The sequence below is a fragment of the Lagenorhynchus albirostris genome, chromosome 20, assembly GCF_949774975.1.
Source record: "Lagenorhynchus albirostris chromosome 20, mLagAlb1.1, whole genome shotgun sequence".
Taxonomy (NCBI): domain Eukaryota; kingdom Metazoa; phylum Chordata; class Mammalia; order Artiodactyla; family Delphinidae; genus Lagenorhynchus; species Lagenorhynchus albirostris.
Window position 1 is genome coordinate 42,549,104 of NC_083114.1, and position 246,732 is coordinate 42,795,835.

Below are 246,732 nucleotides of genomic sequence, written 5' to 3' on the forward strand. Positions count from 1 at the left end.
CTGCCAGTGCAGGGGACACGGGTTCAATCCCTGGTCCGGGAAGATCCCACATGCCACAGAGCAACTAAGCCCATGCGCCACAACCACTGATCCTGTGTGCCACAGCTACTGAAGCCCGCGCACCTAGAGCCCGTGCTCCACAACAAGAGAAGCCATCACAATGAGAAGCCCGCATGCAGCAACGAAGACCCAACACAGCTAAAAATAAATAAATAAATACTTTTTAAAATAAATAAAAATAAGCCCTCTGTGTATTAACATAGATGATGCATTTTTAATGGAAATAGAATTAGAAGAATGGCATTATTGTACATTTCTGCAAATCTCTTTAATACCTGATTTAACAGAAGAGTATTGGATTCTCATTTTTGCCTCTGCATACTCCACTGAACATTCATGAGAGAAAGAGAGCAAAAATGGATAATGAGCATTTGGTGCCCTGAGAGTGAAGCTACAGGAGTGGACCTTTCTTGGGATAACCAAACCTATGCCAAGAGAACAGGCTGGAGACAGGTTCTGTGGTGTTCTTGATCACCCATTTATGGAATTTCAGAAGGGCAGTGGAGATTACTGCCAGGCACAGCATGACCTCTGTGCAGACAAGTGAACTGTAGAAATTCATTACTACTCCACCGAGAAGCCCCCATAAAAGTGGCTAACCTGGACACGGAAGCATGGAACTGAAATCCTCAGAGCATTGTACTTCCTTTCTACTGCCTCAGTATTACTGGATTGAAGAATTGCTGCTTTTTGTTAGGAGGTTCATTTCATTTCCCATTACTCCCAATTTCATACTCGAAAGCACTGAGAATTTCAAGTGGAGTATATTGAAGTAGACTCAGTCTCTTTGCATCATTTCTGTATTCAATTTTTAAAATTCTTTCATAACCCTATTGAGTGTTTTTTAACTAAATTAACATGGCTCAAATGATCCATGTGGAAGTCACTTACAAGAACATGAGATTTCTTATTACACACAATCCAACAAATGTGACCTTAAGCAAATTTATAGAGGACCTTAAGAAGTATGGAGTTACCACAATAGTAAGACTATGTGAAGCAACTTATGACACTACTCTCGTGGAGAAAGAAGGCATCCATGTTCTCGACTGGCCTTTTGACGATGGCGCACCACCATCTAACCAGATTGTTGATGATTGGTTAAGTCTTGTGAAAATTAAGTTCCGTGAAGACCCTGGTTGTTGTATTGCCATTCATTGTGTTGCAGGCCTTGGGAGAGCTCCAGTGCTTGTCGCCCTAGCATTAATTGAAGGTGGAATGAAATATGAAGATGCAGTACAGTTCATAAGACAAAAGCGGCTTGGAGCTTTTAACAGCAAGCAACTTTTGTATTTGGAGAAGTATCGTCCTAAAATGTGGCTGTGCTTCAAAGACTCCAATGGTCATAGAAACAACTGTTGCCTTCAGTAAAACTGGGGTGCCTGATGCCATTGCTTGGAAGTGGAAACTAGACGGGATGGAATTTGTCATACGTGTTAGCCAGCACGTTGGCTTGGTGAAGTCTGAGGAAGCTTCCATAGGAGTGTTGAAAAGCAGTTTTACCAGGCCAGAAACCTGGCAGAATTGCAACCTCTATGTTTGGGTTATGATCAACCTACTTGGACACTTAGCAAAGGATTCTTGCTGTTCAGCGTTTAAAATGTGCTTATCATTTGTACCAATTGACCTCTCCTGAAATCATACAGTATTGAGTCATGTCTTTAAATGTTTCCATGCCAGAATCTTATCAATATATAAGAAATTTAGAAAGACTAGGTGCCAAAATACCCAGGACAATACTTATATTTTTTTGTATCATATAGGACTGAAATCCCAGGAACTATGAACACTCTGGACCTTGTGTGGTTTATTCCTTCCATCATTTCAAACATAGAAAGTAGGGCCTGTAAGGTTCTTTGCTCACAATTCCCACATTCATACCAGTATACATCAGATTTGCTCTTCTTTTTTTAGTTAACCGAGTCTTACAGTGATTATCTAATGTCTTTCTGTAAATCTCATTTTGTGCTGTTATAGAAGACCTCCATTTTGAAAATCTACATTGTACAGAAGCACATGTTTTTAATGTCTCCAGACAAAAAAGCCTTAATTTTAATGTTTGCGCTTTGGGGTGCAACTTACATGATGAAAGAATGGGAGGAGGCTATTAAGTACTTTTAGTAAAATGTTGCCTTTGTCTTGTGCAGGACATATAGAACATGCCCTTTAACTTAGTAAATATTTTTTAAAAGATAGAAATACTTTGTTATTGTAGCTAAAACAATTCTTAATCATAAAATTTCTGAAATTCTTGTAATTATTTTTCAAACTTATCTGAAGCTGTTTACCAACTTAATTTTGTTTGAAGTGTGATTCCCAACCTCTCTTGCAAAAAAAAAACAGAAGTGGGTTTACATTTAATACTTTATATGCCTTTTGAGCTGTGTAACTTAATATTTGGATACTTGACAATTCGTTTTATTATGTAATTGATAATATGGTGATGTGTGTTAACGTTAGCTCAACCATATATTTATACTGCCCGGGAACATGTAGTTATAGTTCTGTGGGAGAAATAATTCGTCAGTGTTCACCAGCTTGTAAAAATCTAGTGTGAGGGCTTAAACCTTAAATAAATGATGAAATGCATTTATCGTCATTGAAAAAAAAATGGGTAATGATGTTAATATCACTGTAAAAAGTTTCAACCTCATGGAACCTTCTGAAAGGGCTGAACCACACTTTGACAATCTTGAGCTAGATTCTGATATGGTAACAGATGATGCCGAAATCTCAGTAGGTTACAACAACAAAGGTTTATTTTTTTTTAAGGTGAATGGCTTTTTTTAAAAATTAATTTATTTTATTTCTGGCTGCATTGAGTCTTTGTTGCTGCGTGCAGGCTTTTCTCTAGTTGCGGCGAGCGGGGACTACTCTTAGTTGTGGTGAGCGGGGGGCTACTCTTAGTTGTGGTGCGCGGGCTTCTCATTGCAGTGGCTTCTTTTGTTGTGGAGCACAGGCTCTAGGAGCGCGGACTTCAGTAGTTTTGGCTCATGGGCTCAGTAGCTGTGGCTTGCGGCTCTAGAGCACAGGCTCAGTAGTTGTGGTTCACGGGCTTAATTGCTCCGTGGCATGTGGGATCTTCCCGGACTAGGGCTGGAACCCGTGTCCCCTGCGTTGGCGGGTGGATTCTTAACCACTGCGCCACCAGGGAAGCCCTATTTCTTAATCATGCTACACATCCATTATGGCTTGCCCATGGTTCTGTTCCAGGTACTCTTCACCAAAGAACCCATGTTGACAGGGCACCCTTTGGCTGGACATCACTAGATAGGGGAAAAGAGAACTTGGTAAACCAGCCTGCCTTTTAAAACGTATTCTTGGAAATGATGTGTCACTTTTTTCCTTGTTTCATAGCCAAAGCAAGTCACATGGCCAAGCTGGATTCTTCAGAGCTGAGATGTGTACTCTTCTGCAGGGAGAGGCCCCATGGGAAGGGATACCAAGTATATGTGGTATATAAACTTCTACCATGGTGCTTAAAGAATATCACTGGTTGCTCATGGAGAATGGATTATACTGGGAAGAGGTAGGAAGCTATTCAAGAGTAGAAGTATGTTAGGAATTGACTGCAGTACTTTAGGCAAGAAATAACAGTGGGTTGGACTACAGTGGTGGCAGTGGTCTGATTCAAGATGTACTTTGGAGTTGGTAGAATTCGTTCTGGGAGTGGGGTGGGGATAAGGGAAAGTACTGAAAGATAACTTATAGGTTTGAACAACTGAGTGGATGATGTGACATTTACGGAGATGGGATAGGCTGAGAAAAGGATAGGTGAGTTTTTTGGGGGGTGGAACAAATGTTAAACATCTTAAGCCTGAGATGCCTATTTTACACCTAAATGGAAATGTCTAGTAGGTACTTGAATATATGTCTGGAGATCTGGGGAGATGTCAGAACTTGGGCGTTAGCATAGAGCTGAATTGTAAGGCCATGGAGTTGGAAGAGATCTCCTTGGGAGAAAGTGTTAATAGGGAAGAGAAGAGGGCTGAGGGTTAAGGGCTAAAGCCTTGGCCTACACCAACATTTTTAAATGGAAGTGGCTTTGGATCCGGCAAAGGAGGTTGAGGAGGAGCCATTGAGGTAAGATGAAAATGGGTAGAAATGGAAGCAAAAAGAAGAAAGTGTTTCAAGAAGGAGGGAGTAGGCTGTTTCAATGTTCTGTAAGTCAGATAGGATTGGGGAAAATGCAAGTCACAGTTGATAAGTGGAGGGGTGAGGATCAAACTCTAATTGGGTGAGTTGAAGAAAAGAAGGGAAGTGAGGAATGGAGACACCACTTTTGAGAATTTTTGGGGGGGGGTTGGATAAGTGGAAAAAGGGAGACAAAAGATGTGAAGATGAAATTGTGTGTACGTGAAATCTTTATGTAAACTATAAGCTTTAGGCTTATTTTGTTAGTTATTATTGAACTCCTAGGAATTTCAAACTAGCTTAGTGTGAAGAATCACTAAGATGCTACTGCTAGTCTCCAGCTTGCTGGCTGTTAAGCCTCAAAATATCTCCAGCCTATGAAAAGCCGAGACATGAAGAGACAGAAATAGAGAACAGAGCGGAAAACGAAGGGGAAGGGGGGAAAAGGTTTGCTGAGTTAATATTGTCCTCCCAGGGCCCCCGTAGGGCAGTCTCGCAGCTCTTACGTAGTTTTAGAGGCGGAGACGACAGGAAATTTAAACCGAAGCCGCGGCCCAGGGCACCTAGAGAATGATGTTATAGTTGCAGAGGAACAGCCGGTGCACGGGAGGCCGAAAGCTCATGGAACCCGCGAATGTGATACGGCGGCCTTAAAGGAGTACGGAGGCCGAGAAAGAGCCGAGAATTTGAGGAGGGAGCCGGGAAAGGGTACGGATGCCGGGAAGGGGAAGCAGGGGTGAGAAGCAAGGCGGAAAGGGGTCCTAAGAGTTAAAGAAGGGTGCGGGGTTGGGAAGTGGGCACAGGAATTGGGGAGCAGATAGGTCCGGGAGCTGGGGAGAGTAGAGGGACCGGGAAGGGGTCACAGGAATAGAAGGGATAGAGGTCTAAAGGGGGCAGAGGGACTGGGGGGGACAAGAGCCTGGAGAGAGGCACGGGAATTGAAATGTAAGGCAAGGGGTGGCGAAGAGGCCACGGGAGTTGAGGGAGCAGAGTATGAAAGGGGGCTGAGGGCTAAGAACCTAGAAGGAGGCGCGGGAGTGGAGAGGGGACATGGGTTGGGATAGAGTTGAGTCTTGGGGTTCCTGGGACCCTCGATGGGAATTGTGCGGGGTTTGGGAGGCGGGAGGAGGGGATGATGGAAGGTCGAAGGCTAGTGAAGGTGGTTCAGCTGCTGTTTTGTCCTTCTTTTTCAGGCGACGATTGCCTTGAACTGGAGAGTTCAATGGCTGAGAGTAGGCTCCGGGCTCCGGACCTAGGTGGGTAACAGGTCAAACCTAGGGATGCGAGGTCACAGTTGCAACTCCCGCCCCAGAGTCTCTTGGGAAGAAAAGGCCGAGAAATGTTAGTTCTCTTAAGGTTTTCTAATTACTTTGTGTGGCGGAGGGGGAGTGGGGGAGTGGAGTATGTGTTGAGGGATGTCATGGATCATTTAGGAATTCATGATAAAGGTCAAACAAGAGCTTTCAGTCAGATATTATGAATAAGATTAGAAGACTTGCTAATTTTTAACTTATAAAACCCGTATCCATGGTTATTTTTACCATAAAATTCTTAAAGTTATCGATAAACGGCCCCACCCAATTAGATAAGTATTCTAGCATGTAGTCACTTCCCTAGGTACTGCCTTCTCCCCTCTTAGCACCATCTAGTTTGAGTCCTGGATTGTTACAGATATGTCATTTGTTTGTTGCCTTTCAAACAGTGATACACCTCACTAAATTATTTACTCTCCCTTCCCATGTCTGTTGCTTTCTTCTGGATCTATTTCTCTTTTTGCTGATGAACTTTCTCCAAGAGTGTTTTCAAAAGGGGGCTTTATGTGATAAACTTTCTGAGGCTTGTATGCCTGAGAACATGTTTATTTCACCCTTGTGTTAAAATTCTTGAGTCAAAGTTTTTTTTCCTTCAACACATTGAAAAATGACGGTGGTTTCTTCTTGCAAAAAGCAGGTGCTGTTGAAAATTGATGTCAATCTGGTTCTTGTTACTTAGTTTGTGACCTGCTTTTCTCTGTAGAAGATTTTAGATTATCCTCTTTATATTTGTTCTTATAATTCACTATACCATAACCATGTGTGAATTTTGGAGGGTTTTAGTTTTCATAAAAATAAAATTATGAGAAATGAAAACAAAAATTACAGTTTTATGCTTACACAGTTTATTTTTATTTTTTAAAATTTATTTATTATTAATTTTTGGTTGCGTTGGGTCTTTGTTGCTGCACGCAGGCTTTCTCTAGTTGGGGCGAGCGGGGGCTACCCTTCATTGCGGTGCGAGGGCTTCTCATTACAGTGGCTTCTCTTGTTGCGGAGCACAGGCACTAGGTGCACAGGCTCACAGAGTAAGTAGTTGTGACTCGTGGGCTCTGGAGTGCAGGCTCAATAGTTGTGGCACACGGGCTTAGTTGCTCCGCAGCATGTGGGATCTTCCCGGACCAGGGCTTGAACCCATGCCCCCTGCATTGGCAGGCAGATTCTTAAGCACTGCACCACCAGGGAAGTCCCTATGCTTGCACAGTTTAAAAGGCCAAGGTATGTCACACACACACACACACACACACACACACACAAAAGAGTGGGAGTTGCTCCTCCTTTCGTAACTCCTGATTCCCACTCCCTAGGGTACAACCATTTATGCTCTTTTAGCTATTTCTTCTAGTATTTACCTCCTTATTTCTAAATAGCGTGCTCATACTGCTTTTGTTGTTTTCAATTTTAAATTATATCTATTGACTTTCTGATATAGAGGATAAAGAGATTTTTCTGGCCCCCTCTCCTCTACATCACACATAAACACATACACATTTCCCTCCTCTCCTCCCATTCCCCCAATATATATGTAGTAATTTTTGTTGTCATTTTTGTATTTACATGATGATGATATTAGCTGAGCCATATAGCAAACCGAAGTAAGCTCTGTTTTCTGTGTGTGGATCACGAATTCATGTCTAAATATAAACCAAATATAAACCAAAAATATAAACCTTCTCTCAATACTTTCAAGCTCATCAGAGAATCAGTTTCTTCTTTGTGGGGGACATACCTCCTGAGACCATTTGTCTTAGTACTACAGTCTGGTCCAGCTGTGCACTAGGCCTGTTGCACTGATTCCATCCTAGGATCTCCCTTCATCATTCTGTGGAATTCCCTTTGCCGCTTTCCTCTGTAGGGTTCCCTGTGTTCTAAATTCCATATTTTCCTCTCTTTGTTTACATCCTCATTTTGGGCGAGTACATCTTCTAGTATAGCTTCCTGAGAAAGGGTATGTGACAAGTAAATTTTTTGAGACCTTGTAGGTATGACAATTCTTTATGCCACATAAAGAGTTCTAGGTTGGAAATAAGTTTTCTCTGAGTTTTGAAGACACATTTCATCTTTTAGCTTCCACTGTGCTGTGGCCAAGTCTGACGTTACCAGTATTTCCACCCTCCTCCTGAACACTGACTGCAAGGGCCTAGACCCCATGTGCTCTGAACCACCCCTACCCCATCTAGCATGATTGCTGTCTAGCAACAATACTGTTGTTATTATTGTCTCTCCTTTTTACTTCCGAATTAGTCGTCATTATGGTTGTTTTACACAGTCAGTGACTGTTTAGATTTATACATATTTTTACCAGTTTGGGGACATTTCAGTCCTTCCTTCTGGGTTCAGTTTCCCTCTTTCCAAAGTATACCTTTTAGAAGTCCTTTAGTAATAATTGGTTGATGATAAACTGTTTGGGCTTTTGTTTAAAATGTGTTTAGTTTACCCTCATTCTTTATTTAATCAGATGTAAAATTCAAAGTTGACATTTATTTCCCCCCAGCATTGTAAATACTTATTTTAATAAAATTAAAGTATTTAATAATTTAAATACTTCTTTTATAGTCTATGTCTGATCATTCTGTTTGAAGCTCTTGGGGATCCAATCTTGCTGTCTTTAATTTCTGCTGATTCTTATCCATGATGGTTTGTTTTCTTTGTGTGTTTTTTAATGTTGGAGTGTGCGCTAATGTTTGATGATGGTTTTTTTGTGGTTTTTTTTTGCGGTACGCGGACCTCTCACTGTTGTGGTCTCTCCCGTTGCGGAGCACAGGCTCCGGATGCGCAGGCTCAGCGGCCATGGCTCACGGGCCCAGCCGCTCCGCGGCATGTGGGATCTTCCTGGACCGGGGCACGAACCCGTGTCCTCTGCATCGGCAGGCGGACCCTCAGCCACTGTGCCACCAGGGAAACCCCATTCCCTTTTTTTTAATTAAAAAACTTTTTTATTGAGGTACGATTGACATACAACATTCCTTTTTATTGTTGAATATTATTCTGTTGTGTGGATTACCACATTTTATCCATTCAACAGTTGATGGACATGAGTTTCCACTTTCTGGCTGTTATGAATAATACTGCTGTAGACATTTGTTTCCAGGTTATCGTGTGGACATATATTTTTTTCCATGAGTGTACACCTAAGAGTCATATTGCTCGGTCATATGGTAACTCTCTGTGTAACCTTTTGAGGACCTGACAGACTTTTCCAATTGGCTGCACCATTTTACATTCCCACCAGCAAAGAATGAGGGTTCCAGTTTCTCTATGTTCTCACCAACACTTGTTATTATCTGTCTTTTTTTGTTAAAGCCATCCTAGTGGGTATAAAGTGGTATCTCTTTGTGGTTTCAATTTGCATTTTCCTAATGGCTAATGACTTTGTGCATCTTTTCATGTGCTTATTGGCCATTTGTATATCTTTGGAGAAATGTCTGTTCATTGCCCATTTTTAAATTGGATTTTTTTTTTAATATTTGAGGGTTTTTTTAACTATTATATTTTTTACGTCCATTGTCTCCACTTACTTCTTTTCTTTACCTGCTGTTCCTATTTTATGTTTCTAGTATGCTCCTTGCCGTCTTGAGGATATTTATTATGCTTTAAAATTCTTTTTCCTGTCTGGTCCATTATGAGAGAAAGACAGCCTATACCAGAGAAAGCATCTTTTATAGTACTTGCTTTCTTCAGTTGCCTCATATTTTCTTAGAAGCTAATGTTCTCTTGAGACTGTTAGCCACTCTGATTGGTAATGTGCTCCTGGAAGAAGATGCAAAAGCTTAGGTTCTCATGTTATGCCCCTCCTTTGAGTTTAGGGCTTGGGGGTTGGATAGAAGAGGAAAACCACCCCAAGGTGGGGAGTCCCTGGTTCCAGTGTGGGCTCAGTCACTCCCCGCCTTTGCAGCAGCATTCTGAGCCCCCCAGTACACACACGTTGCTTTGTTACTCATTTGCAAGAACTGTTCCCTTGAGTTGTAATTACCAAACTAACCAAATGGATGGGGCAAGGGAGGGAGGCTCATTCGTGCCATCTTGACCTCTTGTTAACTGTTTCTCTTTCACACACACACACACACACACACAAGCATATTCACCCCAAGGTAGGCTCCACCACTGCCCTGATGTTACCCTACTGTGTCTGGTTGGCGCTGGGCTGCTTATCTGGCACTGGCAGTGACCCACTGAGCACAACTAGAAGGTATTCTCCAGTCTCACCCTCCTGCGAGTCCTGGCATTCCGCTCTAGGCTTGCTGTTCACCCAGCCCCCCGTTTCTGACTCTGGCATCCATCTAATTCCCTCTTCAGTGGCTTCCCTAGGATTAGGTCCTGTGGAGAAAGTCACAGGCCTTGTGTGAAAGTCAAAAGGGCTTATTCTGAGAAAGCCTTCTATACAAATATTGAATCCTTATGTTATATCACCTGGAACTAATATAATGTTGTATGTCAGTTATACCTCAATAAAAAGAAAAAGAGGGACTTCCCTGGTGGCACAGTGGTTAAGAACCTGCCTGCCAGTGCAGGGGACACGGGTTCGAGCCCTGGTCTGGGAAGATCCCACAAGCCGTGGAGCAACTAAGCCCGTGCGCCACAACTACAGAGCCTGTGCTCTAGAGCCCGCGAACCACAACTACTGAAGCCCGCGTGCCTAGAGCCCGTGCTTCGCAAAAAGAGAGGCCACCGCAGTGAAGAGTAGCCCCGCTCGCCACAGCTAGAGAAAGCCCCCGCGCAGCAACAAAGACCCAATGCAGCTATAAATTAATAAATAAATAAATTATTTTTTAAAAAAGCAAAGGAAAAGAAAGCCTTCTGGAGAAGGTGGCCTTGGGGAGGGAACCAAAATGGCTACAGTTATAATGATTCCCCTGGCTGACATTCAGCGCATACTCCTGGTATGGCTGTATCAGGTGTTTCTGGCCAGTCTCCATTCTGAATGGTTGGTGCCTGTTTTGAATAGCTCCTCAATGAGGGTGGGTGTTATCATTATCACTATTTCAGAAGTGAGGAAATAGGGTTTCATAGACACTAAGTGAGATTATTGTGACTTACCCAGGGTTACACAGCTAGTAAGAGGGTGAGGCAGGACTCAGAACAAAGGCCTTTTCTGTAAAATGCCAAGCTGACTTTCCAGTATTTCCTGTCTCTATATACCTAGGACTTTCAGGAAAAGGGTGGTTTATGGGACCAGAAGGTAAGTGCTTGAGGGTCAGGTGCCAACTGAGGATGGGAGAGCAGGATCTGGTTTAAGCATTATGGGAATGATAATGATGTGTAAGTCAGAGGACTCTTCCCAAAATAGTTCCCAGTCTACTGGGGAGATCAGAGGTGGACCTGAAGGAGTGAGTAAACAAGAATATGAAGCTGAAAATACTAAGAGGGCAGACAATCAGTAATGTGGAACTCAGAGAAAGAAAAACAGTATCTCATCAGGGCAAGCAGGGTTTAACTGAGGGGGTCCAATCAAAAGTCTGGCTGGCTGGTAGATAGGAAAAATTCAGGAATTCATGGAGTCGAAGAGTTTTAGAAGATTTTAAAAAATACCAGGTCCATGGGACTTCCCTGGTGGTCCAGTGGCTAAGACTCTGCGCTCCCAATGCAGGGCGCTCGGGTTCGATCCCTGGCCAGGGAACTAGATCCCGCATGCCTCGACTAAAAGATCCTGCACATGGCAATGAAGATCCCGCGTGCCGCAACTAAGACCCAGCGCAGCCAAATAAATAAATAAATATTTTTAAACAATAAAATCAGGTCCAAACCCCTCATTTAAAGTCCAGCAGTTTTACTAACTATATCTTGGTATCAGCTATTCTGGGTCAATTTTTTGAAGTATGTGTCATGCTCTTTCAATATGTTAGTTTCAAATACGCATTTTTATTTCAGGAAAGTTTTTAGAGTTTTTAGTATTCTGGGTGTTTCTGTTTGTTTTAGTTTTTGTCTTCAGAGACTCTGATTATCTGTATATTAGAACTTCTGTGCTTATCTTCAGTATTTGCCACTTTCTCTTGAATCCTTTTTATCTCTTCAAATGTTAACATTTTGTTGTGAAAGTTTTCAAACCTGCAACAAAGTCGAAAGTAACAGTGAGCACAGACACACCACTTAGATTTTACCGTTGACATTTTATTTGTTTTGTGTGTGTGTGTGTATGTGTTTTGGGTTTTTGTTTGTTTTGTTTCGTTGTTTTTTTGGCCGCACCACGCGGGTTTTGGGATCTTAGTTCCCTGACCAGGGAATGAACCTGGGCCCTGGCAGTGAAAGCACCGAGTCCTAACCACTGGGAATTCCCTATGACTGACATTTTAATACATTTGTTTTATCACATATCTATCCATCTTATTTTGATACACTTCAAGTAATTTGTAGACATTATAATAATTCAGCATGCATTTCATTGACCAGAATTCCATATTTGTTTGTAGTTTTTTTCCTTTTAATGTAAAATGTGTATACAATGAAATGCACAATTCTCAAAGGTATGTTCATTGAGGTGGGTTTTTTTTTAGCTTTATTGAGTTATAATTTACATACTGTAAAATTCATTTGTTGCAAATGTACACTTGCAGTGCTTTTTAGGTAATTTACAGAGTTGTGCAATTAACACAACAATCTAATTGCAGAATATTTCCATCACCCCAGAAAGAACCTCATGCCAGTTTGCAAACACTCTTCATCCCCACCCCCAGCCCTAAGCAGCCACTAGTCTAATTTCTGTCTCTCTATATTTTTCCTTTTCTGAACATTTCATAAAAATGTAATTTACAGTATGTGGTCTTTTGTGTCAGGCTTTTCTCACTCAGCATATTTCTGAGGTTCAGAACTGTAGCCTGTTGCTGTAGCCTGTGTCCACAGTTCATTTGTTTTTATTGCCAAATAATATTCCATCGTATGGATAGACCACATTTCGCTTACCATTTTATTTACATTTGAATTGTTTCCACTTTGGGGCCAAAATGAATAATGCTGCTGTGAACATTCTTGCACAAGTTTTATTTGGAAGTATGTTTTCATTTCTCCTGGGGGTATGCCTAGGAGTGGAATTGCTGGGTTTCATGTTAAGTCTATAGTTAACCTTTTGAGAAACTGCCACACTGTTTCCTAAAGTGGCTGCACCATTTTACATTCCCACCATCCATGTATGAGGGTTGGGTTTCTCCGCATCTGGGCTTCCCGAGGACAGGAACACAAGTCTCACGTCCACCTTGGTGGACGGGTGCCCGAAGCCTGGCCAGGTGCCATGCAGGGGCTGTTTGCGAGGGCTGATTGACCTGCAGGACCCTCTCTTACCTCAGGCTTCTCACTTTGCTCCCCTTTGTTGTTGTTTTCTAGGGGCTCAGCTAGGAGTTTCCAGTTGTCTGGGAAAATGCCCGAAGAGCTCACCGGATGCTGGGAGGCAGCCCTTTTCTGGAAAGTCCTTTTACTTGGATCTGCCCACTGGCAAGAACCTACAGTTTTTGACGGGGGCCATCCAGCGGCTGGGCGGGGTATGTAACCTGCTTCCCTCCTGTGGTACCATGTGCCTTTGCGCGTTGTAGGGCAGGAGCTGGAGAGGGATTATATCTGTGACCTCCAGGTATTTTCAGGGCTATCACTACATTTTCCAAAGCAATTTAAGTATAAACCATTTTTTTAAAATAAAGTTAAATTTGTTCCCTAATTGGAAAAGTAATATCTGTTCATTCTAGAGACTTTGGAGAACGTGGAACTGTTCAAGTAACAACCATCATTGTAATACATTTATTTTCTTGTGGATTCTTTTCTTCTTTCCCTTCCCTTCCCTCCCCTCCCCTCCCCTCCCCTCCCCTCCCCTTCCCCTTGCGGGCACGCGCGCGCTCGCGCGCTCTCTCTCTCTCTCTCCCTCTCTCTCTCTCTCTCTCTCTCTCTCTCTCTCTCTCTCTCTCTCTCTCGTGGCTTTATTGAGATATAATTCACATACCATACAATTCACCCATTTAAAATATACAGTTCAATGGTTCTTAGTATATTCACAGAGATGTGCAAATTGTGTGATTACACAGTCAATTCTAGAACATTTTCATCAGCCCCCCCCAAAAAAGGACCCATACCTATCATCAGTCACTCCCCATTTCCCTCAACACTCCCAACCCTGTATAACCACTCATCTACTTTATTTTATTTAATGCTTATTTTCTGTGTAGCTATGATCATGAATACATTTTTGATTACCAACTTTTTGCCCATAACCTTAAAGCATTAGCACTTGCCTATCATTCTTACCCCTCATGGACATTCTTTGTAATGAGTATATAATATCGTTTTGAGTAGATTATTAATTTATTTAACAGTTAACGTATGGGCATTTAGATTATTTCTAAATTTTAGCTCTTATAAATAGTATTGTGGTGAACAACTTTGGGGTAAAAGCATTTGCTGTATCTGAGTCCATTACAATATTTTCTAGAGCACATCATACAGTACTTTTAGTAAGGGGTTGACAGGGGTATTTCTGTGTTTAGAAAATAGGATGGTAACACTTGGCCCAAAAGAGGCAGGTAACTGGGGAAATTGCATGAACAGGATCAGAATGCAGAGGCTCTTTGCCATCAAACGAATGGAAACTCAGGGATATAGAAACTCAGCAATGGGGATGGACAGAATGAGGATTATACACCCCAACCAGCCCAAAATTACATGTTGAACTTTCAGTCTGTTCTTTCATTTAGCCTTTGCTGTGTAAAAAACCACCCCAGAACTTGGGCTTAAAACAATTTGTTGTTTCTCACTGTTCTGTGTACTGGCTGAGTGCTTTCTCTGCTGGTTTCATAAGGGCTCACACCTGCAGCTGCGTTTGGCTGCAGGGTCAGCTGGGCTGGAAGGACCCAAGATGACCTCACCCACACAGCTGGCTGTGGGTGCTGGCTGCCTCTATGGGACTTCTCATACATTGTAGGAGAAGTGTCTTACATACGTCATAGGTATATACACCATCATATGTACATACAGCGAGCTAGACCAGCTAATCTACAAGGTGGTCTTAGGGCAGCTTTCCCAGAAGATGAAGGGAGAAGCTATAAGGTCTCTTGAGGCCTAGGCTGTAGAACTCACACGTATTACTTTCATCACATTCTGTTGGTCAAAAGGAGTCCAATTCAAGGGAGTGGACAAATGGGTTCCATCTCCTGATGGGAGGAGCAGCAAAGTCAAAGGAGTGGGTTTGTTGGGATGGGAGGAACGTGTGGCCCTGAAATCATCTATCTTTTTGCCATATTACAGAAGATAGGCACACTCCTTCAAGCCATAGCTTTAAAGATTTTTTAAAATTGTGATAAAATGTATACGACATAAAATATGCCTTTTTAACCATTTATAAATTCATTCTTTTAAGTTCATTGGCATTAATTACATTCATCCTGTTGTATAACCATCACTATCTGTTTCCAAAACTTTTTTCACCCCAAACAGAAACTCTGTAACCTTTAAGCAGTAACTTCCCATTTCACCTCCCCCTAGCCCCTGTAATGCAAATCTACATTATGTTTCTGAATTTGCCCATTCTAGATACCTCATATCAGTGGAATCACTGATGTTTGTCCTTTTGTGTCTGGCTTATTACGCTTTAGCATAAAGTTTTCAATGTTCACCCATGTTGTAGAATAGATCAGAGCTTCACTTCTTTCTCATGGCTGAATAATGCTCCATTGTATGGATAGACCACATTTTGCTTATCTATTCATCCATGGATGGACACTCGGGTTGTTTCTGCTTTTTAGCTATTATGAATAATGCTGCAGTGAACATCGGTGAACAAGCATCCATTCGAGTCCCTGTTTTCAATTCTGTTGGGTGTATACCTCGGAGCGGAATTGCCGGGTCATGTGGTAATCCATGTTTAGCTTTTTGAGGAACCTAAACTTTTTTTTTTTAAACCTTAAGTGTCAGGTTTCTCATCCAGTCACACTTCAGAGAGATCAGCCATCCTTACTTGCACAGGTGTGCTGGAGCTGGCAGCTGCTGGCTCACGGGAACCAATTGTTACCATCCCTTTCCAGTTCCACATTCACTGATGTCATCTGGCTAGCTTGAAATCAGCCACAGTAGTGTTTTACCCCACAGAAATCGGCAGATGCTACAAAGCGGGTTTTTTCACCCGGAGAGCTGGTCATTAAGCATTTGCCAGCTCACTACTGCTTATTTCCGTCTTGTCTTCTTCCCACAGACATGAGTTTTGTCATTGCGTTTCCGGCACTGTGTTGGGTTCTTGGGATGTAAGATGAGTCAGACCCTCTCAGTGCCGTGACGGGCTCACAGGTAGGATGAGCAGATATTTAGGCAGCTGAGTCGTAGCCAAACCCATTTTTGTTTCAGGCTTTTGGTAGGGTGGTCAAGATTACCGATGCAGCGTGTGGATGTCCCAGTGTATCTTCACAGCAAAATCATGGCTTAGCCAAGTTCTAATCTTCTCTGATCACCTCAATGTGCTCTCACTCCATGCAGACTCAAACTAGTCAAATACTCAGAGCCTCCGGGCTTCTGCTGCTGGGGCAGGAGGAGCTGCAGTTCTGGAGACAAGAACCTGTGTCATATCCTGTTGTATTTCAGGATGATGTCTTCTTGGGGGCCTGGCACCGAACTGCATTTGGTCTATTTAAAGACATTGATTCTAGAACTTCTGGCAGCCAAGATTTCCTTCCCCTACCTCTCGATATTGATGATTCTACTTCGGCCTTTTGGGTTTTAGCCACCTCTGTGATCTGGTTTCAGGTAATTGAGGGGTTTCTGAGCAAAGAAGTAAGTTACATCGTGTCCAGCCGCAGGGAGGCAAAGGCCGAGAGCAGCGGGACAAGTCACAGAGGCTGCCCCAGCCCCAGCGAGGTCACAGTGGAAACACTGTCCGTAGCCAGCCCAAAAGGCAGCCGTGCCAGCCCCGCACAGAAAGCTGTGGACTCGGTAAGAACCTCATGGGGAAGGAAGTAGGCCTCGGTGAGCCCGCTTCGGCAGTTTCTGGTTTTAGTTTCATCTGGTTTATTTTAATCTCATATTTGAATCCAGGGGCTGAAACTGTCTTCTCATAGCTCTGGATCCACACACCTCAGCGACATGCTATCCCCACGCCCTCCCTTCTGTGATACACGTTCACTTTTTCTGGGACTTCAGAGTCTGAGGTTCAGAAGCAGTAGGAGCGTCCTCTGTAAACCAGAGAGGGCTTGTTGGATTGGCCGAAGCTTGTCTGCTGGGGAGTGCGGGCTCTTCAAGAGAGGTCTCAGGACATTTGTAACGCTTGATCTTGGGTGAATTCAGAATGCCCTTCACCAGGCTCCAAGCTGCCTGGGCTGCAGCTCCCTGTGGGTGACCTGAACTTGAGTGTGGCTTTACCTTTACCTCTGAAAGGTTCTCCGGGCTCTCACTTCTGCCACTCCTCAGCTGTCACTGCTCCCAGCTTTCCGAGGGATGTGACTCCCAGACGTCCTTGCCAGCCCCCGTGGAAACATCTGTTTGTGCACAGGTGGTCTCCCCAGCTGCCCCCATTGCTCCTCTCTTCCACCAGGTGCCTCTGAGCAGAGGGAAGGAGCTCCTGCAGAAGGCCATCAGGAACCAGGTGAGCTAGGGGGACGGGCTGGAGGCCGGTGTCTCTGGCACAGGGACGGAGTCAGCCTTGCCTCTGGAGGTTCTTCTGAAGCACTAACACAAAAGGCACACCCGGGCAGACGTGTAGAACGGTCGAGATTTTCTCCTTACAAATGAGGAAGTGGGGCTCAGAGAAGCTAAGTAATCTGCCCAGAGTCACCCAGGGTGGAGGTGGTAGAGCCAGGATTTGACTCCATGATCTTTCCAGCTCCAGGGCCTCCCAAGAGAGCTTGGGAGAAACGCTGTGGCACGTGTCAGACTTTGTACGGCTTTCACAAGTAGCTGTTTATCCTTTTTGTGAGAATCCAGGGCCATTACAGTGAAGTGGCAGGAGGAGGAGTTCAGGTGCCATCAGTGGGCGCCTTGGCTGTGGCTGTGACGCGGGAGGGTGGTGTCGCTGGACTCGGGCAGCCAGCGTAGTTTCCTGCTCGATGATGGTGACTGTTTATTGTGTCCTTCTGGTCCCAAGGTGGCCGGAGCAGAGCCTGTAGGCAGATCAGCAGTCCGTGCCCTCCCGATGTGGCCAGCCCGTGCGGAGGAGAGGCTCTTCCCGGGGGTTGGGATCAACTGTCCAGGCCCTGTGCTCTCGCCCCTGTCCGCCCCGCCCCACACAACAACCCCGCACATGGATGACCCGGGGCTCCCAGAAGCCAGGCCAGCCTGTCCCCTGGTGGTCAGGCCTTGGGGGGTCTTACACTCCTGCCTGACTTGGCTTGTCTTTCCAGGGCAGCGGCGGCGGAGGCGGTGGCGGGCGCGGCAGCAGCCTCCTGAGCAACGCCCGCTCCTGGGGGGTGCGGATTCTCCACGTGGATGGTACCCTTCCTGCCCGGGGCCTGCGGAGGGGAGGGTTGCCGACTTTGTCTGGGAACCTCGGCTGTGATAGGGACCAGAGCCGTGTACTAGTTGAAGCCAGATGTACTCAGTTACTTACTGTGCTGCTCTGCTACGATGGGGGGGGGGGGGTGGCGTGGGGAGCAGCACCAGCAGTAGCAGAGCGCGGGCGCTGGGAGGCTGCTTTGTTTAACCCACGCACAGCCCTCCTCAGCTGCTGTGACGATCCTGTTTTATAAATAAGAAACAAATCCTAATATCCATGACCCCTTATCAGGTATTTCCGCTGTGCTAGGAATCGCCTCATTTAATCCTCACCACAGTCTTCTGCCCATTGTACAGATGAGGAAATTGAGCCTCAGAGAATGGATTAAGTAAATTATCCATAGTCTCCCCAGGAGTGAATAGTGTGGCTCACATTCCCACCTATTTTGGCTCAACTAAATTTCATGTTCTTTCTTTCCTCTAGGGTTGCCTCACACTATAACCACCTGTTTGCAGGTTATAATAAATTTACATGAGAATAGCTGTCTTGAATCTGCAGCCAGCCCTCACACCCAGCTGCACTTTGCTTCTGGGGTTTTTTCTCTGACCCATTGAAGGGGGATGGTCCAGATCCAGCCCTAGATCTGTGGTCGGTGGGGGGGTGCGGGTGGTAGGGAACTGTGCTGGGGAAGATCCTGGTCTGGGATGCTGGGGGGTTCCATCGCCGCTGGAAAACCAGCCATTTCTGACTTGATCTAATTTCCTGCCTTCCGTGTATTAGAGAGGCTGCAGCATGTGTAGCCCCTGCTGGGTCTGCCACCTAAGGGTGCATCTGAGTAACTGCCATGGCTTGGTCTCCCCCACAGAAGCCGCTCTTCAGTAGAACCTTAAAGCTCTTTATGGGTCATAAGGCACCTCCTGTTCAAGACTTGTATTCAGTGCTCCAAAGGAGCGTGAAGCCAGCTTAGGTACTTTTCCAGGGATAGAGGACCCAGCCCTCTCTTTTATTATCAGCAGGTGCAGAGATGACACGTAGCCAGAAGGTGGCAGGCAAGGCTGGTGTGATCCAGCAAGCCAGGCCGGGTGAGAAGTTTAGTCCCCCAGCCCCAAGATGGGGCTGTGCTGGGGAAATGAGGAGAGGAAGCCTTCGGCTGCAGCCCTCTGTTTCCTCCACAGAAATGATGATGCATGTGCAGCAGCTGTCTCTTGATGCACCATGTGTGAAGAAGCAAGGGCCAAAGAAGCCAGAGGTAGGTCATTCCCCTGAACTGAAGGGCAACAGTAAAGTCTGTGACAACGCTGGTAAACTCAGGACCCACTCCAGCCACCTCCTTCTGGCCTTGACCGAGAGGAGCTCGGCCTCTCGGTCAGCTCATCCCTGGTGCTCACAGCCCTGCGTTGCCCTGTCTTCTCTCCTGCCTGTGCTACCTGCGCATCCCCCGTGCTACACTGAGGCATTCGTTGCAGCCTGGGCTGTGGACTGCCTGCGGGTAGTCCTGGCCTGGATAAAACACAAACACTCGTGGCCTGCTGGCCAGCCTGCCCTTCCGAGGATGGCTCTTGGCCCAGGAATGAGCCTACAGATTGCACGGGTGGCGGCAGTGGGGTGCTGGTGTTGGAAGTAGCTGCCGTATTGCAAATCCTTGTTTGGCTTTTCCTTCCTTTGCTGGAGTTAGAAATTGATGTGTATCACATCAAGAGAGCCGGGCTGATTTAAAGCCACGGGGTATTCACCCAGCCTGAATCCGAGGAAAAGTTAAGCCCTACAGGTCCATCCAGGGCCTGATACCCCGGAGCAGAACCACATCCAAACCAGATGGCGCGCTCAGCCTCGACACCCCTCGCCCCAGCCCCTCTGGTATGGGCATCTTTAGGGTCTTGCTGCCGCTGCTAAGTAGATTTACATTGCTCGCATTTGGGAAAAGCATACAATGAAAGTCTCGTTCCCCTCCAACTCCTGCTCCCCAGCCGCGGAGCTCCCTCCCTGAGGTCCACAATGTGAACAGTTTCTCAAATGTCCTTCCAGGACTCCAAGCATCTACAAGCAGATACATCAAAATTCCCCCCCTTTACGCGAATACATAGTATTTTTACTTTGTTCGCTTAGTAATCTCTTTTGTAGTTACTTGGGACCCTTTCGGAGCAAGTTCTGGGTGCAGTCTGCTGATAGGTGCGGGCAGGTGAAGGCTTCTTCGGGCTGTGTTTGCCCCGGCAGTGCGGCCTGGAGGAGAATCTGGAACCTCCTCGGGTCCAGAGGCGCACACGGTCATGGAGCCGTTGGATCTCTCATCCTATCCGCACCTTCCCAACTCGTTAACTGATTTTTAAAAATTTGTTCCATTTGGTTTTTAATATTAGCTTTGTTTGACCTTCGCCTAAAAGTTGGTTTGTTGTTTTTTTTGTTTGTTTGTTTTATTTATTTATTTTTGGCTGCATGGGCCTTCGTTGCTGCATGCGGGCTTTCTCTAGTTGCAACAAGCGGGGGCTACTCTTTGTGGTGGTGCACAGGCTTCTCATCGCAGTGGCTTCTCTCGTTGTGGAGCACGGGCTCTAGGCGCACGGGCTTCAGTAGTTGTGGCACACGGGCTCAGTAGTTGTGGCTCGTGGGCTCTAGAGCACAGGCTCAGTAGTTGTGGCGCACGGGCTTAGCTGCTCCTCAGCATGTGGGATCTTCCCAAACCAGGACTCAAACCTGTGTCCCCTGCGTCGGCAGGCGGATTCCTAACCACTGTGCAACCACAGAAGTCCCCTAAAAGTTGGTTTTGACAAACACAGTCAGGGTATGCGAGATAGGGCACCGTAAGCAAGAGGCGTTGTCTTCACCCTTTTCCTATCAGCTGCCCTGAAATGGCAGCCATGCCTAGAAAATACAGGCTGCCCTTAGCAAGCACCTACTCTGCGTCAGATCTGTTACCTGCTGGAATTTCATCTGTGCCACATCCAAAGAGTTAAGTGGGAACTCTGCACATCGGCCCCCTAGCCCTTGCTCTTTGCTCTGCCCTGCATTCCCTGTACAAAGTCAGCTGCCGTTGAGATTCACGCACAGAGTTCACCACACTTCAAGTCCCTGGGGAGGTGGAGGGAGCCGTGGTGCTGAGGTCTGCTCCAGCTCACAGTCCAGCCGTGGGCAGGAAGCTAAGTGGGGCAGACTGGTGGCAACTCGGCTCACTGGGCCCAGTTCCTCGACCCCCCCCTCCGCCGGCTGCCTCACATCCTTAACCTATTTTCCCTTTCCATTTAGGGAACATGTCCAGCAGAGTCAAGAACACGGAAAGGTCAGTGTGAAAGCTCCTCCTCATTTAATTGCCATCCCTCCCTCCCTAAATGCTTCCCCACGACTCCCTCTGTGGCAGCATCTGCTCACTTTTCTGCGGCAGAAAGCAAGTCCAGGTTGTATGGCCCCATCGTGTTTCCAGGGCCTGAGCTTCGGAGCGGAGAGTGGTGGGTGAGAGAGGCCTCCGTGAGCGAGTCCCGGGCTGCTGGGCCGGGCCTTCTCTTTAGAGCCAAGACCTCAGGCGGTCGCTCTGGCTCCTGCATCCTCTGGCTGTTCCTGGTCACTGATCGCAGTTCAGCATCCTTTTCCTTCTGATTCAGGAGCAGTTTGGGGTGGGCACTTTGACAGCTGCCTACCACTTGCAGAAATGCCAGACTCCCTGAAACTGACAGATAGGCAGAATGGTAGGCCGGCTCCCCTTGGACAGCAGGAGAGTTTCTCCCCCTGGATGTTCCTCCCAGAGATGCTCTTTAAGTGGCATTTATTCGTGCACAAACAGGAGCTAAGAAAAGTCACTTGGCACCTCTCACGTGTGAAATCCAAGGAAATCTGTAGGGGAATTGATTTTAATCACTGTCTCAGTTAATTAGAAAGACGAGAAGTCACCCCAAAAAGTAATTAATGGGATCTGCTGCTACGCAAGGAGAAAGGCTGCTTCTCTTTGGGCACTGGTGGCCTGGAGCGGGTCTGGGAGCTGAGAGGGGCCCGCCTCTTTGGGGATTTGGTTCTGCCCAGGCTTCCAGTGCCTTGGCTTCCCCTTTGACAGGACTTCTGGTCATTGTGGGAGCGTGGAAGTGGTCTATAATGCCTAAGAGAGTCTGTAAACTGTGCAGATAGGCAGCTAGTAGGGGATGAATCTCTTGATTAATTGACTCCAAATCTGTCTTCTCAGCACCCCTTTGCCCTGTTTTTTCAGATTTCACTTTTGATATTTTTTTCCTGTCCTTCTGCCAGGACCTCGAAACACTCTTTCGCTCCCTTCCTCACTGTTCCTTCCCTAAAAAAACCCAGGATTCTCATGGAGAATTCTGTCTAGGAGCTGTTCTCAGGCCCCTTGGTAAAGGTCTGGGAAGGAGCTGAGGCTTTTAGCAGAAACCAACCGGGGCTGGGTTTCTCCCACGCAGCCAAGTTTCTGACGGTCGAGGTTGACAGCCTCCAGCACCCACGCCCAGGAGGCTGAGGGCGGGCAGCCTAGGACCCCGGGCACCCTGCAGCCTCTCCCCGCAAGAGTTGCTGCCTCTCTCCCAGGTAGAGTCTGGAGGAAGTAAGAGTGGGTGCCTCGCTCTGCAAACGGAAAGGCGCACCTCGGGGCGGCGAGCGTTCCAGCTCCGAGAGCCCTTTAGGCTTTGGCAGAGCCTCACCCCCCTGCGCATCTCCTGCGTGTAGAGCTCAGGCCCCACACCGGAGCAGACAGATGGCTAACGGGCACACTCTTCCTTCCAGTGGCCAGACTGAAGGCACCGTTCCTCAAAGTCGAAGATGAGAGCAGGTGAGTGGGCCACCAGACACACATGGAGGAGAGGTACTCGGGGGCCCCAAGCTGCCATGGGGACATGGAGCCCCTCAGCCCTGCACTTTTGTCTTCCCCGGAAGTCCCTTTGTCCCCTCTGTCATGGAAAAGTCTCACATGGTGCCTCTCAGGCAGCACCGTGCCCAGCCGGCACTCCTCTTGGTCATAAGTCAGAGGTTAATGATCCTGTGTGTGAATTCCCTCCTTTTAATGCTCTGCTTTTGCGAGTCCATGGTGTCCCATCCAGGCTCAGTTTTGCTCCTCGTTTCCCCCCACATGTACACTGACACTTAACACCGAATCGTTGCTGGTATTAGTGCTAGTACAGTCTTGGATGAAGTGAAGACCTCTGGGGTGATATTGGGGTTCCCTTGTCAGACCACCTTGTACTTGATGAAGCCTTTCTGTCTGGCTGTGTAAAACCCTTTCCTGGTACATGTTATCTCGTGACAGCCCTGGGTAAAACCGGCATGAGGAGAGTCCATTCTCTTCCCAGTGGGGAAACTGAGGTCAGAGAAATTAAGGGACATGAACACGGCCACTTTCCTAATGAATCTTAGCCCAAAGCTAGAATCCACATCCAGCCGGGTGCCCTCTCCACTCTGCCCTGTCTGCCCCCACGAGGGCCCCTTCTTACCTAGAGCAGGAAGGTCACATTGATGATAACCTGATGAGCTGTTAGCCACCTGGGTTACCACTGACTCTTCCGTAGAAACTAGATCAGGAGTCTGTGAGAATCTAGAATTAACCCAAAAAGTTTTTTTAAAAGAGAAAAAGCCCACATGTACCCAGCAGCAACTCCTGCACCAGAATTCTCTGTGTCCCTCAGCTCAGGTGGGCCAGCTAGAGACCCAGGCCCAGGAGCCTGGCCTGCCTGCCCGCCCTCCAGATGGCACCGGCATACAGTACAGAGCTGGCTCTGGCAGCTCGAAAGCCAGTAGAAAGAACACAGGGATGGAAGGAGGCCCCCTCGTCTGCTGTGCCAGTGGGCCGGAGGCACGTCCTTCACACTCAGCCCCTTCACAACCAGCTAAGTCAAGTAGTCATGACTCCAACGCAGTGGCTGAGACACCGCCAGGGCCTCAGTATCTCTGCACACGGCATGCACAGGCCGTGTCACTGGTAACCGGAGCAGGGTACATGGGTTTGTGTGCCCCTGGCATCGTAGGCAAGATCCAAGTGGAGCTGAGCTTTCTCACGATCCTTTTTTACGTGTGGTTCTAAAGCAGGCGGTCTTCAAAGCCCAGCATAGCCACACCAAACTCAACTTTCCAGGCTCCTAAGCAGGAACAAAGAAACATGGAGGAGGCGAAAGGCGGGTACCAGGGCTGTGAAGGGCGCCTCCGTCTCCTTCAGGGTCCAAGAAGACTTTTTTTTTGGCTGTGCCGCACGGCTTGCGGGATCTTAGTTCCCCGACCAGGGTTTGAACCCGAGCCCCCTGCAGTGGAAGCGCCGAGTCTTAACCACTGGACCACCAGGGAAGTCCCCAAGAAGACTCATTTGTTAATTCACTTCTGAGGCCATGGGGCTCTTACTGTGCCACCCAGCAACCCAGGGCCTGCTCTCCTCTGGAGCACCGGCCACTGCAACCCAACACGGTGTGCCCAGGGTTTGCTGAGTATCCACAGATCGCCAGATCTGGCTCTGAAAGTCTCCTGAACGTGAGCAACTTGAAGCAAACCCCCCAAATCACTCAGTATAGGTCTGACTATCCAGAACCTTCACTGTGCCTCTCTTCCTTCCAGAGCACCACCCCTCAGATAGTACAAAGGACCAGCCCAGAGCAGAGATGTTCCTCTTCATGGAACAGGAAGATCACTGCTCTGGGTTAAACATCCTTGCATTTAGATTCTGCCAGGCTAGAGTCCTCAGAGGTCACGTGAAGATCGAGAAACAAAATGGAAAGATGGGAGGAACTAGATCAGGATTTGGGAGACGTGGCCTCCCATCTGGACCTGGCCACTTACAGGTCGTGAGCCCTTGGGCAAGTCACAAAACCTTTTGGGCTTTGTTTCCTCTTGTGTAAAACAGAGTAACACCGTTGTCCCGCTCAGCTCAGAGGTTACAGGATTCAGGGGAGGCAGTAAGTGTAAACAGTCTTGGAAAGTAGACAGGAAGAGTGTTAATTTAAAATATTAATCTAACCTAGTAAGGCAGATGAGAGCATTGTTCTAGAATTTAAAAGTTGGGCAGGTGAGAGTGGAATTCTCGGGAGTTGGGCCAGCCCCCCTTCCTCACCCTTTCCACTTCCCCACTGTAGTCAAAGTGGAAGTTTTCTGTGTTTCAGGAAGTTTCGTCCTTTCCACCATCAGTTTAAATCCTTTCCCGAAATTTCTTTTCTGGGACCCAAAGACGCAAGTCCCTTTGAGGCCCCGACGACTCCGGGCATCCCGCAGCATACCAGGTGGGTCTTTCTGGTTCCTGAGTACCAAGAGCTGGTTCCAGGCCAAAGTCCTCCCCGTTGGGCCTGCTGGTCAGGTTTGGGAATGGCCATGTGTTAGCTCCTTAGGCGAGGTCTATTCCGGGAACTTAGCCCAGAGAAGAGAGACGCCAGGAGTGTTCATCCATTTTATGTGGTGCTTTCCATCCGTACTAAAGAATTTGACTTGTGTCCAGAGGGCAAGAGGCTGTTTTCTGAAACTCGAATTATAGACCACCTTCATCAGAGTCCCCTGGGGTCCCTTTAAAAAAGCAGGGTCCTGGACTCCACACTCATAGAATCACAGCCCAAACCTGCATGTTCGTGGGCTCCCCATGTGATTTCAGTGCACATCAAAGTTCGAGGCCTTTTGGGCTAAACATGGGGGCAGGGGATCTGGGGGGCCTGCCACACCATGTGGTGCAGAGTGGCTTGTATGCTGGTCGGTATTCCTACTCTGCAGATGGGTGAGAGTTTGAACCTTCACTGACCAAATCACAGAAGGAAGGTGGTTTGGGTGATGGCCTGAACACCTTCTCAGCCCCTTTCTAACTTGTGGGCCGCAGGGTTAGTTTACAGACCAGGAGAATAGAAGGCAGATGTTCAACCAGAGGGTCCCCAGGGCCAAGGAGGACCTGTGGCTTCCACCAGCAGAAAAGGGCCACGTGATCAGGAAACAGTGCTAATGGTAAGAAAAACAGAAAGGGAATGTGGCAGTAGATGGAAAGCAGAGGAAGGCAAGAACAGGCTGGGGTGAAGTCCAGGTGCCCCTCATCCCTTTCCCAGAAGGTGCAAGGGACAGCAGAGAGGAAGTCATGAGGCCGCCCGGGCTGGGCCTGGGCGGGGTGCTCGGCCTGGGATGGCCTGGGGATGGCAGAGGAGCCGACAGGTTGTAAAGGGAAGACAGTGAAGCAGTGAAGCTTTGGTGACCAGATGTGAGGAACAGAGAGGGGGTAGCCCAGCGTTTTGGGGGTGTGCATAGAAAATCTGTGGGAGGAAATGTTAAATTTTTTTTTAATTTTAAAATTGTTATATTTTGGTTCAAAATTCAAGAGTCACAAAGGGTTTAAAGTGAAAAACCTACATTCTACACCCATCCCCCAATCTCCAGACTGTGAGTCTCTCTCCAGAGAGAGTTTATGGATAGAAGTACATTGCGTATCCTTTGTTCCCTCTTCTCACAATATTCTTCCCTGTGCTGGATCTTGCTTTTCCACTTAACATATCTTAGATTAATTTCTATTAGTACCTAAAAAGCATCTTCATTCCCTTTAATGGCTGCAGGGTATCCCATGGTATGGATTTACCGTATTTTATTTAACAGACACGTAGATGATTTCCAGTCTTTGGCTGTCATAAACAGTGCTGCAGTGAGTAGTCTTGTTCAGAGTAAATTTGTGACTGTTCAAGTATATTTGCAGGATAAATTCCTAAAAGTGGAAATGCCAGGTCAAAGGGTGCTTACATTTGTAATTTTGAGAAATGCGGCCAAATTGCTTTTCATGGAGGTGATGCCAGGGTACGCTGTCACCCGCACTGGACCAGAGCCCGTTTCCCCATCCCCTTGGCTAATACTGTGAGCCGTCAGACCTGTTGACTTCGGCCAATCTTATAGATTGAAAACCGTATCTCAGTGTAATTGTAATTTTAATTTTTTTTCTTTTTATGAATGAGCTTAAGTGTGTTTTCCTGTGTTTGATCATTTGAATTTCTTTTTGTGTAAACCTTTTTCATATCCTTTGCCCACTTTTCTGTTCAGTTATTGATCACTTACTGATTTGTAAGGAGCCCTTTGTGTTTCAGGGAAATGAGCCCTTTGCTATGTTATTAGTTATAAATGTCCTCCCCAGTTTATGGTTTGTGTTTTAACTTTGTTTATGTTTTCTGCCATGCATATATTTTTAAAAATTGCATGTAGTTGAATTTTTCAGCTTTTTTCTGTTTCCTGGGTTTTGTGTCATACTTGGAAAGTCCTTAGGGGAATATTTTGGACCCGTTGAGTTTGCTGGGACAGCCAAACACCAATGCCCTACAGGCTGTTAAAAATGCAGGACTGGGCTTCCCTGGTGGCGCAGTGGTTGAGAGTCCGCCTGCCGATGCAGGGGACGCAGGTTCGTGCCCCAGTCTGGGAAAATCCCACATGCCGCAGAGCGGCTGGGTCCGTGGACCACGGCCGCTGAGCCTGCGCGTCCGGAGCCTGTGCTCCGCAGCGGGAGGGGCCACAGCAGTGAGAGGCCCACGTACCGCAAAAAAAAAAAAAAAATGCAGGACTGACTACAAATAATAAATGCTGGAGAGGGTGTGGAGGGAAGGGAGCCCTCCTGCACTGTTGGTGGGAATGTAAATTGGCGCAGCCACTATGGAGAACAGTATGGAGTTTCCTTAAAAAACTAAAAATAGAGCTTTAGTTTTGATGCCATATGATCCATCAGTCCCAAGACATGGAAGCAGCCTAAATGGCCACGGACAGATGAATGGCTAAAGAAGATGTACACACACACACACACACACACACACACACACACACACACACACACACACACACACACACACACACACACACACACACACACACACACACACACACACACACACACACACACACACACACACACACACACACACACACACACACACACACACACACACACACCGGAATACTGCTCAGCCATAAAAGACACTGAAATAATGCCCTTTGCAGCAACATAGGTGGACCTAGAGACTATCATACAAGTGAAGTAAATCAGGTAGAGAAAGACAAATACCATATGACAGCGCTTATATGTTGAGTCTAAAAAATAATACAAATGAATTTATTTACAAAATAGAAACAGACTCACAGACATAGAAAACAGACTTATGGTTACCAAAGGGGAAAGGGGGTGGAGGAGGGATAATTTAGGAGTTTGGGATTAACAGATACAAACTACTGTATATAAAATAGATAGACAAGAAGGTCCTACTGTATAGCACAGGCAACTATATTCACTATCCTATAATAAACCATAATGGAAAAGGGTATGAAAAAGAAAAAATACACACACATATATATATAAACTGAATCACTTTGCTACATAGCAGAAACTAACACAACGTTGCAAATGAACTATACTTCAATTAAAAAAAAATACAGGACTAAATTCAGAGGAGAGGTCAGGTTCAAGAAAGATGTGAAGGTCCTCAGTGAAGGTACAGCTGTGCGGGTCAAACGAACATGGGTTTGGGTGCGTGTGCAGAGCTGGAATGTCCTCAGGGATTCTTGCTGCCACTCATCAGCCGTCCTCACCTGTGGTTTGAGATGTGTGGGCAGGGACAGGACAGAGCTAAGAAAGGGTACTCACAGGGAGGCCTCGCCTTCCTTGCTGCCTCTCCTGAGGCCAAGTGTAGGCAGGCCAGCCTGTGCCTGCCCGGCTCTGGCCATTTTGGTCCATCCCTGCCCTGGTCTGGGCTCCAGGCCCCGGAGCAGCAGTTCCTGCTCTGAGGGCCCCAGCAGTGACCGCTTTCCCCCACCCTGTCCCCTCGCCAGAGAAGCCAGGGACCAGGAGCCAAGCCGGCGATCGGCCGCCTGCACGGTGCCCAGGAGGAAGAAGGGGTACTGCGAGTGCTGCCAAGAGGCCTTCGAGGAGCTGCGCGGGGTGAGCTCCTTCCCCACCACACACAGCAGCTCCCAGCCTGTCCTGAGGCCGCCTGCCCCGCCCGGTCTCTCCCACCTGCTCCGCTTGTCTCCCGCCCTGGTCTGGTCTAATGCCCCTGCCTCCTCTCACCCTGGGCAGCATCTTCAGAGCCCCCAGCACCGGGGCTTTGCCCTGGAAGCCCGCCCGTACGCCGAAGTGGATCGGATCATCGCCCAGCTGGGCCACAGCTTTGCGGACATCCCCTTCCAGGCCAGCCTCCCCGGGTGAGCGCCACCGTGCCGCCCTGCTGCGGGTGGCGGGCACGACCACCTGAGGTGGGAAGGACCCTCAGGTTGGCGGCAGCAGGGACCAGGCTATGGCGTCCCTTCCCTTTCTTACTCCTTCCTTCCCTTTCTTTCCCGCCATCTCCTGTCCTGTTGGTTTCGGGGGGGTTGGGGTGGGGGAAGACCTCCATTTGTGGCTTCAGCTGATCAGATCAGGATGGGCCCTGATCAGAGTGTGGCTCCCTTTTTAACGCCCGGGCATCGCCACAGTTGGGGGCACAGGAGGAGCAGTTCAGCTGCTGTTTCCCGCCATGTGCCTGGTCATGGGCCTTTCTGGCCTTCTAGAAGTGGGGAGGGGGATTCCTGGGTCCTTCCCAGGTGGGTGGAGAGGAGGATCTTGCCACTTCTCTAGACGTTTACCCCCAGAAAGGATTGCAGGGGATTCAGCAGAATCCCAGGGCCCTCTGAGCCCCAGCTTCCCTCTGCTGCCCACCAAGGAGCTGTGGCTTCACCTCCCACCCCAAGTCTCCACCCCGGGCAGCCTCCCTGGGCTCAGGTTGGACAGCCAGGACCTGTGCTGCTTTCTCTAGCCACCAAAGGGCACAGCCTCCTGTGTGAAGTTAATAAATGGAGCAGCCTCTAACCTGTTCCTCTGGCCAGCCCTGAGCACGGGCCGCAGAGCCAAGAACGGGCCTCTCACAGGGACCCAGAATGGCCAGCTGTCTTCAGCACAACCAGAACACAGAAGGCCCCCGCTCTGCCCTCGGCCCCAGCCTCAGCCCGGGAGGACCCCAGCTTGCCACCTGCTCTGGAGTTGAACGCTATGGCCCGCTGGGTGCTTTTATCCCCACAGGCAGCCAGGCTCCTTGGCTTCCGATTGTGACCCTCTGTGTCCTGAGACTCCGCCTCCCAGCCAGCCATCCTATCTCAGGGCAGCATCTCCCAGGAGGAGGAAAGAAGACGATCACCAGGCCCCAGGTGCCTCAGAGCAAGATGGGACAGTGGGCGGCATGAAAGCACCAGCTGAACCTGTGGAGGCTGGCAAGATACCTGGACCAATAGCAAGCCGCCAGGAGCCGGGAGGGTCGGCTGATGTCTCTGTGGACCCCCGAGAGACACCAGTGTCCAGGAGCCCTGCTTACCAGTGCCTGCTGACCAGCTCTGGATTTGCTGAACTCTCCTCTGGCCCAGACCTGGCACTTGTTGGCCACAAGCGGAAGGTTCAGTTCCCCAGTGGCAATGCCGAGAAGAGGCCAGGGGTGTCCTGGCCACAGGCCTCATTCTTCGTCCCGAGAGCCCCCAGCCCCTGTGGCACCAGGACAGCCAGTGGCAAGCATCTTCCCTCCCTTCCCCTTCCAGGCCATGAGCCCAGGCCTCTGGCCTCCCTCCAGCCCGTGTGCCACCAGCAGACCTGCCTGTCCCTCCCGGGCCCCTTTCCCGGGCAGCCCACAGACAGGCCAGCAGAGTTCTGGGCCACACAGGCCCCCTGGCCTGGGGGAGGATGGCCCCCAGGATCTAAGGATTCTGAGTGCGCAGCCTCTGGCCCTGTCTCCCAGCAGGCTGAGCAGCTGCCCAGCGGCCCCGCAGCTCCAGGCCAGCTGCCAGCCCACCTGCACTCAGCTGCGGGCACACAGACCCCAGGAGGACCTGCAGAGAGCCAGGCTACCTCTCTGCCCCCGCCCCTTCCAGCCAGCCGGGGGGCCAGCCGCTCCCGATGGTCCTGGACCCCCCAGCCTCTCCCTGTCTCCCAGTCCCAACCCCAGCCCAGTGCCAACAGAGAACTACTCCTGTGAGTCCCCCCAGGCACGCAGCTCTGGGGCCAGACAGCTCCCGACTCAGGGCAAGTTCCACCTCTGCTGAGCGCTGCACACCCAGCCCGGGCTGACCGGGCACACGGGGAGGAGCTGCGCCAGGGGCCTGGCCCTTGAAGTCCACGTGAACAGCTGTGGTCATGGCCAAGCTCTGTGGGGTTGACGGGGCCAGGCCTCCCACCCGCCAGGTCTTCAGGTGGGACCAAGAGGGTCTGGGCTGGGGGCTGCCCTCTCCCCTTCCTCCAGCCATGGCTTGTGCAGCCACGGCCAGCTGCCCAGGCCAGGAGGCAGAGGCAAGGTTGGCATAGGGAGAGCCCACAGAGAAGCTAGAGCAGCAGGCGCCATGGCCTGGCTTACCGTCCCTCTGCAGGTACTTGCTCTGCAGAGCCAAGAGGGTTAGTTGTCGGTGTTCACAACCACCCCCCCCCAGCCTCCTTTCCCACAAGCATGTGGCTCTCCTGCTTTCTGAGATGTGTTGTCCCCTCCCCCAGCCCCCCACGCTGGTGCACACAGATCCTCAGGAACATATGAAGCAGAGGAGGGGCTCGGCTGTGCACTTCCAGAGCTCCCTCCCTGCTGCACTTAGTGGGGGCCCGGCACTGACCTCTCCCCTGAGCCCAGGATGTAGCCAGAGCCCCCTCTGGGGACCCCTCTCAGCTCTTCCCTGCCGCCTAGCTCTGGCTGCCCACCCAGAGTTCAGTTCCAGTGTCAGTGGCTCACCTGCCAACTTCTGCAATCACCCTCCTCCCTCTCTCCTTCCCCAAGGACCTCCCCCCATTTCTTTCAGGCAAGCCATTAATCTGGAGACAGAGATGAGTTTGCTATCGATTCTTTGGCCACTTTTTTTTTTTTTTTACATTTTGTACTGTGGTTCCTCTCACCCTTCTCTGCCTCTGTGTGTTTCTCTCTTTAAATGTGGGGCTACCAGAAGGCTGGTGCTATTCTGTGTCTCATTTTGGAGGAAGAAAGGGGGGCCTACCTGCAGGTGAGGACCTGAGTTGTTAGTTTGGAAATAGAGCAACTATGTGTGCAACCCTCACAGAGGTCGTGTTTGTCCTTTTTATGCCATCCTGTTAAATTTCACAATTAATCTTGGTTCAGGAGATGTAAAATAAATTTGTTAATAACAAATAGCAAAGATAGGGGGGCTGGAGTATGTGTGTCGGGCCTTGATCTCCCCTCCAGGGACCTGAGCAGTCTGACAGCCCAGCAGATACAGACAGAACAACTGGTAAAAAGGACGGCTGCCTCCTGCAAGTGGGAGAGCATGTGTGGGTGCCACCGCCCTCCTGAGGGCTGCAGGGAGGTGGGGCCGTGCCTGTCCAGTCTGCTCAGGTCACTCACTGGACCTGCTGCCCACTGAGTGGTTGCCTGCCGAGGGCATGCTCGCCGCCCACTCCCAGAGAAACTCCTTCGCCCTAATGAGCGTTCTGCTCCAGGCCCTCTCCCCTTCCCTGGGGCCCAGACAGTAGCTTCCTTCTGAGCTCCCTGATGGGTGCATCCCTTTCCTTTTGTGGCACATGGGCATGCCTTGTCCCCCACTGCCTTTCCCATGACTCTGCCACTCTGGGTGGGGAGCTCCCCCGCCCCTTTCTGAGACCTCTGATAGCCTCACATGCTACTCACTCCAAAACCGATGCACCAGGTCCTAATACCCTCATCACCATCTGCCCAGGACCTCACATCCAACTGTATGGAATTCCCCTCCCATTTCAACAATTTCATGTGACCTTGGACATCACATCTCTGCCAGGTCAAGCCCCAAGGTAACATCTCTCCACAGCCATGTCTCTGTTCTGGCCTCCAGGATATAAGTTGAGAGGAACCCAGGACGTCTGAGGTCCGAGCCAGGACAGGTAGGTGCTGCTTGACCTTGATCTTTAAGTGAGGGGGCTTGTTTGAGATGATTTCAAGGGTCCTTCCTCCGATAATAAAATACCATAACCTCCTAGGAATCCCTGCGTCCCTCCTGTCCTGCTGCCACCACAGAGGGACTCTGGTCCGAGCCTGGATCCCCTGCCCACTTCGTCATACGTCTCTCCTGTTTCCTCCGCCAGCCCCAGGGCCCTCCTGTGCACTCTCCCTGCTGGCAGTGCTCCCCTTAACCCACCCTGCCTCCCTGTCCTCTCCGCCCCCTCCATCTCGGACCCAGCCAGACCATCGCGGGCAATGCAGCCCCGTGTCCTCACTCTTGGGCCCTGACCTAGAATGACCCTCCAGAACGGCCGGAATGCCCACTCTTCAAGGCACAGCTTCCATATTTTCCACGAACCCTGTAGCTTTCAGGCCACGCAGGCCTGAGTTTAAATCCAGATCCTGCCACTTTGTGACCTTGGGCAAACTCCTGAAAGTCAGTTTTCTTAATCTGAAAAATGGAAGTAATTGTCATTGCCACATCACCAGGAAGTAAGAATTAAATCTTATGTCAGCGAGGTGCTTGGCACGTTGTAAACACTCAGCAAACTAACTTATTATTACATCCTCCCACCAACACACACACCTGCAAGGCCTGCCTTCTAGACATTTCACCAGAGATGAATTTCACTCCTCTCCCACCTCATGATGGCTCTCTGACCCATAGCCCCGTCTCCAGTGTAAATTTGTGGATGAAGCTGCTAAGGGGCTCTGTGAGACACCGCATCCCTGGGCACCCCACTTTCTAACAGCCGGTTCCCCAGAACTCCAGGAGGATCCCTTGCATGGGACAGGAGGGGCAGTGGGGTGGGCGTACTGTTGGCCCCCCAGGGGCACGACTGCATTTGTGCACTGTGAACCTCTCAAAGGGGGGGTGTCCCCAGGATTCTGGCACCCTAGGCACCTCCAACTCCTCCCTGAGGCGAGGCCTCAGAGCTTCAGAGATTAAAGGAGGGGGCCACCCAGACAACCAAGAGGGAGGAGCTGAGGCTTCCCTCGGAAGGATGTTCGGACGACAAGAACGGTCCTCTCCTGGTGGAAAGGACAGGGCACTGGGTGGGACCTGGGAGGAAGCAGAACGAACTTCTTGTTCCAGCCCCCACCCCTCAGTATCATGTCATTAGGCACAGTCTCCCCACATGCTGGGTAGAGAGGACCCCGAGGCCCCCAAGCCATAAAGGAGTCCTTTGGGTCCTGGACAACAGCCAGGAACTGGTTTCCTCCTTGGCACCGTAAGGGCAACATGAACAGTGTGAGCCCAGGGTGAGTGAGCCCTTCTGTCACCAGGCACTGCTCTGAGCACCTGAGGCTCGTCCACTCATTTATCTCCCCTGCAACACTGCGGGGAAGACTTTTTACCCCCATGTCACAGATGAGGAAACAGGCTCAGAGAGGTTGCGGGACTTGCTCAAGGTCACACAGCGATTAACCAGGATTGGGACCCCAGTGGGTTGCCTGGAGCCCTGAGTCCTACTCTTACTCACCTCACCACCCTGCCCCCTTGCCTGGCGTGGTCTCTGCTGCAGGCCTCGCAGACTAGGCAGGGGGCCTAGACAGCTCTGTTGGCAGGAATCCCTGCCCACCATGCCGCCCCAGGGCGGAGGCAGCAGACACCCCTCCCTTACCTGCAGCTGCTGCTGGGACTAGGTCTTGGTCCCACATACGCCCAGCTTCGCCCCTGTGCAGGAAAATTTGAGGGGAAAATTGGCTGAAGGGCAGGAAGAATGTACAGGGAAGGAGGCCCCAGCCTCCTGATGGTAGGGGGGCTCCTGAGAGAGGACTGGGGGTGGGGACCAGAGCCTAACATCTCCCCAGAGGGTGGCCCGAGGATGGCATCAAGACAGCAGTGGCCACCAACCTCTGATTTCTTCTGCGTGGGGAAACAAGTGATGGGCAGAGGGTCCAAAGGAGCCCACCATAGCTGTGGGGTTAGGGTGAGCATTCCCTCAGGGAAACCAACCCCTGTTTGAGGGGGAGACACAGGCCCTGCCCTCAGGGGCCCCCATCTAAGGAGAAAACCATCCTTGCTATCAGGGGCCAAGTAGGATGGGGCGGCAATCCCTACTCTTGTGAAGTCCCAGCCTGAGCAGAAGCTGTCTACAGCCGCCACCCCCGACGTCAGGCAGGAGGTTGCGTGAGGGAATTGAAGCAAGCTTGGGAGTGGCGTGCAGCTTGTAGCAGAGCTGCCACTGAGGACAAGGTGGGGAGGAGGGGACTTGGGTGAGGAGTGGAGTATGGTCAAGGGAAGGTCAAGCTGTCCAGCTGGGTGTGCTCAAAGCTGGGAACCCAGAGAGATAAGGGGCTGTTGGAGGCCAGTGGGCCCTACAGTTGAGCTCCAGGGGAGCTGGGCCAGAAAGCCACGGGAGACGTGTCACTCAGGACCAGCAAGATCTCCCCACCAGGAAGACCAAGGAACCAGGGCCACAGAAGTTGTAGGAATGTGCTTCAGCCTAGGAGGTCCGGGCCACAGACTGGGGTCTCTGTGTGGTCTTGGGCATGTTGCAGGAGGGTATCCAGACTCCCACAGGCCCAAAGCCCTCCATGGTGAAATGAAACCCTGGGAGGCCGTGTAACATGGCGAGGGTAAGGTAGGACAGACTCACCCTGGTAGTGTCTGGGGTGCCAACCAAAGGGGTAGAGGGTGGGATAGATGGACCAGATGGGCCAGTCCCTTCTAGGTCCCAGATAGAAGGCAAAGGTGGGGATAGGGGTGGCCAGGGAGGAGGGGGACCCTGGAATACGGGATGTACCTCTCACCGACCAGCTGTTTGACTTTGGGAGGCTCGTGTAGCCTCTCAGAGCCTTAGTTTCCCCACCTGTAAAATGAGAAACACAGTCTCCCCCTCCTGGATAATTGTGGGCTTCCAGGGAATATCACACAGTAGGTCCTAATTCCTCAGAGCCCCTACACCCTGGAGGAGGTTTCCAAGATGTCTCAAGGGTGAAGGAACAATTGACTCAGACTTGCTGAGCATCTGGGTCTGGAATGGCAGGTGGTTGGATGGGGGGGAGGGGGAGTCACCCTGTTCCCAGCATTGATGTCAGCGCCTCCTGGGAAATCACCTTCTCACCTCTCCTGGGCCTAATATAGAGCTGGGGGGGGGCCTGTCATGAGCCAGAGGCAGCTCCCTCCCTGGCAGAGGCCCTGGGTCCCTGGGGAAGCAGAGGACCCAGCAAGGGGATCCCTGCCTCCATTCTTGCTCCTCAGTGATCTGTGGTCTCCCAGTGTGGGTGTGAGGATGCTCTGGCTTGGGGCACAAAGTCAGGGTGAGGCCTCACCAGCGGGGCTCACGCGTCTTACCACACCCTAACCCATCACTGACTCTTAGGATTCCTAGCAGGGGTCAGAGATCCCAAGCCCCCAGTGTGGGCACCCACCTTGCCCAGGAACCTGGGAGCTGAGCTGAGGGCACAGCTGGGGAGGTAGGTTGGGAGGCCAGATGGTCTATAGACAGGGCAACCTAGTTTGGCGAGAGAGGGGAGGCTGGGGCTGCAGAGGTATCTTCTGCTCCTCAAAGATGTGGGCTGGCAAGGGAGGGACAGAAATTGGACATGCTAACCTCATGTAAATTACCTGGCTAGTTTATATATTTAGGGGAAGGGGAAAGAATTGAGGTGTCCTGTGTGAGGGACTCAGCCCAGTGAGGGGAGGACCCCCCCGGTGACAGCAATGCCTGAAGCCCTCCTGGAGGCAAGGGCATCATTCACCCACAGAAGGAGGCTGCTGGATGGAAAGGGGTCTGGCCCAAGCGTTTGAGAGGACCCAGCAGTGCCCTACTCCACCGGGAGAGATCCCAGAGGCACTGAGTTGGGTTGGCCGCAAGAGCCCCTGCCCCTCGCTTCCATCCCTGGGGCCTCAGCCTTCCCAGCTCCAATAGCCTTCAGTGGAGCAGGGCTCTGGGGGCTGGGTCCAGGGAAGCCCTCTCCCGGGTACGAAGCCAGAGGGGTGACCCCAGGCGGGGCAGCCACGCCCCCGCACCTCGATCGCGCGGGTCCCCAGAAGAGCCGTCACCAGATCAGAGCCCGGGGGTCCCTCTGTACCCTGCCTCCCTCCCCCTATGAATCGACGGGTCCTCGGAGCTCCCCAAGCAAGGGCAGCCGAGGAGGGGATCGCGAGGTGGAAACCGCGTGCGCCCAGCCCTGCACCTGCCGAGGGGGCCGAGGAGGGGCGGGAAGGCTGGTCCCGGGCGGCGCCTCTTTTGTCCTCCCGTCGCGGCGGCCCCGGCCCGGCCTAGCTGCGGGTGGGGGTGGGGGGCCGCGGGGGGCGGGGGCGGGCCCTCGGCTCACGTGCTCGCCGCTCGGCTCTTAACCCGGCCCGCAGCCCCGCCGGGATGGCCGCGTCCGGAGCGCGCTGAGCCGGGCGTCCTCCCTGCCGCCGTCGCCGCAGCCGCCGGCCCGCGCACCGCTCCCGCCCCTCTCCCGACTGCCCGGCGCCCCCGCCCGCGGCTCCCGCAGCCCGCGCCTCCCCGCCCGCCCTTCCTCCCGCCCGCGCCGCGCAGCTCGCCGCCGCAGCCCCCGGACCCGGAGGATTATGAGCGAGCCATGAGGCGGCTGCGGCGCTGGGCGTTCGCGGCGCTGCTGCTGCTGCTGCTGCCGCTGCTCCCCTCGCCCGGTGAGTGACCCCCGCCCGGCCCGGCCTCGGCGCCCCCTCCCTGCCCCCGCCCCGGGTTTTGCGGCGGTTTCTGCTGCAGCCACATTTTCCTGCAGTGCTCGGGGTGACAGCAGGTCCAGAGCGCGGGAGGGCGTGGGGGGGGGAGGGAGGGTGCGTGCACCCACCTGTCCACATCTGCCCCCCACTGCGGCCAGCCCCCTGCCGCCGGCCGCCGGACTCTGCAGGTCTGTGAGGCTTTGGTGGGGGGGCAGTCGTGACGGTCGGGCTGGAGTGCAGCTCCTGGCCCCCTCCCCATCGGGTTCTTGCCTCGGCAGGGCAGCAGATCCTCCCACCCAGATCCCCCCAGGGTTCCAGGGGCCACATCAGAGTGGGGGATGGGCTGCCGTACCCACCCCATTCCCGTCTCTTGCCCCATGGTGGGCATCTGTCTGCAGCTATGCCCTTTTCTCCCCAGGTGTGGGGACCCGGGGTCCCGCCGGAGCTCTGCGCTGGAGGGTCTCTCCCCCGTTGGGGGGCCTGGAAGCCCCGGAGGTCACAGAGCCCAGCCGTCTGGTGGGGGAGAGCTCCGGGGGAGAGGTCCGAAAGCAGCAGTTGGACACCAGGGTCCGCCAGGAGCCTCCCGGTGGCCCGGTGAGTGGGGCCGGCAGTGAGGCCAGGGGGCTGGAGCAGGCCTTAGAGCCCAGGGGAGACCACGGGGCAGCCAGGGCTTGGGCGCCTGCCTCCCCAGCAGCCGGCTCCTGCAGCTTCCCCTTCTGTACAATGGGCTACCGAGGGGGTGCTGGAGCCCGCTAGTGGGAGCACACACCTGCCCCTCTCCAGGCCCCCTCCCATCAGGGTGGGGATCCCCTGCCCTCCGCGGACCTAGAAGGCCCAGGGCTCGGTCCAGCCTTGGTCAGCTTTCCGCCAGCCCCCTCTCCTGCCAAAGCAAGCCGTCCTACACCAGATGGGGCTTGGGGAGGGCAGTGAGAGGCAGGAAGAAGCAGCTAAGAGGCCAGTCAGGGGTTAGGGCTGCTGGGTGCCCGCCACAGCCACCCTCAGTGGGCTTTTTTGGGGACCAGCTGAGTGCTTGCTTCTGCCTCAGTTTCCCCCTGTGCCCTGATCGAATGGTTGTTCTCCTTTCCGTTCTCGCTGTGGGTGGGCCTTGGGAAAATGTTCAAGGCCCCAAGCTCACTCACAAATGCCCACTCCACTCACCCGCTGTCCCTTTCAGCTGCCAGGCCCCTCCTGCCTCCCTGAGGAAGGTTGGGAATGAAGGAGATTAATTGCAATTAATAATTAATTAATGTCATGTGAATAATAATCACCCAGATGGAATATTCATTCAGCATGCCTAGGCTCTCCAGGAGCTCGAAGCTGAAAGTTAGCCAGGCCAAGGGGTCGGCGAGGGCAGGACGGCAAAGCCCTGGCAGAAATAGGAGGAGGAGAGAGACTCAGAGGAGTACAATCAAGGTCTGGGAAGTTTTGGCAGCTGGGAGTGGTGGGAGGTAAATTGGGCTGGGCAGAGGGAGGAAGCAGGGAAACGGAGGCTAACATTGCGGACATCTGTCAGACTGGCTTCTGGCCCTGCCTAATGTACTTGGTTAAAAGCCCTTAGGGGGGGTGGAGGGGGCTGTGGCGTTGCCGGGGGGTGGGGGGGCGGGGGTACTCGGGGAAATGGAATGGAGCAGGAAGGCGGCATGCATAATAGATGGACCATCACTCAGGGCAGTGTGGGGTGGGGGAGGGGTGGTTAATGGTCCTGAGCGGGCAGGCCTGGTGAAGATGGGGAGGGGTGGGGGGAGGTGGGCTGGGAGGGAGGGGAAGGCGGTGGAGGCTGCCTTTGGGGCCTGCCCAGGCTCCCTGGCAGGTGGTAGATGGGCAGTAGGCATGGTCCCAGGGCCAGGGATAGGGTGTCCTTGCTGGGTTTGGCCCTCGGTCTGACTTTCTTCCTTGGTGGCCCCCTACCTGTGAACCGTGCACCCCAAGCCTGTGTTGGCTGGGAGTTGGCTGCCGTTCCTGGCTGCTGGGAGTCTGACTGGTGTCTTAGGGGATGTCCAGATTGGAGGATGGGGTGGTACCACAGTGGGGTCAGAGGACAGGGATGAGGGAAAGCCGGGGGGCCAGGGAAGGCTGAAGAGTGGGTGCTCCTTCGGCTTAGTCCTTCCTGAAGAGAAAGAGTGGGGGCAGGGGTCTGAGGTATGGTGGTACCTGTGATGGTGGGGAGACGGGGATGGGTGCGCTTGGACTGGATGGGTTGAGTATGCAGAGGATGGGGGAGTCTCTCTGGGTGTCTCTCTGCTGGGTGAGTGGGTGGCATGTGTGCATGTGTTACAGTGTGTGAGTGACCAAGTCTGAATAAGCCCAACCGGGTGTCTGGAGGGTGGGAGTGGAGCTTCTGTGGAGCTGTGGGGCAGTGGTCACGGTCGCTTCCAGTGGGGATCTCTCTGGGACTGAGCCTTCCCTGGGACCTCCCTGCAGCCTCCCAATGAGGCTCACTCATTGTCCTGACTTGTCTGTACCCCATTTTCCCCTGGGGTGGAATTCTTACAGCTCCGTAAGGCGGGTAACTTTTGTCTGCCCATTTTGCAGATGAGCAAACTGCGGCTCAGAGAGATTAAGTAACTTGCCCAAAGTCAATGAGATCTTAATCAGTGGGGTGATTTTCTCCAAGAGCAGGGATCTTCCCACAGTGCCGTTCTGCCTCCAGGCACTCTCTGGGTTTTGGCACGGGGGTGGGGGTGGGGGGGGGCATTTCCCAACCTCCCTCCCCCCCACCCCAGCCCAGCACAAGGTGGAGGAAGGCCAAGGGAGACAGAAAGACATGTCCAGAATATTCCCACCTGACCGGAAGGAGGCCCCTCTAGCTCCCACTTGGCATTTCTCCCTGGAGCACTTCTGGCCTCAGAACCTCAGGGGCCGATGGTGGAGCCCATGCAGCGTTGATCCCAATGTCCCAACAGGAAGTGTCCCACCCTGCTGCTGTGTGGTTTTGTCTGAAGTTCTTGCACCCATTTGGGATCTCAAGCCAAACAAGGTCTTGGGTCAGCAGCAAGATCTCCATCTGCTGTGGGTCATGTGACAAGTTTGGGGGCACGTGCGGGCCGGCAGGGCTGGGATGGTGGGAACCAGGGTGCTCACCTGCTCTGGCCTTGGGCCAGCACCTTTCTGAGCCCGGATCCCTCAAATCAGGATGATGAGAACATTGATCTCAGACCCACCCACTGTCAGGAGGTAGTGATGGGGAAAGACTCCTGGCTTTTGTGAGGGGGGACCAGGGAGAGCGAAGCAGTCCAGGAAGGAGTTCGAAGCTAGAGAAATTACAATTTACTGGGCCCTCAATGGGACAGTCACTGTTCTACCTTTCTATGTTATTAATTTATTTCATCCGCATCACAACTCCAGGAGGTGGGGCTATTATTATTCCCATTTCACAGATGGGGAAACAGGCACAGAGAGGTGAAGTAACTACCCCAGGTCACTCAGCACTTAAGCAGCATGGTCAAGCTTGATTTTCAGGGCAGCCCTCTTAGCCAGTGCATGCCGCCGGCCCCTCGCTCAAGGGTACAGCAAAGAAAGGCCCAGGGGACTCTGCCCTCCTTGCCACGGCTCTCAACATCTCACTTCTGTCCAGTTTGGAAACAGGCTAGGCCTGAGGCCGAGAGGTCGGGGAGCTTCTGGAAGTGTAGAAATCTGGGATCACAGGGAGCCTGCAGCTGGGTGTGAGGCGGAAGAACAAGCAGGGCCTCAGTGTACAGTTGGGCTGGTTGTTCACTGCACAAGGGTGCCCGGGCCAGTGGGCTGAATGAATCGGAGGACTCGTGAGGCTGCCTGTGTTCTGAAGGGACCCTTTTTCTAATCCACACGAAGCGGCTGTGCAGGTTGTGCCGCCCCCTGAAAAACCCAGCCTCCTTCGGAACCAAGGAGAGGGCAGGATGTGAGTTAGTGAACGGGGGCGTGGAGGGTCCCAGGCCCAGGAGTCAGCTGGCAGAGGGGACCTCAGTCTCTGGGTTGAGCTCCTGTGAGAGCTGCCCAGACTAGCATTTGCCACCTGAAAGCCCTTAACCGAGGACGTGTGCTGTGGTGTCTGCGTTTTCTTGCTGAGGAGGAGTGGGGGGCAGTTAGGCAAGGCTCAGTCCTCAGCCCCTTGCAAGATGGCAGTCACGGGCAGGAAGCCACAGGGCCTGTGCCTGGAGCCCTAGTACCTGCCCTGGGCCAAGGTCACAGCTCTGACCTGGGATCAGAGGCAGGAGGGGGTTCCTGGGAGGGGGCTGGTGGCTGGAAGGATTTGTGCTGGGCCCAGCTTGCTCCAGGTGGGCCTGAACGAGCCCTGCCGTGAGGTTGGGCAGAGGGAGAGTTCCTGCAGGAAGCTCAGCTTCCATTCGAAAGGCTGTACCCGTGGCTTTGGCGCGGGACAGCCTCAGTGGGTCCTGGCTCCCCTGCTTCTGACTGAGTGGCCTGGGCAAGCCTTCCGAACCCCACCTTCCCCATCCATGAGATGGGGGTAACGGTAGTCTCTACTTCGCCCAGGCTGCTGTGAGGATTAGAGAAGATGATGGGTGTCAGGTGTCCTGCCTGGGATCCGGCAGGAGCAGATGTTCAACATCTGGCCTCCTGAGTGTCCGGGGCCAGGTGTGGCAGGAGGGCTGGGTGTCAGGAACAGGAGCCAGGGCATTTGGGGTTACCTGTCAGACTCCGTGCAGGGTTGGGGGAGGGGCAACGTGGCAGGAGTCTTGAGTCCTCCCCAGCCAGACTCCAGCCTGTGGGCTTGGCCTCACCAAAGCACCCCTCCTGGCTGCCTGGAGGGACCCAGCTGCCCAGAGTCTGTCCCCAGAGAGACTAATGACCCTGTAAGGAGTCACTCTGTCCTTAAGCATTTAGGTCAAATCCCATTATCGGAAGTTGGTCCAACTGTTCTCACTATCTGGGACTCCCGCTGTCCTGCCGAAAAGTGCAGGCTCGGCGCATCTTGGGGGACCAGGGCTGGGAAGGCGGGGATTTCTCCCAGGTGGGGCTCCTGCCTCTCTGGCTCCTCCCCCTCTGCCACCACCAGCCCACGCGGTTTCTCCAGTGCCTCAAAGCCCTGTTCAGCGGGAACATTTACGCTTCCTTTTTCATTGATTATTGTATTACTAATCCTTGTGAGAAAAACACATTTAAAAGGGCTTTCATTTAGTCCTCACGACAGCATCATTTTACCAGTGGGGAAACTGAGGCTCAGAGGGTAAGCAGCTCACTCGGGCCTTCTGATGCCTTTCCTTCAACATGTGTTGAGCCCCTGGGCAAGGAAAAAGGTGGGTGTAGCCCGAACCCCAGGGGACTAAAGGCCGCCCCTGTGAAGAATTGAATCAGTGACCAAAGAAATCGGTGTGCCCGAGGTCCCAGGGATAGAGAGGGGCCGAAGCCCCGTCAGGTGGGTGGGTGGGTGCACGCCCTGTGGTTGCAGACGAGGGTGAGGAGAAGGTCCTGGGAGGAGATGGAAGCTTGGGAGGAGGGATTCAGGGTAACTGTTTGAGGGGTAGCGCCTGGATGTTCAAACTTTCTGAGGTGTTTGGGAACCCAAAAGATATTTAGGCTTCCCCTTCCCGAGACTGTGATTCTGTAGGTCTGGGGTGGAGGCCTGGCATCTGTATTTGTGATTCTGGGACTTCAGCGGGGATTTTGCCTCCTTGCCTCCACACTCGTATCTGGTGGGGGGCAAGCAGGTGCCTGGAGAGTGGACCAGCTGGCGACAGGGGAGGGTGAGGTCACCGCAGCCAGGTGGTCACAGCGGCCATGAGAGACAGGAACTCCGGCCCGAGGGTGAGCCTCGACCCAGCTTCTCCCAAGCGTGGCCCTGGGCCAGTCACCTCCAAGTGTCCCTCCCTGGCGTTTATAAGATGAGCACCAGACTGCCCGGGCAGGTTGAGATCCAATGAGCCTGAGCACGTGAGAGCCAGTGGCCGGGGAGCGAGAGGCAAGCACGGGGCACAGGGTGGAGGCCCGGTCGGCCGGTCACCAGCAGCGCTGAGCTGGGTGCAAAGGAGGGCAGCAGTCGGGGACAGGAGGGGCTCCTGAGGGAGGGACTGAGGGATAGCGAGAGAGGTCAGGGACAGGTCTGGCAGGGTGCAGGCCAGGAGCAGTTTGGATTTGACAGAACATGGGCTGAAAGCTCGGCTGGGAGTGTGTGGGTTGGTGGGGGGCTTAAGACTCTGGTGCCAGCAGGAACCCCCTACCCGGGCGCCTGGGGTCCAGAGGGCCTGGGGACTGAGGTGGCTTTGCCTGATCTTTCTCTTCCTGCGGACAGGGGGTGTCCCCCCCAGCGCCCCTGCATCGGGCCTGGTTAGGCAAACGTGCCCCATTATCTACTTTCCGTCCTCTTCTTCCCGTAGCCTTTGGTGGTTCCCCCAACCCCTCCTGGGCTTGCCTCCCAGTCCCAGCAGCTGCCCTTGCACTGCCCCAGGATCCCACCTGGCCTGAACCCTGTGTCCTGCTGGGGAAGAGGGCCTCCCAGCCCCACAGTTAGGCCTTGCCAGGTAAGGAGAGGGATGAGGCCTCAGCAGGCTGCAGGAAGTGGTGGGGACAAAGGCCACCTGGCGTCTGCTCCCGCATCGGTCCGGGCTTTACCCTGAGTTGGGGTCAGCTTGGTCTGCACAGAGAGTGGGGAGGCCAGATGGGTTAGCTCTCTGACTTTCTGAGTGGGGGAGATTCTGCAAGCACCAGGGTCGACTCTTCCAGAATCCCCCAGGCCCAGGACAACCTCTGCCACACAAGGCAACCTTGCAGCCTTGCATCTGGGCTCATCTTACCATTTTCAGTGGGAAAATCTGAGGCTCAGAGAGGTTGCTTTAGAGAGCGGAATCAAGGCAAGGGGCCTGGACAGGCTGCTCTCCTGGGTGGCCAGCATAGGGGCCAGTATACAGGCTTGTCAGTGGGGGCCAGAAAGAACAAGCAGGAACAGACCTGAGGGCAAGAGAGGGCAGAGGTGGTCCAGACAGGGATGGGTGGGGAAGGCAGAGATAGTCCAAGTCCAGGAGGGGAGAGGGAGGGCAGGGATGGTCCAGACAGGGATGGGTGGGGAAGGCAGAGGTAGTCCAAGTCCAGGAGGGGAGAGGGAGGGCAGGGGTGGTCCAGACCAAGGAGTTAGGGTATTGGGGACAGAGCTGGTCGAGGCCCAGGGGCAGGGGGAGGGCAGGGGTTGTCCAGGCCAAGGTGGGGAGAGGGAAGCAGTGACTCCTTGTCTTTGACTTTCTATTTCAAATCTGGTTGACGCTCTAGGGGCTCAGGATGGAGCTTGGAGCCTCGGTCAGCCTGGGGTGGGGTGAGTCAGTGTCTTTGGGGCTCAGAGGGCTGCCTACCTCACCCTGACTCCCAGGGCCTCTCATGGACACTGGGCCGTTTCCATCTTACCTCACCGTTGAGGGGAGAAGGCCCTAGAAGCTGGTTCCCTAGGCTTGAATCCCAGCTCTACCACTTCTTAGCCTTACGACCATGGGCATGTTAGTTAGCCTCTCTGTGCCTCAGTTTCCCCATATGTTAGATGAGGATAACATTAGTATCTATCCCACTGGGTTGTAGTGAAGATCAAATACGATGATACTTGTAAAGTGTTTAGAACAATGCCTGGCGCACAAGCGCTCGTGAAGATTAGAAATCTAGGGGGCTGACCAGGAAGCCGACTACACCAGGCTATGGAGTTTTGTGACATCGGGGCTCCCCTCCATCTTGTAACCTGCTCCCCCCGAAAGAAAAGGCAGCCAACAAACTTCCTCACATCTGTACAGCCCAGTGGTGGGCCCCTCCTCTGGGGATCTGGATTTCAGTCTCCTTAAACGGACGACGGGGATGAACAGAAGGCTCCAGCCCCCCTCAGGCCCTTCCTGTGCTTTGAGATCTTTTGTAAGACCTGAGGCTTGGGCTGGGGACGTGGGAGCCGAGAGGCTGACTTCTCCTCAGCCCAGACTCTCCTGCCCCTTCTTCTCTTGGGGTCGCTCTCCCTCCAGGCACACTAGCGTCAGGTCTGGAATCCGCACCCGCTACAGTAGCTGGGCACCCAGGCCTGGGAGGGCAGCCATCTTGCTCAGGCCTGGTACGTTGCCATGACAACCTGGAGCCTCCCAGCCCCACGGCAGAGGCCCCTCTGAAAAATTTATCAGGAAAACTTCCGTGTTTAAAAATTAACCATGGGATTGAAATATCAAAGATGAGCTGCTTTGGGCGAGGCAGAGGGCAATGGACTTGGGGGTAGAGGAGCCATGTTCTTTCCCCGACAGGATGGCATTTGCCCATCATCCCAGCTTCCAGGGGCCCTGCGATCATTTCTAACCCGTTCCACCCCTGTCTGCAGTGTACGAGGCCTCCTCCATAAGTTGAGGCTAGGGCCAAGGTAGGGGGACAGGAAGGGAGGGGCCTGCTTCAGCAGGGCCCTGGGGTCACACTGCACCCCATCTCCTGTTTGCCTTTTTCCCGTGATACTTCTCGGGGCCTCCCTTTAGTTCACCTGTGGGTGAGCGTGGCCCTGCCAGCAGCAGGGAGGGCCTGGCGTGAGGCAGTGGGCAGGCTGAGCTGCCCCTGCCCATCCCTACCGTAGACTGGCCCCAGGGCCACACCAGAGAGGGTGGCCTGGCACCCAGAGAGCCGGGAGGCCTGTGCCCCGGGATGCGTGCTCCTGCCCCTCCCCCCAGGAAAGGAACAGGGTCTTGGAGGAAGATGAGCTTGGAGGAAAGCATCTTCCCCCTAGATCAATGGTACCCACAGCTACTGGGCCTGGGCCATCCCCTCCCCAGGGCTACTCCCCTTACTGGGGGTTCGCCAGTCCCCCCAGTTCCCACCTTCAGGCCTCCCCAGGTTGACTCCCCTTCTGCCTTCCCCCACTTTCTCCCAGCCTGTCCACCTGGCCCAGGTGAGTTTCGTCATCCCAGCCTTCAACTCAAACTTCACTCTGGACCTGGAGCTGAACCAGTGAGTGTGGCCTTGAGTCTGGGGGAAGGGCAGCAGGCGGGCAGGCTGGCTGGGGCAGGGCACCTGGATCTGAGCTGTGGTGGGACCCAAAGAGGACCCAGCCCCACTGTGACCCGCTCCTTCCTCCTGCCCACTCTGTCTGTTCCAGTCACCTTCTCTCTTCGCAATATGTGGAGCGCCACTTCAGCCGGGAGGGGCCCACCCAGCACAGCACTGTGAGTGCCTTTGGAAGGGGATGGGGAGGTGGTATGAAGGGACAGGTGGCCGGTGGAGATGGGGTCTGGGGTATACTCTACACTCGGGTTGGGCCTGGCGCCTCCAGGATTGGAGTCGGGGTGGCCTGTCGAATGGCATGGAGCCCTCAGCTCCCCTCGCCCAGCTCCAGAGGGCTGACCCCCAGCCAGCCTGTCTGCCAGCATGGAGACATTCCAGGACCCCCACTGCTCCATGCCCAGAATCTTCTGGCAGGGGGCGGTTGGGGCAACGCCCCTCTTGCTCAGCACCAAGGAATTCCGGGCTGCCTGGGACCCCAGGGTCCCAGCCCTGAAGGCCCAGGGGTGCAAGCAAAGATGAAGGGGTGTCTATAGATAGCCTCGGCCCTCCCCCTCCAGACTGGTCAGTAACCGGAGCACAAGTCATTCTGCAGGAAGCAGAGGGGAGGGGGTGCTCGTCCCCTCTGACCTGTGAGCCTGGCCAGGAGGACACACGCTGCTCACGTTTCCTCAGCCACAGACCATGCGTCCAGGGGTGGTCCACAGAGGCTGTGGCGTCTGTGAACACACCGTGTGTGAAATGGTGTGTGTGTGTTGGGGGTGAGTCCATAGCTTTCATCTGATTAAGTGAGCTGATCCGTGGGAAGTGCTTAGAATGGTGCCTGGCACCCAGTAGGTGCTGTATGAACGTCAGCTATTCTTCTCAGATGAGTCTGTGATCCCTGTACCAGCCCCAACTCATGGTTAAGAGCCACTGATGTGCCCCAAAGTCCTCACGTTGTAGGTGAGGTAAAGCAGGCCCAGAGAGGGCTAGGAACTTGCCCAAGGTGAAACAGCAAATTAGGAGCATAGCCAGAGCAGAGCCGGGCTCCAGATCCCCAGGTGTATCCAGGCACCGCAGCCCTGCACACGGGGCAGCTTCAGCGGCCCTCACGCGTCCTCCTGCCTTCATGCGGGGAAGGGAGCATGTCCACTCACGCTCTCTGCTCCCCCAGGGGGCTGGAGACCACTGCTACTACCAGGGGAGGCTCCGAGGGAACCCGAACTCCTTTGCTGCCCTCTCCACCTGCCAGGGGCTGCAGTGAGTATGGGGAGGGGCTGGGCGGCCAGGATGAGCCTCCAGCCCTGGGGACGGTGGGGAGCTGCGTCTCTCTCGCTGCAGCGGGGTCTTCTCTGACGGGAACTTCACCTACATCATGGAGCCCCACGAGGTGGCCAGGCCTCAGGAAACCCTCCAGGTGAGCCCCTCCCTGGCCCCTCTGACAGCCCTGCCGCGCTCGTCCCAATGGCTGTCACCCCAGTGGCTACTGCTGCCTCCTCATCCTCCTGCCTTGGTAACCTCAGCCTCACTGCCCTCCCCCGTGCCCCCAGCTCCAATGTCCCCTCTGTCCCCCAAGTGACCTCCCATCGGGCTCCAGTGTCCTTTGCCCCTGTCTCTCAGGGTGCCCCCAGGTCTCGACCCCGGAATCTGAGCATCTGGGAGATCAGATCCGACATGGGAGCTCTGGCCAGTTCTGGGTCACCCTGGGGTGGGGTGGGGGGAAGGGCTGGAGATGTTCCCCCGCAACTGGGCTCAGAGCAGATCTGGTCGGCCTCCCCAAGAACTAATTTCCCCTCATTGCAGGGACCCCTTCCCCACCTCATTTACCGGACCCCTCTCCTCCCAGCCCCCCTCGGATGCAGGGAACCAGGTAAGGGAGGGAAAATGGGGCTGGGGGGGGTCGACTGTGCCCCCCTCACCGGCACCCTCCCCCCAGGCTGCCTGTTTGCTGCCCCTGCCCATTCTGCTTCTCCGAACCGACCAAGGCTGAGAAGGAAAAGGCAGGTATGGGGGCCCGCACAGACCTCCTGCTGCAGAGGCCTCAGGCTGTGGCCGGGAGCAGGAGGTCACCCCCATCCATAGCCGGGGCAAAGGAGGGCTCAGACTGATGTGGCTGGAAGCCAGGGAACCACCTCTGGCAGGAAGCGCCCACCCTAGGCCCTACCACTAGTGTCTAGGCAAACCGAGGCTGCCTGCCCTGGTACCAAGGCTGGATGGGACCCGCACAAGTGGGGAACCGACACTGTCTCTGGCTGGAGTCCAGCCCCTCCTTGAGTCTGTCTGTGGCTTGGCCACGATGCCAGGCATGGAGGGGACTGATTCCAAGTGCCCACCTCCCCCCCGCCAGGTCCGCAGGGGCCACCCTACAGTGCACAGCGAGACCAAGTATGTGGAGCTGATTGTGATCAACGACCACCAGCTGGTACAGTCCCAGGCTGGGAGTAACTTTGGGAGGAGGGGCTGGAAGCAGACTGGCCCTCCGCCCACTCGCTTCTCTCCCAGTTTGAGCAGATGCGACAGTCGGTGGTCCTCACCAGCAACTTTGCCAAGTCCGTGGTGAACCTGGCAGATGTGGTGAGCAGCCCTCCCTTCCCTTCCCTCTCCTCCCACCCCCCACGCCACCGCACGCATCCTCAGGGTGAGCTCTCAAGGGCACCGTCAGCCTCTGACCCCCACTTCCTGGAGGGACAGATTGAGACCTTCCTCCAGCCCTGTTCCCCCACACCCACTCCCACCCTCCAGCCCCAGCCCCCTCCTCATCTTCTCCCTTCCTGGCCCAGATGTACAAGGAACAGCTGAATACCCGCATCGTGCTGGTTGCCATGGAAACGTGGGCAGATGGGGACAAGATCCAGGTGCAGGATGACCTCCTGGAGACCCTGGCCCGGCTCATGGTCTACCGGCGGGAGGGCCTGCCTGAGCCCAGTGATGCCACCCACCTCTTCTCGTGAGTCCCTCACCCCATGAACCCTGCCAGCCTCTGCTGGTGGCTGCGGTGCACAGGCTTACTGAACATGGCTCTGGGCCAGGCACGCTTGCAGGGTGTGGGGACTGGGCTCCCCTTGTACCTACTCCCAGCCATTTGCAGCAGTGGCTGGGCATCTTCCCCTGCATCTTAGGCTCAGGCCCCTTTTCCCTACCACCCGTGGTCTTCCTCTGCCCATAACCTCCCCTTCGTCCCCTCTTCCCCCTTCAAATGGTCCCAGCATCCCTTCCTCAGGGCATCCCTTCCAATGCCCTAGTAGGGAAAAAAATCTGATAAAAGGTCCTTGCAGTTAGAGATGATCTATTAGGAATCCCTCATTTGGCTTAAGGGCAAATGAATCCAAAGAAGGGAAGGGAATTGCCTGAGGTCACACAGACTGACATGAAGGGCAGAACTCACCTCCTCATGGAGGGCGAGGTGGGGGGGCTGACCTGTCTCCCCATCAGAGCCCAGGGGAGCCACCACGGGGAAGGCAGTGGGTTCTCCTGACAAGCCTCTCCCTTCCAGGGGCAGAACTTTCCAGAGCACCAGCAGTGGTGCTGCCTACGTGGGGGGCATCTGCTCGCTGTCCAGGGGTGGGGGTGTGAACGAGGTGAGCAGTGGGGGGGGCGTGGCCGGGTGGGAAGGAGAGGGGCTGCGAAGGGCATGAGCCCTGTGCCTTTGGGAGGGATGTAGACATCTTTGTGCTCCATCTTCCTCACCCCAAGTATGACAACATGGGGGCCATGGCGGTGACCTTGGCCCAGACGCTGGGGCAGAACCTGGGCATGATGTGGAATAAACACCGGAGCTCGGCAGGTATCAGTGAAGACCCTCACACCCCGCCCAGACCCACACTCTAGAGATGAAGAGGGTGCCCACGGGAGGGGGGCAGTTCTTCACCCTCCCTTATATTCACCTGGCTTACCTCTCAGGGGACTGCAAATGTCCGGACAACTGGCTGGGTTGCATCATGGAGGACACTGGGTGAGTTCTTGGGGACAAAACGGGGGAGGATCTTGGGCAAAGGGAGTCCTAGAGCGAGCACTGGGTGACATTCTGGACCCGGTGGCCTCAAGAGACCCAGCTCTCTCTCGGGACCACTCAGAATTCCAGGAAGCACAGCTGTCTGTGGACACTGCATAGGGAGACGCACATTCCCCAGCCGGACGCCCGAATTGTTCAGGCTTGTAGTGCGCACTGTCGCCACTGGGCACCGCCAAAGCCTCATTTGGAGGCACCTTCCCTCCTTGGCGCACAAACCTCCGACTCCCGGAGTCCTGAGGTTTCGGGGAGAAGCCAGGAGCGGCGTCCCCTGCCCACTCCCGCTTGATGGGCAGGCGGGAGGATTCTCATGCAGTGTCCAGGCACATAGATCTTCAGCCTCCTCGAGATGGTGACCGAGTCCGCCGGTGCACCCCATCCCAGTCTTGAGAAAGGACGAGACAGTGGGCTGGCGGGGACTTAGCGGCACGGCCCCCTCATCCCTACCCAGGTTCTACCTACCCCGCAAGTTCTCGCGCTGTAGCATCGACGAGTATAACCAGTTTCTGCAGGAGGGCGGCGGGAGCTGCCTCTTCAACAAGCCCCTCAAGGTACCAGCCCCAGGGCTGGGAACGTGGGAGCGGGGCTTGGGCAGGGTCCCGGCCAGACTCCCGACACCTCTTCCCCGTCCAGCTCCTGGACCCGCCTGAGTGCGGGAACGGCTTCGTGGAGGCGGGGGAGGAGTGCGACTGCGGCTCGGTGCAGGTGCGAGACTAGTGCTGGTGCCAGGTGGGGGGCGGGGAACGCAGGGGTGAGTGCGAGGGAGGGTCTGGGTGGGGAGGGTCAGGGCTCGCCCTTTCCCTGCGTCCCTCAGGAGTGCAGCCGCGCGGGCGGGAACTGTTGCAAGAAATGCACCCTGACTCACGACGCCATGTGCAGCGACGGGCTCTGCTGTCGCCGCTGCAAGGTGAGGGGGACCCGCCGCTGGGACGGGAAGGAGCGGGGACCGGGAGGGACTGGGCTGCGGACGTCCAGATAGGGGGCGGGACTTAAGGAGGAGGAGCCGCTGGAGGCAAATCTGTAGGGGCGGGGCTTGACGCGAAGAAAGCGCCAATGGGGAGGGAGGAGCTGGGCGTGCGGCCCTCTCCGTTCTGTTGAAGGCGGAGCTACGGGGAGTGGGGCGGAGCACCTGTTGAGAAATAGCGGGGTGGGCGGAGCCGTGAACGGATCTGGGGGCGGTGCTGAGTGGGCAGGGAGCGGGCGGGGGCCGGGCCGAGGAGGCGGGAAGACGAGGGGTCGGTGGTTCTTGCTTGAGCCCCGCAATGCATCCCTTCCCTAGTACGAGCCGCGGGGTGTGTCCTGTCGAGAGGCCGTGAACGAATGCGACATCGCGGAGACCTGCACCGGGGACTCGAGCCAGGTCCGTCCGTCCCGGCCGCCCTGCGGAGTGCCGAGCGAGGCAACCACTATCCCTATCCGTTTAGCTCTGCTGGGTGACTGTTCTGCGCGCCCCTCCTCTCCGCTGCTGTAGTCGCCGCCGCTGATCAGCCTCCGTTTCTCATCTGAGAAAGGAGTTCTTCATGCCTTCTGGCTTTGTTCCTCCAATCGTTAAACCAGTATTTATAGTCTAGCTGGTGTTCCCAGTGCCTGGCGCAGTGCCTGGTGTCTACTAGGGATCACAGTGGATAATAATATTATTTAACCTCTAAGTCCTTATTACATACCAGGCATTCAGTCCTCCCAGCCCTGTGAAGGAGGTGCAGGAAACTGAGGGAGACTGGAGAAACTATGGGACCTGCCAATCCATGTGGTCTGAGTTCCCTCCTCTTGTCCTTGACCTGGAGGAGCCCTGGGACCTGAGCCCCCACCTGGTGGGCCTTTGGCACCCCTTTATTCTTCCCTGGAGCCGACCTCAGCTACCAGTCCTGGGTCAGCTCTACTCAGTCCAGCCCCTTTCTCCGCAGTGTCCCCCCAACCTGCACAAGCTGGATGGTTACTACTGTGATCACGAACAGGTATGATGGGGTGGAGCTTCCACCCCCTGTGGGTCTCTGGCTCAGTGCAGTCTCTTGTCCTCAGTGTCTGTGTCCCTTGTCTCCTGTCTGTCCCTCAGGGCCGCTGCTACGGAGGTCGCTGCAAAACCCGGGACCGGCAGTGCCAGGCCCTTTGGGGCCATGGTGAGTCTTTGGCTGGAGGTGGGAGAGGGGAACGTGGAATACCTGGAATGGAGAGGCTGGGGACAGGCTCTGGCTGAAATGCCTTCCGCCAGATGTGCGGCTCCCCAGGATCTCAGGGACCCAGCTGGACTTGGGGTCAGGCCTGAGGCCCCAGGTGGGTTCTGGAGTGGGTGGGGTGATGCCTGGCGTCATCTCCCTACAGCGGCTGCTGATCGCTTCTGTTACGAGAAGCTGAACGTGGAGGGGACAGAACGTGGGAACTGTGGGCGCAAGGGGTCAGGCTGGGTCCAGTGCAATAAACAGTGAGTAGTCAAAGCTCCTGGTTGGGCTTCCCCAGTTTTGGGGCTGGGGCTCTGGGGCTGGGCAGGGTTTTTTCAGAGATGGGGCGGGCTATGAGTCCCAGCGGGAGACTATGTGAAAAATCAGGGGGAGAGGGCAGATACAAAGTCAGTTGTTGGGTCTGAGGTCAGACTTGGGGCCCACTGTCTCCACACTACCCCAACAGGGATGTGCTCTGTGGCTTCCTCCTCTGTGTCAACATTTCTGGAGCTCCTCGGCTGGGGGACTTAGGGGGAGACATCAGCAGCGTCACTTTCTACCACCAGGGCAAGGAGCTGGACTGCAGGTGTGGGCTGGGACCATGGCTGGGGAAGGGGAGGTTGCAGCCGTGATGGGGTCGGGGGCAAGGGCAGAGGTCGGCTGTGCTGTTTCCCCAGGGGTGGCCACGTGCAGCTGGCCGATGGTTCAGACCTGAGCTATGTAGAGGACGGCACAGCCTGCGGGCCCAACATGCTGTGCCTGGACCATCGCTGCCTGCCAGCCTCTGCCTTCAACTTCAGCACCTGCCCTGGCAGCGGGGAGCACCGGATCTGCTCCCACCACGGGGTGGGTGCCTGGAGGTCAGGGATCAGGGGAAGGGCTTACAAGTGGGGACAGGGCCCTGCTCACCTCTACCGGCCCCACCCCACCTCTAGGTCTGCAGCAATGAAGGGAAATGCATCTGTCAGCCAGACTGGACGGGCAAGGACTGCAGTATCCACAACCCCCTGCCCACGTCTCTGCCCACAGGGGAGACGGAGAGATATAAGGGTGAGGCTGGAGCTGGCCAGGGTGGGGCTCCATCTTTCCTGTCCTCCATGACTGTCCCTGCCAACTGAGCCCTGCCCTCCTCCCTAGGTCCCAGCGGCACCAACATCATCATCGGCTCCATCGCCGGGGCTGTCCTGGTTGCAGCCATCGTCCTGGGCGGCACGGGCTGGGGATTTAAGTAAGACACACACACGGCCCCTGCACCCTCTGGCATCCTCTGGGGTTATCAGAACCCCAGGCTGTTGGAATTGAGGGGGCCTCCCTGAGCGGTTAACCAAACCGGAGCTCGCCTGTCACAATCCAAGCCAGCCCACAGCGTCTTGTCTTAACATTTAAAAAAATTGGTTGCTCACATTTAAAAAACCAGGAGATTTTACATTAAGAATCCTGATTTCCAGCTTCTCTTGAAATGTGAGAAGATGGGGGCGCCCTGTGCTTCAGTGCATCCCAGCCTGGCCACAGTGGAGCTGAGCAGGGAGCTGCCCGAGTCCTCAGTCCCCAGGCCCCACCCAGCCTACGGTGCTCTGTGGGCACCCGTGTCTGGGGCCCTCGAGCTGGTCTAACCCCTGAGTGTACAGAGGAGGACCTGAGGCTCAGGGTCATGCGGTGAGTTAGTTGCAGTCAGGACTCAAACCCAGGACCCAAGTTCAGTAGGTATTCCTGGTAGCGCTCCCTGGGCCTGTCATTAGCATCTAGGTCCTGGGGCCCCTGGCCCATCTCTGGGGCAAAGGGTCTCCCGGGAGCCAGAAGGCCCCTCCCTGGGAGAAGGACAAGGTCACAGACGGCTCCTTTTCCTTTCTCTGCCTGTCCTCTCCTTGGCTCCTGAAGAAACATCCGCCGAGGAAGGTATGACCCGACCCAGCAGGGGGCAGTGTGACGCCGGCCACGCCATCCCTCCCGCTGTCCCTGTCTCCTCCATCTCATTCGTCACCTCGCATTCTGTGGATGGGGAGCTGGGGCTGGTTCCTCCACCCTTGCTGTCACTGCTGTCACTACAGGGGTGGGAGAACCCCACTCCAGGAAGTGTCCTCGACTTGCCCCTTGCCCCTTCCTCCAGTCCACCCACCCCCTCAGGCCTTGGTCGTTTAACTCCTGCCCTTCCTACGGCCAGACCACCTCTGGCCCCGTGGACCCTGGAGCTGTGCCCCCGCCCACACAGGCCCTAACCCCTGGGAAGGGAGCCTACCTCTGCGTCCCATCTGTTTTGTCTTTCATGTCACCGCTGTCTGACCTCCCGCCAGATCCCCTCCCTGACCAGCCTGTGACTTGCTGTCTCCAGGGCCCAGCACTGACCTCCCAGGGCCCAGCTCGAGGGCTCTCCTGGGCCCTGCCTTATATCCTCCCCTGATGCCCCCTCTCCATTCCAGGTCTGGAGGAGCCTAAGTGCCCTCCCCCTCCCTCCGAGCCTGGCGTCCACCATCTCGGCCCTGAACCAGGAGTCTGCCCCCGCCCAGCCACGGAGGGAGGCATCAAGCAAATGTCTTCCGGGCTCAGCCCTTCAACCCCCGGCCCTACAGGGGCTTGGGGCCGGGTTGTGGCCCTGCCCTCACACCACCAGGGTGGACCAGGCCTGCAGGGCATTTCCCCCATGGTCCCCCACCCCACCTCATGCAGCTTTGGCCTTGCACACCAACTCTCCCTGTGTGAATGTACCTTCCATCATCACAGATTGCCACAGCTCAAGTTGGGTGGGGGGAGGGCTAGAGGGGTGCCCCAGTGGGGCAGGCAGCCACCAGTGGGCATGGCCTGGGATGGCCCCTCCTCAAAACCTGGCAGCTGGGACCAGGCAGGATTTAAGCTCTCTGGGACCTAGTGGGAGAGGGCTGACATCTACATTCTTTTTTTTTTTTTTTTTTTTACTGAATCTCAACTGATGAATGTAACTTTGGGGGTGCTGGGGCCAGGGCAGTTGTGGGGATGTTTCGACATTTGCAGGAAGGACTGGAGGAGCTGAGGTGTGACCATCCCCGCCGTCCCTCCCCTGGGATGGTCACACCTGGAATCTTCTCACTGAACACAGACGTCCCCAAGCCAGGCAGGGGCCTGGCATCCCTGCTTGCCCCCTCCGCCCAGCCCTGCTGAGCTTGGAGAGAAGTACGAGTGCTGATTCAAACCAAAGCTGCCTGTTCCGTGCCCAAGGCCTAGGTTATGGGTGCGGCAACCACATGTCCCAGATTGTCTTCAATTCCAAAACAACCGTCCTGCTGTCCCTGCCAGGACACATGTATTGGGGGGACGATCCTAGAAAATACAGTCCCTAAAATAACATGGCACCTTCCCCCTTTCAAGAAGGGTGATTCTGACTCAGGGTTTAGGTGCCCCCTGGCGTGGCCTGGAGGTTCCCGGCTGGGCCATCTTCCCAGGGAGCACTCTCCCAAGGACGGAAGGCCAGGGGTGGCCCAGTGCCTGGAGGGTTAGGGGCTCTGCCTGTGATGTGCAAGAGGACGTAGGAAAAGGCAAGTCTCATGTTTGATCCTCAGCTTCTAGAAAAGTCCTCAAGTCCCTGTCAAACCCATTCTGCTCCTTAACCCCACTCGAGGGCAGAGTAGTAAGTTTACAGTCGTTTTCCCCATTAGTCCTCTGATCCCCACTGCAGCTGAGCCTGAGACCGAGGCTGGCAGAATTCCTCAGTCCCCCCACAAACACAGTCCTGCCCAGGGCCTTTCCTCATGACCCTCGCTTGGGACAGAGGAGCTGGCTCCTTAACTGCTGAAAAAAAGCTGGCAGGGGCAAGCTGGGGGTCAAGCCACCTTCCGGATGAAAGCCACAAATGAACGGAGCCCGTCTTCCCAGGGATACCCCCACCCAGACCAGCAGGGGTTTCTGAACACCCCAGGGCCTTTGAGCTGCCTCCCCCTGGGGCATCTTTGAGGAGGAATCATGGAAGAAATGGCTCCCTGTTTATTTGCACCACCCCTCAGGGCAACCTGGGGACTGAGGCCCACTGACACCCTTTAAGGTGGCTGGATGCAGCTGCAGTGGGGTCCTTGATACTGAGCTCCAGCTGGTACTGCCCAAGTGAGGGGGGTGGATGGGGTACCCCTCTGGCCAGTACTGCCCCACGAGCCATACAAACTGAGGCAGGGGCAGGAGGCTAAGGGCCGGGTTTTGCACTATTGCTGCGGTACCTTAAGGCATCCTCTGGTGGTACACACGTGCGCACAGGTGGCGATGCGTCTGGCAGAAGCATTTGGATCCACATCTCCGCACAAGTCTGAATACCTCTGCACGCACAGGCACACCTGTGTGTGCGTGCACATGGGGGTGGGGGTGGGCATGTGGAGAACACAAGACTTCCTGTGACCAGTCCACCTGGCTCCCAGCTGTCTGCATCCTCCTGCCCCACCCTGGCAGCATCCACCCTGGCAGTGCCCAGGGAGGAGTGGAGGCCGCACTGACCTGGGCCTGGAACTGGCTCCATACAGCATCCTGTAAATACGTCATCTGGGGCTCGGGGTGGGGAGGCAGGGACAGGAACATCAATTAAAGATCATGTCCAGGGGCTTCCATGGAGCTCACACCGACTTGTGTCTCTCCTTTCTATAAATGACCGCGCGGTGGCTCAGGACCCTTCCCTGTCCTCTCTGGCCCAGGAGGGAGTGTGATGACTGGGCACTGAAGGTGGGACGGGAGCACCCAGGACTGGGCTCTGGGGGGCTGGGAGGAAGGGGCGTAGCTTTCCATTCCCAGACAGGAAATAGGCATCGACTGCGTGGAGGGCCTGGCGCTTCCGCTTCCTTGCTCTCCTGACAAAGATAACTGCTGTCTCTGGCTTCAGCAAAGCAGATGGGAGTTGAGTTAGGAAAGCATCTTACCAACAGGCAGAAGACCCAACTTCCCTTTTATGGTTGAAGCCAGAGCAGCCTGTCCTCACCTCCCAAGAGAGTCCAGAAAGCTGGATAAAACCGCTATCTGGTCCCAAGGGCACTGTGCTCTTGAGCCCGCAGAGAATTTTCTCTTTCCTCACTGTGCCCGGGGCAGGAAGGGGCTGAGCAAGGCCAAGGCTGGGAGTCCCTCCCCCACTGGGGGCCCAGTTTGAGGCAAGAACCTCCTCCTCCCATCCTCCCCTCCAGAGCGTTTTGGGCCTGCAGATATCTTGCTCTGAAAGTCCTGCATGTTCAGGGGAAAGATAAGATGAGAGAGGTTGGGGCAAGGATGGAGGAAGGGAAGGGTAGAGAAGAGATAAGGGGAGCAAGAAATAGCTGCAGTGGGCAAGGGCCTGGGGAGGGCGAGCAGCTAGAAGCTGCCGAAGGGCAGGATTCCTAGGACCACCTCCACGTGCAGAGAGTAGGGCTCGGGGCAGTGCTGGCCTAAATTCCTGGTCCCCACCCTGTTCCGGCATCTCAATCCCCCAGCACATCTGCAACCTCTACCCCCAGACTCCCCCACTGCAGAAGGTCAGTGACGACTGATGACGACTCTTCTTGCCGAAAGGACTTCAAGGGCTGTCAGTAACGGCTTCAGCTCCAACATTTGGCCTTTGAAGATGGAGATTAATTCTCATTTCTTAAGATGCTACAGATACATTTAAGGGAGTGAGATCTCTGCACCCCAGGCTCACACAGACCCCCAGGAGCTCCTGCCAACCCCGGAACCCTCCGCACCCCAACCTTAGCTCCACGTTCACAGTGGCTCTTCAGGCCTCCTGGTGCTGAAAGCAAGGTGGGAAATAAACGTCGATCGGTGCTGTGGTTCAAACTATCGCTGTTCTTTTATGACCTTACGACCTGGACGCCATCCCTGGTGACAGTTCCTGAAAGGTGCGGCGACAGCCCTTGGGGCAGGAGTCCTCAGGAGGGCTTGCTGTCGCCTGAACTTGGGAGAAGTGTCTCCATACTTCCTGAACTTGATGAGGCTGTGAAGCCCCGGATCCCATCCCCCGCGCAGTGCTGCCTTCCAGCTCAGCTGTAAGGAGATGAGGCACACTTGGTCCCCCAGAATGCCAACAGAGCATCCCTGATGCTGGACTGCCCTTTGCTCTTGCAAAGAGCTCTTCACGTGGTCCGTCTGACCATGAATTGAGACCCAGCCTGACCCACCCCCCGGGAAGTACACTCACGGCCCCAGGGCAGCCCGGACCACTGGGCTCAGGCCTCGCGCCCCCACTGCCGTCTTGGGCTCCGAAGTGTTACCTGCTGCTCCCTGCAGATCCCCACCCCGGCCCCTCAGGGACAGTCCTGGCCTTCAGCCACCTGAACCCCTGCCCACTTGGCAGCCTACATGCTTCCTGACAAGTGTCTGACCAACTGCCAACCTCTATTCTCCCCAAGAGCTGTCTGCTCCTCCCTGGCAGCTGGAGTGCCCACTTGGGTTTAAAAATAAACTCATGCTCTGCCTTTCTTCAGCCCGACCCCTGTAACTTCCTCCAGGTTAAGCCTGATCCCGGCAGCTGCTGAAAGTACGGGGCCTCCATCACCCCAGAGGCCACTGAAGGAACGTGTTCCAGCGTCTCCACTGAGGACAGCCCGTATGAAGTTTGTCCCAGAAAACTCTGTTTTGTCATGAGATGATTGTCAGTTCTCTGGGGGTCATTCCCAGGTTGAGGTGTGGTTGAGGGCACAGGGGTAGGGTGGTGGGAAGCAGGGCTGATCTTAGGGGGAGAGACTCTCAGGCTTGCCCAGGTTGACATCATTACAAAACCGTAGTCTCGAAACAACCTAAATGTCCATCGACAGATGAATGGATAAAGAAGATGTGGTCCTTATATACAGGGGAATACTACTCAGCCATAAAAAAGAATAAAATAATGCCATTTGCAGCAACATGGATGCAACTAGAGATCATCATACTAAGTGAAGCAAGTCAGAAAGAGAAAGACAAATACCATATGACATCACTTATATGTGAAATCTAGAATCTAAAATATGACACAAATGAACCTATGTACGAAACAGAAACAGACTCACGGACGTAGAGAACAGACTTGTGGTTGCCAAGGGGGAGGGGATTGGGGAAGCGATGGGGTGGGAGATTGGGGTTAGCAGACATAAGCTATTATGTATGGAATGGATAAACAATAAGGTCCTCCTGTATAGCCCACAGAACTATATTCAGTATCCTCTGATAAACCATAATGGAAAAGAATAAAAAAAGAATACATATATGTATAATTGAATCACTTTGCTGTACAGCAGAAATTAACACAACATTGTAAATCAACTCTACTTCAATTAAAGAAATAGGTAAAATTAAAAAAACCAAAACCAAAAAAAACACAGTAGTCTCCCACCTCAGCTGGGTGCTCACAGCAGCGGCACAGGCACACCTGCATTTGCCTGGTTGATGCTTTCCTCTCCCCGTCATTTAATCCCACCTCCTTTGCTGCCGACAAACTCACCCCATCCCACCCCTTCTCACCCAGATAACCACTCGCCTCCTACTTCACACTCAAACTGAAACCCCACTCTTAAGCCCTGTCGGGGTCCCACTTGCATTCTTACCAGTGCTCTTGAGTCCTTCCTCCCAAAGGTCAATCCCTCTTTAGCTTGAACCGCAACCCCCTCTACCTTCTCAGGACATCATTCTGCCATTCATCTTTTTTTTTTAAGTTTTACTTATTTATTTGTTTATCTTAGTTGCGGCACGTGGGATCTTCGTTGCAGCACGTGAACTCTTAGTTGCGGCATGCATGTTGGATCTATTTCTCCGACCAGGGATCGAACCTGGGCCCCCTGCACTGGGAGCGCAGAGTCCTACCCACTGGACCACCAGGGAAGTCCCCATTCTGTCATTTACTAATCCTCTCCCCTGATATCTTCTACTTCTTTCCAAACTCAAGACCTTTCCATCTTTAAAAACAAAACCACCACCACCAGAACACCCCTGGCTACCAGCCCTGAATCTTCACAGCCACACTTCTTTTTTTTTTTTAATAAATTTATGTATTTTTTAATTTATTTTTGGCTGTGTTGGGTCTTCATTGCTGCACGCGGGCTTGTTGCGGTGCGCAGGCTTCTCATTGCGGTGGCTTCTCTCGTTGTGGAGCGTGGGCTCTAGGCGCGAGGGCTTCAGTAGTTGTGGCACCACAGCCACACTTCTTGATAGAATTGGCTGCTCCTGCCATCACATTTCCTCATCAATCATCCAGGGCTTCCCTGGTGGCGCAGTGGTTGAGAGTCCGCCTGCCGATGCAGGGGACACGGGTTCGTGCCCCGGTCCGGGAAGATCCCACGTGCCGCGGAGCGGCTGGGCCCGTGAGCCATGGCCGCTGAGCCTGCGCGTCTGGAGCCTGTGCTCCACAACGGGAGAGCCCACAACAGTGAGAAGCCCACGTACCGCAAAAAAAAAAAAAAATCATCCAGTCCTTGGAGCAAACACTGGAGGTTGTCAACTCCAAATCCATCTCCTTCTCTATCCCATCATCCGGACCCTGGCAACGGCCAGCTCCACTCCTCCAGCTACGCCCTCTCCAGTCGTTCCTCAACGCGGAGCTCTGGCTCACCTGCCTGCTCTCTACCTGCCTTTCCAGCTCACTTCAAGTCCACCTTCCCCCTAGACTCCAACCTTGGGAATCTCTTTCAGTCTCTTGAAGTTTTTCAGGACCTTCTCCCCATTTATGACGTGACTGACCCTCATTTTCTCCAGCTAACTCCTATTCATCATTTAGGTCTCAATGGATGTGGCTTGCTCCAGAAAGACACCTGGGTTGGGTGTCTCCCCCACATGGTCTTGGAACACTTGTTCTCCTTCCTAGATCAGAGCACTCAGCACACTCCATCACACTAGCCTGTCCACGCATGCTTCCCACCCCTCCAGACAGCATCAGCTCCGTGACGGGCGGGCAGAGCCTGCCTTTCACAGTATCATATACCCAGCATGTAATGTGATGCCTGCAATATTCATGGTGCTTAGTGTTTGTCAAGTAAAAAAAGGCAGTGCCTCCAAAGACTAAACTGGACTGGATTGGATGGCTGTGCACTGGGCTAGGGAAAAAAATAGGAAACGTACAACTGGACCTGAAAATCCAGACTGGCTCACAACTGTCCTGCTTTTTTGTTTTTTCGTTTGTTTTTCTCGGCCACACAGTGGATTCTTAACCACTGGCCCACCAGCGAAGCCCCTGTTGTGTTGAACTGGGGTTTAATCTGGAATGTGAATGATCTCTGGGGTGTGAGAGCAAAACAGTTTCATTTGAGACATACCCCACAACAGGTGTTCACTGTGGAAATTTCTTTCCCAATGCACAACAGAAAGAATATCTGACTTGTTACTGTAAAAAAGAATTGGGATTATATTCCCAATCCCACATCCTCTCCCTCAACCATATTTCCTCTGAGCCTTTCCGGGTTTATTGGTGGAAACACCATTCGTCCCACCAAGTACCCTCATGTACGAAGCCTTAGAACTCACAGCCCCTAGTTAGTAAGGGCTTACAGTGGGCCGGGCACTGGCGCAGCATCTCAGGTGATACACTCACCAAATGCAGGTCTATTTTAGCCCCACTTGACAGATAAGGAAACCCAGCCTTAGAGGACACGCCCCCTTGAACCCACTATGTTGCTTGCAACGTTCATCTGACCCTGTTAACTTTGATGTAAAGCTCCTATTTTCTACAACTCTGTAAAGGCACTCAGGGAGTCTCGTTTTCTGTCTTTCTGCAACTTCTGCAGAGTTTTTTCTTATGTGGGGCTACCTAACATCCTTGTTGGGGAGGACGCTAATACATGACACCCTGTGCAGTCGCCGTGGCCCAGAGCGGAGACGGTGGAGCTACGAGGTAGAACAGGCCTGCTGCTCCAACACAAGAGCCGGCCACTAGCTTCAGAGGATCTCCATGGGTTCTCCCCTTTTCTGAGTAATTCATAAACTTCAAAGATTTATAGTGTTTACTCACTAAGATACTTGCCCAGCCCCTCCAGGAGCTTCAGGGGAAAGAATAAAAGAAAAAAATCCTAATAATCAGTGTTGTTGAAAGGGGGATGGAGACTAAAATCTTGTTTATTCAGACAGAACTGCAGAATCAGGAAATGAGAGGGACTCGAGAAAGTATCTGTCCAGCTTCCCGCTTGATTCCTGCTGCAAACCCCCCAGTTTAGCCTTCGTGTGAATTACAATGATGGGAAACACACCACCTCACCCTAGAGATTCTTTATCAGAAAACTTAAATTGTAACCATGTTCTGCCTCCCTCCGATTCCTCCTTGCTAGTGTCCTCTTATCTTCCTAGGACTGTCCTTTTTTTTTTTTTTTCGTCCCGCTGCATGCGAGATCTTAGTTCCCTGACCAGGGATCGATCCGGTGTCCCCTGCGGTGGAATCCCGGAGTCCTAACCACTGGACTACCACGGAATTCCTAGGCGAGTCCTTTAACTGCGAGGACTGCTCCTACTTCCCCAGTGCAAGTCTTCTCTCCCTCAAGCTAAAGATCCTTTCGGATTCCTTAAGTGCCCTTCAGGGGCCAGGGACCCAGGTCTTGCCCTGTCCTGTTATTCTCCTCTGGACATGCCCCAACCTACCCATGTTCCTCCTAAAGCATGTTGCCCAGAAACAGAGAATACTCCAGTGCGTCACGACCAGTCGAGCCAGAGCAGTGGGCCCATTACCATCCTTGATGAGGAAACCTCACTTCTACAGAAGTAGTAACTGCTCTGATCAGACCACATCAGAAATACGTATTTACTGGCCTTCATCTTACCATGATTTGGCCTAACTCTGTAGATGTTAAATCTGAGAAAGTTTTGGGGGCTAAATTTAATAACAGTTTTTTAGGAAAGAGCCAAAACTACATGTCAATCCTTGTTCAGAGGATGTATTATACGAAGACACTAGAAATTACGAAATTACGCTCGGAGAGAGAGCTGAAGACCCCCCATCAAGCACCTGCATGGTCTTCGCTTTTGGTAAGCGCTTGCAAATTCACTTCTGGGAAGCTCTCTCTCCTGTTCTCTTGAGAACATGGTGTTGAGGGTTGCTAGGAGTATAAAGTATAAAACTGAAGGCATCCAGCAAAGCAGGTCTACAAATGCTGGTGTGAAAAGTGCTCCAAGATGTAGGAAGTGAAAAAATAAGACATGGAGGTGTCTATAGGATGACACCTCATACGTAGACTGATATACGCACAGGAAAAACCTGTGTAGAACTCACAAAAACAGACCAGCATTTACACTTGGGGAGAAAAACTATTGGGAAAGGGATATTTACTCTACACCCACTTAACACATTTTGGTACATTGAATTTTTGTTTGTTTGTTTTTGTTTTCTTTTGCGGTACGCGGGCCTCACTGTTGAGGCCTCTCCCGCTGCGGAGCACAGGCTCTGGACGCGCAGGCCCAGCGGCCATGGCTCACGGGCCCAGCCATTCCGCGGCACGTGGGATCCTCCCGGACCGGGGCACGAACCCGTGTCCCTTGCATTGGCAGGCAGACTCTCAACCACTGCGCCATCAGGGAAGCCCCGGTACTTTGAATTTTTAAGACATGTGCATGTATATTACTTTTTAAAAAATATATAAATGTATGTATTTATTTATTTTTGGCTGCGTCGGGTCTTTGTTGCTATGCGCGGGCTTTCTCCAGTTGCAGCGAGCGGGGGCTACTCTTCGTTGTGGTGCGTGGGCTTCTCATTGCGGTGGCTTCTCTTGCTGTGGACCACGGGCTCTAGGCACGTGGGCTTCAGTAGTTGTGGCACACGGGCTCAGTAGCTGTGGCTCGCGGGCTGTAGAGCGCAGGCTCAGTTGTTGTGGCACACGGGCTTAGTTACCCTGCGGCATGTGGGCTCTTAGTTCCCTGATCAAATGCATGTCCCCTGCACTGGAAGGTGGATTCTTAACCACTGGACCCAGGGAAGTCCCTACTCTTCTAGCTATTTTCCAGGATCATAGCCAACAACTCAAAGGGCTGGCTTGAGCAGCTGCTCACTGCCTAGGGTCGATTAAGATAAAGGAAAAGCAGTTCCTACCCCACACTATGTGTCTTCCGGGTCAACAAGCCCCCCAAAGCAGACCACTGGAACTAAACACCATAATCACAAGCTGGTCTATAATCACAACTGGTTCAAAAGCTGTAGCTCAGGCTTCCCTGGTGGCGCAGTGGTTAAGAATCCGTCTGCCAATGCAGGGGACACGGGTTTGAGCCCTGGTCCGGGAAGATCCCACATGCCGCGGAGCAACTAAGCCCTTGCGCCAAAACTACTGAGCCTGCGCTCTAGAGCCCATGCTCCACAAGAGAAGCCGCCGCAATGAGAAGCCCGCGCACCACAACGTAACCCCCGCTCGCCGCAACTAGAGAAAGCCCATGTGCAGCAACAAAGACCCAACGCAGCCAACAATAAATAAATTTATATTTTAAAACAAAGCTGTAGCTCCTTTGTCTGTGATCATTTCCCCATTTGAATGTGAAGTGAACAATCCACTGACAATTCGCACTCACTCCGTTTCCAGGGCTTTTGGCATTAAAAGTGTCTTACGGAGCCCAAATCCTTGTGCAGACCCCTCTGCAGTCAGAAGTTGAGGCCTGTCATTGCTCTCTACAGCACCTGGGTGCAGGATCGAACATCAGTCTCTGCCTGCTGGGCAGAAGCCACAGCTGCAACACGCTTTCAGGAAAATGGGCCAGGCTGAAGGAGCTCCCTGTCAGTGTTTTTCAATGTTTCCAGAGCAAAGATAAAATTTCACTTTCACGGGACTGACTGTACAAACTAAAAATAAAATTGAAAAAAGCTATCTAGTTCTGTATCATTTTTCCCCATGGTCAGGTCCCATTCAGGTCACTGGCTATGCACCGAAATCGGTTATGAACAGTTGCTTGGTTCTGCCTTGCCTGGAGTTTAAGGCTGTCAGCCAGCCCATACCCTGTGTGATGGCCCCGCAAAGCAGAGCAGACAAGGATACTTGTGGGAGGTTTGGCCGAGGGTAAAGAGGGAATCCGGTCAGCTTTTCCTTGAGGCACTAGCAGTGGGCTTCCATAGGTTTTCTTTCACCATCCCTGAATCTCGTTTAAAGTAGGCATAGCATGTCAAGGGCAGGGCAAGGAAGTGCTGTGCCATTTCCTCAGGATTGAGAGGGCAGGAGAGAAAACCAACTGACAGCGGATGCGTGTTACCATGTCATCATCTTTTTCCTTTTGTTTTCCAACCCTGAGTCACTTCCTATTTCTAATTTCCTCAAAGATGTTATAAAATGTAGGGTGGAGAAACTCCGAAGACACCAAACTCGTTCATATACAAGGTGGGATGGTTCTTGGTCTAGTCATAGTCATAAGCCGGAAGTCCTGAGTGCATATGGGAGGATATTTTGAAAATTTATGCTTGGGGGGGAGGGATACATTGGGAGATTGGAATTGACATACACACACTACTATATATAAAATAGATAACTAATAAGAACCTAGTGTATAGCACAAGGAACTCTTCTCAATACTCTGTAATGATACAGGAAAAGAATCTAAAAAAGAGTGGATATATGTGAACGTATAACTGATTCGCTTTGCTGTACAGCAGAAACACATTTTAAATCAACTATACTCCAATAAAAAAACACTTATGTTTAAACATCTAGTTGGAGACAGCATTCTTCCCAGCGGCCCCGCCCCTCCCCCAAATCACTTACGGACTAACCCACTGATTGCAGATGAGAGTCTGAACCATCTGCAGCCCTCCCTCCACTCCAGACAGCCATCAGCCTGAGCTGGCACGTGAGATGACATTCATGGGCTACGTCGGGTTCAAACCTCCTTGAACAGAGATCGCTCAAAACAATCCCCCTCTCACTTTTATTCTGGCCCACATTCCATGTTTTCATTTTTTTCCTAAGTGGTTCTCAAACCTCAATATACATAAGAATTACCTAGAGAGAATTTTTGGGTGATGTCACTGTTCTGTATCTTCCGGTGGTAGTTGCTCAATGCATGCATTTGTAACTATACACTAAAAAGGGTGAATTTTACATCATGTAAATTACACCTTAATAAAAGATTAAAAATCACCTGGAGAACTTATTAGTTCTTATTATAGGCCTCAGATGGGTCCAAGGAACCAACATCTTAATAGGAATTCCCTGTTACTTCTTCATAGGTGGTCCAAGGGTCACATTTGGAAAAAATGCTGCAAACACAGCAAGGCCCAGCCAGCTGGATCCACCCCCTGCCACAGTGAGAGCCCCACTCGTATCTGCTTCTGCACTTCGCTAGGAAAAGAACATAGGATGCTGGATTAAGCCACTGCGCAATCAATGTGCAGACCTGGATTCTGTTCTCAGCTCCGCCTCAACCCCCCTAACCTTTATGCCCCTGTGTAACATGCTTCCAACTCGAAATAACTAAAGGAGGCAAACACTAAAAGTATTACATGTTAAGATTGGTATAAGCCCTTAAAACCTTAGAAATATTGTTTTAATCTCTATGTAGCAAAGAAAACAGACTTTAACTTTGATGCAACACCTTTTCCAGGTACTAATATCTGTTCTGATGGCAAATCTGCCAAAGAATCCACTTTCCAAACTAGCAGTGACTTAACAGCTCCAGCAGCTTTCAAACAGCTCACAAGTTTATTACCAAATATGGTTGGCCGACCAGTTTACAATCTGTGCCGCTGAGGGTGGGCTTGACGCATGACCTATTCTGTCACTCAGTCAGCTATTCTGTGTCTGGGGTAACAGAGGGCATTGTTGGAATAAATGCTACCCTCTCCTCAGCCCTCTCCCACATCCGCTATTCTCACAAAGTGGATTAGTCACACCAAGACTGGTCTACGTCTGTGAGGAGCATCTTTCTCAGAAGGCACTCCTCTTCTCCAGGCCTCGAGAACCAAAGGGAGCCAGAGAGCGGGTATGTTCCCGGTTTCTGTGCTTAGACCTTAGCCTCCACCCTTAAGGCCACCTACGCCTCCCAGACTGTGATGCCACAAACACGCCAAATCCTTTTAGCCACGGCCATTCCAGAGGAGTTCTAACCCAGCTATGAAAAAGGGCATCTTTTGAGCCCAAACCTCTACTTGGAAAATTTCCTGCTCACGTATTTCCACTGAGATCAACTTACAGGTGAAGGTATGGGAAGAGATTTTCATATCAGGTTTTCTGTGTAAACCATTAAGCTCTCGGGCACTATCTGACACAAAGAATGGGGTAAAAATCCTCAATATGACATCTCCTGGCAGTTGAGTTTTCACGTTTGGAAAAAGATGCACAGACCACGAATGAATCTTCTAAACTGTATTTGGAACTGACAAAAACATCTGGAACTGACAAAAAATCTTCCTAGAGACAAGGCCCTCAGCAGAGTCTGTCCCCACCATAAAATTTTACATCAATTGTACAGAACAAAATTAGCAACGAGTGATCTTTGGCACTAGAATGGGTAACTCCTTAGCTGTTCATACAATATCCAAACTGCACATCACATGACATTAAATTGCTGGTTAACAGTTGAATTTTACATTTAAATTATCTTAAAAAGTTGGAAGTCCTAGCTAAGATTTTTGGTATCAATATGCTAATCATATCTAACACTTAGTGCCTGAGGTAGAGACTTCTGTAAGAGATTTATCGAAGAGAACACAATAGAGAGTACAGAAAAGAAAGCCACTTCCAGTCTTGGAATCATACAGCCAAATGTCTTTGCTGGTTCAGCAAGCCAACCCTGAAGTGCAGAACTCTTACTTCTTTTATTTCTGTAGAGATTTTGCACGGGAGCAGGGCTTTCTTTTGTTTGGAATCCTGAATTTTGGAATACATGGATTGCTTCTTTCAAAAGTATGATTATTAACATGGAATGTGCATGAGCCAAACTCACTTAACATCATTATTAAAAACAACAAAAACAACACAACTGCACATTAGGGACAACAAATAAAATCTTTTAAACTCTCCAGGACATGTGGCCAGAATGAGTGACAAGTATGCAAGTCAACCTAATGACTCTAATCTTTGATGGTAACTGTGGATTACTACAGATTTACGATATATAGGTGAGTTGAAATTTTATTTCCAAACTCTGCACTGTATAGGTGCAGGGGCTTTACTTTCAGGTGGTAAGACTCTTCGTGAAATTACATGATTTTATAAAGATAAAATTAATCTAACAACTGGAACCTTCCAATCAAAATGACCAGCAGCTGCATATCTCTGACTTCAGGTACTTTTCTTCCAGTTGGGAAAGACCTTTCCTGTATAAAAAGGCATTTGTGAAGTAGGTTCAAGTATAACATACTTGCCTTTTATAAAAAAACTGGCTGGCCAAAAATTTATCCTAAACTATAGGTATTATTTTTAGCAGTGTACTGTCTCTTAAATGAGACAGAAAACGTAAAGCCTAGACGTTTATAAGCATAACGGGTAAAGCATAGGTATGACTAATAGGAATAACATTTAAGTCCATTCTTGGTATAAACTGCTTAGAGCAAGTTAAGTGTTTTAAACAATCACTGATTCCTGTGATAAAGAGCACTGAAGGACTTCTTACTACATCACATAGTTCTTTCACCTATTTTTTTTTTGAAGCTCCAAGGTCAGACAAATGACAATAATAGTTGGCTTTTTAATACTTTTTACCAGACGCTTTTTCTAACTACTTCATAACACTTCTGAGAGGTAAGTGGCTCCTGGAACTTGGAAAAGTAAAGTGAACTGCCTAGTCTCATACCATGAAGAAATGACAGTTAAGGTACCTAATGATGACGTTTTTCTTTTTAAAGATATAGGTGTCCTTCTAAAAGACAGATATATGGGAGCCCTAACCTGTGAGAACCATTTTAGTTGGCAAAGTTGCTTTTTATCGAAAGTCTATAGACGTCAGTCAAGGAAAATCCCCAGACAAACTGACTTCAATGAGGTAACACGCTTGTGGTTTTAAATGAACAAATATAGAAACAGGCGAAACTAAGGCATAAAGCAAAGAGGAAGCCACAAAATGAACAGTAAGATTTCTTTAGGGGAAAATGTTATATAATTCTTCCCTCAAATTTGAACTAAGAAAAAAAGCCTATTTGTTTTACTGATCTCTTCTGAATAATTGTAACAAAGATGAACAAAGGACACACCACACCTGAATAAATCCAACTGTATTTTAAGGAATATAACATGTTGACCATATCCTGATTGTAGTCTGCGAAGGACTAAGCACTCAACTTCTATTTAGAGAAGCAAATGTCATACGATAGAGCATGTCTTTTTTTGCGGTACGCGGGCCTCTCACTGTTGTGGCCTCTCCCGTTGCGGAGCACAGGCTCCGGACGCGCAGGCTCAGCGGCCATGGCTCACGGGCCCAGCCGCTCCGCGGCATGTGGGATCTTCCCGGACCGGGGCACGAACCCGAGTCCCCTGCATCGGCAGGCAGACTCTCAACCGCTGCGCCACCAGGGAAGCCCTACAGAGCATGTCTTATACAGCAATTCAAAGGAATGATTTTGATAGGGAAAAAAAACCCTGCTGACAGGTGTTTTATACAAATACCTGCAAGTTCCAGAACAGTAACTGGAACGATATTTTATAGACTCAATGTAGACCCAATTAATGGGTTAACAAGCTAGACACTGATAGGGCCGTTTTCTTAATGTAAGTCCACGACATGTTGTTAGGGGAGAATGGCCTTGGCAAACTCATATGTTCAAAGGCTGAAAGAAATGGACTAAGAAAGCAATGAATGAGAGTTGGGAAATCTATGTCATAATTAGAACTTTAGTGAGAGAATAAAAATAGACCTTAACACATGTGAAGTGACCCAGAATATCTTTCTATGTACTTGAGGAAGTTGAAGAATTATCCAGACACAAAAGATAACATTCTCATCAGAACAAGCCCAGATGAAACACCAGAGGCCCTGTTTGTAGAAACTAAGTGGATGCTTCTGGCGCCGAATGTCTGCCTGGCATTTCTGCTTGACTCCTTCCCTCTCTCTCACTCAGATCCCCAACCCTTCCACTGGCAAAGTCACTCTGTTCTCCTTCAGGCTCTGAATATGGATGTGAATGTATGTGTATTTTTTCTGTCCTTCAATTAAGAAATATACATGAAGTTCTACTGACATAAGAATTATTGCTAGTTCTTTATCTTAGCTGGCCTGAAGTATTTAAAATCCTCCCTGTTTTAGAATAATTATTTGAAATTCCTTATTAAACACTTGGTTTCAAGGAAACTGTGCAGGTCTATTAATTATCAAGGATCCATACATGTAGAAATCATTTTCTGAAATTTCCCCTTCAGTCTCAAGGGAGTTTACCTTTTGCTTAAGTGTTTAGAGATCCTGAAGAACTTCTCTAGGCTAAAATTTACAGACTAAAAAAAGCAAAATAAAGGTAAATGCATGGTTAGAAGATAAGCTTAAATTTGCAACTGAGTGTCTTTTGTGGGGGGTGGAGGTGGGGGAGAAATGCAATGGACAGCAACAAAGAAAAAAAGAACTGCATACAGGACGCTGTTCTAAGAATAGAGAACTGACATTTAAAAATTAAGTCAAAAAAATAGCACTCTTGGAATTTCAAAGTTGGAGGTGGCTTGCAATAACTTTCTGTTGGAAGAGAGTGAGATACCCAAAATGAAAGCTCCCTGGTGAAGCAAACACCGCTCCCTTTAAATCTTTACCAAAAGCTCTTACTCAGAAGCTCATAAACTGTAAGACAAATGATGTGAACATGACAGGAGAGCAAAGTTCTCCAACGTTAGAGAAGGTTGAAAATGGCAGTAAAATACTACTGCAAATTACGAGTGTTATGTGAACATTAATGCTTGTCATTAACTAATAGATATGCCTATAGCAAATAAATACTGAAATTCTCTTTCGGTCTATTCACAGATAGAATCCCAGGTCTGACTGGTCTTCCAGGCAGAAACCTACATTGGCAGAAATATGTAAATTATAAAAGTTCCATGGTGAATTATAAAAAATAAGGAATTTGAATTTAGGCCTTCTGCCATATGCAGTTTAAGGTAGCTTTAATTTTTAGCCTAGAAGGGAATTTTCGTATTTTTACTGTTACCATATAAAAAAAATATCCAGCACTGGCTTCTTAAGAAACCAGAGAGGCAGGTGTTTGGATACAGGTTTAAGGCAAATCAAACAGGTCCAGAACTAAACATCTTATCAGGGCTTATTTCCCAGGAGTGCCTTTGTTTTGTGACAGAGGAATCTTAGAACAGTTCTAGCCAGGGTCTCCACACTGCTACTGGATGAGGACAGCTTTGTGCACCAGCCTTTTGAAAGAATTGACATTATATACACACCATCAAAGCATACACTGGCAAGGCTTGATATTTAAAGGACTTCTGCAGTGAATCACTTTATCTTCTTTGAAAACACAAATAGGTTTTCAAAGACTAGATACAAATCTGGACACATGAATGAGATTCAAAGATTTCTCAAGTCAAAGAAAGATCTCAACCTCCCTCTACTATGGACTTTCTTTCCAAGACTGAGAACTGATTCATCCTCCTCCGGCTCCTTACATATCTGAAATCTTCCCTGCAACACGAGAGGCACTTTTATTAGGTATGTAGCATCTATTAAAACTTTAAATCCAGGGTAGAATTTGCTGAACAAAGTAATAACACTAGCCTAATAGGCATTACCTTAAGAATTATTTCCCCTTTAATATAAAAGTATAACTACAGTGGTCCAATATACAAATACAAAGAAAAGTTCTCATACTAAAAAAAAAAAAAGTACCATAATACTGTACATACAAAAACTGTTCAACAAGAATGATTTAAATATATCTGTTCTTTTCCAGATCTGGAAGACGCAAATGTAAAGTTCTGCAACTGTATTATTGCTGGAACATGTGTCCAGGAACACTGTGTTTCCCGTTCTTTCCCCCTGTCCCAGCCCCCACTTCAGAGTCCCCTGAGCTTGGATCATGAGCCAACAGCATCCCTGAAAATAACCAGAGCTGAATGTTTACTCAGTGGAAGTCGTTATTCCGTGAGCCGCTGCTTACCGTGAACTATGAAAAGCACAAGTTTTAAGCCCAGCCAAGGTTAAATCCAGACGGAGGTCTTCCCATCCCCCGATTTGCTACTAGCACTGCTTTTGTTGGACCCAGCCTTGGACCCCACTTTGGCTTTTTTGTCCCGGGGACCATGGGGGTTGTTTTGGTGACTGTAGGCCTGGATTGCCAGATCCAGGCGTTCCTGAGCCATTTTGATTTCCCTCTGCAGAGTCTCCAGGTCAGCTGGGAGGTTGTCCTCATGGCTGCCGTACTGTTGTTCCTGGGCGATGTTGGCCTTGTTTTGCTTGTAGGCAATCTTAGCGTTGGACAGTTCGGTGTACTGGATTTGATCTGGTTTGACGGCAATGTTATAGCCAGGGGGAGCAGATGGTGTGTTCCAAGTGAAAGGATAATTATAAGCACCCGGATCTTCCAGTTCCCTCCTTTTACTGTTTAGTGAGTCTCGAATTGTCCCAAATCCTAAATGAAGCATCTCCCAAATGTTAAGCAACAGGCAAAGGCCTGTGACACCATACATTATCAGAAGAAAGATGGTCTTTTCAGTGGGTCTGGAAATAAAGCAGTCTATCTTATGAGGGCAAGGAAGTCTGCTGCACACATAAAATGGGTGGACTTGGAAGCCATACAGGAAGTACTGCCCTATCAGAAAGCCCACCTCAAACACGGTCCTTGCCAGCAGCTGCAGCACGTAGATTTTCATGAGCCCGTCCTCCTGAATCCGGTGTCGGCCATCATGCTTAGGTTTAGATTGGTTCTGATCTTTATTTTCTTTTTCACTTTCTAATTCCATTTCTGGATACATCATGGGATCCTCTTCATGGTCCTCTTCTGTTTCTTCCAGGGCCCGGTGCTGTTTCCAACGCATTGCATAGGGTTTGCTCCGAGCGGCCTTCTTGTCTGCTTCACCGTGCTCCATTTTGGCAATCTTATGAATGGCGTAGCCCAGGTACATCACTGAGGGGGTGGCCACCAGGATGATCTGGAACACCCAGAAGCGCACGTGGGAGAGGGGTGCAAAGGCATCATAGCAGACGTTCTCGCAGCCTGGCTGCTCTGTGTTGCACACAAATTTGCTTTGCTCGTCGTAATAGATGGACTCTCCTCCTACAGCTGTAAGGACAATCCGGAAGACGATCAATACAGTGAGCCAGATCTTCCCCACGAACGTGGAGTGGTTGTGGATCTCCTCTAGCAGGCGAGTGAGGAAGCTCCAACTCATGGTGACTGAACTGGTTCACCCTGATAAAAATGAAAAAATACTAAAGGAAAATCAGCAAATATTAAAATCTTAATTTTTTCATTGATGATATCTCTAGTAAGTACTTCTCTACATACTTGAAATTTATCTTCAAGGCTCATACTAGAATGACTGTTAGAATAAATAGCATCTCACTCTCTATACTACCATCAGGTAGGACCATTCACCTCAGTCTAAGAGCACTGGTTTGGGCCTACAGGGTCCTAGGAAGTCTGATTAGTTTTCGTGTCTTCCTTAGCTTAAAAGGTAAAATTATAGCTATCATTTGAGATATATATGTCAAAATATACTGGATTTTTTTTTTTTTTTTTTTTTGCGGTACGCGGGCCTCTCACTGCTGTGGCCTCTCCCGTTGCGGAGCACAGGCTCCAGACGCGCAGGCTCAGCGGCCATGGCTCACGGGCCCAGCCGCTCCGCGGCATGTGGGATCTTCCCGGACCGGGGCACGAACCCGTGTCCCCTGCATCGGCAGGCGGACTCTCAACCACTGCGCCACCAGGGAAGCCCTATACTGGATTTTTTACATACAGTATTATTTCATAAGACCTTCGAACTTTGTGGAATATAGATAAGAAAATAGCACAGAAGTATGGCTATTTGGTCACAGTAAGACTGCCACTGAGAACATACTGGGGACACCCTGGCTGGATGGACTCCATTGTGAAGAGGTACCTTACCAGGAAAGTTAAATTTTGGACCTGGTGACAAAGTATTAAAAAAGAATTAAGGAGATAGTACAGCTGCAAATAACTGGCAAAGATCAAGAACTAAAATAAAAGACAGAAAGAAACAAGGAAGACACTCCTGAGCCAGGCTGCATCACAGAGATTCTAGCATTCTGTATGTTTCTGTATTTTGTTTACGGTAGAAGTTAAAAAATGCCTGTAGATTGAATTGTGAGGACATTAAAAATCCAATCAATAGACAAATCCACTTAAAACAGCATTTTGAAGGATAGTTTTATTCTGAGATTCTTAGATCTATGTCCAGAATCCAGGTAAAAACCATCAAATGAGATAATGTACGTAAAATCCCTAATACAACCCCTGCCACACAGCACATCTAGCTTTTCTCTTCTATCTTCCCTCTCTTGGTTTACTTCTGCAGATAATAGTTGATTATCAGCATCACCAAAGAAATCTAAATATACTTTTTACCTGTTATCCAGAATTTCTGTTATCCAAAATTTTCTAAGAGAAATGATGTTTTGCTTACAAGTTTTCCAGATTCCCTCTGGAAGGGAAAAAGAAAAAAGAAGGTCATAAGTTTCCTCCCACAGAAAACAATAAATCACTAGAACGCCATTTTCAGGGAGAAACAGTTTTCTATGTACCATAGGAATCAATCAGCATGAGATGGAAACAGGCTTGAGTTTGAATATCACTGTTCTCTCCTCCTATACGTGGTAGGAGAAACTACCTAACAGTGACTCAAAGAGTCTTAGGTCACTGTAGTCTAAGAAAATATGACAGGAAGGTGAGTCATTGGTGAAAATCTGAAGCAGATGAACTCTGGCACCTATAGGAAAAAGCCAAAGTAGAAAATTTCACCAAATTTAAACTGGGTCACTAAAGGCCTTGCAAAAATCTTCACCCTGTGCGCTCTATTCCTGTTCTATTCTCTGGAGCAGCCAATACCTCTCCCAATGGGATCTGAGCAGCCAACTAGGAGCGAGCTGTTTAGTTTAAACACCCAACAGCTGGCTCTCAGTCACTGGGACACCCATATCCACAGAAGGTGATTTACAGACTCAACTGCTCACAGAAGGAAAACACCTGCATCTGTATTGTGATTAAAAACTATATATATAGAACAAATTATTGCTCATTATCAAGTTCTGCAAACTATGGAATAGCTATGGCCAAGAGTCATCCACACTTACTATCATTTAATTTAATAAATGAATGTAAAACAATCCCTGAGTGTTCCAAGTTATTATGTGTTCAAAATAACTTAATAAAAAAGATACATGAAAAAAACTCAGAACAGTTCCCAAAAGGTCAATGAAGAAGAAAAGTTCAGGCATCTGCATAACATGCGAGTACGAAGATTCACATACAGAATCCAACCACACAAAGATCTCACCATAGGACTTCAAGTACAACTCTTATTTCCAGCCCTGATGTCCAACTGAGCTCACCACTTCTCTCACTGCATACACAAGTTATAAAACCACACCACAAGAAGTAAATAATATGCAGTCTTTAAATGGTGATGTAAGCCAGATTTCCAACACAGAACTCAATAATGATTCACGTCCACAAGTCCAGATTCACATTTTCCCAAACGCCATATATATCTAAAGCATTTCCCTTAAAGCCTGAAATTCTATTTGTTCCAATAAGCCAAAATCATGAAAGTGCAATTGTTAATTAGTTAGGAAGCTCATCCTCTACACTGCCGTCCATACCGAAAACAAATGGGTACCTTTTTAATAATTATTGCTATGAAATAATTTCTCAACAGTTCAGGGGGAAATTAGTGACAAACCCTTCAAAGCTTGTAAGTTATAAAGCAGCCACTTAAACACATCCAGAAATACACACTGCATACTGGTTAAGCTGTAGGCCTAGACAATGATGAACCCTTAGAGCCTGGTTTTCCGTGGGTACTTATAAGTGCCACAGCACCCTATACCTGAACCCTGAGTATAAATGATGTGTAAGGTAATGTAGCTTCAGCATCTCATAAAATGGGTGACGGGTGATTTTCTTTCTAAAATAACCATGGGCTTCCTAATCAAATGGCAGCATCACCACTATGGATCTACTGAGCTGTCAGTAGGTTTTTCTTTGATACTCTTCCCTTTCCAAATCCCTTTCTTCTCCTTGTAAGCATTAAGAGAAAGGCTTAAGTATCAGAGTAGACTCCTCCAATTTGGGGGGTGGGGTGGAAAGGGGAAGAGGGAGAGAGGGTGTGAGAGAGGAGAAAAAACTGAATGAGTAGAATGGTGGGTTCTGGAATTGACATTTCTAAGCAAAAACGTGTCACTGCCAAGTGTGGTCTTGCTGTGTTCTTGCTCCACTAAAATTCCCTTTTCTCAGAAACATTTTTTCGCTCTCCTACCAGAAGCCTAAGATTCAGAACACAGTCTTCTCTGACTTCCCTGTTTCAGCACACAGACTTGGTTATAGAGTAGGGAGTGAGAGCATGCAAAATTAACCTGTGAACAGCTCTCGTGAAAAAAATAAAAATCATTTCCATACTCTATGAATGGAAAATATGGGAGCATGTGATGAGTGGTGGTGAGAGGTGGGGGGATGCCAAACACCTAAATATTTTTTGCCAATTAGGGAAGCCAACTGATTTAAATGTATTTTGACACTTAATGTCTTCTTGAATATATTCCTTTATACTTTGGTTGAATTTATCTATAGACAAATTCTAGGAAGTGCTATTATCAGGACACAAGAAATGTAAGTCTGCGTGGTTTTTGCTCTGTACTGTCATTTGACTTTCTAGAAAGGTCTTAGCAGTTTACAATGCCTGGCAATGAATGAGTACAATTTTACCTCAACCTCATCAGCACTGTCTGTTATGCTACTTTGCTAGGTATAAAATGGTATTTCAAAATTATGTCAATTTGTATGTTTTTAATACAGCAGGATACCCTTCCCCTATATTCCTCCTTCTTTGTGAACTATTCTATCCTTTTGCCCATTTATCTGCAGAATGTATTCTTAATACAGTACAGAAATCAATCATTTGACATTTAATAGGATTCTCAATTCTCTCTCCACCCCCCAACATACTGAAGAAAATGATGTTTGCTTTTATAACATTTACTGGACAGAAATCAAATGTGCTATTTTTAGTCTGTTTTCCAAATAACTTTCAAATCTACCTTGTCTTACACTAGAAAATAGAATTTAAAAAATTACTTGGTATCAACACGGTAATAAATTAAGTAATCCCCTCCCAAATTATTTATATTTGAAGAGTTTTCTATCAGCTACATCCTAACAGGATCAAGTCAAAGTTTACTGTATGTCTAAAACTCAGGATCTTTGAAGATTAAATATAAAAGCTCATTATTTGGATTATCTCTGGAGGTGGATTATATGATTAGATCTATTTTAAAGATGAAGAAATGAGGTCCAGAAAGTTTATAAAATTTGCCCGAGATCATCCAGGTATTAAGAGGTGAAACTAGAATCTGAAGTCAGCCAGTCTTGTTCTAGTCTCAGCTTTTAACTACTAGTAAAGAATTACATTCCAGATGAGGTGGAACTATGTACAGGCCCCATGTGAATAAAGAGAAGGGCACCTCGCCCCAATCTTTGGAATCGGAATTAAACTAAATAATAAACTCACAAAGATTAAAGGTGGGGGGTTAGTTCTGCTGCCAAAAGAAAGTGGAAAAAAAAAAATCAAAGGGGGAAATTTCAGGGTTTAAGATCTTACACATAGAATGAATTGAAAGTTAAAACAAAACAAAACCCCCCAAAACAAACAACAACAAAACATAAAACCCAAAAAGAACTCCAAGGTTGTTTCTTGGCAGTTGGAAGGGAAGAATAAACTAGAAAAATGGTATCTTCAACAAAAATGTTTTTTTTCACTAAGAAGGATAACTTCTTTGGGCATTGAGAAAAGTGACACAGAAGGTGGTAAATTTAGTTCAGGGGTGAAAATGCTTGTAAAAGGGTAGATACAAAGATGGTATACATATGAAGTGCTCAGAGCTGTGCCTGGTCTCAAGGCAAGCACCATTATTACCATTACTACCAGTGTTGCTGCAACTTTTTGTCTTACCACCTCAACTGTACTGGGAGCCCCTAGATGTTAGACACATCTTTTATCTCTGCTTCCCTAGCATCTAGCCCGATGATTGGCCATTTTTTAAAAAAATCAATTACCTTATTTATTTATTTTTGCCTGTGTTGGGTCTTCATTGCTGCACGCAGGCTTTCTCTAGTTGCCGTGAGCCGGGGCTACTCTTCATTGCGGTGTGCGGGCTTCTCATTGAAGTGGCTTCTCTAGTTGCGGAGCACAGGCTCTAGGTGCACGGGCTTCAGTAGTTGTGGCACGTGGGCTCACTACTTGTGGTTCACGGGCTTAGTTGCTCCGCAGCATGTGGGATCTTCTCGGACCAGGGCTTGAACCCGAGTCCCCTGCATTGGCAGGGGGATTCTTAACCACTGTGCCACCAGAGAAGTCCCTGATTGGCCATTTTAAGTGCCAAATAAACATTTGACAAACAAATGAATAAATGCATTCCTATCAGATTTGCCTTACATTTTTCACTGCAATCTCTTCTCTCTATTTTTTTTCCTCCTAGATTCCCACTGCATCAGCCTGTCCAAAAATGGAATAAGCAGCCTCATGAAGCAGTGAACCCTGGTATAAATGCAGCAGGGAGGGTAAAGGGATATAAAGGGAGGTGTCTGTACTTCACTGAAATCTATAAAATGTGACATCAATGATGGCAATACATTATGTATGTACAGTGTAATACCTAAAACAACCACTAAAAAAGCACACAGAGGGACTTCCCTGGTGGTGCAGTGGTTAAGAATCTGCCTGTCAATGCAGGGGATATGGGTTCAAGCCCTGATTGGGGAAGACCCCACATGCCACAGAGCAACTAAGCCCATGCACCACGACTACTGAGCCTGCGCTCTAGAGCCCACGAGCCACAACTACTGAAGCCCACATGCCTAGAGCCCGTGCCGTGCAACAAGAGAAGCCACCGCACCACAACGAAGAGTAGCCCCTGCTCGCCACAACTACAGAAAGCCCGCGCGCAGCAACGAAGACCCAATGCAGCCAAAAATAAATAAATAAATTTAAAAAAAGAAAAGAAAAGAATAACCATACCTAGTGTTGGTGAGGATGCGGAGAAACTGGTACTCTCATACAAGTAGGAATGTAAAATAGTATAATCACTTTGGAAAATAGTCTGGCAGTTTCTTAGAAGTTAAACATATACCAACTATATGATCCAGCCATTCTGCTCCTAGGCAAGAAGTGAAACCGTATGTCTATAAAATGACTTGCACATAAATGTTCACAACAATTTTATCTGTAATAGGCAAAACCTGGAAACAACACAAATGCCCATCAGCAGGTTGATGAGTAAATTGTGGTACACTCATACAGTGGTATACTACTCAGCAGTAAACTATTGATACGCATAGCATGGAGGAATCTCAAAATAATTAGACCAAATGAAAGAAGTCAGGCAAAAAAAAGGCACACACTGTATGATTCCATTTATATAAAATTCTAGAAAATGCAAACTAATCTATAATGACATAAAGCACATCAGTGGTTGCCTATGGATGAGTTGGGGGTGGGAGGCAATGAGGGACTGGCCAGCCTGATATCAAACTCTCGTGGCTATTATTTTTCAGTTTCTACTTCTGTCTTACTTTTCCTTTTCCAAACTTCTAAATACATATCCTGATTTTTGTCCTATCTTATTAGCCTCCTTTTCAGTGCTCTTTGCTGGTTCTTCCACCAGAATCCAAGCTGGAAATGATGTCCCACTTTGCTCCAGCATCTCCCTGAAACTTCAGACTTGAAATTCATCTGCTACTCAACATCTTCTCTTGGATGTCTAATAGGCACGTGAAATTTAACATAACCCAAACCAATCCTCCCATCCTCCAAAGAGCTACTCTTACTCTGTCTGCAGTTTTCCCAAACTCAGTAAGTAGTTTCACCATTCATGCAGTTTTTTAGGCCAAAACCTTCAAGGCAACCTCACTCCTTTTTCTCACTCCATAGGCAAACTATACCAGCAAATCCTGTCAGTTCTATCTTCAGAATATACCCACAATCCAACCACTTCTTTCCACCTCCACTGCCATCAACTCTGACCCAAGCCCCCTTCAACTCTAACCAAGATTATTGTAAAAGCAAGAGTCTTCTAATTGGTCCCCTAGCTTATGCTCTTATGCCTCTCAAATCTCTTCTCCAAAAAGCAACCAGAGTAAAGCTTTTAGAAAGTAAGTCAGATCATGTCCCTCTTCTGCTCAAAACTCTCTCAGAACAAAACCCAAAGTCTTTACTATAGTCTACAAGGCCCTTTATCATACAGCTACGAGCACACTTCTGGTCTCATCACCTTCCATTCTCCCTCTTGCTCATTCCGATTTAGGGATATCTACATCCTCACTATTCCTCTGATCATACCAATCATGCCATACTTTTGCCTCAAGATTTCTGTACTTGCTATTTTCACTGCTTTGAACTTTTTTATTTCATAGATATTAGCAGAACACTCTCTCATTTCATTCAAGTCCGCTCAAAAGTCATCTCCTTAACTTTCCTCAGACCACTTTCCTAAAATAACATGTCATTCTCTAGCCCCTTTAATTTTCTTTATAGCACTTAGCCCTCACATAATTTTTATTTTACAATTTTACTGTTTATAGAATATAAGCTCCCTGAAGGCAGGATTTTGTTCTTTTATCCCCAATATCTAAAACCCCACAGCCTGACAAATGGTAGTAGGTTCTCAACAAATATCTGTTCAATAAATTAATTCAAACATTTAAAAAAAATGCTCCTGATGTATTAACGGAAAAATATAGGATACGGAACAGAATTATCCCAATTTTGGAAAATTTATGCATTAAAAAATCCTAGAAGAAAAACAAAAATGTAAAAAAAACCCCACCAAAACCTGAAAGGTTATATACAATACCCACTACTTTCTCCCTGCTTCAGCCTGTTTCCTGCATCTCTACTAGAATTCTCTCTCTAAAATGGATCTGTGTTACTCCTTTGCTGAAAAACCACTAATGGAGGTGGCTCCTCAAACCAGTGGGGCAAAGACGGACTTTTTAAAGTATTAGAATAAAACACAGTTGATATCTGTTATAACTCTGGATATGAGAAGAAAAGATGAATCTGAGTACAAAAACTAAAAAGTGTCTCCGTGGTTAAAAGAAAAAACAACCTAAGCAATACTGAAAAACAATGGGAACTTGCCTGGTGGCGCAGTGGTTAAGAATCCGCTTGCCAATGCAGGGGACACAGGTTCAATCCCTGGTCCAGGAAGATCCCACATGCCACAGAGCAACTAAGCCCGCGAGCCAGAACTACTGAGTTCGCAAGCCACAACTACTGAAGCCTGTGTGCCTACAGACTGTGCTCCGCAACGAAGAGTAGCCCCCGCTCGCTGCAACTAGAGACAGCCCATGCACAGCAATGAAGACCCAATGCAGCAAAAAATAAACAAAAATTAAAAGAAAAACAATGAACTGGGGAAAAAGGTTTCAGTAACTCTTTTATAAGCAAAGAGCTAATTTCTAATATATAAAGAGTTCAAAACATACATTCTACAGAAAGAAAAACACAAATTCCACTTTATAAATGCACAACGTGGATGAACCTTGAAAACATAATGCTAAGTTAAAGAAGTCAGACACAAAAGCCACCTATTGTATGATTCCATTTATATGAAATGTCCAGAATAGGCAAATCAGTAGAGACAGATTAGTGGTTGTCAGGGGCTATGGGAAATGGACTGTGACTGTTAATGGATACTGGGTATCTTTGGGGGATAATGAAAATGTTTGGAATTAGACAGTGGTGGTGGTTACACAACCTTGTGAGTATACTAAAACCACTGAACTGTACACTTTAAAAGGACAAATTTTAGCACATGTAAATTATATCTCAATAATAAACTACTCTAAGATACAATTCTTCTCCTATGACACTGGCAAAAATCCAAAAGTTGGAGAGGCTATGGAAAAACAGACATTCTCACATATCACTGATGGGAGTGGTACAACCTCTGGTAGCAATTTGATAATATCTAACAAAGTCACAAATGCATCTATATCCTTTGACCCAGTCATCTCACTTTTGGGAATGATCAAACTATAACACTGTTTTTATATAACTCAAATGTCCACTGTCAAGGCAATGGTTAAATGCACTATGGTCTACTTACACAACAGAATACCATGTGGCTGTAAAAAATAATGAGGAATGCTCTCCTTGTATAGAAAGATATTTAAGGGCTTCCCTGGTGGTGCAGTGGTTAAGAATCCACCTGCCAATGCAGAGGACACGGGTTCGAGCCCTGGTCCAGGAAGATGCCACAGAGCAACTAAGCCCATGCGCCACAACTACTGAAACCCGTGCACCTAGAGCCCGTGCTCCGCAACCAGAGAAGCCACTGCAATGAGAAGCCCACGCACCTCAACAAAGAGTAGCCCCCCCTTGCCACAACTAGAGAAAGCCCGCGCACAGCAACGAAGACCCAACGCAGCCAAAAATTAATTTAAAAGATATTCAAAACATTTAATTAGTGAAAACAGCAAGGAAGTGTATTTATGTATATGCCTTTTACATAAGGAGAAAAAATATCAATCTGTGTTTTTGCTTATATTTCTACAAAGAAACACAAGGATACATTTTTTAAAAAAACGAATAAAAGTGGGGGAGGAGACTAAGGAGGATGGGGTAGGATCAAGACTTTGATTATTAATCTACTTAATTAACTTATTTGGCTGTGCCGGGTCTTAGTTGTGGCACTCAGGATCTAGTTCCCTGACCAGGCACCGAACATGGGCCCCCTGCACTGGGAGCACAAGACTTAACCAATGGACCATCAGGGAAGTCCCTGATTATATTAATATCTTTTTACATTGTCTTATTTTTTTAACCAAATGAAAAAGTTGCCTTTTTAAAGAAAACACTGCTAAAAGCATTCCATGCCCTACAGAATAAAGTCTGCTTGAGATTTTAAAGAAATCCTTTTGCAAACTTTTTGAAGTTAAAAAAAACTTACATATTTTTCAGAAATTAAATGTTTTATAAAAAGATCATCTTTGTAATGAATTCCTTGGAGGTCCAGTGGTTAGGACTCAGTGCTTTCACTGCCAAGGGTGCAGGTTCAGTCCCCGGTCGGGGAACTAAGATCCTGCAAGCTGCGCTGCACAGCCACATTAAAAAGAGTTCATCTTAATTTCTGTTTAACCCCAAATTTAAATACCACCTGTACATTTCTCATCAGCTTACACTATACATTTTCACATATGCATTTGTTGTTTCCCTCCATTAAACCCACTTCCTTTGGACATCCTCACAGTTTACTCCCTCACTTCAATTTATGCTTCCCTTCAGACGTCACCTCCTGTGGTGAGGACTTCCCTGACCACTGTCCTACGATAACATTCTTCCATCACTCTCTACACCCTTACCCTGCCTTTTTCCTTCAGAGCACTCAACACTACCTAAAACACTTTTTATTTGTTAATCTCTTCATTATCTGTCACCCCAGTAGATAAACAAGGACTTTGTTCTTGTATCCCTGGCACTAAGAACAACTATTAACTGAGTGGTTTAATAAATTTGAATCTCTGCTCACTGATTTTCCTCTGCTTTATATGGTCTTTCCACAATTTCCTATTTGGAAAAATTTTTATCCTTTAGGTTCTAGCTCAAAGGTCACTTCAAGTTTTCTTGACCTCCTCGCTTAATCTCCTCAGAAAGTCCATAATAATTTTTCATGCCACAAATAATCAGGACTTAATCTATTAAACTGAGGTTAGTACTATCCGTTTCTTCTGCTGGAATATAAGTTCCTTGAGGGGAAAGTCCATGTTTTTTAAAATTCTCTGAGCCCTCAGGATACAAAAATAACTCAATAAATGTGTGCTATATTTAACAGAAGATCTAAATGAATTTATAGGAGGTAGAAAATATAAAATATGTTCACTAATACAATCATTTCAGGGCGGAATACAAGGAATGGTATAGAAGTACAAAATGTGAAAATACTCAGAGAAGGAAAAGAGACAATTCCTACAAACTAAGAAGTATAAGCTGTCAATTATACCTCAATGAAGCCAGAAAAAAAAAATAGTATAAGCTTACTGCAGAAGACAAGTGGGTCTCTGAAGAATGGGTATGGTTTCACCAGGCAGAGCTGGGGTGGGAAGTAGAGGCAAGGCAGATGGAGAAAGTGGTGTGAGTGAAAAGTTGCACAAGAAGGCTCTTAGACTGGAACATGATGGAGGATGTTTGGGAAGTAGTTGTAGAGAAGGCTGAACAGGGAAGTCAAAGACCAGTTTGCAGAGGGCCTTAGCACACCATGGAACCTGAAATTAAAGCATGTAAGTAATGATGAATAAATGTTCCTCAGATGTGGTCCACAGACCACCTTCATCAGAATTATCCAGAGTACACGTCTAAAATGCTGATTCCTAGGTCCTACTTACCCAATTCCCACTCTCAGGCCTACTGAATCAGAATTTAACATATCTTCTATGGTTAGACATTTAAGTTGTTTACAATGATTTATTACAATACTTATAACTTTGTACACATCCCCAGTTATAGATTTAGGATAAATTTTTCTAAAAGAATTGCTGGGTCAATAGTTGTACAAACTGTGAAAAAACTGTGTGTGTTATTAAGAAAAGATCAGCTTCTTTATGCACTCTCTCTCCAAAAATTCTAAGGCTTTTAATATGTATTACCAAATCACCCCTGCAAAAAGCCGGTACCTATTTATATTTCCACTACTGAGAGTATGATTTACTGGTTTCCTCACTCCCTCACCAATGATTTTAATGCATTTTTCAAGAAACAAGGCTTGGGTCAATCTGTGTTTAAACTATAAGAAGTTTTAGATGATCATTAATCATTAGGGAAATGCAAATGAGACAAATAATGCACAGTGAGATACCATTTCATACTCAAAAGGATGACTACTATTAAAAGAAAAGAAACAAAAAAGAAAAGAAATAAGTGCTAAAAAAGTTATGGAGAAACTGGAATCATTGTTGTGCATTGCTGGTGGGAATGTAAAATGATGCAGCTGCTGTAGAAAATGGTATGCTTATGATTTTCTCAAAATATTAACTATAGGGCTTCCTCGGTGGTGCAGTGGTTGAGAGTCCTCCTGCCAATGCAGGGGGCATGGGTTCGTGCCCCGGTCCGGGAAGATCCCACATGCCGTGGAGTGGCTGGGCCCGTGAGCCATGGCCGCTGGGCCTGCGTGTCCGGAGCCTGTGCTCCGCAACGGGACAGGCCACAACAGAGGCCCGCGTACCGCAAAAGAAAATATATATATATACATTAACTACAGAATTATCATATGATCCAGCAATGCTACTTCAGGATGTATACCTAAAAGAAGTGAAAGCAGGGACACAAACAGATATTTGTACATCCATGTTCAGAGCACATTATTTACAATAGCTAAAAGGTGGAAGCAACCCAAGTGTCCACTGACAGATAAATAAACAAAATATGGTATATATCCACAATGTTATTCAGCCTTAAAAGGAACGAAATTCTGACACATTCTACAATGCTGATGAACTTTGGAGACAGTATGCTAAGTGAAAGAAGTCAGTCACAAAAGGACAAATATTACGTTTCCACTTATATGAGGGCCCACTTATATGAGGGCTATAGAATAAAATTCATAGAGAGAGAAAGAAGAATGGTGATTGCCAACAGCTGGGAGGAATGGGGAGTTAGCATTTAATGGGTAAAGAGTTTCAGTTAGGAAGATAAAGTTCTGGAGATAGATGGTGATGATGTTTGCACAACAATGTAAATGTACTTAATGCCACAGACCTATACACTTAAAAAATGGTTAAAATGGTAAATTTTATGTTACGTATATTTTACCACAATGAAAAAGTAAAAAAAAGTTTTAGACTAACTTCATTCATGCAATTAGTATTCACCTACCATCAAGAAGCTTGCAATACAGTAGTTTATAGGAAATTACAAACACTTAAAAAAACCCCTACAGTTGTTTTCAAGAAGTATTTAATGTTATATATGCTATGCAACAGAAGATGAGGAAATAACTGGAATCATCTGTTAAAGTATAAACATATTTTATAGCATAGTGACTCTACAGGGAAATGCTTCATTTTCCAGTTTATCTGATTCATTTTTTCCATTACAACCTCTTTACTATAATGTTGGCCACAAAAACACCGTTAATCCAAAAATATCTTTCATATATATATCTTTGGAAAAGTTTCTCATAGACTCATGTTTAAAAAAAAAGCTCCCAAGGGTTTCAGATCAACAACTAAAAAAGTGTGTAACTCGTCCCTTGTCAATTTTTTTTTAAATAAATTTATTTATTTTTGGCTGTGTTGGGTCTTCGTTTCTGTGCGAGGGCTTTCTCTAGTTGTGGCAAGCGGGGGCCACTCTTCATCGCGGTGCGTGGGCCTCTCACTATCGCGGCCTTTCTTGCTGTGGAGCACAGGCTCCAGACACGCAGGCTCAGTAGTTGTGGCTCATGGGCCCAGTTGCTCTGCGGCATGTGGGATCTTCCCAGACCAGGGCTTGAACCCGTGTCCCCTGCATTGGCAGGCAGATTCTCAACCACTGCGCCACCAGGGAAGCTCCCTTGTCAATTTTTTAATGCTCACTAAACTAAAATAACCAGGAAATTTAAAAAATTTAAATAAGTAGTGCTATTCTAAATGTTTTACAAATTCAACAACTGAGTCCAAATGGGTCAGAGCCAAGTTTTAATCTGCTTCTAATTAAAAAAAAACTTTTAAACCTCAAAATCTATAATAGGTAGACCATATTTAAAAACCTTAATTTCGGGCTTCCCTGGTGGCGCAGTGGTTGAGAGTCCGCCTGCTGATGCAGGGGATGCGGGTTCGTGCCCCAGTCCGGGAGGATCCCACATGCCGCGGAGCTGCTGGCCCCGTAAGCCATGGCCGCTGAGCCTGTGCTCCGCAACGGGAGAGGCCACAACAGTGAGAGGTCCACGTACCGCAAAAAAAAAAAAAAAAAAAAAAAAAAACCTTAATTTCTTTTCTAAACAAAAAATCCAGGATGAACTAATATTCTAGAAAAGTGATTCTAACTTTGATTTTTGTGAAACTAAGAGCAAGCACTTAACTAGGAGCCAAGAGATTCTAACAGGCACTTCAGGAATAAATATTTCTTTCCACTTTTTCATTTGTGAGATAAGTGAAGAATATCAGATTAGATTATTATTAAGGTCCCTTCTAACAGTTGATGAAAATCAACTCAGGCAGAGTACTATTCATAAAACAACCAACAAATTATGTGGAATTCTGAACTCTAGGGACAGGAAAGAAGCAAAGTAAGAGCCGTGAAATTAAACAATAATAAAATGTCAAATTTTCAAAAAGGCACTTCCTAGTCATCCCAGAAAATCTGTGGTTGGACTAAAATTAAAAATTTCAATATTGACTCACCATGATTCTACAGTATTAACTATCTGGGCATCCCAGATTATGAGCTGAGCGATTAAGAATAGTGCTAGTGACTCACATTCCTGAATGAGATTGCTTTATGTGTAGAGACAAAGAATCAATTAAAGGGTTTACAATGAAGTTTTGTTTAACTGGAACGTTTTAAGTGGAAGTTAATTCTGCATGAGTGATAATAGATGTTTAATAACTAGCTAGTGACAATTTCTAAGCAAAAGCACTATGGCAGCCTTAATCTATGTATTACAAACAGTAATCTATGTATTATAAATATGAAAACAACTTGTTTTTCAAAAGAGCTCTTGGCTATGGACGATATTTGAGAAACATAAACTTTTTTGTAAATCAAATTATAAAATAAAGGAGAGAAAGTAGTTTGAAATCTTGGCTCCATTAACAAGGAAACAAAATACACCATTGTGGGTTGAAGTGTCAATCTATGCTGGCAAAAAGCCATTCTATTTGAATGTAAGAACCTTCAGGAACCAGCTGGAGAAGTATGGGGAACCTGGGATAATGTGTTCATTCACAGTGCATCGTAAGTGGTACTGTCTTCATGTAAAAAAGGACAGTATTGGTACACTTGTCCAAAACAGCTTAAGTCAAATCAAAAGGACGACATCAGTCTAGGAAAATGACATGTCTAAGAAAAAATTTAAAAAATAAACATATAACATTACCAGTATGGCTAGGGTCACAACACAAAATTTACAAAAAACATTATCATACACTGATGGTGAGGATGGTCTGATACAAACTTTCTGGAAGGCATTATGGTAATATTTATCAGAAACTTTAAAATGTTTTATGTCCTTTGATCAGTAACATCACATCTAGTAATTTATCTTAAATGAATGCCCAATAAAATATAAATATATTTATTTATAAAATAAATATCTTAAATGAATGCCCAATAAAAGAAAACTTTTACATAATTAATGATATAATCTCTATGAGGAAATACTGTACAACCATTGTAAATCTTGTTTTCGAACAGAGATCACAAAATCCAAATGTCTACAACTATATAGAGACAAAAAGTAGATTAGTGGTTGCCTAGGACTGAGAAGAATGGGGAAGAGTAGGGAATGACTGATAATAGGTACGGGGTTTCCTTTGGGGGGAATGAAAAAATTCTAAAATTAAACTGAGGTGATGGCTACACAACCCGGTGGATATACTAAAACCATTGAATTGTACATTTTAAACAGGTGAACTGTACAGTGTGTGAATCATACATCAAAAAAGCCATTTAAGACATTTTCTAAATGTCTAGGCACCAGTAAGTGACACAAGGAACTGAAACAGAAAAATGGGGCCTGGACAACACAGGCACCAACTAAAGAGGGGCTACTGATTGTTAGCTACAGCTGTTGTTGTTACCAGACTGTCATATCTTTCAAAATAAGTCTTCAAGCTGGATTTTTATGTGAAGCCTGATTTGGGGGTAATTTTTTTCTTTTCTTTTCTTTTTTTCCTCTGTGTTGGGTCTTCGTTGCTGCACGCAGACATCCTCTTGTTGTAGTGCACGGGCTTCTCATTGCAGTGGCTCCTCTTATTGCGGAGCACGGGCTCTAGGCGCGCGGGCTTCAGTAGTTGTGGCTCGTGGGCTCTAGGCGCGTGGGCTTCAGTAGTTGCGGTGCATGGGCTTAGCTGCTCTGCGGCATGTGGGATCTTCCCGGACCAGGGCTCGAACCCATATCTCCTGCATTGGCAGGCGGATTCTTAACCACTGCGCCACCAGGGAAGTCCCTGGGGGTAACTTTTTGATTGAAGTATAAAATACCTACAGAAAGGTGCACAAATTTAAGTGTGCAGCTCAATGAATTTTCACATATCCATGTAACTAGCACTGAAATCAAGAGCAAAGCATTACCAGCCACCCAGAGCCACAGTTATGCCCCTTCCTACCCAAGGGAAACCGTCACTATTGACATCTTGGGAGACTGTCCTATGCATTGTAGAATGTTTTGCAGCATCCCTGGCCTCTTCCAGTTGTGACAACCAAAGATGTCTCCAGATACTGCCAAATACCCCTTGGGGAACAATATTATACCACACTGAGATCCACTAGTTTAAACTGTCCTTGAACGTTACATAAATGGAATCACAGAATGGACTCTCTTGTAACAGATTCATAAGGAATACACTTCTAAAAAATTTTTAAAATAAAAGAATACACTCTCGTGTCTGATTTTTTTTTCTTTTTTTTTTTGCGGTACACGGGCCTCTCACTGTTGTGGCCTCTCCCGTTGCGGAGCACAGGCTCCGGACGCGCAGGTTCAGCGGCCATGGCTCACGGGCCCAGCCGCTCTGCAGCATGTGGGATCCTCCCGGACCGGGGCACGAACCCGTGTCCCCTGCATTCGCAGGCGGACTCTCAACCACTGCGCCACCAGGAAAGCCCCTGTGTCTGATTTTTGTTCAACATCTGCTGAGTCACCAATCTTATTGCATTTAGCTCTATCTAGTCTGTTCATTCTCTTTGCTTTATTATATTGCCAGTGTGTATATATCACAATTTATCCATTCTACTGCTGATGGGCATTTGAGCCGTCTCCAGTTTGGAGCTGTTATGAATAATGCTACTGTGAACACACCAAATGTGCCTTTTGGTGATTATATGTACATTTCTGTTGAATACCTAGACCCAGAATTGCTAGTTGTAGGGTATGCATATGTCAGCTTCAGTAGATCAGTACTTTCCTAAGGGGGTTGTATTCATTTACACTTCTACCTGTCTCCTTTTTTTTTCATGTTGGCAACTAATAGAAAAAATTTTTTAAATAATATTGAGCCAGATATTTTATTGGCTGAGTAAAGCCTGCCAATTTGTGATCTGTTTAAAAAAAAAAATGTTTCACTATGTGAGAAAATGCTCATATGTAGTAAAGAGACAAAAAACAAACAAAATAACTCCCAATAACATAATATGCCTGAATGGAAATACACCAACATTAACAATTGCCTATGAATGTTTTCTCTTCTATTTGCTTTTCAGTATCTTCTACAATAAACATGTAATAATGAAGTTGGCAAAGCCTTCCTATGCAACGAAAGCCCCAAGAGAAATTTAAAAAGTAGGTCGGGGTACAAATTTCATAATATTTGCATACATACATATTTTACATTCATGAAGACCTAATTAAGTAATGAATACATCACAGAAAAGTTAACTATCTCATAGAATCTTTGGTACAATTACTACACGGCCCCTCCATAAGGGGGTCCACGACAGAACTTATATAAAATTTCACCCTAGAGTAAAATATAGGATGGTGAGAGTACAGGGTAATCCTTAATTTGGAAGGATATATCAAAAGATAGTAGTCCTCTGACATATGTTATATAGCAGTTAGTATAATAATGCTGCTCTTCCCATTTCTTTAGAGACTCACTCTAAAATGCTCCAGAAGCAACACAGAAAATTAACATACTCAATACTCCCTTGAAACGCATAGTTGTTGCCATTGCTACCTGCTGGTTATTGAGTGCCTGATATTGAATATTTGGAAAGAATCACCTCTATTTGAGAAAATGATTATTAAAACAGCCACCAAAACCTTTCCAGTGTCCCTTATGAGTTCTATTAAATGTTTACTTGACACGCGAAAATGTTACAAACCTCATACTTCCTGTCCTAATCACTCCACTTCATATCAAGGATTCTGCTGTTGGGATAAGACTGTGCCCATGAGATTCACTACAAACCCAAAAGATGTATCTCCTGAGTCAAGATACTAAATGCTAATATACTGCCTTAAATGGAGTTTTTTAAACCAAAATAACCTGTTACTTTAAGACTTTGCTAAAGGGCACTATTCTGAGCACTGCTCCCATCTGCATTTTCCTATCAAGAAACTACACTGACATGTATATAATTATAAAACCAAATGGCAAAAAACAGTTTTCTGAGGCAAAATAAATAAAAAGCAGTAGAAAAAAAAAAAGCAGTAGAAAATAAAGCTTTTAACTACTAAGAGCATTCTAGCTGGGGTTCAAAATGCTAAGGTTGCTTTAAATTTCTCATTGAACTAGTAACCATAATTAACTGGCAACCAAAATAAATCTATTCAAGCTATGCATATATAATTTTCCTCCCAGGATATATCACAGATCATAAACACATTTTCCCATCCTCTTTCCTTTTCAGAGTTCAAGTATGATAGGAGACAATGGCTTCAGATACACAATTCAATAAGAACTGAGATACTCCCCCAACTCCCGGTAATTTTTCCAAGCTCAAAAAAGAAAGCTTTCCTTTCCAAGTGAATCTGAGAAGTGCACATCTGCTTGAACTGCTCAACCTTTAATAAATATAAAGCTTTCACTCTGAATAACATGAACATCTAGTACTGAACTGGAATGTGAGATCAAAGAAAACCATTTGAGTTAGACAAGCAAACAAATTCCCTTTCAGAAAGTACTATATGGCTTCTCTCACTAAATCATTTTCTGTACAAATCCAGATAGGCTAGTCAGTCAGGTCTTTTAAAAATAGAACTAATAATTAACATTTCTGACATTATAAGCTTAAAAATCATTATCTTAAGAAATAAACAAACAAAGCAAGCACCTTTATCACCCAAATCTTCCACAAACACACTTACGGTTTCATAGGTTCACACACTATATCAATGGTAAAAGAAATGTTAAGAGATTGGCTACGCTAGTAGTAGTCTCCAATTTCTAGAGTCTGAGGACCTTTATGTAACTGCAAAAGATTTTCCACTACATAATAGTGGTTATACATTTATTATCTATCTTTGGAGAAAACACATACACTGGTAAAGTTTAAAAATAAATCTGCAGTTTTGTATCATAACATCACTCACATATACATTTGAAAAGGTTATACGTATCTGTAAGACATTACTTATACACTTCACAGATAATACTTGCATGGATTCTGAGGTCATCCTTCAACTATTCTGCAGTGGCCCATTGTCTGACACCATAGTATGACATTAATATCCTTATTTTACTGAAGAGAATACTAAAGATCATGATGACTTGCTTAAGATCACACAACTAATTAGCTGTAAAGCCTAGAATACAACTCAAGACCTACTGATCGTTTTCCTATACCATGTAGATTTAGTATTTAATTTTATTTTAAGACCAAACAGAAGGTCACTGAAAAAACTGACAGTGATATACAATTAATATAACTAAAGAAAAGATTCCATTTAAAACAGCAACAAATAGATGAAAAAAACTTAGGAATAAGCCGCACAAGAAACATAATACCCAGAAAAATACTACCGAGGAACACAAAAGACTTAAATGCGTAAAATACGTTAAAGACTTAAAGCATTCTATGTTCTTGGATATAATAGCCATCATAAAAATATTAATTCTTCCTAAATTAATCTAAATTTAATGCAATCTTGATTTCTAAAAATGCCAATAGTATTTCTTTGGAACCAGACAAACTAATTCTAAATTTAATGTGTAAAATTAAATAGTAAGAATGGTTGGGAAATTTCAGAAAGAGAAATGAGGGCATACAAGCTTCTCTCAATATATATTATAAAGTTGTAATAATTTTTAAATGTGGAACTGGCAAAACGATTAACAAACTAGAACAGAATAGAAAGTCCAGAAGATCCAAATACATCTGAGAATTTAATGTATGATAAAGGTGGCATTTCAAACTAATGGAAAAAACATGGAATATTCAATAAATGATATTGAACTACCATGGGTAGCTATCTAGAAAAAAATTAAAGTTGGATCTTTTAATTCCAGATGGATCAAAGATTTTAAATTAAAAACAATACAATAAAAGTTAGATGAAAACATGAACAATTTTTCTTAATAATCTTAGTGAAAACTTTTCTAAAATGACACAAAACCTAGAGGTCAAATGAAAGAAACGACAAATTCAATTATACAAAATATAATTTCTAGAAAGCAAAAAAAACTATAAACAACTCAAAAGATACATTAAATGCTTAAAATTATTTGCAATTCTTAGAATAAAAGGCTAAGCTCTCTTAACACATAAAGCGCTCCACCAGATCATTAAAAAAAACAAAAAACACTCAATAGAAATGTGCAATGCAGACACAGAAAACAAACTTATGGTTACCAAAGGGGAAGGGGGGAGGGATAAATGAAGAGTTTCAGATTAGCAGATACAAACTATTATATATAAAACAGATAAACAACAAGGTCCTCAACTATACTTCAATTTTAAAAAAACATGCAAAGAAGAGAGAGTTCTCAGAAAAATATAAATGGCTTTTAATAATACAGTATGAAAAGATATTCAATATCACTTGTCATTAAAGGTTTACAAATTAAAACTATACCAATAGGGCTTCCCTGGTGGCGCAGTGGTTGAGAGTCCGCCTGCCGATGCAGGGGACAAGGAGGGTTCGTGCCCCGGTCCGGGAAGATCCCACATGCCGCGGAGCGGCTGGGCCCGTGCGCCATGGCCACCGGGCCTGCGCGTCCAGAGCCTGTGCAGCGCAATGGGAGAGGCCAAAACAGTGAGAGGCCCGCGCACCGCAAAAAAAAAAAAAAAAAAAAAAAAAAAAAAAACTATATCAATATACTACTTTTTCATTTATCCAATTGGAAAAAATTTAAAAATTGATAACAGATCAGCAAGAAGGAAGGGTGTATATATAAAGAGGCATTCTTTGTGCTCTACTGGAAGTGATGGGGTAAAATGGTAAGCTTCTATAAAAGACAATGTGGAAATATCCATCAAAATTGAAAATGTAGATGTATTCTGATCCAGCGATTCCAGTGCTCAACACTTATCTAGTGAAATGTTCAGACATACAAAATAATGTACAAGAATATTCATTGCAGTACTGCTGATAATGGGCTGTAAACGATTTAAAGTCTATCAGTACGGGACTGGGTAAACAAATTACGGAACATCTAGTAGTCAAAAAAAAAAAGAGCTCTATCTGCAATGATATGAAACAAACTAAGATATATTAATGAAAAATGCAGGGTACAGAACAGTGTGTAGAGTATTCTACCATTTATGTACGTTGGCGGGGGTGGGGGATACTGAATATATGGATATCTGTAGAAGAATTCACAAAAAAAGCAAACAGTAATTGCTTCGGCAGAGAAAAGAAAACTGAGTGACTGAGAAGAGAATAAAGGAAGACTTACTTTTTTTTAAACATATTATTTGTTTTTGGCTGCATTGGGTCTTCATTGTTGCCCATGGTCTTTCTCTAGCTGTGGTGAGCGGGGGCTACTCTTCGTTGCGCTGTGTGGGCTTCTCATTGCGGTGGCTTCTCTTGTTGCAGAGCATGGGCTCTAGGAGCACGGGCTTCAGTAGTTGTGGCATGTGGGCTCAGTAGCTGTGGCTCACGGGCCTAGCTGCTCGAACCCGTGTCCCCTGCATTGGCAGGCAGATTCCCAACCACTGCGCCACCAGGGAAGCCCCAGAAGACTTATTTTTCACTGTACATCCTTTCATACCTTTTGATTTTGTATTATGTATACCTATTTCAAAAAAAAATTTTGTCAGTGAAGTGAAATACTCAAACTGTCGATGTCAGCCTTAATGTATAACTGCATAATATAGCCAGGTTTCTTGGGACATTAATTATACTGACTCTTGGCCCACCAAATGGGGAGAAATTAAAATTAGAACTAGGTACAGAATGTCAAAGAAAAAAACTAATATTCAATTTCTTTATTCCATCTGATAGCAATTTCTTTATTCCATCTGATAGCCTGCCTAAGCCTAGCTGCGATTACCTTCCTGGGAGACAAGAGTCTCCACTGTGTATACCACACCATAAGTGATCATTGTATTTCTGGTCTATTAAAACTGCTGAAGCGAATTCCCTGGTGGTCAAACGGTTAGGACTCCACACTCTCACTGCCGAGGGCCTGGGTTCAATCCCCTGTCAGGGAACTAAGATCCCATAAGCCTTGCAGTGCGGCAACACGGATGGAGCCTTGCAGTACGGCAACATGGATGGACCTAGAGATTGTCATACTGAGTGAAGTCAGACAAAGAAAGAGAAATATCATATCCCTTATATGCGGAATCTAAAAAGAAATGATACAAATGAACTTATTTACAAAACAGAAACAGACTCACAGACTTAGAGAATGAACTTATGGTTACCAGAGGGGAAGGATGGGGGGAAGCGATAGTTAGGGAGTTTGGGATCTACATGTACACACTGCTATATTTCAAACGGATAACCAACAAGGTCCTACTGTGTAGCACAGGGAACTCTGCTCAGTGTTATGTGGCAGCCTGGATGGGAGAGGAGTTTGGGGGAGAATGGATACGTGTATATGTATGGCTGAGCCCCTTTGCTATGCACCTGAAACTATCACAACATTGTTAATCAGCTATACTCCAATATAAAGTTAAAAAAAAAAAAACTCCTGAAGACTGATCAGGCCATGGCTACCAGTAAGTTCACATCAGTAAGTATTTACTGAAGACCTAGCACTGTATTGGCATGTAAGACCAAAAATACAAAAAACAAAATACAATAATAAGGCTTCTAGTCAGAACAAAAGCTTTGTCAGAAGTTACTTCATTACCATCAATAACTACAAATAAAAAAGAAATTAGTAAACATCCAAATAATTGCTGAATACCTAAATGAACTATGAGCTGGGTGGCTGGGGATACTGGCCATCCTTATGAAATATATAGTCTGGGAATTCCCTGGTGGTCCAGTGGTTAGGACTCGGCACTTTCACTGCCGAGCCTGGGGTTCAGTCCCTGGTCAGGGAACTAAAATCCCTCAAGCCAGGGCATGGCGGGAGGCAGGGGATGGGGCGGGGTATAGTCTAATGGTGACACAGGTATTATACAAATAATTAAATTAATTAAAACTGTGATCTATCCTACAGAAGGGAAGTGCAGGGTGCTATAAGAGTGTATTATAGGGGTCCCTAATCTAATATAGGAGAATCAGAGACGGTTTTTCTTCAGAAGTGATATTTAAGCAAATTCTGAAGAATGAAGAGCTGCCTTCCAGGCAGAGGGATCAGCTACAGCATGTACAAAGACTGCTGGGTGAGCTTTGAACCTTCAGGGAATGGGGGGAAAAAAAAGATCAGTATGGCTAGACCATATATACCAAGAAACCAAGTAAAAAGAAACGATGCTCGAGAAGCAGGCAAGGCCAGATCACATCATGTTAAATGAAGAGCGAAGGGAAAACAACAGAAGTTTTCAGGTAAGTGACTCGATTAAATTTTTTTTAAAGATAATTTTAGCTGCTGTGAGAAGAATACAAGAGGGTATATTGCTTAGGCGTATATAATACATAGTAAAAGTACAAAGAAATGCAAGAGAATAATAAATTCAAGTTGGTGATTACCTCTGGGAAGGACGCCTACAACAGTGGTTGTTTGGGGTACGGGGGTGCAATCAGGTAGAGAAACAGAGAAGACTTCAACCGTACTGATAATATTATATTATTATTATTATTTTTGAAACAAGAGTGAATGAGGAAGGACCATTTAAAATTGACCTATAATAGGGACTTCCCTGGTGGTCCAGTGGTTGAGAGTCCGCCTTGCAGTGCAGGGGACGCGGTTCAATCCCTGGTCAGGGAACTAAGATCCCGTGTAACGTGGGGCAACTAAGCCTGCACACTCTGGAGCCCGCACAACACAACTAGAGAGTCCTCGTGCTAGAGAGAAGCCCACGTGCTGCAATGAAGCATCCCGCATGCCACAACTAAGACCCAATGCAGCCAAATTAATTAATTAATTAATTAAATTGACTATAATAATTGTCGGGACTTCCCTGGTGGCGCAGTGGTTAAGAATCCACCTGCCCATGCAGGGGACATGGGTTCCAGCCCTGGCCCAGGAAGATCCCACATGCCGAGGAGCAACTCTGCCCGTGCGCCACAACTATTGAGCCTGAGCTCTAGAGCCCGTGAGCCACAACTACTGAAGCCCACGCGCCTAGAGCTCGTGCTCCATAACAAAGGAAGCCACCACAGTAAGAATCCCACGCACTGCAACGAAGAGTAGCCCCTGCTCGCCACATCTAGAGAAAGCCCGCGCCCAGCAACTAAGACCCAATGCAGCCAAAAATAAATAAACAAATAAATTTATTTTTTTAAAAAATCGTCTTGGGAAAAGGGGGCCTAGACTAGGATGGGGAGACTAGAGTGGAGAGAAACTGCAAGAATCTAGCCTCAGTAAGTTGTTGATAGAGCCACTTAATGAAACTGAGTACAGTGAAGAAGGTCTAGGTTTGGAGCCAAGATCAAGAGCTCAGTCTGGGCAACTCAATTAAAAATACCTCTGAGTATCTAAGTGGAGTTGTTGATTGAGCAGGCAGCTTGGATCAGAAAAGGGGTCTGAACTACAGATTAAAAAATGGTTGTATTCAAAATATACATGGGAACTGAAACCACAGAATGGATAAGATTAGAGTGAGAAGGGAGGAAGACTAAGGACCAAGACCTGAGAAAGACCATCAATTAAAGATCTGGTTGGGGTGGAGGGGACCTGAAGGAATAGCCAGAGATCGAGGAGGGAAAATTCGAACCCAAATAAACACCTACTCTAGATAGGCACTTAGGAATCCAAGGTTCAAGAATGAGTCAAAGGGAATTCCCTATAAATAGACAAGAGTCTAGATCCACTTTACTCTGAACATTCCCAAAAGGAATGCTGTAACTCAGTTAAGTAACAATAAATTCCATCAAAACTGATAAATCCAAGATGTAGATGAAAACTTTTCTAACTATTTGAGACTTAAATACAATTAAGAGATTAGTCGAAAATAGGAATGTGGAGTTTATTCCATTTCTGTAGAGAAAAAAATGAAAACCCCGAAATCCTATACATTTTTCTTTCAAAGATTTTTAGGTAATTTCCAGATTGCTAAACCTTTTTAGCATGTTAAACCAGGGGTCCAAAATTGAAATCTGGACTTCCCTGGTGGCGCAGTGGTTAAGAATCTGCCTGCCAATGCAGGGGACAGGGTTTCGAGCCCTGGTCCGGGAAGATCCCACATGCTGCGGAGCAACTAAGCCTGGACGCCACAACTACTGAGCCTGCGCTCTAGAGCCCACGAGCCACAACTACTGAGCCCGTGTGCCACAACTACTGAAGCCCGCATGCCTAGAGCCCATGCTCCGCAACAAGAGAAGCCACCATAATGAGAAGCCCGCGCACCGCAACGAAGGGTAGCCCCCACTCGCCACAACTAGAGAAAGCCCTCGTGCAGCAACGAAGACCCAACACAGCCAAAAATAAAAAAAAAAAACCAGGGGTCCCCAACACTTGGGCCATGGACTGATACCTGTCCCTGGCCTGTTAGTAACTGGGCTGCAGAGCAGGAGATGAGCAGCAGGCAAGGGAGGGAAGCTTCATCTCTATTTACAGCCACTCCCCATCGCTCACATTACCGCCTGAGCTCTGCCTCCTGTCAGCATTATGGTGAGTTGTATATTTCATTATATATTACAATGTAATAATAATAGAAAAGTGCACAATAAATGTAACGCACTTCAATCATCCCGAAACCATCCCCACCCCCACCCCCGTCCGTCCGTGGAAAATTGTCTTCCACGAAACCAGTCCCTGGTGCCAAAAAGGTTGGGACCGCCGTGTTAAACTGTAAGCATTTTGAGAACAAAGCCCACATAACATTCATCTTTGAACTGAATCTTCAGCCCAGTTCAGTGTTTAACATAAGTACCTGACGGAAAAAACAGTTAACTGAATGAATGGCCACCAGAACACTTTTGTCCAAACTATGCTAGTGCTACAGCATATATAGCCTCATAGAACAGGCTTTAACTGAGAGTTCTACTCATTCCACAGAAATAAAGATCTCTCATCCTTGTCTTATGGTAAAAAAAAATCCCATGGGGCAACACATTCCACTGGTCTGAATGGTAAATCCAAGTGCTGTCAGCCACTGCAATGCTTGCAAAACTCAAGAATGTACTACCCTATGCCAACCAGTACTGACTGATCATTCATTCTTTTTTTTCTTTTAAATAAGTTTGAATATTTAATTAATTAATTAATTAATTTGGCTGCTCCGGGTCTTAGTTGCGACACGTGGGCTCTTTTTCAGTTGCAGCATTCAGGATCTAGTTCCCGATCAGGGATGGAATCCGGGCCCACTGCACTGGGAGCGCGGAGTCTCAACCACTGGACCACCAAGGAAGTCCCTGATCATTCTTTCTTTCTTTCTTTCTTTTTTTTAAATATTTATTTATTTGGCTGCACCAGGTCTTAGTTGGGGCATGCAAGATCTTTAGTTGCAGCATGTGGGATCTAGTTCCCTGACCAGGGATCGAACCCGGGCCCCCTGCATTGGGAGCCCGGAGTCTTAGCCATTGGACCACCAGGGAAGTCCCTCATTCATTCTTGAGAGCTGTAGAAAACAGCAATGCTCAGACTTAACCAAATAGGTCCTTACTTTCACACAAACTAAATTCATCAGCTGCGGTAGTGTGCTTGAAAAACAACTGTTGACACTTTGCTGATATTAACAGTTCATAACTGTTTTCTATGTGTAAGCAGGTTAATGATAATAACCAAAATCTATCGTACATGTATTCTCAAAGAAGTGGTCTACAAAAGCAAAAAACCCACAAAAAACCCATCCTTTCTCTGCCTAAATCTTCACTAGATATTTTGGATAGGAGCCACACATGTTCTATGGCCACAAGAAAAGCACAAGTTCAGAAATAAGTAATTATACCTCCAGGTGCACTTAACTATCAAGATTAATATTAAAAACAAAACAAAGGAAAACACCTCATTTATTTTGAAATGTGAACTAAAAAAAACAGCTTTTTTGGAACTCATCACTTTGCACTGAATAAGTCATGGAACAAACTATGTATTTATTAAGAAAGTCATGCTCTGAATTTTAATTATATGTTTTGTATTCTAGGATCCCAATTAATGAATTGATAGGTAAGCCTGAAGCTAGAAGTGAGGGAGGGTGTAGCTAATCAGAGACCCACCCTGAATCCTTTCACTTTGGCTAATTTATATAGATACGAAATAAGAGTAAAAATGATTAAGAGACAGCGGCATTTATAAGTAAGATTATTATGTTGAAGATATGTTAACTTCTTAAATCCTTTCTTTTTTTCCTTTTTTTTAATGGTTAAGATGGTAAATTTTGTTACATATATTTTCCCACAATTAAAAAAACCAAACACATCTATCTTCCCTCCCTCTCTCCCCGCCCCCGCAGGTGAACTCCTTATCTTGATCCGTATTTAGTTGATGTAACCTGGAGAAAGCTGGGAGGAATTCTTAAATCCTTTCAATTAAAGACTGAAACTCAATTCAACCTTCATGAACTGAATAGAAAGTTACTGAGCCCTTTGCTCCTTTTTAAGAGCATTGTGGCTACTAGCACAAGTAGAAAACCAATTCAAAAGTCACACAACCTAAAAGGAAGCTAAGAGCGTTGACTTTTGGAAAGGATGTTGGAAATGCTCTGGAAAAGTGCACAACAGTTTAAGATTATTAGTAAATAGTATCAAACCATTACAAATCAGGACAAATAATAAAAGGAGAATTTTCACATAACCACCATGTATTCTCTTCAAAATGTCCTTTGCCTACAACACCCTGCTCACAAAGATCTGGTGAAAACTAAGACACAGATTTGTTTACCAGAGCTTTTTACCTTTTACCCAGAACAGTTCATGTTTCTTTAATTCTGCCATTACATAGCACTTAAGAAATCCAAAGCAACTGCAATATACAAAACTCTGCTAAAATCCAAAAAATAAAACAATAAAACACACACAAAAAAACATCAAATGTAATCACAATTCACATACTTTTAATCAGGAGCTCTGCAGTTAAGTTTATTTTTCTGCATTCTTATTCTGAAAAATACCTAAGCCCTCTTCCAGGGGTAAAGGATTTGATCCCTAAATTACATTATGAAGCCTTTTTTCTACAGATATTAATGTACTCCGTTTATCAGGGAATTAAAATCCCTTTCATTTATAGTTTGATTTTTACAGCACTTTCACCAGAACGTATACACAACACGAACGTATAACAATTTTAGATTAATCAGGCCTACAAGATAACGCTTATCCAGAACTTATTCTAACTTGGTTTATTCGATCCCACAAAGTAATCTCGATGCTAACAAAATAAAGCTCGAGCACAATGAAATCTGTAACACTGCTGGTTCTCAACGAACAAAAATTCCTTCAAATGGTAAAAACCAAACTCGCCCATTTCCCAAAGAAACTGTAATCCCAATCTTAGAAACAGTCGCAAAAAAAAAAAAAAGAAAGAAAAAAAGAACAAACAATTCTAAACCACACAATCATGTAAATCTTTCCAACTCAAAGCTCCAAGAGCAGCCGCCAACCACACAACTGGCCACAATCACAGCGTTAGCGCCTTCTCGTAATTTTGAATCTGGAGACAGAAGGAAAAAAAACCACAACACACCAGTCATCCAAAGTTTCACGAAGAGGAAAAAAAAATCATTTTAAGTAAAGAAAACGTGTTAATCGAGAGGCGACTACTGCATTCCCCGTCTCCCACTACCAGCCCGCGAACTAAATCTCTCAAACATTCAAGGAGACAGAAGTCCCGGCAGGGATGTTAGAGGAAAGAGCCAGACGAACCGCACGCCGCCCGGAGAGAAGTCAGGAGCCAAGCATCGGGAGACAAAGACCAGCCCGCGAAGAGCCCCGGCGCGGCCCTGCGCCCCTAACAGCCCGAGGAGTTGCGAGCACCGCCCAAGAGCGAGCCCAGGTCCTTCGGGCTCCCCGCCCACCCGGCGCCGCATCCGCAGCCCCGGCCCACCCCCGAGCCGTTTTCCCTCCCAATTTGGGAACCGCGCGCCTGGGGACAAAGGGGGAGGGCGCGCCGGGGGCAGCGGGTCGCGACGCCCCTTCGGGCTCGGAGGGAAGCTCTTGGTGGCATCCTCTCCCTCCCCCCTGCCCCCGCCTCACTCTCCGACGGCCCACCTGCCCCTCTCGGGCCTCCCCACAAGTTCTCCCACACACCCCCTCGGGCCCCGCCCCTGGCCCGCCGCCTCTCCGCCGGCCCTGTGGCCGCCCCTCACCTGCCGGCGGGGTCCCCCGGAACCGCCTCCTCCACCGGGCCTCGGCCCGTCCCGCCGGCCGCCGCCTCATGTGCCCCGCGTCGCCATCGCCTTCGCCGCCACCGTCATCTCTCCTCCTCCTCCTCCTCCTCCACCGCCGCCTTCGCTTCAGTCTCCGGCCGCGGCCAAAGCCGCTCCCGCCGCCCAGAGCCACAGGGAGGCGCCTGCGCACTGCGCGCCGCGGTGGGGGCGGGGGCGTCCCGCCGAGGTCTGGGAGCCGGGGGTGCGCTGCACGTGGAGCTGTGGTAGGAGGGGGCGTCCGGAGCGCGGGGGCGGAGGCGCGGGCGTCCAACTTTCCGCGGTGGGGTCCGCGCGCTCCGGGACGGGGCAGTGGCGCGGCGCTTGTAGGAACTACCCAGGCGCGTGGAGTCTGGGCCCTGGGTGGGCGCAGCCTTCGCCTCCCGGACAGTTCATTCCTCCAGCTTGATCCTCAGGACAGGAACTCCGCCGTGGGCAGTGCCGCACTTCGAGCGGGCAACTAACGGCGCAGTGAGGACACGCCTTACCTGGGTATCCTGGGTTGCTGGTCCAACGAGCCCCGGAGTTGTATTCTGTGCACTCCGCCAAGGCCTGGGTCCGTTGTAACGCGGGATGCTGATTCCCCGTTCTAGGTTCTGCTCTACAATTACTCGAGGATCCTACTGGCCTCCGTCGGGTTAATCGTCCGAATTCCTTGGCCTCTGAGCTTTTAGTGTTGTTCTAGATACTTTTGAAATCCTGGACTTCTCCGATTAGCCAGACCCTAATAGGCCATTTCCTTTTAACCCCTTGCATCCCAGCAGGATCCCATTTTCAAAGGACTTTGCATAGGAATCTCCAGCCTTGAATTGCCTCGTAGGAATGTGAAAACTCCTCAAATGGTTTAAGTAGAGGGAGTCCGTGCATAACAACAGAAGTCGTACTAAGCAGATGGGAGAATACTTTACTCTGTAAAGTGCTCCTGAATTATCTTATTGACCATCATTATGCGGAAGGATACGTTTTCATTTTACCCTTTTGACCACAGAGGAAATTAAACTCTTAACTAGTGAGGTGTCTTGCTACAGTTCAACCCCACCCCCTCTACGAAAAGCCAGGCCCTTATGGCCAGTCAAGTGGCTGAAAACTTGAGGGCTGAGCATCTGGCCCACTGACAGATGTTTTGTTTGGCTAGTATGATGTTTTCCAAAATTATGAATTAGTTGCCACATTTTAAAAATCTGTCTTTTTGACTTCTCTCTAAAAAGTCAAAAGTTTTGCTCATTTTGAGCCTCTCTTTTCACGTGACAGTTACTTCTGAGTAACATCTGTCCATCCAGGGCAGACGCTGTCTCCACTTAGCTGCTTGAATGATTTTCGTTAGCTGCTTGGCCTCTGTATTTAAATTATCTTCCCCCTACACTTGCCATGCCCCAGTCTCTGTCCCCTCCCCATTATCACGTTCCCTCTCTACAAATGTATTTAAAATGACAAGTGTGAAGACCCTGTAAATATGTGAAAACAGGAATAAAGAACATGTTAGCTAAGATGACACAGGAGACAACATCCATACTGACTACAATATTAAAACTCTCATCTATTGCTAGTACAAGTGTAAATCGCTACAAATCACTTTGGAAGACTCTTTGGCGGTGTCTACTAAAGCCGAAACTGGGAATGCACTGTGAATCCGAAATTTCACAGAAATGTGTACAAAATACTTGTTCTAGAATATTCATGGCAGCACTATTTGTAATAGCCAAAAAACTGGGAACTACCCCAAATGCCCATCAACCATAGCAAGGGTAGATAAAATGTTATATGCTGACAATGGTACATTATGCAGCAATGAGAATGAATAATCTACAATTACACGCAGCAAGATAGATGAATCTCACAAAACTTTCCATTTATATAAAGTTCAAAAACAGGCAGAACTAATCTGTGCTGTTAGAAGTAAGGATAGTGGTTATCCTAGGGTAAGGATAGTTATCGGAAGGGAGCCTGAGGGGACTTCTGGGGGCCTGTTCCTGTTCTGTTTTGAGCTGGATGCTGAATACATGATATACAGGTATCTTTAGTTGCCACATTTGAGCCGTTCTCTTTTGATAGTGATAGTACACTTTTCTGTGGCATGTTGACTTCAATAAAAACCTTTAAAATATTTGGTTATATATGTATATATAATATTTATAAACAAATATGTATTGTGTATTATATATAAATAATATATACATATTTTATATATATATATATATATATATATACTCAAATGTTTATTGGGTATTATTTTCCTGTAAATTCATGGATGAACCTGCCAGGAAGTGTGGAGTCCTAATCACTGGACTGCTAGGGAATTCCCAAGAGCAACCTTTTAAAGATGGAAATGATGTGCTTCCCTGGTTAAGAGTCTGCCTGCCAATGCAGGGGACACGGGTTCGATCCCTGGTCTGGGAAGATCCCACATGCTGCGGAGCAACTAAGCCCGTGCGCCACATCTACTGAGCCTGTGCTCTAGAGCCCGTACTCCGTAACAAGAGAAGCCACCACGATGAGAAGCCTGCACGCAGCAACGAAGACCCAATGCAGCCAATAAATTTAAAAAATAAATAATTTTTTCAAAATAAAATAGAAAAATAAAGATGGAAATGAGACCCAGGGAAGCTAAGTTGTTTTAACTGCAGATAGTTAAAAAAACAGAAATGTAGCCAAAGACTCTGTCTCCTAGTCAGGACTCTTCGTCCGTTCCTCTGTCACCTTGCCAGCTACTGACATCCTTTAATCCAGTTACAGGTGGGGAAGCTGAGGCCAGAAACCTAAGCCAGAGGTCCAGGCATTCACCATGGTCCGGAGCAAACCAGGGCAACTGCTAGAACGTGAGCTCCCTGAAGGCAGGGCCGCTGTGTCGCAGCTCCTTGAGCCCAGCCCAGCACACAGTAGGAGCCTGGCAAGTGTATGCAGAGTGCATGAGTGAAGGAAGGCTTGCCATTGCTAACATAAGAAAGGCTACGGGAGGGAAGAAAAAAAGCCTCAAGTTTCAAACAGGGAAATGGGTCTGGTTTCCATCCTCTGGCAGGGAGTGGTAGAGCCGGGTGCTGTGAGAACCATGTCACTTTTTATTCACATGGGGCCCAGGCAGGAAAGAATCAAAACCCAGTTTGAGAACTTGAGAGTCGCCCTGGGGCTCTGTGGTTTGGAAACTGTAGGGTCAACTTGAAGGCTGCAGTGTGTCACTATTTCCATTACACATTTTCCAGGGTCCCCACTTGGCTGGTAAACTCGGAGCAGATTCTTCTGTCCAGGGGGATGGGAGCAGAGGCCCAGAGAGGTAGGATTTGGGAAAGCTCCCAGTTGGCAACAGGAAGCCCTGCTTGCCCCAGACTGGCTGGATTAGAAGTTCTTGATTACTTGTGCTATTGGGCGGGGGGTGTTAGTAGCACAACCCCCTGCCCCCATAATCCCCAGCAGTTTCAGTTAACCTGTGAGACACATTATACTGCTCCTCCCTGCCACAGGGATGTTGTTTGAAGCAGATTTTTTGGAATAGGTAATGCAAGTAGTATAGAAGGAACAGTAAGATGACTCCCCCCAGTGTTTCCCAGAGCCCAGCTAGCTGTTTCTTGTGTAGTTAATGCTGGATTTCAAGTTAAGGTCAATTTACTTGCAAATGAAGGGTAGGTGATGTATGCTCAGGAATTAGGGGTGGGGCGAAGGGTATGGGAGTTGAAGAGACCTCCTCTGGTATCAGCCACAAACAAGGACTTTTGGACACGCTCAGAACACAGTGGGGAGGAGGGATGAATTGGGAGACTGGGACTGACATATATACACTATTGATACTATGTATAAAATAGATAACTAATGAGAACCTACTGTGTAGCACAGGGAACTCTACTCAGTGCTCTCTGGTGACCTAAATGGGAAGGAAATCCAAAAAAGAGGGGATATGTGTATACTTATAGCTGATTCACTTTGCTGTACAGTAGAAACTAACACAACATTGTAAAGCAACCATACACCAATAAAAATTAAAAAAAAAAAGTGCGCTGGCTCAGGACCTACCCTGCCTTCGTGAGAGGCAGTGCGGTGGGTGTGCAGTCCTCGAGTGTCTGGAAGCCCTGGGTTCAGAGGTCTGCTCTGCCCAGCTGTGTGCTTTCATTTATGTGTATTTCTAAGATGGTGTGAGGATGTGATGAAATGTGCAGGAAATCACATTGTCATATGTTAATTTTTCATTGTAAAGTGGTCTATAGTGGTTATCATTCTTTTCTTTTTCTTTTTTTTGGCCGCACCATGCAGCATGCAGGATCTTAGTTCCCCGACCAGGGATCGACCCCAGGCCCTTGGCAGTGAGAGCACGGAGTCCTAACCACTGGACCACCAGGGAATTCCCTGTAGTGGTTATCATTATTGGCTGGTAGTGCAGCCATTTACCTGCTCGCTCAGCCTTGGTTTCCTCATCTATAACATGGGGATAATGATATCTACCAGTTGGGGCTGTTGTGAAGATTAAATATATGAAGTACCCTAAATCTTGTAGGCTCTCAAGACATTAGTTCCCTCCCATAGTGCACTTTGGGTAATTTGGGTATTCAAAAGCACCCAACGCAAGAACTTCAGCAAAACATTTCAACTCCTCTGGAGCAACCATTTGTTAGTACAGGGGTCTATACTGGTGTCTTCTGCAGCTCAAAATTATTCCTTCACAAGACATGATTCTGTGTCAGCATCGCTACAGTCTGATTCAGCCTTCCAATTGCTATTATTATCCACACCCTCTTAGAATCTTTAAAAATATGTGAGCAGCCCCTCCAGAATGATTAGTGGGTACCAAAGGCACTGTCCTGGCCCAAGCCTGTGGCTCTTGAGGCTGTCCTTGGACAAATACTGCGAGGTCCTTGGAACCCAGTGCCTGTTTTTAGAAGGAGAGGGGGTGTCCCACCCTCCCCACCCCAGGCACCCTCTAGAGGCTGCCTCAGCCTAGCCACATCATCTGGAAACTTCCACTGCCTCTGCCTGTTCCTGCTACCTCCTCTTTGCCCCTCAAGTCCCCCAGATACTACTATATGGCCCAGTGTTTTCTCCCCTGTGATTACCCCAGCCCTTCAGCCTGGGTCCTTCCCATTCCAACACCAACTCAGAGCATCCTCTGTTCCTTGTCCAGTTCATTCATCATCATCCCCTCACTCACAGCGCTCCTTAGCTCAAGGCAAAAGCTGCGCGTCCCTCACCTCCCCCCTCTTGTCACTCAGCTCCCTCAGGCTATATATAGCACAGCTGTGTCTTAGATTGTGTACAGCCTCAAGTCCAAGTCCCCCTCCCCTCCCCATTCCCTTCCCCCCACACAATAAGGAGAACAAGCCTGAAGCTTCCAGTTAGGCAGGGAAGCCCCTCCAACAAGGAGGAGGTGGGGTTGGAGAGGAGAGTGTACTGAATTCAGGACCACCCAGAACATGGGAACCTTCCCATCTGTTGTCAGGGACTTTCCACTTCTCCCCCAGCCTGTTACCCATCCCTGCCACTTGCTCTGGAGGAAGAGAAGCAGGCAGTGTGCTGGGGAATTCTAACAATCATCTTATTTAACCCTTACAACGATCCTATAGGTAGATGCTACCTCCATTTTACAGATGATGACACACACTCAAAAGAGGTTGAGTGGCATAAGTCCAAGTATTCAGAGAGTGGTTGGTCAAGCAGCTGACCCCCCGTCTGACTCTGGCCTGCACTCCGGATCCATTAAGTCTGTCTGCATCATTCAATTAGACCCCTCTAATAGAATTTCTATTAGTGTGACCTGATCTGGAAGAGGTTTATTAAGCAAATTACTAATGTAGAAAGGCTTAAATCAAAGTAATTATTAAAGACTTGGCATATTAAACAAAAGTGTTATCATAATTTTATCTGTTTACTAAAACAGGACTCTACAGAAATCTGGTCCTTGAAGTTTTAATTACTGTGTGTTCTCAGAGGTTCTTGAAATAAAAAGCAATTTTGTTTCTTCTATTTAAAGACTTTCCCCCCACTTTACAGTCATTCTCCTGTTAGTCCAGAGTAGTGAGCTTTGACTTTAGGAATGGTTAGAAATCTGGTCCTTTTTTCTCTGTCACTTTCTGTGACCTTGAGCAAGATGTTTAACTCAAGCCTCAGTTTTTCATCTTTGAAATAGGAATAAAAATAATAGTACCTACCACATACCTAATAGAATAATAGTTGTGAGGATTAAATAAAATAACCTACTTAAAGCAATTAGCACATTTCTAGGCTCACAGGTGCTCAGAAGATCATAGCAACTATTATTTTCTTGGTTCTGGGCTGAGATGCTGTGGGAGCATCGACATCATCTCAACGGGGAGAAGTTGAACTTCGCTCTCCATAGCTTGGCCTCCATTCTCTAAAGGGCTTGGAGTTGGTCCTGATTCTTGCACTGTCTCATCCAGACATTTCCATCCTCCCACTTGTGGCCTAGAGCATTGATCTCTGGAGAATTCAGGCCACTGCTGGGACCAGGAGAGGCAGCACAGGAGTGTGTGTGAATGACTGGGAGGAGAGTTCCCATGGACGCTGGGGATATGCGGAGGCCCTGGGGAGATGCTGTGACCCTGGGTCTCTCCCTGAAGCAGTGAGGGCTCGGGAGAGAAAAGAAAGACATCAGCTGCTGGACACATTTCCAGTGCTGAAAAGCCCCTTTAGGACAGACACACAGGCTAGGAGAGGAACAAAGGCATGGGATGGAGTGGGACTCTCCACAGTGCATCCGATCTTTCTCCATTTCTTAGCAAGAAGCTATTTTGGAGCCAGCCAGACCTAGGTTCAGATCGTGACACTGCCATTTACTAGCTGTGTACTCGTGGATAATTCATTTAGCCTCTCAGAAGCTCAGTTCCTGGTCTATGAACAAGCTGCTACTTACTGTGTAGAATAGTGGAAAGGTCTGAGATATAAATACTTGAAATAGAATAGGTGCTAATGCTGGTCGTTGTCATCTCTGTATCCTGAGTGAGCATCACCCCACAGGCAGTATGAAGGGGTCTGGAGATGTGAGGGAAGTCCCAGTTGTTTCAAACTCCTGGACAAATCTCTTTGGCCCAGAAAACATCCTTGGAGGGATCAAGACCAAGACCAGACAGTCCGTCTCTCACAATTAAGGCACAATTAAGGCAGTACAACTTGCGGGAGAACCCAGGATCTCTACCCATCCTTGCCTCTATATTCCCATCTCAGTTCTCCAAATCAAGTCCGTCTCTGATCCAGCCACTTACGTCCAGAGGAATGAAAAGACTGAATTGAGGTAAGGGCTCCCCTCCATCTGATCTTTCATTACTTTCCAGTGCTTGGAGCTCCAGCCTGGAACTCAGCAGATGGGGGGTTAAGATTGATGCCCTGTCCTATCTCCTCCCCTCTCCATTCCTGACTTCAAAGTTTCCATAAAGCCAGACACTGCTTCCCTGCCCCCATAGTTGCAGCTCCATCATCAGCTCTTGGCCGATTCAAAGCAGCAGACGCTGAGCCCTGGCTGGGCTGCTTGCACTCCACTTTCTAGCCGTCTCCTAGGGTAAGCACCGGCGTGCTGAGGACCTGTGGGGCCAGCAGTCTTTGCTCCTCCAGGAGAGGAGAGGCAACTAGGAATAGAAGTTGCCTCAAGCAGGGACTTTGTCTCATGGTTAGACTTAGAAGGCAACCGGCAGGCAGAACCCCTGGTCTAAGGACCAGGACTCTGGGACTCCATTTGTTTTTGATCAGAGCGGACATTTACAGGGTTAGCAATTAGAGCCATAGGGGTTCCAGCACAGGGATAAGGCAGGGGGTTGGTACCTGCAAAGAACCTGTCAAGAGATGGACTTAGAGACAGGGGAACAGCTCAGGGACCAGAATTTGTTCCATTAGCCTTAACATCCAAAATCTACACAAAAAATTATACACAGATCCATGCCTAATCGTTTCAATCTCTGGCTCTGGTGATTCGGTAACCGGTGCTGTAACACTGGGATGGCTCTGGCTGCCTGGGGCCGGATCTTCCTCTGCAGCTCCATCAGGGACAACCATCACAGACTCAAGGCCAGTGGGGGACCCAAGGTTAAAGGCCTGTTCCTCCCACCCTCATCTGTGGATTTTTCCAGCTGCTTTTCTTGGCCCAAGGATCACACCCGTAGGGACAGAGATGGTAGAGGGGGAGGCAGAGAAAACAGTGAAGCTGGAATGATCTGGACAAGAGGCAGATGTTGGGAGGAAGAGACCGAGAAATGGCTCCAGCCGTCTGAGACAGGACACCCAGGACATCTTTTTAAGTAGTGTCTGTGTTGGGCATGGTAAGAGAGGTCTCAGCAGTCCACTTCTTCCCTCCCACTGTTGACTGGGAATTGGAGTTCTTCCTGCCTCCTTCTAGGACTGGTTTGAAGCCTAGGAGCCCCAGCTGCTAACATCTGGGGGCAGGATCATGTCTGCTAACAAAGGCTGGTGGGCACCACCTGAGGGTGAGGACAGCATGTCTGAGAAGTTCCTGAGGAAGACCAGGGAGTCTCTGCTGGTGCCTATAGGTGAGTGGGAGACGAAGGAATGGGAGGCGAAGAGGGGGCCTTCTCTCAGAGAGCATGTCTCCTAGTCTTTTCAAAGAATGAAGCACAGAACTCAAGTGGTTCTACCCATCAAACAATCAACAGCTAGAAGAGAAGTGAACCAACAGCAAAGGTGCCGAGGGACTAAGGGACACATCCTGACGATGAAACGAAGGAGTCTGGATGGCTGGATGGCTGGAGGTGGCAGCCAACCAAGCGCATGGGATACCAACACCAGCCTCAGGATGGGCAGAGCAGTTTGGAGTCCCCCAGGGCTCCCTTCCCCCTGGCCCTGGGAGGTTAGAACAGCTGTGGGGGCCGGCAGCAGTTGGAGAAGAGCTAAGGGGGGTGGGAGAGTCATGATGATGGGCTATTTGTACAGGGAGGAGGGGAGTCATTGGAGGGAAGCACTTTGTAAATATCTTTGAGAAGAAACAACTCAATGTTCTAATGATAGCCTCTCCTCACCCCACTGCCAGCCCCAAAGCAGCAGCTGGAAGGCAGCTGATTATCCAGGTGCCCAGCCTGCCTAGTGAGGGGTCTCTTCACCAGGAGAGCGACGTACTTGGTGACTGAGGTCCAAGGGGTCACGTTCTCTGCCTACGTAGGCTTAGGAGGCTGCGTGGTGGTGGCAGCATACAGGATTTACCGGCTGAAGCCTCGTGGTTCCACCAAGATGTCCACACACCTGATTCACACCCGAGTGGCAGCACAGGCCTGTGCTGTGGGTGTGATCATGCTGGGTAAGTAGCTGGTGGGGTCATGGGAGAATGAGGGCAAAACCGATTAGGCAAAATCCGGCTGTGAGTCCTGACAGTTAAGGGACCATGAGTTCAGTCCCTGTTCCCTATACCAGGCTCCACAGCAAGTCCTTGGTGAGGCCCTCATACCGAGACAGTTTCAGGGCTCCCTGTTTAATTTCCTGTGTTCCAGGGGAAGATGCACAGTCTGTTTCGTGAGTTTGTCCTAGAAATGAGAAAAACCATGCAGCAGAACCCATGCTGAATTTCTTTTCCTCTCTGGATCAAAAGGCAGACAGCTGCTTACTAGCTGTGCGACAGTGGACAAATCTCTCTCACAGTTTCCCCACGTGCGACATGATGATAACCACCCCAGCTTGCCTCCCTCACGTACTGCCGTGAGGTTTCTCAGACAGATAATATACGTGAAAGTACTTTGTCAAGTGTTAAATGGGGTGTTTCCCCAGGCTGTGCAGCCAGGTGTTTGTAGCAGCTGTTGTGACCTAGGGCGGAAAATAAGCAGCAAAGCTGGACTCTCAAGGGGACAGCTAGTGTTGGACCCCCAGGACTCTGGGACACCTGAGAGAGCCAGAGGATGGGTGGAGGGTGCGATGTCATGGGGCCTTTTCCCTTCTCCCTCACACAGGTGCTGAGTACACGATGTACAGAGACTACGTCAAGAGAACGGCGCAGGATGCTGGGGAGAAGTGGGACTCCTGCAGGCCTGGGGCAGTCAGACCTCTTCGATCAACCCCTGGTATGCACCTGATAAAGGAGTTTGAGGCAAATCACGTAGACGAGAGCAGAGTAAGGGACCGGTAGTGGCTGGTAGGAGGACTTAGAGCCAAGGGCTGGAAATCGGAGTTCTGGCACCAGCTCCAGGGCAAGGAGAATCCTCAGGGCCAGGGGAGGAGGTGCAGCCCTCTGATCCCAGAGACCCAACAACTCCCAAGGCCCTCAGGTGCCATCCACCAGGAATGGGAGCTGGGGACAGTAAAGAGGCCCCAGTGCTCATGGGAACACTGAGTGAAGAGGCAGGCGTTCCTCCCCCCACAGGCCGCCTCCCTGGGGACCAGGCAGGAAGAAGGCTGCAGCTGGGAGCAGAGTCCGTGCGGCCTCGTGGGAGACAACACAGATCCAGAACCCAAGTGCCAGGATGAGCCTGTGCTGGAGGGAAGGGGGCGGAGCGGTGGGGATGAAAAGAACGGAGCAAGGCAGAGGTCAGAATGTTCTGTTCATTTATAAACCATGTCTAAGGTCAAACTGTTATACAAAAAAAATAAAATAAAATAAAAATCCACGTAAATCCTGAGGACAGGGCCCCCTTGGGCTTCAACACTTCCATCCCCTTCTCGTTCCCTGGGCCCAAGCTCCTCTCTGTTCTCTGGGAATGGAGCCAGGCAGAAGCCACAGGAGGAACCAGGAAGCCAAATGCTCCTCCGTCTGGGTTGGAGGCTTGGAGGCTCTGGGCTTGTTAAGGGCGGCCACAGCAGTCCCAGACACGCTCTGACAGCACGGAGTCTGAGCCCCACCAGGTCCTAGCTCCGAAGTCCAGGATGCAGCCCCGCGCAGGCAGGAGGAGCCGCCAGGTGTCCGGGCGCTCACATGGGGTAATTGAGCACAACATCCTGCTTGGCGAGCTCCAGCAACATAGGATCATCGAAGAACTTGCTGATGCTGACGTCTTCACTCAGGCCCTGCAGAGTGGGGCAAATGCAAGGATGAGCCCTGCGTGACCGAGCTGTGCTTGAGTGCGGGGAGCGGGCGGGGGCCAAGTGTCAGCTGAGCTGCTTCGGGAGCCCTGCCTCTAGGGTACTGTCCCAGGGCAGGGGAAGGCGCTCCCTTCCCAGGCACGCGGCCCCGGGTCTGATTGCCTGAAGCCTATACAGATCGTGACTCTCCACGCTGTGCTGTGAAATGCTTTCAGTCTTTGGGAGAAGGCTCCAAAAGCAAGAAATGAAGAGAGATCCAACTCCTGGCAAGACCCTTGTGGGTGGAGGGAAGGCCGTGGGTCTGAGGGACACGTACCTTCCTACGACGGGTTTTGATCATGAATTCTCGGGCCAGGTGGGGCGCTGGCTGCGGCTCCAAGGGACGGATGACAATGCTCTTGTCCAGAGGATCACCGGGTACAATCTGAAAGGCAAAGTGGTTTCATCAGATGGTCCAGGCCGACCTCCCAGAGCATCCGGCCTAGAAGCAGGGCCCTTATCTAGGATGCTGGCGATCCCCCTTGGGGCCTGGAGAGGAACAGCTCAGAGGGGATGGCCCTGCAGAGGTGGGGACCAGCCTGCGTGTTTCCTTACCTGCCAATGGTGGAAGACAGACAAGGAAAAGGCCTGCCCCTGCGTGTGAGTCCGCAGATCGGTCTCAAAGCCAAAAGAGTCGATGGCGGGGATGAAAGCTTTGATGGTGTAGAGAGGGGAGCCTGGGATGGGTGCATCCTGAGTCACGTGCCCCCTGAGACAGAAAAACAAAGGCTGAGTCCCTAGTCCTAAAGAGGCCAAAAGCAGAGAAGTAGTGTACCCCCAAATGTTGACCATCAAAGAAAGAATAGCCACAAGTGCGCTACGGAGGGCAGAAACGGCTCTTGGCATAGTTCCCTGTGGAAGTCAAAGGGGCAGCAACCTCTGGGCAACAGCGCAACACTGACGAGACAAGGACCTGTAGACATTCCCACCACTGACACACCCAAGGAATACTTGCCGCAGGAGCTCTCTGAGGGGGGAGCCCAAGGAGAAATCTCAAATTATAATCTGTGGTAAAGCTGGGGATTGCCTCATTCCTTCCCTACTTCCTTCTAAAAACCTTGGTTTCAGAAGTGGAGAGTGTGGGGTCCAGTCCCTCCTCCTCCACAGTGAGGTTCCCTCTTGCTGGGCGGCTTGCTCGCTGCCCCCTCCCTTACGTGCCTGGGCGGCTCACCTGCGCCTGGCCAGGACAGTATAAACAGCAGAAACACAATCTGCGGGGGCCTGGACCTCTACGAAGTAGTAGGGCTCCATCAGACGAGGGGTGGCCTGCAAGAGAGCCAGAAGGAAGGGTTCCTCAGCTTGGGGAAGGCTGAGGACCAAGAACCCGGGTAAAGAGAAGGCTGGGGGACAGCAGCCTTGAGGTCCCACTTAATGCCCTGCGGCAGGACAGCCCTACTCGCTCACCATGAGGAAGGCAGAGTAGACAACTCTTCTGGCCGTGGGGATGATTTGGCCCCCACCCCGGTGCAGGGGCTCCTGGGCAACGACTGCATCCAGGATCTTAAACTTGACATTTCGAATCACTGGAAAGGAGAAGGGGGAGCTGACCGCTGAGTGGTTCTGGTGCTAGTCAAGGGCGCACGGGCAGAGCAGCAGGGAGCCTCCTGCAGCACTGCAGCTATCTTGTAGCCATGAAAGATATGGTACAGAATCAGCCTGCAGATGCGCGTTCTAATAGCATATGCGGAGGTGTGAAGGTAAGCATATGTTCTCAGAGTTGGTTTCAGACCATGTTCAGACAGCATAACGTGTCCCTAGAAGTTTATGTGTTTCTTTTCCAGATATTTAATTATTTTGGGATGTAGAATAAGTTCTAGGAATTGCACATTTGTCCCTACTAAGTCCAGTCCTGGTCTATAAACAACTCCAATCCCATCCCCCCGATACCCTTCCTGAAACACATTCCCGAAATGAGGAGCAAATGTCAATCTAGACATGACTTCCATTTCTAAGATGTACCAAGCAGTAGCACCAGAATAGGGAAGGAGAAGGGAGGAAGCTGGCCCAAGACATGGGAAGGCCCTGTGGGCCCCAAGCTGCTGCTTCTGCTGGGTCCCAAAGATGAGCCCATCCCACCTCATACACCCAGATGCAAGGACCCTAGAGGCGCTGGTGGACTTACACTCATCACAGAGGGGCCCCTCCCTGGTTCCCCACTGGAAACCTTGAACGATGCTGTCCTTCACCGAGCCGAGAAGAGCCTTGTCCACCTGCACAAAACACGAGGGCCCCTTAGCAGTGACCCTGGCAACAGCCGAAGAGTTTAGAGGGAGAAGGAGGTAGGTACACCAGTAAAAGAATACTCTTCTTCACCAGAAGATACAAAATACTTTCGGGAAAAATAAGAACACTTTGTAGTTTCTTCCACTCAAGAGCTAAGAGAAGGCCGCAGGGCTTCCCTTAGTTCTTCTGTACCTCAGAGGGCAGGGTATCATCCACCAGGATGTTGGGGCCGGTGGCATCAGGGCCAAAAGCCCAGATGGAACGGGCAGCCAGCAGATCCCAATCGTACTTGGTCTGGAAGAACTCTCCCAGCTTCTTCCTGGAGGAGGAGGAGAAAATGGTCATGTCAGACAGCTCCATGCTTGCCCGTTCCTGAGGCCACAGATCCTGCTTTTCTGGATGACAGTCGCCTCAGCCCACCTACACTGTGCCAGGACAGTGGAGACAAAAATCAATTCCTAGAGGGAGGGATGTGTCGTGCTAGAGACTCATCAGGTAAGCTGTTCGGCCCTGGAATCAGAGCCACACTCTCACCTGTTCCACGTGATCTGGACCACCTCGTTCTCTATGTCCTCAGCGAGCCCCTTCTCAAGAGGCTCGGCAATCATGGTGATCTTGTTCCTAGTCAGAAAGGAAACGGGTAATGAGGAGGGTCAGCAGGTTGACCCTCCAGTCAGAAAGGAAGTGGGTTCTGAGCAGGGTCAGAAGGGTTGTTCCTAAGAAAGGGTGACACAGGAAAGAGCTAAGGCAGTGACATCAGTGAAAGCCACAGGAGCAGAGTAGAGCAAAAACGGCTCATCTTCTTACATTTGAATCTATCACTCTTTAAAAAAGTAAAATTTGGGGCATTTTTTAAAAAAGCTTTAAACAGTGTTAGTTATTAAACAGTGAAACAGTAGAGTTGCTGCTAGGGAAAATTTTAAGATGGTCATGTTATACAGAGAGAAAAAGTGGCAATTACGAAACCACTGGGAGTAGCTCAGGCAAAGAATTCCACGGCATCATGTCCAAAGGCATAATGAGAGGGCTGGGGTAAAGCTCAGGTGTCCTAAGCACCCTCATCCCTAGACTTAGGGGCCTCTATTGGTGATTGGGGTAGAGCTGGGGGCAGGGGAAAGCGACCCCTGTGAGTCCCAGGGTCACTGTGACCCCCAGCTTACTTCTTATTGGGAGTTTCAGCAAAGCACTTGAGGGAGGATGTTTCCACGACCGTCTCACAAAACGTGACAACGGGGTCAGCCACCTGAGAAACAAAGTAAACTGTTAGGCAAGGTCTAACTGTTGGGAGGACAACCTTCTGCCAGAGGGGATTCCAAGGTTCCCCTGACGCTACCTCTGCAAGAACCCCTGTCTTTTTTTTTTTTTGCGGTACGCGGGCCTCTCACTGCTGTGGCCTCTCCCGTTGCGGAGCACAGGCTCCGGACGCGCAGGCTCAGCGGCCATGGCTCACGGGCCCAGCCGCTCCGCGGCATGTGGGATCTTCCCGGACCGGGGCACAAACCCGTGTCCCCTGCATCGGCAGGCGGACTCTCAACCACTGCGCCACCAGGGAAGCCCAGAGAACCCCTGTCTTAATCAGTGTTAGTGACAAGTACCATAGCAGCCTGAGGCTAAAAGTCTGCACCTAAATTAAGAAGCCTGGAAAACTTAGTGTAGTGCACAATTTATATTCCTGAGCCGAGAGTAAGTGGAGATCAGTTTAAGGCTTAAATTATAGTCTCCCAAGGTATCTTCCAACAACCATATAGCCGTCCCACCGGCATTCACTGAACACCGTGGGTCTGTCAGAGCTCTGCCTCGACAGACTGACTGGCGAGCGCCTGTTCCATCCTCAGCCCACGACCTCGGGGCAGCACAGCTCCTCCCAGAAGCCCCCAGACGGCCTACTCCCGGAAAAACGCAGCGTCTTCTACAGCACCAGCCCTGGGCTAAGAGGGGCACTTGAGGGCACTCACTCCCATGACCACCACCCATGGCCCTGGAGAAAATGTGTCTGTCCACTGAGACCAAGGCTGTGCGACGGGCAGTTTAACTGAGGGGCTACATTGAGACCTCACCACAAGTCCAGAAGAGCCAGTCCCCACGCTCTCCTCGAAACCATCCACTCTGGGCCCTAATCACCACAGATGGCTTAGCTGTGCAACCATTTTCTTAACGAAAGATCAAGAATAACTTTGGCTTGGGAGGCTTGACTCTGAACGTCTGACACTGAGAATAATCCCCACCGAAGGAGGCAAACCGGATTTCCAATCCTTCCCACACAGGGAGCAACAGGTCATGCTTTTCCCATGCAGATCTCCTCCCCTGGACCACCCTGCTCCCCTTGGGCCTTCCTGGGGACTCAAGGGTTTGGCTGCTTGTAAAATCAGCCTGGAGCTGTGAGCCAAGCTCCTGGCCAAGCAGGCGCCAAAGAAAGGAGCGGCTGCTTTACCTTGATGTCTATCTCCGAGTACATCTTCCGCAGATCGTGCATCACACAGTCCAGGTAGAGCTCCCCAGTACCCAGGATCACGTGCTCACCAGATTCTTCCACCTGAAACACAAGGACCCTGGTGGTCACAGCCTGGACTCTCTTGTGGCAGCAACACAGACAGAGACAGCATCAAGGCTAGAACCCAGGAAGAGGTGCCCAAGCCCACTATCAGAAAAGCCACTTGTCAGTGTTGGTTCCAGCCTCTTCAGGAAGGATCAGTGGGGAGCAGTGACCTATGAGTCAGTCCTCAAGACACCCGGACCACTGAGCACAGTGCTACTGGGTGTGAGGTCACGGACTGAATTAACATCTTAGCCATTTAGGGAAAACCCTGCTCTGTCTGTGGATATAAGCTGACCCTGTAGCCCTGGCCAACTCCTCAGAAAGCTATGCTGGCAGGCTCAGAGTGACTCACTTTTCCCTGTGTTTTCTGGAAAATCAATTCAAAGTGTACTTTCCAGGAATCACCTTTCCTATCTAAAGACGCTTGTGTAAGATGCACACACGTGCATACAGGCCCATACACACAAACAGGGGTCTTGTACTGCCTTCAGATGACAACAGACAGGGACCAGTCCCTGATGTAGGCTGCCGGAAGCAGCAGATCAGAGCCACCCGATGGACAGGAAGCAGAGTGTGGCACAAGCAAAGACCCCTCAGCCTGGGCACACAGGGCTCGGCAGCAACTGCTGCCTCGGGCCTACCTTGGTGGTGAGGGACGGATAGCTCTTGTTGACCTTGCGGAGGCCGTCCAGCATCTTGGGCAGCTCAGAGGGGTTGACCGGCTCCACAGCAATCTTGATAACAGATGTGGTGTTGAACTTCAAGGGCCGGAAAATCTGAGCCTGAGACCCAAAATGCAGAGCAGTGAGGACACCTGCCCTGAGCAGGCACAGACAGTGCAGAGGTCAGGGAGAAGCTGAGGACCTGCTGGGGAGCTGACTATCCCCCCCACCTGAGCCAGGGCGCTGCTTGGAGGCAACCTGAAGGGCCATTTATTCCCACATATGTTGGCAGAACAAAAAGAGGAGGGAAAGAATAAAAGGATCCCTTCTAATTCCTAGCATTCAGTACAAGGAGAATCCAGCAGGGTCAGATCTGGAAGGCTGAGCCCATGCTGAGGCCTGGCAGCAGGAAGCAGCAGTGACTCCAGGTTCATCCCCTGCGTGTTCTGCTGCTTGTTGCTCACATGTGCTGCGGCTCCTTGTCACCCTCTAGCTTAAGCCAATCTAGTTGCCTCTTCCAAAACTCTACCTCCTCATTGCCTCGGGGTTCAGTTATGGTCGCGGTCTTCACAATTGGTTGATCGACACCTTCAATCAGAACCCAGTTGCCAGCAGGAACACGGTTCACTTCGATGTGGTACCTGGAGCAGCATCCAATAAGCAGCAATGGAACTTGGGCAGAGTATTCCAGAGTAGTTATTCATTCCATAAAAATTTACTGAGCACCCGCTCTGTGCCAGGCACTGAGCCAGGAGCAGGGTGAGTAAAACAGATACATTCTAGCAGGGGAGGGATGCGATAAACAATCAATCATATGGCCACACATATACGTGGTTACAAACTGATACATGCCATCAAAGAAAAATGCAAGGCATAACATGAGGACAGAACAGGCAAATCTAATTCCAGTTAGATGTTGGTAGTAAGCAAACCACTGCCCAAGGGGTAGAATGTGAGGAGTTGCCAAAAGCACCACAGAAGATACTGCAATTCTCCTAGCTCTTCAATTTTCTTCTGCTTCTAGAGAATGGGGTGAACTTGGAGGGAAAAGGGGCTGTTGGCAAGGCGCAGCAGCCACCCCAGGAACAGGGCAGCCTCGGTTCGGCTTTCTAGCTAAAACGCCAAACTGAGGAACTGACGAGCAGCCCAGACACGCAAGCGAAGTTTAATTCTGCAGACTGGGATGCTACAAGGGATCCAGCCAAGTCTTTATCTTAGTCAAAAAATAGTCAGTGGAGTTTGGGAAATAATTTCTTTGGGAGAAACATAAAGGTTATGATTTAAAGAACACAGAAGAGGAAGACAAGATTAAGATGAGTGAACATGGAAATCCTGCTACAAGTTTATACAAACCATCCAAAAGGCAAAGGCAGGGCCCTTGGCATTATCTCAACAGTAGCTGCCTTGTGACCCTAGCAACCTTGGACAGTAAGAACCAGAAGTCAACACATCTGCTGAAGGAGTGTCCATCTTACCCCCATCATAGGGGGGTAAGATAGGGCCAGGCAGCTACTGTGTTTCCAAGGAGGACCACCCCTTTCAGCTCGCTGGGGCAGTTCCAGTGCAGAGGCCCAGGCATGCCCCTAGGGGCCCTGGTTGGCAGTACCTGGCCACGGAGATCCAAAGGCGGCCCACGGTGCATATCTGGGAGTCTTCCTCATCCTCCAGGGTGTAGTTCTCTCCCAGTACCTTCACAGGCTGCCCAGCATGGATGGTGCCACTTAGCACCCGGCCGAAGGCATGAAACTGAACCCCATCGTCTGTGCTGTACATCTTGGTAGTGTGGCACATCAGGGGACCCTGGAGGTGGGGACAGGGTGCAGCCTCAACCACATAGACTCTCTGCGTAAGCACCACTGTCTCCACCTTCCTTGTTAGCAATGACGTGAGCTCCACGAGAAGGCAGCCCAGACCGAGAAGAAGATGTGGCAATCTCCTGGGAAAATTCCAACCGAGGCCCACCCCTGCTTAGTTAATAGATGTCACAGGCATAGCAAAATAAATCTTCCTTTTTCTTGGGGGGGATGAGGACACTGGGAAAGAGAAGCAGGTTTAGGATGGTAGAATGGCACTTTTAACTTGCAAGATTATAAGACTAACTTGCCCCAAATTTCCTCCAAAGAAGTAACTCACAATTCTCGACTGGCTGTAACGTTTATGCCAAGAAACTAGATTGCCTAAGGAATGACTAGGAAAGGTTTTTTTAAAAGCCAGGACTGGGACTTTCCTGGCGGTCCAGTGGTTAAGACTCTGCACTTCCACTTCACAGGGCACGGGTTCGATCCCTGGTCAGGGAACTAAGATCCCGTGTGCTATGCGGCAATCAATCAATCAAAAATTAGAAGCCAGGACTGACAAGATCAGTTATCATTCGTTGAATCTTTACTACCTGTCAGGCACCACGCTAAACACAACCGTGACACTTGCTTAATCTTACTTACTTCTCATAACTACCACATACAAATTATTATCATCTCTTTATAGACCAAGACCCTTAGACTCAGAAAGCCTGAACAGTGTTCTCAAGATCACACCAGCATTAGTGGTAACATCGGGCTTTGAATTCAGGTCATTCTGACTACGCCCATTGGGAAGGCCATGTAAGGATGGAAAAGAAGGCATTACTCCTGTGACTGGAAAACAGTATTCCCCATACAGTAGGGGACGGAAATCAGAGAACCGGGGGGCCACGTTCCCTTACATCAGGGTCACAGTCGCTCATGGCCTCCCCGAGGTCGGAATCCACACCTCCGGTGTAGGTGTGCTCGATCTTGGGCTTGGCGCCCACCTTTGGAGAGGGGATATGCTGCACACACATGTCCACAAAGCCTGTGGAGGGAGAAGAGAAAGCCATTACTATACACTCTCATGGGGGAAGGAAGTGGGGAGTTCTGATCCACTCATGATGGTCAGAAAACTAACAGTGAGGGGACTGCTTTTCAGCTCTAAAAGCTATGGTCCTATGATTCTAGGCAGAAGTGATACCCTGTTTCCTGGGCATATGCTGCTAAGAGATTTGGAATCACACTGATGCCAGGGAAGAGCAAGAAGCAGGTCTAAGGGGTTCCTTGGAACTCAGGTGACAAAAGCTTCAGCCAATAAGCCACACAAGCGAGAACCTGCACTGGCACCTTGAGGTGCCTGGCATGTCTGCTTTTAGTTGGGGTCTCCTACGTCAGAATGATGACCAGCCCAGAATGAACCATTAAAATTATGCGCTTTAGGGATTCAGATACCTAATTCCTACCAGACTCGGAATCAGGAGGTTGCTGAGAGGGCCCTTAGCCATCACCTTTCCCACCTCCCTTATTTTACAGATGAGAAATTAGAGTGACAAAAGGATTGAGTGGCTGGCCCGGGATCACCCCATGGGACGGGGCCAGAGTAGGATTAAGACTCAGGTCTTTTCCCAACCAGTCTGGGGCTTGTTTTACTACAGCACCTGCCTTCTGCGTGACTAAAATACGAGAAAGAGAAGCTTGGGGGAGAGAGACTGGGGTCATAACCCATCTCCCAAGTCCCAGCCGGGGGCTTTCCCCACTATTTTACCACACCCACGAGTCCACCTTCCTGACTGCCCTCTGGCAAAAATACCAGAACCTCAGAATCTGCTTCCCCATCCCCTTTACTTGCGTGTTCCTCCTGGTAGGGAAATCTAATTGCTTTTGTTTTCCCAAGATAGAATTCTTGGTACCATCCTCTAAGCAAAGCAGCTAGGAAGAAACCCAGGTGCCCTGCATCCTGACCTGCAGTTTACTTAAAAGAGGCTCCGATCTCCAAACACCACTGTGGGGTAAGGAAAAGGTCCCCATGATACATGTGGAGGAAATGGTGATGATGACGAGCTCCTTACCTGTGAACTCGCCGAAGAATTTTTTGCAGACCAGCCTGAGCAGGGGGCGGATGTTCAGCTTCAGCTCCTCCTTGGTCAGGTGGATGCCGAGCTCATCCAGGGTCCTCGGGAGGCTGGTGTCCACATCACCCACAACCTGTGACAGAAACAGACACCATGTTAGCTCGAATGATAGCCCCAGTGTGGTGGTACAGAGGACAAAGGGGGCCAAAGGGCAGGAGAAAGGGTCACTGCACTGGGTTCTCTTCTATAGGGAGAGCTCTTGGCAAGGATATCAATTTGGTTTCAGGGAAATCTTTGGTACTTACACTTCAAACCAACAGTGGGTGTAGCAAGCTCAGTTAAATGCCCACATCAGCCAATAAACCTGGCCCTCTCAAACGGACTGTCAGTGCTGCCCCCTGGTGTCCAAAAAGCAGTATCTCACCTCACTCAGGAAATCCCTTACCCTTCCTTCCCTATTTAGAGATTTCTCAGATTTAGAGGATCACTGCACTGGAAGGAACCAAAAAAGGTCACCTAGCAGTCCATCGGCTGTCAGGATGGGGCCAAGCTAAACCGTCCTCAGCAGACTCAAGGACTCTACGGAGACGGACTCTATAAATTTCTTCTTTAATCCATTCTGGTCTCACACAAGATACGAAGTATTTTCCAGCACTAATAAATTTTAATCGTGGTACTTTGTCTTGTTGCTATGTTTTACTATTTTGTCAGTGGAATGGCCACACAACATTTTGTGTATGTGTGTGTGTTCACTGTGCACAGTGCTTATTAAACACTTGCATAAACACATAACATTCATAAAGTATAACTGTCTTGGGAGAAAGGTATGTATGAAAATTCCTGTATAACATTATTACCCTTTTAGGTAGCACAACTTCATACAAATGCAATGTTATATTCTTTTCTTTGGAGCATCCCACATGTTTGTTTGTTTGTTTGTTTATTTTCATTGGCGTATAGTTGCTTGGAGCATCCCACATGTTTAACTACATCATTACCACCGTCTGATGCACCCTTTTCAATCTGACAAACATCACATACATACGTGCCCAGAATAGTCATTAGAATCAAGCTCATACAGCCATTCATTTAATGGCTACAAAATACTTCATTTTATGGGGTGTACTGTAATTCATTTAATCAGATTCTCACCGATGAACAAGTATTTCCAGTTTTTTCCCCTTTTCCTGCTGGTATAAATAACACTATAACATATATATATATATTTTTTTAAATATATTTTTATATGTGTATAAAAGTAAAAACTAGAGGACGTTCACGTGAAACAATTATATCTAAGTTAAATCCCCATAACTGAAACTATAATTTCTCAAGTGTCACATTCTTTCGAATAGTCAAAATCTTTGTACATTTCTCCAGGCTGTGCCTTTTCTTTTCTATCTTCCCCCTTTACTCTGATCTCAACAGCACTTAGAGGACTGTAGTGTTCTAGATCCAGAAGATTGGTGACCAACCTCCCTCATACTGAGTTAATACAAAACTGATCAGGTTCAGGGGCAGGGTGAAGACCAAGCTCACCAGCTCTTCCACCTTGCGCTTAGAAGGGCAGACCTGAGCCAGGGGCCTGACACACTCACCTGAGCGAGGATCTTATAGAGGGGCTCCAAGATAAACTCCACGAAGCTCCTCTGGGAGCTGCTGGTTGGGGCCTTTTTGGTGAACTTTCGCCTGAAGAGATCAAGAGTTATGGGAGACCCAGGAGGGAGAAGGCAGTGTCACCAACCCCAAGGGTGTATTTCCTAACTTCTGAATCTGGGCAAGGCCAAGTCTTGAGGGGAAGGAATGTGTGAGATCATACAATCTCCAAACAGAGACTCCTGAGAGGGCATAGGTTATGACGCTCATGAATGCCTGGGCTGAGCTGTGGAGACTTCAAGGGAAATGGCCTCTCACCGTGTTAGAGCTCATGAAGTCAGCTCACTTAGAGGAGAAAAGATGGTAGTTCACGTCTAATAAAAAAGTAGGTTTTAATCTTAGGAACTCTTTGTCTGTCTGCACTTACTGGGAAAATGGATCACGCCTCTAGAGAGTCACTTCCTGCACTCTACTTACGTCTTGGGGTTGAAGTAGATGTCACCCCAGAGTCTTTTAGCAAATTCCTGGTAGTTAATGTCACCTATAAGAGAAGCCATACAATTATAGTCTACCTAGCAAAGTACTGTTTAAAATTGTTTCATGCGCCACAAGTGGTTTCTAGCTGAGGAATTCTTGCACCTTCCCCTCCAAGGTCCAGACATTTGTTTCAACCCAGGCAGGCAGACAAGGATACTGAGGCACAAGGGACACGACTGGTCCAAAGTCAACAAGGCGATGCTGGAGCCAAAATGAGCACTCAGGTAGCTCCATCTCCAGCAAGCCTGTGCCTGAGCTATGGACAAGGATACAGTTTATATCCTTTCCTTTGATGCAACAGGCTCAACTGCCTACATGCTATCCTCTGTGTGCACCTGTTACCGCCCCTTCCTGCAGTGGATCTTAGTAGTTCCTTCATTCCTTCCTGACCCACAGAAGCTCTACTCCGCTGCCAGTGTGGGCAACCTCCCAGCTGCAGCACCACGCTGAGGCTCCGACTAGCCCCCAACCTCTAGAAGGCGCACACCCAGCCCTCTGGAGAGAAAACACCAAAGCTAACCGTGGTGTCATCTTTTACCAATTGATATTTTTAGCTTGACTGCAACTGCTGATCCTCATCAGACTGAAGTAAGCAATTGTGGCTTTTAAAATTCAAGATCTTCTGAGTCCAGAGCTCCTCTAACATTCAGTTAGCTCCCTGATATCACCAGCTGTCTCATGGATGTTTCTAACCCAGATGTCAGACTGCAATCTCTTTCTCGAGAAGCCATAGAGGAAATTCATCACCTTTTCCCTAAAGCCACGTTCTCTCAGACTTCGCTCCCTTTCAGTGAGGCCATCATCGGCACTACAACCAAGCTCAAAATCTTTGTTGCCCACTTGGTTAATGACCACGTTTCCCCTTCTCTCCCACATTAGTTACTTTCACCCTCTCTCCTCTGTGAACCGCTGCTTCTTTTCCACACCTCTATTACTGCACTTAACGTACACTGTATTATGATCACTGGAGTGAGCTGCCCGAGCACTCACAAGAACCAGGCCTAGTGCGTAACAGACGTTTAATACATGCTTACTCTAAGAATGAGTGAACACCTCTCCAATCCCCCTGCCCCCTTTCAACCTCAAAGATAACATCCGGCCAATAATCACAATCCTGTATCTGCATATTGGCGAAAATGTCTAAATAAGTGTCCCTTCCCTCATCCTTTCCTCTCTGGCCTATCTTCCATCAGCTTTGCACATATCACCCCACCCCAATCTTTACTAGTTCCTAACTGCCTACAGGATAAAGTCTAAATTCCTTAACCTCGCATTCCAACCCTCCCCACTGTGGCCCCAACCCAGCCTCCCAGTAGTTTTACTTGAACTCTTCTCCTTGACGGAACAGTCCACTATTCCTGAACAGCCGCCCGTGGGCCAACACCACCTGCCTCCATGCCTCCCCTCCCAGCCCAGCAAGTCTGGACATCCTGGCTCCCTACTCCACCGTCAAAGCCCCATCTCCTTCACGCAGCCTCCCCTGGGCCTTTGGAGCTCTACCTGCCTACGGCAGCCACCAGGCACTAAGCCTACACCACCTTACACTGTCATTCATCACTGTGGGATTCTGTCTACCCACTGGATGAAGTTCCCAGGAGTCAGAGATTATTCATCATGCCTTGTGTTCCTAGTAAGAAGACATGGTATCAATTTTGGCAGGATGATGTGATTAAAAAAAGCACCAAAGTGGATTCTAGTCCCAACCCCATCAGTAAGTTGTGTCCCTGGGCACAGTTTTCCCACATGTAAAATGATGGGGAATGACTCAGTGATCTCTGAGTCCTTCCAGTGCTGACTTTCTAGAAGTCCATACGTGGCTTTTCATAATGATGCTGGGGCTCACAGCTGGCTTCTTCGGAAACTAACAGTGGGTTCCAAGGGTGAGTAATAATCTCTCCTGAGGCTCAGAGCCATTTTCAGTCAGAAACTGAACCGTCAATACATTATAATTATAGAAACAATCTTGGATTTTGCTTCATATGTTGATACAAAGAACATTCAGAAACATAACCTGGAACTTTGTTCAGGTGAATTTCATTTACTGTCTGTCCATCTATACATTTTTTAAAAAAGGGCCATTTGGAAACAACCAAAATATATGTCTAATGATGAGAAAGCGAATAAGTTATAGTACATCTATACAGCGGACCAACAGGCAGTTACATAAAATCATTTTTTTTTTGCGGTATGCGGGCCTCTCACTGTTGTGGCCTCTCCCGTTGCGGAGCACAGGCTCTGGACGTGCAGGCTCAGTGGCCACTGCTCACGGGCCCAACCGCTCCGCGGCATGCGGGATCTTCCCGGACCGGAGCACGAACCCGTGTCCCCTGCATCGGCAGGCGGACTCTCAACCACTGCGCCACCAGGGAAGCCCCAAAAAATCATTTTTATCAATAAATTTTAATAGGCAAATTATTGTGATCTAATGCTAAGTGAATATTTACCTTATGCTATTATACTATATGTATATATATATATTATGATCTCTTTTATGTAAAACACTGAACTGAGAAAGAAGGAACTATCTCAGAATGTTTGCAGTGGTTATGGTAATGAGGTTATGGGTGAATTTTGTTTCCTTCACATTTTACTGTATTTTCCACTTTTCTAAATAAGGATGCAGTAAATATGTACGTATTTTAAAAAAGACCAAGTTTCAATTGGTCCATTATGTTCACCAGAGCAAACGTTTCCATGTTTTAGAGTAGGCAGGACCAGTGACTGGAGAGAACACTGGTGCCCCAGCGCCAGTGCTGACTAGCTGTGAGGCCTCTCACTGAGCCTGTCTCCTCAGCTCCAAAAATGGGGGTGACAAAGACCTCTGTGAGGAAGTACAGATACACAGGCTGCAGACTGACACCCAGGACATGGTTCCTACTAGATCTGAGGGAACTGGGGAGGCACAGAGGTGGAGCGCACGGGAACCTCTTGAAAGTTGGGGAGCTGGTCCCAGGGTTCTGGTGTTGTGGCTCCAGGGGCCTATAAAATCATTCCACTGGACTGCAAAATCCAACTGGAGTGGGCTGCAAATCCAACTGGAGTTCTCAAGTGGGCCTACAAAACTTCTGCCTGGATACAGTTGGAAAGACAGCTAGAAGCACAACCAGTGAGAGAAATTCCATCTCTGAGAAAGAGGCCTGAATGGCTTTGGGGCCATGGATAATTCCTTCTTGACAAAATCTGTTTCACTCTAGGAGAGATTCTTATTCCTAACTTGAGCTCCCTCTTCACCCACTTCTTCCCAGGCACCTTTATCCTTCTATTTATTGTTTGGAAAGCAGTTAGCCTGAGGAAGGAGCCTAGGTGCCAAAAAGAGCCCCAGATGTGAAGACAACACTTGATAAAATGCCTCCCTCCGACAGGGAACTCTGGCATGAAGCCCATTTCTAAGCCATTCAGCAGGAAAGGCACACATGACTCTGGGGAAGCTGGAGAGACAGACTGCCAGCCAGAGCTTACCAAAGGTGTCAGCGTAGATCTTGGCAAAGGAGCCCAGTGTGAAGCAGATGCTGTACTGGGAGCTGGAGAAGCAGACGTTGCCCAGGAGCGGGGAAAGGATTAGGTTCTCGTCAGTGGAATACATGCTGAAACAGAGACAGCCGTGAGTGCAGAGCCAGCTGGGCAGCAATACCGGCACGATGCCAAGGGTGAAGGGCGCAGGGACTCAATATCACAGCTTCTTTCCAGCCCTCACCCTCAGAAGGGGTTTGCGTAATACACTCAGCTTTGCCAACAGCCTAGTCCAAGAAAGGTCTAGTCCAAGAAAGTGACATGATGGAGCTGTACCCTAACCCCCAGTAACAAAGTGATTTCCCAGAGCTGGAAACATTCTGCGAGATCTTTAAGAAGTTAACTGCGCCGGGCAAGGGGAAACTTGGAGGACAGAGACAAAGACCTTGGAACACAGGAAACTAATCTAATGTGATAAGATTAGAGAAATCCAACATTTTAGAGAAATCTCAATTTCACAAACAGAAACACCAGTGTAAGTAAATGAATGAATGAAGAAAAAGCAACTCTGCCCCCTGCTCTCACTGCCCTACTCTTTATTGCCTTGTTTGGCTTTGCTTTACAAATTGACGTTAAAACGTTCGGTCTTAAAAGCCATGCAGAAGCCACAGCACCCCAAGTTCACTAGCATTTATAACAAAACCAGCTGTACACAGGGATCAAATCCACAACCCTAGCCTTTCTGACACCCTGCTTTACGGAATTTCTTTTCTTTTTAAAAAATATTTATTTATTTGGCTGCTCAGGTCTTAGTTGCAGCGTGCAGAACCTTTCTAGCTGCAGCATGCGAACTCTTAGTTGCGGCATGTGGGATCTAGTTCCCTGACCAGGGATCGAACCCGGGCCCCCTGTGTTGGAAGCGCAGAGTCTCAGCCACTGGACCACCAGGGAAGTCCCTGGAATTTCTTAATTTAGAAATAAAAGTACTGGCTTAGGGCTTCCCTGGTGGCGCAGTGGTTGAGAGTCTGCCTGCTGATGCAGGGGACACGGCTTCGTGCCCTGGTCTGGGAAGATCCCACATGCCGTGGAGCGGCTGGGCCCGTGAGCCATGGCCACTGAGCCTGCGCGTCCGGAGCCTATGCTCCACAACGGGAGAGGCCACAACAGTGAGAGGCCCGCGTACAACCAAAAAAAAAAAAAAAAAAAAAAAAAGTACTGGCTTATAAAGAGTACTCCCCTACCATACTCCCAAGTTACGGTCCCCAGAGGCAATTGCTTTCAACTCTTTTAAAGGTGCTTCTAGAGCATTCACCTCGATATTTCTAAATAATATGTTCATGTTACTATTTCTTTTTATTTCTCTTTTTTTTTTTTTTGGCTGCATTGGGTCTTCATTGCTGTGCACGGGCTTTCTCTAGTTGAGGCGAGTGAGGGCTGCTCTTCGTTGCGGAACACAAGCTCTATCTAGGTGGCGGGCTTCAGTAATTGTGGCACGTGGGCTTAGTAGTTGTGGCTTGCAGGCTCTAGAGCGCAGGCTCAGTAGTTGTGGCGCACGGGCTTAGTTGCTCCGCGGCATGTGGGATCTTCGCGGACCAGGGCTTGAACCCGTGTCCCCTGCATTGGCAGGTGGATTCTTAACCACTGAGCCACCAGGGAAGCCCCATGCTGCTATTTCTTGTTTGGTGGTTGAGATGTGACTTCTTGACTTCCTACTCTGGTAGATCAGGATTTAGCCCTGTCCAAGCCGTCCCCCCTTTAGAGAAGTTTATCATTTCATCTTTTGGACTCCGGCCATTATACGGGCTCCAGTCATTCTCAGCCCTTCCAGTGACAGGGAGAAGATACCCCTGTTGAGAACCAGCATTACAAACTGGGGGGTGGCGGGGGTGGGGTGTCTGAAGGTGAACCTGTCCCCGGCCACGAGAGTACTGTCCCTGATCCTCAGCTGGAGAGGAATTCTCTCAGGAGGACAGCCTCCTCCCAGGTCCTTCAACGGGCCTCAAAAAGTCATCCAGTACATCCTTCAGCCTACAGATAAAACTGCCTTTAAAAATATATTTAGGGAGTTCCCTGGCGGTTCAGTGGTTAGGACTCCACACTTCCACTGCTAGGGGCCCGGATTGGATCCCTGGTGGGGGAACTAAGATCCCACAAGCTGTGCGGTGTGGCCAAAAAAAACTATATTTAAGCTATTCTTCAAAGCCACCTTGGTACTGTATTCTAAGGTCTCCCAACCATCACTCATAAACCCCAAATCCATCTTGTTGAAAAGCAGCTTCAACAAGAAATAAAAGCCAACAGTTCCTTCTCTTACTGAGCCTGTACCAGTAAGATAATAGCAGCTAACATTACTCACCAATCAGCTACTGTCTGCTGAGCACTGTGCTAAGTGTGTTACATTGGCTGTCTTTAATTTCTTGTAACATCTCATTGGGCAAATATTACTATTCCCTTCTTACAGAAGCAGAAACTGAGGCTCTATGAGCTTAAGGACTCTGCCCAACTTTACATGGTTGGTTCTGTGAAGACGAGACTGATTCTAGAGCTCAGGGTACTGACTGCAGTACTAAATTGAGGATGTGCGGCGAGCTGCATATCTGGTTAAGGAGCAGAGTTAACGAGGCCAAGGCGGTGGAGTCAATCCCTGCAGAGCCACAGAATGTGCCTCTAGCTGTGTCCAACAAGCTTGTCAATGCATGCCAAGGAATCAGAGTTGCCCCCAGAGGTGTTCAAGGTTAAGACTTATAAAAACCAGAGTGCCGAGGACAGGAGGTCCACTCCCAGGGTTCCTCTACCTTATTAGTCCGTTGACCTCATCTACAATGTGACGCAGCTTGTAATAAGCATCAGTGGGGGGCAGCTTCAGCTCTAGGATCAGCCGGTCAATCTTGTTGATGCACACGGTGACCGCCAGCCTCTCCTGCACGGCGTGCTTGATCAGCCGCTCTGTGTTCAGCATCACCTGAGAGACACAAGGCTCAGAAGGTGGCGATGAGAGCAAAGAGGACAGAACAGTCCAGAGCAGAGCCAAAAAAGGTGCTATTCAAAAATACGAAGAATGTGGAAAAGAGGAAATAGATTGTTGGGGGGAAGCAGAGGGTATCTTGCCCAATGGCAGATTCAGGAATTTTAAGAGGTGACCTTGCAGGATTGAGAAATGAATAAATACACTGATGATGTTGGGAGCCAGGTTTCTCAGTGCCAGAGAAGGAACCAAGGAAGGCTTGGGAAGAAGCTGTGGTGCTGAAATGGAATTGTGGGTATTAGGATAAATTGATTTTTTCTTCTCTCCTACTGTGTTAATAGTTTTTAATATGTATGTGTAGAAACAGTTACAGATACGTATGGGTGTATATTATCTGTGTTCAGTGGAAAGTCCTAGAAGCAATGTGTCCCAGTAGCAATGAACATACTCTGATCTGTGTTTCTAAGCATCTGTCCTCACTATAAGGAGCCGAAGCTCTATGGAGAAACGGCTCATTCCAGGATTGGGGCAGGGAAAGTACAAGATGAGTCTAGGACATCTTTTTGTGCCTGAAAAAAGACAGGGCATGTCAAAAGGATAAAGGAGCCAGCCTGAAGGAGTTCTCACTAGCCAAATCTGGGATAACTAGAGTATCAAAAGATATAAAGATACTAGTGGATTATAACCCACCGAGTAAAATAAAAATCCGTGTATCCATACAGATAATAAATAAGCAAATGGAGAAGGGAAATCTCTTCCTTACAACAGAATTCCAACCAATAAATATAGAACAAATAGTAAGAGTTAGAAAATCACCATTTGCAACTATTATATCAATAAGCTAGGAATGACCAATGGATGATAAAACTGGTAAAGTCTGATAAGGAATAACATGTATACATAGACTTAAGGTATCGCCCCACAAATCAGTTATTACAAAGGGGGAAAACAGTAACTTTATATTGGAGAAGCCTGGCACACCCACCTTAACCAAGTGATCAAAGTTAACATCACCATCATGGGCCTTCTGATGTGATGGACTAATAAGAACACAACTGTGCTGATATAGTATTCCTGCCCCAAATAACCTGAACCTAATCATGAGGAAACATTAGACAAACCCTGATTGAGAGACAGTCTACAAAATAAATGGCCTATATACTTCAAAAATGCCAATGTCATAAAAGACCAAGAAAGGTAAAAGAAGAATTTCAATTAAAAGAGACATGAAAACTAAATGTTATGCATCATCCTGGATTAGGAAAAAAAATTCTATAAAGGACATTATTGGGACAATTAGTGAGACTGACTAAGGTCTACAGAAAAAGATCTGTACAACAATATTGTATCAACGTTGAATTCCCAGATTCTGGTAAGTGTATTATGATTATGTAAGTGAATGTCCTTGTTCTTAGGAAATACATTCTGAAATATTTTATTTTCAAATGGTTCAAGGGGAAAACACATACGTGTGAGTGCATATGTACATGTACAGACACAGAATTACAAATAAGGGTGTTCTCTGTACTACTGCAACTTTTCAGTAAGTTTGAAATTACTCCAAGATGAAGTCAATTTTTAAAAAGGTAACCCTGGCTTCCTCTGCTGGCTATCTCACCGATGACAACATGAATGAGGTTAGCCAAATTACCTAATCTTTGGGCCTTTTAACTCTGATCTCTCTTTACCTTAGACAAATTCATTAACATTTAAAACTCTCCTCCCTCCCTTTTATTTACCTTTGTCATTTTTGTGTTTCTGAATGACAATGGGTCCTATCATTTTGAGCTTCACTGAGCAGGGAGTGAGGGACTCACTGAGAACTAATTTTGACTTTCATTTGTTGCCCTAATTTTAGAGCAAAGGTGAGCCTTAATCCCACAGACTCTCGTGTTCTCTAATTCCCAGCTCACTCAGAGCTCTGGGCATTGTGTGCGGCAAACATGACAGGGAAGAGGGGTCCTGAGGGAACTGACGCAGACTTACGCCCTCAGCAGCATCGATGAAAAGGACCACTCCATCTGAGATGCGCAAGCCAGCTGTGACCTCGTCAGAAAAATTCACGTGTCCTGAAAGCAAATACCAAGTAAGTCGCCACTTGTGTGGTGGCAGGATGAGGCACGATTAACTTGTACGTGGTCTGTGGGGCACTGCAAAGCATGTGAACCCACAAATACCGCCTTCTCTTCTCCCCACAGCTCCCTGCAGTGTGCCAAGTTCTAGGTTAGAGTCACATCCTTGGATTACGCTTTTATACAGGAGGCCCCCAAACATAAAGAAAGCATTTTATCAAGGAGGACACAACACATTCAACTCGCAGACTAAACCAGTCTAATCAGCAGTGAACAGAGTTCTGCGGGACAGAAGACAATTTGGAAGCAGGAAACAGGGCAAAGGAGGGCCTGGAGCACGTGAGCCAGTTCCTGGCAAGGTGGTGCTGGTGGGTGCGGGTAGGGGTCAGGGGCTGAGAGGTACGAGGGCATCGGGCATCTGATGGGGCAAAGGCCAATCTGTCAAAACCCAAATTTTCCTATTTAAAAAAAGGGAACCCTGAGTTGGTCCTTCCCAAAGAGAAAGTCAGCCACAGGGTGAGGTATGCTGCTTCTATGGTAACCTGCATGTCCCTCAGCCATCGGTGCGTGCTCCCATAGTCTCCTTCAAAAGACTGAGACTGCCTGAGGCCGGGACCATGTCTAACTCAGCTTTGTTGCCCCAATGTCTAGCATGGGCTGACACAGGCTGAAATGAGTAAGTGAATAAGATTCCCCCCAATTTAAATCTTCTACAGCAGAGTCAAGAGAGGAACAAAATAGAAGGCCTGCAGTACACTGCTGGCTAATGAACTAGTTAGAAGCAAAGGAGACAGTTAAAAAAGAAAATTAACTCAATGAAGACAAGGGAATGTAAAAACAAAGACATAATGCTCTGCTCTGTTCTGGAAGCAAAAGAAACAAACAGGACAGGGTTCTGATGGTAAAAAGTCAAGGAATGTCCTACCTGGAGTGTCCATGATATTGAAGAGGTAGGATTTTCCTTTGGTATCTGGCAAGACTACTGTCACAGGAGTACTCTTGATGCCAACACCCCTCTGAAAGTCGCAGAGAGAAAGAGGGCGAGAGTGATCAAGGCTTCTTCCTGTGCAGGAGGGATTCATTCTGCTCTTGGATCTTTCCAGTTGCTAGTAAATTACACTGATGTCTCTCCTTGTAATGGGTATGATTTTTACCTAGGTCTCTAACCAGAATGACCTTAAAGATGAACAATCTTGATGTTAAAAAGCACTGGGGCGGCGGGGGCGCAGGGTGGGGATTTGGTTCAAATACAAAAAAGTAAAAATAAAAAAATGAACAAGCTAGCAAAGCAGTATTAAACCTTAATAGAGAATCCAGAGTCCTAAAATCTTATCCTCCTCATACACTGTAAACAAAAATAATTTAGCACAGTACAAGTAAAAAGAAACAATCTGCAGCACTTTAGGTTTTCTTAAAAATATATTATAAAAGCTGTAACAGAAAATAAGTATTAAAACAACTCCAGTCAAACATATAAATAAAAAAACAATAGTTAGTATCTGTTGAGTGCTTAACATATGCCAGCACCATTCAAGGTTCCTTTGGTTAATCACAGTACTTACACTCTTGTGCTTTCCATGTGATCATTTAAGAGAGACAGAAATAAAGAAGAGGGGGAAACAAGGGATTAGAGGGGAGGGACAAAGATCCAGATGGAAAGGAAGACCAACCAGTAGGAATGGGAAAGACAAAAATGTATGCTCACTCCTTTATACAGAAGAGAAGCTCAAAGACAGACGAACCCATTCTCCAGGAGAAGCTACTCCCAGAAAGATCAACATATGGATGGAGTCACATTACAGATTTTAAGGACGATGTCATTTTAAAAATCATGTTTATCTTCTGCAGAACTTACAGCATAAATGTACACATGACCTCTTAGCATTTGCCCTACTTGGCTAAATTAAATCCAGCCCAGGATAGGAGGGTCCCCCCTTTTACCCTACAGTTTGCCTACCCAGCTCTCTTTCAAGTTATAGATCATAGGATGACCGAGAGAAGCAGGGAGATAAAGAGATGAGGGGTGGGAGTGAGGGTGGGGAGGTGTGTGGTATGGACCAAAGTGTTACCGTAAAGCTCTTCTACATTCCCTACAAAACTACTACTGCTGGGCCTGCTGTGGACAACAATCAGACTTCCAAAGGCACACTTACCTCTTGCTCTGTGAAGAGGATGTCAGTGTAGCACAGCTTAAAAAAAAAGAACTGTAATTACCTCCTGAATTCAGACTCCTCTCCCACACAAACCATCAATCACTTTCCCTCACCACCTCCCAGCTCAAGGGTCTCTGCCTCAGGAGGAGAATAGATGGAAGAAAACAGGGTACCCTTACAGAAATTTCAGACAATGAGACCAGCACCCTCCCAGATGGAAAATGCTCCTGGGTGTGTGGTTTTTTGGGGAGTGGAGGAAGTCGCTAAAGATCAGGTATGACGGAAGAGCTAAATTATATCAAATGCACTGAATTTTTCACGGTGGTACAGGGAGACACATCTGGCCTTCATGGGACCTTGAACGTCAAAACAGTCAATCTGGCCAAGATTGAACATTTATTGCACTGAGACTTGCAGCCCCACTTGGCCTCATTCACAGGCGCTTAACTTTATCATGAAAACAAGGTCCAATTGTATTGTATTTATAGAGAGGCTATTAATACTATGACAGGAAAGAATAGGCTATCGAAGTCAGGATATATCAGAACAGAGGAGGGATCCCAAGCACAGAACAGATCATCCAAAAGTACTGCACACTAGTATTTTTATGTTTCTGAGAAAGTTGAAGTTATTTTCTTAAGGTCTATTAACAGAAATTACAATTATAAAGCAGTGTATTATATGCATCATTATTTAGTGAGAGTGGGAAGGTGGAAGAAAGGGGAGGAGAGAGACACCCATCCCTGTATATTCTGAATGGTTCATCCTAAACCTTCAACAGAATTTCTACTCACATCTTGGTCGTAGCGCTTTCTGATTTCCGGGTGAGTCTGCTCTATTAAACAATCTACAAAACATGTCTGAAAGGGAAGAGAAAGTTAAGTTCTGCAAACCACAGAGAAAAATCTACTCTACCCTTCTCCCAGTTCCCACTACACCACATAATTTAGGGATAAAGAGAGGAAGAAGAGAGCAGGGAGGATTATGGGACAGCAAAGAATTAACATGAAGCCACAGGATTATTTTCAAATGAAAGATGAAATCTTTCTTAGACAACCATCCCCCAGGAAATGAAAACTTATAAAATCAGAGTAAGGCTCAATTTCCCCTCTTCTGTCCAGATGTAGACACAAGGCTCAGGCATGCAAGTGGCTTAGCTTTCCATCTGCTGCTCAGGAAAAGCTAGAATTTCACAGCTCAGTTTCACAATAGGCATGGAGGCCCCCCAGAGTGAGGAGGTCCAGCCTTATGGCCTCAGACCCCAACGTGTGACTCTGAGGGCTGAAAAAATGAGCAGAAACGAAGAGCAACCCTGTTCCAAGTAGCCGAAAGCTCTCTCACCTTGCCATGGTGGAGATGACCACAAAGGGTCACATTTCTGATCAGCTCCGAGTTATCCATCAGATCTGCCAAGAAACTGAAAGGAGAAAGGAAAAGAGCAAAAGGGACTTTGCCAAAAGTTTTCAAATGGCGGGGGTGGTACAAAGGTGTTTTAGGTATTTTCGGCCAGGAACAACTTTCAGACCAACTGGAGAATGCTCAGAGGCAGAAGTGAGTTTCTACCTCCATACGGTTCTGTCTTTGGGAACGGAACGGACTTATTCATGAGGAGACACGACCTGTGAAATGTCATGGAGATTTCAACAGTAAAATAATGAAATTTGAAAAGCAAGCAAGAAGAAAAAACCAAATACTAGCACACACATACATGAGTACTGTTCAGTTCAAAACATTCAGGGTAGATGTTATACATTTATACCACTGATGCCAAGGGGACTTCAAATCACTTTGGGAGCTTTGCTTCTGAAACTGCCGTCACAGCTGGTTAACAAGGCTTTCAAGAAAACCTCATCTCAAAAAAAAAGAAAAGAAAACCTCATCTCATTAATGATGAGCAGAGGAGTTCCATTCTGATCAAAACCAACCCTGCCTTTCTTGCTTATCATCCGCATTACTTATGGTAAATAGCCTTCAGATGACTTTTGGCTCTGAAAAATCAAGCCTGCTTTCAAAGACTGGAGATTTTTTTAAAAAATCACCACTGAGAACACAAAAGAATGTGACGCAAGTTCTGAAGAAAACTGAAAGGTTGTTTCAAAAATGTGTGAATGGGGCTTCCCTGGTGGCGCAGTGGTTGAGAGTCCACCTGCCGAGACAGGGGACACGGGTTCGTGCCCCGGTCCAGGAAGATCCCACATGCCGCAGAGCGGCTAGGCCTGTGAGCCATGGCCGCTGAGCCTGCGCGTCCGGAGCCTGTGCTCCGCAACAGGAGAGGCCACAGCAGTGGGAGGCCCGCGTACCGGGGAAAAAAAAAAAAAAAAAAAAAAAGTGTGAATGGGGGACTTCCTGGTGGCACAGTGGTTAAGACTCCGCACTCCCAAGGGGCCCAGGTTCGATCCCTGCTCAGGGAACTAGATCCCACATAAGATTCACATGCCACAACTAAGGAGCCCACCTGCCGCAACTAAGGAGCCCGTGAGCTGCAACTAAGACCCAGTGCAACCAAATAAATAAATATTAAAAAAGAAAAAAAAAGTGTGAATGATGGCAGGTGAGCTGACCATTTCAGAAGGGACCTTACTCCTTCGGACATACAAGATGTCAACATGTTTTAAAAAAAAAAAGTTTCATTATCTAATAACGGGCCACAAGCTCCTCAATATATGAGAGCCTTATAAGTGCATTTCATCAATGAAAATATTTTCAAAAACAGTTTGCAGTTTGAGGAGTCTAAATTATTCTACACATATCTACCTACCTGTGCCTCCTTTTAAAAATAAAGAGTTGTTATGTTCCCAAAACACTTAGCAACCATACCGTGTCAAAACAGGCTCTGGTGGCCCCAACACTGACAATTATAATACCCAATTCTGTCTCAAAGGCTGGCTTCTAATACCAAACTAAAGGTTTGGAAGAAGAGAAAATGGCTGAGATCCGGATGAGAGCCAAGAAGAAAGTTAAGATTGAGCCTAAATATCTCAGCAACGATATAAGCTGAAGGAAAATTTGGGCAAATTGTAGGAAGAGATTTTTGCTTTCACAATAACTCACTGGCGCAGCACCATGGATGGACCTAGAGATTATTATCCTAAGTGAAGTAAGCCAGACAGAGAAAGACAAATATCATACGATATCACTTATATGTGGAATCTAAAAGAAAAAAAAAAGATAAAAATGAGCTTATTTACAAAACAGAAATAGGCCCACAGACAGAGAAAACAAACTGACGGTCACCAAAGAGGAAAGGGGAGGGGAGGGGAGGGATAAATTAGGAGTTGGGGATTAAAATATACACACTACTATATATAAAACAGATAACCAACAAGGACCTACTGTATAGCACAGGGAACTATACTCAATATTTTGTAATAACATATAAGGGAAAAGAATCTGAATCACTGTGCTGAACAGTGGAAACTAACACAACATTGCAAATCAACTATACCCCAATTTTTAAAAATTAAATAAATAATAAAAAGCTCAGGGATATGCCCTTTTATCCACCAAAATAAATAAATACATAAATAAAGTTGAAATCTGTCAGACTAGATCTGGCAGCAGGCAGCGACAGAGCTGAACCTGGTCATAGAGAGAAGTCGGCAAAATGACTCAGGCACAAACGGATGCCACTGCTCTCACCACCACCGCCCCAAAAATTCACTGGTTACGTCAACCACAAACCACCTCCTACCTCCATGAACAAACTGAACCTACAATATTCGTGCAGAGAGGCTGCAAGACCTTATAACTTACTCCATTTCATATACCGTGACAGGTAATGTCTGCTCCATCAGAGTGAATTTCTTGGTTTTCACCGGTTTAATAATGGGTTCTAGGAGGAAAAAAAAAAGTAGTGATGTGCAGGTAGGCGTAAAGCATAAAAATACAGAGCCCTATTCCATTAGACTGAGCTTTCAGAATGGACGATATACGACATCAATTTATGTTGTTCTCGAGGACCACTCAGGTTGAGAAAGTTCTGGGAACGCTGTTTGGCATGAGACACTGAAAGATCTTGAATTGTGGACTGAGGTGTTTGGACTTCATTTTGTGGGAGGAAGGGAGAGGGACTGGATATAGGATGAGGTCAATGTCAGTTCAAAATCTCTCCTTGTATTTATAAAATGCAACTACTTCCCAGAAGATCAATGAAAATTATTAAGGAAGTGGAAAATAAGCATTGTGAGGACTAGTTAAAGAAACTGGTATTATTTGGATGGAAAAACGTATCAGACCAGAGGGAGAACTTAAAAACAGTCTTCAAGAACCCAAACAAGTATGAGATAAAGAAAGAAGTAAGACTTATTTGCTTGGTAACAAGCTGTTCTGTTGAATATCAAAACAGGGTTAATTGAATCTCAATCCAGAAATACCACCTGAAAGAAAAACTAGTCAGTTCATTCACTGAACTTTCAAGACTGCTGATGGCTATGAAACGAAGTCTTCTAGTTTCGATTTCACCTCTCACAGTCCAGTGCCTCCAGACTCACCTGTGAGAGGCTGGGTGTCCTCCTCCTGAACTATGGTCTCCACTTCAGGACCATATACCTCCTCAGCTGTGGGGTAGTACTTCTTGTCCTCATGCAGCACCACCTCCATCCCAGGGTGGTCTTCATCATGATCTCCCAGCTCGTCGTCATCATCATCATCATCGACCTAAAAGCAAGAGACGGAAGGAGGTTGGAAGAGGCATGCACTTTTCCTGCTCAATGACTCATACACTACATGAGTTAAGAGCAATGACTTCATATGCCTGACAGCTTCTTATTTTGAGTTCTGTGCTACCGTCAGTGGGGCAGGTTCCACTCTTGCATGATCCTTCACAAAGAGAAGACTGTAAGCCATGGGTATGGATGGCTCTCCTGATTCAAATGGACCCTTTCTTAAATGCAGGCCATTGGTCACAAATGGATCAAGCTTGGAGGCACTTTTCTGGATATTGCCCTATGCCTCACATATTAGGAATCCCATAGGACGGGAGTTCTTTGAGCACTATTCATCTCTGTGTCCTTGGAACACAGCATGTTAAATGAATGAACTCTCCCTACGTATTCCTGTCCCTGTTGAATACTTCCAAAAACAACAGTACTCACTCACAAGACAGCCCAGTTCCCTGTTGGAAAGTGAGTCTTCGTAAATGACATCGAACTCACCTCCTTATAAATTAAAACCCACAGTCACAAGCAACACTGAACAAAGCTATGCCCTCTTCTCCTAAAAAGTCTTTCAAATGATTAAAAGTGGCTACTACATAACCCTTTATGTTCCAAAACACCCTGGTTAATTCATTCGCTCAACAAATATCTACTGAGCACTTACTATGTGCCAGGCACTGTTCTAGGTATTGGTAATATAGCAATGCAAAAAAGAGAGGTGATGACATTCGAGCAAAAATCTGAGGGAAGAGAGAGTAAGTTCTACAAGTAAGTGGGGAAGAGCATTCTAGTTGGCTGAAACGGCAAATGCAAAGGCTCTGAGTCAAGGGTACGCTGGCAACTTTGAGGATTAGCAAGGAAGCCAGTTCAGTAAATAATGGGGAGAACAGTATAAGCTGAGATCTCACAGGAGGTGATCATGTAGGATCTTCTGGATCATTCTAAGTAATCTAACTTTACTCTATGACAGTGCTTCTCAGCCAAAGACAATTCTGTCTCCCAGGGAACATTTGGCAATGTCTGAAGACGTTTCTGGTTGTCACAGCTGGCTCTGTGTGTGGGGGACCTAGTGAGTAGAAGCCAGGGATGCTGTTAAATATCCTATAAAGCGCAGGACAGCCCCTGTAACAAAGAATTATCTGGCCCCAAACCTCAATGGTACCGAGGCTAAGAAGTCCTGTTCTAGCAGTTCTGAGCAGAGGAGTAATATGATCAGGCTTTTGTTTTAAAAGACTCACTCTGGTTCCCATACTGAGATATACTAAAAGGAGAGAGATTAGTTGGAAGGCTACTGCAGTGATACAGGAGAGAGATAGCAGTGATTGTGGCTTATGCCCAGAGGAGTAGCTGTGAAGATGGAAGGAGAGATTGGATTCTGCATATATTTTAAAAAGAGTAAAAAATGTATTCTAGTGAATTCAGAGTAGGAGTGAAAAAAAAGAGACAAGGTTTTTGACCTGAGCAACCGGGGAATGGCCCTGTCTTTACTAGATGAGGAAGACTGTAAGAGGAGGTTGGAGGCAGAAGCAGGGGACAGGGGATGGGGAAGCTCTGTGTTTAGCCTTAGATATGCTAAGTTTGAGATGCCACATTAGACATCAAGTAGCGATGCCAAGTAGAAAGCTAGACATACAAACCTGAGGTTCAAGAGAAAGGTCCAGGTTGGAGATATAAATTTGAGAGTCCTCAGGGAATAGAAGGGATTTGATATACTGGATAAGATGACCAGGGGAGTGAGTGTAGATAGATAACAGGTATTAGGAATGGAGTCTTGGGGCCCATTGACAGTTAAAAGGTCAGGGAGATGAGGAGGAACCAGCGGCAAAGACTGAGAAGGACCGGCCAGAGAAGAGAAGGAAAACCAGGGGATTCCCTGGAAGCCAAGGGAAGAGAGTATTTTAAGGAGGGAGGGATCAGCTGGGCCAGATGCTGCAGACAGGTCAAGCAGGATGAGCACTGGGTCTGGGGCAGAGGTCACCGATGACCCTGACAAGAGCAGTCTGTGTGGAATGGAAGAGGCAAAACAACAAAACTTGGATTCAGAGAAAATGGGAGGAGAGGATTTGGAGACAGCAAGTAACAACTCTTTTGTGATGTGCCGCATTGGGAAACAGGGAAATGGGAGGTAACGACAGGGGGCTATAGGGTCGTGAAAGGATTTTATGATGAAACAACAGCATATCTGTATGCTGATGGGGATGATCTAGTAGAGAGAGAAAACTAATGACATGGGAGAGAGGGGAGAATTGCTGGGGTGAACATCTAGAGTAAATGAGAAGGGATGATGGAAAAATCAAAAACACTAGTTCAAAAAGACACATGCACCCCCAGGTTCATAGCAGCACTATTTACAACAGCCAAGACATGGAAACAACCCAAGTGCTCATCAACAGATGACTGATTTAAGACGTGGTACATGTATACAGTGGAATATTAGTCAGCCATAAAAAAGAATGAAATATTGCCATTTGCAGCAGTGTTGATGGACCTAGAGAATATCAACTAAGTGAAGCCAGACAGAGAAAGACAAATATTATATGATATGACTTATATGTGGAATCTAAAACACAACACAAATGAATCTATATACAAAACAGAAACAGACTCACAGACACAGAAAACAAATTTATGATTACTACTTTATTGCTTTCTTAAAAAAGAGAGATGAAAAAAGTATATATTTGTTTTACCTCATCAAGATCTTTGGTCTCTCTGCCCAATTCATCATCATCTTCATCAGAATCAAGCTCTGGTCCAATATAATTCCCAAACTCATCATACAAGTCAGTATCCATGATGCTAAAATTTAAGAAGAGTTAGATGCTGGCAAGGTAATCAAGGCCTCCGCCCTAGCCTGTGACTGACCATATCCCACACACAGTCCAGTTATATCAACCCACTGACTGCTCCTCCAAAGTCCTGTATCTTCCCCTCCTGTCTGTTCCACTCCTGTTTCTGTTTACATATACTTCACCCACTTCTTTTTTCTAATACTAAACAAATTTTAATTTTAAAATAATTAAATACCAGAAAGTTGCAAAAATAGTACACATAACTTTCTTTCTCCTAAATTATTTGCAAATAAGTTGCGGACACAATGTCTCATCGCCTCCTCATACTTTAGTGCAGCAGTTGGTAAACTATAGCCTGTGGCCAAATCTGGCCTGCCAACTGTTTTCACACAGTCCTGAAGGTACGATGTTTTTTATTATTTTTAAATAGTTGAAAAAAATCAAAAGAATAATATTTCATGACACATGAAAATTAATTATATGAAATTCAAATTTCAGCGTCTATAAAAACAGCATTATTGGAACACAGCCATGCTCATTCTTTTATATTGTCTGTGGCTGCTTTCACACTGTAACAGCAGAGCAGAGTAGCTGCCACTGAGACCATATGGCCCACAAAGTCTAAAATATTTACTATCTAGCCCTTGACAGACAAAGTTTGCCAACCCCTGCTTTTAGTGCATGTGATTCCTACAAACGAGGACATTCTCCTACATAACCACAATACAACCATCAAAATCAGAAAACACTGACATATTACTACCACCTAACCCACAGGCCCCCATTCAAGTTTCACAGACTGTTCCAGTAATCTCCTGCACAGCAAAGGAGCCAATCCAGGATTCCATGTTTGCATTTAGCTGTCATGTCTTTAGTCTCTTTCAATCTGGAACAGTTCCTTGGTCTTTCCTTTGACTTCTATGACTTGACACTTTTGCAGATTATAGGCTAGTGAGTTTGTAGAATGTCCCTTAATTTAAGTTTGCCAATGTTTCCTCATGATTAGATTCAGGTTATGCATTTTTTGGCAAGAATATCACAGAAGTGATGCTGTGCTCTTTTCAGTGCATCTTCTAACAAGTGGCATATGATTTTAATTTGTCCCATCAGTGGTGATGTTAACTTCACCACTGATTATGGTGGTGCCTACCAGGCCTTTCCATTGTAAAGTTACATGCTTTCTCTTTGTAATTAATAAGTATTTTGTGGGTTGTCTCCACTTCAATTCTAGAAATTCTACTCAAAGTAACAGGTCAAATACCACCTCCTTCAAGCCTTCCTATAGCCTCAATTTCTCACTCTCCTATACTGCTGTAGACTTTCGTGTCTTTATCAGCATTTAATTGTCATGAATGGTAGTTAACTGTACTAATTACCCTCACCAACACCTCTACAGCTTACAGTAATAGGCAACAGACCAGAGTGTGGGTTAATGGTCAAGGCTCTGGAATTGGAAGACCTAGATTTGAATCCCAACTTTGTCACTTAATAACTATGTCATTTCAGGTTATTTCACCTCTCCAAGCTTGTTTCTTTAATTGGAAAATAAAGTGATTAATCCCCATTGCATAAAGGGTTATGAGAATTAAGCAAAATAGGCTGTGTATTACAGTTCCAGGCTCAATAAATGTCAACTAGCATTATTTTTTGACCATTCTTGAATACAGGAACCCTGCGTTCCTTGTGCCCACCTGCCAATGACCAAGACAGCACTTCACCTAAGTAGAAACTGGATAAATGTTAACTGAACAGAATGTTTAATTTTGAAATACTGATACTTCTTTCATGAGGCTAATCCCACCACCTCTCTCAATGCCCCTGTTGAGTGCTAACTGTGGATAAAATAGAGAATTAAGAGCTCCAAGCACTAATAATTAAATGTAAATTATTACAGAAACTTTCATATGCATAGAGATTCTTTTTACTTCCAAAGAGCTACCACATCTGTGCACATTTCATTCTCCCAAGACAACCATGAAATGACTGCAGAAACTTTTACAGAAGGCTGTCCATGGAACAACCCACCTCATTTCTGCTTCAGGGCCACTGCACTTACTATTCTCTTCCAAAATGCTCTCCCCTTGGGCATGTATACCTTGTTCCTTCATCTCACCCAGGTCTCTACTATATAAAACGTTACCTTCTCTGAGAAGCCTTCCCTTGTCACTCTAAAAAAAGCTCCACCTTGGGCTTCCCTGGTGGCGCAGTGGTTGACAGTCCGCCTGCCGATGCGGGGGACGCGGGTTCGTGCCCCGGTCCGGGAGGATCCCACATGCCGCGCCATGGCCGCTGGGCCTGCGCGTCCGGGGCCTGTGCTCCGCAGCGGGAGAGGCCGCAGCAGTGAGAGGCCCGCGTACCGCAAAAAAAAAAAAAAAAAAAAAAAAAAAAGCTCCACCTATACACACATTCTCCAACCCCCACTTTCATTGTTTTATTATTTTTATTAACATTTATCATTAACTGACACGTATCTATTCGTGTATTTACTGTCATCTCTCCAACTACAGTTGAAGCAAGGAGTGTTTTTTTTCACTTAGAACGGTGCCTGGCACAAAATAGAACCTCAATCAGTATTTGCTCAATGACTAAATGAGTGACTCCAACAAGGCACCCAGAAGATAGCTGACTTGCCCACAGTTGCACAAATTAGTTAATTTCGGTACCAAACTTCACCGCAGCTTCCCGCTACAACACTCTCCAAGAAAAACAGAGTAAGGATGGAGAGAGCTTGGTAGAGAAAGGGTGAAGGCAGCACAGCTGGAAGAGGGACTGAGACAGGTGCATGGACAGTGCAAGAACGACCCCTGCCCCGGGAAAGGGTTTTAAAGATGGACAGGAGGGAACCCCGGAATCTGTGTGTGTGTGTGTGAGGGCGGTGTGGTAGGGCCTTCATTCCCTTTCCCGCCTCATCTGTAAAGTGAAAGGAGGAGATAGCATATAACGTCTCCTCCACATCTGCCATTATTTAATTTCCCATCCCACAGGAGCAACCTTCCCATGCCGTGGACCCGCGTCAACTCACCTCCCGCTGCTCAGCCAGAAACTCCGAGTAGGCCGCCGGAGACCGCGCTTCCGTCCAACGCCGCCGCACCGCCTGCGCCCGCTGTTCGGAAGGACCCCGTAGGCGCCGCGGTCGCGTTTCTGCCTCGGAGGACAGCCCTTTGCCTGTGGACCAGCTCGGAAGAATGCCGGCCGCGGACACAGGAACCTGCGAGGCGGAGTTGTGGGTCCCCAAACCAAGGCGTGGGCTGCTCCAAAGAAAACAAGGCCCGAGGAGGCGAGAATCTGATCAGGCGCCTCGGGGCTACCCTGACGGGGGCCTTCGGGGAGGTCACGTGGGCAGGCTGTTAGAGCAGTTGCTGGGCAACCACAGCTGCTGGGCGTGGGCTACGCTGAGCAGACGTGGTCTGGCGGTAACTGGGGATCCCCAAAGAAAGGAAACCAGGGCGCTGGCTGCTGGGGTGAAGGTCAGGGGGTAGGAGGATTAGGTGTTCTATTTATTCAGTGACTGGCAAGGGCTCAGAACTAGACAGGAGCCAGGACACCTGAGTTCAGTTCCTGGCCAACCCAGCCTCCTTCTTGATCTTCAAGCTTACCCATGTTGGGGTGGAGGGGGAGGGCACGGGGTTGGTTGTAGACCTCAAGCTTCCCGGCCCTAGGGCTGTTGATGATGACTTCACCACGTAATCTAGCTTAGTGCACTAGGAGTCTGATGGTCAAAGGGGTCTCACAGTAAGGAAATGCTAGAGCCAAGACTAGAACCCATATAGGTGATCTCCGTGTAGAACGGGTCAATCAGCCTCAGATATGCGGAGGCTGCAGAAGTACAGTGGCAGAGCTAAAGAGGTTGCCCAAGAACCTAGGAATCTGTGCTCCAGCCCTGGCTGGACAGAGGGATTTGGAAACGGGGATCATTGAGCCCCTTCTTCTGCCACCTCTACTTGATTTCCTGCTCAGTCACTGCATCTGGTTTGGGTGGAAAGTATCATTCCTCGTTAAAGACATTTAACAATGAGTGGAATTTTATCCCAGGGCTCAAGAGTAGGTTACAATAGTTCTGCTTTTGTGTGAGGGCCTCTATCACAACTCGCTATAGAGTGAGTCCATGTGGAAATGTGAAGGGGCTGAATTCTGAAATCCAAATGCTTCCTCAGCCAAAGCACCAATGCTAAAATATTTTTAGAGGCAGAATAAAAAAGAATGAAAAATTGCCGTTTAAAACAACATGGATGGACCTAGAGGGTGTTATGCTAAGGTATTATACAGCATTACAGGATATTATAAGTCAGACAGAGAAAGACAAATACTGTATGATTTCACTTATATGTGGAATCTAAAACACAAATGAACAAACAAAACAGAACAAACTGGTGGTTGCCAGAGGGGAAGGGGGTGGTGGGGTGGATGAACTAGGTTAAGAAGCACAAACTTCCAGGTATAAAATATATGAGAATGTAATATACAGAATAGGGAATATAGTCAATATTATTGTAATAACCTTAAATGATGACAGATGGTAACAAGACTTATTGTGGTGATCATCTTGTAATGTATATAAATGTCGAATCACTATGTTGTACACCTGAAACTAATATAACATTGTATGTCAATTATACTTTAATTAAAAAAATATTTTCAGAGGCAGAGAGCAAAATTAAGACATGGCACTAAATTGAAAGTCAAGACTATTTTCATTGGCAACAAATCTTAAGCAAGACCTCACTGTGCAACTCAGCTTCCCTCTGTAAAATAGAGAGCTAGATTTTTATAACACCCCCCTCAAGATAAGTGACTAGACATCTAGAGTGCTTTGGGGTCATTCTGTGGGCTGGCAAAGAATCCAGATGCAACCCCCCACCCTGATATTCACCCTCTGCTGACATTCATTCCCTTTGCCTTCCCAGGCACAGGCCATGAAAAGGAATGACATCATTGACTTCAAGGCTTTGGAGAAAGAGCTGCAGGCTGCACTCACTGCTGATGAGAAGTACAAACGGGAAAATGCTGCCAAGTTACGGGCAGTGGAACAGAGGGTGGCTTCCTATGAGGAGTTCAGGTCGGCTTACTGCCACTTTTCTCAGGCTCTCCTGTTATGGTTTACCATAGTGGATAAGAGCGTGCACTTGAAGTCAGACAATTCTGGGCTCAATCTTGGCCGTACCTTCTGCTACCTGTGTGATCCTGTGCAAGTTATTTAACCTATCTGAGCCTCTGTTCCTCATCCGTAAGAGAGAGTAACCACTGTCATGATTAAATGTTATTGCACGTAAGATTCTGAGCACAATATCTGGCACGTGGAAAGTGCTCAAAAGTTGTCAGCTATTGTTGCTGTTGTTGTTATTATCATTGTCATATTGGCCTGCCAACAGGTTCAGCCGGTATCACGCAAAGTCCAGCCACCTCACACCTACAGATGGCATTAGGTCCATCCCCTAATCTCTGTCCCTTGCCTGTAGGGGTATTGTCCTTGCATCACATCTGAAGCCGCTGGAGCCGAAGGACAAGATAGGAGGAAAGAGGACTGTGCCCTGGAACTGTCACACTATTCAAGGAAGGCCCTCCCAGGATGAAACCACTGAAATCTCCCCGGTAGGTGAGGCCCAGCAGGATTCTCTGCCTTAAACCTCCAACCCTGTTTTCTTATAACACATATGTTTTCCTTATTTCTCATGTAAAGCCAACAGAGGCAGCTTTCTGCCTCCAATCCCAGGAAGAAAAGCAACCAACGGGTGGTGAGGCCCAAACCAACCAGAACAAGTCAGAAAGGTGGGCTCGGCAGGCCCCTGTCGTTCAGTCCTTGTCCCACTCCCAGATCAGCTTTGGGCTGCTCTGCCTCGAGTTATATGGTATAGAGCCTATGATCCTCTGGCGGTGTTGGGAAGGAGATCCAGCCTGTCATATCCTTAATACTCATCTTGAGTTCCTTTCTCTCCTCCCGAGGTTTCCAATTACCCCCTCTCCTGCCCTGCCCAGAGTAAACTCTGACTTAGTCTTGCAGAGCAGGGCTATGTCCAAATTCATCAGTAGGAAAAGTCTGGTACAACTGAGAGTCTCAAATCACAGCCTGGGTTCCTTGGGACCCTCCCTCCCCATCCCATCCCTTGTTCCCTCATCTGAAAATGAGGCCCACAGGGACCGCAGCCTTGCCAGTGATCAGAGAGTGATACTAGAGCTCAAATGAAAATCCACAGGCTCCCCTCACTCTCACTGTCACAGAGCAGCTGGAGGAGCTCTGTACTCTCTTTCCTTCCTTTGCGATCCAGGAGAAAACACTCCTCCAGCCCGAGACCTCGGCTGAGTTCTACCGTGATTGGCGGCGATACTTGCGGAGTGGGTCAGAGCGCTACGAGGCCCTGCTGCAGCTCGGGGGCCCAAACCTGGGCCGCCTCTTCCAGATAGATGTGGGGTTTGGACTTCTAGGGGAGATGCTGATGGCGCTGGCTGATCACGTGAGGCCAGCTGACCGGTGGGTGGTGCTGGGAATCCTGCGCAGCCTGGCCGGCACCGGCCGCTTCACCCTGAACCTGAGCCTGATGAGCCATGCGGAGAGAGAGAGCTGCAGATCCTTGTTTCAGAAGTTGCAGGCCATGGGCACCCCCAGCCTGGAGGGGCGGGATCTGGGGGAGCAGCCTGGTGGGCTTCAGGAAGAGGAGAGTCTTCTGCAAGAGCTGCTGAGGCTGTACCATGTGGACTGATGGGACCAGTTACCTTCAGAGGCCCCCAGTGGTCACTGGAGGCATTTTTCGTTGTCTCGAGGGCTCTGCAAGACTGTAGTGAAGAGCCCACACCTAACTCCCTCTGGTCTTGGAAGTTTCACAACAAAAGCAGTAACTGAATTTTCCCTTTTCCTCCAGCCTCTTGGGGGCTCCATATTCTGAACTGTTAGATCCACAGGATGGTCAAGGGCCCAAGAAGTTGAAAGACGTTTGCTTCCCACCCTTAGAGTCTGCCAGTCTGCTAGCCCACGGCCCTGAGAGGTGGGTGAGCACCCAACCAAACACCGGTACCACCAGTTATAGCCTCCACTCAAAAAAAGGAAAAAGCAAAATTGTTAATCTTCCATGATAAATTAATACTGATCTCCATAGCTCTTAACAAGAGTATTTGTAACTGGAAACCAACAGAATGGACATTTAATCGATAAATGATCAAATGCTACCTCATTTGAGGTGCAGTATTTTTCTCCAGCTCCAGGGGCTGAGTTCCCGTGCAGGTTGGGCCTGGGAAAACCCCAAGCCATCAGCTCAGGCCTGGCCAGCCTCCCAGGCATCTTCAGGTGGCCAGATGTGCAGGTAGGAGGGTTGCCTTCAACTCCTGGATTAACCAAAGGGAGGACCTTTCCACTGGGCAGGCAGGGCAGGGCCTGGAACAGAGAGGCAGAGATTCCCCTGTCCTGGTACCTGGGCCCTTGCTTCTTATTCTGGCTTCCCCTGATCCATTCTTGAGTGAGTGCCAGTGTTCTAGAAAGGGGACAAAGGGCCAGGTTCTAGAATGGTTTTCCCTCAAGATCACGTCCGGAACGTTAGAAGGGCATCTTGTACATCCACTGGGAATAAATTGCCTTATCTGTGGCAGCTTCCTCTGCAGATTGTTGCTTCTTTTCCTGGCTGCTGAATCCTTTCCTCATCTAGATGCCTCCTCCCAGCAGTGATTTCTAGAAGCCCCATAGGCCTCTAGTGCCTAGGTTCTGCCCCGCCCCCTCTGACTCTTCCCTCGCGCAGGCATGAACCTGGCCCAGGCCACTGTGCTCCTGTGGGTGTTGGGGAGCCTCCAGGCCTTTGAAATCGTGGAGAAGGAGAACATTTTTCAGAGGACCCCCTGCCCAGCGTTCCTGATGTTCGACAATGCAGCCTACCTGGCTGACATGAGCTTCGAGCTCCCCTGCCACTGCAAGCCCGAGGAGGTGTCTGCTGTCGTCTGGTACTATCAGAAGCACCTCGGCAGCGGCCACACCAAAGTGCTGACGGACTTTGATGGGCGGGTCCTGACGGAGGCAGCCCAGGTGCGCGTGGGCAGCGACATGCTGGTCCGCTTCAGCATCCACATGTTCAGCCTGTTGGTCTTCCGGGCGCAGCCCGAGGACTCAGGCTTGTATTTCTGCGGCACCCGCAAGGGGGACTACTTTTACGCCTACGACGTGGACATCCAGAGCAGTGAGAGGATGGTGGCCACCTTCGAGGACCAGGGCCAGGAGCCCTTCGCAGATGAGTACCACGGGAGCCTCCGTGTCTTCACCACCTTCTGGGAGTGGACCCCCTGCGACCGCTGCGGGGTGCGCGGGGAGCAGTGGCGCATTGGCCTGTGTTACCTGCAGAGCCCAGGCCTCTCCCCCCGCTACCGCAAGACACTGCCCGACGTGGTGTCCTGTGGTTCACGGGCTGTGCCCAGGCAGCTCCGGGCCAAGGCCAGAGACCACGTCCCTGAGCTGCTGCTTCGGAGCTGCCTGGTGCCCTGCGAGGAGAAGAAGAAAATCCAGGAGGGTGTGATGGCCCTCTTCAGCTACGTGGCCAAAGTGGGCAGCCGGCCCTGGTTGCCCCCGGTGCCCATTCAGTTCCACCAGCAGAGGCTGGGCCATGGACTAATCATCTCCTGTCCCGGGGCCCGGCCGGAGCATGCCGTGGCCTGGGACAAGGACCAACAGTACCTCTACCGCACGCAGTACCTAAAGGGCGTCAACAGGTCCATGAGGGTGTTCATCGACCACGGCAACCATCTCCACATCCGCTTCACCCAGCTGGAAGACCGGGGCATCTACTATTGCTGGCGGCAGGGCGTGCGCATCGCTGGGCTCCGACTGGGCGTGACATCTCGAGGCCGCTACCCAGTCTCGTTCTCCAACCCCGAGATTCGGGCTGCCCTGGTGCTCACCCTGATAGGCTACCTGCTCATCACAGCAGTCTTCATCACTATTCAGCTCTGTCGTTGCTGCTGTTACTTATTCCGCTGTTATCCCAACTTCTCCCCCTAGGCTCTCTCTTCCCAGCTCTGAAGACCAGTTGTGCTCAAATGTGTTTGTTAAATGGTACCAGATGCCTCTGGATAGGCATCCTGAGCTGGGATGTGTGGCAGGGCATGTGGACAAAGTTGTTAGCTATAACCTTCTCCCTGCTGTCATGAGCGAGTCTGAGACCCAATCCGGGAAGTGGGGAGGCCCGAGGCTGGTGGGAGATGGGGGACTGAAGCGAGATGGAAGTAGCCAGGGTGCACGTGTCTTCTGACTTCAGAGAAGGAAGAATTCTTGTGAACCTAACATTTATCACCTGTCTGGTGTTGAACAGTGTTTAACATGCTTTATTTTCTTGCCTTCGAGGATTGCTAAGTGGGCGGTTTGAATTGGGGGTAGCAGAGGGAGGAAGAAAAGAGTCGGGGTACCTGGTGTGTATCCTCTTTCCCAGCCTCATCCTGGGACTGGCAGGTAGAAATGGTGAGTTTGGGAATACAGGTAGAGACTACAACAGGGGAAATGGGTGAGGAAATTGGAGACTGAATTCAGGACTTTCCTGCCAGATTGCACCCAGCCTGGGGGCTGGGGGTGAGAAGAGGGGTGGGAAGCAAAGGCTGTGGGGGGCCGGCAGCAGGGCTGCAGGGCAGAGCAGGGCTGGAGATGGGATTTGTCATGTGGCCACTGCTGGGGGTGGCTGGGTGTCCCAAGATGATCAGTGATAAGAAGCAAGTTGTGTCTTGTCCAAGGCTACTTCCTGCCCCCTTCCCCCAGCCCCAGCCTCTGCCGAACAGATCAGAGTCCACTCTGGGGAAAGCCACAGCAGTTGTCTTTATTTATGTCAGTGACTAAAGGCAGCAATGGTGCCCCGAAGGTTAGCAGCAGTGGGTGGCAGGAGGGAGTAGGGGAAGGGCACCAGTCTTGGAAAGAGGGAGGGACTCCTACTTCTCCCTCCCTCTGCCTTAGAGGGAGATGGGGACCCTGGAGCGGGCCTCTGAGCTCCACTCGTGGGCACTGATCATCTCGTGCCCGCCAGTCTTCCCGTGGGCCGCAGAACAGGCGCTCAGGGTGAAAGTCTCTGCCCCAAGCTGTCCTGCCTCTAGGCTTCAGGAACACAAACCAGTGTTTTCACTCTGCGTGCGTCTCGGGTTCCCAAATTATGAAATAGGGTGCTACCTACAACACGGGGGTACGTTTTGTATTTGACTACGAGGGGACAACAGGGGCCTTGGCTTAGAGAGTAGCGGTCACTGTGGGGAGGAGGGGCTCGGGCGTGCAGCAGAGGCTTTGCCTAGCAGTATTTGCTGGGGTCAGGCGGCAGCTGCAGCGGCTCCCAGGCCTGGGTGGACAGGGATTACGCAGCCAGGAGAGGGCCTTTAGAGCTGGGACAAAGTGGGCCCTGCCCCCAGGACCAGCAGCCTCTTTCTTTCCTGTTTCACCATCTTCAAGAGGATGAGTCACTTTCCTGATTCCCACGACCCAGAGGCCAAGTGTAACTGCTCACTCCCAGCCCCCCACTCTGATGTCTGGCCTCATCCCAACCGCCTCCTCTACCATCTCTACCTGCCCCCCCCTCCAGCCTGTATGGGGTGGGGGGAGTCCTCCTGGGCTTGACCTCTCTGTGCCCACAGCTCGGGGCCAGGCCCCCTTCTACTCCCTCCCAGCACCCCTTCCCTCACCACTTACACTGTAGTTCCCCCAAATGCCCACGGCATGCCCACGTGGCAGCTCAGTGGGGCTGAACCACTTGAACCATCACTCAGGAGGCCCCTCTGCAATCTGGGCAGCCCAGGAATTCTGTCCGGCGACTACTCCAGGTGGCAGGATAGCCCCACCCATCCTCAGACTGGTCAGAGTCAGTCTAGAAGAATAAGCCCCTGGCCAAGGCCTCCTTGCCTGTGGGGATTCCCCTGCCTGTCTCAGAGTCTCGGATTTCCTCCACCAGCCTGAGGAAATTCAAAGGCCCCATTCCCAGATACCCCCAGACACCTCCGGCTCTGGCAACAGTTGCCATGACAACAGGGATTCGGGATACGGAGGGTGATTTATTAGGTCTCCCTGCCCTCCCCAACTTCTCTCCTCCCTCCCAATTCTAACCCAAGCTGCTAGCCATGCCCCTCCAGGCTGCCCCTTTGGAGTGAGTGCCCTGTTAGAGTTGCTGGGTGCTGGGTGGGTGCTGTCTGATAGGCTTAATGCTGATGGAGCCTAGGGCAGCAAGCTGACATAGAGACTGAGGGGGAAAAGGAGCAGCTGGGGTGGGTGGGAACTCAAGTCTGGGGAAATTAACTAGCAGAGGAGAGGCAACTACCCCAACTCCTGCTGCAGGCCCCTCATACTGTGGGGCAGGGACCACCAGGTGGGTCCTGCCTCACATCACATCCTTGTGCTCCTGCTTGGACTCCTTAATGACCTGCAGGGGACAGAGAAGGTGCCACGGTTAGGTTAGGAGCTCACACAGACTCTAGGTCCACCACAGCTAGGCTATGGACCTAGACAAGTCCCCCGCCTTCCTGGGTCATCTTTTCTATGATAGTAGCCAGAACACCCCCATGCAGCAGTCAGAGGGGGAGATGAGGTAACACGGGCAAACAACTAGCACCGTGCCTGGCACATGGTGAGCTGATCTTGTAAGATTAGCTGGTACTGTTGCTGGTGTGATGGGGAGGGGGTTATGACCAATCCCCCCATCCCATTCTTCTGCCAGGTTCCTTTCACCAAGCTGCAAGTTGAAAGTTGGGAGTGAAAGCTACTAACTTTAATTTTCTTTCTCTCTCCCCCAGGCCTGGCATGGGGGCACCTGAGTCTGAGGGTGAGACAGGGAGAAAGCTGGAGTCAGGACCCCATCCAGTGGTCTAGGCACCCAGGCTCCCCTTAGAACTGCCAGTGGAGGGGCTGGGGAAATGAATTACATCCGGGTTCCTTCCCCTCTTGCAGAGCCTCCCAGAGGAGCGCTTTGTGAATCATCAACAACCTTCTATGTGCCAGTCAGGCTTTCTTCCAGAGTCTGCTGGGGCCAGAATCTGGGATCCACCCTCCTCACCTCTCCGTCCCGCATCTCCACGGTCTTCACCACGATGTTCCTCTTGAGGTGGCCTTCTGTCACGGAATTGGTGTCCAGGCTGGTTTCTGCAGGCATGAGGAGAGGAGGCCTCCATGGGCTTTCAGGGCACTAGACATCCTCTCCCACCCTCGGTTTCACCATGAAAGCCCCAATCATGAGTACAAAAGCCTAGCCAATCAGGCAGAGAGGGCATAGGCTCTTCCAAAGGGGCTGGCAACCTCCTAAGTCCCCATGGTGCTGGGCAAGTCCTTGCTGCCCTGCTTACTCTCCTGGCCTGGCTGCATTTCAGCCCCTCTGCAAGCCCTCACCTGGCCCCTGGCTTCCTGACGACCCAGCGCCGTACCAAGGAAGGAGCACGTGGGTTTTGAAGTCAGGCAGGCCAGAACTTGAGTCCCAGCTCAGCCACATGACTGTGGGCAAGTTAATTTACCTCTTCCAGCCTCAGTGTCCTCATCTGCAAAATGGGGATGCTGTTGTCTACTTTTCTACGTGGGAGTGAGGAGTCAGTTAACTGAAATAATGTTTGTTAAACAACGGGCACACATTAGTGCTCAATACACGTGGGTCCCTTTCCTGTCCCCCTTTCTCTTTCCTACTTCTCTCTGCCGCTTCTCTGGGCCCTAGTGACCCTTTTCTATCTGGCATTTGGCAGTATTGCCTCTACCTGGTCTGCCTGGTTAACCCTTCTGATGCTGAACTAAGCCCTGGGACATGCATAGCTAGTGTTCCTAAATTTCTAGCCCAAAAGAAAGAAGAATTTATTTTTCCTTAGCTAAGAATCATTTGAGGGCCACATACACTCTCTTTTCCCCTCCTCAGAGAGAAAAATATAACATGTCACACTCACTAATATTTAAAATTAAGAGCAGGGGACATAAAACTTTATTCACTCCAAGAGCAGCAGTCCAGGGGGAAATAACCCTCTAGGTTGAATCATCACTGAGCTGAGCAATGGCGCCTCAGGGACAGACGAATCAGGCAGAGAGCCTGGCCGCCGGGCACAGCGAGACCCTAGGGGCCCTTCCAGGGATGGGAAAGAGGTGAGGCAGAGGCTGGCATTTGCTCAGAGGCCCCAGAGTATCTCATCTGTGCATCCGAGGACTGATCCCCTTGAACACCGGCCAACTCTGCTACTTTAACCTACATTTACCCTGTGCCAGGTCCTGGGCTGGGTGCTGAGGTTGCTGGGAAAATGACACAGGCTTGGCCCTTTAAGGAAACCTGGGAGGAGGGAGCCCAAGAGGATGGGGAAAGTGGGCTTGGTGAGGCTCGCTCCCTATCAAGCTGGGAAGAGCACCGTGTCTAGAAGGCAGGCAGGGCAGGCAGCTAACCGAGAGCCGAGCCGGCGGGGGCTCCATTTACAATCTGGTGAGCCTGTATTGGTATAACCTGTATTGTGAGTCTTTTGAGGTGTCTTGTGACCTTGTGACCTTCCCCTTCTTTGGTGCTTTTGCCCCCTGTAGTGATAAGCAGTTAAAAAAAAAACACACAAACATCAAACATTTGGATGGGCAGAGCTTAATCAGGGATCTGCAGACAGGACAGAGGTTGAGACCGTCACCCAGTTCTGCAATGGAATGGGGGGTGGGGATGGGGGTGTGGGGTGGGATAAAGGGCAGAGCAGGCTGCAAGCCCCACCTCGAATGCTCTGGGATGGTGTGTTCTGGCTAGAAGTTCTGCGGTGAATCATGAAGGTCCCCATGGAGAGCCCCAGGCCCGTTTGCCCTGGTCCTGGGCCCCAGGCCAGAACAGCAACCCACAGGCCTGGGGGAGGGGGCAGGAATCCAACACTCTGCCCACAAGATCCTGTTCTACTGACCTCGGATCTGCAGGTTGGAGAAGGTCTGCACAGGAATGGTGATGCTGAAAGACAGCAGAGAGAGAGAGGGGTGACCAGGCTGCCCGAGGATATCCCCAGGCCAGGATTTCATGACAGCGTTGAGGCTTTTTTCCTTGCCAGGAAAGGCTGACCCCATCTTTTAGCTTCCCCAGCAGCAAACACACTCCTTGGAGCTACCAAAGCCGGCAAGGGGCCTGGATATTGTGAGGGGAACATCTCTTTTCAAAAGAGAGTGGATGCCTGGAGGATGGCAGAGAGGAGGGAAGAGTGGCGAAGAGAATTCCCAGGAGGCAGAAGACACTGGTCAGGGGAAAAGAAGTCCGATTTTTGTTGGGAGGGTGGGGAGTGAGCCTCAGTTTGGGAGGTGACCCGAGTCCTTACTCTGGGACCTAATCAACATGGGCTAAATTGAATCCGTTCACTCATTCATCAGACATTCATTGAATACCAACTGTGTGTCAGGCAAGCACTGTGCTGGGCACTGGGATAGGAGGGAGCTGGACGCAAGACTGAATGAGACAGTCCCTGAAGGGAGCAAAGCAACTCCAGGGAGGGGCCAGCAGGGAGGGCTGCTAGGCAGGCCTCACCGGTTCTCTTCGCCCTCCAGCAGCTTCCTGTAGGTGGCGATCTCGATGTCCAGGGCCAGTTTAACGCTGAGCAGGTCCTGGTACTCCTGCAGGTGGCGGGCCATCTCGTCCTTGAGGCTCTGCCCCTCCTCTTCCAGCCGGGCCAGCGCCTCCAGGTAACTCGCCGCCTCCCGCGCGTGGCGCTCGTCCTGCTCCCGCATCTGCCTCTCCAGGGACTCATTCTGTGGGTGGAGTCGGCTGGTTTCTCGAGGCCCCGCCCCCGCCCCGCCCCGCCCCGAGTAACTTCAGAGCTCCGCCCCCAGCCCTGGTCCCAGACCCTGGCCCTTTTCCAGCACCTCCTAGGGCGGCAGGTCCCGTCCTCAGGTTCGCCAGCCTCCGCTCGCGGACCCCTTCCGCCCCGCCTCTGGCCCTGCCCGCGCTCACCGTGCCGCGCAAGGACTCCAGGTCGCAGGTTAAGGCCTGCAGCTGGCGCCGGTAGTCGTTGGCCTCGTGCTTGGCCTGGCGGAGCAGCTCCGCGTTGCGGGCAGCGGCGTCCGTCAAGTCCGCAAACTAAATGGGGAGAGGGCTTTATGCTGAGGGGAGGGCTGGGGACGCTTATGGCTGGAGCTGTGCGGGCCCGTGGGGAGGAAGATGTCTGGAGGATCAGGGAGATGGGCGGGACCCCAGGGTTGTTGTTCAGCTCACCCCAGCCAATGGCCCTGGGTGGGATTATTCGCAGCGACTGCGGCGCGTGGACCGGGGACACAGAAGACACTGCTACGCCTCTAGCACCTAGCACAATGACTGGTCAGGGAATGCAGGAATGAACAGTGTTTGCCGCGGAATCCAGAATCTCCAGCACTGGCAGCTCCATCCGCGTGACCGAACCCTGTCCTTCTCCACCTTACACAGGGGATTCTGGTGAGCAGAGCTCTGTATTCTAATAGCCCTGCTGCAGTGAAGCCCTCAGGGCTCCATCACGTCTTGCCCTGCTCGGAACCATCACTGGCTTCTGCCACTTACACTCCTCAGCTCCACGCCCTAGCCCAGGATCTCTGGGCCCCTACCTCTTTGTGCTTTTCGGCCGCTACTCAGGCTCTGTCCTGCACTCTGAACGCCCCTTTCCTCTTTACTTTATGTTCACAGGCTTCCAGTCCTGCCTGGCCCCAGGGCCCTCCCTTCTATGCTATCCTTCCTGTCCCCACATTGTATATAAACTCTGCCCTGCTGTGTTCTCCGTAGACCTCATTATTGAGTGACATAACATCTCCCTGGTCAGACATGTCTCCGTATCCTGGGCAGAGCTGGAGATGTAGTAGATGCTCAATAACCCAGGATACAGACACATCAAGAATGCAGGCTTCCAAGTGAGATAGCTAGGGTTAGAAATCCAGCTCTACTGCTTAGGAGCTGTGTGACGTTGGGCAAGTTGGTTAACCTCTCTAGACTTTAGTTCTCTCATCTATCAAAGAACAGTACCTACTTCATGGTAAAATAATCCATGCAAAGCACAGGGCCTAATATACAACAGTGTTGGCTAATAGTAATAGCAATAAGTACTAATAAGTACTTATTGGAAATAATAGTGCCTGTGTAGCCCCGGGCAAGTCACCTCACTTCTCTGGTGAAGGTCAGTCACTCAGAGAGGATCCTCCCCCAGCTTCCTCCACCCTCCTTCCCCAGTTCTTTTGTATGGAGCCAGGAGGGCTGCCTGGAGGAGGCAGGCTGGCCCAAAGTCAGGGCTACCTTGGAGCGGTACCACTCCTCCGCCTCATGTATGTTGCTGGATGCCACTGCCTCGTACTGTGTCCGGATCTCTCTCAGGGCTGCTGTGAGGTCGGGCTTGGCTACATCCATCTCCACGTGGACCTGCTGCTGAGCCAGCTGCTCCTGGAGCTCCCGCACCTCCTGGCCAGGGTGAGAGAAGGGATGCCAGGGCTCAGGGACCAGGCTGCACCTGGGGTTTCCCCACAGCATCATGCCCTCTTCTGTCTGTCCCTCGGACACAGAAGTTGGCTAAGGGAGATGGGCATTCCTAGTTGGAGGAAATGGCATGGCCCAGGCTAAGGGAGGCGGGGGTAGTTTGGGGGTCTCATGGTGTCCTCCTCCCAGGCCTGGAAGGCAGGAGCGCTGAAAGTGTGCCTGTGTTCTCATGGGAGAGTGACTGAGTCCTTGTGGTGTGGGTGTGCCTGTGGGTTCCCAGGTTCCCTGAGGCCCTGGATTCCGCATCCATTATCTGAAGTCAGAGCTCAGCGGCGGCAGGGGGTTTGTTCGTTTGTTTGTGTGTGTGTTTTTATGTATGGCTCTCATTTAAATGGAGACAGATGGCAGAGGGAATGGAGTCAGAGAGACTAACTGTGTGACCTTAGCAAGTTCTTTAACATCTCATGGCTTCAGTGTCCTCCTCTGTGAAAAGGAGATAACACTGGAACGGTCCCTATCTCACACGGCTGTAGTGAAGAAAAACAGGAGGCAACGAGGCCCGTTGTAATTCTCAGTAAGTGGAGTGTGTGTCTGTGTGCATTTTACCAGGGGCGGGAGATGCTCTCTTGTCTATCATTTTGTACCCCGGCCACACCACGAGGCATGTGAATTCCCCAGCCAGGGGTGGACCCCGTGCTCCCTGCAGTGGACGCACACAGTCCTAACCACTGGACCACCAGGGAAGGCCCTGTCTTTATCTCTATCTCCCTTAGTCTCTCTCTGTATCTCTCTCTGTCTTTTCTCTCTCATTTTCTTTCTCTCTCTGTCAGTCTGTCTCCTCTCTATGTCTGAATATCTCTGTCTCAGTCTCTGTCTCTCTGTCTCTTTTCCTCAGTTCCACTCTCTGTTGGCCTTTCCTCCCTCTGCCCTGGCCTTACCTCCTCATGGATCTTCCTCCAGAACCGGATTTCCTCCTCCAGAGACTCAGTCTTCCTCTCCAGATCCAGACGGCCCAGGGTGGCTTCATCTGCCTCCTGGAGTAGGGAGGAAGCAAAGGGCCCCTCTGACCCCAGACTCCTCCTCCCCACTCCCTAGTCTTATCTGATCCCTCCTTTTGTGGCTGGGGGGAGCAGCACACTGCTCTGGAGGGCTGGGCTTGGGGGCTGTGTTTGGGTGGGCTGCCATCAACACTTCCCCCCCCCGGCCCCTCCCCTCTACCACCCTGACCTGTCGATAGGCAGCCAGGTTGTTCTCAGCCTCCAGCCTCAGGTTGGTTTCATCCTGGAGCCTGGGGTAGGGGGACACATTCCTGGGTCCGGGCTCTTCTGAGGACTATTGGACCCCTGCCCTAACCTCCCTGGAGGTGGCTGCCAGAGAACCGCCCCCGCTCCCTCCCAGGACCAATGTGAGTGGCAAGAGGAGTGAGGGGCAGATGGACTTGGCCAGGTGGGTGAGCAGACAAGGGCCTTTGCTCTAACTCATTACCAAGGTGCCTTATCAGGGTTGCTGCACCTGCTCCTGCTCACACAGGCACTTCCACCAATGTACACTCACTGCTGCACACACACCACACACACGCACACACACCACACACACCACATACACACCACACACACACACCACACACCACACACACACACCACACACACCACACACCACATACACACCACACACACCACACACCACATACACACCACACACACACCACACACACACCACACACCACACATACACCACACACACACCACACACACCACACACACACACACCACACACACACCACACACACACACACCACACACACCACACACACACCACACACACACCACACACACACCACACACCACACACACCCCACACACACCCCACACACACCCCACACACCACACACACACCCCCCACACACACACCCCACACACCACACACACACACCACACACACACCACACACAAACCACATGCCACACACACACCACACACACCACACACACCACACACACACCACACACCACACACACACCACACACACCACACACACCACACACACACCACACACACACCACACACCGCACACACACCACACACCACACACACACACCACACACACACCACACACACACCACACACACACCACACACACCACACACACCACACACACACCACACACACACACCCCACACACCACACACACACACCACACACACACCACACACACACACCACACACCACACACACACACCACACACACACCACACACACACACCGCACACACACCGCACACACACATATACCACACACACACACACCACACACACACACACCACACACACATACCACACACACACACCACACACACACCACACACACACCACACACACACATATACCACACACACCACACACACACCACACACACACACCACACACACACACCACACACACACCACACGCACACACCACACACACACATATACCACACACACACCACACACACACATATACCACACACACACCACACACACACCAAACACACACACCACACACACACACCACACACACACACCACACACACCACACACACACACACCACACACACCACACACACACCACACACACACACACCACACACACACACCACACACACATACACACACGGCCTCCGGCACTTGAAGTCACACAGGCATGCCCTGCCAGCCCAGCAAGGACCATGCCCCTGGGGTTTCCTCTGACCTTTGGAAATGGGTTTTATTAAGATCTCCGCTTTACAGCTGTGCAAGTTGAAGTGTCTTGACTAGGGTCATAAGCTGGTGACAGGCAGAGTCTCCTGTATTCTGAAGCCGGTATTCTGCCTGCCCTTTCCCTCTCTTCCTGTAGCCCCAGCCCAGTCCTCCTGGTACATACCAATCTTCCCTTCCGGTTCCCCCTCTAGACAGACCCAGGCTCAGAATAGGTGCGCTCCCCGACCGCAGTAACAAGGCCCTGCAGTGAGTGAGACGCAGAGACCCTCCCCGCTGGGGGTCCCTGACTGTCCCACACAGCTTTCCCCAGCGGGGAGGCGCTGAGAGTACCTGAAGGTCTTTGGGAATCCGATCCCTGAGATCCTGGGCTTCCTCCCAGGCCCACCCTCATCTTGGGGAGCAAGGGCCACCCTCTCCTCCCAGAGGTGGGAAACTGGGGAGCAGGGAGGCAGAGCCCCTGCCCGAGACTCTGCAGGCCTGCAGGTGCTCCCTCTCTGGGGGTGGGGGGCGGCTCAGTGCTCCCTGTTCGTGACGCCCCTCTGCGGCCCCCTCCTCACTTCTGCCTCAGGGTGCCCAGGTCCTGCGCCAGATTGTCCCTCTCCACCTCGAGCCGGGCGCTGTTGGCGGTAAGTTGGTCAAGCCGCAGCCGCAGCTCGCGCAGCTCCGCCTGGTAGACGTCGGCAAGCTTGGTGGGCTCCTTGGCCCGCAGCTGGTTCAGCTCGGCAGCCAGCGCCTTGTTCTGCTGTTCCAGGAAGCGCACCTTCTCGATGTAGCTGGCGAAGCGGTCATTGAGCTCCATCATCTCCGCCCGCTCACTGGCCCGGGTCTCCTTGAAGCTGGAGTTGAGCGCCCCGGCCAAGGAGAAGTCCACCCGGGCCGGGAGTGCAGGCGGCATTCGAGCCAGGGACAGGCGGGTGCCAGGACCCAGGCGGCGGCCCCCCACCCCCATCTCTGAGGAGGAGACATAGGAGCGGCGAGCCACTGAGGTGACCCGTCTCCTCTCCATCCTGTCCTGGCTCTGCCTGCTCCTGGGATGTGCTGGCTTTATGGAGGAGGACCTGGCCTGGCCCGGCCCAGGCTGCCCCTGGCAACACCCCCTGGCATAGCCTAAGTGGGTGGGGCTGGGCCGCAGCCCAGCCATGGGGAGAGTGCCTCTCATGCCCACCGAGGTCACTGTGCCCAGAGACAGGGCCTCCTGAGCATGCCAGCCCCAGCCTGGCTCCAGACAGAGGTGCTAGTGGGCAGTTCCCGGGGCCGATGCTGCGTCTGGGGCCCTGACCACTGGACAAGGAGACCCTTTCACTGGGACGGTGGGTCAAGGAAGGGCTGGACCAGATGACCTCTGACCTGTCTTCTAACTTTTAGATCCTATGACCCAGGCCTTTCCTCACTCAGCATTCTCAGGCACACTCAGTGCCTGTTAGATGCTGGAAATCTGGTGGAAGACAAACCTGTTCCACATCTTCAAGGAACAGCCTATGTTACAGTTTCCTGCCAGCCTCATTCCCAACAGATTCCTGGAGTCCTCCCCTCTGAATACAGGTGTTCTACATTCCTGCTTTCTCCCCATCTGCAGGTGCGGGGCTGTGGGCCGGAATTAGAACCCGCCCTTTGTCTGGAGGGTCAGTCAATTGAGGCCTCTGTCTAGCAGTGGGGGAATGATGGAAGGAACGTGGAGCCCCTTACAGGGTAAGTGGGGGCAGGCGCTGTACTCTCTGGCCCTCCCCCTGGGTCACCCTTAAGCCCCAGCCTCAGCCTCATCGGGCTCACCCCTTCCTTGCCCAGCCTCCCCACACCCCCTCCCAGAGCGCAGGCCTTGACAGCTCCACAAAGCACTTATGAATGAGCTGGCTGTCCCAACTCCCATCTTTGTTCCTGTAACACCCCGTTTCCCTGGCCACCTCACTCTCACACTGGAGATTTATCTCCTTCAAGTTCCCACGCATCGAGCTGAGAAGCTGGGAAAGGCTTCTGGGGAATCGGTGGGTTTGGGAACCTAGGAGCCAGTGGGTTTGAATTGGGAGCCTGGGGCCTGGGCCCTGTTGCCCCTTGAGATTTCAGATCCAATCACACCTTCTATCTGGTCCCCTGGGGTCAGTACCCTGCCCAGGCCCTTCACCCATCTGTGTCCCTGGACTTCTGGGAAGTGGGCAGCCTTCCTCTCCTGCCCACCCCCCGCACCGCCCCACTGCCCACTGCCCATGCCTGGGCCTCTGATGCCTTTTCCCGAGCACTTGCTGAATGGAGCCTTGTTCTCCACTGCCGGTGAGGGTGTCGCGTGGCAAGGGCAGCCCTTGCAGGGGGCTGTGCTGTTTTTATCCCAAGATGCCAGCCTGTTGGGTGGGGTGCAGCCCAAGTCCCTTGCTCAAAGAGCTTCTCGGAAAGCATCTGATGGGGGCTGGGGTGCAGCAGGGAGCAGGCTCTGTGCCCACCCCTGACCATTGTGTTTGTGCCAAGGTGAGTCATTCAGTGGGCACAAGGGGAAGCCCTGGGGGTAGCCCAGCACTGCCAGGTCTCCAGCTCTGCAGACAGGGTCTGGCTACTCGCCTCCTCCCCAGCTGTCAGAGCCAGCGCAGCCCCTGAGCTCCTGTCTGGGCAATGCCCCCTCGTCCACGCCAGGGGAGATGCTTTTCATTCGGGCAGGTTACAGGCTGCTTGCCAAGATTTCCCCGTGAGTCCCAAGCAGAGAGAGGAGGTGAGAATCCCTAATTCTTTAGCAGAGTCTGACCCTGGGCCTGAGCAGTATCATGGGGAGGGGAATCTTGAATCTTGAGGAGGGGGCACCCAGTCACTTGATCCTGCTGTGGGTTGAGGGGCCGGGGAAGGATGGGGGCGGGGAGTGACATTAAAGGAAGAACAAGACTGGGGACAAACCCTTGCCCCAACTCCTCTCCGTGGCTTGGAGAGGCTGCCCTTCCAGCTTGCAGGGCAAGTCACAGTGTGTGGCCTTCTCTCTTTGTACAAGTGAAATCTAGTTGAAATGAGCGCAAAGCGGAACTGGAGGGAAAAGATGTAATAGAGCAGGAAGGGCTTGTCAGGGACTCTCAGTAATTGTGTCTGGGAGACAGGGGCTCAGCTCGTTTCAGCAGCAGCAGATGAGACCCCCTCTTTAACCCCTTCAGCCACTCGCTGGGCCCCTGTCACCCACCCAGGCCCTCTCCCTCCATCTTCAGCTCCCATCCAACCTTCAGACCCAGCTCCACACTCAGCCCTTAACTATCTGAAGTTGTCCACACAGTGAAGCAAAGAAATAGATAGACTCAGTCATGGTTGTTTGTCAAACCTTCATTATTTTTTATTATACCTTCATTGTAGAAAAATCAGCAAATACAGATAAGCAAAACAAAATTTAATTAGCTATAATTTTGCCACCCGGAGATATAAACATTACCGGATTTTTTTCTACACATATAAATTCAGTTTTTAAAAGTAGGCTCATGCTGTACAAATTATTTTGTAACTTGCTTTTTTTTACTAGACAATATGTTGTGAACATCTTTCCATATCAGTAAATATTTATCTACATCATCATTTTAACAGTTGCATGGTTTTCCATTACGTGCATTAATGTAACCAAGCCCTGTTGTTGGACAGTTATGTCCCCTCTCCCTCTGTTCTAGGTCACACCGTGATGCACATCTGCCTCAGGCAGACACAGCTCCCGGCCTCCACCTCTACCCGCCTCCTCCCAGCCTGACTCAGGCCCCATTCTCTGTGGCGCCTCCTCTCCTGCTTCCCCAATCCGAGGGCCTCATCATCCAAAGCCTCGGGCCAGTTCCTAGACTGACTTCCGGACTAGACGGCAGAACGCTGCGGGTCCCAAGAAGAGGATGCCCGGACACCCTTCCACACGGCCTTCGGCCAAGCTGCGCCCTGCTGCAAGCCGAGTTGGGGACAAGATGACCTCCCACTCCCTGTGCCCATCTTCTACGTCAGAACTTGCCAGGATGCCCTCCTGCCTACAAGGCCCAAGTTGATCCCAGGATAGATCAACACGTCACCCGGCCTCAACCTGCACGCAAGGTGCCCAGTGTTTTCCAAACCTGCCAGCCTCTAATTCAAGGGGCCCTTTTGTCCCTTGACTGCTGCCCACTGACTCCGCTTGTGCTCCTGCCACTCTCCCGGTGCCTGGCACAGCACGGTGGTCAACAAGTGAGTGGAATGGAGAGAACATGGATCTCTGACCAGTCCATCCACTCAGTGACCCATCTCTGAGGAAGGAAACTGGCCACTAGATGGCAGTGCTGAGCTGACCAGGTCCGAGTGGCCGGGTGGACATAGCCCTCTGGAGGCTGGAAGAAAGTTGGTCTCACAGCTCTAGGCAGGCTTTCTAAAACCCAAATGTGCATCACTTTGAGGGCTCACTAGAACTGCCTCTGACTGCTGTGGCAGTGCTGTCTAGGGGAGAGAGCAAGGCCATGGCCACTCAATAGCTGTATGATCTTGGATGACTCAGGAACCTTCTCTGAGTCTCCATTTCCCCATCTGTAAAATGAGGTCTAGACATATTTACTTCCAAGGTAGTTGTGAGATAAAATCAGTGAAAAGCCGGACACAGCAGGTGCTCGACAAATCCTAGCTTCCATTTAATAACACCTGCCAGGTGCTTCACCTGTTTCCATGTTAGCGCATCTGTGATGGGGTGGACCCGGGGGGCTGGGAGCTGGGTCTTCCAGGGGAGCGGCCATGTCCTGTTGACTCCATTGGGGTTGGGGCAGGGACAGCATGTGGGCAGGCCCCCCCTGCAAAGGGCAGTTACCTGGCAGTGTGGACAGGATGTGGGGAGGGGGCAGCACACTTTGCCCCCAGATCACTAGTTGTTTGTGGCTTTGGGTCTCCCAGGGGACATGTGAGAGTTATGTCCCCCTGTTCTGGAGGAGACTCAGAGTACAGGCTGTCTCCCAGCCTGCTTGCTCTCCTCCCTGACTCCCACAGTGGGCTCTGTCGCTCCATCCTTGCCCTTCCCCAGCCCTTGTGGGCTTGAGACCCACAGCTCCATTGGCTTGAGAACCCCTTGGTGTGTCAACATCTCCCATGGGTGCGAGTCTCTTCTGCACTTTAGCCTGAGGCTTCCCAAGGACAAGACCCCCTGAAGATGGGGTCCTCCCGATGCTAGACCTATGTTTTCCCATCAGACTGGGATGCACCTAAGGGTATGGTGTGTCTCCCCCTTCAGACTCAGGCACCCACAGGACAGGAGCTGCCCTTTCCCCTTGGATGGGAGCCACCTAATGGGAGAACCCATGGTTCACTGTCAGCTGGGAGCTCCCTGAGCGCAGGGGTCTCCCCTTTCTGTTGGAGGACGGTTGGAGGATGGCTGCCTCCAGCCAGGGATGGTTCCTTCTCTGATCCCGAGCCTGTGTCCATCCAGCTCTGTCGGCTAGAAGCGCCCGACTCCTTGGCTGCAGAAGGGCTCCTGGCTGAACCCCTGGACTCCTTCTCCTTCGCTTCCCCAGCCCCTCAGCCGCTGGAGGCACCAGCTCATTCGCCTTCACAGACCCAGGGGCCAGGCTGCTGTGTTGGGGTTAATAAGCTCGGGGCCTTGCTCTACTCCTGCCTCCCCACCCAGCCAGGGGCCGCTCAAGCCTGCCCCCGGCCTCTAACCCTGAGACCAGCTCTTTAATTGCTTTCCTTGGTCTGCTCTGCTCCCTGCTCCCTTCTGTCTCCCTGCCTGACTGTGTCCCTTTGGGAGGGTGAGAGGCGGGGACCAGATGTGTCCCTGGAGGGAGGAGAGGGCTGACCGGCGGCCTGTTATTTCCAATCCAGTGGTCCTTCAAATGGGCAGGATGAGCCCGGGGTAGGGCTGCGGGTGAGCCCAGGGGAGCCCTGGGGTGAGCTAGAAAACACAGCCATGGTCTCCAGGCTCTTGGGTACGACTCTGGTCCCTTCCTCCACCCACAAACTCCATCCCAAGACTTTCTAGGTCCCTATTCACAAAAGAACTGTGGAGAAGGGGAAGATAGCCAGAAACTAGACTCTGTCTGGGAAGCAGGATCCCCCAAACCTAGCCAAGAGCCAAAGAGACATTCTGGGGGAAACTGGAGGCAGATGAGCAAGGGTCTGGGAGGCAGGATGCCTGAGTTAGCAGCTGCCAGGGAGGAAGGATCCCCATGGGGTGAGGATGTCCCCTGTGGGTGCCAAGCCGATGGCTGGCGGTGGGAGGACCCAGTGGGAAAAGCCCAGTCCCTTCCTCTTGACACATCCTAACACTGACGGAGGTTTGGTTTACTCTCAGGTGACAAGGACTCCATCCTGACTCTGTGTGAAGGGACCATGTCTTGTTCTGTGTCTGCAGCTCCTGACACTGAGCCTGATTCTCTGAACTGGGCAGGAATTTGTGCCCCCGGGGTGGAGCCCAGACCTGAGCTTCGGGGCCTGGAGTGGGTGCATAGAGCCTGGGAAGAGAGGACGTCTAAACTCCCTGAAGTAGAGGGAGGGGCTCTGCGTAGGCCCTCAAGGCGGAAGAGGCAGGCTGAAGCCGGGAGGGGGAACCTAGGGCAGTGGACGGGGGAGCCATCTATTGCCGCCTCTGGCGGATGACTCTATGTGAGAACAATCCAATCTCAGAGCCTCATCGCTGCCCACGGAGGTCAGCTGGGAGCCGGCCGTCAGCTCACTGCCCCCCTCAGCCCCTGCCAGCTCCCTGGACCAGCCAGGCTGCCTCCTTGTGAGCGGCCCCTCTCAGCCCAACCTCCCGTGATTGAGGGCAGGAGCCACGTGTGCTTAACTCCATTGGCAGAGTCTTTGTACATTTAATGGGTCACCCGAGAGCACATTTTGCACCACGGAGCCACAAATGTTTGCTGAGCGAATGGTCAGCTGCACAACATCCTTGTCAAGAGTGACCTCTTCCCCTTGCAAGCTGCCCCCAGCCCTCGTGCAACGGAGCCTGTTGGGCGAAGCTTGCCCTCCTGGCCCTGGTTACCAGCCACCTTGCCCTGTGCCTGCTGCCTCTGCGCTTGCAGGGGTGATGGTGACGATCAAATGAGATAATAGATGTGAGGGCCCCAGGAAATGAGGAACTTATTCAATTTGGATCCAACCAGCATGCGGCGAGGTCTCCTGAGGTCAAAGGCACCACACCAAGCCGTTGGGGGCTACAGATGTGAGGCGGTGACTGCTTCTGTGGGGATCATGGTACCCAGGGGAAGGAAACTCATGAAGACTAATTGGAGAGGAGGAAATTCCCGGCACGCGGAAAGAAACGATGTCTGTTCACTTCTAAACAGAAGCAGCTTGGTGTCACGTGTGCGACCAGATCCTGGTCTGAGTCCTGGCGCTGCCACTTGCCGTCTTAACTCCGGGCACATTTTGTTAACCTTTTTGTCTATTTCCTCATTATACCTCATAAGGTCGTGAAGTCGTGTGAGATGCCTGCAGCCGGTAGGAATGCGGTGCTCCCCTCTGTGCTCTCCACTCCTCCAAAAAGGCAGGGAAACTGAGCGGGGAGGGGTGCCCCAGGTAGAGGGGGAGGTTGCTCGCCCAGAGCAGCAGAGGCCTCACTTGAAATTAGCGACATTGTTTACACACTACTCACAAAGTGCTAAATGCCTTTTACGTGTTTGTTTTCAGAAGCAATTTAAACACAGACTCCTGGAATTTTGGTTATGCCATTCGTTCATGCAGCCAGCCACGTCTTCCTGGGGAAAAAGAGGTAGGCTTGGGTTGAACTGTCACAATCCGAATGAGTGGAGAGGAAAGCCACGAATGGGGGTGGAGGGGAGCTTTCGGAGCTGTGGGAGGAAGATTGCAATGGGTTCCAGCAGGTGGAGGCTCAGCCTGGAGCCTTGTAAGACCTGGGGACCACTAAGATGCTCTCTCTGACGACAGGACTCCTGGCAACCCACCACACGCAGGCTGTAGGAGGATGGACCAGGCCTCCAGGGGTGATAGCTTCTTCACCTGCTAAGGAGCAGGGGCCCTTAGCAGAAGGTGGGGCTGCGGAGTAAGGGACAGGGCCCACCTGTAAGGCTGAAGGAGGAGGCAGAGGGGGCATGTTTTTTATACTCAGAAGTTTCTTGAAGAGGAGGAAGGGGTTGCTATCCTACCTAGGTGTACAGAGAGAAACACACACCAAGGATGGAGGTGGTTTATTAGTCATTATAATTAAAAAACTATATATGTGTGTATATATATATATATATATATATATATACATGCAGAACTGAAGGATCAGCAGATATAAACCCAAGTAGTAACAGCTCTTACGTCTAGGTGGTAGCATTAATGTTTACACTTCTTCTTACACTGAGTGTGTATCCTGTTTACAATAGGGTAAAAACGATAAACTCTCTTCATTTGGAAATCAAGTCACCACCATCATCTGCATCATCGCCAGGACTGTGGCATGGGGTTGGGGCTCTTACTCCAGGCTGGGGGGATGGGGCTGAAGACGCCTTCCTCTCAAAGCCAGGAAGAGCCAAGCTGGGACTCCCTCATGCCCCCATCCCATGCCCACCCCTCCTCAACTGCACAGCGGGCATCACTGTGCAGAGCCCTGTGTTAGATGGGGGGTGGGCAACAAGGCCCCCAAAAGCCACCTTCCTGCATGGAGGGTGTTATAAACCAGGGGGGAATGATGGCAGCACCCTTTAAAATAGCAACAAGTTAAAACTCACAAATGAATAAGTACACGCTGAGAAGCTGAGTGTAACAAGAGATTAATAAAGAGGGTGAGCAGCAGAATGAACGTCTGGGGGAGGACTGTTAGTAAAGGAAGAGGGCGTTGGCATTAATTGCTCCGAGCCGAGGAAGGCAGGTCAGGGCTCCTGGTTTAGGCGGCTCCAGGGACCAACAGGGGCCGGCGGTCAGGACACCTTGGCGGAGCAGCTCCCAGCTGACAGCGCTCTCCCAACCCTCAACAGTTCCTTCTGGCTCCTCTGGTTGCCAGGGGAGTGGAGACTGGAGGGGGGCTCTGCAGACCAGTTAGATGAGGGGACGCAGGGAGGAAGGAGAAAAGTGAGGCTGTATCCCACCGTTCCCTTCCCCCACCCCATCCCCCATTTCTCTCACCAGGGTCCCTGAGATGCTCGGAAGTACCCCATGCCCTCCTCTCGCCTGTCCCCGCCTACATTTTTTTTTTTGGCGGCTTGCGAGGTCTTACTTCCCTGACCAGGGATGGAACCTGGGCCACCGCAGTGAACGCGCCGAGTCTTAACCACTGGACCGCCAGGGAACTCCCTCCCCTCCTACTTCTTGTCCCCATCTGCCACTCTGACCCAGAGCATCCCTGCCCCCAAATACCAGTCACCTGGGATTGCCAGGGGCCCAGCTGACCTCTTCAAGGTGCTGCTGGGGAGGCGGGCGATGCGACTGTGGCCGCGGGAACTGCGGGAGGGAAGGAAGGAAGAAGGGAGGAAGGTCACGGCCAAGCCTCTGGACTATGGGGGGGGGCGGTGGGGGTGGGAGGGTAAGAGCTAGACACGGAGCCTTGGGAGTGGGGGGAGGCTGAGCAACAGTAGGAAGCACTTGGCCAAGGCCAGACCTGAGGGTGGGAGAGGCAGCAGAGGGGAGGGGAGCTGAGTGCGGTTTGGGAGGGAAGTAGAGGTGAGGGGGGTGGGTAGTCCACTCCCTGGATTACCCAGTGAACACTGAATGTCCCCCTCGTGGAGAGAGGGTCTGTGGCCTTTACCAAAGGAGGGAGACATCTCTAATATAATCCTGTAATAGCAAGAGCCCAGGGAACCTCAGACAACCAGACGCTGGTCCTGCCAGAGGACCAGCTGTAGTTGGCCCAGGCGCCTGCTGCCCTGGTGACAGCTCCTTCTTCTCCTCTGCCCACACCTCCCCAGCCTCACCTCACAACGCGCCTCTTCTTGCGAGCTGAGGTCCCAGGGAAGGAAGTTGCCGGCTTGGGGCCCTTCACGGTGAACAGGGGCCTGGGTCCGCTGGGGAGGGAGGAGGATGAAGGTGGCACATCAGGAGGGAGCCAGAGAAGAGTGCCAGCACCTCCCGCTCCGGCGCCCGGCGCGCGGGGCAGGGAGGTTAGACAAGGTGACCTCTGCGGTCTCTTCCTCCTAAGAGGTGGACTCCCCTCCCTGCCTCACTCGGTCTGGGCTGACAGCTGAGCGACAGGCCTGCTCTGGGAGAACATCCAGGTGTCAGTTTCTGGCGCGTCCGGGGAACTGGAGTTCAGACAGTTTCACCCTTCCACCTGCCTGGCTCTGAGCTTGTTACTGAGAGGGGGTTTGGGCTGTGGGAGAGGTGGGGGGAGCAGTGGGCAGCCTGCCACCCTCGGCCTCCCGAGTCCAGGTCAGTCTGCTGCTTGTTCGCGGCCTTGGACCGTCCTGAGCTGGTCGCTGCTCCCCCCTCCCTGCCACGCGGGCAGAAGCCGAGGGTGAGAGCATCTTCCCACTGAAAAATGCTGAAGAAAGTTTTCTCAGGATCCCCTTCCCAGTTCCAGATGCTGGGCTGGAGGGTAAAGTCTGGGGTGGAAGTGGTAGAAACAGGTATTTCTCAGTGGGATACAGAACTCAGACCAGGCCCAGGTTATGCCAAGGAACAGGGTGGGCCGGGCACCCCGTGTTAGTTCCTCCTCCCCGCTGACCCTCCCCATAGGGGGCGCCTGTGAGCTGCTCAGGGGCATGTGACAAACCAGCACAGAGCTGGCGGCTTTGAAGTATAGATGGACAAGGCAGGGCCTGGAGAGGAGCGACGCCCCCAAAGAGACGGCGTGTTCTGCTCTCCTGGGCCTGGATGCTGGTCAGACCAAAGGGAAAGAGATGCACTGTCCCAATTCCAAGAGCGTGCTGTCTTCCGTTCCCCTGGGCAGCACCTCTGTCCCTTGCTGAGCCCTGACCCCCTGCTGGGAGGCCAGAAGGGAGACCCACCTGGGGATGAAGGGCTGAGCCAGCCTGTTCAGCTCCCGGGGGACACTGTCCCAGCCAATGCACTTGTGGAAGCCCAGCTTTGAGGGGGTCTCCTCAGAGAGATCAAAGGTGGCGTTGAGGTCCCGTGCAGGCAGGGCCAGAGGGGTAGAGCAGTTCTGCAGAGCGGAAGGGCCCAGGGGCACCCGGCTTTTGATGACTGTGGCTGGGCAGAAGTTGGGGGAATGGCGGGGGGAGGAGGCCCGTCCCCCCGTGGGGGTGATGGGCCCACACGGAAGCCGAGCCTCAGGCGGGGTCCCCCTCCTCGGGCAGGGCAGGAGGGACTGGCGCCGGCGCTTGGTCCCGGGCTTCGGGTCTGGGGGGCTGTCTGGCTCCAAGGGGCTCGGTCTCCTCCTTTTCTTCTCTGTGGGCCGCTGGGATGCCTGAGCTGAGGTGCGGTCAGGCCCGGGTGGGACGCCGAGAGCGTGTATGAGGCCATTCAGTTGCTTTGCCATGGTCCGGGTCACAGGGCCGGAGTATCCTGGAGTCTCTGGGCAGAGAGGAGGGTGCTGAGGGGAGATCAGGGATTGGCCAGAAGGAAGAATGTGTAGAATTGGGGAAGAGAGACACCGGACAGGCAGGAGCCCCTGACTCCTCGGGTCTGCGTGACCCCTGGGGCCTCTCTGTGCAGAAGTCCATGATCCTAGGGGTCCAGTCTCTGACCGAACTATAACCCTGCACCTGGGGCCCCAGCCACCCCTTGGCACCAGAAGACAGAGGCCGAGCAGGGCTGAGACTCACTTGACTCTGAACGTAGCTCCTGAGCCAGAGGTGGCCCCCTGGCCGGGTCAGGCTCCGCGGTGGCCTCTGCTCCAGGCTCAGTGTTTTCCTCTTGTACCAGCTGCTGCAGCATCTCGAATTCTGCGATCATGTCAGGGGTCAGGAGGTTGGCTGCTTGGAGCAGGGAATACTGGCGCTGGGCCAGGCACAACACCCTCAGAGCCAACCTGGAACAGAGAGAAGGGGATCCCCACTCCACCTCAGACCTGCCTGGAGGACCCAGCCCCAGGGCTCCAGGTGTGGTGAGCAGCACACGTGCACTGGCCCTCCCGGACTGCCTGGCTGGCCTCATCACCCTTCCAGCCGTGCTGAAGACCAGGGCTGGCGGAGATGACCCCGGTAATGGTGGGCGGCTTCACTCACTAAACATGTCCCCTGACAAAGACAGTACTTGGGAAGTAGGGAAAGGGCACTAAGTGGCCTTGGACTCGGAAGGTCTGAGTTTCCTCTGAGCTCTGCCACCTACAAGTGCTGTGATCTTAAGTCCATTTCCCAGAGGGGCAATGGGAGGTAGCAGAGAAGAGCCAGGCTCAAGTCAGACTAACAGCTCAAAACCCGGCTCCAACACATCCCAGCTGCGTGACCTCGGATCACCTCCTATCCTCAGTGTCCGCATCCCTAAAATGAGGTCAACACACGCAGCCACCTCACAGGGTTGCTGGGGAGATGAAATAGGCAGATTGCGGAATCCTAGTTGCCTGACCAGGGATTGAACCCGGGCCCTCAGTAATGAAAGCACAGAGTCCCAACCACTGGATCGCCAGGGAATTCCCCAAATGGGTTATCTTAGAGATAAAGTGTTTAAAGAGTACTTGGCACATACCCAGCACTATAAGGTTAGTTAACTGTTGTTTTCTCTAATAGTAATAATAATAATGCCATCTACCTTGTTAGGTTAATGAGATTAAATAAGATAGGCCATGTTGATCTTGGCTCCGAGGAGACCCTCAAAAATGCATTCAGTCTGCTCTTTCTATTCAGTGATTGGGATGCTGAAAGAACATGTGTGTATTAACACATACTTCACATGCACTGAGGGGCTATTTAAAGAAAATTACGAAGGACTCCCCTTGTGGCGCAGTGGTTAAGAATCTGCCTGCCAATGCAGGGGACACGGGTTCGAGCCCTGGTCTGGGAAGATCCCACATGCCGCAGAGCAACTAAGCCCATGCGCCACAACTACTGAGCCTGTGCTCTAGAGCCCGCGAGCCACAACTATTGAGTCCGCGTGCCACAACTACTGAAGCCCGCGCGCCTAGAGCCCGTGCTCCGCAACAAGAGAAGCCACCGCAATGAGAAGCCTGCGCACCGCAATGAAGAGTAGCCCTCGGGCTTCCCTGGTGGCGCAGTGGTTAAGAGTCCACCTGCCGATGCAGGGGACACGGGTTCGTGACCCAGTCCGGGAAGATCCCACATGCCACAGAGCGGCTAGGCCCGTGAGCCATGGCCGTTGAGCCTGCGCGTCTGGAGCCTGTGCTCCGCAACGGGAGAGGCCACAGCAGTGAGAGGCCCGCGTACCGCAAAAAAAAAAAAAAAAAAAAAAGAGTAGCCCCCGCCCGCCGCAACTAGAGAAAGCCCGCGCGCAGCAACGAAGACCCAATGCAGCCAAAAATAAATAAATAAATTTATTTTTTAAAATATATATGTAAAAAATAAAATAAAGGAAATGACGAGGGTAATGTGATTATTGATGTTGTAAATTTAGATTCTAAGAAAGCAAATTTTCCTTCTGTGAGGCACACCCACGATAAAAGGATAAACAGTTATCTCGGTGGGGATTTTTCATGGCCAGTCATTTATCCCTGGGTAGCATTTACCTGCCTGGACATCTCTGAGCCCCCTCCTCTGTCCTCAGTGTGTGCTCAGGGAACCCAAACTCATTTTATAAAGCAGCCTCAAGGCCTTTTTGAAAGAAGGCAGGATATAAATTAAAAAGGACACAGCAGAAACTCATTCTATATCTGCCTGAGCCACACATTATATGAAAATTAGAGAGAGAAAAGTGGGAGTCTGGGGAAAAAGCCACTGGCCTGGATGTCAGATGACCCAGGTCTGGCCCCGTCCCTCTTGCCGTGTAGCCCCCGTCAGCCTATATCATGGGTTTTCAATTCAGGTTTCAAGAAACCCATCAGAGAACATTTTTAATAGAACAGCTCTCCTTTATCCATTCTACATATTAGACCTCAGCATAAGATTTCATTTGAAGACAGGGCTTTGCCGCTAAAAAAAAATTCTGAAAAACCACTGAACTGGAAAATCTAAGATCTACTCAGTGCCCTGGTGGTCTAAGATTCTCAACTCTAAGGCCAAAGCAAAATTATTTTCGATGATCTGGTTGTTAGGTTGTTTTCAAGCATGGAGAAGATCTAGAATGTTCTGCAGCCCCGATACTTGGGGTCTTCCATCACAGTTTATTAGTATCTATTATTAACTTTAAGAAGTAAGGAAAACGAGGACCATGATGCCCAAATCGCATCCAAGGTTGAAGCAACTTGTCAGAAACCACAAGATCAGAGGCAAAGCAGAAATGAGAACCCTGGTGTCCTAGCAACGCGGGACTCCAGGCAGAGAGACCCTGAGTCATCAGTGGGAGTCCATGGTTGTTCCCTGGGGGCCAAGGGGACATCCCGCCAGTGCATCCCTGCCACTCCAGGGCCCCAGGGAGTCGGCAGCGGGAGACAGATAATGAGCCGCTGATTATTCAGGCTGCAGCATTTTTTGCTGAGTCGGGAACAGGCACTCCCCAACAAGAAATAAAATTAAACAGGCCCTTCTGTCCGGAAGCTTTAAATACACTGCTTAGCGTGAAGCGTGCTGGGGAGGGAGGTGTAGGGTTGGCAGCAGCAAAGCTAAGTGGCAGGGGATTTATGTTCTGGGGGCCAAGGAAGAAAATACTAGCTGCACCTCTCTATTAAGCACGGAAAGAATGGTCCAAAAGCCATTTCTCTTTGGGTTTGTATTTACTTCAGAGGAGAGGAGCAGCAGTCAATCTGTTGATGAAGACACACGACAAACACCTGACTCAGGAAAGCTGTCCCTTGCTCAGCTGCTGGCAGCTGTCTCCTTGCTGAGCACAGGCAGCTTGGCCTTCAGACTGGAGAGCAAAGCACTAGCCCAGGCAGCCCTGCCCTAGCTCGGTGTTTGCCAGCTGTCTGGATGGAATTCGGTGCTTTGCTTCCCTCCTGTTGGGCTGCCAGCTACACGGAGTAATAAATAGAGAGGATGCTACATAAACAGAGTAGGTGATAATATCAAATTGTTGACAGCAGGTAAGGGACAATATTGATGAGAAAAGACTTGCCTCTTTAACTAGAGCAGAAACAGAGCTTTTGTGATGTACTTAGCGCCAACTCCCACCCCAGGAGGCCTGGAACCCATCGCCTCCCGCCTTGGAGCAAGAAGATACCTACTGCTTAGAACGGTCGCTGCCCAGGTTCTGTGGTGGGGGGTGGTCCACGACTGGCTTGGGCTGCCGGGTCAGGTCAGGGGAGCCGGGCGATGGGTGTCTGAGGTTCTGTGCTGGCACCTGGATTGGAACCCAGAGAGGAAGGGAGTCACAGGTCGAGGGCCCAGGACGGCCTCCCTCGCTTTACGTGAGCAGCTCCTACAACCGTCCCTCCTCCAAGAGTGGGAATGACAGCTCCTGGAACGACCAGGTCCTGGTAGCGGCATTTTCTCTCCCGGTCCCCGTGCTCCTTCCCTGCTCCCCTTCTGTTAACACTCAGCCTCCCCATTTCCAGACACACAGGATCTGACAGTCTAGCTCTTCCTGCGCAGGATCTGAAAGCCTCCTAATGACTGAGGTGTAAGACATCCAGGTAGAGAAGCTGGGACTGAAGGGACCCTGTGAGTTGGGGGTGGGGCATTTCTTTCAATATTCCACCAGCTCCAAGTCTTACCTCCTCAGCCGGACCTTCGTCCTTGTCCTCTGGGAGCTGCTCCCTTTCTGAAGAGTTCCCTTCCACGATCTTCTCCACCTGGGCCTCTGTCCCCAGGCTCTCCTCTTGAACGACTGCCGACCCTGGGCGTAGCTCTGGGGTGCAGGGCTGGCTGGGGAGGCGGGATGGCGAGGGGCAGCTGGGAAGGCTAAGGAGGAAAGGAGAGGTTTGAAAGGCGGGAAGCGGGGGCAGGTGGGAAAATCAGGGAGGCGGCAGGGTCTCTGTGGCTCCAGGTCCATAAGGGGTGGATGCTTGGGTAATAAGAGGGCAGTAGCTGAGCGTGGGAGAAGGAGTCAGGGATTTTCTGGTTTAGGAAACAATGACACCCGCCCCTTAAATGCACCTTCTTTTGAAGAGTAGATGCTTATATAGGCTGGGGTGTGATTTACTCCTTTGACATAGACCATTCTAGGTGACAGTCAGTGTGCCGGGCAGTGAGTAGGAACCCCTAACCCCAGATGCCAGAACAGAAGCGAGGAGTCCTAGCCCTGCAGAAGCTGGAGAAAGGATGGGGGCAGGTAGGGGTGGCAGAACTCACGGTTGATGTGGAGGGTCCGCTTTGGGGGGCTGCGAGGAGTCCTGCTGCGGGGCCTGGGCTCCTGCCTCGTACACTCGGAGCTTCTCCCTCAGGGCGGCCACCTGGAATGAAGCAGCCCAGCCCCTCAGAGCGCCGGGTGAGCACAGGAGGCAGGGGGCAGGCAGAGCGCCCTGGCCGCGCGCCGGCGGTCCCGTCCTGCCCCCGAGCCGGGCGCCCTGCCTCCCGGCCAAGCTCCCGGGGCGGCTCCTCACCTCAGCCTGGAGCTGCTGGCAGATGCTGGCGTACTGGCTGATGTGACAGTCCAGGCTGATCACGTTGCTCTTCAGCTGAGATGGGGGCACAGGGGAGGGATCTGTTTGTTCATTCAAAGCAGCTTTGGGCAACCACTTCCGGCGGCCAGACGCCGCGCTAGGCACACCTCACTCACATTCCCGAGACGCACCCTCACGACTGAGGGAACAGGGAGGCCAGTGGCTCTCCTAGCACAGCAAGAGGAGAGCTTGCCTTTGAACCCGAGACCCCAGCTCCCTGACCGATATGCTCTCTGCAGGCCAGGGGCTCTGCCGCAGCGGCTCCTGGAGCACCGGGGCTCCCTGGAGGAGGCGGGGGAAACCGGGCAACTCTGCTTCTATCTGTGTTATATGTTGTTTTGCCAAAAATATGGGCCTGCTGCTAAAAACAAGGCTGACAAAGATCACTGGCTGATACTCGGCCACTCCCTTCCGTTGCCTCCCTCTTGAGAAGATTCTGCCTCAATCGTCCCAGTGCTGTGATATTTTAAGGACGAGGACCCCTTTAAGCACTTCTTCCCTCGGCCTTGCGGGAACGCTTGCTCCAGGTACCAGAGGAGGCCAGTGGGTCCTGTCCCCTCCTCCTCCCAGCCTGGGGGCTCCCCCGACACCCCTACACCCCCACTCCAGGGTGGTGGCCCTCCCAGTGGGCACGCACCGAGAGTTTGATCTCCTTGGCCCGGTCGGCATACTTGAGGGTGTTGTAAGTGTCCTCGTAGGCCAGGCTGGAGGGGCTGATGGCAGCGATCATCACCGTGCGGCAGTTGCCCCCGATGGAGTCCTTGAGCAGGCGGGTCAGCTTGCTGTCCCGGTAGGGCACGTGAGACTTGCGGCCCTGGGGACAGTGGGTGGGCGTGGAGCGAGTGTCTGGACTACACAGACCCAGGCTAAACTCGGTAGGCTTTGCTTTTTGTTTGTTTGTTTGTTTTGTTGACCCCGCTGCTGGGCTTACAGGACCTTAGTTCTCTGACCAGGGATTGAACCCGGGCCGCTGGAGTGAAAGCACCGAGTCCTAACCACTGGACCACCAGGAAAGTTAGACTTGATAGGTTTCGGCCCAGGGCTGGAGGGAGGAGCCTTGGCTTGGGCACTGGGTCGCTGTCCCGGGGAGGAGCCTGGCCCCGTGCAGCTTTACCTTTGCGTCGGCCAGGGCGTTGAGGACGTTGATGAGGGCCAGCAGGGAGCGGTTGATGTTGGCTCCCTCCCGCAGCCGCTCCCCCTTGGCGTGGGTGCTGGACGCCCGCTCCGAGCCAGCCAGGTCAATCAGGCTCATCTTGGCCACCCGAAGGGCCTGGGTCAGACCTGGGATCCGGTCCTGCTGCTTCACGAAGATCTGGGGGCAGATGGCAGGGGTGAGGGGCCACTGGGCACCAGGAGCTCCAGCTTCAGGCCCTGGCCTATGACCCCTCCTCACCTGGAAGATGGCATGGGAGCGGGAGGACGTAGCGTTGACGTCAGTGGGGTGCTGCGTGCGGTTACGGTTCCCCCTGGTCAGCATCCCCAGCAGCTGCTCAGCTGAGGTCGGCTACAGATGAGATGTGCAGGAAGGGGGTTGTGGTCTCCCCAGTGGGGACTTTTCCCCCAACAGAAGGGCTGCTCTTCAGGACCCATGTTACCCCCTTGCTATCACCACCACTGCCCCAACAGGATCCAGGACATCCCCAAACTACCCGGGAAGGGGATCCCGGAGGACCAGTGGGGCTGCTCGTCCCACCTGAGCCCAGCCCCTTACCTGGTGGAAGGAAAGCCCTTGCACCACCACCCCCTTGTCGGGGTCCTCACGGATGGCAAGGGGCCCCTTGGGCTCCAGGAGGTCGTGGATCTGCTCATTGTACACCTGAGGAGAAAGGAAGCCAGGGAGAGACCCGAGGGAGAGGCTGGTCGGGAAGCCTCTCCCCTAGGCGCTGGGGAGAGCTGAGTTGCTGGGTCAGGGAAGCATGATGAGACAGGCCGTGGTGAGTGGCACTCTGCTGGATGATGTCACATGATGAGTAGGACAGGCGGGCTCAGTTCACACGCAGTCTCTCTTGGAGCTGCGTCCACCCTCTGGGCCCCCGTCTGCCCACTCCCTACCACCCTCTCCCCCCTCCTGCTTACTCCACCCCACTCCCTCTTTAGGTGGTTGTGAGAATGAGAGATGGGGCCGCCCAGTCCTGGGGTGCAAACAGCCCTACCTCCTGGTAGCTGATGAGCACCTCGAGTCTCTTCTCCTCCCGGCAGGCCTCGAGCCTTCTGTACAGTTCCATGGTGGTCAGGTACATGATGCCAGGGTCCCCCTCTCTTCCCAGCATGGTGTGTGTCTTCCCGGCCCCGGTGGCCCCATAGGCAAACACTACAGAAGACAGAGTAGGGAGTAGGGTGGCGGCAGGGCCAGACCCACCTTCTCCAGGGGCTCCCCCAGTGCATTTCCATCCGGTCAGCCCTTCCCTTCTCCCCGAGCCCCTTTCCTTCCTTCTACATGCGCGGTTCCACTGCTCCCTCCCACCCACCCACATCCCCTACGTTCACAGCTGTTGAGTTCTCCGTGTCCATTCCTGGTGCCCCCGTAGGCTTGTGGATTTGAGGGCAAAGGGGTCTCCACTATGAGTGGGAGCTTATCCCTTCCTCAGGGAAGCCTTCTCCAGCCTGGGTAGCTTCCTCTGTGGAAGGCCCACAATTCTTTCCCTCATATCACTTATCTTGGTTTTTAACCACACACTTGTGGATGTGATTCTGTGATGTGTTTTCTCCCAGTTCTAGACTGTAAGCCTCACGAATACAGGAACGCTGTCTGCCTGATCTGCTATTGTATCCCGTGGCCCAGTGGAGTGGTCCCCACACAGGAGAAGAATGAATGGGGGGCCCACAGAGAACGCACGGCCAGAGCCCTCCTCAACCAGTGCCCAGCAGAGGGGGAGACAGGCTCACCTGAGCAGTTGTAGCCCTGGAGGAAGCTGTCCAGGATGCTGTGGGTGGTGTGATGGAACACGTCCTGTTGGGTGGCCGCCTCACCAAAGACCCGGTCAAAGACAAACGTCAGGTCTTTGCCCTTCTTCTTGGGGCCATCATGGACGCTGCCCCATTTCAAGCCAAGGAAGCCCCCATCAGGCTCCTCAGGGTCAAACACCAGCACCCGCTCATCCACCACCTGAACCACAGGCCGCCGCTGACTCTCCAACTCCCTCGGGGTGGGGGGCCGCACCCGCACCACGACCCGCACCACGCTGCTTTCCACCGCCATCACCATGGCAACACCTGGGCAGAGACATGATGGAGATGAGGACAAATCTGACCCAGGCCTGACCAGGTGCCCTCAGCCTAGCACTCAGGGGCCTTCTCCCACCTCCTCCTCAACAGCTCAGCTCCATGTTATACCTCAAGAGAACATTGATGCCAGCACCAATTATTGACAAATATCTTTCTCATCTGAAAGACCGTCTTTGTCATATCCAATGACTGTATATTTTTCAGAGGCCTATTCTGGGCTTTCTATTATGTTCCACTAATCTGTCCATTCCTGTGTCAGCACCACACTGTTTCCACTCCATTCCTTTACAGTTGCTTCTTATCTAGCAAGGCAAGACACCCCTCCCAACCCCAGCTTTCTTTCTCATGATTCTCTTGGCTATTTTCAGTCATTTATTCTATTCGACTTTAAGAACATTTTATCAATTCCATCCCCATCCCAGAACCCCCCCCCAAAAAAAACTCTATTGGGATTACAATCGGAATTATATTAAATTTACATATTTATTTTATATGAAATGTTTTCATACAAGAATATGGCTATTACCTTTCTATTTGTTCGTGTATTTTTTATATCTTCAGGTAGTTTCTATCTATAATTGTCCTTTTAATACATTTCTTAAGTACTTTATTGCTCTTATGAATGGAATACCTTCCCTATTTCCAGGTGCTAATATGGAGAAACATGATTGATTAAAAAAAAATTATTTATTTGGTTGCGTTGGGTCTTAGTTGTGGCAGGCGGGCTCCTTACTTGGCTCCTTAGTTGTGGTATGCAAACTCTTAGTTACGGCACCCATGTGGGATCTAGTTCCCGGACCAGGGATCAAATCCGGGCCCCCTGCATTGGGAACGTGGAGTCTTAACCACTGCGCCACCAGGGAAGTCCTGAAACATGATTGATTTTTATATATTTGCCTTATACCCACCATCCTCAAACTCTCTTATTATTATTATTATTATTTGGCTGTGCCACGAGGCTTGTGGGATCTTAGTTCCCTGACCAGGGATTGAACATGGGCCCTCAGCAGTGAAAGTGTGTAGTCCTAACCACTGGACCACCAAGGAATGCCCTCAAACTCTCTTATTGACTTTAAGTGCTTCTTATTAGAGCTCATTGAGTTTTCTGAGTATACAATTATGTATCAGAAAATAATATTTTTAACTTTTTCTTCTCCATACTTACACTAGATATTTCATATGTTGTCTACTGTATTCCCTAGAACTTCCAAAACAATGTTGAATGATAATAGGCATTCCTGTATTGTTTTTTTTTAATAAATTTATTTATTTTTGGCTGTGTTGGGTCTTTGTTGCTGCGCATGGGCTTTCTCTAGTTGTAGAGAGCGTGGGGCTACCCTTTGCTGTGGTGCGTGGGCTTCTCACTGTCGTGGCTTCTCTTGTTGTGGAGCACGGGCTCTAGGCACGTGGGCTCAGTAGTTGTGGCTCACGGGCTTAGTTGCTCCGCGGCATGTGGGATCTTCCAGGGCCAGGGCTCGAACCTGTCTCCCCTGCATTGGCAGGTGGATTCTTAACCACTGGGCCACCAGGGAAGTCCCCCCCCCACTAATTTAAATGCCACATTTAACATAACTAAATTCTCATATAAACATGAACTTGTTTTGTGACTCTCCATTCTGATCTACTGAAATGTCTATTCCTTTTCCCGTAACTCGTAATTATTGTGGTTCTATAATATATCACCTTATTGTTCTTTTTCTTGGCTATTCTTGGGCATCTTGTCTTGTGCATGATTTTAGAATCAGCTTATGAAGCTGATTCTATGAAAAATCCTGCTAAGACTTTAATTGGGATTATTTTGAATTTATAGATTAATATGAGAATTGGCATCTTTACAGTATGAAGTCTTCCCATCTAGGAATATCGTATCTCTTTTCATTATTCACAACTTTATAATCTTCGGTAAAATTTTATTGTTTTCCTCACATGAGTTTTGTACACTTCTTCATAGGTTTATTACTAGTTACTGTATAGTCTTTGTTATATTGTAAATAAGCTCTTTTTTTTTTTTTTTGCTGTACGCAGGCCTCCTACTGTTGTGGCCTCTCCCGTTGCGGAGCACAGGCTCTGGACGCGCAGGCTCAGCGGCCATGGCTCATGGCCCCAGCCGCTCCGTGGCATGTGGGATCTTCCCAGACCGGGGCACGAACCCGTGTCCCCTGCATCGGCAGGCGGACTCTCAACCACTGCGCCACCAGGGAAGCCCAATAATCTCTTTTTAAAATTACATTTTCTAATTCATTTTGACAGAACAAAGGAAAGCTACTGATTTCTGTATGCAGATCTTGTATCTGGCCACATTGTTGAACACCCTTATTAGTTCTAATAGATTGTCATTGATTCTCTTAGGTTTTTCAATTAAATGATGATATAGTTTGCAAATAATAAGTTACTTTCTATTTTTAGCTCTTCTTTATTTAGTTCCCCACCCTCCACTACCCATTAGGAATGGGTGCTAAATTTTATCAAATGCTTTTTTGGCACTCGCTGAGATGATCACACGGTGTTTCTCCTTTAGTCTGTTAATGTAGAGGGTGACATGGTTAGATTTCCTAATATTGCCCTGGTAGTAATTCCAAAAGCTTATTTACCTATTCTCTCTTGAATTCCCCTCAGACCTCTCTCCCCTTTCATTTCACCTTCAAGCCAGCCTACCAAAGGTAGAGATGGAATTTCTGCAATGCAGGAGTCACAGATATCCTGGAAAATTTCAGCCCAAGTCTAGGGATATGTTAACAGGGGTAAGAAACAGGGGGCTGTTCCTGGGGGATAGGAATAGATGAATGCTTTCCTAGGAAAGAGGAGGTCCCACTGATGGGTCACAATTACCAGGGTCATTCAGCAAAGAAGCACGGGATTTCTACCTAAAACTCCAGCAAACAACTCATTTTTTCCTTGGGGAATGAGGCAGAATTGAGTTGACTTCAAACTCCTGTCCTTCACCCCCAAACTTCTTAATTTCTTCCCCACACAAAACAAAGGAGAGATGTCAACCAATAATCATCTTTTTACTTGTGTGTAATTAATTCTATTCCTGTCCCAGTAATCAGCTCATCATAATAATAAACATAACAGGTAAGTGTCCACTCTGTCAGGGACTGTTCTAGGCGCCTTACACGTTTCACCTCCTTTCAACCCCATCACGACCCCACGTGATAGCTACTATTATTATACTCATTTTTCAATGAGAAAATTGAGACAGAGAGGGTTAAGCAACTTGCCCGAGATCCCAGTGGTAGTAAGTGATGAATCCTGCTTCCAACCCGGGCAGTCTGCCCATAGAGCCTGCTATACTGCCTTGGAATGACGTTACATATTACACCCTCATGATCACATTGTTGTAATAGTCCCTTATGTTTGTATAATAATTATAATCCCTTTTATGTAACTAGCATTATGTATGCTGCAAACGCTTTCAGATAAATGGACTAGACCTAATTTTCAACACTCAGAATTCCTGTCTCCCATCCTCGCATTCCCACCCCCAGGGAACCCCACTCTTTTTTTTTTGGCTGTGCCTCGCAGCTTGCAGGATCCTAGCTCCCTGACCAGGGATCGAACCCCTCGGCCCTCGACAGTGAAAGCATGGAGTCCTAACCACTGGACCGCCAGGGAATTCCCAGGAACCCCACTCTTGTGACCAGGAAAGTGAAGGCAGTGGGTGCCTGGTCCCACCATCTGAGTCTACACTGTATTAGCTGAGTTGGAGCTACAGAGCAGCCTAACATTCAAAGCAGGAAGTTAAAAAGGGCACTGGCAGCGGAGTGCGCCTAACCTTTACAGTTCTCTCCTCTCCGCCTCCTGAGGACCAGTGAGGCCGACTGTTTGCCTAATGAGATGTTTTCCTTCTTCCCGAGACAGTGCTGAGGGTGTGGGGTGGGAGGTGGGAAGCGGGTAGGGTGACACTTGGCATGGCCGCAGTTAGGACACCTGGGTCCTGGTCTCTGCTTTGCCTCTGACTGGTGGGGAGGTCTTTCCACCAGCCACACCACGATGATGTCACATCATCTCCCTTCGAGAGCCAGAGAGAACAGCTACCGATCTGCTCCTGCCCCAGGGGGGATGGGAGATTAATGAGAAAACGTTTGTCAAGTTTGCTTTGATCCTCGGTTGGAAAGAGCTTTTCAGCCCAAAGTACAAGGGACATGATTCTTTAATAAGATCTTCAGGGTTCTGAGCCAGCCACAGTCACGTCCTGTTTCTAACCTGGGGCAGCTCATTAAAACCCAGAGGCTAGTTCGCTGTGGAGCTGAGGCTGGGAAGCCAAGATTCAGTTGTTTTCAGGGTAGCCTCCTCTGCCCATCCTCATAGGGACAGAGAGAACAAGCCCGGGGTCCTCAAAAGCCCCTGGAGAAGAATTTTTGAGGACTTGAGGGGGGTCTGCCTGCAGACATTGGGAGCTCGGAAGGCAGGGAAAGTGCTTAGCCCTTGGGTGTTGTACTTTTATATAGCGGTTACTGTGGTCCCCTTCATTACTCCTTCACAACAATCGTACACTGTGTTTCTTGTCCTTAAGCTCCAAGAGAGCAGGACCCTCTTCTGATATAGTCTATGCACCCCAGATGCCTAGGAGCCAGATCCAGCATGCAGTAGATGCTGTATAATATCTGTCCTGTGAATGAAGAGGCCAGAGAAAAGCAGTCTGAAGCCAAAAGCCTAAAAATGACTACAATTATAGCTAACATTTATTGAGCACTTACTATGTGTCAGGCACTATGCTAAGTGCTTTACAAGTGTTTCGTTTATCTTTCACAGCAGTCTCATTCTGCAGTTATTGATACATTTGTTACATCCCTACTCTGCAAAGGAAACTGAGGCTCAGGAAGGAAATTGCCTCATGGATGGTAAGCAGCAAGGCCAGACCTTGACTTTGTTCTGTCATCAGAGGCGCTACTCTTCATCCTAGCCTGCTCTGCCTTCTACCTGGGCTTTTGCAGCTCTTAATCCCCCTCACCTTAGTACCCACAGAAAAACGTCCAAAGATGGCTGTTTCTTTCTATGGGTGGTAGCAAAGAGGAAGGAGCTGTGTCCTTTTGTTTTATAGATAGACAGTCATACGGCTGTAACTAATGATAGTTTTGTTTATTCCTTTCTAATCAATTTTATTTATTTTTCTTGTCTTACAGCTCTGGCTGGGACCTCAGGTACAATATTGAAAGCAGCAATAGTGAGCAATCTTGTCTCTTTCCTGCTTTCATTTTGCTCTTTGTTGGTTTAAGGAAATTTACCTCTCTTTCTAGTTTACCATTGAAAAAAATCATAAATGGTTATTGAATGCTATTTCTGTACCTAATGGGATACGTTTTCTCCTTTAATCTGTAAATGTGTAAATTGTATTAATAGATCTTCTATTGTTAAACTATTCTCACATTCCTGGGATAAACCCAATTTAGTCATAATGCATTTTTTAAAAATACAACACTGGCTTCTGATTGCTAGCATTTTATCTAAGAGTTTTACAACTACATTTATAAAAGAGATTGGCTTGAAATTTTCTTTGCCTCATTTTTGGTATCACAAAATAGACTGGGGACTTCCCTGGCGGTCCAGTGGTTAAGACTCTGAGCTTCCACTGCAGGAGACACAGGTTCGATCCGTGGTCAGGGAACTAAGATCCTGCATGCTGCGCGGCACCCCACCTCCCCCCCAAAAATAGACTGTAAATGTTTTCTTCCTTTCTTTCTTTTTTTGGAAGAGTTTCTAGAAGATTAGAATCATTTCAATTGCCTGTATATTTTTGGTGGGTTTTTTTGATGTGTGTGAAGGTAGATTTTAAACTAATCAAATTTCTTCAGTAGTCCTAGGTTTGTTCAAAATTTCCATAGCTTCTTTTTTTTTAATTAATTAATTTTATTTTATTTATTTTTGGCTGTGTTGGGTCTTCATTGCTGCTTGTGGGCTTTCTCTAGTTGTGGTGACTGGGGGCTACTCTTTGTGGCGATGCGTGGGCTTCTCATTGCAGTGGCTTCTCCTGTTGTGGAGCACGGGCTCTAGGCACGAGGGCTTCAGTAGTTGTGGCACAAGGGCTTAGTTGCTCCGTGGCATGTGGGACCTTCCCGGACCAGGGATCGAACCCGTGTCCCCTGCATTGGCAGGCGGATGCTTTAACCACTGCACCACCAGGGAAGTCCCTTCCATAGCTTCTTGAGTCAGTTTAGGTAAGTTGTTTTTCCTAGAAAATTGCCCAAAAGCATCATCAAAAAGAGTTTCCATTGAAGTCTTTCTCTCTCTTTTAATCTTTCAGTAACCAAAGTTACGTCCCTATTTTCATTCCTAAGGTCATTTTTCCATGTTTCTTTTCTTTTTCTCTTAATCAATATTACCAGAGGTCTGGCTTTTTTATTAGTCTTTTCAAAGATACAGCTTTTGGCTAAGTTAATCATCTCTATTATATAGAAAAATCCTATTTCATTAATTTTTGCTCTCAACTTCTTTTATTTTCTACACTTTAATTCTGTTGTTCTGTTCTATCTTATTAAAATTGAATATTTGCCTCATTTTCAGATTGAAAAAATACATGTTCTAATGTAAGTCTTTAAGACTATAAATTTCCCTCTAAGTATTCTCTAACTGCATTCCCCACATTTTATAAATAGCATTATTTAAAAATATAAATATATTTATTATATATATTATATATTATATAATAATATATAATATATATATAATATATAATATATATAATATATATATAATATAATATATAATAATATATATTATAATATATATATTATATATTATATATATATATTATTATATATATATTATATATATATTATATATATATTATATATATATATAATATATATATATAATATATATTATATATATTATATATATATAATATATATATATAATATAATATATATAATAATATATAATAAATATATTATTTAAAAATATAAATAGCATTCCCCACATTTATAAATAGCATTATTTCATGCTAATTACATTTTAATTAGAATAATGATATCCTATTTGACTGAGTTATTTAAATGTTTTTTTAAAAAAAATATCCAAATGTGGGTTTGTTTCTTTTTCTTTTATATTTTAAATTTAATTGCTTGTGGAAATAGAATACGGTTTGTACAATACTCTGATAACTGTTTAGATTTGCTCTGTAGCCAGATAGAGATAATTTTTATTAAGACCTCTAAAAATATGCTACTGGCATACTTTTTTTCAAAAAAAAAAGGTATAAAATGGAGCTGGGTTGGTTAACATAAAACCAACAAATTGAGACACTTTAAAATCTCTCTCTGATGGTGGGGGAATTCAATCATGAAATAGGCAGAGAAGGACTGGATACTTTGGTAGTTGTTTGAAGCATGGACTGTGTGACCGGAGAGGAAAAAGAATAGTGATAAGACGGGTGAAAGCAGTGTAACATCCACGAGAAGCTCATACAGAAAAATTTTGTGGATGTTCTCCTCTTAGCTAGGCTTAACTTCTCTGTTTCTTAACCTGTAAAATGTAAATATTAGTATCTATTCCATTGGGTTGTTGTGAGGATTAAATGAGTTAACTCAAACCTGGTAAGTGCTCAATAAATGTTAGCCATCATTATTAGAATTGATATGACATACTAGCATTTCGCCCCCTACCAGAAGAACCACCATCTGCAGTAAAATCGCCTATTTTCCTTGACACAGACCAGGCTTATCTTTCCCGTGTCACTTCAGTACCTTAAAGGGTCAAAGCTAAGAGGAAAGGCATCCTAGGAACAGTAGCAGAAGGCCTGGTTTTCCGTCATGCAGATCTTCTTTCATTCTTTCCTTTATTCAATCAAATATTTACTGGGTGCCCCAGTAACTAAGTTACCGCCCCTGGCACAGCTCTGCAATCAGTTCTACACAGATGTGCAGCGAGGGTCTTAGCTACTCCTTACAGATGTGCAGAGTCCCACGTCTCTAGTTCTAGTGCGCGGGAGGACCCAGTTCTTCCTTACGTATGAGCAGGGGTACCTTTCTCAGAGCGGATGTACAGAGGGCTGGGCCCGGATGCAGACATGAGGGCCCAGTCTAGGTCCTGTACAAATGAGCAGAGGGTCCCGATCTCCCGTGCAGGTATAGAAGGAAGGGCCTTGTCCCCGCACCTCCCCCCACCCTGTTCGGAAGGGGCCGCCCGGGACCTGATCGGTCTTCACGCTGCACCTCCATGTCCCGCACAAAAGAGGCCGGGCTCCGGCTTCCGCCGCCGTCAGCAGCTGGGTCCGCCGGTCCAGACTTGAGCGCAGGAGCCCGCGGGGCCGCCTCCGTCGTGGGTCAGCGCTTACCCTTCGTCGGTTCCCCGCCGCTGGTGTCGCCCCTCGCTGCCGGGTCCCGCCGCAGCAGACAGGAAACCCTGACCACCGGAGAGCGCCGCCCCTCCGGCACCCGACCGGCGCCAACCTCCGGCCCGCGCGGCGTGTTCAAATTAGCCGGGTCGGCTCATCGGCGCTTGCCATTGGTCACAGTCCGGATGGCTGATTGGCTGTTTCCTAAGTAACAGTGTACTGCTCCGAGGTGGCGGGAGTTGTCAACAGTGCGCTTGCGCACTTCCCCTTCCTGCTGGCTGGAGGTTTGAAGCAGTGTCTCTGAGGCTGGAGCCGCCAGACCGACCGGCAGAAACCAGTATGGGGTTGGGGTACGGAGGGGGAAGGGGAGGGTTACGGCCCGTCTCAGTTGTCCCTGGGACTGAGTTCATCACCAAATGCAGCAACCAGACATCAAACACGTTTTCAAACCTGATTTTTCTGTGGGCTAAGTCGGCATCCACTTACCCAAGAAGGGAGTTTCAGCGGCTCTCCAGGGTTTCTTCTCTTCCGCGACCATCCGAAGAATGAACTTCAAGCTTTGATGTGGAGAAACCGGCGGAGGCAGAGAGTGGCACCTGCTTGGCTTTGACAGTGCCAGGAGTATCATGGACGGATTGTTGAATAAGAGGGGCGGCCCCTTAGGGCACCGCTGGGCCGCGGTGTCTCTATCCTCCACAGTGGTCTGCTGCTTGGATTCTGGTGGGCCACCCTCATGCTCATCCCCAGCACTGGGGGCTGTGGAGGTGGAAGAGAGAGCCTTGCCCTGGAATCGGAAAGTCTGATTGCAATCACTAGTGCCTGTATCACTAATTAGTGCTGAGACTGTGGAAGTCACTTCTCCTCTCTGGGTGTCAGTTTCCTCATCTATAAAGTGGGGCAAATATCCTGCCCTTCCTAAGAGCATGGTTGGAAAACCCTCTTAACTTCCAGCATATGTAAGCTTTCTATGAGTCTGATTAGGATGAAACAGCAATGGCTGCCCGGAGTCAGTTGCTCACCACTTTCTAATGATCTGTCCCCACACTGGGACCATGAACAGGTCTGAGGCATGCAAGAAAGCAGGAGGCAAAGTTCCCTGGCTGGCCTGCCATCAAGATAAGAGTGTCACTATTTAATCCCTGGTTGATTTGGCCCAAACTCCATTCACCTACCTGGACCTCTACCGCCCTCTATTCAGTGAGCTAGCACTGCTGGTTTGGTGAGAATAAAATGAAACAACCATGCAAAAATGCTGTTATTGTAAAGCTACCAGAAAACCAGGGTATTCTTGCCATCTCCACTAGCCAGGAGAAATAAGCTGTTAAAGAATGGCTTCCAGGGCTTCCCTGGTGACGCAGTGGTTAAGAGTCCGCCTGCCGATGCAGGGGACACGGGTTCGTGCCCCAGTCCGGGAAGATCCCACATGCTGCGGAGCGGCTGGGCCCGTGAGCCATGGCTGCTGAGCCTGCGCGTCCGGAGCCTGTGCTCCGCAACGGGAGAGGCCACAACAGTGAGAGGCCCGCGTACCGCAAAAAAGAAAAAAAAAAAAGAAAAAAAAAAGAGAATGGCTTCCAGGTTAGGGATCTCCTCCCCCCTCACAGGGATGTGCATTATAACAGAGGTTTGGAGTGTGGTTGGAAGCTTGGGGTGCCCAGGAGACGAGGGGAATAGGAGCCTCTTGTGCCCTGTAAGCCAAGTCTTGCCCTGGTCCTATTCTGACTCTGACAATTACCTGGAGAAGGTGAGGTGAGTCACGGTGAGGCCAGGAGCAGAGGCTGGCCCTGCTATGGGCAGTGGAAAGGGGACATTTACTTGCTTGATCATTTGGGGCAAGTCACTTAGCCTCTCAGAGCCTCAATTTCTGCAGTTGTATAAAAAAAGAGGATAAAATTATACTTAGCTTGTTACAAAGATTAGAAATAATGTAGGGAAAGCAACTTGCAGACATTCAATGAAGTGGTAATGGGTGTTCTCGTATTCATTCATTCAACAAGTATTTACTGATATGAGACAAGTAGGCTCAGAGGATAGGGTGGTGCGTGATAAACACCTCCTACCTTCATAGAGCTTCCAGGCTATGGGAGAAATTGGCCTATTAAACAATGACTAACAATGACATGAGAGATGGGCTATAATGAGAACGTCTGAGGGTGTCAGAAGGAAGTGACATGCAAGCTGAGGTCTGAAGGAGGAGTGGAGCTCGTTTGGTGAGTGGAGCCATTCCTTGGATCTTAGAGGCCAAGGGAAAAGGATTCTGCAGGTGAGGGAGTCAACCAAGCCCAGTGATGCTGAGAGAGCTTGGTAGGGCCTGGTGAGGCCCACCTTAGTGGACACAAATGGAAAACCCTTGGGCCCTACACCACAGATGCTGATAAGGGGAGAGCAGCCTGGTACTGGCCTAACAAGAACTTCAAAGCGTAGAACCCAGACGTGAGGGCTGGGTGCAGGAGTTTTGCCTTATCTGGCAGCAGATGTTTCTGGGCTGACATGGCTGGGGGTGTGAAAGGCCACAGGCTCTGTGCTCTTTTGAGGTGTGTGGATGTCTCACTATCTGCAAGTGGCAAGACTACCAACCCTGGGTGCTCAAAGGAGGCAGAGAGGAGGCATGTCCATTCACCTGTACCCTTGTCACTGCACATCTTTGCACCTGGATGTAGCATTCACTGCTTCGGGTGTAGACCAATTTTAAAAGGTCCTTGGAGACTTCCCTGGTGGCGCAGGGGTTAAGAATCCACCTGCCAGTGCTGGGTACACGGGTTCAGTCCCTGGTCCGGGAAGATCCCACGTGCCGCAGAGGAACTAAGCTGGTGCGCCACAACTACTGAGCTCACGTGCCTCAACTACTGAAGCCCGTGTGCTCTAGGGCGGCATGCGACAACTACTGAAACCGAGGGCCTATAGCCCGTGCTCCGTAACAAGAGAAGCCATCGCAATGAGAAGCCCTCGCACCGCAACGAAGAGTAGCCCCCACTTGCCTCAACTAGAGGAAGCCGTGTTAGGTACTGAGTGAGCCACTTGGAAGATGCTCTCAGTATGGCCTTGGAGACGGCACATGACTGCTGGGGAAGTCCAGGAAGGCTTCATGGAAGAGCAGGTGTTCTGCAGGCAGCTGAAGTAGCCCAGGGTCTAGCAGACCCATCCCTGGTTCTGGGCAGGCAGGGAGAGGTCTGTAACGCTACTGGCCTAGGCAGTTGTCCTAATGCTGGCTGGGGTCCTTCACTCAGGGAGCAAAGGGGCTTGAGCCCTGGGGGCCTGGGAAGAACTCCTTGAATTTGCCCATTACTGTCTGGGAAGAGACAGGAACCCCGCCCCTGCACAAGCTGCCCAGGTGGCAGGTGTTATAGGAAATGTCTAGTGATTTAGGGGATGAAAGACTTCTCTGGCTGGGAGGGAGTGAGATTCAACCCTTCCCCTACTCCAGGGAATGGACAGTCAAGAGAGCTGTTGTCAGAAAGATGAAGCCTGGTGATCTCGGGCAAGGTTTACCTCCCTGTGCCTCATTTTTCTCATCCAAAAAAATGGGTGTGATAATAGTAACTACCTTACGGGATCATCGTGAGATTAAAATGAACGAATACGTGCAAAATTCTTAAAACAGCGCATGGTGCATAAGCTACCGTTATAACTTAGTTGTTGATACGGAGATGAGAGTATATTTGTTCTTCCAGCTCCAATATTCCCCAAACCCCTGGACAAAAGAAGAGAAACCCCTCAGCTGCCTGGGTTCTGCCCCCTTCCCTATTCCAAAAAGGACAGCTTCAACAACAGCTGGGGTGGGGTTGGGGTCTCAGATTTTGGGGGGAGACTTGTTGTAAAACCTTTTTGAACATTATATAAGTAAAAAGAAAAAAAGTAAGCCTCCACTTAGTCCAGCTCCCTCAGAGGTAACCACTGTTAACAGTTTGGGGAGCCTTCCCTGCCTCTCTAATAGCACCGTGTCCTGGATGTATTTATATGATCTCTGTAGGTATCTTGAAGCCCTGGGTGGTTTCTTATCACTTTCTGGCTCCTCCACACTGAGCTAGGGCCTGGCCCAGATGAGGTATTCAGTAATGTTAAAATGAGCAGAGCAAGCTCTCTCTCTCTCTCTCTCTCTTTCTCTCTTACTCCTCTTCCTCTTTCTCTTTCTCTTTCTCTGCTCTGTGAGGACACAACAAGAAAACAACCATCTGCAAGCCAAGAAGAGAGCTCTCACCAGAGCCCAACCCTGCTGGCATCTTGACCCCAGACTTCCAGCCTCTAGAACTTACACGGGCCTCTCACTGTTGTGGCCTCTCCCGTTGCGGAGCACAGGCTCCGGACGCGCAGGCTCAGCGGCCATGGCTCACGGGCCCAGCCGCTCCGCAGCATGTGGGATCTTCCCAGACCGGGTCACGAACCTGCGTCCCCTGCATCGGACTCTCAACCACTGCGCCACCAGGGAAGCCCTGAATGTGGATCTTGATGTTTGAATATGTTTTAACCTTGCATGATGTCTATACTAACAATGTATGGGTTGTTTGATAAATAAATATTTTTTTAAAAATGAGCAGAGCAAGTAGAGACCAAACAGATGGGTTGGCCAGGTCCTCTGGGGCATCCCTGTGCTCTTACCCCAAACTGGAGGCCACAGAGCAGAATGGTGCGAGAATCCACATTGGAGACTCCATTCTTAATACTTAGCTCTCCATCCTGCATACCTCAGACCAATCTCTCCCTTAGTGCCCCACACTCACTTCGGGTGGGAGAAAACCCAGATGTCTTCGTTTTCTTCAGTGACGATCATCACCGGCCCACACATTGAAGTGCAGCCAAAAGAATTTTATTTTTATTTATTTATTTGGCTGTGTCAGATCTTTGTTGCGGCCTGTGGGATCTTTTGTTGCGGTGCGTGGGCTTCTCTCTAGTTGTGGCACGGGCTCCGGGGCCCGCTGGCTCAGTAGTTGCAGGGCGCAGGCTCTCTAGTTGTGGCACCTGGGCTCTAGAGCGCATGGGCTTAGTTGCCCTGTGGCATGTGGGATCTTAGTTCCCCCACCGGGGATCGAACCCATGTCCCCTGCATTGGAAGGCAGATTCTTAACCACTAGACCACCAGGGAAGTCCTCAAAAGAATTTTAAATCACAGGGCTTGGGAGAATTGCATCTGCATTTTGCTTTACAACTTACAAAATATTAATAATTTCTTACCTACTGCCTCGTAATGGCCCTTCAAGTAGATATTTTTATTAGGCCCATTTTATAGATGGAGAAACCGAGGCTCAGAGAGGTGAAATTTCGTTTCCTGAAACACTGAACTGGGCCAGAACTTGAGCCCAATTCTTCTGACTCCAACTGCTGCATGTCTGCTGGGTCCTGCTGTCTCAGGTTCTAGCTCTGCCCTGAACCAGCCCGAGCAACCTTGGGTTCATCACTGGGTCTCAGTTTTTCCAGCTGTGTACTGAGAGTTGCCCATTCTGTGGCTTTGATTCTCAATTTTGGCAGATGGGGCAAATGGATAGCATGTGGAAAGCACGGTGGCAGGGAGCCCTCTGGTCCCTTTTCTCTCCAGGCCCCAGCTGCCCTCTCTCAGTAACCCTTCCACCCCTACCCAGTCCCAAACATGTACAGACTTTTCACTTCCGCTTTATTATCACTTCATTTGTAGGATTTTTTTTTTTTTTTTTTTTTTTGCGGTACGCGGGCCTTTCACTGTTGTGGCCTCTCCCGTTGCGGAGCACAGGCTCCGGACGCGCAGGCCCAGCGGCCACGGCCCACGGGCCCAGCCGCTCCGCGGCATGTGGGATCTTCGCGGACCGGGTCACGAACCCGTGTCCCCTGCATCGGCAGGCGGACTCTCAACCACTGCGCCACCAGGGAAGCCCCATTTGTAGGATTTTAAGGTTTATTACCTGGAAGGAAGTGAGGAGCTCACACCTCCAGTTCCGCTTTTCAAATATGCCTTCATCGCTTGTGAAAATAACCTTATTAACCGCATCTAACCTGCTACAGCTTACAGGGGTACCCAGGCAAGTACATGCAGAAGGAACCAGGGCAGGGGAAACAGCACCGCTAGCTGAAGTAGTGCAGCCTCTGGACCCCTTGGATTTTCTCCCAGCTCTTTGGGGTCCTGGAGCTGTTGTCAGCGTCAGCAGAATGCAGGTGAGCCCCAGAATAGCCTTGAGCAATTGGTCCTTGCCTCCTGCCTCCTCCTCTGACGCTCAGAGATCCTCCGGGACACAGCTCCCGTGCCTCCGCGCCTCCCCTGTCCCCTGGATGCTTGTCCAGGATTGATTCTCCAGGCAGCTCCCCCTCTGAGCAGTAAATGAAATATCGGTTACCAGGAGTGAGGCGGGAGGCAATTAACCCCTAGACCTCACCATGGCAGATGTGTTTGCAGCAAGCTGAAGCGGAGAGCCGAGCGCACCTGCCTGGCCTTCCTGCAAAGTCATCCAATTAGGGTAGCCCCCAGCGGTGGGTTCCTGCTGCCCCCTCTGCTCCCCTTGACCCCGGAAACCAGGGCAACACCAGCTCTGAGGGCTGGCAGCTGCCTGGGCACAGGATGGCCTGCCATTCCTCGTGTGGGTGAGCTCCAGGGGCACTGCCATCCTCACACCCCTTTGGCAGGGACATTATTCGTTAATTAATCACACATCTTTCTAAAGGGGAGGCAGCCTGGGGAGGCTTCTTCCTTCCTTCCTCCAGAGTGGGCTCACCATTCTGCCTGTCCAGCCTCCTTTCCACCACCTAGCCAGCCCTGCCCTGTGGAATGTTTCTGTGGCAGACACGCCCCTGACAGAGGAAGAGGCGAGACACGTGCCCCGCTTTCAAGGAGACCCCAATTGGATGAGGAGACAGAGTCTGTCCTTCAGGGAACCTCCAGTCCCAGGGTCTGGTCTCAGAAAGCCCTAGTTTAATAGAAAAAGCACAGTGTTTACCCTTGGAGCCACTGAGAGGACGGCCACAATCTTTGCAACTAGGAAACGGCCCCTCCTCATCCCCAGTCTCTGGAGATACACACCTTGCCCTCAACTCAGTCAAAACACTGTCTTTGAGGACACCCAGGCTGATGGAGGACACAGTCTTGCCTTCAGGAAGTTTCCCATTCTGAGGATGGAGACATAGTCCTTGCTCTCAGGTGTCCCAAGTCTGAGGGGGGAAAAAATAGATCCACCCTTGGGGAGCCCCTGTCTCGTGGGGGAGACACTACCCCAACATGTTCCCCGTCAGCTGGGATGCCGCTTGAGTGACAACCAGCTGGCAACTGGCACTGCCGGACACCCCTGGTGCCCTGCAAAGGAAGAAAAGGTCCTTGGCTTCAGTCCTGTCCCAGTTGTGTCACAAACTTGCTGCGTGACCATAGACAAGTCACAGATTTTCTTCAGACTATGATTTCCTCATCTGCGACATGGAGATTTTAGGCCCATCTCTCAGAATGACATGAGGAACAGCCACTTACCAGAAAGAAAAGAAAGCAGGCCAACCAGCCTGGCTCTCCCTACAAAAATGGTTAACATGCTTTTTGCTGTAGCAGGGGTCCTAGACCAGTCCCTGTGGCCTCTGGAGAGGGCTGGGGGGCACGCCCAGGTGTGGTGGTAATTTGGGGCCAGTTGGCCATTAAAGAATCACAGGGGGTTGTGGGTGGCACTGGGTGGGGGGGCGGGGGGTGCTGGCTAATCTAATCACTCTCCCAAGGAAACTCTCGTTCCAGCTAGACCTGCCAGGGATTTTATTGGGTTTGTGGGAACCCGCAGATTTCAATCTCCAGACCCCACAGGGAAGGAACAAGTATTAAGCTAATTTTATTAAATGGCCACAGCTGGCAGTAGGGGGATGTCGGGGAGAGAAGACAGGATAAAGAAAGTCATTCAAGTCCGCCAGCCTTGACAAGGGTCCATACATGGGGCCTGACTGGGAGGGAGGCCACCCCTCCTTCCTGTCTCTCCAGTTGAGCCAGCAGGGGGAGGGGAGGCCAGATGGGACCCTTCCCTCAAGCAGAGCCTTGGGATTCTCCAAGAGGCTCACCCCATGGCTGCTGCCCAGGGCAGATGCCTGTAAATCCCATCAAGGCTCTGCAGGGCTGTGCTGGAGTGGAAGCGCTGGGCTGCCCCCAAGCCATCCTTCCTCCCTTCTGCTTCGGAGATCCCAGGTCTTTATGTAACATGGCATGCTGGGTAAGAGCATGGTCTTTGGCTCAAATACTGGCATTTGCCTCTTCCTAGCTCTGTGACCGTGGCAAATTATTTATCCTCTCTGAGCCTCAGTCTCCTCATCTGAAATGGATAAGACAACAGCATCCATGTTAAAGGGCATGGGAGAATTTCTTGCCAGTCCACTCCCACTCCAAACACATTTCCATCAGATAATATTTATAAAGTTCCTATATGGGGCTTCTCTGGTGATGCAGTGGTTAAGAATCCACCTTCCAATGCCGGGGACATGGGTTCGAGACCTGGTCCAGGAAGATCCCACATGCCGCGGAGCAACTAAGCCTGTGCACCACAACTACTGAGCCCGCGTGCCACAACTACTGAAGCCTGTGCGCCTAGAGCCCGTGCTCTGCAACAAGAGAAGCCACCGCAATGAGAAGCCCGTGCACTGCAACAAAGAGCAGCCCTGCCCGTCACAACTGGAGAAAGCCTGCGTGCAGCAATGAAGACCCAACGCAGCCAAAAATAAATTTAAAAAATTAAGAAGTTCCTATATTGTGTCAGACACAGAGTGGGTGCTCTCTAAATATTAGCTATTATGATTTAGGCATGCCCTAACTGTGCAACCGTCATGGTCCCAGTAATAGGAGGTGAGGGAGGCAGTGACAAGGCAAGGAGATTTAGTGTGTCTCCAGGGAGGCAAGGGCTTCTTGGATTCAAGTGCAATCACAGAACTTGGGGACTGTGTCCTATATATTTTTTAAAATAAATTTATTTATTTTATTTTATTTTATTTACTTTTGGCTGTGTTGGGTCTTCGTTGCTGTGTGTGGGCTTTCTCTATTTGAAGCGAGCGGGGGCTACTCTTCGTTGGGGTGCGTGGGCTTCTCATTGCGGTGGCCTCCCCTATTGCAGAGCATGGGCTCTAGCTGCGTGGGCTCAGTAGCTGTGGTTCGCGGGCTCTAGAGCGCAGGCTCTGTAGTTGTGGCACGCAGGCTTAGTCGCTCTGCGGCATGTGGGATCTTCCTGGACCAGGGCTCGAACCCGTGTCCCCTGCATTGGCAGGTGGATCCTTAACCACTGCATCACCAGGGAAGTCCCTGTGTCCTATTTTAAAAGCTCTTTAACCTCTTTGGAAAAAGAATAAAATCTACTCATCCAACCTCCCAGGGCTCTTGGAAGACTCAAGTGAGACGACGTACGTGAAAGCCTTTGACAAACTTTAAAGTGATGCATAAATAATAAAAGTTGTGTTTATTGAGCATATACATGATACCTCTTTAATTCTCAGTCAAGTGAGGTAGGTTAGGTCTCCCCACCTACACATTATAATGAGAAAACTGAGGCCCAGGGGTGAAGTGCTTGGGTCAGGGTCAACCAGCATTTAATGCAAAGCTTGTTCCTTTCACTGCTGTCACTAACCCAGAACTGAGTCAGAAAAGAGTGACACGGCCAGGATTCTACACCGTGGCACTGGGACCGGAACCTGGGTTTCCCAATTTAAAACTTGCTGTGCCTTTGGAATGCTGATGCCACTTTCAAGGTCGAAAAGATGGAGCTTTTCCACCCTGGAAAATGATGATGTAACTGAACTGCTTCCTATTCCAGCTGCCCAGGCCCACTTGGGCTGTGGTGGGCATTGGGTCCCTCGGCCCACCTCCTCGGGGAGCAGCTCTGGCTCTGGAGCCTGGCTCCCCACGGATCCGTGAGAAGCTTTCAGCAGACTCATTCCCAGCCTGGAGGAGGGCAGGGTTCATGGTCCCCTCCTGCAACTCCTCTCCACGGCACAGCCAGCGGGGTGGAAGTGTTTTATTATAGCTTTGGTCAGACGGGGCTCAGCCGGCCAGGGCTGTAGCTGCGAAGCCATCCAGCCCCCAATACACCGCTCCCCCAGGCGGCGCCACCCCAGAGCGGGTGGGCAGCACATCCGAGCACGAGGAGCGACCCCGCCGAGACCTCTCCCCCAGCTGGGGCGGGCTGGTGGGTCAGGTGGGCAAAAACAATCCTATTGTACAAATATACAGTGCGGGCCGGGGCGGGGGCGGTCGACACCGCCTCCCGGGGAACCGGGACGGGGCGCGCTGGACCCGGCTCTGTGGCGAGACGGCGGGAGGGCTTGCTGCGGCCCGGACGGTGGTGAGGGCAGGCCGGGGGCGTCATAGCCGGGAGAAGCCGGCGGCCGTGGCGGGCAGCGAGGGGGTGTGGGTAGGGGGACGGGTCATCCTCTGCCCCGCCGGGAGGGGACCTCCGGGGGGATAGGGGATGGAGGGGTCGCGAGGAGCTCAATCGGAGTAGATGATGAAGCCGGAGAATGTGCTGTATTTGTTGCTGTTGCCGCCGTGCGCTTTGCCTCCGTCGAGCTTGATGAAGACCTCGTCGCCCGCGTCCAGGTGCAGGATCACGCTGTTGCTGGCGTAGTCGTAGTTCTGGTCTGCGTCCTGGGCAATGGCGCTGGCCCGCACCTGCGGGGTTGGTGGGGGTAGGAGAAGAGGGGTGTGTGTGAGAAGGTAGGGGAGGAGGAGGGAGAGAAGTGGGGTCGGGGAGGGAGGGGGACCGTCAGAGGTAAGGCAGCTACCTCTGGAAGCCCCCAAAGCCCCACCTCCAGCCCCATCAGGGCTCTCAGCCTGCTTTTCTCCCATCATCCCACCACTGCCCTGTCCAGTCATAACTGTGTGTTTTGGGAAGGGGTTACAGAGGAGCCTTGGATCTCTAGGGCAGGTGTAATCTGGGTCTGAATTGGCAGTCAAGGTGTAATCGGCCTCCTTAACTCCCCTAGGTCTCACTGTCTGACTTCAACAATGTTTCCGGGATGCCTCACCCTGGAACTCCCTCCTTGCAGAGAGGAATTCTCTGGACCCCTAAGGGATGGAGGGCCATCCCCTCTCTCACCATTGGTTCCTCTCTGCCTTATTGTGATAATGATGCCTTACATCTCAGCCACATCCACCTGTTCTTATGTCAGTGGATGGACAGGAGGGAGCCCCTTGGTCTTATAGGTTCGGGCCTGGATCAATGCCAGGCTACTAGAAAGCAACCAGAGTAGTACCAGGGCCTGCTCTGTGGACGCCTTGTCTGAAGTCCATTCTGGAGTCTTTCACACCAGAGCAGTGAGATGGAAGGCCTGGTCATTACTTCCCCTCCCAAGGCTCAGGCTGGGCCTGCATCCCGCCTCCAAGGAGCTGTAGCTATACCTGTGACTATTCCCCCACCCAAAGAGGACTTCCAGCTCCTCCTGTATCACCCCACGGTGGTAGAAAGGAAGTGGATGGGAAGAAGGGAGCCAAGCCTTATATCCCTCTGTGATCCTCAGTCTGATCTGATATCTTTGCTGCTCCTTGTTTGGATGGAGGAGGGGCAGGACAGGCAAGACGATGGGGCAGGGGAGCGCCAGCCTTTGGATTTGAAGCCTGACACATCATTTGGGGGCTCAGACTATAATCATAAGATATCGAGGATGTGGGGTGGTGGACGAATTCCCTCCAGGCATTCCTTTCCGACCGCTGAGGCCAGCGCAAGTCCTGAGCCATCTGACCTGGGGCCTCTCCGGGATATTCTGGGTGGAGAATGGGAAGAGAGGAACCATCTTCAAGTTCCGGCTTGTGTTGGGGGGAGGCTGCATTGAATGGGGTTCTCTCAGCCAGGCTCCTCAACAGCCCCTCTCCATCCTGCCCCTTCCCCGAAGGCAACTCCCCCAAGGGCTGACAGTCAGGGCTGGACCAAGCCAAATTAGGGGAGGGGCCCATCCTCCCTCCTGGACGGAAGGCAGAATTGTAGATCAGCTGTGCCGAAGCTGCTGACTCAGCAGCAATGCTGCACCAGGAGGACCTGACATATTTGCATGCAGCCTGCCAGTTAAAGCCCAGATCCTTTCAGCCCCTTCTCGCCCCTCAAGCTCTTCTTCCCCAACCCGGGAGGGAATTGTTTGGGGCACTCAGTTGGGAAAACTCCTGGTCCAGCTAAAGGTGGTGGAAAATCAAATGAGGGAGAGATGCCATCTGCCAAGGAGCTCAGTTTCTCCATTTAGAAAATGGATGAGAAGATCCTGCCTCACCACTGCCACCAGTGTAGAAGCTTTTTGACAGTGAAGGAAAAAATTTTTAATCTTGATGGGCTTTGAGCTACTGGGAAGAGCTGAAAAAAGCAAGCAGCCAACTCCTGTATTGTTCCCTGGGCCCTAATCCTGGTAGTATTTATTATTACACATGCATTTCATTATCTTTGCTAATAAATTACTATTAATAACAATTATTTTTATTACCCAGATTAATTTAGCCTTAACTCATTAAAACAGTGTGCTTCTTAATAGCCAAATACATTAGAATACCGTCATCTGTCATCAGGAATCTCCTGGTGATGTGACAAGCATCAGAACTGTTACGCTTATGTTTATTATTTATTCATCACCATGATTGTTGCTGTGATTATCCTGACTGTCCACGGAGGCAGGGAGAATTAATGCTCTTCCATCCTTAGACAGCGGGGGATCCAGGAATGGAACCCAGGGGTCCTGATTCTCTGCACAAGACTGGGAACAGTTGAGGCATCCAGCTCCTCCTGGGGGCAGAGGGGAAGTTTGGGGATTTGAGGTTGTTCTGGAAGCAGGAAAGCAAGTCTGGGGCTTTTCAGGAGGGGGTGCTATAGAAGCACCTCTTCAAGGGCTGCCAATAAAGGAAACTGAGGCAGTGGTCCGATTAGGGGCCTGGAGTGGGGGTGGGGTGGGGGCAGAGAACCCAGGAAATGTACCCCTATCCCAGAGCAATGCTGGGGTTTTGGATGTGCAGGTGTGGCTCCCACAGGCAGCCAGCCTGGTCCACAGGGGACTTGTGCTTTCACACCATTGCTGGGTCCCTACTATGCCAGGCACTCGTTCTGTGCTGTGAAAGGCATTAGAGGCCAGAGAGGACAGCAGGGGGCCCCTCTCCTCCCATCAGAGAGGCTGATCTCCAGTTAGGTCTTTATACCATGGTCCCCAGTTTACACACCCCACCACTTCTCACCTCACTCAAACTCTGGTGTCCAAGCCCCTGCCCATCTGTAATACTTGCCTTCCCATAGGCCCTGGCCTGTCCCCACACAGCCCCCTCTTCTCTAGCCCTGTTTATCAATTTCGCGTCCTCGCCCAGCACGTGGGATCTCAGTTCCCCGACCAGGGACCAGGGATCGAACCCATGCCCTCTGCACTGGAAGCATGAAGTCTTAACCACTGGACAGCCAGGGAAGTCCCTGAACTGTGGGTCTTAGAGGGAGCTGCAGGGGGCTCACCTCACCCAGGGCACCAGCCCCAACTAGAGACCCTTCCTCAGGCTCCTCCAGTGCCTATGTCCTAATGACTCAGGCTTAGTGCCATTAGGCTGTGCAGTGGTGACTCAAAGCTACCCCTAGATAGAGGGGCTGGTGGGCCTCACACAAGGACAGAGAGGGGGTCTCAGCACCAGGCAGGAAGGTGGTGACGCCCCGTCTCCCCATGTTGCCAGGGAAGGGCCAGGGCCCCAATGCAGCTCTACCTTCTGGAGGAAATTCTGGAAGCCTCTCTGCAAGGCAGGAAGCCAGGAAGGAAAAGCACAGAGCCCAGGGTCACCCCTGGACTTGAAGGCGTGGGAGGAGCAAGCTCCTCTTTTCTGGTCCCACCCATTGCCCAGCCCCATCATTTTTTTCTCCGCTCACTTGAATGTCCACCTCTGAGCCAGCCTTTCCCTACACTTGACCTTTTCATTTTCTCCCTAGTTGTGTCTCCTCACCTTGGGGACCCAGGTTCACCTTCCTCTCCCCAGAGCAGGTTGGTCTGAGCTGGGGCAGTCCCCACTGAATCACTCCCTCCAGCCGACACATCTGGGGACAGGAGTGCCAGTGGTCTCCCTATCCTTCTCCCACTCAATAATCGCTGGGCTATGTTATTGTGTGTTTACTACTGTCTCCCCTGCACAGACCACAAGGTTCTGGAGGGCAAGCAGACTGAACCTCTGGAACCCCAAACCTGGCTCCAAGTAGGGGCTCAAAACTAATATAAAGAATGACCAGTGAGATTAAAGGAATCTCTTGGACAATCTGGAAGAAGTCACAAAGGATGTAGGGGAGGACCAGAGCCTATCACCCCACTGCTTGGATTTTTTTATGTGTATGGAGGAAATGGTCTGAGTAACTGTTAAAATGCTGGGTCTCTGAAACCCCTGGTTAAAGCCACCTCATTTCTTCTACCAGCCTGCGGTGCCACCTCCTTGTCAGGCTCTGTCGCTGTCCTGCCCCGGGGGGTAAAAAGAGGCTTTGGGGTCAGTTTCACCTCCCTGAGACTGCAGCAAGTGTCCTTGCCCCAAGCACACACCATCTTTGGGGCCTCCTCTTGTCTCATCTCTGGGGCCCTGCGGCACCCTCCTGAAGTAGCATAGGGTCTAGGGCCCACTGGCGGCCTGGTGACCACCTCCCTATTCAGGCAAGCTGGGTCCCCAGCCCCCTGAAACCTCAACTTCATGCCAGCCCAAACTTTCTTTAGGAAAGGAAGAAATTCCATCAATGAAGGTGACATTGTTGCATCCCTTACTGGCGATTCATAAGGGGAAATGTGGGACTGTCTGCAGAGATGGCCCTAACTGGATACTAGGGCCTCCCATTTGGTCAAGAACCAAGGACAAAGAGGAGAGACACAGGAAGCCTGATAGACACAAGTGGGAGAGACACCAAAGAAATAAAGGGGGGGGGGTTAAACCCAGGGGTGAGGGACCAGAAACCCAGGGAGAGACAGATAGGACTGGTAGACACAGGAGAGAGGCCAGCACAAGAGATGGAGAGAGAGGAGAAAGAGGCAGGGGAGAGGCAGAAACCAAACACAGCAGGCATGGGAGAGAGGGCAGAGAGGGCAGGGGGCAGACTTACAAGCACCTGGTAGGCTTTTTGCTGACTCTCAGGCCTGTCCTTTCCCCCACCCCGCAAGCCAGGGTCTGCCTCAGGGTAGTGCTGCAGTGGGAGGGGTTCCAGCAGGATCTTGGGTCTCAGTCGCAGGAGATTCCTTCTCAACTCCCATCAGCCTAGCTTTAGTTCTGATTGGCACAGACACCTTCTTCCACAAGGATGCTCTGCTTGACTACCCCAGGGGCCCCAGGCCACCGTGGTCTGGGAGCACTGAGAAGGGAGGGGGAATCAAAGCGAAGGGAGCTGCGTAAAACTGTCACCCTGGGGCAGGGTCAGGTCAAGATTTGTCCTGGGGCAGCGGTTCCAAGGAGAGTAGGAGGCATTGCCGGTCCCAGGTACCAAAGACCTCGTGAGCTTGGTGCCTGCCACTCTGGTCTCTCCGATGGGGATAGGGAAGGAAGAGGATCCCCCGACACCCCAGGAATCAGGAGTTGCAGCTGGGAGGCAAAGAGGAGGGGAGTTTCCACCTCTTTGCCCTGCCTCAGGAGGAAAAACTTTCCCCCCCAGGCCGTCTTTTTGTGCGGTTAGCTCTGACACAGTGGGAAGGGGCCGCGCAGTCCCGGGTTTTGCAAAGGGTGTCAGATCTGCCCAGTGGTCCCTTCCTTAGGGCGGGGGATGTATTGCAGCTAAGGCTTTATGCGCTCGGCTCCCTTTGCCTTTGTGCGCAAAACATCTCCTATAGCTCGCCTTCTCTGCTTGCGCGCCTAGCGGTGCGCCCAGGCGCCCGTGGGCGCCGATGCTGCCTTTCCCCAGAGCCCATCCTGATCCATCCCCTCATCACCAGCTGGTATCAACCAGAATCCCAGCTCTCAGATGCTGTTTCCCAAGGGCCAAGCCCCCAAGGGCCAGTCCGCGCGCCCGGGAGCCCTGCGCTCTGATTATTAGTTGGATTTATCTCCCTCATTTCCATACCGCAGGTGCCCAGCGGCATTTGCCTTGGAGCTGGCGCCCAGGAACCGAGGAGTTAGGGGTGCCAGCCAGCCTGGACCATCCCCGCCTGTAATGCCTAAGCCGCTCCAGGGGCTCCATCTGCGCCCTTCCGTACCCTTCGGCCCCGGGGTCCCTGGATGCCCTGCCCCCAGGCCAGCCCCATGTCCCCGCCGGGCCCACCTGGCCGTTCTTGCAGAGGTCCGCCCACATACTGGTGCCGTCGCCTCCGCGCATGAGGACGTGGTAGGTGAAAAAGTAGGTGCCGGGAATGTTGCATGTAAACTTGCCGCTGGTCGCGTCGTAGTTGTTGCCTAGGTTGGTGACCACGTCGTCGAACTTGAGCACCTCGTAACCCTCGTGAGGGTTCTTGAGGCCGGCGTAGAAGGCCACGCGCGGCACCGTGGTATAGGTGGCCGTGCTGATGGCGCCGCTGCCCCCCGCGCCCGGCAGCCCGGGAGGGCCGGTCTTGCCCGGCTCACCCTTCTCCCCGGGTGGCCCCACAGGACCCGGAGGACCCGGGTCCCCCGGGGGCCCGGGAGGGCCCGGCTTGCCTGTGCGTCCCGGCTTCCCCTGGGGGCCCTGCACCAGCGTGGAGGGCGGGGGCGCGCCGCTCTGCTCGCTCAGGGCGTCGCCGCCGTCGGGCCGCGCGCCGGCGCCGGGGCCCCGCGCGGGGTAGGGGTCGCACACCATGCGGCAGGTGCCCAGCATCTCGTAGTGGCCATCCGGGCCGCCCGAGCTCACCAGCACGGGGATGAGCACCACCAGCACCAGCAGCATCACCACGCCCGCGGCGGCTGCCAGGAGCGTCTTCCGGCCGGCGCGGAGCCTGGGGAGCGCCGGGCCGCCAGGCCGCGCCGTCGGGGCAATGGTGCCGGCGGGCGGGGGGCGCGGGCAGGGCGCCCGTGCTCAAGGGCGGTCCGGCGGGGCTGAGGGCATGGGGCCGGGCCCGGGGCGCCGCGCTGCGCTGGATGCGCTGCCGAGCCCAGCCGCCGGCTCCCACCTCGCGCTTCCCTCCCGCGGCGCGGCAGAACTGAGCGCGGCGGCCGCCGCCTCCTGCCTAATTCCTCCTGCCTCCCCGCGCTCGAGCCACCGCCCCCTCCGCCCTATCCAGCCCCACCCGCTCAGCGCAGCTTTGCGCCCGTGAGGGGTGGGGCTGAGGGCTGGGCCGGCGCCTAATTGGGCCGCGGACGGTAGGGCTCCGCCCACCAAGAGGGGCGGGCCCGTGGGGCGGGGCCGCGGAGTAGAGGGCTGGAGCCGGGAGAGGAAAGGGGAGAGTGACTGAGGGAGACAGGGCCTCGGAAATGGAGAGGATGCTAGAGTCTCAGACATAGGAGAGGCTCGCATAGAGAAGGGAAGACTAGGGACGAAAAAGCGAATGGAAGAGAGGGTCATAGGGAGAGCTAGAAAGCGCCGAGGGGGATTGGGAGGGAGAGGACTCGAGGGTCGCTTACGAGGAAAGCCGAGAGAGACAGAGGGAGGCACGAGGGGCCACGGCCCGCAGGGGCTGGAGGCGGGGGTAGGGCACCCCGGTCTTCAGGGGACAAAGAGCGATTGAGAGGAGGAAGGAGCGGGGAGCAAGAAGGAAGGACAAGGAAGAGGGTTATGAGCGGGGAGAAGAGGGGAAGGCAGGAGGATGGGGAGGGGGCCAATCCGCCCTCAGGCCTCGCAGACAACCTGTCCGGGAGATGGGGGTGGTGGTGGGATGCCTGTCAGGGTGCCCAGCAGAATCCCGAGTGCTAACATCTGCCGCTCCCTCCTCTCTTTTTGGCTCCTGGATGTTCCCGGGACCGCCTTTCCCCAGGAGGAGCAGGATCTTCTACCCACACCTCCTTACCTCTGCTCCTTCCTGCCTGCGCTCCAGGCCAGGTCAGGCTGCTTTTTCCTGGGGATGGGCGTGGGGCCGGGGGCCCCTCCATCTTACTCTGGTCACTTCCCTTCTCCCTGCTTTTAGGCAAGGCAGAAATCGGGGCCCTAAGAAAGTGGGCACCCCAGGTAATTTCTCCATTCTGACAGTACAAACACATCCCTGGGTGGTGACCCCCTCTCCCAGGCTCCAAGAGGAGGGGTTGATCTCTCCCAGTCCCTCAGCTCTCCACTCCTACCCAGGCTCGAGCCTCCTGAGCTCCTAACTCTTTTCCCCATCAGGCTGTATAAGGCACTCCTCTTCCTCAAGTGCAGTAAAGTGTTTAGGCTGCATAAACGAGAAGGCGTCTGCTTCCATCAAAATATTTGTCACGTTATTTGAGGCCCAGTTTGTGCTGCTCCGCTGCTCCTTCTCACCCTCCTTTATCCAGCCTAGCCGGGAGGGCTCTGCCATGCCGAGGCCACGAGCTGCTGCTAAAGGATGACCCTCCAGCCTTTCTCCTTTCTCCTGAGAGGACCCCTCCCAAAGCTGAGATTGATTAACCCCACCTGAGCTGGGAGGAGGACAAGAACAGGAGGATGTCGGGGGCGGGGGGTGGAGGCTGTGAGAGAGGACCTTTCAAGCACCGCCGAGCCCGTGTTAGAGTGATCCCCTCGCCAAGGAAGGAGCTAAAAATTCAATCAATAGCATTTATTCAGGGTTTTCTGTGTGCCAGGCCCTGTGTTGACTGCTTCACAGAGGCCATCACACCAGATCTCCACAGCAATCCAAGGAGGTAAAGCCCATCATTACTTTCATTTTACAGCGGGAGAACTGAGGCTCTGGGAAGTTAAGAGATTTGCCCAAAGCCACACAACTAATAAGCGATAGAGCCGGGATTCAAACTGCCAGCCTGGCTCCAAGCTCTTCTAACCGCCACCCAGTTGGGTCTCTAGGTACCGTTTACTTCCTAGAGGGAGGAAGGCGTTAAGTGCAGGCGGAGGAGGACAGCTAGACACCCCCCCCCCAGGCTCGGGAAGAGTAGTCCCGACTCTCGGCTGTCAGTCCGGCCTCCCGTCCCCCACGGCGGTCTCCCCAGTATGACTCCCCCAAGAGCGACAGGGCTGGTGACCCGAGGGACAAGTGCGCGGTCGTCGGCGTATGATTTGTACAATCCCGCGCCCCCTAGTTCGCGCGCACACGGCTCTCTCCTCTGCTGTGCCGCTGGGGCTCGTCTGTCACCCGGAGTCCTTCCCGAATCCGCCGGGGAAACTGCGGCTGGTCGCCCGAGGCCGCGGAGGGGCGGGAGCACGCACCCCCGGCGCTCGCCGGGGCGTCCAGGGGCGCGCTCGGCGCTGCAAGGCGGCCCGCCCCCCGACCCGAAAGAGCGCCCGCTCCCCTAGCGCGGTGTGGCGTCGCTGTCAGACCAGCCGGATTCTCCCCGCTTCGCTGGAGTGGAAAATAACGGCTTCAAACTTTGCAGAGAGGAGCCGGTGCCAGCACTTTAATTAACAGCCATCTTGGCCTGTGAGCCTGGGCCACCGGCTCCGCGCCTCCCCCAGGCTCGCCGGCCCCGCCCAGGTCCCCGCGGGAAAGGGTCCTCCGCCGCGGCGCTCCGAGCCCCTCTTCCCCGGGACAAGAGGGCCTGGCTGATTGGGGGGCGGGTACTGTCTGGGACGGGGGCGCGTCTCCCCAGCTTAATACCTGAGGACCTCCAGCCCTCCTACCCCATCCACCCCGAGTTCTCTAAAGCCTGACCGCTGATGATTCCGGGGTTAGAGACCTGCATGCCAGTCCCAGGTGGTGATTTTAGGCTACAGACTAACCAGCAGCGTCTCAGGTGTTCTCCTCTGGAAAAGGGGTTGTTGTAAGGATTAAATGAGTAATAATGAAGGTAGCAAAGCGCTGGCCTCAGTATCTGACCCTTATTAGGCGCCAAGTAAAGGATGGCTAATATAATTATTTCACAGCAAGACCCTTCCACCACCCTGGGGCATGGGATCTCCTCATCCTGCCTTTTTTCCTACAAATTGCTGTGCTTGGCGCTAGGAGAGGAGGACAATGGCCTATGCTTCCGGGTTCGGAGACAAGACTAGATGAATGAGAAAGGAACCCAGGAGTTCTGGCTCCCAGGCCTCTTCCTCAACCACCTGCCAAGCCCAGGGACCCAGGTTTTCAGAAGAGGAAAGAGGTGAGCCCAGGGAAGGGAGGGAGGGCAGTGCTATCTGTAGCTGTGGTACTGCCAGTGCTGGGGGCTGAAGGTCCAGCTTTGCCTTCCTTACTGTGAGTGAGAGCTCCCTCCCTCCTACAGCCCCCATCATTCCAGAGGTGAGGAGGGGGTACTGGGCATTGAGGTGCTGTATGGTGGGTGTAAGAAAGTGGGTGAGTCTCTTCTTTGATGCATGGCTGACTTTAGGAAGCTGGGTGGCTGTTCTGTGGTATTTTGAGGTTCTTTGAATGAATGTGAGTGGGTGTGAATTGTAAGAGACTGTTTGCATTAGTGTGTGTCTGGGTTTGTGAGTGATGAAAAAGAGTGCAGTGCCCTGACTCATCGGCTGGCAAATCTGTGTTCATTTGTTCACTTGTTCACTCAGTAAACATTTACTGAAAGCACCGAGCTGGGCACTGTGAGGCCGTAGAGGTGGTGTGTCCAAAAATGATCAAGACCTAAGCAGCACCTCTAAGGAGCTCACTCTTTGGCAGGGGACACAGGCAGGAAGAAATGATAAGTGCTATGATAATTATGAATATTTTTTGAGCGCTTAGTAGTACAAGAACTTGCTCTAAGCATTTTGCATGGATTACCTCATTTAAATGTAACAACCTATTATCATTGATTTAAAACTATTACATGGCTTATATAATTTCGTTTCAATAACCCCACCAGGTAGATACTATTATTTCCCCCATTTTATAGCTGAGGAGACTAAGGCTTGGGTAGAGGTTTGCACTAGGTATTATGAAGCACAGATGGAAAACTCCCTTCCCAGAGGACTGTAGGAAGACTCTACAGAGGGGAGGTATCCTTTTTTTCCCATCTATTTATCCATCCACTTATCCATCCTTCATCCATTCTATAAGCCCATATTAATTGATGACTTATTATCACAAGATACAGTGATGAGCGTGAAAAGTCTTCTGACCTTATGTAGTTACAGCATATGGTAGAAACCTGGACAATTAAACAAGCAACTGCTATCCAACTTGACAAACTGCCTGGGAATATGTGGGATGCTATCGAAACACTGAGCAGTGTTGCCTAAATTCATCTGGAGGCAGGGAATCATGGGAAGCTTCCTGGAGGAGGTGGTATTTTAGTTAAGCCCTGATTAAAGGATAGCAAGGTGAAGAGGATGACTGCCAGAAATGGAGGAGAGAGGGAGGGAGGGAAGCTTATTCCAGGCAAAGGGAGCAGCATGTGCTAAGGACAAGACTGCAGGGCCTCAGTGGGCTGTGGCAAGGAGTGTATAATTTATCCTAAGGGCAATGAGAAACTACAGAAGAGTGTTGAGTGAGCGATATCAGATTTTTAAAAATTAATTAATTTATTTATTTTTAGCTGTGTTGGGTCTTGTTTTTGCGCGCGGGCTTTCTCCAGTTGCGGCGAGCGGGGGCTACTCTTCATTGAGGTGCACGGGCTTCTCATTGCAGTGGCTTCTCTTGTTGCAGAGCACGGGCTCTAGGTGCAGGGGCTCAGTAGCTGTGGCACGGGGGCTCAGTAGTTGTGGTGCACGGGCTTAGTTGCTCCTTGGCGTGTGGGATCTTCCCGGACCAGGGCTTGAACCCGTGTCCCCTGCATTGACAGGCGGATTCTTAATGACTGCGCCACCAGGGAAGCCCGATAATCAGATTTTTTCAGATATCCTTTGGGCAGGAGGGATTAAAATAGAGTAAGAGTGTCATAGGGAGATTAGGTAGCAGGAGGTTGCAGTGGTCCAGGCGAGAGCTGATAGTGACCTGATCTGGATGGGATGGGGGTGGGATGAGGAGCAGGAGACTTCCAGCTTTCTGGAAAGATCTTGAAATGTTTATGAAATTAATGAAGGGTGGATGAGTGTTTTTGCCATTACCTATGCACCAATATGTGCCAGACATTTTATATACTCTATTTCACTTAATACTCGCTGGAAGTCTAAGGAATAATCATTATCATCTTTACATTGGAGATGAGGATGCTGAGGCTCAGAGAGGTGAAGTAACTTGCCTGGGATCACACAGCTAGTAGGAGAGAGAACTTGGGTCTGTTTGACCCTGGGTGGGGGCTCTTCACCACTCGGCCCAGCAGGTGCATACCCGGGAGATAAAGCAAAGCTAGGTCCTTTAGAGAGAAAGAAAAGCTTGGGTTAAGGCTCAATTATATAAAAGGCATATTTCTGGGTTTTGGTTGAAGCCACTGGTCTATAGCCCTGTCTTGGGCAAGGGTGGGGAGCCAGGCATCTAGAGGCCGAGACTGGCTCTCGAGGCTCAGTTAGGCCACCAACTTGCCACGGTGTTGGGGAGTTCTGATCACATTTTAGAGCCTCCCGTTTCTTTCTGTGGGCTGGAGAGTTGTCTAGGGCAGCTCAGAGAGGCTGTGATTCTCATGTGAAAGAAAACTCCTCATTGTCGTCTGTTAAAATATTTAAAATCCCTTCATGACATTTTAACTCAGACACTTGCAGATCCTCCATGGGAAAAGCCTCCGTAATCGCAGCCCCTCTTTGGAGAAGGGGCATTTGGGAGCATGGAAGCTGTGTCGTGATTTGGGGTGGGGGAGCCAGGACGCACCAGGCTGGGACTCAGGTTGGTGAGGAACCTCCTTCAGGAGCCCCTCCCCCAGCCCCATATCCTAGGAGGAGAGAGCGGGATGAAGGGGGCAGAGCCCAAGTACCCAGGTCACAGGTAGGTTTTCCGATGCCCCTTCGCCAGAGAACTCTGGGCCTCATGCCCGAGGGTTCCAGGGACCTGCCCAGCCCACAGGCAGCCCAGCCCAATCCAGCTCCAGGGAGGCAGCTCTGAAAAGGCCCCTGCTGTGGGAGGGGAGACCTAATCGGAGGGGCTGTCTACCCTCAGCCCAGCCTGCATCTCCCAGCTGCATGTATAAGTAATGAGGTTCCGCAGCCCCAGTAGGAACCAATATAATGGCCGGTGTACGGGGTCAGCCTGAGAGACAGATAGTGGGAAGTGGGAGTGACAGGCAGTGCAATTGTGCTCCTGCAAAAGCAGCAGAGGGAGGGCCCGGCCTGGCCAGCGCGGTCCCCAGGCTACCCACCCGCTCCCTCAGGCCTTGACTCTTCCAGACCCACCAGCACCCCAGCCCCAGCTCCCAGGCAAACTGGGGGAAGGCAGGGAGGAGGAGAAGTAGTGGGGAGGGGGCGGTGGAGGAGGGACCGGGCTGGAGTGGGGCATTGGTTTTCCTGGCTTCTGGGGAAGACACCCCCGGGTCTGAGGATGGGGGTATAAGGGAGAAAGGCTCGTGATCCCCAGGATGACTGGGGAGGGCTTTTTCTTTGGAAGCTCTGTCTCTTCTAGGAAAAAACCTTCCCTTCCATTCTCACCCCAGGAGACCTAGAACTTAGGGTCTGGAAATATCTTAGATACCTCTCCTTTGACAGAGGGGGACACCGAGGCCCAGAGAGGGGACTTGGCTTGCCCTAGGTCAGAGGCCCATCTGAGGCACAGCCAGATGGGACCCCCAGGGGCTCTTTTCAGGACCCCACTGGTGGGGGTCAGGGGGCAAGAGGAAGAGGGGCTGATTGCTCATCCCTGTCCTAGGTGGTCCCCAAAGACCCTCAGGGTGTTAGTGGGGGCTTCGGCTCAAAGACTTCTGGCAGCTGGGTGTGAAGGCTGGAACCCTGGCTGCAGCAGTATTCCTGGAGAGTCCAAGTCAGCCAGGGGCGGAGGTGGCGCGGCCTCCCTTCCGAGTTCAGAGCGGTCTTTGAGCACCTCATCCATACATTTGAGGACAGGAGTGAGTGAGAGGGGATCTCTGAGGTGGCAGAGCCGGAAGAGCAGTGGAACAGAGCAGTGCCTGTTTAGTAAACGTTAGTTAAACAGACCCTGACCGTACCAGCTTCACGGACGTGCAACTTGTTCACTGACAAAAGCCCTGCGCTCAGAAGGGACCTGCACTTGGTTTAATGCTCTGCTGTCACCATCTTGAAGTTCTTAACAATCTTTGAACAAAGGGACGCCACAGTTTCATTTCGTACAGGCCTGTAAATTATGTAGCTGGTCCTGCCCCTGAAACAGAGACACGGTTTGTTCTCGGAGGGGCTCCTCCGGCCCCTCCCTGCCCCAATTTCACCCCTAGATGCCCCAAGTGGAGCGGAGCACAGAGCTGGGAGAAGCTGGCGTTCAATGAGCTTCTTGGCGGTCCCCACCCTCCAAAGACTGACCCACTCGCTGACCCATCACTCACTCAATTGCCCATCACTGACCCAGGCCAGGATGTGTGGCAGGGGGATGCCCTGCCACAAGACTCCTGGTCCCAGCTGTCTCTTGGGAAGATGTGGCCCCTCTGCTTAGTCCCGCCCCCACCCCACAGGACCAGGAGGGGCTGGTGGAGGTGGGGAGGCTTAATTAGCACCCCCAGCCAGGCAGCAGGCGGTGGGCACAGAGCAGGCTGACTTTTCCCGCTATAGATCTGCTCTCTGGGAGAGGCCCTAGCCGGCTGGCTTAGGCTCTGGCTGGGCTATTTTAGGAACATTCTTAACTCTTCCTGTGCCACTGCCATAACTGGCCTTCTCTTCCTGAGCACGTACCAGCGCCAGACTGTCTTTCTCCTGATCCCTCCTTCCCGGCCCCTGCTCTTCCTTGCTGGCAGCTGAGAAGGACACAGTTTTCTCGGGGGTGGGGCCAGTTGCCTTTCGCGAGGAGAGTGGCTGTCTCTGGCCTCTGAGCCCTGCACCTCCTCCCCCTCCCCCTCATCACAGCTCTGCGCTAAGGAGATTGGCCGTTTTCAGCATCATCCAGCCCCTTCTTCTCATCTTATGAAATTGGGGTAGTTAGGCTCCCCCACCCTAGTGAAAACAGCTGATCTGGGCCCCAGAGAGGAAGATGGGAAGCCACAGTCCTGGCGTCCACCCTCCGGCAGAGCAGCAGCCAGCCACCGACCCGACTTCAATGCCGCATTTGGGCTGAGTTTCCAGCTGCTTCCACGCAAGCAGCGGAGCGTATCATGGGGTTCCCTGTCCCTCTTTTTCTCCCACTCCAGTGTCTGGCTTCCCGGACAAACCTGCACCAGGATGTATGTATTACCTGGGCAAGGCCAAGGGGTGTCCCACAGGAGGCCAGGAAGGTCCGGCATTTATAAATCTGAAATTTTAGCCAAGACAGGGGAAGAGCTCAGAGCATCCTGTGTCTGTGCTGGGCCTGCCTGAGCTGGGAGACCCAGGACACCCAGGACTCTGGTGCCATCTGTCAGGCACATGCCTTGTGGGACTAGCAGTTGGAAGTTGCCGCCAAGTCCTACCGGGAAAACCTGCCCTGGAGATCCAGGCACATGGCCGATGAATCCATGCAAATGCCCAAGGGCCTGTGCTGGGCGCCAGGCAGAGTCGATCAATAATCGATAATCAGTCTCTGCCTGAGAAGGGCTACTGTCTCGGGCTGGTTCGCCAGGGAGTCTGACCACCAGCCCGGGCCATGGTGCTGACGGACTGGGGCAAGGGAGCCCTCCCCACCCAACTCCCCTTTCCCCCGGTTCCCACAGCCAGGCCAGCTCTGGGAGTGACTGGGCGGCCTGGGGGTAGCGTGTGAGACCAGATGAAAATGCTTCAGCTCTCCTCAGGGTCTACGGAGGGGGCTCTTGCGATGGGGGTGCCTGAACCACAGCTCCTCCAGCCTCTAACTTAGAAAGATCCAGATGGATTTATCAAAGTGTCCTGGGGAAGATTTTGAGTGGAGAGAAAAAAATACCTTCCAGGGACTCGGGGAGAATCCTCTGTGTTTTTAAAAAAGTAAGACCCTTCCACTTACCTCAAATTGAGAGACATGAATAGGATGCAGGAGGCTGGCTGTACAGGGGGCCCCCCTCTCCATCAGGTAGGGGTGCAGGCTTCCTGAGGCCGAGGTCTGGAGGAGGAGATTTCTGGCTCCACAGTCCCTGAGGAAGACACAGAGGTGCACGGACTAACCTGAGTCGAAACTAGGAGCTGAACCCGGGGGTCCTGGGCGCCTGTCTCTCCATTGCAGCCCCCTCCCCCTCCCCCATGTTCCTTCCCCATCAGCTCCCAGGCTGGGAGCCCCAGCTGGTGGAGGATGTCTTGCTCCTCAGCAGCTGGGATTTGTAAATATTTATAGGAACATGGAACAGATCAGTGGCTGACAGGCCCAAGGAGCGGGCAGGGGCCCTGCCTGGAGCTCAGCGGCTTCACCCCCCTTCCCCACCCCCTGACCTGATTTGAGGGAGCCCAGGATGGCAGAGATGGGGGTGATCAAGTAGGACGTGGTCCCGGCAGCCTCTACACTGAGAAACACCAGCTCAGAGGATGCATCTGTCCATCTGCCCCTGGGCTCTGCTTCCACACTCAGAGTCACTCCCATCCTGCCACCCTCACTCCCACCCACTCGTGCACTCACACACCCATCGCCACTCCGACTCCACCCTCAACACGCTTTCCAACTCCCACATCCACGTTGATGCTCACTCTCACGCACACCTGCTCACACTTTTGCACACACACCACTTCACACTCACAAACCCACTGGAGCCCCAGATCCCAGTTACTCCTCACAGGTCTTAATCACAGGTCCTGGGAGAGAGCCTTCTGTTTTTTGCCTGAGGTGTGTGTGCGCGTGCGCGTGTGTCCTTGTGTGTGTGTGTGTGTGTGTGTGTGTGTGTGTGTGTGTGTAGCAGGAGGGAATAGGCCCTGAGGTCAGGGGACGAGGGAGAGGGAGGAGATGTGGACCAAGAGCCCTTCAGAGCTGATAGCAGCCCATAACTGAAGTAAGACAGAGGCAGGGCTTCCCTGGTGGCCAGTGCAGGGGACACGGGTTCGAGCCCTGGTCTGGGAAGATCCCACACGCTGCAGAGCAATTAAGCCCGGGCACCACAACTACTGAGACCACAAGCCACAACTACTGAGCCTGCGTGCTGCGACTACTGAGCCCGCGAGCCACAACTGCTGAAGCCCAGGCGCCTAGAGCCCGTGCCTCGCAACAAGAGAAGCCACTGCAATGAGAAGCCCGCGTACCGCAACGAAGAGTAGCCCCTGCTCGATGCAACCAGAGAAAGCCCGTGGGCAGCAACGAAAACCCAACGCAGCCCCCCCAAAAATAAAATATATAAAAATAAAGAAAAAAAAAGAGAGGCAAAGGCAGGCCAAGGAAATGGAGACTGACAAGGGTCAAGGCAGATGGGGCAGGAGCTGGGGACAGAGGGATCCCCCCTCCCCACCATAAGAAACTGTCACATTGTTGTTCCAGTGGCCTGTGAGACCAGCACCAACCCCCAGCTGGAGCCTCTCCCCCTCTGGATCTTGTCACTGTGGGTTTTCTTTGCTGCTTGGGCAGCCAGGAGTGGTGACAAGCAGGGAAGGCAGTGCCCAGGGCAGCGAGCTGTGCCACTCCAGCCTGGCTGCCAACTCACCCATCAGTGCCCATCTCATCACCCACAGGGACCCAGATGAGACCAGTGACCTGCCTGGCTGTCCTTACCTTGCAGGGCCAAAGTTGGGGGAGGGAGGCAGTTGGATCTCCTTCTCCAAAAAGCAGGCAGTGAAACCAGACCTTGTCCAGGTCCCCGGACCCTGAAGCTGGGCTTGGGAAGCAGGGCCAACTCTCTGCTCCTGGGCACCCAGGCACCCACCAGACGTGGACAGGAACCGGTGCCTGAGGCAGGGGCTTGAGGAGGGGGCTGGGGAAGAAGGTCACTAGGAGGAACGAAACATGTTTTGGGCATAAACTTTGTATTCCATTTGTTCTACCGCACACAGAATGATGTCCCCACACGCGGTGCCCCTGTGTGCTGCGTTAAATAATCATCTTCTCGCCTTGGGTCTGTCTCAGGGTATTAGTTCTGGGGCATCAATTGGTCAGCCTGTGCTCTGCAATCTGGGAGCAACCATTTCTATAAAATCAGAAAGGCAAACAAATAATAATAATGAAAAGCAGGGAAGGTTGTGCTGACTGCAGTTTTCCTGTGTTTTAATCGTCAGTGCAGCTTTCCATCAGGTTTTGACGTCCTGATTGATTCATGCTTTCACAGGTTCCTTCACGTAACTGCTCAACAACGCTTACTCACGCGGGTGCCAGGCCCTGTGCTGCGTCCTGGGAGCCAGTGCAAACGCCAGCCAGTTCTGGCCTGCACACTGTTTAGAGTTGATCAAAGAAGAAAAACAAATGCACGACAAAGCCTGGTGCCCCCGGGAGGCCAGGGAGCAGTATTCAGGTGCCACACGTGGGGACCCAGATGTCCTGGTCTTGCAGCTGAATGTTGTGAAAATGACACAGAATCCCTCTCTCATCCCAGGATCACATCTCCTTCTCGCCCCTCTCCTGCCTCTGCAGGTCTGCTTTCCTGGGTAGCCAAACCCTCTAAGAATGGTGGGAAAAGCGTGAATGTGAGACTGAACCTCAGCTTGGACACACACTGCCTGGGTGACCTCAGGCAAATCAGTCGTCTCTCTGAGTCACAGTTTCCTTCTCTGTTAAAACGCAGTGACTAATACCCCTCACAGGGGTACTATCAGCATCAAATGAGATTAAGTACATAAAGCACCAAAGATGGTGCCTGGCAGAGAGTGGGGGCCTCGACTCATGCCAGCCCCTTCCCCTGCCCCTTTGCCAGAAGTATGCACTGCATCTCTCCGCACCGGCAGGGGGAGGAAACTTGGGGGAGGTTTAGGGGTGTGGGAAGTCCCGGCAATCCATGCACCATGAATCTGTACTTCATGCAGTCCTCCCAGGGAGTCCGGTTCTGCTCTGAGGGAAGCCTCTTTATTTGCAAGTAAGGGGGTGGAGAGGCCTGGCTTTGCCTCCTGGACCACCTGCATATTCCAGAAAAACAGCCCCTTTCTTCATCTCATTTTCCCCTCTCTGGCTCTCAATTATAAAAATTCATTCTTGGGGCTTCCCTGGTGGCACAGCGGTTGAGAGTCCGCCTGCCGATGCAGGGGACACGGGTTCATGCCCCAGTCCAGGAGGATCCCACATGCCGTGGAGTGGCTGGGCCCGTGAGCCATGGCCACTGAGCCTGCGCGTCTGGAGCCTGTGCTCCGCAATGGGAGAGGCCACAACAGTGAGAGGCCCCCGTACCACTAAAAAAAAAAAAAAAAAAGCATTCTTGTGTGTGTGGTGGTTGTGGAATGGTGGTGGTGGAGGTGGTGATGGTGAACCTGGTGATGCAAGTGATGGTGGAGGTGATGATGGTATTTGTGGGGGTAGTGGTGACAGTGGTGGTCATGCAGGTGATGGTGGAGGTGATGATATTAGTGGTGGTGGTGGTGATGGTGAAGGTGGTGATGGAAGTGATGGTGGAGTTTATGGTGGAGGTGACGATATTAGTGGTGGTGGTGGTGATGGTGAAGGTGGTAATGGAAGTGATGGTGGTGATGGTGGAGGTGATGGTGGAGGTGATGATGGTTTTGGTGGTATAGGTGGTGATAGTGGTGATAGGAGCTCATTTCAGAATCTTATGCTCAGATTTTAAGAGCTGGAAGAGAGCTCAGTTCCAGATGATCCGTTGAGGGCCTACTATGTGCCAGGCCCTTGTGGGGCTCACTTCATTTCTACAGCAACGCACGAAGATTGCTGTTTCCTTTTACGGATAAGGACATTGAGGCCACAGAGAACAAGTGACCCGGCTACCTGCTCACAGCTAGTAAGACATGGAGAGGTACTTAAGCCCTGGGTCCTTTGACTCCTAGCCCCATGTTCCTTCTTCTGCCATCATGAAGCCACCCACATGTCACAGTAGGGAAAATGGAGACCCAGAGAGGTTGATTGATTTACCTAAGGTCATGCAGTAGTGAGAAGCAGAGCCTGGCTGTTTTCTCTGTACTTCTAGATCTCAGCTGGGGCTGAGGTCTTACTGAGGAGGATGGACGGACCACCAGTGTATCCCCCCCGCAGCCCTGACAGAGGCACAGAGCACAGACCTCTTCAGGTCCCTGGGGGAGCTGCTGTATCTGCTGTCCTCCTGACCGTCTACACTGTCAATTTCAGTCTCCTTCTCCAGGCTCAGAGTGAGAGTGACAGACGCCCAGCTGCTGCCTGACCCATTACACTTGACACCCCTCCCCCAGATCTGACCGTGGGCCTCCTTTGGCCTGCACACCGTGCTACAGCCGCTCTGACTGGCATTGAGCTGGATGGCCAGGGAATGTCACCCTCAGCCCTCAGCCCTGTTTGAGCTCTGAGGTGGTGAGCTCGGGGGTCTGGTCCTTGTCCTTTTCTGGTCCTGCACCTTAGTCCTTAGTCTCTTGCTCAGAAAAATGGGTAGCTCCATCTTGACCCCCAGGAGCTAGTGCAGAAGGGAAGAGGAGAGAAAGAATTGTGCCCAGACTGTACGTTGTCCACAGGCTTCCTCCTCCAGGAAGCCTGCCGGGACTCACCCCACATAGTTCCACTATCTCTGACTCCCTCTGACTGTCCCTTCACTCTCACAGCTATGTGTCTGACTCTGTCTGAGTCACGGTGATGCTGCTGGTGGTGATGTTGGTGGTGGTTATGATGGAAGTGGCGGTGGAGGTGGTGGTGACAGTGGTGGTGATGATCAGAGTAAGGTAGGACCTCCTGGAGGGAGAGAGGTTGACTGGTCACTACCTTCCTCTACATCTTCCCCCACCTCTTTAGTAATAACTACTATTTATTGAGTGTCATTCACAAAACAGATGCATGCTCAGTATTTTATATGAAATAATTCATTTAATTCTCCCAACAACCCTATGAGGCAGCTACTAATATTCTAGAGATGAGACAGCTGAGGCACAGTGAGGTTAAGCAACTTGCCCGAGGTCAACAGCTAACGCATAGCAGAGCCTAGACTCCGCCCCAGCCCCCGCCAAAGTCTTGACTCCTGCCCTCTACTTCTGCCCCAGGAGAGCGGAGCTCTATACAGGGGAAGAGAGCTGGTGGGGAAGTATGTGTGTGTGTGTTTGGGACTTCAGGGGGCTCCGCTCTCTTGGGGTGTCCATGGCCAGCAGTGCCATTCTGACTACCTTCCTGCCTTCACCTCTCTCGGGAGCGCCGACAAGGGAGGTGAGGATGGTGGGTGTGTGGGAGGGGATAGGTTCTACCAGGTCACAGAATTTCTGGGGGGGGAGGGACTCTGCCTGGCCCATGGCAGGCAGCTCACCCCAGCTTCTGGCTAGGGCTCCTGCCCTCGGGGGCTCCATCCTGCCGGCCTCATTCCCTCCCAGGATCTCATTATATCCCTAAGAGAAACTGACAGCCTCAATATCTTACTTTGCAAATAGTTTATTCCTTCAATAAAGCCGCCCGCGCAGGGGAATGTTTAAGACCCGCTCTCCCCCGAGAGCCTCATTTGAATTTCTAAAGTCTTTAGCCGGTCCTCCAATGGGGCAGCTGGGTAATGAAAATGCAGCTGCTTACAGGGGATTCATTTCCTGTCTCGCCCTGTCTCCACCAGGATGGAGGAGCTGAACTGACCAAAAGAAGAACCCTGGCTACCTGGATGCTGAGGGAGGGCGGAAGCAGGGAGGCCTTGGCATGGGCCTGAGCAACCAGGGACCCCTCCACAGGGTGTCTATGCTCAGGGACCCCTAGACAGCATCTCTTAGGCCACGGTGCTCCCCCAGAGGTGCAGCCCACCGATCCCTGGGGGTGAGGACTGCTCCCTGGCCGGACCCCTCTCTCTAGGGCAGCCCCTACCCCTGGCCCCCATGGGAGTCTCTAATTAAAAGACCGGCACGCCCCTCAGGGACTCATTAGGCTCGCTGTGCAGAGAACATTTAATCATTGCTCAGAGCATCGATTGGAAAATCAATTTCTTTGTCTCTCTGAACGCGGCGCTGGAGAAGTGGGGGGAGCGCTGACCTCCTTCTGCTGCCATGTAAAGTGCTGCACATTTAATCTGGGAACAGAAATCAATTAGCCACTTACGAGGTTGGCTTTAGTTACCAAGTCGGCAGGGCCCGCGCCACCGCTCAGTGGCTGACAGAAGCGAATCTCCTTACACCCCACCCGGCCGGCCACTCTAGAGCATCCCACCAGCTCTCCGGGGCCCCCTTCCCACGCTGGACACCTGTGGTCCAGACAGGCCCCCAGGAACCCCAAAGAAGTCCTGGGAAGGCTCCTGGAAGCCCAAGGTCACAGTCACAGCCTCCCAGGCTGACCCCTTCCCACTAACCCCGACCCCCTGCGCTCAGCTCTTCAGCCCTGAGACGTGGAGGCTCCCGGGAGGCCTGTTCAAATCCGAGTTTCGCCTCCTGCCACCTTCGGCGAGGTCAGGGAAGCTGCTTGGCCCTGCTGAGTCTGAGTCACCCCGCGAGCACCTCACTCATGAAATGCGAATAATAAGAGTACCTACCTCGGGCTTCCCTGGTGGCGCAGTGGTTGAGAGTCCGCCTGCCGATGCAGGGGACGCGGGTTCGTGCCCCGGTCCAGGAAGATCCCACATGCTGCGGAGCGGCTGGGCCCGTGAGCCATGGCCGCTGAGCCTGCGCGTCTGGAGCCTGTGCTCCACAACGGGAGAGGTCACAACAGTGAGAGGCCCGCGTACCACAAAAAAAAAAAAAGAAAAAAAGAGTACCTACCTCACCAGAGGGGACGATAATTCTATGAGACCATCTGAAGCACTTACCAGAGTTGAAGGTCAGAGAGAGAACTTTGCACGCACACCCGCGGGGCAGCGTCCCTCCGGCCAGGAAGTCAGCAGGGTCAGAGAAGGGACAGTGTGAGTGTCGGGGTGGTGAGGGGTGTCTCGCCATGTCTCGCCTTCCCTTCAGGACAGGGTAGGTGGGCTCAGGGCTGCCCTCACCCTCCCGTTTCCCCACCACCTTCTGGGGGCTCGACTCTGAGTCCCCACCGAGCCCACTCTCCCCATCGTACCTATGCAGCCTCACCTGTGAGGACGAGCCCCTCTCGCCCCCATGCTCACCCCACACATCTCCGGGGATACAAGTTTTCCAGCGATGTCTCACGCACCCAGAGTTATACATAGCCAATTACACAGAGTTGTACAGTCTGCACCCCCCCATCACACACAGTTTCAGAGTTTCTCCCACAGTTTCCGTCACAGCTTCCTCTCTTGCAGCTGCACACACCGCCCTCCCCTCCGCTGCTCGCACACACGTGTCACCTGCGGGCTCACCTGCAGGGCCCCCACCCTGCAGAGGTGCACACTGGCGGCACACACGCTCACGCGCACACACGTGTGCGCACACCCGTTCCGTAATAATATTAGACATGCCATTTCTTTTGTGTGACAGTTCCAGTGGAGATGCTCAGAGCTGTCACTTGGATGAAAAATAATGCATAATCCTCATCTTCCTTCCTTCCCTTCCCTTTCTTTCTTCCCTGTTTAACGAGCTCCTAAAAATATTCCTTGCTGTCTCGCCGAAGCTGTGGGCTAAGTGTGAGTCAAGCCTCCCTACCCCATCCCCACTCCCCACCCCCGGCCCTTCCCTCGGGCCCCCTGAGTGGGCTGCAGGGCGAAGGGTCGAGACTAGTCTCAGGGCCTGGCCAAGCCAAGGTCAGGCAGAAGGGCTCTCACCCCCCCACACCCAGGCCTCTGCAAATCTGTGACTCCCGCCCCTCCCCATCCTGGCTAGCCCACCTGAGCTGGGGAGAGAGAGGCAGGGGAGACAAGGGTGGGAGCAGGAAGAAAGGCAGAATCCACCCTCTGATACCTGACCACCCTCGGCAACCCCCTCCCCACCTCTGGACCAATTTCACAGGAACCCTCACCATCATCTCTCCCACATCCAAGGGAGAGGCCTGCATGTAGCCGAGGTCCCTTCTCCACCTCGTAGCATACCTGCTTCACTCTCCCTCCCAGAACTCAGAGGAGAAAGGAGGAAGGGCCTCCCTGAACTCCCAGCTGCTCCCTGCACCTGAGCCGGCCCTGCTGGGAAAATTGCAATAGTCACAGCGTCCTCCAGTTCATCCTTCAAGCCCTTGACCAAAGTCACCTCCTCCCTGAAGCCTCCCTGATTCACGCGGAAGGAGCTATTTGTTCATTGTACATACTGTACATAATTTAATAATATTAAACGCCGTCACATGTTGTGCTCGGTGGGAACTTTGTCTCCCTGTGGGACTTTCTCTACTCTGTGTTTTCTCTCCTTATTTCCCTAGGTCACTCTCACTGTATCTAAGCCCCTTCAGGCTGGGAAGCGGGCTTGCCTGTTGAGATGGATGGACGGACGGATGGACAGATTAGAGGTGATGTAAAGGGAGGAGCTCAGGGGCCTGAATGCTCACCCGTTTTCTCTGAACATTCACCGTGACTTTGGGAAAGGCAGAAGCCCTCTCTGAGCTTCAGTTTCTCTATCTGTAAAGTGGGAGAGCGGGGCTATGCGGTGTCTGAGGTCTCGTGCGACTCTGGCAATCCTCATTCTATGATTCTCCATAGTGTCAGATGGAATAATCCTGTCTACAGACTCTGAGGTCCCATCCTCCTGTGCGCGAGGGGACAGGGGGCTGTGATGGGCAGGCAGGGGGCCCTCAGCACAGTTCTCTGGGCTTTATTTCCCCTTTCCTCTGCCTCCCACTTCTTCCACACTGATTTCTTTGCTCCAGTCTTTTTTTTTTTTTTTTTTTTTTTGCGGTACGCGGGCCTCTCACTGTTGTGGTGGCCTCTCCCGCTGCGGAGCACAGGCTCCGGACGCGCAGGCCCAGCGGCCATGGCGCACGGGCCCAGCCGCTCCACGGCATGTGGGATCCTCCTGGACCGGGGCACGAACCCGTGTCCCCTGCATCGGCAGGCGGACTCTCAACCACTGCGCCACCAGGGAAGCCCTGCTCCAGTCTTTTTAATTCCACTTCCACATCTTCCTTTTGTTCTCTGTCCTTTTTTTTTTTTTCTGCTTTTTTGGGGCCTGCAGCCTACCCATTAGGAGCTCAGAGCTAGTGCCCTCCCTTCCCCTCTCCTCTCTTCCATCTCACAGCCCCACCTGCTTAAGTTGCCCCTTCCCCATGAGCCTCCCCATCGTCCCAGCAGCTCCAGCCCCGAAAGGTTAAGCTAATAGCAGCTCCTTTCCCATCAGCTGCGCTTGTTTGCTCTACATAATTGCAGGAGGGGGGCACTGGGAGGGGGCCCAGGCGCTCTGAGTGGTAGCGGGTGTGGGGGAGGGGCTGTGCTGCTTTGTCCCTGGGCAGGGGGGCTGCAGGCAGGTGGTACTTGCAGAGACGGGATAGTGAACTGTGTGGGAGTTGATCATACGGGGCAAGGATTGGGCAGAAGGCCCTGCTGCCTGGAGAAGGGAGAATGGGGTCCAGAGAAGAGTGTCAGAGACCTTGCTGCTCCTGGGAGGGAAATAATAACAGTAACAAGAGTCATGAGTAACGTTTACCAAGCACGCCCCGCGTGCCAGGTCCCGTCCCAAGCACTTTACTGGCTTTATCTCCCTGATCTTCGCAACAACCCCAGGAGGCAGTTCAGCTCTTGTATCCTTTTTTTCTCTTGTACCCATTTTACAGAAAACTGAGGCTCCAGGAGGTAAAAATCGTTGCCCAAGGTCGCACGTTGCTTAATGGCAGAGCCTCAAACAGAGACTGCTCTTCATCGTTCCTTCTGCCTAGAGAGGGTCAGCACTTCCCAGGACCCGGGAGGCCACTGGGTTCAACCCACCCATTGTCCAGAGGGACACAGGGAAAGGGACTTGTCCAAAGTCACAGAGCAAGTTGTTGCCACAGCTGGGCTGAGGATTCGGGTCTGATGCAGAGGGCATTGCTCCACATCTGAGCCTGTCCCCCCGAGATTTCCTGTGTCTGGGGTGCGCAGGTTTGTGGGGGGATGAAGGAGACCCACAGGCCTCCCTGGGAGGAGAGTGTGGAGCCCGAACGAGCATGGTGTGGGCATGTGTGCTTGGTGAAGGAGGCACACCTGGAGAATGCCACCTCTCTGCCAGGGAGCGGAGGCCCTGGCCTCCTGCCGTTTTGAGCATCTTCAATAATTCACTGGGGACAGAGCAGTGAGCAGAAGATGGGGTGGGGAGTGTCACAGCCAATGGCGCTGAATTTAGGCCAGCATTGGAAACTCGGACACAGGAAGTCAGCGTGCCTTTTGCTCAGCCTGAGCCCTCTCGGCTGCAGACTTGGGGCCACGCTGGCCTCCACAACCCAGCCTCTGCTCTCAGATCTGGGACACCGCACGTCTACTCCAATCAGGACAACCTGCCTCTTGTTTTCCTCCCAAGAGATGGATACCCTTGGCGTAGGCACTGTCTCCCCCTTTACACTTGGTGGCTCCCGAAGGCAGGGTCTGTATCTCTCTCGTCAAATTGGGCTCCCAGGACAGGGACTGAGTCTCCCCCAACAGACTAACCTTCACCTAAGGCAGAGATCGTGCCTCCCTCAGCAGATTCCTCCCGCTTCAGCCTCTGCCCCTGTGGTCTGCCGGTTACAGCAGCTTTAGCATTGGCTCTATCCTGACCCGCCCCCGGCCCCACCTCACAGCAGTGAGTTATCCTGTCCCTTCCTGGCTTCTGCCCGGGTACCCACCAGATTTTCCTTGCAGTGACCTGCTACCAATGGATGCAGCTCTCCCAAGTTGTCACTCTTCCTTCATCCTGGCCCCTTAGTGATGGTCAACACAGCAACTACTCCCCTTGCCCTTCCTGGGAAGCAGCTAAACACCCCTGGCTGGTTATGGCCATTTCCCACCGTTCATATCACTAATGGGACCCTGATGACAATACGGGGGCAGGGTTGGTGGGAGGTGGGTGCCTCAGAGACCATCTTTCTTGAGAGGGAGTCTTCCAAATTCTGCTTCGACACCTCCAGTCCACGGCACTCAGTGCCTCTGGAAGCAGGGAAGCTTCCTCTTGTGGAGAACGACCTGTTTTCTGGAGACATTGTCACCAATGGAAGCCAAAATCCATCTCCTTGTGACTGCCCCATGCAAACCTGATGTTCCCTGCACGTCTGCCTGCAAGTCTGCGGCTTGCCGGGAGCTGGGACGCTCCATTCAAGAATTGCATCTCACTGCCTACCACGGCTTCCCCAACACCCACATCTGCAGCTCATTACATGCTGGGGTACATGTCCCCACCTCTGCTCAGCACTGCAGGGGGCAGCTGTGAAGGGCCAGGTGAGCAGATGGTCTCATTTATATTCTGAGTGGCCAGGCTCTGCCGTAGTTTTCTCCGTGAGAACCCCATCCTCTCCCCCAGCTCCATCTTTCGGAACTTCTCCCAGGAGCATCAATAATGGGAATCGATTCATCGATAAGCAACCTGGCTTTGAGGTCTACAGCCTCTGTGGAGCTTCGCTGCATCCCTGAGCACTTCAGCTCCCTGCCCACGCCATTCCGCATGCCCCAGGCATCACTTCTAGGGACCTTCCCATCTGCCACAATCCCAAGAGACTAAGACCCCCACCCCCCGCCCCGCCTTAGCCTGAGGACAGCTTTGTTTTGACTAAGCCAGGAGCATAGCCTGGGGCTGGATGAAGCCCTGGGGCAGGGAATCAGGGGCTCGCCTTAGGTTGCTATATCAGGTACCATGCATAGTAACACAGAGGGTACCATGCCTTCAGAGTGTGGGAACTGACCACTTTGCCCCAGCCTCCAAATACTGACTACTCAACATCTCTCTCTTAACACTGACTAACCAAGTGACCGTCCCCAGCAATACTGACCGCCCATCGACCAAGCCCAGCCTCCCATCCCAGATGGCCCAACCAACTATCCAATATCAACCACTCCTGGTGGCCCGACATCAATGTGCTAATACATCCTTTCAACACTGGCCACCCATCACCAACATCTCTCCCAACATCCAGTAAGGACCCTCTGTACAGATCTCCCCACACTGACCACCCCAGATTAACCACTCTCCAATGATCGTGTAAGATTCTGCCTAATAAGGTCCCCGCCCCCATCGCTATCTCCTGTTGCTTTCTGCTGGACCATGTGCTTTTGCAACCCTTTAGATGTCTGCGGGTCACAGCTAGATTGCCCTAACCCTGACTGGCACTGATCTGAACTTCCTCCGGCTCCCGGGACCCATCCGGTCAGCCAGCAGGGGAGCCTTTGGGTCTCCAGTCCTGTTCCTCTCCATCTGACCCAGCCCTAATGTCTCCTCCCAGCTAGCACTGCACAGACTTTGGTTGGGAAGGGATTTTCTCATGATCCCTGAGCCGTCCTCAGAGAAGTCCGGCTGCTGCTTGTTGGACGCCTCCATCACCTCCCCAGCTCCCAAGACAGGATGTTAGTCGCTAGGAACGACCGTCTGTGGAGGGTCACAGCCCTGGGCTGAGCTGATCTCACAGGGAAAGCCCCAAGATTGCCGCCTTGATGTGAGCTGTAGGTGGAAGGAGGGGCCTTCCCTGCCCACCTCCTCCCAGAGCCAGACAAGCGTGTGTGTGTGTGTGTGTGTGTGTGTGTGTGTGTGTGTGTGTGTGTGTGTGTGTGTGTGTATGTCAAGGTGAAGGAGTCAGGCTCTGAGAGGGGGCAGAGGATAGGACAGACTGGAAGTGAGAGAGGACCCAGAGGAAGGCTGTAAGTGCAGGGGACGGGCGCTAGCCTGGGCAAGGGGAGGAGGAAGCAAGGAGCTAAGAAATGGTGAGGACAGAAAGGGGGACAAGAGGTTGGCAGTGGGCACAGCTCTCAGCTCGGGGGCCTGTGCGCTGCCCGGCTGCCGCCGCCCCTCCTGCCTGCCCCTGCTTAACGGAAGGCTCCACGGAGGCTCGTACAGAGCCACTGCTCGTGATTCCCCTTCATCAAAGGCTCAGAAGCGGGGCCATTAATTAGATGAGGGAGCAGCTGCTCCGGGGCCAAGTGACAGGAAATCACTCTGTCCCTGGAAGCTCTGGCGCAGCCCTGGCCTCAGGGTTGGGAGGCTGGCTGTCCACCCTCATCCAGGGACCTGTGTGAGCCAGCTGTGATGCCCTGTCTGTCACCATCCTAGGGACCAGGGCCCTGGAGACTCCCTACCCCAGATGGGAAACTGGCTCCTGGATTTGGCTCTGACATGCTGTGCGTCCACGGTCAAGTCATGTCCCTCGGTTTCCCCATTGTTCCGATGAGGAGGCTCAGTTCCTCCCTCTAGGAATGTTGCTGCCTCAGCTGCCCCGAGGCTCCTCTGTTCCTCTCCTGGGCACCGCCACAGGCCCCCTGTAACTTGTCCCGAGCTGAAACAAGGCTGAGCCTGGTGGCAATGACTTCTCCTGGATCCTGGATCCTTTTTCTGCTCTCTAGCCCCACCTTGGGGATCCAAGGAGAGTCACCATCTGCCCAGGTGGTAGATGGGGTGTGGGCGTGGGGGGTGGGAAGGGATGACCCTCAACCATGGCATGAAGGGAGGGTGGACTCAGGGGCTGGAAAGCTGCCCAGGGCCAGCTGGCTCAGCGTCCTCAGAACAGAGGACGGATCAGGGGAAGCACAGGGGCCTTTGGGAGCTGAAGGAATTGGAGCTGGAGGAGACAGAAGGCTGAGCAGAAGTCAAGATACCCGTCACCCCCAGATGGTGGGGCAGAAACTCCTAGGGTGATGCAAGGACTTCTTTCATCACTAGAACTTTCTGAGCAGGTGGGAAAGAGACAAAATGCTGCTGTGGTACCTTTTAGCTTCATGACCGTCCGAGGCCGTGTGTCTAAGGCTGACCAGGGAGCAACCACGTGCTGTGCTGTCTGCTGTGGAGGTGGGGATGATTGCGATGGTGGAGACGTGGCCCCTGGGGATTCCCTAGCGGTCCAGTGGTTAGGACTCCGCGCTCTCACTGCCGAGGGTGAGGGTTTGATCCCTGCTCGGGGAACAAAGATCCCACAAGCCCGGCGGTGTGGCCAAAAAAAAAAAAAGAAGTGGGACCCCATGGCCAGGCCCTCACCTTTCCAGACTCTTGCCCAAGAAACCACAGGAGTGCAGCATTCACTGAGCCTCCCCGTATAAACATTCACACTCACACACACTCAAGGGAGATGGTAGTAGTGAGGTTGCTGTGTGGGACTGACCACAGGAGGTCAAGGAAGGAAGAACCCCAGGAGGCTGCCAACAGCTAGGAAGGTTTCAGCAGGTGGCAGGAGTTAGTCTGGGTCTTCAGGATTGCACAGGACATGGATTTCCAGAGGGTTGATGGAAAGGGCACTCCAGGGAGAGGGAACAGCCTGTGCAGACATGGAGGGGAAGGTGGGGGCCTGGGGGGAATATGGAACCAGCTCTGAGATGCCTCGAGTGCAGGCGAAACAGAAGGGGGTGATTGGGGGACATCCTGAATACTCTTTCAAGGCATGAATGTTATTTTTTCTCTTTCTTTCTTTCTCTCTCTCTCTTTCTTTCTTTCTTCCTTCCTTCCTTCCTCTCTTTCTCTCTTTCTTTCTTCCTTTCAGCTGCACCATGCAGCTTGTGGCCCAACCAGGGACAGAACATGGGCCATGGCAGTGAAAGCCTGGAATCCTAACCATTAGGCCGCCAGGGAACTCCCTGAAAGTTATTTTCTGATCCCCAAGTCAGAGCATTTGGTGTGACTGGCTGCGTGTGCTTAAGCAAGGTCTGACGGGGCAGCATGTTTGAAATACGGGTCATTTTGGAAAAACAGGCATTTTGGGCTATGGAATGCTTTTTTTCACTCTTTTCCCAGGAGCAGGTCATACCAGTTAGATTTTGGGGCCTATCTTCCAGGACCCTGCATCCCCAGGGGCAGACAGAAGTGGAGGTACCACTCCGCCAGGAACACAATCAAGGTCCTAGTACCTCCGAGGCACGGGGGTCCGGGGGTCCTGCCTCCTGGCTTGGCCCGCCTACCCTAGGTCGAGCTGCCCTTTCCACTTCTCTAGTTAAAACCCAATCCCATTCCTGCTGGTGCCAGGGCTCCCCCTAAACAGGACAGAAATCAATTTGTAGATCTCCTCCTGCCGGCCCCCAAACCCGGCCGGTCCTGACCAAGTTCAGCCCTGCCCCTCTCTTTGGTCAGATGGACTGGCGCTGTGCCCAGCCACAAGGAGCCTAGCAACTGGTACCTGGTGGGGGGATGGGGTTGGGGTGGGAGATGGGAGTGGCTCACTGTCTGGAGGCCCCCGAGGGGGTCAGAGCTGATTGCCTACCTGAGTAAACTCATGAGAATCTAGAGGAAATAAGGACAAAGCAAAGCATCGGCCAGCCCGGGAATCTGTCTTTTTAACCGCCTCCAAGGGATTCAGATGGGGCTGGTCCAGGTATTGCTGGGAAGTTAACAGCATTGGCCGTTGTCACTCTCCCTTCCACCTGCTATCTGTGTGGCCTCGGTGACCTTCTCTGTGTCTCAGCGTCCTCATCTGTAAAATGAGGTCAATAATAGCTCCAGCCTCCTAGGGTTATCCAGAGGATTAACAGAGAAAATGCAGGCATAGGGCTTAACTCAAAGCCCAGCACTTAACAGGCATTCAGTAAATGATTGATGATCACAGCAGGCAAGTCTGAGGGCTCCGAGCACCAGCACACTGGCCTTCCTTGGGGATCCCTGAGTGGGTAAGCCTGGTACCTGCCCCGGAGCAGAGTACCCATGCCCCCTCCCACTACACTGAAGGCCCACTCCCAGTCCCTGGGTGGTGGGTGGGAGAGGGAATGTGCAGATGTGGACTTGACCTCTAGCTATGGAAAGAAAAACAACTTTGACTCCCCTGGGGGTTCCTGACCCACTAAGCAGGGCGCTGCTTTAGGAAGCTTTAAAGATGTTTCCTATTGAAGGGGTTAGGGAGGGGACCCAACGGGAGACTAGACACTCGCAGGTGGTCAGTTCCTAAGGTTACAGAGAAAGCCACGGGAAGCCTGGGATGTGGGGCTGGGGGAGGGGCAGTAAAGCAGAGGAAAGCTGGACGCTTCCTTCCTGTGGAGGCAGGTAATCAATTCTCGAACCACAGCCCTTTCTCTTGCTCAGAGGGGCCCGGGGTACCCACTACTCAGCTGCCATTACCTCGAGAGACATAGGATATAATAGTTACAGGTGCAGATTTTAGCTCAGCTTACCTGGTTTCTTTTTTCAACTTTATTGAAGCATCATTTACGTACAATAAAATGCCCACATTTGAAGTGTTCAATGTGATGAGCTTTGACAAATTTATGTGCACATATAACCACCACTGCAATCAGGATATAGAACGTTTTCATCATCCCCAAAAGCTCCCTTGTGCCCCTTCCCAGTTGATCCCCACCCTCCCTCCAGCCCCAGGCAACTACTGATCTGCTTCCTGTCACAATAGATTAGATTTGTCTTTCCTAGAGTTTCATATAAATGGAATTACATAATATGTGCTCCTGGTAGCTGGCCGCTTTTCACTTTTCATAATGTCCATGAGATTCATCCATGTTGTTTTGCCTGTAGTTTATAGCTTTTTATTGCTGAGTACCATCCCACTGTACAAATATGTGACAATTTGGCCACTTGTTGATGGACATTTGTGTTGTTTCCAGGTTCGGGCTGTTGTGAATTAAGCTGCTCTGAACTTGTGTGTGAACAGATGTTTTCTTGTTTCTTGGGTAAATAGCTAAGAGTGGAATGACTGGGTCCTACAGTAATTGTATGTTTCACCTTTTAAGAAACTGATCCACTGTTTGCTGAAGTAGTTGGACCGTCATACATTTCTACTCTTGGGAGTTCCAGTCACTCTACAACCTCACCAACATGTAGCACGGTTAGTCTTCTAATGGGCGTGTAGTGGTATTTGTTGCGGTTTTAATTTGCATTTCCGTGATGATGAGTAAGGTTGAACATCTTTTTCACGTGCATATTGGCCATTCTGTATCTTCTTTTTTTTTTTTCTTTTTGCAGTACGCGGGCCTCTCACTGTTGTGGCCTCTCCCGTTGCGGAGCACAGGCTCCGGACGCACAGGCTCAGCGGCCATGGCTCACGGGCCCAGCCGCTCCGCGGCATGTGGGATCTTCCCGGACTGGGGCACGAACACGTGTCCCCTGCATCGGCAGGCGGACTCTCAACCACTGCGCCACCAGGGAAGCCCTGTATCTTCTTTTAACCATTTTAAAATTAGATTGTTTGTGGGGAATTCCCTGGCGGTGCAGTGGTTAGGACTGGGTGCTTTCACTCGCGGGGCCTGGGTTCCATCCCTGCTTGGGGAACTGAGATCCTGTGTGCCTCGTGGCACAGCCAAAAAGAAAAAAAAAATTAGATAGTTTGTCTTCTTATTATTGAGTTGTGAGCATTCTCTGGATACGTGTCCTTTGTCAGATACATGTATTGCAAATATTTTCTCCCAAGCTGTGACTTGCCTGATTATTTTCTTAGCTGTCTACATCTTGATTCTGCTAGTTCCATGTGTGCAATATTGAGAAGTAACTTAATCTTTCTGACCCTTAGTTTTCTCATCAGTAAAATGGGGATAATGGGATGTATGGTACAGACGTGTTGTGACATTTAACTCAGTTCATGTGTGCGTAATGCCAGAACCCAGAGGAGGTCCTCAGCTCCTCGTGGCTTTACTGATGGCCTCTCCTTCACCTCTCCTGGATCTGGCCCCGATGGGACGATCTCTTTTCTGTCCATCTGACTCCTGAAGATGCCACTGGCAGCCAAGGCAGGGGTGGGATGAGGGCAGGATGATTTGTGTCATCAACCTGTGTGAAGCTGGGCCTCCATCCATCCTGGTTGTTGCCCAGATACACAGAGTTGGGGTCCACAGGGCTCTGGGCCCAGGGGTCCACCATCCTGGAGCTTCAGAGAGAGGGAAAATGTCTCTGGGAACCCACAGCTCCTACCCATAATTGTTCGTGCACATCCCCAACCCCTTAGTCACCAAATCCACATGCACGCGTGCGTGCAACCCCATTGCACTCCATCTGGCACCAGCACCGACTCAGACACACCAAGAGTGAAAGGCGGTGATCGCCTACTCCCAGCTCCCACTGCCACTGGTCGGGAGTGGAGGGCTCACTGGCCAGACCATGTATAATTCACAGGTTTGGCTCAAAATAGTTCTATTCGGGCCCAGCCTCTTGGCTGGGAGGGTAGGAGTGGCAGGGGTGGAGACGATGACCCGGAGGAAGAGTCTGCTCCTGCTCTGGGTGCCTGGGCAGCCTGTAGGGCTACCTTCCCAAGTTGAGGGGGCCCCTTTTCTCCCTTCCCTGTTCGCATCCCCAAATCCTCCAACCTGGGGAGACAGGGTCCCCTGAGGGCCAGCGGAGAGCTGCACTGCCCATGTCGGGGCATTCACACCTGCTGGGGCCTGGAGTCCCCACCTGCCTGTCTCCAGCCCCCGACACTTCCCCAGGGCCCGCAGTGACAGGGACGCTGCTTAGTTCTTAGGCATCTTTGTCCCAGGTCTCCTGTCTTCACTGCACCAATCAATCCGCTGATAAGTCCACAAATATTTACTGAGCCCTCGAGCGGGCAAGGCTGGGCCTAGGACATTGGAGGCACACGTGCTGTGCACAGAGAGGCTCGCCACTTGCTGAGAAGGTAGGACATTCGCAGAAAGAACAAGGACCGGCCAGGGAGGGACAGGCCACCAGGGTCAGGGACAGGGACTACAGGAAGGTGACCAGCTGAAGGCCATCATGACTTGAAGCAGGCCTCCTGGATGAAGGGTCAGATTCGGGGAGATGGTTCGAGCTGGATGAGGGGACTAGAAGGTACAAGGCTGCTTGGAAGGTAATAAGAAGACTGGCTGATGGAACCGGGGTCATGTGAGGACCTCATGGGACTGGCCTGGTGTGTCCTTCACCCTTCCATAGCTCAGCAAGGACAGGGACCACACCATATACAATCCCGTGGAATTTGTGCCCAAGGTCCTGTCACATGTAACCACTTTGCTTGGAGTCAGCCTACTTGGGTTCAAATCCTGACATGGCTACTTTACTGCTCCATGACCTTGGGCAAGTGGCATAACTGTGCTTGTTTCCTCACCTGCGACATGGGGGTAATAACAGTCCCTACCTCTTGGCCTTGTTGAAGAGAGAAATCAGAGACGCACAGATGGTGCTCAGCCTAGCGGCCCTCCCCACTCTTTCATCCACCGTGATTTCCCCACCAGTGCAGAGAGACAGCGGTGCAGAGAGACAGCGGTACAGATTGCCTCCAGGACCCAGAGAGCTGACCAGGAGAGGGTGCTACTGCCCAAGGGTAAAGAGGTAGTGCTGCCAGATAGAAAGCAAGAGGGCTTCCTGGCAGAGGAGGCCTTTGTGCTATGATTTGATTAGAGGCGCCTGACTCCAGAAAACCTCTAGGCAAAGGGGACACGTGGGCCCAGTGCTCTGGGGACCACTTTCTCCGTGGGACACGACACTCCCCATGGTGCCGTGGGGGTTCTATGGGGCTTTGCTTTCGCTTTGCTGTGTTTTCTCCCCGAAGAAAGTCAGCGTGTGCTTTGGCCCTAGGTTCCGGAGGGCTCTCTCTCCTCTGCACATCGGTCTCCATCCATCTCCTGGGACCTCTGGCTCCGTCTCTCCATCACTCTCTGCCTCTGCCTCTCTGAGTCTCGCTAATTTTGTCTTTCCTCCTGTCTCCCCCTCCCTCCCTTGTTCCAAGTCTCTCTCAGGCTCTGATTCCATCTTCCCTACCTCTCCTCTGCTCTCCCGTCTCTCCAGGGACTCCCCCCAAACTCCACACTCTTTTCCTGGAACTGGAGGCAGCTGGGGAGTGGGGAGGGGGCTGCCTGCCTCCGAGGGGTCCACCCCAGGGCCGGCTATATCGATTAGGGCTTTCTTCAGGGGGAGGGAGACATCAGTGAGTCCGCGACAAGACTCGCCAGCACTGCTAATATTAGCCCAGGAAGGCAGCTCACTGATGGATTAGGAGAAATTAAGAATTCAGATTCTGTAATTTGAATTGAAGGCCGCTGCTTGCTGACAGCTCATACTTCCCCAGAAATTAATGAGTGAAGGAGGGACGGCAGTGCCGATTTTCCTCTTTGACGATATAATTTTCTCCTGTGATCTGCGCCTCTGAAACCCCATCCCTAAGCAGGCACTCGCCAGGAAGGTGGGGTCCTGTTTGTCTCAGATCCTATTCCCGAATCCTCTTGCATCCCAGAAGTTCCCTGGAACCGGCCCCCTAATTCCCGACAGAGCCCTGGGCTTCTGCCTGCTGGTGTTCTCAGCGAGGGGCCAGCCCAGGGAATGCCAGAAGGACAGGCTGTGAGGCACAGGCAGACCTTGCTTCCTGTCCCTCCTGACCGTGTGCGCTGCCGGCCAGGATCCTAGCCTGTACAATGGAGATCGTACGTGCACCCCACCCCAGGGGGTGTTGTGAGGCACAAGATGCGAACATGAACACGAAGGTTACCTTCTTTCTCTCCCTGCCTCTTCTCCCTGTGCATCTCAGCTGTGTGGTTCTTCAGAAAGCCCGCCAACCTCCCCACGGCCAAACCGGGCCCAGACCCGTTTCCTGCGGGAAGTCCACCTGGCTTCGCCCTATTGAGACTGATGGCTTCTAAGTGCTTGAGGCCTTCTTTCTTCACCGTCTTTTCTGTGAAGTCTCAAAGTTTCAGGTTATTCTGGGAAGGGGTGTCCTGTCTCCCAGAAGATTGTCAGCTTCCCCCTGACAGAACTGGTCCCGTGCCCGGCACCCAGTAGGCGCTTAACAACTGGTGTATGAGTTTAACCAGCGCTTTCTATTCCCTTTGCACCTGCCTCACTGTCCCTCCACCCATGCCCACCAAGTGCCCGGTAAACCCTTGGTGATGACCGGCAGATGTTGAGGTCCACCAGGGCCCGGCCAGTCCTCCCTGCAGGCCCAGTGTCCACGTCTTGGGGGCGAGGTGTGTGTGGGGGGGCACATTCACTCCTGCTGCGAGTAGCTCCCCAGAGCACAGTCTCCAAAATGGCAGCTTGTAAGCAATTTTTAAAAAGTGATGGACTTCCCTGGTGGCGCAGTGGTTAAGAATCCACCTGCCAAGGCAGGGGACATGGGTTCGAGCCCTGGTCCAGGAAGATCCCACATGCCGCGGAGCAACTAAGCCTGTGCGCCACAACTACTGAGCCTGCGCTCTAGAGCCCGCGAGCCACAACGACTGAGCCCTGTGCTACAACTCTGAATCCCGCATGCCTAGAGCCCACGCTCCGCAACAAGAGAAGCCACAGCAATGAGAAGCCCGCGCACCGCAACGAAGAGTAGCCCCCGCTCGCCGCAACTAGATAAAGCCTGCGTGCAGCAACAAAGACCCGATGCAGCCAAAAATAAATAAAATAAATTTATTTTAAAAAAAAAGTGATGACGTGGTGTTTGTTAAGGTAACAGGTAAGTCTTTAGAGGGAGTCCTGAGAAAGCCAGGCCTCGAGACACACGGAGATGGAGTCAGAGGTGGACCATCCCTTGTCCCTCCTCCAGACCCCTCAACCTCTGGGGCACACCCGCCCCTGCCCTTCTGCCCCAACTCCAGGCTTAGTCTCCCCACCTGGCACCTGGCTGAGCGCAGGCTCAGGGATGAGGCGGAACCTCCTCAGCTGCCAGGCAGAAGGGCCCTGCGAGGCTTGGAGCCCACACGTCTCCACGGAACCGGCCACCAAGGATCTAGGGTTGGACTTCCCCAGCCTCACAGAGGACACGCAGGGAATGAGCTGAAACGGCTTCCTTCAGAGCTGGGAGGGACCTTAGGACTCACCTAGGACCAACTCTCTCTTTGACAGCTGGGGAAACTGAGGCTCAGAAAGTCTCGACTATCTAATAGGGAGAAAACTGGCTGAGTGATCCCTGGAGCAGGTAATCCCAAATCCCTCTAGAAGGCTCTGCTGGGTTCTGGAAAAGCAGACGTTCTTTCCAATTCTGCTTCTTCAGGGCTAAACTTGTTTGAGCAAAAGTTTACCCCCGGGTGGGCTGGAGCTGAAGGCAGAGAAAGGAGATTGGCAGAAAAGCAGTTTTCCAAGTGACTGACGGGGTGCTCTGGGCAGGAAACACGGCTGCTGGATCCTTTCTGCTCCCCCAACCTGCGTGCCTGGGAAATGCCCCTTACCAGCACCACCACCAATGTTTCCTTTCCTGCCGAGGCTAACCCTGGATGCAGGCTGGACGTCAGGGAGAGGGTGAGGGTCTGGGGAGTGGCTGGGAAGCATGTACCACCATGCAAAGTTCCGGGGCCGGCAGGCGCCGCCTGACACTCCGAGGCTGCTGCCACTCCCGCGCCTGCCCTCGCATGGACCCTCCGGTGCCCAAATCGCCTTTTCCCAGATCCAATTCAAACGTTCTTTGGAGCAAGGTTGAAATAATCACATAATCATTTTCTCCTGTAAAGTTACTGGCTGGAGCCCGATTTGAAAGCTGATCTGGTAATTGAACCTGAGGAGTGGCAATAGCAGAGGCGCTGGGGTGGGAGGGGCTCTTCCTGGGGATCAGAGGCTCCTGGCTGCGACCACCCCTCCCACTGCAGCAGTAGGGGCATCACGAACCCCACTCCTGTTGCCCGTCACCATCTCACTCACTTCCTCTGGTCACAATGTCTCTTGAGGTCGCAGGGCTCCCAGCCCACATCAGGAGGACAGCAGGTCCAGAGATTATGTCATCAGACTTTCTCAATTCACAGGCCTAAATGGGGAGGCCAATGTCTACCAAGGGGTCCAACAAAGCTAGGACTCCAACCAGGTCTTACGCTCCAGCTAGCGCTCTGTCTCCACTCTAGGTTTCCTGTCTCCCCTGAAGGAGCCCCAATACCCCAGAGCTACACTCTCCCCACCCTCTCCTGCCCTGCCCACCCCCATCTTGCATGAGTCCCTGGGTCAGTCCCACCATATTCTCCCTGCAGAGGGGAGGGGAAGGCCTTACCTGCTTGCTCTCTGGTCTGATGGACCATGCACATAGCGGATTCCCTGCGCACCCACAGCTGAAATGCCCACACGGGGCTGCCTTGCCCTGTCCCTCCCAGCTGAGGCTGGGGATCAGCATATCTGCCACTTGTCGCGGTTCATTCATTTCTTCCTTCTTTCCTTCCTTCTCTGAATGTTCATTTGTTCTTGCTGCACGTGAAGCCCTGAACAGGATGCGGGGATGATCAAGGAGACACGGCAGCCACTGCCCTCATGGCCCAATGGCAGATATGAACAAATTAACAATTATAACACGATAGGAGGGCCCTTACCTGCAGCTGGAGAGATGGGGCGGGGCGGGGGCGGGGCTTCCTGGACGGAGAGCCCGCTAAGCCGGGGCGTCCAAGCTGAGAGGAGTGTTTTCCCAAGATGGACGCAATGGCCGGGACACAAGCAAAGAAACAGGTGTCATCTTGGGCAAGCTGAGGTCTCAGTTTCCTCATTCCTAGAATGCACTCCCTGCTCTGCCTCTCAGGATTCAGGACGTACTTTGTGAGATGGAAAATTCCATTCCACTGATTATTGTTGTTAATGGAGGGCATTGGTCCCCCAGCGCAGACGAGGGGATAGAGTCTGGGGGAGGTGTGAACCAATGGTCAGGGTTGGTGGGAGAGGACGGCGGGGCAGGGAACTGGAACTCAGGACTTGCTCTGGGGAGCCCTTGTGGTTATTTGGTATCGGGAGTCAGCTGAGCGGGGGTAGGGAAGAAAGTGCCTTGACCGCGTGGCTGGGAGTTGGGGTGGGAGAAACCTCGGAGTTGGCGGCTGCTGGGAGGGCTAAGCCTGGCTCCTATGGTCAGGGTCCAGCTTCCACAAGACTAGTACCTGCTGGGCCTCGGGCACTCCAGGCCCAGGGAGTCAAAGTGAGACTCTGGGCGGGGCGGGGTGGAGGGAGGGGAGGGTGATGTCTAGTCCCCTTCCTGCACCTCTCAGCCAATCAATACCTGCCCTGCTTCCCTGCCATCGGCAGGGTTGGTGCTAGCTGTGTCATTCTGGAACTGACTGGCTGGCCCGGAGAGCCCACAGAACGCCCCTCCCCCATGAGGGCTCAGGAGGAGACCTAGCCCTGGGCAAGGTTTGTGCTTCCCTTATCAGTGGCACCAACCACTGAGCTTCCTGCCCCCTGGGCCCTCCTAAGCCCATGCCTGTGGCCCCCCGCCCCTTCCTGGCACGGCTGGCCTCCCGGTCAGCAGCTGCAGGGGTGAGTCACAGATCTCATTAGAGCTTAATTAATCAATTGAGTTAATCAGACAGCTGAGATGCACTGTGGTTGCAGATGGGAGCGGGAGAGAAAGAGCCAGAGCATGAAGGGCCGGGTCAGGCGAGCTGGACTGGCAGGGCCGGGGCTGGCAGCGGAGCCTGGCGGGTGGCGCTGGCCAAGTCCGCACCTGAGTCCCAGGGAAGGAGGATCAATGGGCTCAGCAAAGGCCCAGGATGGGCCGCTCTGAAACGTGCCATTTGCTGGGTGCCAGAGACAGCACCTGGGGAAAGAGAAAGCAGGACTCTTTCGCCCCAGCTTCCTCTCTCATTTTTTATCTTGTCACGTGTGTCTCTGAAAGCTGTTTGAAATCCTTATTTGAATGGAATGGGAAAAGGAAAGAAAGAAAAACAGAAAGACAAAAAAGGTAGGTCCTCCCATTCCCAGTGATCCCAGTCTGATGAGGGAGGCCAGATGTCTCCTGGGAACACAGACAGAGATCAGGACTCAGAGATAGAGAGACACACGTCTCTCCAGTCGAGCCGCTCAGGCTCTGGACATCTGGACTTGGGGGGATGGGGAGGGGCCAGAGGGATCAGAGCCGAGGGCTGGCAGGAGTCCAGGAAGAATATTGGGAGGGGAGCATCTGAGCAGAGTTTACACTGTGATTGGCAAAATGATGTTTCATCTATTTTTTCTCACATCTGACCTTGGTATTACCTGGTGCTGGGGGAAGGTGAGCAGGACGGGAAGGGTGGTGGTGGGAGACGGATTCAGAGAGGATTCACGGACATCCCCCCCCTTAGGCCCTGCCTGCCAGGGGCTTACAGTTTCCACTGGGCGACAAGCTAAGTGCCGTCTCTGGTGACCCAGAGTCTGAGGCCGTGAGAGATAAGGGTTCAGGACCTGGGCCATGCAAGGGACTGTGGGAGACGGACTAGAGGAAGGCAGGCACTTCTGATGAGGTTGAGGAAGGCTTCACGGAGGAGGCAGTGTGTGAGCCAGGTCCTGCAGGCCTTGGGATTCCAATAAGTAGGAGGGGGTGTGGAGAGGAAGGGTGTCGCAGGAGGAGAAAATGGCTGGGGCAAAGGCAGGGAGAGTGGACTGAGTACAGCAGGTTAGCTGACCCCACAAGCTGGGCTGAAGACGAGGCTCCTGCTTGTGGCGGGAAGAGAGGGCTCTATGCTAGGGGGGCTCTTTGAATGCCAAACCCAGGGGTCCACAGTTGAATTTGGTAGGCACTGGGAATCACTGCCAGTCTCTAACTGGAAAGAATGGGCTTACAGCATTTTTTGGAGACAGGATGTCTGTGGGGGCAGCCCTGTGCGGGATGGAACCAAGATGGAAGAGACCTGAAACAGGAAGAGAGAAAGTGTGTGTGTGTGTGTGTGTGTGTGTGTGTATGGGGGGGAGGGGCTATGTATGGACATGTGTGTACGTGTGGTCATGTATATACATATTTGCATGTATATGTGAGTGTGTGTGTGTGTCTAGAGCAGTGGTTCTTACTCTTAGGAGTCATAGATCTCTTTAAGCCTTGACAAAAGCTTAGACCCTTAGCTTAGAAAAATGCACGGACTCAAAATTTTGACTTCAGTGATGGGGACAGGAGGCGTGTTCACGGATCTCCTGAAACCCATTTGCTGGACCTCCTAGGGTTCAGATCACCTTAAAATCCCAAACCTCCTGTTTCGTTGCAGAGTCTGCAAAAAGCTGTAACTGAAGGCTCACCATGGTCTTGGTCCTGGGCAGCCTGGAGCCTCTCCCCATATCCTTCCTCTGGCAAGACAGTTCTGCAGCCAGGACAGGGAGGACCAGTGGGTAATAGGGGCTTCAGGGCCACTTGGGCACAGGATCAGCCAGCCCGGGTGTGAGACCTCCAGGCTGCCGGGTGCCCTTCCCTGGCTCCCAGCATCAGCAAAAAATGTCTGGCTAGACCCAGGAGAGCTGCCTCCCTGCCAGCACTGAACGCCATTTGAGTTGCCCTGAAGTAGCCCTGTTCACTCCTTTTCACAAATCCTAGTGCTGAGAGCAGCTGAGAAGTGGGACCCAGGTGTCCTGGCCCCCAAGAAGGGAGCTCCAGCAAAGCTGTTTCTGGGTTTGCTGTGTGACTCCTGGGGAATCACACCCTTCCTGGGCCTCTGCTCCTGCCCTCTTCCTGCGGCGGAAGCCAGCCTCCCCCAGGAGTAGGGTGGCCCCTGCAGACCCTGAGAACACACCCAGCAAAAGCCACCCAGGATGGGACGGCCTTGGAAGGGGCTCCCCTGCCCTCCCTCCTCACTTTCTCTTTCCGTCGCCCATGCTCACGGCTTCGGAAGCATACATTCTTTGTGTAAGAAGCCTTTCTACCCCTGTTGAAATGGTGTTGATCATGACTATGCCCTTTTGATCGACAGTGGAGCTCAGAGAGGGGCTGTGCCTCAGATCCCACAGCCAGGAAGCAAAAGCTCCAGGAATGAAAAGAGTGTCCAAGTCCAGCTGGCAGGCTCTTCCCTCCACACCAGGCTGCTCCAATGCCCGGGGGATGCCAGGGCGGGATGCCCCGCCCCACCTCCCTAGGCCACTCACTCCTCCCAGCCCCCACCGAAGCCACTCTCCCCTCCCCATGCTCTGGAAAGCTCCTGCTAGAAACATCCCCCTGACAACTGCATTAAGACTAATACCCCTTGGGACTTCCCTGGTGGCGCAGTGGTTAAGAATCCTCCTGCCAATGCAGGGGACACGGGTTCAGTCCCTGGTCTGGGAAGATCCCACATGCCTAGGAGCAACTAAGCCCCGTGCGCCACAACTACTGAGCCTTCAAGCCACAACTACTGAAGCCCGCGCACCTGGAGCCCGTGTTCCACAATGAGAAGCCCGCGCACCGCAACAAAGAGTAGCCCCCACTCGCTGCAACTAGAGAAAGCCCACGTGCAGCAACGAAGACCCAATGCAGCCAAAAAATAAAAAGTCTAATGCCTCTTGGTCCTCCACTGAAGCCAGAGTCTGACATTAGACTCTGGCCTATGATTCCCCCATCAAAGCTGGTGCATTTGCCCTGTCATTAACAGTGGGCTCCTTTGTACCTGCTGCCACTCACATAAGCGCTCCAGCACATGAGAAGCAATGGCCACGCCCCCTGGGATGCACCCACCGTCCCTCCCACTCGCGATCTTCCCCTTGCCCTCCCCACCTGGCTTCCACGCCTTCTGCCACCTCCTTGGAGATGAGCATATTCAATGAGGCTCTGCTGGGGGAACTGTTTCTTTAATTTACGCCCCCTGCCCCACGTCTGTCCCTGGAATGTGATAAAAATACCCAGCATTGATTTTTTTCTTCCCCTTCTGCCGGGGATAATGTTTACCCAGGTGTCAATCAGGAGAAGAATTTGGCTTCCTAATTTCTCTTCACCTCCCTGGGGGCCGTGCGTCTCCCAGCCTCACATGGACACTGAGCTGGAATCAAGGTTACTAATAATCCCCCAGCACACACAGACACCGAGAGCACATATATTAAAGTCACATATTGATTTATGTTTTCGGGTCCCTCTGCCTTGCTGCCCAGCCTCAGCCTTTCTCTCTGCCAAGGAGAAAAAAGAATTACACAGCTCTATTTATCGCCAAGATGTTTAGTGCAAAGAGCACTGTGTCCGAAGGTAATTCCCACCCCACACCCTCTTTGGGGGTCTTTTTAAAAAATAGTGTGGCATCGCCTATCCATAAGCATTTACCTTTTGTTGTTCATTCTTTAACTTTTCCCTGAAGGAAGCAGTGAGACATTTGAGGTAGACTGTCAGATGGACTTCCTGACGTGACAAATGATGGCTGCCGTCCCCACGGAGGTGGTGGGGTTGTCTTGCCAGCGGAGATAATCTTGTGGCAGGTGTGTGAAAGGGATGGGTAGGATGTGTGTGGACAGTGGGGCAATGGATTCAGTAACTTCTAGAAGTCACCCACCAGTCCAAAAGGCACCTTGTGATTAGTGGCTCACAAGTTATGGTCCCATTTAACAGCTGGGAAATTCAATAAGGTGAGGAGTGAGTTTACTTCCCAAGGCTTCAGGCTTGCCTTCCATTTGGACCCTGAATTTGATGGGAAAAAACTTTCCTCCAGGCATGGGTGACTCCTGCCCTGAGGTGACTCCTGCCCTGGGGGCATAAGTCTCTGGCTGGGGGGAGGTGGAGGCAGGAAGGAGGACAGACAGTCTGGAGATTCTGATTCTTTAATGTGAGATGGGATAAGGAAGGGATAAGGATAAGGATGGGATAAGGATAAGGCTCTCAGAGCCCTAAGCCTGGCAACCACAGCCTCCCGCCACACCTCCCCTCCCACCCAGAGTGCGAGTCGCTCCTTTTGGTGGGGCAGCCATTTAAAAATGCCAAACTGGGCTTCCCTGGTGGCGCAGTGGTTGAGAGTCTGCCTGCCGATGCAGGGGACACGGGTTCGTGCCCCGGTCCGGGAAGATCCCACGTGCCGCGGAGCGGCTGGGCCCGTGAGCCATGGCCGCTGAGCCTGCGCGTCCGGAGCCTGTGCTCCGCAACGGGAGAGGCCACTACAGTGAGATGCCCGCGTACCACAAAAAAAAAAAAAAAAAAAAAGCCAAACCATTTGACTCCAGTTCCCCCAAGGAAGCTCTTGGAATGGAAGCAGTGCTGAGCGTGGGAACTCACATGGACTCAGCACCACTCTGTCCATGTCTGTCGGCGAGTTTCCTTCCCTCTCATATAAATACATCGTCTCTTTTATTCTTCACAAATACTCTGGGAGGGAGAGGGTGTCAGCCCCATTTTACACATCGGAAAACAGAGGTTAAAGAATTTGCGCAGGGTCCTAGAGCAGGGAAAAGGCAAGCCTCGACTACAGCCCAATTCCTGATTCCTCCACAGAGCTCACCTGGGCCCCTGCCATGGGCGCAGCCACTGGTGACCTTCAGATCCCTCCAGCCTCCTTCCCCGGCCCAGCCTTGAGGGCATGGCTCACCTCCAGGCCCAGCTAACTCTCCATCCTTGGTACTGGAGAAGCAGTTCCTCTTCTGATTGTGCCCAGATGTACCTAGGCTGGAGGTCAAAACATTCCGTGATGGAGACTGACCCAGGTGCCCCCCCCGCCCGGCTTCTGCCAGGGACTCTGGGGGGCTGGCTGCCCCCTGCCTTCCCTTTGCTGGTCTCCAGGATCTTGGCTGAAGTGTCCCTCACTTCATTCTGGACGTTATTTTACCCCTCTCGCAGGGCTGAGAAGTAAAGCCACGATATGCCAGCCCAGGGCAGGGCAGGGTCCCTCTGCCGTGTTAACCCCATAACCCTGCAACGTGAATGTTGAGCCCCATAGTACAGATGGGGAAACCGAGGCTCAGGGAGCATAAGCAACTTCTCCAAGGTCGTCCAGAGGATAAGTGGAGATACTAGGGTTGGGTCAAGTCCATGTGACCCGAAGTCCTTGCTCTGGAGCTCCCTCTTTATCTCACTGCTCCTCCCGGGCTGTCCCCATCTGACAGGCTGGATGACGGCCGGGGCGGGCGTGTGGGGGGCAGACAGCACAGGGCGCGGCGGGAGTCAGCAACGAGGACCCTCCCAGGGAACTTTTCCCATTGAAAATCTGTTCCCCTCGCGGCCACGGGTGACGTAGGGCTGGAGCTGATGAGAAGTGTGCGGCGGAATGGAGGCGGGCGGCGCGGGCGGCGCGGGCGGCCGGGGCTGGGGCAACGCATTGAAATTCCGCGGGGCGCGGGGGGCGGCGCAGGCCCTGACACGGGTCGGGTAATTGATCTGGAGGTGCCAATTTGCAGCAACTAAATATTTGGTTTCTGCCTCTGCCCGCTTCGCACTCTGCTCAAACTTCAATTGAAAGCGAAAAGCGAAAAGCGAGGGGGTGGGGGGCTGCGCGCCCGGGTCTTCGCGGCCCGATCAATGGCGCGGAGCCTGCGGGCTGCGGAGAGCGGCGCGCCGGCCGCGGGGCACCGTGGACGAGGGCGGGCCGGGCGCCCTCTTCCGTATCGCCGAGCACCGGGCAGCGGGCCGCCCGCGAGAGGCAGCGCCCGAGGGAGGGCCCGCGAAAGCGGCTCCACCAGCCTGGAGCCGCGGCTAGGTCTCAGCCTCGCAGAGCCGAAGCCGCCCGCTTTGTGCCAAACAGGGCCAGGCCTGACAGCCCCATTGCGGACGTCCAAGCCTGTGTCCTCGGGCAGGGATCCCGGGAAAGGAGGGGCCCCGGGTCGCTGACCCCCTCTCCCCATGCACCCACCACTTTGAGGCCGACCTTGGCAGTCAAGAGCATTTGCTCAGCCTCTTTCCTGAGAGCCGCTGGGTGCCTGGGGGCACTGGGCGCAGAGGTCTGTCTCCTCTCTGGTGTCTGCCCACCTGTGTACCCTTGGGTTGGCCAAAGCGCCAGGGGTAAATCCAACCCAAGCCCCTCCAAGGGTGGGGGTCTGAAGGAGACAGGGCAAGATGCTGAGAAATTGGGGAGGGGTCCTGGGGAGGTGGCTACAGCCTGGAGCAGGGAAATGGATCACTGGGTCACAGCTGCTTCATATCGGGGTTCCAGATACACA

At 50.7% G+C, this 246,732-nt stretch overlaps 11 protein-coding genes across 33 annotated transcripts; 6 read left to right on the forward strand and 5 right to left on the reverse strand.

Moving 5' to 3' along the window:
- The first annotated feature begins 918 nt into the window (after window positions 1-918).
- LOC132512022 (protein tyrosine phosphatase type IVA 1-like) lies at window positions 919-1,538 on the forward strand. The gene has a single exon (XM_060135988.1). The coding sequence runs from the start codon at window positions 919-921 to the stop codon at window positions 1,429-1,431; it is 513 nt and encodes a 170-aa protein (XP_059991971.1). The 3' UTR covers window positions 1,432-1,538.
- Window positions 1,539-1,762: 224 nt separating this feature from the next.
- On the forward strand, window positions 1,763-31,944 carry DBF4B (DBF4 zinc finger B). Of its 5 annotated transcripts, XM_060135966.1 has the most exons (13): window positions 4,730-4,902; window positions 5,388-5,450; window positions 12,822-12,976; window positions 16,215-16,400; window positions 16,999-17,049; window positions 17,804-17,891; window positions 18,909-19,144; window positions 21,136-21,169; window positions 22,555-22,657; window positions 24,966-25,082; window positions 28,624-28,732; window positions 28,871-28,995; window positions 29,849-31,944. In XM_060135966.1, the coding sequence occupies exons 2-13, from the start codon at window positions 5,417-5,419 to the stop codon at window positions 30,786-30,788; spliced, it is 2,178 nt and encodes a 725-aa protein (XP_059991949.1). In that variant the 5' UTR covers window positions 4,730-4,902; window positions 5,388-5,416; the 3' UTR covers window positions 30,789-31,944. The 5 variants fall into 5 exon arrangements, with proteins under 5 accessions (XP_059991950.1, XP_059991952.1, XP_059991951.1 ...); XM_060135967.1 differs by lacking the exons at window positions 4,730-4,902; window positions 5,388-5,450 and adding an exon at window positions 1,763-1,906 and having other exon boundaries at window positions 22,612-22,657; XM_060135969.1 differs by lacking the exons at window positions 4,730-4,902; window positions 5,388-5,450 and adding an exon at window positions 1,763-1,906 and having other exon boundaries at window positions 19,071-19,144; window positions 22,612-22,657.
- A 5,318-nt stretch (window positions 31,945-37,262) lies between these two features.
- ADAM11 (ADAM metallopeptidase domain 11) lies at window positions 37,263-54,553 on the forward strand. 2 transcript variants are annotated; one of them, XM_060135970.1, is made up of 26 exons: window positions 37,263-37,332; window positions 37,787-37,962; window positions 46,172-46,248; window positions 46,397-46,463; window positions 47,456-47,541; window positions 47,623-47,698; window positions 48,085-48,151; window positions 48,218-48,285; window positions 48,629-48,703; window positions 48,784-48,855; window positions 49,062-49,228; window positions 49,775-49,859; window positions 49,975-50,065; window positions 50,182-50,233; window positions 50,742-50,841; window positions 50,924-50,995; window positions 51,105-51,197; window positions 51,570-51,650; window positions 52,195-52,245; window positions 52,344-52,407; window positions 52,610-52,709; window positions 52,913-53,032; window positions 53,124-53,292; window positions 53,382-53,496; window positions 53,584-53,674; window positions 54,325-54,553. In XM_060135970.1, the coding sequence occupies exons 1-26, from the start codon at window positions 37,263-37,265 to the stop codon at window positions 54,371-54,373; spliced, it is 2,334 nt and encodes a 777-aa protein (XP_059991953.1). In that variant the 3' UTR covers window positions 54,374-54,553. The 2 variants fall into 2 exon arrangements, with proteins under 2 accessions (XP_059991953.1, XP_059991955.1); XM_060135972.1 differs by lacking the exons at window positions 37,263-37,332; window positions 37,787-37,962; window positions 46,172-46,248; ... (1 more) ...; window positions 47,456-47,541; window positions 47,623-47,698 and having other exon boundaries at window positions 48,138-48,151; window positions 48,218-48,281.
- Window positions 54,554-67,622: 13,069 nt separating this feature from the next.
- On the reverse strand, window positions 67,623-103,032 carry GJC1 (gap junction protein gamma 1). Of its 11 annotated transcripts, none has more exons than XM_060135974.1 (3): window positions 102,867-103,032; window positions 74,783-74,858; window positions 67,623-73,606 (listed from the first exon to the last, which is right to left on the reverse strand). In XM_060135974.1, the coding sequence occupies exon 3, from the start codon at window positions 73,584-73,586 to the stop codon at window positions 72,396-72,398; it is 1,191 nt and encodes a 396-aa protein (XP_059991957.1). In that variant the 5' UTR covers window positions 73,587-73,606; window positions 74,783-74,858; window positions 102,867-103,032; the 3' UTR covers window positions 67,623-72,395. The 11 variants fall into 11 exon arrangements, with proteins under 11 accessions (XP_059991957.1, XP_059991960.1, XP_059991962.1 ...); XM_060135977.1 differs by lacking the exon at window positions 102,867-103,032 and adding an exon at window positions 102,424-102,475; XM_060135979.1 differs by lacking the exon at window positions 102,867-103,032 and adding an exon at window positions 102,424-102,454 and having other exon boundaries at window positions 67,623-73,626.
- Window positions 103,033-103,112: 80 nt separating this feature from the next.
- HIGD1B (HIG1 hypoxia inducible domain family member 1B) lies at window positions 103,113-113,426 on the forward strand. Of its 3 annotated transcripts, XM_060135991.1 has the most exons (6): window positions 103,113-103,150; window positions 106,121-106,191; window positions 111,247-111,397; window positions 112,024-112,158; window positions 112,802-112,912; window positions 113,212-113,426. In XM_060135991.1, the coding sequence occupies exons 3-6, from the start codon at window positions 111,298-111,300 to the stop codon at window positions 113,313-113,315; spliced, it is 450 nt and encodes a 149-aa protein (XP_059991974.1). In that variant the 5' UTR covers window positions 103,113-103,150; window positions 106,121-106,191; window positions 111,247-111,297; the 3' UTR covers window positions 113,316-113,426. The 3 variants fall into 3 exon arrangements, with proteins under 3 accessions (XP_059991974.1, XP_059991973.1, XP_059991972.1); XM_060135990.1 differs by lacking the exons at window positions 103,113-103,150; window positions 106,121-106,191 and adding an exon at window positions 109,673-111,169 and having other exon boundaries at window positions 113,212-113,425; XM_060135989.1 differs by lacking the exons at window positions 103,113-103,150; window positions 106,121-106,191 and having other exon boundaries at window positions 110,685-111,397; window positions 113,212-113,423.
- Window positions 113,377-146,502, reverse strand: EFTUD2 (elongation factor Tu GTP binding domain containing 2). Its single transcript, XM_060135964.1, has 28 exons — window positions 146,426-146,502; window positions 143,302-143,410; window positions 140,447-140,612; window positions 139,710-139,788; window positions 137,298-137,373; window positions 136,751-136,816; window positions 135,957-135,992; window positions 134,729-134,819; window positions 133,718-133,800; window positions 131,562-131,728; window positions 128,776-128,900; window positions 125,257-125,320; window positions 124,782-124,872; window positions 123,181-123,316; window positions 122,029-122,156; window positions 120,934-121,127; window positions 119,857-119,968; window positions 119,307-119,447; window positions 118,561-118,662; window positions 117,290-117,372; window positions 116,664-116,750; window positions 116,322-116,448; window positions 116,029-116,116; window positions 115,311-115,429; window positions 115,078-115,172; window positions 114,462-114,615; window positions 114,184-114,291; window positions 113,377-113,852 (listed from the first exon to the last, which is right to left on the reverse strand). The coding sequence occupies exons 2-28, from the start codon at window positions 143,404-143,406 to the stop codon at window positions 113,757-113,759; spliced, it is 2,919 nt and encodes a 972-aa protein (XP_059991947.1). The 5' UTR covers window positions 143,407-143,410; window positions 146,426-146,502; the 3' UTR covers window positions 113,377-113,756.
- A 330-nt stretch (window positions 146,503-146,832) lies between these two features.
- CCDC103 (coiled-coil domain containing 103) lies at window positions 146,833-150,098 on the forward strand. Its single transcript, XM_060134885.1, has 5 exons — window positions 146,833-146,870; window positions 147,587-147,658; window positions 148,308-148,459; window positions 148,860-148,992; window positions 149,667-150,098. Exons 2-5 carry the CDS (start codon window positions 147,629-147,631, stop codon window positions 150,096-150,098), a joined length of 747 nt encoding a protein of 248 aa, XP_059990868.1. The 5' UTR covers window positions 146,833-146,870; window positions 147,587-147,628.
- A 1,028-nt stretch (window positions 150,099-151,126) lies between these two features.
- On the forward strand, window positions 151,127-152,371 carry FAM187A (family with sequence similarity 187 member A). Its single transcript, XM_060136165.1, has one exon. It carries the CDS (start codon window positions 151,127-151,129, stop codon window positions 152,369-152,371), a length of 1,245 nt encoding a protein of 414 aa, XP_059992148.1.
- Window positions 152,372-154,047: 1,676 nt separating this feature from the next.
- Window positions 154,048-163,499, reverse strand: GFAP (glial fibrillary acidic protein). Of its 2 annotated transcripts, XM_060134418.1 has the most exons (10): window positions 163,028-163,499; window positions 160,962-161,022; window positions 160,673-160,768; window positions 159,558-159,719; window positions 158,256-158,381; window positions 157,833-158,053; window positions 157,225-157,268; window positions 156,737-156,862; window positions 155,385-155,470; window positions 154,048-154,754 (listed from the first exon to the last, which is right to left on the reverse strand). In XM_060134418.1, exons 1-10 carry the CDS (start codon window positions 163,474-163,476, stop codon window positions 154,713-154,715), a joined length of 1,413 nt encoding a protein of 470 aa, XP_059990401.1. In that variant the 5' UTR covers window positions 163,477-163,499; the 3' UTR covers window positions 154,048-154,712. The 2 variants fall into 2 exon arrangements, with proteins under 2 accessions (XP_059990401.1, XP_059990400.1); XM_060134417.1 differs by lacking the exon at window positions 156,737-156,862 and having other exon boundaries at window positions 163,028-163,498.
- A 6,257-nt stretch (window positions 163,500-169,756) lies between these two features.
- On the reverse strand, window positions 169,757-190,512 carry KIF18B (kinesin family member 18B). 5 transcript variants are annotated; one of them, XM_060133406.1, is made up of 16 exons: window positions 190,403-190,512; window positions 181,789-182,115; window positions 181,056-181,213; window positions 180,614-180,718; window positions 180,296-180,406; window positions 180,017-180,214; window positions 179,540-179,716; window positions 178,843-178,917; window positions 178,592-178,692; window positions 178,013-178,201; window positions 177,526-177,651; window positions 174,077-174,282; window positions 173,300-173,825; window positions 172,268-172,357; window positions 171,721-171,797; window positions 169,757-170,110 (listed from the first exon to the last, which is right to left on the reverse strand). In XM_060133406.1, exons 2-16 carry the CDS (start codon window positions 182,105-182,107, stop codon window positions 170,076-170,078), a joined length of 2,493 nt encoding a protein of 830 aa, XP_059989389.1. In that variant the 5' UTR covers window positions 182,108-182,115; window positions 190,403-190,512; the 3' UTR covers window positions 169,757-170,075. The 5 variants fall into 5 exon arrangements, with proteins under 5 accessions (XP_059989389.1, XP_059989386.1, XP_059989388.1 ...); XM_060133403.1 differs by lacking the exon at window positions 169,757-170,110 and adding an exon at window positions 170,634-171,384 and having other exon boundaries at window positions 171,747-171,797; XM_060133405.1 differs by lacking the exon at window positions 169,757-170,110 and adding an exon at window positions 170,634-171,384.
- A 9,234-nt stretch (window positions 190,513-199,746) lies between these two features.
- Window positions 199,747-207,117, reverse strand: C1QL1 (complement C1q like 1). Its single transcript, XM_060133819.1, has 2 exons — window positions 206,521-207,117; window positions 199,747-200,969 (listed from the first exon to the last, which is right to left on the reverse strand). Exons 1-2 carry the CDS (start codon window positions 207,115-207,117, stop codon window positions 200,790-200,792), a joined length of 777 nt encoding a protein of 258 aa, XP_059989802.1. The 3' UTR covers window positions 199,747-200,789.
- Between the last annotated feature and the right edge of the window lie 39,615 nt (window positions 207,118-246,732).

Coding starts and splice junctions, on each gene's coding strand:
- GFAP (XM_060134418.1), bottom strand. CDS start 163,476: ATGGAGAGGAGACGGGTCACCTCAGTGGCTCGCCGCTCCTATGTCTCC. Junction 159,720..160,672: donor GGAGGAAGATCCATGAGGAG/GTAAGGCCAGGG, acceptor CACCCTGGCCAG/GAGGTGCGGGAGCTCCAGGA. Junction 158,054..158,255: donor TGGAGTCCTTGCGCGGCACG/GTGAGCGCGGGC, acceptor CTCCACCCACAG/AATGAGTCCCTGGAGAGGCA.
- HIGD1B (XM_060135991.1), top strand. CDS start 111,298: ATGTCTGCTAACAAAGGCTGGTGGGCACCACCTGAGGGTGAGGACAGC. Junction 111,398..112,023: donor GTCTCTGCTGGTGCCTATAG/GTGAGTGGGAGA, acceptor CTGCCTACGTAG/GCTTAGGAGGCTGCGTGGTG. Junction 112,913..113,211: donor ACCTCTTCGATCAACCCCTG/GTATGCACCTGA, acceptor CTCCCCCCACAG/GCCGCCTCCCTGGGGACCAG.
- DBF4B (XM_060135965.1), top strand. CDS start 5,475: ATGCGAGGTCACAGTTGCAACTCCCGCCCCAGAGTCTCTTGGGAAGAA. Junction 19,145..21,135: donor AAGGGCCAAAGAAGCCAGAG/GTAGGTCATTCC, acceptor CTTTCCATTTAG/GGAACATGTCCAGCAGAGTC. Junction 28,733..28,870: donor CCTTCGAGGAGCTGCGCGGG/GTGAGCTCCTTC, acceptor CACCCTGGGCAG/CATCTTCAGAGCCCCCAGCA.
- FAM187A (XM_060136165.1), top strand. CDS start 151,127: ATGAACCTGGCCCAGGCCACTGTGCTCCTGTGGGTGTTGGGGAGCCTC.
- C1QL1 (XM_060133819.1), bottom strand. CDS start 207,117: ATGCTGCTGGTGCTGGTGGTGCTCATCCCCGTGCTGGTGAGCTCGGGC. Junction 200,970..206,520: donor ACCTCTGCAAGAACGGCCAG/GTGGGCCCGGCG, acceptor CCAACCCCGCAG/GTGCGGGCCAGCGCCATTGC.
- LOC132512022 (XM_060135988.1), top strand. CDS start 919: ATGGCTCAAATGATCCATGTGGAAGTCACTTACAAGAACATGAGATTT.
- CCDC103 (XM_060134885.1), top strand. CDS start 147,629: ATGGATGGACCTAGAGGGTGTTATGCTAAG. Junction 148,460..148,859: donor GCTTCCTATGAGGAGTTCAG/GTCGGCTTACTG, acceptor CCTTGCCTGTAG/GGGTATTGTCCTTGCATCAC. Junction 148,993..149,666: donor AAACCACTGAAATCTCCCCG/GTAGGTGAGGCC, acceptor TTTGCGATCCAG/GAGAAAACACTCCTCCAGCC.
- EFTUD2 (XM_060135964.1), bottom strand. CDS start 143,406: ATGGATACTGACTTGTATGATGAGTTTGGGAATTATATTGGACCAGAG. Junction 122,157..123,180: donor ATTCTTCGGCGAGTTCACAG/GTAAGGAGCTCG, acceptor CTCCCTCCACAG/GCTTTGTGGACATGTGTGTG. Junction 117,373..118,560: donor ACTCGGAGATAGACATCAAG/GTAAAGCAGCCG, acceptor TTTGTTTCTCAG/GTGGCTGACCCCGTTGTCAC.
- KIF18B (XM_060133403.1), bottom strand. CDS start 182,107: ATGGTGATGGCGGTGGAAAGCAGCGTGGTGCGGGTCGTGGTGCGGGTG. Junction 181,214..181,788: donor CCAGGGCTACAACTGCTCAG/GTGAGCCTGTCT, acceptor TGTCTTCTGTAG/TGTTTGCCTATGGGGCCACC. Junction 178,918..179,539: donor CCAAGGAGATCAAACTCTCG/GTGCGTGCCCAC, acceptor CCCCCATCTCAG/CTGAAGAGCAACGTGATCAG.
- ADAM11 (XM_060135970.1), top strand. CDS start 37,263: ATGAGGCGGCTGCGGCGCTGGGCGTTCGCGGCGCTGCTGCTGCTGCTG. Junction 49,229..49,774: donor GATGCCACCCACCTCTTCTC/GTGAGTCCCTCA, acceptor TCTCCCTTCCAG/GGGCAGAACTTTCCAGAGCA. Junction 49,860..49,974: donor GGGGTGGGGGTGTGAACGAG/GTGAGCAGTGGG, acceptor CCTCACCCCAAG/TATGACAACATGGGGGCCAT.
- GJC1 (XM_060135978.1), bottom strand. CDS start 73,586: ATGAGTTGGAGCTTCCTCACTCGCCTGCTAGAGGAGATCCACAACCAC.